Below are 288,358 nucleotides of genomic sequence, written 5' to 3'. Positions count from 1 at the left end.
ACCCGGGCTGCACGCATGCCAGGCGAGCGCGCTACCACTTGAGCCACATCCCCAGCCCGGTAATTACTCTTTTAAGAGTCCCAGTGATGTGTATGCTGCCCTACCATCGCAACACCCATTTGAGGTCTCTTGTGCCCTTGCTTTGTATAGCTGCAGCAATATGTGTCAAAGTTCTGCTCTCCAAGTCCCATTTCAAAGGACAAAATCATCAGAACTGATTGTAAAGATTTAAAAGTTAATCAAAACAAAACTATCTATGTGGCATAATAATTTAGTGGAATATTGAGGTGTAGGTATTCTCCCCATTTTGGGTTCTACTTTTTCCATTTCAAGGAGAAAGCAGTCCCTTTTATGCTTCCTTGACTCAGATATTTGAAAGATGGAAGGCAGAAGCCCCTGAACTGGTTTGTGGTACTTCCTGCCTTTTGTAAAAGCCTAAAGTCATTATCAAGAAAAAAATGCTTAAGTGCTCTAAACTCCAGGGAAGAGGAACAAAGGCACTGAAGGGCAAAGAGTAGACGCTCTTCTGTCTAATGGGGTAGAGGAGGAAAACTGCAGACCCCTTGAGGAAGGTGAGCAAAGGAGGTGGGGATTACAGGCAGGATCAATTTGCAAGGCCTAGTGCAAAATGAAACTGTGAAACTTCTTGTTCAAATTTTGAGACACAGATTATTAAAACAAGCTCAGGGTTCTTCTAAGCATGGGACCCTAGGAGGCTATGCAGGTAGGTGTCATGTCCATGAAGCTACTGCTCAGAAGAAAGGGCAGCTTGTTTGCCCGGAAGGCATGCTTGCAAAGTCCTCTGATGCCAAACAGGCCACCAAAATCCAGGACAGCCCAGCAGGAAGCAGGTAGTACCTTGAAAGATTAGAAATTAGAGTTCTTCCTCTATTGTCCTCTTTCTCAGTGCACCTTTGGGGTCTGGGAAGGAGAGGGGGACCCTACCAAGGAAGAGGTAGGCATTTTTGCCATCTTAGAGGAAGAGTGGAATTGAGAGTCAGAAAATTAAGTGGATTTTTAAAAATAAGGAAATTGATATGTTTTACACACTTCAGTTTGCGGACTAAAATTTATTCCACATATGCTTTTATAAATATTTAAGCATATAAAACCAAATGTTTAATATAAGATCCACATTGTAAATATTCCTTTGAGAGTATTTTTCTGCATGGACTGGAATGGCTGCACTTCTTAAAATATGAGTCCATGAAGTGGTAGGGGAAGATGTCTGCTCTTTTGGTAAACCCCACTGAAGCACCCTCAGACTTTTCTCACTGCTGCAAGACTTTTGATCTGCTTTTAAAATTCAGATTGTTTACCCCTAGCATTTTCCTTGCCCATTTTATGTACAAAAATGTCCCGAGTGTATGGTAAGTTCTGTGGGATAAGTTTCCATGGCTTTGGTTAACTGATTGTAAATTCGAATATCTTCTTTATGACAGTAAATGTTTAAAAATAATTCATGATTCTCTGTAATAGTTCATGATAATGCAGCAAGCTCCTTAACCAGTTATAGTATCCTTTTCTGTCAAACATGGAACACACACACATCTTGGGGGGTGTTTGGGGACTACTTAGGTGACCTACAGAGCACTGGGCATACTCCATTGTGGCTGAGCCCAGCATATGATTCTGTTAGTCATAACGTGATGGTGACCCAACTTCTAGTTGATGGTTACCGAAATGGTTTTTGTTTCCAAGTGATGTTTTCAAACTGATGGTTGTTGTTTTCAAGTTCGTTGTTGCTGTTGTAAATGAGGAAAGTTTCAATCACCATGAAGCTCTGGAAATATATACATATAGTTTTAACATTAAGATCATGGCCTTAGCACCAGTCTCCTCAAATATCCCAGGACCCTGTAACAAATTATTTCATGCTACTACCCAGCTCCTCTGGCCTTGGGATAATGAGTTGTTGAAGATTAGAATAAAAAAGAGCCAGATTGATCGAAGTCTTTTTAACACAAACGCCCAGGAAGGGCTCTGTGGAGGTGACTTACTCCTGGGGGAGTCCCGGGTCCTGCTAATGCAAGTGGTCCCAGACACTTCCTCTGCATTTTGCCAGAGGAAACTCCAACTGTATCTGTTTTAATATATTGGCCATCTAAGTAAGGTTTTGTTTCACAAAAGGGCTCTCTAGCCAAAAACAACAAAAGCAAAATAAAAAGAACATTTGAAAATCACTGATCTGGTCCAGCCCTTAATTTTTAGAGCTGATGAAATTTAAAACTTGAAGACTAAGTAAGTGCTGTAGCCATCATCACACAGCAAGTTAGTGGCCGAACCAGGAATAAACTAAAACCACTCCCTGTCCGGTGCTGTTTTATCTCTTGTTGAAAGGTGGAACTAAAATAGCAGATGCTGGGGGGGGGGTGTGTGTCAAGATTCACACCTTAAGCCTTCGGTGTAAGAAGACAGTAGCTAATTATTTTCTATAACTGATATAATCTTGCTCTGATGTTCTCCATCCTACAGATAGTGGGAAGAAACTGAAACTTGGGAAGTAAGGGTCTTTTCCAGGGTGAAAAAGGGGACCTTCCCAAGCACAGTCTAATTTCTACCCCCTGAGGATCATCCTCTCCTCTTCTTCCCCAGGTGGTATCTGAATGATGGAGAAGATTGTGGATCATCCCAGAGGTAGACAGGAGGAGGACTGTGAAGCTTGCATTTTGTCTTTTCCTGCAGGCTTCTGCGATTCTGCAGGAATAGACCTCTTCTCCATCTTTGGGCACAGGCCTCTGCTCTCCCTGCGTGTGCTGTGTGTCTACAGCTGGTGTAATTCGCGGTCTATTCACTCAGCATGGGCAATCTATGGTGATAGCTCCCAGGGAGCTAGGCCACCTCTCCCTGTGAAAACTCCAACCAAGCAGGGTTCCCTGTGCCATGGGAAGATCGTCCTTAGAACAGAAACAACTGCTGTCAGGGAAGCTCCTCTTGATCAGGAGCCTCCACAACTGAAAATTAGCTAGAACAGGATACGTTCTTCCTTGCCGGTTCTCTTGAAGTCGAAAATTAAAAAGCAGCCCTAATTATTTTGAAAAAAATGAGCCTTCTTGTTAAAGACAGCAGAATAAAACCATGTAAGCCAACAGACTCCTTCCCCCCAAAATATCCAATGAAAACAATAAATGAACAAAAATAGAAGGGAAAATCTCCCCATCATGAATGAAACAAGGAAACAGCTTATAATCCCAAACCACAAACTATGAAGAGCACCTGCCAAATATTGTAGGCATGGATGGAGACGAGGGAGGCCCTCAATGCTGACAAATGCCTCTTTGGATCTCAAGCAGCATCTATATTTCTCTCAAATTAAGTGAGACAGCCTCAAAAGTCAAACCCAGAGTCCTTTGATTAGAGAGAGGAGCTTGAAGGCTATAATATTCGAACGGTCCTTAGAGACACCAAGTTTTGGATGCTACAGATTTTCACTTTCTCCTTTGTACTTTTCTACGTTTTTTTGAATATTTCATGAGTACGTTTTTGCCAAAACAATAGTTATTCTAGCAATAAGTAAAAACTGAACAAAACCAAGCAAAGCAACTGGCTTAAATTAGCTCTGTCGTGGAAAGGCTAGAAAGGATCGTGAACAACTACAGCAGGATGCTTCCTAGAAGGGACAGCCTTTGGGGTAATACTTTACTAGTTTATTGAGTGTAAAAAGATAAATCAGAACCGGAATCTGGAAGAAGAGGGGAGAGAGCGAAGGCCAAATTGTTCTGTATTTCAATGTGGGCACAACTGGGAGGATTTGGCTGAGACTGTTACTCCCCTGAGTTGAGCAGAGACAAGCAGAAAAGGGAACCAAGAAATGATGGGGGTCACCGTGGGGAGGTGGAAGTTGGCAGAAATAGCTGCCAAAAAAAATCTCTCAAATTTGAGAACTTTGAGGTTTTAAAGTTGTTTGGATTACCTGGATACAAAAACCTTCCTGGCTTCTCTAAGTTTTCCACCCACAAAAGTTTTGGTTTTATTTACTTGTTTGTTTACATTATTATCTATGTATCTCATGAGACTGAGTAGGAATGAAGGAAGCCGAAGGAACGGGGCAGCACCAGTGGGGATGAAAAAATCCAACAGAAGTATGAGCTCTGACCTAGAGCTGATCAGGAAAGTCAAAAGCTGCTCCCGCCCCATCCAGCACAGCCATGTCCCACTGGCCTCCTTGCTCACACCTGTGAAGGGGTGGGAGCCACTTTTACTGGTTCCTCAGCAAATCTCTAGATTAATTTATGTTACATGCTTTCGGTTAGGAGGGAGAATTGGGCCCTTTTGACAGAGTCCAGGCAGGAAGTCATTTAAAGGAGCATCGAAGAAGGGACAAACAAAACAGGGAGATCCACATGGCTTCTGTTCAGAGGTGACAACTCTATCTCAAATGGCCACCTGTGTCCTATCGACCCATCTACCCTAATCTGTTCTGGACCACTTCCTTTCTCCCAGATCATCAACCACAAGAAAAAAAAAATGGAAACACACACACACACACACACACACACACACACACACACACTAGCCAGCAGATGAGAAAAGGGATAACACAATAATTCTTCCTGACATTTGAGGCCACTTCCAGGTTTTAGTTCTTAATAGGATATCTGGGCAATGTTTTGAGTTTGCAACACATTCCTTCTCATTCTGGAGTCTTTCTTCTGAAGAAGAATCTTCTATTTTAAATAGGGTAATACTGGTGTGTTAATCAGCTTTCCATTACTATGACAAAATACTTGAGAAAATAAGCTTATAAGGAGGGAAGGTTTATTTTTACTTGCTGTTTCAGAGATTTTAGTACATTCTTGCTCAGCCCTATGGCCTTTGGGCCTGTAGGGAGGGAGAACATCATGGCAGGAAGTGTGTGCTGGAGCAAAGTTGCGCCCTTCATGGCATCCAGGAAACAGAGAGAGAGGAAGGATCCCAATATTCCCTTCAAGAGCATACCTCCAATGACCTAACTTCCTCCCACTAGGTCCCACCTCTTAAAGGTTCCATCATCTCCCAATAGTGCCGCAGGCTGGGAACAAGCTTTTAACATGTGGCTCTTTATGTGACATTTCAGATCTCAACTATAGCAACTGATTTTTTAAAAAGGATTGCTCAAAAACAATTCATGTCCTAACATACTTATTAGATAATAGTAGAGAAAAAACAAGGTAACTAAGATTTTTTTTAAACTTCCAATTTAAAAGATGGAAGAAAGAGAAACCCTCAGCAGTCACTAATCAGTAGCAAATAGGAAACTCTGCTGAGCATACTAGCAATGACTCTAGGGCAGATGCTACCTGGTGGATGATTCTAGAAGGTACCCTATGGGATCATCTCCTTGTTAATTATCCTCTATGGATGCATCCTTGATGGGTAACAAAGAATGTAGTTTTCCTAAGGAAAGCACAGCTTCCGCAGACCTTTTGATGCTAGTGCAGATCTAGAGACATGGAATTTATTCTAAGACTAAAAATCACAGGCTGTGGCCAGACATGTTTGAGGTACCTTTGACAATGTGGTTTCCTAACATTCTTGGTTGGTTTTTGTTCTATTTACTTCCTATCAACTGCATGTTCATGGAAAAACAGTCAAAGTTCCTATGTGCACAGAATACAAGTGAAGATTCCCTCCCTTTTTTTTCAGCATCAGTGATGTATCCCTTGCTGGTCCTTCAATATCCACTTCTTTGAGACTTCATAGCTTCTCATGGGGAGACACCACTTATGAACTTTTCCAATGGGCCTGACCAAGGTGTCTTATGGAGAACCTTTAACTAATGGGAAAAAACCTCAGGATTTTTCTAGATAAAATTTCTACTTTTTAAAATCTTTTTAATTGTAATGGACATAATATCTTTTATTTTTTACTTATTTACTTAATATGGTGCTGAGGATTGAACCCAGTGCTTCACATATGCTAGGCAAGCCCTCTGCCACTGAGCTACAGCCCCAGCCCTAAAGTTTCTACTTTTAAATCATTGTCTCTAGCAGCTTTTCAGGGGGATGCGGATAGCAAGCAAGAAGTAGGCTTAGTCGGCCTATCAGGTCATGGGGCTTCTCTCCATTGTGGCTGAGGCCACAGTCAGAGAGAACAACCCTTAGGAAAGCAATATTGGCACCACCAGTATCTATGGAACTATTGTTATCTAGCATTTGGTGCATAACAAAGGCATTCCGAGGTCAAATTCTGCATTTTAGATTCTGACAGATGTTTAGATTCACACTACTTTCCTATTGTTGCAGACGAAATTTGTTAGTTTCTTTTCTTTGTTTTCTTTTGTTGCCATTGTTGAAAACTACAGAATTCATGTCATCTGGTTTAAGCAGAAAAGGCATTTATCAAGAGTTATTTGTGGCTGGGTATTGGGAGCTCTAGAGAAAAAGAAACTCAAGGCTAGGGTGATGGGAACACAGCACAGGACCTCGCAGAAGTGGCCTGATGAGGTGCTACTGCCACTACTCTTTGCTGCCACCTTCACCTGAAAAATGATTGCTGAGAGCCCAGTCTGTTTCCTGTTGCTGCTGACTTCCAAATCAAATCTTCATGTGGATATTCTTGAGTGAAAGGACTTAGTTTACTCCCTAGCTGCAAGGGGTGCTGGGAAATTCTGCCTTTGGAAGGCAAAACTCACAATGTAGAAAACAATGAAAATATAGAGTAGGGATTTAACAGAATGATAACTATCTGCTAAAAAGGATACTGATTTTTTTTAATGAGCAATTTTGTCTTTATATCCCCCAGAACAGTGGAGGGCCTCAGAGGCACCAAAAACTGTAGAAAATTAGGATGAAACAAAGTCTGGTTGAAGATGTGTGGAAGGTAGACAGTCAAATGGCTAAGTTCTTTCACCTACCCCATGCAGCCAGACAATTATCTTTCCACTCTCTTGTTCACCTCCCCCTTGCCCCTAAGAAGAGTAGAAGTTTATTCTCTAAGGGAAGTTCTGGGCTCAGGAACGCCAGGTTTAGCAGAGGGCCGGGCCAAGATGCTGGATTGAAAACAAAGAGATTAAATTTAATTTTGTTCGTTAAGTGTGAAAATAACCTATTTTCAAAACCCCAAGAGATGTCTTCAGCCATCTCTCACTCTATCCAGAAGCAGGCGTGCTGGGAAACTCCACTCTGGTCGTGGACTGGGGCTCCAAGATGAAGTAGCTTGCAAGGATCGATCATCTATCTATCTGCTCACACTCTCTGATCCCAAAGGGGAATGATGCTCCCATTGTTTTCTCCAGAGTCCGCTTCTTGCTGGTCCTATGCTCTATTTCTCCGTATCCTCTGAATTAGAGCACAGGTGAGCTAGATAACATAGAAATAAATATCGAGAGTGCCAAGCACAACATCTAATAGTTAAAATGATCACACACACTTTTATTCCTAATAGAAGTTCAGTATTTGGCGGAGAAAAGTTGGCTTTCCCGGGCTCGCAGTGTCCGGTGTGCGCTGTGTTCTACCAGCTTGACACCACGCGCCACCTACTGGTGGAGAGCTGTATAGCTCCGGAGTGACTCCAGAGGTTGAGGCGGGGGCAGGAGACAAAGAGAGCTCTCTCCTGCTGAAGCTTAGGCAGGTTGTAGGTTATAGACGTGAACGGGTCCAGACCTCTACCTTAGGAGGTATGAGAAAAAATGGAGACTATCCTACTTGGACAAATATCTCAAAATTGTCACCATTCACTTCAAATTCACAACCACAAAGACATTCCAACTTATATTCTCAAGTGTTTTGAATTTTGACATGGGAAGAAAATATCACTTCCAGAAACATAAAAAATTAGACATATTCAAAGTGATCTGGTGTTTTTACACCAACCCTTCTCTAAGAGAACATAGCATCTTCTTAAGGACTCATGTCAGACTCTGCACTAGCCAGCATTGAAGACGGTTTTCCCTAGCTTCCAATCTTTATTCACTTCTAGAGTGTTCATTTCTAAGTTTGAAATAGCTGTCTGATAGCTGATAGGTGCAACTAAACAGTCTTTTTTTCTTTTTCTTTTTTTCTTTTTTTTTTTTTGTACTGGGGATTGAGCCCAGGGGCGCTTAACCATTGAGCTATATCCCCAGCCCTTCATTTCATACACAAACACACACACACACACACACACACACACACACACTTTAAGTTTAGAAACAGGGTCTTTCTGAGTTGCTTAGTGCCTAGCTAAGTTGCTGAGGCTGGCTTTGAACTCATGATCCTCTACCTCAGCCTCCCCAGCTAATGGATTACAGGCATGCACCACCGCACCTGGCTAACAGTCTTTGATTACAATGACTGTCAATTCTGGTTTTTTTCCCTGCTGCAAATATTACATTTTCTTCAATCACAATTATTTGAGCAAAGCAGATATGACCTGGTCTCCATGGTGCCAGACTCCTAGAAAGACACTATGTAGTGTTTGGAATGCCCAGAACAGCAGATTTACTCTCAAGGTTTGCTCTCAATCATTTAAAACCAAACACAAATCAAAACAAAACAACAACAAAATAAGCAAAGGCTTCCCTCCAGGACACATTCATATTTGATTTAATCACCCAGTTCAATGAGTAGCAGGAAAATAATGCATATATCCTTACATATTAAAAAATATTCTTAAGTCTGGCCACCATTTGTAAATTGTAGTACCTAACATATTATAAAGACACATAAAAGCACACAAATATATCTTTTACAAGAAACGCCAATAGTTATTAATTTATTGAGCAGTTGGTTTGGAACCTGCCCTAACCATTCCTTGCAAGGACAGGGAAACTGAAAAGGCTTTGGGGTAGGGGGAGGTGACATATGGGGGGGGGATGCATGTGGGTGTTTTTCAATCTTCCAAGGTCATTTATGGAATCTCTAGCCAGTGTCTTTGTTCCACTCTCAGGATGTGGCCACCCTAATGGCCAAGGTGCAGATTCCAAGTTCTCAAGCTAGTGTTTACATATAGGTTTCTGAGTAAAGAAAGAAATTAGCGGACATGGTGAAGTATTGAGGACTAGGCTGGATATGCTGAAAGTTATGTTCCAGACCAGTGTTGCCAGCAATTAGCAGATGCACGAGTTGATTTATCTTGTGAAGCGTCTGTTTCCTCCTCTTTCCATTCCTACCTTTGATCTCTACTCCCCAGCCTCCTACCCCTGCTGCCTGGCTAAGAGCATGGAGGCAGAAGACTCTGTGCTCCCTCCTCATGCCGATAGAGTAGCAGGTCTCAGTCCTCGCTACACGCCAAGTCCTGCCAAGCATCTTTGGATTCCCCTGCCAGGCCCATCCTAGGCCTGAATCCTGGTATTTGTTCTCTCCTTTCTCACCATTTGCTTTTCTGCTCCTCCTGTGCTTTGTTTTCTTTTCTGTCCCTTTTTCTCTCCACCAGAAGCTTCTTCTCCTGACATCTAACCAATCTTCCAGTCCTATCCTCCTTTGGTGACCTAAGAGGCCCTTTTCTCATGGCTACGTGCTGTTTTGATGTTGCTCAGTGGCAGGGCATTTGACTGGCTCACTTAAGGCCCTGGGTTTGATTCCCAGCGACATAAAAATGAAAAGAAAAAAAAGGTGTTTAAAAGTATTGTATGTATGGGTGGCTCAGCTTGCTACCCAAATTTTGGAAAGTATTTTAAAGCCCCTGATGGTGGTGGTGGTGGCGGTGGTGCCTCAGGCGATGATGGTAGTGGGTTGGTGGCTCACGATTACCTAGTAATCAAGTAATCTCTCTTTGCCAGGCAATGTTGAAAACACTTCACATTTTTTTATTCAGTTAACACTCAACAATCCCAAGAAGAAGGTACTATTATTATCCCTATTTTGCTGCTAAGAGTGAGTTATGGAAAAGTTAAATAACAAAAGCAAAAAATCACTCATATTATGCTGAAGCCCCCAGAGAGTCCTTACTCCTGAATGAGGGGAAGGCTTCTTTCTTTACACATGTAACCATTCATTCCAACCCCTTTTATGCCTTAGCTGTATGCTGCCCTCATCCAGTGGGTCACTTTTCAATAACCACATTTGAAAATCCGTCTTTTGTCACTGAATGCAAGGAGATCTTCTGGCCAGTGGAAAGAGAAATAGGAAAAAAAATCAAAACTATCCTACATCCCTACACTCAAATCCTGTCATGCCAGAGACAAAAGTCCAAATAAGAACTCAAGGTCTTACCAAGAACCAGCTTTGGAAGTGGGAGTATTAAAAATAACAACAAAAAGACTGCCGCCACTTCTGATCTAAGAGCAGTCATTCCAATGACAGACATGTGTCCCAGAAAGAACCCTGGGTGTCACTTCTCAAGTGTCATTTTCTAATAGGCTTTCCCAGTGACAACAACAACTATCTCACATACACACACACACACACACACACACACACACACACACACACAATGCATGTCTAATACTATTGGAAAGGGTTCATGGCGTATGAAAGAAGAAAACCACAAAACAATGTGCATGCAGTTTGTTGGTAAACATTGTAAAGAAGAAGGAGGAGGAGGAGGAGGAGGAGGAGGAGGAGGGGGAGGAGGGGGAGGAGGGGGAGGAGGAAGAAAAAGTAAGAGGGGCATACAACCTGGGAAAAAATCTGGAGAAATAAAGGTTTTTTTGTTTTGTTTTGTTTTGTTTTTCTTTAAACAAGTGATTCCATCTAAACAAAACTTATAGAATCTTCTTTTTTTTAATTTGTTCCTGAAATTTCCACCATGAACATGTATTATTATATACTCAGATAAAAGTTAATAACATTTTTTTTTAAGTCTTACAAGTGATTAGGAGGTAGTAGTCAGTAAATTATATTCAGGAGAAATTCAAACTTTCTGATTTTTTTAAAGAAGAAAACTAATATTTAATGATCAAACATTTTCTCCTACCTTCTGCAAGTTTTGTAGAAATCTTGTTCAATGGTTGTGGGGCCCTTATGTAATGTGCCCAGGGTCGTTTGGCTGGTAAAGAGCAGAATTCCCAGTTCCAGGACACTGACAAGGCCCGTCACCCTGACAAAATACCTCTCTTGAGACATCCTTGGGCTCAAGGTTCTTTGTGCCTTTGGATAAAATATAAATGTTTCTGAGCACGAATTACCTTGAGCCACATCATTTCTGAATATAAGAAAGTGTGTCAGCTTCTCTCCCAAGCAGACAAAGAGGGTGACTGTTGGACATCCAGAGTGAGATGCCACAGGAGGCACGAAGGGCACAGAGAAGCTACTAGAATCTCCGTGCCCTTCTTCATAGTCCTGCCAATGGCTGGCCTTGATTATAATATTTAGGTTTCTATGTTTATATCCTGTCAAGGGAAAGCAGAATATCACATTCTATCAAGTCACTTGAAAAGAACCACTGATTTACAACTCCAAGGCACTAACAGAGTGTTTGATTTAAAGGAGTGTATCTATGTAACTGGAATAAACACACTGCACTCCGGAAAGTCTGCAGATAGCTTCCCTCTGAGTAAATGGCAGAGAAGAACTAAGACTTGTTTATATTCCTTCCCTTCCCCAAGGGTTATCAAGGCCTTTTTCATCACCTTGGAGGGAAAACAAATGATCAAAAGATGGATGACCCCTGTCCTTTCCATATCTCCTCTCGGTATGTCAAAAGTCTTCCCAGCAAGGCAGGGCAAGCTAATTATTTTGTTTTAATCAATCAGCTATTTTAATGATGTGTGACACGTCTGATCTATCAGTGCCATTAAGATAACATCCACTCCGTTGAGGGGCAGCTAGTTTATGGACAATCCACTAGCCAGCCTGGACACTCAAACAACCCGAAGGCAGGTTCCCCACACACAAGCTTCAAGGCCTCGAGGGGGAAAAGAAACACAGGCGGTGTCTTGGTGTCTGGGTGGCCACAGTTTAAGGAATTTTTGAAAGGTAAAGCTACCCTAAAGGCATCCCACAGAATCTGAAATTCCCATTTTTTTTTCCTTTGAATTTTTTTTGTGGTCTTCAGGAGAAGTTGCAATTAATAAAACAACATAAAAATCATCCATGAACATAACTTAGGTATTACCATCCATTTCCACAGTACCTCAGAAGTCTTTGTCAAGAGACAGAAAGCTCTGGAATATTGTCCAGGTGTCCTCACCCTGTGGGTGGGGGCAGGGTTGATGCTGATGAGTGAACCTGAGGGTCCTTGGGGAGGTGGTCAACAGAGACAATGTGAACAGGAGTGGGGACATCCAGCAGAACCATGGGCCTGGGTTCATGAACATACACTGTGTGGCCGTTCACATTGCCTATAGCCCCCCGCTCAGACCCTGGTGTACTTAGCCTGGGAATGGCACCTCATTTTCAAGGACCTAAGTTCCCAATCATGGGCCAAGCAGCAGCTTAATGGTGGCCACTGGCGAAAGTGGGGATGGAAGGAATGTGCCTGGCAGGCCTGTGAGTTGCGGGGGCTCCTCTTCCTGCTCACTTTCTCTGCTGCTCAGGCACCCCCAGCATTGCCAAGCAATCAGATGGAGGAACTCACTGGTCTCCAGGACTCACCAGCTGACAGTGGCCCTGACCAGATGTTTCGCCTGGAAGCCTTCACACCCCTCTCCCATCAGGCAGTAAGAGCCTGGGGCTGCCGGGGGAGGGGCTCTGGGCCGCTGGGCCACAGCTGGCAAGCAGCTTTTGTTCTGGATGACTTCAGCTTGAAAATCTGCCTGAAGAATGTTCTCCTCTCAGAGGAAGGGAAAGCCCTATCTAGGCGTGGACAGAGGCCGCTTTCACCTCTGAATGGGCCGGTGGCGGGGAGGGAGCATCCCTTCTCCTGTTCATAGATGGCTCTTTGTTCAGCAGGAGGAGGAACCCAGGAAGGCACTGCCACCAACCCTGTCACTTGTCAGAATCTTCCAAGACTGGCTGGCTTTCCCTCGGCCTTGCTCCCTTCTGTGGCACAAATAAATATCTGTGGCACCACCCGCCCGCCCCACACACACACCGCTGCAAATGTAACTGTGAACATTGTGTTCCCGACACCACAGGGGTGCTGAAGATGCAAAGAGGAGTCCAATACACTTCCTGTCCCTAGAGTGTTCCCCGATGGAGGGGAAAGGTACAAAAATAAAAACATGTAATCACAGTATGATGTTGTAAATGCTAATTGAGGTCGATGTGATTATGTGAAGATAGGAGAGAGAGAGAAGAATACAAGAGAAATCTTCACCAAAAAAGAAAAGGGGAAAAAAAAAACAAGGAATGATGGTGTTGGTTCATGAATAAGATCAGCTAAAGCAAAAGCAGTCCAGACAGAAGCAACCCCATACAGAAGGTGTGGAGGTATAGGGAACCTGTGCCCTTGAGGTTGCTTCTGTTCTCTGTAAGAATTGACAGCATACCTATTCAGGAGGCTATTCAGGAGCTATTCAGAAGGCTGAAGCAGGAGGATCATAAGTTCAAAGCCAATGTGGGCAACTTAGTGAGACCCTATCTCAAAATAAAATAGAAAGGGTTTAGGGTGTAACTCATACATACCACCAAAAGGGGAGGGTAATCAATAAGAAGGACTTTGCCTATGGCGTAGGCAAGAGCTGATGGTGGTGCTGTCAATGGCAGTAATAGTGGACATGACAGAAATAGATGGATTTATGATATTAAATTTCCCATTCTGGTCCATTGTATTGTCTCAAATACTTTTTTTTTCTCTCTCTCTTCTCTCTCTTTTTTTTTTTTTTTTGTGGGGGGATATCAAAATTTAAATACTGAGAGAGCAATACACTTTGTCTTTTTTCTTCCAGTACAGCAAATACTCAATACATGTCCTTGGTCTAGGAAAGAAGGAGCCATAGACAATTGAGGTGAGGCTCCAGATTGGTGGCCTCTCATCCTGAGACTCTTGGAACTTTTCTGATCTTCTTGATCTATGTCTCTCTGTCCAACCCCTGTGTAGAATGTCCACCTCCAGATGATTTTAGAAATACAGACAAGGAGAAGAGAAGTTGCAGCTAATCTCCCTCCATCAGTTAGAAAGGATGTTCACAGGACCAGCCTGCTCCAGCTATTGCTGCAGGTGGACACTCCTTGTGTATCCTGGGCTGTCATGTTGTCTTGACTCCATACTTGACCTTGAAGTCTTTCTTATCCTTGCAGGGCTGGAAGCCCAAGAGCATGGTCAGAAAAGGGGGTAAAAATGTTTAGGTTTGTTTATAATTACAACTACATCCTGAGGAAAGCCTCACATTCTCAAGGTCCTCAGTCTTTCTGAGTAAGTCTCTGCAAAACCTCCCTTTTTGGGAATATGAAGATTCAGGTCATACTCTCTTTTGTCCAACTTCACAAATCCTTTAATAACTGGAAGACAATTGGTATTTGTGTGTGTGTGTGTGTGTGTGTGTATGTGTGTGATGTTTCCAATATATACAAAACCTTAGAGTTTACAAACCACCTTTCCATATATTTTCTCATTTAGTCCTCAATTCCATTTTACAGGTGGAAAAAATGAGTCTCAGAGGGGCAAAGTTATTTGGTTATGAGCACAAAACTTATAAATTCCAAGAATGTGGAATCTGTGTCTGCATTTTTCTTCATTAAATCTCCAGAACCTACCACCCTGCCTGACACATACTAGATATTTGATAAGTATTTGTTGACTTCATTGATAAGTGAATTCATGATGCCTTGACTCAGCTGGGATTAAAATTCTGAAGTCTAAGCTTTCTATCCACCATGTTTTGTTTCCCTCTGATAAAATGGTGGGTCTAGTTACAGAAATCAGCATGAGCTAAGGTACCCTCCCAATCTGGTCACAGAGGTTAGAAACATTTTTGTGTGAAGCACATCAAAGTCACGCCTCCTATTAGTGACTCTACCTGTAGCATTTTGTAGACTGAAGGAGGCCAGGCAGAGCAGGATTCTCAGAGTCAGTGTTGTTCACTACTTTGGCTCCACAACGCTTTGTATGCTGTACACCCCTTCCTGGGCCCCTACTCCCACATTGTGCACATGTGCTCACACACAGTTTTATACACCATTTCATGGAGTACACAGACTCCCTACCCAAGTGCAAGAATGTCCAACATACAGATCCAAGATGGCAGAATAGAGTGATTGCGTTCCTGGCTGCTTGGTGGCATGAAACCAAGAAAGCAGACAGGCAGCTTCTCTGTAAGGTAGATGAACAAAAGGGGGTGGGGGGCATGGAACTTTACTGGTACCCAAGTTCAAGTATGTCTTTGGGAGATTTTCTGCTAGGTTTGGTGTTAACACACAGCAAGGGTCTCTGACAAACTGTGTCTGACAATGTGCACAGCTACTGCTGGACTTCAAGAGGAAGGAAGAAAGACAGAAGCTCACAAATGTGGTACCTTTTTACATCTTGGGGAACAGGCAAGTCCGCTCACTAGAAGTTCTAGCCTACTTGGCTAAAGGACAGCATAAAGCTGGTGAAATAATTTTCAGACCCTCCTACTCAAGAAATCTCAGAGCAGCCTGCTGGTTAGCTGGGTAGCTTTCCATTTATTTCTGAGGAATGAGAGAAGGTCGATTGTACGTTTAAATCCTTGCTGACCTGTGGCTAGGAGCTCAATAGGCTGACACATTGCATCAAGTCTTGGTTATTCCTATAAATACGATCTACTTAATGATTGATTTATCCTCAGAGAGTTTTGAGACCCAGACCATTTCTTTTTACCCCTTTCTCCCACTAATATTCTTGGTAAATACAAATAGAGTGGTTTTATAAACACTCTTTTAATAAACCCCAGAAATTGAGCCAAGACTAGCATCCACAATCCCGCTTTCGGGAACAGGCCCCCTTCCCTCAGATCATTATTCCTTGTGAAAATACCACATTCAGTTAAACAGACTTGCTGGTGTGGTCAAATAAAATGGTAAAACTCAAAATAAAAAACCTTTTGTACGTAGGAATGAATGAAGTAAAATAATTCTCCTGCCAGCTCAAATACATCTAAACATCTCAGGAGTTCCACGACCTTCAAAATAAAGATGAATTTGTGAAGATTAGCAGTGACAGCCATGGGAAGTAGAGAAGGATAGCAGAGCCCAGTCCTTTTAATGAGGAAAAAAGAATTCAACCTTGAGAAGTCAGGGGCCCCAAATGCTGTATATAGCAACTGAATATAATGTAAGCTTCCCATATCCTGCTCCCTACCACCGTCTCTCCACTTCAGAAAGGTCAGATTTCTCCAGCAGAATGGAAATCTTATACAATCCACATATAATACATATTTTTAATTCTGAAAGAAAATTTAGAAAACTAATATGTACATATATAACCATAACATACATCTAAAATGCTATATTAAAATATGTGCACACACACAAACTATTAACAAAAAGTATAGTACTTAGACAAGCTTGGTAGCAAGAAATGATGAGAGCACACGGGTATCTAATGTTCATCATGGTTCAGGTACCATTCTTGGTAGTTCATATATGTTAACTTATTTGATCCTTATAACCCCATGAGTATGAAATTATTACCCCCGTCTTATGATTGAGGAAACTGAGGCACAGAGAGGTTAAGAAACTGTCCCAACGTTATAGAATTAGTTATTACAAAGCTGGTATTTTGATTCCAAGTTGTCAGAATCTAGACTCCATGCTTTTAGTCACTACTTTAAGAGAGAACTCAAAGCAGAAGTTGAAAATCAAATTCCTTATGGACAGGGTGGAACCGGAACACACCTGGGGCTTAGGGCAGCATCAGCACTGCAGGATTAAGGTGTTGAAATCACTTACCCTATGTGTGCTGCAGAACCTGAGCTCTTGCCTAAAGTCACATGCTGGAAAGTTCTGTCTTGATGGAGCACTCAGAAAATCTATCTACCACATCAGGGATGTGGCACTCAAAGAGAGGAAAGAAATCACTTGCAAGAAATAGAAACCCCAAGATCACTGTACCTGGGAGTGGATTCCAGATTCACACCACCTGTATGATAAGGGAAGGAGAAGTTCACACAAAAACTGCTCCATAAGCAAACTTTGGACCTCTTCCTAGAGATGCTTCTCACAGAAAATAACTTCCTGGAATGAGCTCAGAAGCACAGAAGGAAAAACAAACTCCTATGAATGACAGTGAACAATTGTGTGAGACCCTCAACAATCTGAAAGAGGTTCTTGAAGGTGTTTTGGGTAAGTATCCAAGAGAAAAAGTGTAAAATGGGCAAAGAGAAATATTTGTGGGGTTCGTGGGAGAGATTTTTTTAAAGAGGCAAATACAGATTCCAGTTATGAGAAATATAGTCATTAACAATTTTTAAGTGTTAGCAGATAAATACAACTGCAAAGTTGAATTGAGGAAAAAATTATTAAATTAGAGGTTGGTGTGAGGAAATCACTGAGAACACCATTCAAAGGAAAAAGGACAAGGGCATTAAGATAGAAGATGAAAGGGTGGGGAAAAAAAGGGTGGAACTGGAACACATGGAACACTGCACATTTTTATACAGTATTGCCCACTGTAATTCTGTACATTTTTATACAGTATTGCCCACTTTCAGCAAATTTTGCCAATAAGAAGCTCAACATATGAAAGACAGGTAGGAGTTGAAAAAAGTGGTAGAAACGCTGTCAAATTAAAAGAAAGTTGAAGACTCAGATGGAAAAAGAACATGGACTTTGAATATGATAATTAAATACAAAATCTCACTGTATCTAAATATCACTGTAACTGCCTTATATGTAAATAATATAAAATTGCCAGAGAGAAAAAGACAGGTTGTTTTTTAAAAGGAGGATGACGAGATTATCAGTCACAACTGATCTCTCTTTAATGACAATGGGTTCTGGAAGACAGTGGAACATCTTCTCTCTGCCAATGGAACAGCATGGTTATTTTAGTTTTTTATAACCTGTGAAGGCTTCACTCTTAAATGTCAACAAGTATAGATATTTTTAGACTTCCCAAAGCTAAAAATGTTTACTACTAAGACCTTTATGGAAATACTTTAACCCAGGAAGGAAGAGCGAGGGGTACAAGAAGCACTGGAAAACAAAGAAATAAGTAAAACACAACAGGAAATTTAGAGAAGCATTTATAACGGAGATACAAAGCCCTCCAAGCAACAATACAGAAGAGGGCCAGTCACTTTGGAATTAAGGAGTTCAGGGATACTTGTCTAATTCAGAAGAACAAGAGATATTGATAAACTTAAGAAATTGAAAATTATGTCATAAATGTAAAAGTATAAACTATGCTAATTGAGAAAGATACTATTTCTCCTTCATTAACCAGTCGTTTCTGAATCCCTTGAGATTTTTTTTTTAAATGCAGGTTTTCAGACCTCCTTGATGGTATCTGTGTATCAGTGTTTCTGAAGGCGGTCTCTGTTTCTGTACATTTTTATACAGTATTGCCCACTTTCAGCAAATTTTGCCAAGTAGTTGTAATGTCACTGACTAGCTCAGTGGGGCACATCCTTCAGATTCTTGCTTTTTAAAGTCTCCAAGATAGAGAGACAAGCTGTGAGCCAGAACCTGTTGGAAAATCAGTGTGCCATAAAGAGAAGCTCCCTGGCAAGTGTCCTGGGATTATAATGAAAAAGTCTCTTTATTCTCCTTGGCATGCAATGTTTTTCCAGGTGATTGGTTTGAGGAGGTAATTTAGTAGATCCTGATAATCGGAAACAAATTATTTTGAAGTGACGATTTAAATTGGGTATTGGCAGGAATTGAATATTTAGGCATAATGAGTTTAATTGACTATCAGGAAGTGTTTTCTACAGTGATGTAATAACTGTTGGCATTCTGTATGTAATATCTGGGAGGTTTAAATGTTGAAGTGTTTGAGCAGTACTGCTTGTGCGAAAGTACTTTTTAAATTTATGTAAAAGTTATTAACTCCCTCTTTAGCCTGGGTGAGAAGCAAAAGTGAATGCCTAAAAGTCCCATAACAATACAGCTTGGCTTTAACTAAAATTTGATGTCACTCACCAGATCCTTAAGTAAAAGTCCCATGATCTGTTTATGAACAATGCTATTTAATGGGGCCCCGACTCTGCAAATTCAGCAATAGGTGCAGGGCCAAAGTTTATGGAAATGCAAATCCACCTCTTTTTCTGATGCACTGAATTCAAAGGATTTTTTTTTTTTAAATTGCATAGTCTATTATGTTAGTGCCCTCTCCCTGTATTTGAAGGCCTTGGGATATGGAGGAGGTAGAATTTAGAAATCATGACACATGTCTATATGGTTGAACATACTCTCGAGTTCTTCCATTGGAAGCAAACCTAAAAGAGTGTGATTCTGCCAGCTCTGTCAAATTGTATTGCTGCCAGGACTGTGAACCTGTTCTCTCTATTAGACTATGAATATCTCAAAGCCGAGCTTGGTCTTGTTCATCAGGGAACCTCCTGATCTAGCCCAGGGCCTGACACATAGTGGCTGCTCGATAGATTTTTTTTTTTTAAGTGAGGAAGAGAGTGAATGAATGAAATCCCTGAGGTCAATGTACTTATCATCATCTCAGAAAAACATCATTTCTTCTCTTCCTTAATAGCCCTCTGCCTCATGTAATCTGAGCTAATTTAGGGTTTGGTTCATATGGATCTGTACCTTCTAACATAAAGCTGCATTTGTCTATTTACATTTAAATTCATTAAAATTAAGTGAAATGTCTGTTCCTCCGTCAAACTAGGCACAGTTTAAGATCTTAAAAGTCACATGTAACCTGTGATTACTGTCTTCGATAACATATCTATAGAACATTTCTATCATTGCAGAAAGTTCTATTAGACAGGGCTAGTCTAGTACAGAATCTTTGCTGAGCTCTCTGGAGCACCACACCCATCTTTGACTCCTCTGGTTATTATTAACTGTGTAACTAGGAAAATTACTGAACCTCACATGTTCGGGCTATTTCCCTAGCCTGAAGCACTCTTCCCTCCTCTAGTAGTCTAGTAAATTACTTCTCATCTTTCAGTTATAGGACCATTCAAAATGTCCTTATATAGATAAAACTGGGTAATTCCTTGTCAAGGTTGATGCATCTGTATTTTTATGTAATTTATTGATTGATTTCTGTCTCTCAGACCGAACGATGCGCTCCAGGAAAATAGGGAACATGTTTAGTTTTGTCCAGCATTATACCCCCCAGAGCAAACGGAGTGATTTGTGGTATTCACGTGGTATTTATTAAGCAAATAATGAATGAAGCAGCAATTCAGCATCTTTCCCTAACCCTTTCAAGTGTTTGATGCTCTGCTGAGCTGATACTTGGCTGAGATGCACAGGTGAGGCCACATCTTTTGATTGCAGCCATTGTCCCTTCAATTGCTATCTATGTTCATTACCCTTTCTTTTTCTGCTGGTGATTTGCCAGAATATTTAAACCTTTTAAGGTGAATAGATCAACTAGGCCAACTGAAATCCACAAAGTAGGAGAAGAACACAGCATTTCATCTAGTCTTTGGAGAAGGTACTGTGAACCTTCCTAGGTGGAGGCCACACAGCCAAACTTTCCATCAAGCCAAAAACCTGACACTAGAACACTGTTTGGCTTTCTGAGTAGTAACTATCTCTGGGAAAGTCCCAAACCCCAGGGTTTAACATGTGGCCCAACTCTCAGAATTCCATATAGAAAGTTAGAAAACATGCATCATCCGTGTTCTAGTACTCAAGCCACATTTCTCCCAAGTGCCCCAAAGGTTTGCAACTGTAGGGGCAATTTCATACACCATCTCGGGGCCTCTTGTTGCAGCAGTGAAAACTGTAATTCAGGGCTAAGTGTCCCGGAAGAAGTGTTCAGGTCTGCACATCCCACAACCATGGAGCGGAGGCAAACCAAAACAGCAACAGAAAGGGCCGCCCACTCGGGCTTCTGTGAGCCTTCATGTCTGAGTTCATGTGGCTCTCACTCTGAAACGGAAGTGGAAAACCAAATAAAGTCAACTCCACGGAGGTCCTGGGGACTTAACACTGAGCAGCCACACGAATACCAGAGTGATGCATCATGATTCATGTTATTACAATAAATGCCTAAGAAAGTAATAAGGATTTGGCACTTAGTATAAAGCATTGGCAAAACAGTTCAAAGTTTTCTGCCTGTTGTAAAGCGTAGCCTGGGACATTTTCTTTCTTTGAGCAACATGCATTAGCAACGTTATCTATGGTAGTAAAGGAATTACTCATAAAGCTTTATTAAGTGATGTCAAGACGTTTTTTTTCCCTGTGTTCTTTTCTTTTGGGGAGAGGCTTTAGAAAAGACACTAAGTTGTTTTTCCCAATGTGTGTATACCAGCCCAATATTAAAAGATGAAACACATACCTAAAGCATTAGCAATGCAGAAATCACCTTTCCCAAAGTGAATCACTTTGGGAAAGAATTGCTGAAAAGCTAAACAAGCACCCTCTTGATTTAATGCTGTTCATATTTACAGAATAGATTGTAAAGGACAGAAACAAGTTAAGACAAAGAGCATTCCCATAGAGCTAATGTTTAATGGGGGGAAAAAATCCCAGCTGCTTCCACAGGCCCTCATGAGCACTGGAAAAATTCTGACTCCTTACAAGAAAAGGTGTTTTCTCACTTAGGAAAATAAAATAAACTTGGATCTCCATGGTGGCTCAGCCAAGTGGTAGTGGCCCTGCCAACACATTCATTGTGACCAACTTTAATATGGATATATCACTGCTAGCTAATCTGTTGTGTGATGATCTGTGTTACTCATTAAGGCAACCAAAATAGACAGGGAAGATGTAGATCACCCATCTTGAACATCCCTGGTGGATAACCCGATGTTATGGGTTCTTAGAAAAGTGGAGTGGGATGAATTAGTCCTCTTTGCTCACTGCTCAATATAAGAATCACCTAGATAGCATCTCCCAGTTTTCTGGGTCTACACTCTCAAGCATTATGAGTCAGAGGAGAGACCCAGGAGGTATGGGGCAAAGCTCTGAAAGGCCTTCCACCATTTCTCTCCAGGATACCCCACTTCCTTATGGTCTCAATTGCCTCTAGGTTTTTACACAAATGCTACTTTCTGCTTGGGGCCCTATCTACTCCCTAGTCCTTATTGCCCTTGTCTGGCAAACTCCTACTTGATCTCCCATCTGTCAGGAAGCCCTTCCTGACTCAGAAAGATTAGGTTAGAGGCCCATCAGCTTCCTCCCAATACAGAGGCCAACCATCCCAGTTTGCCTGGGAAGGAGAAGCTTCCTGGAATGTGGGACTTTTAGTGATAAGTTCAGGACAGTAGCAGGCAAATCACATCAGTCACCCTACCTCTCATGATCCGTGTGCTTACCTTCTCCTAAATTTTGGGTCTTCTGTTGCCAGCTTACTTGTCACACTGTATTGAAGGCAGGGATGGGACCATTCATATTTTAATCTTTCCATGTATCTAGTACAGACCTGGCACATGGCAAATAACTAAAAATCATAATTGCAATAAGTTCTCGGCACCAAATGAACGAATGAATGAGTGTCAAATCAGCAGCTGTTCCCAAAGGGTCTCTCATTCTGTTTCCTGCAGCCTCCCTGGTCCTTCTTGAATCCAGGCATGGATCCTGAGATTTGCTGTGGTACTTCTCCAGCCAGCACCCAGAGTAGCTAATCTATGCCTGATAGAGGTTCCTGCATCCAAAGCATGCTCTCTTCTTTTGTGCTCCCAGCCACCATTTACTCTTAGTTACTGGTTTAAAGAAACTAGAGCCTAGGAAACATTTTTGTTATCATTGCCTTTTTTGACTACTATTAACAGAGAATATATATATATGTCAAATGCTACTAGGTCCTGTCAGATTCAATACTCAAAATATTCCTAATGCCCCCATTTTCTAGATGAGGACTTGGTTGTGCAGAGAAGTTCAATAACTTGCCCTATACTTTTAACCACTACCCTCTCCTGCCAGGAGCTTGCTGCAGTGCTGTGGGGTCTCAGTGCATCCAGGAGTTTGCTGCCAAGTCTGAAGTGCTGAGGCAAGGTATCCAAGGGCCTGGTTCTCAGTCCCTTCCCCATCACCCATACTGAGCCTGGTTCCAATGGTGTGAAAGGGAGCATGGTGCAGAGGATCGTGTCTCTGAATTTCAGGGAAACCTGGGCCAGGGGACCAAATGAATAGTTTGTAAAATAGGAAAGTGTTCTGCCCCTTTATGAGATAAATGAGAAGCCAAAATCAAGCAAGAGCAGTATCACTGTCCAAGGTAACAGAGCCAGACAGTGGCAACGCCAGACCTGGAGCCCTAATCCCCTGACTTCCTGCCCATGTTTTCTCCCTGCTTTTCCCCCATTCTATGACTATAAAAAACACACAAGGCTCTCTTTACCACATTCCTCAGGTTTTAAAGCCACTGCTCCTGCTGTCCTCCCCAGTCTTGATACTTTTTTCTTTCTTTTTAACATTCGAGGAAGAAAGTGTTATGGTTAACAGCATTCGAATTCCACAATGTCACTGTAACATGTAATAAATACCTTTTATTATTTATTACCAAAATGCTTAGGGGCCATGGAAGACTAAAGGCTATTCTGTTCTTTCGGATGCAGCTCTAACAAGTTTATCCCAGCCCCTGGGCCAGGGGGAGTGGGCACAGCTGGGCTTGGTGATTTAATCGCCTCAATGCCACAGGCTGTGTCTCCACGATTATGCTAGAATTGTATGTGACTGGAAGATTTGTTTTAGCTCAATCTTTGCAGCCTCAAAAATGGCAGGTTCTAAGAAACACCTTCCAGCCCCCCCAGCATGAGCTGATTTAGCTAAGGGGCAAAGTGGGCCAAGGTCTGGGTCACCTCAGAGCCTACAGTAATCAGAAAATTGTGTACCAGAGCAAAGGCTACAGAAAATACTACACCACGTTAGTAGGGAAAACTCACTTTAGGGACATTTTTTGCTATTTTTTAAAACTGTGGCTTAAAAGACCCAGAGACTGCAAGCCTTCCACCCCCCACCCCATACCTGCAACCCAGGAATTTTGCTTGCACTAGAAAGGCACGTCTTCCGAAAGGACCTATGAACTTAAAACAAATGCTGTTTAATTTGCCATTCATTAGGGGTGTATCTGGATTGATTTATTGTGCCCTTCTGACCCCAAGTCTCTGGAATGGCATTCCTGCACGATTAAATGGGGAAAGGATTCAGGCAAGACTTTCAGGGATAAGCATAGAAGGCTCCAGTGATACTTCAAATTGCTACGTATCAGGTAACCCAAAGGAAACGCCCGACCCAATTCAGCATTGAATGCCTGTGAGCCAGACAACAGTTTGGAAGTTTTTTGACCCTGGTTCCCCAAGCCTTTCCTAAGGGATGTGGTCAGCATAGACCACTATTATCCAGATTATGGGCTTTTGAATACTTCCACATTCAGGAGATTCTGAGAATGCCTGACCACATACAATTGATCACAGAAATTGCAATCCCTTTTGATCCTGAGGAAGTCAGCTCTTCCTGGTAAGGACCCCAGAAGCAGAGGCGGGATGGGGGGGAAGGTGGGAAATACACCAAGGAGAAAATAAATTCTACTGGCAGCTCAATAGGCCAGTGGTAATCAGAAAATGACAAAAACCTTGTAAAGTGCCAAGAAGAGCGAGCGAGCCTGCAGCAATTGCCCTTTAGGAACAAAATCAATCTCCTCTCTTGTGGGTGGCACAAGTATAATTACAGCAATTAAGAGGAAAGACTGCAGCATACCACCACCACCCCCGTATTTTTTTTTTTCTCTTAATGTGTAAAAAACAATTCAGGGACTTGAAAGCCTAAGAGAATTGGTGCATAGTTTTATTGTATCTACTACTGTGATTCTCCTTGTTTTAATCGGCTTCCAGGAAAATTTCTAGGGTCTTTGTGGTTGTGATTTTAGTTAAATACACATATTTACCTGGAGCAGGGGTCAGAGAGGGAGAGCATGGTGCTTCCCTGACTACTCAACTCCTGACCAGTCAGTTAACCCCAGGCTGCACTAGCAGAATCCATGAGGCTGGGAGGGAAAGGCACTGGCAGAGGGCGCCCTGTGTCCTGGGCTTCCTGTGAGGCCTTCCTTAGAGCAGCCATAATTGGATATGACCTCTCCTTCCTGCATTCCTACCCCAGACTCCCTTCCTCCCACCCCAAAGTGGCATGTGATGGGGTCTAGCAAACATCCTAATTCTGTTTGGTTTGCCCACTGAAGCCCTATGGCTATAGAGGAAGTAGAGAGAAATCTGGAGCACGAGATGAGGCCAGGAAGTTGGTCATATTCTGTGGTTTGGGGGCTACTAGGAAGCCCTTCTCGGAACCTGCCTCCCCACTCAGTGGCTGACATTTTACCATCCATGAGGAGCTGGCTTCTCTAAGGATTACTTAGGATTTATGAATGCAGTTAAATAAATGAATCTGTGACTATTTACCATGGAACTCAGCTACATGCAATTGTTGCTATGAGAAGAGACCTGACTGCCAGTCAAGGGCTATAAATTCTCCTGAGGATGACTTTCCACCTCTAAATGAAGAACTCGGTGCAGGCTTTCACATGCATCTAACTGTATTCAGACCAGTCTAAATAGAGCCTCTGCTACAGGGACTGTCCGTCCAGCTATTGCCTCACAATGCATTAGCAGAACACAGACAGAAGGTTAATTTACTGGTAGAAATACATTTCTGCAGTTTAAAACTTGCTTTCCATTGCTCTTTCAAAATGCAGTTGCTGTTTCCCTGTGCTGGCATGCATACAAAGTGAGAGGATCTTTTCATAAGATGAAGCTAACAGGAGAAATGTTCCTAGAGAGGGTGGGAGACCTAAGCCCTCCCTCCAGTTCTCTGGCTACTTGGGGAACCAAGAAGCAGGCAGGGTAGGCTTTCTTACTGTCTTTTACTTCTAGGCCAGGGCCCTTTTCCTGCTCCAGGTTGCCTTCTTTACTAAATCTCCACAGGAAACTCTCCACTCTCTCCAACCCCCACCCGCACAGCCCACCTGACCTTCTTGAGAATGTGAAAGAGTGTGGAGCTGCTCAGAATGCTACAGCAAGCTGGCAAAACTTTTCTAACCCAATTTCTGGACTGAGTTGGAGGCCAAGTCAGCATGGCCACCAGATGTTTTAATGGGGAGGCAGTTTGTGGAAACCTTTGTCACCACATGGGGACTGTTCATCAATGCTACTGGACTGGCCCAAGAGCTCAGAAGAAAGAAACCAGAGGCCCAGCAGGAACTGGGAGTCATTCACTTCAAGAGAAATATGTTTATCATCCTTGTACTTATAAGTTATTTAACAGGTTTGCTTTGATTTATGTCAAGCACTACCTCCAGGAATTGGAGTCTGAGCCATTCTTTTAAGTTTCTGTTTGACTGACGGCATTCACTCTGCAATAAGTACAGCAAAGACTTTATGAATGCACCACAAGAGACTCCTCATTTAAATGGCACAGAACCAGCAGAGGGGAGAATATTTCTGACAGTTTCCTCACTAAGTGTTAGGAAGAAAAAGAAAGAGATAGAAGTAATAGAAGAAAACCAGGAGAAACTTAGGAAAACATATAGAGCAAAAAGGTACTTTATGTTTCAGATCTGGAATGTATCACAGAAGCTCATGTGTTAGACAACAAGCAGTGTTCAGACCTCTGACTTGATCAGCGGATTAATTCATTTGATGGATTAATAGTTTGAATGAATTTACCATAAGGTGAAAACTAAATGGAGGAGGGTTATAGCTGAAAGAAGTGGGCATGACTTTGGGGACTCTGTCTCTGGTCCCTTCCTAACTCTTTCTTTGCTTCTAGACTGTCATGAGCTGAGACACTGTCCTTTGCTACACCCTTCTGCCATGATGTTTCTGCCTTGGAGTCATCCGAAAATGGACTGACTCCTCTGAAACCATAAGCTAAAATAAATCTTTCCTCCTCTAAGTTGTTCTTGTCAATCAATGAAAAGCTGATTAACACAGACCTTCAATGGAGAGTGGCTTTCAGGGAACTTGGGTCTTAGAAACCATCTGCATGATGGGCCTGAGAACCATTGGTATATGCTCCATGCCCAGGAAAGAAGAGCCTGGAATGGATGGACTCTACCTTCAGAACTTGCTCCGAGGTGTGGTGCAGAGCTGAGGTTGGTGACCTCTGTAATTCTGGAAAGCTTAGTGATAAGACAAATTACACTTCATCAGGTAGAGAAATAATTAATGCAAAATGATGGGACAAAGCTATTTAGTGTCAGGCTTTTTCTAGGCCTTTCCATTTTGAAGCTCAGATTTGAGCAAGAATGAGAAATAAAGAGTTCCTGTTGGGTAGAGATAACCCAATGGGGGGAGGGGATAGGAGCTTGGGGTGCTGTTCTTAGTTCCACTACTGAGTCATCATGGGAAAGTGAACCTTTTAGAGCCCCTATTTCAGATGACAAAGCTTGAGAGAAAAATCTTCAGCACCCAGTAAAAGCATGACCATGCCAAATGGTTTATGATGATCTTTTTTTTTTCTGGGAAAATAATGTATAATAAAAATGATACGAGAGAATCAATGGGAAAATGAATAAGTACACAAGACCCCCTCCCATCTCCAGCACTCTATAATGTCATATCACATCACAGAAAAGAAAATAGAAAGGAAAATGTGTCTCTAGAGAGTTTAACAACATCTAAACTCTGTCCCATGAATGGAAATGTTTATATTTTATATCCAAAATGCCATATTAGGAAATTGCTTTACTGCAAGTTTCTATTCAACTGGGTAATGGGCAAATGGATCCAAAATGATTAGACAAAAATCATTTCTGTCATTCTTCAAAGTGTCCTTAGGACTCTAGCTCTCCATCTCTGAATGTGTGGGCAGGGTGGAGTGTCTGCAACAATTACTAATAGGGCATTATGTAAAATTGTGGATGTGTAACCAACGTGATTCTGCAATCTGCATTTGGGGTAAAATTGGGGGTTCATAACCCACTTCAATCTAATGTATGAAATATGATATGTCAAGAGCTTTGTAATGTTGTGAACAATCAATAAAAAAAAAGAATCTCCACAACTGAAAGAAAATAAATCTTTATTGTTTAAACCACCCATTCAATGGTATTTTTGTTATGGCAACCCAAGCAAATGCAAACAGGAGTGATAGTTAATATTTATGAGGCACTTAATTTCGGTGAGACACTGTGATAAGTGCTTTATATTTATCAAGCCTCTTGATTGATTCAAGGCACTAGTATCTTTTTTTTACAGATGAGAAAACTGAGGCCCACTAAATTGCCAGAAGTCGTGCAGCTGATGTGTAGAGGGAGGCAGAATTCTAAACTAGTAAAGGATCCCTGTGTCCCTCCCATTAACGTACGCTGCTGGTCACTAAGACATTAGCACAGCTTCTCACCGATCAGGGACCCAAGGCCTTGACCAATTCCCTGTCAGGCAACTTGTTCAGGCCAGTATCAAGAAGCCTCTCTTTCCCCACTTGTCCCCCAGGTGGGTGGCTTATCTTTCCTTCAGAGGGGTTGGAACCCATGATGCTCAGATCTGCCACAGATGTTGCTAGAGTCCCAGAGTTTTCCCACAGAGGGCAAACTTTATTCAGACACTCCACCCTGCCTGCACATTCAGAGATGGAGAGCTAGAGTCCTAAGGACACTTTGAAGAATGACAGAAATGATTTTTGTCTAATCATTTTGGATCCATTTGCCCATTACCCAGTTGAATAGAAACTTGCAGTAAAGCAATTTCCTAATATGGCATTTTGGATATAAAATATAAACATTTCCATTCATCAGTTGTGGAGATTAGAAGTTCCAGATCAAAATGGTGACCATTCAGTTCTTGATGAAGACTTTCTAACTAGAAGACAATCACCTTCTCAGCTATATTTTCTTATGATCATTCCTTTGTATATGCGAAGAGAGAGAGAGAGAGAGAGAGAGAGAGAGAGAGAGAGAGAGAGAGAGAGAGAGAGAGAGAGAGAACTCTCTGGTGTCTCTTTTCATAAGGATATTAATCTTATTGGATCAGGTCCCCACTCTAATTACTTCATTTAATCTTACTTCCTTAAAATCTTCATCTCTAAATACAAGTGAACTGGAAATTAGAGTTCCAACATATGAATTTTGAAAAGACACAGATATTTAGTCCATAACACTATTATTTTTGCTATTAAGATTATTCTTACAAGAGTATACTTTGCTTGTCTTCAAAGATGTCCCCAAGGCTGCGGACATAGCTCAGTTGGTAGAGTGCTTGCCTTGCATGCACAAGGCCCTGGATTCAATCCCTAGCAAAAGGAAGGAAGGAAGGAAGGAAGGAAGGAAGGAAGGAAGGAAGGAAGGAAGGAAGGAAGGAAGGTAGGTAGGTCAGGCAGTCCCCAAATTTAAAAATCTTGCACTGGGTGAGCCCAGAATAAAACTGTGAAGTAGGTAAAGGGCTCTCCATGTCCCCTTCCTTCGGCAAAGTTCAGTTAACCATCAGAGACTCTTGACCGGACTCTCAAACTCCCCACAGAACACACACAACCAGCAACCATTACTACACACAAACACACATGAACTTATTGACCCAGACTGAGGCCTTTGGTTTCTTCTCACTCCCAATCAGACCAATTTTTGGAGACCATGAATTAGAGAACTGATTTCTGAGACAATTCACATTAGTCTGGCCAGAGGTTTCTGCCTGTACAAACATCTCCCACATTTAACCTCAACGAGACAGATGGGAGGGATGAGCCAACCTCTTGGCTCTTTGGCTCCATGCTATGTGTTTATGGCTGGTGTCCTGGGCACCTGCCATGTTCTCCTCTGCTAACACAGAATGCACCTGGAGAGTTAGGGCCAAACTCTTTAGCACCCCAAGATCCCTTATAGTCCGGTCTCTGATTAAACATTCTCACCTATTCCTCACTATCCTCCTGCTAGATAAGGCATGACTCTACACACTCATGGACTTTGCACATGGTGCTTCTTGTGCCCCACAATGCTCTTCCCAAAATCCTCTTCTCAAAAATCATATCCCCTGATGCACTTCCCTAGGCATCCCTGGGTAAAACTAGACCCTTGCTTTGTTCCCACAGTACTCAGCACTGTGTCTGTCTTCCCGACCACACCACTTCTTGATGCTGTTTAAGTCTCTGCCATACCTAATAAGTACATAGTAGGTGCTTGTCAGGGAATAATCTCTTTAATTCACTTTTTTATTGTTGATAAGTTCCTGGTCTCTCTGAACGGTGCCAATTAAAGTTGTATGGAAGCCTGCATGTGTGGTCATTTGCAGAAGTTCATGGGGTGGGGTCTTTCCCTGTGTGTCAGATAGGGGACATCTCTACTTTCTGTAAGTAACATTTTCTCTTTAGATAATATACAACCTGTGTATAATGGTATTCTGATTCTCACTTTCAAATTATAAACTATTTAGTCACTGTAGGCCAAATAAACTCAACCAAATTAGATTTCTTCTCTTTACCTGTTAAATTTCATTTTAGAGACTTCTGTTCACTCACTGATTTATCCCAATTCAAAATGATTTTGTTCCCCTGCACTCTCCATCTTTGAAGTGAGAGATTGTGTTTTCTTTTTTCTTTCATGCAGATCTCTCATGTGCTTACAATTTGATGGCTGCTAGGGCTAGAGTCACAGCAGAATGTTTCTCATTCACAAGGTGAGAATTGATGCTGGCTATTGCCTGGGACCTCAGCTGGGAGTGTCAGCTGAGCGTGTACTCATAGCCTCTCCTTGTGGCCAGGGCTTCTTCACAGCATGGGGGCTGGGTTCCAAGAGAATGCATCCTACAAGGACCAGGTGGAAGCTGTATCACCTTTATGAGCTAGCCTCTGAATCCACAGAGTCACTTCTACCACATGCTATTGGTCAGCCACACTCAGGGGGAACAAAAGCCTCGTAGATAGGCTTCATTTTCCACCAAAGCCAAATTGATTGGAAGAAAAGACCTGTCAGTCATTGAGCTAATTTCATCCTGAAGCAGCTAATTCAGTCAGGGCTGAGACTGTGAAGGCTGCTGGGATTCTCCACTGAAGTGGGGTGGGAGTGAAATTTATAGACATTTAAAAGTGACCACAGTTAAGCAGAGAAAACCATTAAGATGTATGATGACTCTGACCAAATGAGTAACTTTTATGCACTGTAATTGGGGAAACAAACCCAAACACACTCTTGCAAAAAGAATTGTGGATTTCAATGGGTTCCATCTGTTGCCAAAAAATTACATTGGAACAGTGGGATGAACTCTGGACTAAAAATGAGAATATTTTCATTCCAATGCCTCTATTTACATTTGAACATGGGCAAGTTACTTAACAGCTATAAACCTTAATTTCTTCATCTACATGGATGAAGAAAGGATAATAATACTATCTACCCTGGGTGGTTATGGATATTTATAAGAAAGCAATGAGAAGAAGAATGGAAAAGAACCATGAAAATAGTACTATAGTCTCTAATTAGAAAAGGAATCCTAAATATTGGTGAAATTTTATTCTTACTCTTCCTAGGCCTTGGTTTTCTTATCTGTGATGCATTGGAGCAAATTCATTTCTGAAATTTGGTGACCTAAGGACCAAATATAAAGGAAAGAAAATCTCATAAATTTATGAAAGTATATCTGTGGTCCTTCAAGACTCCATGGATTCCAGTTTGACACACATTGACTTCAGGAATTCACATCTCATTTCATGCAATAACTTTTGAAGAACTTTTCTTCTTAAAAGCTAGTAAAATTTGTTTGATGTTATGATCAGTGTGAAAAATCACAAAATTAAAAGAAAATGACTGAAGAACTCTGCAACCCTGAAGAATACATCTGCATATCTGGCCAGAATGGTAGGATGCTGTCCATTTCACTGCATAAAATGGTTTTGATAGGTGATTCACCAAGCTGACTTTCTCTGCATAAGCCCCTGGAGAGAAAGGATGTGTCTTAGACACCTTTGAATTTTTGAAGGCATTTTGTATGTAGGATGTACTTGGTTGGTGACTTCTGATTGAAAGGAAGTTTGTTTTAGTCAGCTTTTTCACTGCTGTAACTAAAAGACCTGAACAGAACAATTGTAGAGGAGGAACAATTTATTTGGGGCTCACGGCTTCAGAGGTCTCAGTCCATAGATGACAGCCTCCATTCCTCAGGGCTCCAGTTGGGGCTAAACATCATGGCGAGTGTAGCAGAGGGAAGCAGCTCACGTGATGATCAGAAGCAGAGAGAGAGAGAGAGACTCCACTGGCCAGATAAAAAAATATATACCCCAAGGCCCTACCCCTAGGAACCCACCTCCTATAGACACACCTTACCTGCCTTCAATTATCACTCAGTTAATCCCCACCAGGGGAGTCATTCAATGATTGGATTAAAGCTTTTTTGATCCGATCATTTCTCCTCTAAATCCTCTTACACTGTCTCACACATGAGCTTTTGGGGGACACCTCACATTAAAATCATAACAGACGTATAAATGGATGATGGTCAACAGGAGTGAGACAAAGTACATATTTGAATTCCGTCTTTTTTCTCATGATAGTACCTTAATATTAACCCTCAACCCCATCCCTACCCCACCCCCACTTCAGTGGAGAATGCCAGCAAACTTGAGATCCTCAGCCCTAACTGAATTAGCTGCTTCAGGATGAAATTAGCTCAATGACTGGTAGGTCTTTGCTTTCAACCAAGTTGTCAATGGTGGGAGATGATTTAAACCAAACTGATGGAGGGAGAATTCAAAACACAAAATCCTGCTCTTGGCTTTCAGACTCAGAAGGACATGGGCTCTCCCTGTCTCAAGCCCCATCTGAGATTACTTCCTCTCCCCTGCTGTTCCCTCTGGAAACTAGAACTCAGCTTTTCATTTGGATGCCTCCTATCTACTCACCATGTTTCAATATCTCTTTCTTAGTACATGAGCCCCTTAGTCTAAGTCAAGTCTATGTTTGATTCAATCTTAGCACCCTAAATCTTTCACTTAAAAGTGCTTATTTATTTCAGTCTTGGGGCTTGTTCAATTTCTGTCTTCCCTTCTTAGACTTCCATCTTCACGAAGGCAGGGATTAAGTCTACATTGTCCCTGATTGTCTCTCTAAGGCCAAGTATAGTGGTGTAATTCAGTAAGCAAATGCATACAGAAAACCAGCAAAGAGGGATTCTTTTTAAAAGCATGCCATGTGTAGGCAGCATGTGCTGGCCACAGCAATTGGTAAGTCTCTCAGTCTTTTGAAAGAAAAAAAATCTTCCTGAAAACTAGGATTTCTCTTTTGAAACCAGCCTCCTAGCCCCCCTTGCCTGTCAAACATGGCTGCTTTAGCTAGATTGACTAAAACCAGATCCCCTCCAGGGCCCTGTTTCACACTGTTTCCAAAAGGATATGAATCAGACAAGATACCATTCAGCAAGCACTCAGCCAGGAAGCAAGACCTGGTAAACCTATTGGTAAGCCGCCTTATAAGGCAGGACCCAGCCTCACTGACAGCATTGATTATACTGCTGAGGAATGGGAACACACTTAAACCCCACAGAATATGTTTTGGATCCAGGTAGCCAGCAGTTGTGGGAAGTGTGCTAAGTGTGAAAATTACCTTCAAACTTCTCAAGCAACTCAAAGCCATAAGCTACAGAGGAAGTTCAAAACTCCAAAGAGAAATTTCACTTTTCCTCCATCCCAGTCTTTCCATTCCAAACCTGAGTCCTGGTGGTTTGAGCCACTTCATGAATGTGGGATTATTAGGGTCATTCCAGAGACTCACCACTATTTTTCTTAAGTTAAAGAAAGAAAAGAAAAAAATAATAATTTGGCATACACGTTCTCTTTTCATTTGCCTTGAAGAAATCAATATCCCAGTCTGGAGTTACCAGATGTGGTTCATATGCACCCTAAGGCATAGCTACTTTATTTTATAGCTGCCGACAGACATTCTTCTCCAGAGCCTCAAACCTTCTCTCTGGCCCAAGCTCAAGGATGGGCTTACTGTGTAGCCAATGCTATGACGAGGTCATTTCTTATGAGCAGTTATAAGAACTTAAGAACTGACCTCTCACCTCCACTCACTTCTCCCTGTCTACCCTGAAGTTTCATCTGAATGGGCAGAATGCTATCTGAATAGCATTTTAATTTATTTCTTGTTTCACCAATTACTAGCTATGGTCTCACAGACACATTACTTTCATCTTCAAGTTTATAATTTCTTTGTTAAATGGGAACAATCATTGTATCTACTTCATAGGCTGTCATAAATTCTGAAAGATGCTGAAGGTAACATGCTCGGCACACTGCCTGCACATAGTATGATAGATTAAAGATGGCTGTAAATTCCTTTCTATATCTTTAGGTGAGGGGTGAAATCTGGTTCTTCTCCCTTTGAATATGGACTGATCTGAGAGATTTGACTGATATATAGAAGTGGTGGGATGGCTATTCTGCAGTCTCCAAGATTAAGTCACAAGAAAAATTTCACCTTTTGTCTTATCAATGGTGTACTCACTCTGGGGAGGCCAGCTATGACTTCCTGGGTCCTCTGTGCTAGAGGAAGCCCAAAGTGGCCACAAGCAGAGACAGCGTGGATAAAGAAAGAATGTCCAGCTATTGCAGCCCAGTAACCAGACATGGGAGTGAAGATCATTCATTTCAGTTCTAGGGGATATAACTTGAATAAGAAGCAAGGAACACAGGTAACTTCTAGAAACAAGGCCCCAGACACATAGATCTAAACAAGCCAACCCTGCTGTTTCCAGCCATTTGAGCACACAGCTGAGGCACAGTCGATAGGAAAATGGTTCCTGCAGTGCCCTGCCCAAATTCTTAACCCAAAAAGTCGTGTTGATTCAGACCACTAAGTTTTGGGTTGGCTTGTTAGGCAACAATAGGAAGCTAGAACCATGGTGGACATTACTTAATGAAAACATTTTTATTAGTATTTGGGGGAAGGATTTCACAATTGTTCCATTAAATTCTGAGCTTCACTCACTGCAGGACATTTACTTCTTGAGGGCATATGGGGCCAGGAGGATTTTTATTTTAATGACAGAAGAGATAGTTTCCAGTGCCCTGAGCAGTTCCTCCATCATAGGAGCACAAAACAATCTTTCTTTCATGAATGAATAAGTAAGATTAATCATAAAAAATTAATATCAATCTTTTATGAATTAATGATAGACATCATACACCCTTTTAGAACATCAATTTTATGTTTTTTATTTTAAAGATTTTATTATGGAATAGATTATGAAAACCCTTAAATGTTTTGCAATGAAACATGAGACTTCCAAAAAATTACACCTTAGGTTAGCCATTGAGGTTCGGAAGTCACTCCTATGGTTATGATTCTCTCTCCTCAGCCATTAGGATTAACTAATTAGTTTATTCACTTAATAAGTATTTGAGTTCCTATTTTATATCAGGCACCATTGTAAGTGCTAAAGATATAGTAGTGAGCAAACAAAAGATTCCTGTCTTTTGGAGCAATATTCTAATTGGAAGAGATAGTGAACCAAAAAAAAATCAAATAAGGGTATGTTTTTGAGTTTGATGGAGAAAATTAGAGCAAAATGAGGGAGTAAGAGTGCAAATAAGAGGTAAGAGTTGTTGTCATTAGAAGAACGATGTTTAAGCACAGAGACTAAAGGATGTGTATATCTGCCTTAGCTCATTTTGGCTCTTTAGTGTTTCTATCTCTTGCAAAAGCATTCTCCCTTGCTTGTTTCCTATTTCTACACACCCTTGTGTTTTTTTGTATTTAAATTTTTCTAGTGCTTGGCATTAAATAGGCATCTAAATAAATGCTTGGTGAATAAATGAAATGAGCAAAAAAGGGACTTTAGTAAAGCACTTCATGCATGTGCAACACTGTGGTGAATCATCTGAACAAATTCTGGCATCTTTGGCTGACTAGAAGGGAGGAAAGATATGGCTAGTAATAAATGCAATGCAGGTGAGAGAAAAGGAAGGGGACTTAAACTCCCCATCCTCTTGGATCTCTGGCAAATATAGTTTTACCTGGTGCTAAGAACAAATGACTCCCTCCCATTAGATGGGGTTTGGCTGTAGAGCAAGAGTAAGGAAAGAAAGAATCTAGAATTATCACTTCTGGCCAGTAGTTGAAATGAACAGGCTGTTCCAAAGGCTTAGTATCAGTGCCTAGAACAGCTGACTCACCAAAGGAACTTCTTGGAAGAATGTCAATGGCAGCAGCACCTGTGAATGAACACTGCAGGCCCAGGGCTGATGTAACAAGGCATAGGATATCTGGGGGGTCTCTATCACTGCACAGCAAACTACCCCAAAAACTTAGTAGCTTAAGATAATAATATATTATTCTTCATGGTTTTTTGAACTTACTAGAGACAGCTCAGGGATTCTCACTTGGGGTCTGTCTGTCATTTCCTTCTCCATAAACATGTATCACTTCTTTGTATTCTTTGCACTTGTCTCTTCTAGTTCTCTATAAAATATATAATAAATTGTTGTGAACTACCCAGACTTACATCTGAATGGGGGAAAAGGAAGAGCATAGAGGGAGGGAAGGGAAGCATGGCAGCCTTCTTTAAGGACAAGCTCCCACATGATGTTCCCAGAAAGAATCTTCTAGATTCAGTAGAGCTCCCAATGAATGGAATAGAATGGAATGTTGACTTATGAAAACAAATCAAACAAAAAGACTTATGGAGGAAAATACATAAATAAAATAAGCCCATTGTTATAAAAAAAAAAACCTACACCTGGAAACAGAATGAGGTGGATCAGAATTCAAGCAAATAAGCTGATGGGATTGAGTTGTGGAATAAATGGGTTTATGTCATGGTTTTATCCTTTATTCCCTCAGGCTGGTATGACCTGGAAAATTACCTGTTACATATAAGTAAACGTTCAGACTCAAAGGACTAAGATTTAGGATCATCAAGACAATTCAAAAAAATGTGCTGTAGGTTTGAAGACAATTTCCAGAGAGACATGCATCTCTGAGTGTTTCCAGTAATGGCAAAATCACTGGAGTGAGCGGCCGACCCCCTCCCTGGGGGACTCTGCTCATTATGGTGTGCTCAAGACTGTTAGCATTCCAACTCATTACCTAATAGTTGCACCTTGTGCTCTTGGATACCTCGGAAAATGCTTCCAGCCCTTCCATTTCAGTCCTAGCAACCAACTGACAGTCTCCTAAACCTTTGGGAGGCTTTAAGAGAATGTTGCTACAGCAAAGTCAGAAAAAGGAAAAGGAAAACTCAACAAGGAAGTATGAGTATTTGTAATCCTCTCTATTCTTTTCCTTTGAAGTCATCTAAGACCATGAAGAATGAATTCTTCCTAGATTTGGGGTGAGGGCTCAAGTTTTCATTCTTTTCTCTTTAATTTGTACATTTCATCAGGGAAAAGGATAATCCAACCTCAAGAGCAATTCCCAGGCCCAAAGTACAATGTCTTGGAAGCAGTGTCAACCGATGTTCACTGATTACTAACACTTGTTCTTCGGGCTCTAACTCAAGCACTGTTTCCACTGAATGCTTCCTTCCCTCCACTAGAGTGAAGCCAATCCCACCACCATGCTGCCTTCACGCTTCCATTAAAGCATTTCATTCTTTACTTCCTCCATGTTTCTTTTTTTTCTCTTTCCCTCCTCTTTTCTTTCTTACTGAATTTTGAACATCTTGAGGATCAGGGATCATATTGCCTTCATGTGTGGATCCCCAGGACCTAGCACATGAGATGTCCCTGAGATCTCAGGGACATCTCAGAAAGTACTCAGTTGTGTTTGCTGAAAGGATAAATATGGGAGGTGACTCTTCCAAGAAATTTCCAATAGGAGTCACTGAAGAACAAGCAAAGTTAGTGTAATTATAGCCAGAATAAAAGAGACATGACTTTTAGGAGGTGGTGTTCAGGTGTGAGAAGATAACAATAATCCTGAGCAGGATGGAATATGGTGTAGAGAAATCATATGGATTTTAAGATTTGGATTCCAAGCCAAGCTTAGGGTGTAAAGACCCTTGTTTGTCCTTTCAAATCTGAAGCTCTAATGTACATTAGGACAAAAATCAATAAAGTTGTATTACTGGGTTTTTTTTGTTAAATAACTATTTTTTGTCTGTTTTCACAAAAAAAAGTAGTCATGTGAGATGGCAGATATGTTAATCTACTGTACCACAGTTACTTTACTATCTCTATATATTTCATAATATCATGTTGTAAACCTCAAATATGCACAGTGAAATTTACTCAAAAACTTATTCATTGACAACCTTCTGTAAGCCATATATACTTACTTCTCACTTAAGAACTTTATTTCTTGAAAACTGTGTCACTAAGTTAAAAAAAACCCGTTAAATGTAAAAACATTTTTATTAATATTAAAGGAAATTATTAGGATGTGTTCCACTTCTAAGTTACCAAGCCCCAAGATATTTTTACAGATTCAAAAATATACCAATTGAAAAGTGAAAAAAAAATTCTATAAGTATGCACTATGCTGTTCATTGCAGTATTATTCAAAATACCCAAGATATGGAATTAATTCATCAATGATGAATTAATGAACTAACATGGAACTTGATCAAACTAGGGAGAAGAAGGAGGAGTCAAAAGCTTTGAGCAGGTAAGGAGAATGGTGTGCTAAGGAGCTGATTGAGGCTTTTGTGTTTGTGAAAGGATGGGGAGGGGAGAAGAGGTAGTTGGGAAGAAGATAGGTCAAGCAAAATGCTAGCAAGATACCTACTTTGGTCAGCATATTTTGCTGCTGTGACCAAACAACCTGGCAAGAATAATTTTAGAGAAGGAAAAGTTTATTTGGGGGCTCAGGGTTTCAGAAGTCTCAGTCCACAGACAGCCGGCTTCATTCCTCAGGGCCCAAGTTAAGGCAGAACATCATGGTGGACGAGTGTGGTGGAGGAAAGCAGCTCAAGGCATCACACCAGGAAGCAGAAAGAGAGAGAGATCCCCTAACTATGGATAAAATATGCACCAAAGTCATGCCCCCGGGGACCCACTTCTTCTAGCCACACCTCCTTATGTGCCTACAGTTTCCACCAAGTTAATCCCTATCAGTGGATTAATGCACTGATTATGTTAAGACTCATAACCCAATTATTTCACCTCTAAATCTTCTTGCATTATCTCACACATGAGCTTTTGGGGGTCAACTAATATCTAAACCATAACAATACCCAAACAGAATGCTTACTTCTGCTCCAGAAAGAGGGATGGGAAAACAAATCAGTTCTTTTAGCATCTAAGGATGTCTCTGAAGGTGGGAGAAAAAACATGGCTAGGAGAAGGGAGAGAAGAAAAGGAATAGAGCTTCCCCAGGCTAGTTCAAGTAGGCAGGGGGAGTCACGGAGGTCTGCTGCTCATATAGCATCTGAAGGCTGATGATCCCTTAGGCTCTCTAGTCCTTGGGCCCCATGATTGTTTTCTTTTAGCACCCAGTAGATGCTCAATAAATGAATTAATTCCCCCTAAGAGGTGACCATTGTCCCTCTCCTCATCTGTGACTTCTACTGTTGTCAATCCTGTTGTTAGGCATCTCCTTGCCCCTCCTGGATTCTCCAGGGTCATCCTTTGCTGCTTATTAAAGCAGGTGTGGATTCCTCCTGAGCTGATTTCCTCAACTTGGGTGGAGGTGAAGAACCTGCTTTTCATTTAGACACTAATTCCTTCCTGTCTTTTGCTCTTGCTGCCTGTTCCATATGCACTAAGTCTGTGGGGATATGAAAGGGGGCTTCATGAATTAAGTTGAAAGAGAAGGGCCTAAAGTCATGTGAGGTGTATTGGGCAACTTGGTCCCACCATGGGGACATTAAAAAGAGGCACGTACATTAAGCATGTATTTTGAGCAGGGAGATTTATCTTTAGTAACCTCACAGATTTCTGTTAGAGGGAATGTGGCCGGCCGGGATGAAAATGGAAAAAAAAAATAGGTTTAACAGGAAACTACTCCTCACTATGTCAAAAAACACCAGAGTGAATAAGGCAATTTCATGAAATGTTGTACTTTAGGGAGATGGTTTGGGCATTAAGATATTGCAGGCCCTGCCCCGGGCATTGGTTAGCTCCCCGACAGACATGATTTGCTATAATGTAGTATCTGTCACAGCATGACTTGATTTGCCCCCAGGAAAGTGACTGGATCGTCACATCACACCCTGCAAGTTAAAATTGCTCATGTTTCTGGGTTCTGACCCAGGGCCAATGAAGCCTTCCTTTTCAGCAATGTCAAGATGTGAGTTTGAGGTATCACTCAGCCCTTTCTCACAAATTCCCATCTCAGGTTCCTCAAGGGGCAGAAGGAAGGCTTTATATGAGTTGCTGTTGGTTCTGCTCCCTCAGCGCGTTCCTCTTCTCGCCTCATTTTTCTTCCTCTTGGATGGCGGTACCACCAATGTACCATGATCCTTATCATGCACCCTATCTCCTTTTTTTTAAGTCCTGAAAAATAACTTGTCTTGCTTTCCAATAGCATCTGTGCATTAAAATTAAGAGAGCCAAAGTGTATCTTTCCCCATTTCGCTTGGAGGTTTCTGGGATCTGAGTCCTTTGGTCAGTTCATCGGCATGACCAAGTGCTTAGGCCTGTTCCAAGTGCCTGGCTTCCTGTTTTTCCCCAGGCCTCACCTCCCTCTCTCTCTCCCACAGTCAAAGGTTAATCTTTAATTCTCTGCAGGGGGTGGGGGGCATCTTTCCCTCCTCACGGCTTCATGTTAAGGTTGGGAGCACAGGGACTGGATTCCATCTCCAAAAAGGGAAAAGGAAGAATCCTGTCCTTTGTTCTCAGAGCCACCATAACGAAGTCTGATCATCTGAGTGCCTTCAACAGCAGGCATTTATCCCACAGTTTGGAGACAGGACGACTGAGTTCAAGGTGTCATCAGAGTTGCTTCCTTCTGCTAGGATTTATTTCAGGCCTTCTCCTTAGCTTGCAAGTGGCCATCTTACGAGTTTCTTCACACTATCTTCCCTCTCTCGTATCCAAATTTCATCTTCTTATAAGAAAGATACCCATTTTACTGGATATGGGCTCACCTTAGTGATCCTGACTTAGCTCTTGAACTAACTCCAAATACAGTTACATTCTGAGGTGCTGGAAGTTATGATTTCAACGTATAATTTTTTTTGACGCGAAGGTGGGGAAAGGCGAAACACAGCCCATAGCAAATCCACCTTTGGCTATGCAGGATGGATCAGAGGCAAGCTGGCTCTACTGAGCAGAGTCGCCTCCCCAGTACACGATCCCTGTATATTGCAGGCTCCCAGTCTGATTTACCTGTTTAGGAGCCTATTCCAACTGCGACACCTTATGACGTGTTTATTTCAGTGTAGCACAGTGAATTGTCTCCAAGTTTGCAGCATTATGGGTGAAGGCAAAAGAGAAGAAGAAAGAAGAAGCCCATTAAAGGACATGATGTGGGCTGGGGCTGTGGCTTAGTGGTAGAGCACTTGCTTAGCCTGTGTGAGGCACTGGGTTCGATTCTCGCACCACATACAAATAAATAAATAAAGGTCCATCAACAACGATATATGTATATGTGTGTATATGTGTGTGTGTGTGTGTGTGTGTGTGTGTGTGTGTGTGTATGACATGATGTTACATTGAGTATGAGCTTCTGCTCTTCCTCTTTCAAGGGGCAAGAGGGGTCATGTCTTCTGCCTGAGTTCAATACCCTTCCCTAATGAAGTCTTCCCTGTCCATCCCTCACCAGTATGCCCACCTTGGCAGAGTAACCCACTTCTGTTTCTGGATTCTTGTATTCATTCTATGTACTAGTATTTGAACATCAATCATATTACCATGATTGTGCATATATCTATTGGAACATACCAGCTTGTCCACCCTCTGTGAGAGGAACCATCTCTGTTTCCCCAGGATCAAGCTCTCACGGACACACTGATCCAGTGTTGAATGTCCAAGTAAAGGAGGGAACAACTGTCCATGTGCCACAGAAGTTACCAGCACACTAGTATCATCGGTACAGTGTACTCATGATCAAAAACTTAATTGGTATGTGTGCTTGAGCAGGTTCTCCAAGAAGCAGACACCAAGACAGGAATTTAGACACACAAGGGACTTATTGGTGCAGTGTCCATGAGACAGAATGGAGTGGGGAGTAAGCAGAAAAAGGCAGGGAGACCCTTCAGACTCAATGCAAGCTGACCCCTAGAGGAAGAGAGGGAAGGAAGAAGGCCCAGGTTGGAAAGTCTCAGGCTGTAGCACAATTTCTAGAGAGGTTCAGTCAGGCTGAAGAGGAGTCCTGGAGCTAAAATTGTTGTAGGAGGAGTTCTGGGTCCTTTGGGAATGAGCCCACATCAGCATCAGAGCCAGCAAGCTTCATCAATAGCTTGGAGCAGCTCTCAGGAAGAGCAGTCTTGGGGCAAGCTTGGCAACAGCTTGGCAATGGACTTCGAGGACAGCAGCCAGGGACAGCAGCCAAGGTCACCAGCCAATTACTCTCCCTGCAGCAGGAGGTCTGAATGGCATAGTTTCAAGGCAGTCACAACACAGAATAATAATAATAATTAGCATTTATTAGCATCGTACTACACAGTTTCTATGCATGATCTCTTCATCACCCACAACACCATTACAAGGTAACCCTATTTAAGTGATGAGGAAAAGCAAGGGAAGCATTCCAGTTTATATCTTCCTCCAGAGCCCTCTTCACTGAGCTGGCCAAAACCCAGTTGGCATCCATCAGTCTCTGAACCCTCTGATGCCAGGAACAAGGAGGGAATCCTAAATGCCTTGTAGCCAGTCTCAGCCTGTATCACACAGCAGCCTAGAATCTCTGCTCTGGACTCCCAGAGCCCTTCAGGGGCTCAGTCTGGGCCAGAGCTGTGTGCCTACTCTTTTGTGTGAACACACATTTGTGCTTTCTCGGTCATGTGCCTTTTGCGTTCTACCGATAGGGAGAGTGTGTGCTGCTGCCTGTGCTAAAAGGATTTAGCTTTATGTGACAGGAAGACTAATATCGGCCCTGGGCCATGTGCTGCTGGAGACCGAGTGTGGATGCTCTTTGTTAAGCTCCCGGGGTCTGGAAGGAAGCAGCTATGCTCTTGTTTAATTCCATATGAGCAGCTTTTTTTATTTTTACAAATAGTCCTCTTGCTGTTAGGGAGTGAGTGAGAGACATAAATCATCATCATGTCTTTGGCAGCCAGGATTTTGTGGGCATGGTCCTCATTAAAGTCTTTAGTTGCAGGGTTCCTGGAGCCCTTCCTTTGATACCTAAAAACATCAAACCAAAAAAGCCATGGTGAGGAGGAGGAGGAGGAGGAGGAGGAGGAGGAGGAGGAAGGGGGGTGGAGAGGAAGGGCAGAAGCTCATGAGGACCCCAGAATCACTGTTGGGGAACAGCAGGACAAACCAGAATGATTATTTTTCACAGTTTAAAAAAAAAAAAAAGAAGTTGGGTGGGGGGGAGAAGAGGAGGAGGAGGAGGAGGAGGAGGAGGAGGAGGAGGAGGAGGAGGAGGAGGAGGAGGAAATATTGCAGGAACAAGAGCAGCAGAAGCAATAAAACTTCCCTGCTGAACAGAATCCAATCCGCCCAGACAAAGAAGAGAGAAAGCTACACGGATAGGAGGGTGGCTGGCTGCTCAAGGTGATTCAGGAAAAAGGAAAAGTTCTCTGAGCCTTTCTGTCCCCATACCTCAGCCCAGCAGGCTGTGGCCATCAATGAACTAACCTTTTCCTAAGGCCTTGTCTCCCCCCTGGGCGGGAATCCAATCCCCTGCCAAGGTCACTGGGAATACCATCCTGCTGTTGGCAGTGGCTGTTCATTCACAAAATGAGCTCCTTTGTGATAAAAGGAGCTAGAGCCCAGCCAGGCTTGTGTGCATTCCAGGCTGGGAGGAGAGCTGCCAACAGGACTGCTCAGTCAGTGGGAACCCAGCAGCACATGCATCTCACTTTACACGATTGATGTGGCCCTGCAGAACCATGTACCTCCAATTCCTATAAATCAAATCGCTTTTCACATGTTCCAGGGGAGCTGGCCATTTCAAGGAACCCTGCAGTGAATCTTTTTGAAAAGTGAAAAATCACTGCTCAATTGATCTGTTTTGCCATGAAGTAGCAAACATTTATTGAGTGTTTAGCATGCACCAGGCAAAGTGTTAGGCACCAAGAGTATTTCTTTAAAGCAGGGTGTCCCTGAACCTGAGAAAAATGCTCTGGAAGAGTTGTCATTGGTCTGGATTAAAACAAGATGAGCTGAGTATAGAACAGGAGAGACTCCAGCTGGACCCACATCCTCACAGCAGCGCTAAAGGACATGCACCAGTTGACCTTGCTCTGGGAACCAGGCAATATTTCTCATTCATGAAGACAAGCAATGCTCAGTGTCATTTTAAGACCTGAAGGAGAAAGCTGTGGCCAGGAGCTCAGGGAAAAGACCAGGGCCTCTATCAGAGAATACAACCTCAACAAGATTTACAAATCAGTGTCCACCCAGAGTGGCAATAATCTTTTTTTGTCCTTCTTTCCAGGAAACACCATGTCAAGCTTATCCATTCTGGGCTCCTACCTGCAGTTCAGCATTACATAGATTTGCATACAACTCAGATCACATCGCTAAGACATTCATGTAAATTATAGACTCTGGCCTCTCACATTTGGGAAATTTATTGTACTTGAGAACACCTGCAAAGGGGTCCTAAAATAAATTGAAGTTATGGAAAAGCAAAACAAAACCATTTTCAAAGATGCATATTGAACCTGAAAGTTAAGAGCACACACTTGGAGGTTAGACTTGTTTGCATTAGAATCCTGGGTTCCACCTAGTGCTAATATGAGCTCAGCCATGTGATTTATCTGCTTCTTGTTTTGGTTTATCTGCAAAATATGAGTAAATAAAAAAAAAAGTTACTTCATAGGGTATTCAAAAAGATTAAGTCATGAGTGATTTTACTTTTAAAGTATTAGAAGAATACCCAGTAAGTACATAGCATATGTCCAATTAATGTCAGTTACTATGATGTTGTAAACAAAACTGTAGACACACACTGCATGGGATCAGAGGTTCAACTATATGGTTTCTCCAGTGGTTGCCTATTGGAGGGAGCATCATAAAGAAAGAACAATATGTGCGCTAGAATCTTATCACTGTTGGCAACACATTGTATGTTCCTACAGGGAAAGGAAATCTAAGCATGCCAAATAGTACCTTTACAGACTATTTAGAGAAACATTCTTGGCATTTAGAATGGAAAGGGGATCCTCTAAAGGGATCAATGGGTTCAAACTCTCATTATAAAATGAGAAAAAACAAAACTCAAATCAATTTGGTTAGAATATGATTTGGTTAGAATATGTGTCTTCTTGGTGATGATACTATTATGACTACTAATAGTAGTGAATTGCTGACCTTCCAATTTAGGATGCTTCCTGCTTTGAAGAAGGAGGAGGAGGAGGAAGAGGAAGATAAAGAGGAGGAGGAGGAGGAGGAGGAGGAGAGTTTTTCTCCAATGCGATACAATGTGCTTCATCTACCAGAGAAGACAGTTACCACTGAGCCAGGTCATGACTAGAACCTGTCCACAATCCCTGTAGAAAGAAATGGAAGCAGAGTAAATAATGTACTGTCTCCAGATAGGAAGAAAAAGAAGGCAGGTCACAGGCTTCCTGAGAGTTCTTGTTTTTGATGATGGCCATGTCCTCCTGTGATAAAAGTGGTAAGGAGTATAGTGAGAAACGGAGGTGCCCTGACACAGTGGTGGCATTCCCCACGCATGGAAGAAGCTTATTGCTAGATCAGTGTAGATATAACACTCATGGCAGTAATCAGAGTGGGTCGGGCCAGTCACAACACACCAGTTCTCCTCATGTGAGCCATTACAGAGGTGGAATTGTTAGGCCCCAACCTGAGCCTCTTACCAAAGCACAGGGAAGATTTAGTGGTAATAAATCTACATTGATCAAGCAATCAGGGATTTAGCACAAGCAGAAAGAATTCTTTTTACCTAGAGCAACTCTGTAGGCTGCACATGCTCCCCATATGCCATTTCCTTAAACTTCCTTTTTATTACAATAGAATTTACTAAGATATTGTCTCCTGGAAACTTCTCAGGCAGAGCATAGATCCTAGGGAATTCCCGGACACTTTCCTTTGCATCTGGGTAAAATCTATGTTACCTTGAGGAAACTCCTTTCCTCTACATGTCTTCTAAAACATGTCTTCCCCGGCTTAGAAGCAAAGATTTAAACTAATTTGAAACCAATGAAAAGGTCATCTCTGCCTGGGGCTCCCCCAGTACTTTCTTCTGGAATGTGCCTTCATCTTAATGTCTTCCCTATCCACTGGAGAAGTGCTTGAACATTAAAGCTACAGCATTCAAAGTACACACTGACCTCAGCAATAAGCAAAAGCTATCTCAGGTCAAAATAAGAAAAAAATATCCGTATATCACCAGTCTTGGACAACCTGGCTCCCATGTGAGATGAAATCTAGGCCCAGATTCCAATAACTCAGCCAGGCCATGGTGTCATTCAAAGGCATAAGGGATAAAAATTCAAAGGTAGTTGGAAGAAATATCACAGACGGTAAGTAAGAAAGCAGTGAGCTTTCCCTCATGGGGATGGGGCTAGCAGTTGACCAGCATAAGTGTTTAGACAGAAAAATGGTAGAGCTGGGTTTGTCTCCCTCCACAAACAATTTCAAAGAGGGATCGGGTGGACGGGCACAGCTACTACAGGAAGGAAGTGCTATCAGGGAGACACAATTGGACAACAAAACGTGTAGGTGTGAAATTCTTTGGGTTGACATTCAAAGAATGAAAATCATAGGCCAAGCTACAGAAGGCTACCTGCCTGACCTCAGCAATAACAGAAGCAGGAGAGCAGAGCTTTTTGAGGTATCAGGAGGAACCCTAACTTCCTACAGAAGCCCAGATACCCATGGATTGAATGCAAGGCTCTAAATCCACAGGAAACCAAACAGAGCCCCACCCAGGAAGGCCAAGTGGTGATTTTCTGTGTTTGTGCCTTTGTCTCTGCCCTACCCTTAGGAAAGTCATTGGGCTCAATGGCCAGGAGACAAAGGACTTGGCACCTCCTGAGACCGGCTGAGACAGTAAACCCAGCGGAGAAGAGCACATGATGAATCTCTCAAATCCAAATAAATGAGTTTGATGTCAAATATAATGAACTCAGTGCAGGGAAGTAGCAGAAATGAAGAGGATTTCTGGAAACACCACTGGACTACAGCTTTTGGAAACTACTGGCATCTTTCTATGGCCCTGCTGGCCTTGCAGTTCATGCTCTGTGGAGAGCTTCTGAATCAAAGGAAGTGTACCAGGTCCACTAGAGTTGGAATAACCTTTGCACTCACTAGCCTGTGGTCTTAGCAAACCTGTTCATATTTCTGAATGCAGGTTTCTCATACACAAAGTACAGAGACAATGTCCCCGATACAGGACTGAGATGAGGATGATGTCACAGAGGTTTATTTATAGTGCCAGCACATTGCCTGGCACAGACAAGACTCATCATCTTCATCTACATCATGATCATCGTCCTCCCAGTTCTCACATAGACCAGTCATGAACACATTTTCCAGGAAGTGGCTGATATTTTCATCCACCAGGGCAAACTGACCATGTCTTCTTGCTGTTCCTTGTCTCATAACAGCCGTAATAACTAAGTCCTCCCCATCTCCACTGCTGAGTTCTAGAAGGAACTTCCTCCCCTCCACATTGCTAATGTCTGAAATTTCCATCTCTCCCCACAGCTCTTGTCTTTCCTTCTTTCTCTGTTGCACACTGAAGCTGCCGGAAACCCTGAGCCTCAAGCCTATACCCATTAGGACCCACAGAGAAGGGAGAGGAAGAGAGGAAAAGCTCCTGATTCCTGCAAGGTCCTTCTCCCCTCCTCATGGAAGAGCCTCCTGTACCTGCAGCCCAGGCCTCAGTTTCTTTCCCCACCCTTCATTCCCAGATGTCCCTCTATTCCTATAAGGAAACACCAGGAAGAGAGGAGACTTCCAGCCTTCATACCGCCATAGTCACACCATTATCCCTCAAGTAGCCTTTCTCCTGCCCTAAGGGGCCTACATGAGAAGAGGAAGGAAATGGGTGAGAAGGAAGGCATCTTATGCCTGGCCTGCTTCCTGTTTTTATTAGAGGTACAAATCCTCATTAGTAATGTCTGTCTGTTCAGGAAGGAAAAAGTAGAAAGAAAAAATAAGACTAGCTTGCTCCCCTCATCTTAGAGAGGGGTGGGGTGATGTCAAGGACACCTGTCGGAAGCAATAGGTGGTGGTAGTGTAGAGAGGAGCATGAGTGTCACTGAGGAAAGCAGGTGACAAGTGCTGTCAAGGGTTCATGAAGCAGAATTCTCTACCCTCCCAACTACCACTGTCTGTTTCACTGACTTCTCACTGGAAGCCCTGGGAGTCACCACCCATGTGTGGCTCCTGTGCTGGCAGAGCCCTCAGTTGGAGCATCATGGAAGGAGAGAGGGAAGCTGCCCATCTCACAGTCTGTGCCTAGGTTGGGAGGCAGTGGAGGTAGGATCACCTATTGCCCAGGTTGAACTCAGGAACATATCTGCCAAGGAGACATTGGGGATCCTGGTAAATAGACCCTGTTTCCAGAATCCCCAAAGCACCAGCCTGGAAACACAAGCATGCTTGAAGCACATGTCCTCTTGAAAACAGAAAACCCAGCAATCTGTGGGGTATCGTGTAGCAACTTATCAGATGACAAGAGAACCAGTCCTCAGGGTTTGTTGATGACAAAGGCTCCAGGGAGGAATTCCTCAAAGAGTCTGACACAGCCACTGCTCCACTTCTAGGAATCTGGACTAAGTCAATGACCAGAAATGCACAGAGATAGACATAGAAGATGATCAACAGAGCATTGTTTGAGGAAAGAAAAATTAGAAGTACCCTAAACATTTATTAATGGGATCTGATCAAGTAAGTCTTGGAATGTCCAATGTGGCATTTATTACTTAGGCCACTACTGTGGAAACCCGTTTAATAACACAGAGAAGGGCTCAGCACACAGTAGTAATAAAAAGCAGGAGGAAAAGCTACATCTTTAGTATGACCCCAGTTACGTAAAAAATATACACATAACAAAGACTAGAGAGAAACACAGGAAAATGTTCACAGTGATTTTCTCTTGGGCATAGAATTAGGGCCAATTTTTTACCTTTATATATATTTTTTGCATTAAGAAATTTCACATGGGCTGGGGATGTGGCTCAAGCGGTAGCGCGCTCGCCTGGGATGCGTGCGGCCCGGGTTCGATCCTCAGCACCACATACCAACAAAGATGTTGTGTCTGCCGAGAACTAAAAAAATAAATATTAAAAAATTCTCTCTCTCTCTCTCTCTCTCTCTCTCTCTCCTCTCTCACTCTTTCTTTAAAAAAAAAAAAAAGAAATTTCACATGATTAACTCATTAAAATTTTCCTAGTTATAAATATGTTTTAATTTGAATTAAATGAATAATTAAAAATGAAAGCTTTTTTAAAGAAAGAAAATTCTTATGCTTCATTAAATATAAATAGCAGGCATTATGTTAAAATTTTTCTTATTTCAATTTGAAAGACAAAATTAATTTTTAAAAATCCCTTTCTTTTTTTTAAATCCCCCTCCATCCTGGCCTTTCTTAGCATTTATTCCTCATCTACCTCTTTCTAATATGATGCCAGTAAATTACAATTCCTAGTTAAATTTGAGTTTCAGATAAGACATGAGTAACTTTTTAGGTATAAGCATGTCCAATATTGCATGAGACATATTTACACTAAAACATTATTTACTGTTTATCTAAAATTCAAGTTTAACCAGGTATCCTATACTTTTTTCAGTAAATCTGAATCCCACCCCCCACCCCACCCCCACATACACACACACACCCGCCAGGCTATCCCCTAATTTTGAGAAATCTGCTAATTTTTATGAAAAAGTAAGTAACACTGCTACAGAAATCAACCAATTGTTTTAGACACAAAAAGAGGGGGAAAAAAATCCCTCTGCTAATCAGGGACTCCCCTGACTTGGATTCTAACTTTTTTTAGACTTGAGTAACAGGGAGAGACAAGTTTTAATATGGTTCATTCTTTCTTTTATTATTATTTTGTTTAATATGGTCCCTTCTGATGGCTGAAACTTGTATTAATTTTTGTTTTTATTTATTTCTAATTGACACATACTACTTTACATATTTACGGAGATAAATATGACCATGTGTTGTATGTATACAAAGTATAATGATCCAATCAGAGTAATTAGCCTTCTTGTCTCCTCAAACATTTATTGTTTCAATGTGTTCCAACCTCCAGAATCTTCTAGTTTTTTTCAAATGAGTGATAAATTGTTTTAGACTACAGTTACCTATTCTGCTCTAGATCACTGGAGAGGATTCCACTTGTCTAACTGTTTTGGTGCCCATTATCTATTGTCTCTCTATCTTCTTCCTCCTCCAGATCCTAGCCACTAGTGGCCACTATTCTAATTTAAGGAAAAACAGCCATAACCATATTTTACTTTAATAAGCTTAAAGTAGTGTTGTAGTGACACTTTTGGGCTGCTTCAATTTCATTTCTTTTTTATTAAAGGTAAAAGTGCTTAGGGCTATCTCTCAGGAGAATGTAGAAATGACCAACTCACTCACCTGTGTTCCTCAGCAATAATTATGGGACACTGTATTTCTATCATGGGACTAAGCCCCCCCCCCCCCCCAAACTACTGATGAGTTTTCTTGGAAAATACATAGGCCTGTTTTGGAGAAATACTGTTGCTGTTTTCACTAATGATGCTTTGATCCCATCATGTGTGTAAGTAAGCTGTTGTAGCACATCTTCCAGTTTTTCAGCACCACGGACTCTGAGTCCTTTGTAAGGCTTTGTTGTGATGAGAGGACTGAACATCATCACGTGGGCCATCCTTCTGCCTTTGAATAACACTGTCTTCAAATCATGCCAGCAGAAATAGATTTTCTTTAAGCCCTGATTCCATAAGAAAGACCCAATTATACTCAGGGTGGTTGAAGCCACAGTGAAGTGTTTCAGGGCAGCAGGTAGATGAATGAGTTCAAGTCTAGGCTTTGCCACATACTAGCTGTGTGTATGGTACCTGCTCTGCATCTTAGTTTCCTCAACTATAAAATAAGGGACATGGTCAGGATTAAACAAGTTCACGTATATCAGTTTCTTAGAACAGTGCCAGGCACAAAGATGAGATCCACAAGGTTCGTGATCTTAACACATCATTTTATACTGTTGATAGAAATAGAAATGGTCTCAACCTTTCTAGAAAACAATATGGCAAAGTGCAGCAAGAGCCACAAAGCCATTCTTACCATTTGATACTGTGATTCAATTTCTAGAAATATAGAAATAATTGGAGATGCAGGTACACATACAGATGCAAAGAAATTCAGCACAGTGTTATTTCTCAGTAAGATACTGGTAGCAGCCTAGAGTTCAACACCAGGGACCTTGCTAAATAGGCAGAGGTATATCAGCACAAACTGTGTACAGTCACTAAATATCTTGTTTTAAAAGAATATTTATTTAGTATTATGGGAAATTATTACGATTAACTGAAAATAGCATAATAAAACATAATTTTATTTTATTTGATAACCTATAATGACAGACTCTTGATATAGCTGCCAGGCAAGGGCTATCATCCATGTGTTTGTCTTTACAGACAGAATTATACTAATGGTCAGCAGCAGAATCCTTGAAAAATGACACATGTATATTCAATTGAGTGGCACAGACAAGAGGCACACAGATAACATCAAAGATCATACTAACATGTTCGCAAATTTAAGAGAAGCATCAAGAAAAATGGTACAGGGAGGTGGCTAACCCTTCATGGGTTGCTCTAATCAAATAAGAACGTTTTCCTGTCATGATATGCTCAAATGACTCACATTCTGTCTCTGCTCATAGGAAACACTCTGCAATCAATTAGTAATGTCTGTCATGGACTCAGGAATGTGAACTGGCAGTGTGCACAACATATATGTGCCATCCTCAATACTAAGAATGGCCAAGGAATCACAAAGAAAGGTGAATTTATCAAAAAAAAAAAATTCCAAGTAAGTTTCCAGATTTTTCATGAAATTGGCCTACGACTTTGAACTTATAAATATATAATAGATCACACTGAAATATGGCAATAGTCAGCAAAGGATTAGAGAAGGAAGGAAAACTGGAGAGCCAAGGAGGTTACACTGGAGACAGACAATGAAAGCATAGAACAGATAATAACTCACTCCATTTGTTGGGCGGTCAGAAAAAGCCAAGGTCTGGGAAAATCTTGGTCAGGACTAAGAAGGGTGCTGGTAACAGGAATCAAGACAAGAACTACCACACATTATACCACTGACTTCTCTGAACTCCTTCATACCGTAGGAACTGTGGTCCCTACCGCACCAAGGAAACTAAGACCTGAAGCTCCCAGGGTCACACAGCTAGAAATGTGCACAGCTCTCTTCAGTCACAGCTCTGTGTGATTGGAGTTCTTCCTAAGTCCCACCTGCCTCTCTGACAGTGAAGAAAAACTGCCTGCTCCCCAAAATTATGGGGGGAATTTCACCTTCCCATCAACACCAAGGAAAAAAAACAGAGATCTAAACAAACATTCCCACCTTAACTGTGACTCAAATTTGCTCTCACACATTGTTTCCTTATCAATGTGATCTGATTTGATTGGATTAATTAATAGCCAGTTAATAATTTTCAAATAGTCAAGCCCTGAGAAAAATAGTTATTTCATGGATTCTTCCCAAATATTCTGGATGGAATGCCCAGGAGCATGACAATAATGGAGAACAAACACTCTGAAGGTCTTGTCATCCAGGGTAGGAGGTGAGGTGCGCCCTCAGAATGCCCCTGGTACTTTGCAAGCCCAGGATAGAGCAAGAGCTGGCCCCTCTCCGGCTTGTCTCAGTGTGGTCTCGGCAGCAGGGCAACCCAAGACCAAACCCAATTCAGTTAGCCCAGACTTTGGCTGAGCAAGGTCTCCTGCCTCACTCGGCATCCACTGGGGTTTGTGTATGCCTCGAGTACTAAAATGATCTACAGAGAGGCCAAGTGCAGAAATATTACTGGAGATTTTCTACTTTTCCAAAAAGAATGACCATGTGGGGTGCTTAGCCAAGGTCAACCTGGAACTGAGAGGCTGCGGCCAGGCTCGGAGGAGCCAGAGCCAAGGTGGAAAGCTGCAGGCGCTGGGAGGGCAGGGATGGGGCAGCTGGAGTTAAAGGCCAAGTGTGGGAATGTTTATTGAAAAGAACGTGCTAGGGAGAACCCAGCCCTCACACCTCGGGGATTTGGGAACTGGCCGTCTGCAGTGGAGAGCCCTGCCAGATGAGTTCAGCCGTTCCCACTTCATAAAGTTCCTGGTGCAAAAATGAATGGCAAACCCAGCCGTGAATGTGATTCCTGAAAGAAGATGATTGAAACAAATCAAATCTGCCCTGGTGGTCAGGAGGAGGAAAGTAGGGAGGAAAACTCTCTGGTCACTTGCAAACATCCCTGTCTAGCTTCAGAAGACACTAGGGTCTAATGGCACCACAAGAAAATGTGTGTTGTCAGATTTCTCCCCAGAAGGAGAGGGGAAAAGTCTGAGCCTGGACGGAAGATTCTGGATCTGGTTACCAGCAGAGATTGCAGGAGCGTCAGGGATCGTGAAAGGGAAGAATCATGTTTCTGACCCCAAAATAACACGACCCCAGGCTGCCCCCGGGCTGTGGAACTTCAAGGCACATGTTAGATAGGCAGCTCGAGGAAGAGGCACACTGATTACATATCTCATGGGCTGTCACTCTCTTTACTTCACAACATCACATATGTCATGGGGTGGTTTTGGGGATTACTCTCAACCTAGATACCCTAGATACCCAGATCTCGTTTCCCTAGTGACTCTGCTAGCATCTTCCCTTGGAACTAGTTTTACTTCCTCGCTTGCTGTTGGCATCACTTCTCAGATCTTTGCCATGGTATCTGGGTGCCTCCCAAACCCCCAAGTCTACAGAAGTTTTTTCTAGACTGCGGAGTCCTTGGGCCTTTATGTCTCCTGATCACTCAAAAAGGACATCAAACCTCACCAGATTGTCTGGCCTTGCTGCCTCTGGATCTACCATCCGGCCCAGCTTTTACCCCTGGATCATTTCACTGTGTTCAAGGCCAGGGCAGGTGAGATCATTCCAGTTGCTCTTTCAAGCTTAAAGAACTTGATAAATGAAGTTGTGTGGGGCCCTGGCAGGCAGTACATTTGAGCAGAGTACAGTGGCCATCTGTGGACCAGTCTCTTATCCCTTTTTAGTAGATACATACTCAAGTTCCAATTGCTTAGTTAGACTTTTGTATGTGTGTGTGTCTCCTCCTTTTTTATTTCAGCTTTAGACAATTATTCCCAAATCTTCCAAACTGACAGTGAGGGAGAGTAATTTGAAAGGACTGCTCAGCTTACCTTTTGAAGATTGGTACTATGACTGCATTTTTCTCATTTCCTGACATCTACTCTGTTCTCCTGGGTTTTCAAAAACAGTTGAAAAGTGGATGAATAAATATAATAACCAATTCCATCAATACTCTTGGACTATCCTTTTGGAATTTCCACCTTTGGATACTTTGCATTTTATCATTTATCTAAAATCTACCAGTCCTTCAAAAGAAGTACACATGCAAAGATCTCACGGATCTAATTAGGACACAGAATAGGTTCAAATTCCTATGTTGTTTCTAAATAGAAAGGGATCATTTCTGGAGAAAAGAAGAGAGTAAATTAAATTATCCTTATGATTAAAATTGCACAGTGTGTTTTGTCCACTTTAGCATTAGCTTTGGAAATAAAATAAGATCATACATTTTTTTAAAAAAAATTCTCAAGTAAAATGCCCTGTTTTGCTATCAAGAGAGCAACTCCTCATTTTTCTTCACTGAGATCCTTTTCCTCATTGCAATAAATATAAGAACCAAGAGTGGCTTCTGTTCCTAATTGGCTCAGTGAAATTTGGTTTAATCAGAAGAGATTGTGGCTCTTGCATAATTGAAGGCATCCGACTGCTTAGTAATGTTGCTGGTAGCCCCCAGAACTTTCTGTACTGAATGTCTAAGGCACACATTGTGTTCTCTGATAGAATGGGAGCCAGAGTGTGCTCCTTTAAAGAAGTAGCTCTGTTACTTCCCCCAAAATTTTGCGGGGGGAGGGGGGGCTCAGTTGCTTGCTTCCAAAAGCCAAAACCCTATTCCTTTTGCAGAACCACTTCTTATTTTTTTAATTTATTCTAATTAGTTATACATGTCAGCAGAATGCATTTTGACACATCATACATAAATGGAGTATAATTTCTCATTCTTCTGGTTGTACATGATGTAGAATCATACCAGTTCTGTAGTCATATATGTACATAGGATAATCATGTCTGATTCATTCTTTCTATCTTTCCTACCAACCACACCCCTCCCCTCCCTTTACTCCCCTCTACATAATCCAAACGAACTCTATTCTTCCCCAGCCCCTCTTTTCTTATTGTAAATTAGCATCTACATATCAGAGAAAACATTTGGCTTTTTGGGATTGGTTTATTTTATATAGCATGATATTCTCCAGCTTCATCCATTTACCAGCAAATGCCATAATTTCATTCTTCTTTAAGGCTGAGTAATATTCTGTTGTGTATATATACCACATTTTCTTTATCCATTCATCTGTTGAAGGACACCTATGTTAGTTCCATAATGGAATTTCATTGAATTAACTGATGAATTCAGGGAGAATTGACATCTTTTCAGTGTTGAGTATTCCTATCAAAGAACATGAAATAACTTTTAATTAATTCAGGATATTAGCCATATCTTTTAGTAAAAGTCGGGCATTCCTAATCCAAAAACTCAAAATCCAAAACTTTTGAAGCTCCAACATGATGCTTCAAGTGGAAAGTTCCATACCTGACCTCATATGACAGGTCACAGTCAAAAAGGAGAAGCACTTAAAATGTTGCTTAAAATTACCTTCAGATTACACATATAAGGTGCACATGATGCACAAATTAATTTTGTGTTTGGGCTTGGGTTCCATTCCCGAGACATTTCATTATGTGTATGCAAATGTTCCACAATCCAAAAATTATCTGAAATCTCCTACACTGCTGGTTCCAAGTATTTCAGATGAAGAATACACTCACACTGTACTATAATTTTCTTTATATAGATCTTACCCATTTATTAATAGATTTGGACTTATGCACTTTCCAGTTTTTGATGTTTCTGGAAACAATTACATTTTCTAATTGAGCATCACTACGTACTCCAGGTATCACATAGCTGATGACCTTGTTGAACTATTGTGCTAGTTCTAATGTTTTTGTTTGCTTGCTTGCTTTTCATCGAGCTGCTTGGAGTTTCTAGACAGATAAGGGTTCTTTTTCCAATCATTATGCATTTCTGGTCTTTATCTTATTGCAACGAATGGTAACTTTGCCACAACGTCACACGATTGCAGTGGTAGCTAATATTATTGTCTTTTTTCAACTTTTAGGGTCTACCTTTGTATTTTACCCATGTAAAATGGAAGCTACTCTTTATGGATTAGAAAAAAGAGAAATTTTCTATCCTAAGTTTGCTAAAATGTTATACCAGGTAAGATGCCAAATTTCATCAAAGGCAAAAATCTCATTGTTAGCCAGCTTTTTGTTACTGAGGGAAACAACTTGGAGGAGGAAAAATTCATATTGGCTCAAGGTTTCAGAGGTTTGGGGCTGTGATTGGTCAGCTATGTTGCTTTGGGCCCAAGGTAAGCAGAGCATCAAGGTAGAAGAGTGTGGCAGAGGAAAACTTCTCAGCTCATGGCATTCTGGAAGTAGAGAGAGAGAATGGGAATGATATCCTTCCAGAGGATGCCCCAGTGAGCTACTTCCTCTTACAGTTTTCAAAGCTTCCCAGTCATTCATTCAGCTATCAGTGGGTTAACCCACTGATGAGATCAGAACCCTCACGATCCAATCATTTCCAAAAGCCTGACCTCTGAACATTGCCTCGTTGGGGACCAACTTTTCAACACATGAGCCTTTGGGGGACATTCCAGATCTAAACCATAACACTCATGAAACGCAGGAATTTCATAGCAGCTGTTGATAATTCAGAATAAAGCTCATTTTTACCACAGTCTTTATGCTTTTGCAAACTTTCCAAAATGATCAATATCATAGCCAAAGATCTGTAACTAAATGTGGGCCTTATTCTTATCATGGTGGGACCTCATTTTAGAGTCATGATCAATAAACAATGTGAATCATTGTTCTAAAACCCATAATAACAGAATAACTTAAAATATCAACAAATTGTGTGGATGAAAACTCAAATTATTGGTGTCATTTCATGCTCTGATGAAGAAATGAAAATGTCAAATCCTACTTTTTTACATCTAATCAATTTTCCTTATTCTGATTCTTAAAAAAGACTTCCTCCCTTCAAAGTATACCTCATCTCCCTCAAGCTCCTAGCTCCCCAGCCACAGTCTCAGATAAAAGACCAGCTAGAAAGAAAAATTGTAGTTCTGCTTCATACCCAGGACTCCTACTTCACTTAAAACAAACAATCGGTAAAACTCCAGACCCAACAGGAATGGAACACTCAACAGCTTCATCTTTCACAGGGAGAAGAGGGAAATGGGCTATGGTAGAACGGGGACCAATACCAGCCGATATCTGGAAATGTCAAAACGATTAGCAGGAAATACTAAACTCATGTGAAGTCCATGTTCCAGTGGTGTGACTCCCAGATGCTCTCTGCCCTATATTGCACACCGGGATTAAGAAAACAGCCCTGGAGTGTTTCACAATAGCGCCCTCTTCTCAGCTGACTCCGTGTGCTTTCCAAAGTCCTTAATTCTGCCACTTTCAGCATCCCTGTCTCTGTGGATTTATGACGTGTCACCAATATTATTACTTTCCCTGCTTCCACCCCTTCCACCCCAAATATCTTAGGCATTGTAAGTAACACATTTCCACATAAGGGTGCTGAAAAGTCAAGAAGCAGATTTTCTCAGCAAGAGGAGCTGTGGGTAAAGGGGCTCTCCCTTGCTGTTCAAGCTGGCACTGAGCAGGCCTTGCATGCTATTGAGAAAGATGGGTTAGAGGGAACAAGGACATCCCATGAAAAGAAAAGATGCTTTAAGGAGGAGACTGGCTCCATTTTCCTACCTGGTCAGTGCAGCCATCTCTGGGAGCAAGAGAGCTCCTTTAATTTTGCAGGGGGGACCCTTGATTGTCTTAGACACCAACTCAATCCCCATGTTTCTGTCCTTGGGGTATCTAGTAGCATGGGAAAGCTTTTGTTCCTACCTACTATCACTACGAGAATCTGTACATTGGAGAATCAATCCGTCCTTTTAGTCTACCATAACCGCTGTGAGAAATAAAACTTCAATTATGAAATGACTTCTCATGACAAATTTCTTCTGACCCTCTTTTGGAAATAATTGCTATTGCCACTGCTTACGTCACTCTGATTCTATAAATGTAGAGCTCTTTTGTACTTTTTCGGTATTAAGTAAATACTTGTTGATCAACTGATTATTCCTCTCTTGCTGAGATAGAAGGTCTAAGAATGGCTGGGGCAATGCCCAGCTCTTGTCTGTTAAAAATTCCGGCCAGAAACCTTCCCAATTTCTGAATCAATGGGTGACCCCCATAGTGGATACTATGGCACCCTAGCCAGATCTCTACCCAAATTTTAGGGCTAAGACCTTCAATATGCCATCTTTCAGGGGTGTTGGCTACTGGCATCTCATAGCTGTGCCCCTCCCCAGGAATTACCCTTGATAGAAAGAAGCTTCATTGCCCAAGGTTACAATGTCTTCTTGGAGACAGCACACATCCAATGCCTGGTCAAGGGCTCTCTTGCTTCTATGAGGACAAGTCTGCCCTGCTCCAGGTTTCCAGTGGGATCCACTGAGCCTTCTGGTAAAAACTGCTTTGTAATCCTACTTCTCCCTTTGTGCTATCCTGCTTTCCACCCCATTCACAGGTGTGATTCTGCAGTGGCTCATAAATCTCCACCTCAGAATCTGTGTCCCAGAAAACCAACAATAAGCCTTTTCCTCCCCATGTTGTTTGGATTCTAGGTTCTGTCTGCTACTCCTTCATGGAAACAGATATCTGTGTATACATACATGGATATATTGAGTGTGCTTGGATTGCAGAGGTTGCAGGAGCTTATCGATCCTTTCCACATCAAATCTAATTCAGTCTGGGGCCCATTTCCAAAGATGAAAATCTGACTTGAGCCATAGCGAGGACTGGAGAGTTTCAGTAGTCTGGCTCTAGCAAGAGCATGATCATGGTTCAAACATCACAGGACTGCGATGGTTTGGATATAGCTTGAGAGTATCTTCCGAGGATTCTGGTGTTGGCCTGGTCCTCAGTGTGACAGTGTTGGGAGGTCAGACCTTTAAGAGATGAGGCCTAGTGGGAAGTCCTTAAGACTATGGGCCTGTGCCTTTAGAACGGATTGTGGGATCCCATTCTCACTCTGGCTTCCTGTTTGCTGATGTGATCTCTTCGTCCCTCATGCACTCCTCCTTTGCCATCCAACATGGCCAACAGAGGCCTTTACCAGAGCCTATGCCATGCTGTTTGGACTTTTTAACCTCTCAAACTGTGAGCCAAGTAAACTTTTCTTAATAATATTATAGTATTATTATGCCTCAGGTATTTTGTTACAGTAATGAAAAATAGACTAATACGAGGATCCGTATATTTTATTTTTTCCTCAGTCCTGCTGATACCCCAGGCAGCCACATGAGATCCATGAGGTCCAGGGACTTGGTTGACAGAGCAGCCAGGTTTGCCTGGGAGACTGCAGCCCTCTACCAGAGCCAAAAGTGTTGTGTGTCAGCATGTCCCAGGGAAGTGTCAGAGAGGACTTTGACCCAGAGGCTGGCAGCCACAGTAGATGCCCATAAGTAAATGGGTGTCCTGAGACTGTTCTCTGAAGAAAGAAGTTTAAAGAAAGAGGAATTTTGAGCATATTTGACTTTACTCTGAAAGAGCCTGTTATCAATTAGCTATTGTCACAATCTTGCTGCCTAATAGTAATCACGAAATATCAGAAGGATTAAACAATGAGTGCTTTTTTCTTTTTCCACACATCCTCTGGTCGGCTCATGCCATCTGGGCTGGGGTTTGAGGGGTGGCTGATCAGAGCTGGGGAAGTGGATCCCCTTGTTAAAATTGCAGACAGAAATTAAGCTACCATTACAAGCATGACATCCCAAACCACCCTGGCCTGCCAGAAACCACTTCTGTCTACTGTAGGGTCTTCACTCCTTCTGCCCCTCAGTGCTCTCCGCTCTTACTGTTGGGCTGTCTCTCCCTGGTGTGTATTCATCATGCTTGCTCTTCTCTCCAGCTCTGCTCACGATGGTCTTGGGTGAACTCTGGATGGCTGGGCTCAGTCTCCCTCAAGCTTTCTCTCAGGTTGCCCTCTGCAAATGTGCTCAAGATTCCTCTTTCTTTAGACTTTCTTCTTCAGAGGACAGTCTCGGGACACCATTTCCTTATGGGCACCGACTGTGGCTGCCAGCCCCTGGGTCAAAGTCCTCTCTGACATGCTGAGGTACAACTCCTCTGGCTCTGGCCAGAGGGCTGCAGTCTCCCAGGCCACACACTGGCTGCTCTGTCAACCAAGTCCCTGGACCTGATGGATCTCATGTGGCTGCCCTGGGGCTTCTCTCAGGTCTGTTCTATAGGAGAGAGATTTATTTCCCTGATGTTTTAGGGCAGGAAAAGACTCGCTTTCTGGAGGTGTGCCAAGAAGGAGGCGATCCACCCAGGAAGCAAACAAGACCCTTTTCTCTATAGTCTTTCCTGCTTCCCCATGTCAAATCCTCCCTGCACCCGCCAGGGAAAGGAAAGCTGTCAGGATCAAAGGCCCACATCTGTGATGAATGGCTGCTGGCTGGACCAGCAGGAAGGACTGTCAGTGCTTTAACTCCTTGCTACCCACCATGTGCTGGTTGCATTCAAAGGACTCCTGAAGTCATGCTTCGGTGAATGAAGCATCATTTTATGAGCAGAAAGCCAGGCCAACTGGAAGTTTGAAAGGACGATGGAGGACTCAAAAGGCAACAAATCTGTCTTAGAGGATATCTTGATCTCCTCAATCGCTTCACAACAGATGATCTAATCTATTTGCTTCAGGAGAGAGAAACAGCTAAGAAGTGAGTTTCCAAAGGCGGCCTGGTGGGCTGTTCTCTCTTGCACTGTTCCTTAGCTGGGAGACAGAAACAAACACTGACCTCTCATGGGGTTGGTAGGAGAAATAAATGAGATATGCTCATGAAACCCTAACTCCTATGTCTGGCACGTGGTACAAATGCTTCTCTAGTTTTCACCGTGGTTGTTGTCATTACTCTCTGTACCATGCCCAAGAAGAAAGAGTTCAACCTCAGCTTGCTCCCCATTCCACCCCGCATAAAGGAAGAAGTTGTAAGATGTGCCTTGCATAATCACTCTGGGGCTTCAGGTTCTGCTAAATTTGCCTGTGAATGAATCTGTCAGGTCTCACAATACAACAAAATGGGAAAAGATTACAGCCTAAGATAACTGAGCCGTCATCTAGGTAGAACCGGGTCAACCTCAGACCTTTCATTCCCTAAGTATGTTCTTAGGACTCGGAACTTCATGAAATGAGAGGGATCAAGAGGGGTGTGTCAACTGATGAGAAAGACAATATATCTAACTATACCTCTGTGCTGAGGGCTACAAACATATACCCACAAAAGATTCTGCAACTTAATGCTTGCGTATCTCCACACTTGCTTAGGGACATTTTAAGTCTTTCATTGTGGAGCCTATTCTAGATTACTTCTGACTCACGGAAGAAGTCAAGAAGGCACCCAGTGCTTTGAGATTCTAGATTGTTCCAGTGAATTATGAATAAGGATAAGCCGAAACTCGAGTAATTGAGTCCCAGCAATTTACAAGGTATCAAGATATACTCCTCTGTCAAATATATTTTATGCATTTACTTATATTGAGTTACAGCCATGAAATCTTTCTGATGCACACCACCAACACCCAATATGGATTTGGAACTACTGTGAACCATAACCCCCCAAATGAAGATGGCCACAATGTCTAAGAAAACCACCATGAAAAACATTTCACTTGTGGTTTATCTTTCTCCAGTCAAAAGAAAGAGAAAATAGATGGTTTCAAGAAAGAAGGTATTAAATTTATAGAGCAAAACCAATAATAGTTTTAATCATAGTCTAGACTTGATTAAAGTCTACCTTGGCAACCATCTCACCTAAGACAGAGTGATTTGCGGGGTTAGGAAGACAGCAGTCCACAAGGGGCAGCTCATCCCAGTACCATGTTGGCCACTGGCTGCCTTCACTTACTGAATGAGCCAAGCAGATGGAAAGTGAATGAAGAACATTTAGTTGTAGCTAAAAAAAAAAAAAATCCTGATGGCAATAACAGTACTTACTGATTTTGTATTTATTCCTGTGATATTTAGATGAAAGAACTTTTACCATAACTAAACCTAAAATATTATCAACTGGAATAACCTTCTTTGCTGAGTGTGAGGAAACCATTAGTATTGTTGTTGTTATTATTATTAACATTGATACCAGGGATTAAACATAGGAGTGCTTAACCACTGAGCAACATTCCCAGCCTCCTCATTTTCTTTTTTTTTTTTTTTTTTGGAGACAGGGTCTCACTAAGTTGCTGAGGCTAGCCTCGGACTTACAATCCTCCTGCCTCAACTTCTCCAGCCTCTTGGATGACAGGCATGCACCACCACACCCAGCTCCAATCTCCAATTCTCTTTTGCACAGATACGTTTTAAAATGTTAGAGAGTAAAAGAGGTTGATCTGTTAATAGAATTATGGCAGAAGGTCAGATTCAAAAACTTTAACTCTTCATGGTTTGAGAAAAATAGTCATTGATGAAAAGAGGCGAGAGAGAGTTGAGAAGTAACACAGCCACCAGGAGAAGAGGAAAGAGAACTGAAGAATGAAAAGAAAAGGAGAAGGGGAGGGGCAGAGAAGAAGGAGGACAAAAAGAAGACAATAACATGGAGGACTTTGAATAGAGTAATAATACCTTTTTTAAATTAATGTTTTCAATTTACATTAACTATATATTTATGTGGTGCCATGTAATATTAACTCATTTAGATTCCACACATAAGTAAAATCATATATAAGACAAAACCAGTATTTGTCTTCTATGCCTGGCTTATTTTACCTAATAGAACATCCTCTGGGTTCATCCATGTCATCACAATTTTACTCTTTTTAAGGCTTGATAGTATTCTGTTGTTTATACATTCAACATTTTCTTTATCCATGCATCTGCTAATGGATGCCTCCTCGGTTGCTTTCACATGTTGACTATTGTGAATAATGCTGAAATGATTCTTGGAGTACAGATTATGTCAACATACATATTTCAATCCCTTTACGCCTGTCATATACCCAGACAGAGCACCTTATTTTAATTCATTTTCTTCATAGCTAATTTAAAAGGAAGGATGTGATGAAAGGCATTGTGAAGTTTTCTCTGTTGCTTTGAAAGTCATCTCTCACAAAGAAAGGTGCTATGATTTAGAGAGAGAGAGATGAGGCCTGACTTAGAGTGCAAGGAGGATTGAGGCAACCTGGAGTTAATGCCTGCCAAACAGCCACTCAGCGCCACGGTGGCAAGAGAGACCCGCCGCGGGCAGACCCCAAGCTTTCCATTAACTGCATGCACCCTAAGGGAAAGAAAGCTGTGGTTGAACCTGCCTTTCACTTTTGCAGGGCCTGAAGCAAAAATACAAATAGAGGTATCTTTAAGCCAACAAATTTATTTCTATTTGGCAAATATTCTTTCATAACAAATTTTTTTTTGAAATATGCATGTTATGCGTGAAAGTGAAATAGCAAAAGACTAAATTGGACTATTATTTTTCAGGGCTGAGTGTTCTCTCAATGGTCAGGGTTTAGATGCAAAATAAAATCACATGAAATTAATGGTCCTCATCTTCATTTAAGTAAAATCTATGTTCAATAGATGGTGATGGTATGAAGGATTAAAATACAAAATGAAATTATGTTCAACACACACAAAGTTTTTACTTTCCTCAAAATGTCAATTATGATAAATGTGAAAAAACAAAATTATTAAATTATTTTTATTTAATGATTCAAGTTATTTTCTACCTAAAATATTCAAAAGTACCCTTAAAATTTAAAAGTGAAATATTAATTATAATTAATTAATATAAAAGTTTTAAATCATCCTTGTTTCAGTAAGGCTGAATTTTTATCTAATTTCTTGGGAAAAAAATTAAAAAACACTTTATAGGGCTGGGGTTGTGGCTCAGTGGTGGAGCGCTTGCCTAGCACGTATGAGGCACTGGGTTCAATCCTCAGCATCACATGAAAATAAATAAAATAAAGGTACTGTGTCCATCTACAACTAAAAAACATTAACTAAAAAAAAAAGGTATAAGTGACATATAAAATACTGCACGTGTCCAGATTTGTTGAGCAATTTGATGAGTTTAGATATACAAAAATACCTGTAAACCCACCACAATGAAGGTAATAAGCATATAGATCACCTCCAAGAGTTTCCTCATGCCCCTTTTTGGTTTTGGTTTCCTGTGGTAAGAACACTTCACACGAGATCTATTCACTTTACATATCTTTTAAGGGTACAATCCAGGATTGTTAGCTCTAGGTGCTGCGTGGTACAACAGATTTCTAGAACTCATTCATCTGGCATAGCTGAAACTTGATACTCATGGAACAACTCTCCATTTCCCCACTCCCCAAGCTCTGGCAATCACCTTTCTATTTTCTGCTTCTATGAGTTTGATTGTTTTTGACAACTCAGATTAAGTGGAATCATACAGTATCTGTCCCTCTGTGACTGAATTACTTCATTTAGCACAAGGTCCCTCAGGTTCATCACTATTGTTGGATTCCCTTCTTTTGTAATGCTGAATAATATTCCATTGATGTGTGCACCACAATTTCTTTTTCCATCCATTGCTTGATGGACACTCAGGTTGATTCCATGCCTTGGTTACTGAGCCCAATGTTGCAATGAACAAGGGAGTGAAGATCTCTCTTTGGATTCTGGTTTCAGTTCTTTTAACAATTATGATTAAGATAGGTATACACAGGGTGGACGTGACTGCACAAAGCAAGAATCAAGAAATATTTTTTTTTAAATAAATGAAGGCATTTAAATCACAGTTTTGCATCACACACAATTTAATTTACCAATAAAAAATTTATTTTTGGCCCAAAGTCTCCCAAACACAATTTCTCTGTTAACATAAAATGATATGGGCTTTGCCATTGCTCAAGACCCCACTGGAATCAGGCACAACCCTCAAATCAGCTTGTTGAGTGCAATATTGAGACAAACCAGACACCCTTTCCCCACAGCTTCTAGGAACTGGAGATGCCAAAGAGCAAAGCTGACACCCTTAATTGTCTCTGAGCAGAAAACTCTGAATGGCCCCTGGGAATCTCTTGCTTTTGTGTGGCAAAGGGGAAAGCAGGCCATTTGCACATGACAGGGTGCAAGACTTTCTCTGTTGTTTTTATTGCCTGGGGCAGAGAAAATGAATGATTAATAGATCAGAATAAAAAAGACTTAGATACATGAGGATAAACCAGAAAACCCCACTCTCTAACACTATCATTTTCAAGATTTAATTTGGCAAAAAAAATTGATCCTGTTAGAGGAGACTTTGGGAGCAAAATGTAAAATGCCAACTCTTGAGTGAATCCAATTGCTTTCCTCCTTACTGTCCACTCTTTTGGGGGATCTCCAAGCCAGAGAAGTTTTGCAAATAATCTGTGCCACTCAGTCTGACCTTCTCCTGGCCCATTTCTTTTCTTTTTGAATTCTCTAGAGATAGACACCCAGAGCTCATATTAGATCATGCTAATAATCAGCAGCACACGCACCGATGAGATTGCAACTGAACCATTTTACATTCCCGCCATTTACACATCAACAGATAATGGCTGGGCAAATGTGAGCATTATCTGGATGCATTATTTCTGGAGTCAACCCTCCCCTGTTACACCATGCTTGTCTGCCATATCCCAGCAGTCCGTCTCAGGGCTAGTATTTATGTTCACTTTCAAACCCCTGTGTCAAATTACAAGTAGCACTAAATTCCTACCGCTTACCTTTTGGGGTGGGGGTTTTACTATTTTTCCAGCACTGTTTATTTTAAATTTCAAGTTATTATTGTTATTTCTTCTTGGTGGTTAAAAGTCCAGTTGGAAGGACTTTCCACCAGGCTAAAAATTCCTGAGAAACCGTGACAATAATCAGCATTCATGATTACCTAGACGGACATATTTTATGAAAATTGCATTGCCTTTGAACGCCTTCCTATGAATGAGCTTGAATGCTGGGATTCTATTAAATTGGATTTCAGAACATATTTAACATATTTCCATCCAGCAACCTTGGGATGTCTCCTCTCTAACAGAGATTATGAATGGATTGGTATTTGGTAGGAAAACATTTGCTCAGGATAGACAGGCTTCCTGAAAAATGTTGTACATCTTTATGGCTGACATTTTTGTTATTTTGAATTAGGGTTTTTTTTTTTTTACCACCAGTTTGAAATATTTCACTTATAAAACTCTTCCTATACCACCTCAAACAAAACTGGCAAGTTTCCCTCAGAAATTTAAGAACTTGAAAAGTCACATCCATGAAAATACTTTTATTAGTGGGAAAGCCTGTGCTTCCCACACTTGCAAAAATATCAAATGATGCTTGTTCAGTTTCTCAATTTTTTTTTAGGCTGGTTTTCCATGGAGCTGAAAGCAGGTATACTTTTTAAGATTTAATTTTTTTAACGGTGGGACTTCAGGTTTAAAGGAAATTAAGAGTATTTGGGGGGGGGGCGGGGCTGGGGATGTGGCTCAAGCGGTAGCACGCTGGCCTGACATGCGTGCGGCCCGGGTTCGATCCTCAGCACCACATACCAACAAAGATGTTGTGTCCGCCAAGAACTAAAAAATAAATATTAAAAAATTCTCTCTCTCTCTCTCTCTCTCTCTCTCTCTCTCTCTCTCTCTCTCCTCTCTCACTCTCTCTTTAAAAAAAAAGAGTATTTTTTTTCCTCTCAAGTACCCACAAGATTCCCTAAATAATATGCAAGAGTTAATACACTTAGGGGCAGCCAAATAAATCAATGCTAAGGAGCTGATCTTCTGTGCTTAGAGGAGAGAAAGCCAAATTCAAGAATGAGACAAGAATCAAATAACATACATTTCTGGAGAGAGTGAGAGGAACTTATAGAAGGCATCAAAATCCATTCAGGGTAAATGTGAGAGTCTTTACTCACAAGTCTCTTTAGGGATAAAACCAACAGAAGTAAAGGTTGAGGAGACGGTAATTCTAGAATAATTTCCATGAAAGACAGATGTTTGTTCTGGCCTCCCTTCTGAAAGTCCTGTCTCCATGGGCCAGTTAGAGGTGTCTAGTGTTGATCAGCAATCCAAATGTCTAAAATCTCACCTAACCCAAACATCTCCTCTTATTTGAACAGCTACCCCCCTCTGACTGGGAAGGATCCCAAATCTGAAGAGACTACACTTTGCGAATGTGAACTACTTGGAGTCTACAATAGTTCCTTCAAGTCCTGTGAGGGGCTTTTTAAATTAAAGCATGTTTTCAAAGATGGCAGAATGATACACTTTCCACTCCTTCTCCTCTCAAAAATTACTCTAAAACAAAAAGAAGAACAAGAAACAGGAAATCAGACTCCACCTTTGATTAGAACTCATATGCAACCACAAACTGCAATACAGAAAGACTGAAAGTAGATGGAGGAAGGTCAAATGACATAGCTGGGTGGAGGAAGGTAAAACCTAGGGGCCCTCAGAAGAAAATATGGGTAAAGTTAGCCTGAAAGAAAAGATATAAGAATTAGAAGCTCCAGGTATGTCAGGTTGGATTTTTCTTACTTGAATTGGGGAGAAGGGCAGAGCAGACAAGTGGACCCAAGTAGAGCCAAAGCTCCATAAAAGGAGACCTAGCAGTATGGCAGATCTTTAGGTTAATGTGTCCTCCTGCTAAAATACAATTAAAGTCTGTATTAACTATAGCAAAGATAATTTTAATGCACTTTGAGATTCTTTTACTAGAATGTAAAAGAAATCTTCAGTTTCCTTTCTTGCACTCTGAGCTTCAGTGGAAAAATTAGAGCTAACTTGAATCCCAAGTACAGGACTATAACAGTAAGTAAACTTCAGTAAGCAAATTCCTAGGTTGATTGCCCTGGGGTTAAGAAAGTAAATGTGTAAATATCTAAGTGGCTGTTGGGAGACTAAGCATAAATGTCTCAAGGCAAGATAAGAGAGATAAACATGAAGCTCCTAATTAATTCAGGACTATGTAAGTACAATCATAGCTCCAGCCCAGCACAAGCAAATTCTCTTTGGAGGAATGCATCCTAAAATTCCCAGGGATTCATTTCTACAAATATGAGCACATAATCCAAAATTATAAAACATAATGAAATGGTCACTGATAAATAAAAGAAACTGAAAAGACAAACTCATATTTAAATTCTGAGAGCTTTGGATTTCAGAATTATCAATGAATACCAACTAGACAAATATATAAAATTTTAAAAACTGATTTTTTAAAAAGAGCCAAGAACAAGAGAATATCACAAATTGCTAAGCATGTTTGAAGAATGAATAAAAGAACTTTCAGAAGTAAAATATATAATCACTGGCCTTTTAAACTAAATGAATGAGTTAACCGACAGATTAGACTCAACTAAGAAAAGCCAGAGAACTGGAAGGTGGATCTAATGAAATAACCCAAAATGCAGCATAAAGAGGAAAGGAATTAGAACATATAAAAGGGTAAATAGGAAGCATGATTGCTCTGGCTAGAGTTTCAAGGGCTATATTGAATAGGGGTGGTGAAAATGGACATCTTATCTTGTTTCTATTTTTAGAGGAAGTTCTTTCAGTTTTTCTACCTTCAGTACAATGTTGGCCTTGGGTTTGTCACATATAGCCTTTATAATGTTGAGGTAAGTTCCTTTTTTCCCAGTTTTTCTAGTGTTTTAAACATGAATGGGTGCTGTACTTTGTCAAATGCTTTTTCTGTATCTATTGAGATGATCATGTGATTTTTGTCTTTAAGTCTATTTATGGTGGTGAATTATGTTTATTCATTTCTGGTATTGAACCAACCTTGCATCCCTGGGATGGAACCCACTTGATCGTGGTGCACTATCTTTTAAATGTATTTTTGTATGTGATTTACAATAATTTAGTAAGAATTTTTATATCTAGTTCATCAAGGATATTGGCCTGAAGTTTTCTTTCCTTGATATGTCTTGTCTGGTTTTAGTATCAGAGTGATACTTTATAGAATGAGTTTGTCAGTGTTCCCTCCTTTTATATTTCATGATATTATTTTGGAATGATTGGTAGTACCTCTAAAGGTCTGGTAAAATGCAGCTGAGAATTCATCCAGTCCTGGGATTTTCTTTGTTAGAAGGCTTTTTATAGATGCTTCAATTTCATTATTTGATATTGATCTGTTCAAGTTTTCTATATCTTCATGGCTAAATTGGGGTAGGTCATAGGTCTCTAGGAATTTTCCAGTATCAATATTTTCTAGTTTATTGGAGTGTAAGTTTTCAAAATAGTTTCTGATGATTCTTTGGATTTCAATATTGTCTGTGGTGATATTTCCTTTTGCATCTCAAATTTTGTTAATCTGAGTGTTTTTTCCTCTTTCTTTTGGTTAATTTGGCTAAGGGTTTATCAATCTTGTTTACCTTTCAAAAAAAACCAACTCTCCTATTCAATGAAGTCCTTGAAATGCTAGCCAGAGCAATTAAGCAAGAGAAGGAAATTAAATGGATACAAACAGGAAAAGAAGAGCTCAAATTATCTGTTTGTTGACAATATAATTCTATACTTAGAATCTATATTTACAACTCCATCAGAAGATTTGTAGAGTTCATAGATGAAATCAGCAAAGTAGCAGGATACAAGATCAACAAGCATAAATCAATTGCATTCCAATACTCCAAGGGTGAATCTACTGAAAAAGAAATTAGGAGAACTATCCCATTCACAATAGCCTCAATAAAATAAAATGCTTGGGAATCAATCTAACAAAAGAGGTGAAGAAGCTCTACAATGGGGCTGGGGATGTGGCTCAAGTGGTAGCGTGCTCGCCTGGCATGCGTGTGGCCTGGGTTCGATCCTCAGCACCACATACCAACAAAGATGTTGTGTCCGCCGAGAACTAAAAAATAAATATTAAAAATTCTCTCTCTCTCTCTCTCCTCTCTCACTCCCTCTTAAAAAAAAAGACTTAAAAAAAAAGAAGCTCTACAATGAAAACTATGAACACTGAAGAAAGAAATTGAAGAGTACCTTAGAAGTTGTAAAGACTTCCCATCCTCTTGGGTAGACAGAATTAATATTGACAAAATGGCCAAACCACCAAAATCACTATACAGATTCAATGCAATTTCCATCAAAATTCCAACGACATTCTTCACAGAACTATAAAAATCAGTTCTGAAATTCATTTGGAAAAAATAAAAAACCCAGAATAGCCAAAGCAATCCTTAGCAAGAAAAGTAAAGCAGGAATACCAGACCTCAAATTATAATACAGAGCTATAATTAAAAACAAAAACCAAACAAACAAAAAAGCATGTTACTGGTACCAAAACACTCATGAAGACCAATGGAATAGAATAGAAGACACAGAGACAAACTCACATAAATACAGTTATCTAGTAGACAAAGGTGCCAAAAACATACATTGGAGAAATGACAGCCTCTTTAACAAAATGATGCTAAGAAAACTGGAAATCCATATGTAGAAGAATGAAATTTAACCCCTATCTTTCACGCTGAACAAAAGTCAACCCAAAGTGGATCAAAGACCTAGAAATTAGATCAGAAACCCTGTAACTGCTAGAAAAAATGTAGGCCCAACACTTCAACATATCAACACAACAATGAACTTCCCTAAAAAGATTACTAAAGTACAAAAATAAAATAAAATAAAAAATCAATAAGTGGGATTTCACCAAATTAAAAAGCTTCTGCAGAGCAAAGGAAACAATCAAGAGCATGAAGAGAGAGCCTACAGAAAGGGAGACGATCTTAACCATCTGTTCCTCATGGCATTAGTATCTAGAATATATAAAAAAACTTAATGCCAACCCCCCCATCAATAAATGGTCAAAAGAACTAAACAGACACTTCTCAAAAGAAGAAATACAAATGGTCAACAAATATATGAAAAAATGTGCAACATATCTAGCTATTAGGGAAATACTAATTTAAACTACATTGAGAGTTCATTTCACTCTAGTTAGAATGACAATTATCAAGAATACAAATAATAATAAATGTTGGTAAGAATATGAGGAAAAATGTACACTAATATATTATTGGTGGGATTGAAAATTAGTGCGACCACTCTGGAAAGCAATATGAAGATTCCTCAATAAAATAGGAATCAAATCACAATATAACTCAGCTATCCCACTTCTTGGTGTATATCCCAAGTTTTAAAATCTGCATACTATAGTGATGCAGACACATCAATGTTTATAGCAGCACAATTCACAACAGCCAAGCTGTGGAACCAACCTAGGTGCCCTTGAGAAGATGAATGGATAGAGAAAATGTGGTATATATACACAATGGAGTACCACTCAGTCATAAAGAAAAATGACCTCATGGCACTTGCCAGTAAATGGATGGAACTGGAGAATCAATCTAACAAAAGAGGTGAAGCAGTTCTGAAATTCATTCGGAAAAAAATAAAAAAAAAAACTTGGTCAAGGTAAGTGAAACAAGACAGTCTCAAAAAGTCAAAGGTCAAATGTTTTCTCTGATATGCCAAAGATAATTCAAAACAAAGTGAGGGGTGTGTGAATCAGAAAGATTTGTATATGTATAATTGGAACTCAAGAAAGCAGAAATAGAGAAAATGATAACATTTCAAGAGATAAAGCTGAGAATTTTTCCAGATCAGATTAAAGGAGATGGATCCACAAACACAAGGAGCATGGTATATATACCAGGCAATATTTTATTTAAAAAAATTACTAGAATCGATTTATTTATTTGTTTGTTTGTTTGTTTGTTTATTTATTTGTGTTGGAGACCAGACCCAGGACCTCACACATGCTAAGCAAGTGCTATATCACTGAGCCACAACCCCAGCCCAGAACTGAATGATTCTAATGAAAAAGAGCCACTATAAAAAGCACCTATAGAGAGGAAAGAAGCTGTCTACAAGGGAAAAAGAATTAATTAGTCAGAAAAAGTAGAACTATATTAAAGTGCTGAGAAGAAAATGAATGCCAAATTTGAATAACTTTTATGAATGAGAGTAAATAAAAGATTTTCAGGTTAAGGAAAAAAATAAGAGTATTTTTCTTCAAAAGATATTGACCAAAGAAAATTCTAAAGGATTAACTTCAGGAATATAGAAAGAGGCTTCAAACGAAAGGTGAGAGAAGTAAGAGAGAATTGTGAGCCTAGAAATTAGTAAACATGCAGGTGCCGTCACTCTCTCCATGTACAATCGGTATAAGTAACAATACTTATTTTGTGAGATGAAAAAAGTAACAAAACTAAAATTTTATAACAAGAATATCTTAATTGGGAGGAGAAGGATAATGCTAAAGTACTTTTAGGTTGCTGGATTTTTCAGATATTGAAAAATTAGGTGTTATTAATTATAAATGGTAAGTTCCAAGAGAGAGGTTATGACTTCCAAAGTAAAGGGTAAAGAAGAAATGAAAATCAGTTTTAAAAACAGCAAGAAAAAGAGCATAAAGTAAAATGATATAAACCAATCCAGAGATAGCAAGAGTTCTAATGTATGTACATATATTAATCTCTAAGTTAAAAGAATAAGTCTGGATTTTTAAAAAGAAAAATCCTGCTATATACTGTTTAAAAGAGATTAATTAAAATATAATGTAATGGCAAGCCTGGATGTATAATTTTCATTTGAAAAATACATGCTGCCCTATATATGTGTTCATGCATTGGAAAAATAATAGTGTTATGTACATACTACTCAGACAGACATACATATACAGTGCAATCCCTATAAAGATTTCAAGGGAAATTTTCAAAGAACTAGAAAAAATAATTCTAAAATTTATATTGACCCACAAAAGATTGAAAGGACCCAAGAAATCTTGAGCAAATAGAACAAAATTGGAAGCATCACACAACCTGACTTCAAAATATACTACAAAGTCTACTATAAATATACTAGAAAAATAAAGTCCATAGAATAATATACTACAAATCAAAAGAGCTTGGTACTGGCATAAAAACACACATATAGCTCAATGAAACATAATTGAGAATCCAGAAATAAATTCATGCATTTATGAGCAATTGATACTAGAAAAAGGCATCAAGAAGGCACAATCTCCTTAACAAATAATTTTGAGAAAACTGGATATCCACATGCAGAAGAATGAAATTCATCTGGGCAAAGGTAATTATTATTATTATCATTGTTATTTTTGGACATGACATCAAAAACATAGGTAACAAATGCAAAAATAGACAAACGATATTGCATCAAATTAAAAGACTTCTGCACATCAAAAAAAGCAAAGAAATAAAACAACCAACATATTCCAGAAATAACCTATACAATGATAGAAAATGTTTGCAAGTTATAATTTTGATAAGAACTTAATAATCAAACAATATAATGACCTCTACTCATTAGAAAGGAAAAAATAACCCACTTAAAGGACCAAGGGCAAAGGACTTGAAATATTTCTCAAGAGAAGACATACACATAGCTACATAGCACATATATGAAAAAAAAATTCTATCACTAATCATCAGGGAAACATGAAATAAAACCACAATGAGATATCACCTCACATCTGCTGGAATGGCTATTATCAAAAAGATAAAAGACAACAAGTGTCAGCGAGGATGTAGAAAAAAAGGAAACCCCTTTGCAGTGCTGATGGGAATGTAAATTATCGCAGCCATTATGGAAAACAGGATGGAGTATTCTGAGAAAAATTTTAAAGGGGCTCCATATGACCCAGCAATCCCATTTCTGGGCATATATATCTGAAGGAAATGAAATCAGTATGTCAAAGGGATATCTGCACGCTCATGTTTATCACAGCATTATTCACAATAGCCAAAATATTGAGTGAATCTAAATGTCCATCAACAGATGAATGGATAAAGAAAATGTGCCTTATATACACAAAAGTCTGCCATTCTGCCTTTCAAAAAAGATTTTGTCATGTGCAACAACATGGATGAATCTGGAGGACATTATGCTAAGGAAAATAGGTCGGACATTAAAAGACAAACACTGATCTCTCTTATATGTAGTCTCTAAAAAAGTTTTAACTCATAGAAGTAGAGGTTAGAATGATGGTTGGCAGCAGCTGGTGGTTGGGGTGGGAGGAAATGGGAAGATGTTTTAGTCAAAAGGGGTAGGTTCCAGAGCTCTATTGTATAGCATGGTGACTATGTTCAATAATATACACTTGAAAATTTCTCAGAGAGTAGATTCTAAATGTTTTACACACACGCGCGCACACACACACACACACACACACACACACAGTATGTGAGGTGATAGATATGGTAATTATTTTGACTTAATCATCTCATAATGTATGCATACATGAAAGCATAATAGTATGCACCACAAATGTATACAATTTTTATTAGTCAGTTATAATTTAATGCCACGGGAAAACATATATGTTTATATGTATCAGGAAAATGAAAAATGGAATTTCTATATTTTTCACCAAACAAAACAGATACTAACCAAAATCATTATTAAAGACAGAGAGGATCATTACATACAAAGTTTAATTCACCGGACATAATAATATAAACTTGCATTACCTAAAATCAACCTCAAATATACAAAATTTTAAAAAATAGAAGCACAAAAAGATGCTGACAAATCCAAAATTATACTGGGAGATTTCTAACTACCTTTATCAACTATTTAGGTCAAACAGAAAAAAAAAATACAGTGAAGATATAGAAGAAAATTAAGTGATATAATTAATATACATAACAGAATTAGCAAATATAGTATATAGTTTTTCATAAGTATGTAGAGATTATTTATAAAAATTGGTAACATTCTTGGCTACAAATCACATCTTGTCACATTTTGAAGAATAACTATAATACGGGATTTGTTTTCTGATCACAATGAAATTAAAGTAAAAATCAATAATAAATTATAAACTAGAAATCATACTCCTAAATAATTTATAAATGAAATAGGAAATCACATGAAATTATTTCTAAATATAGTAGTAAATGAAAAATGCATTACCTATAAAAAATAAAAAAAAATTTGTAGTGTACAAATAAAATTATTTAGAGGAAAATTTAGCTACTAAATACTTATAATAGTAAAAAAGAAAATTAACAAATTTAGCATCCAATTTAAGAAGTTATAAGAAAAACATATTCAAACAAAGGAGAAAAAAGGAGACAATACAAAATGAGAGAAGAAATGTAGTAAGTAGGAAACAAAGATACAATACAGGAATCACCACATCCTAGATTTAGAAAAACCTCTGGTTATTTTAGTGAAGAAGAAAAGAAGATAGAAATAAAATGTACCAGGAATGAAAAAGGCTACTAATAACCATGGCAGATATTTTTAAAGCAAGTGAATATTATGAGATAACTTTTGTTGATAAATTTTGAAGCAGTTACAATGAATAATTTATTAGAACAACTAAGCCTAAAATATTTCCATATTGTTTGTGTATTCCACACAAAGGAACAGTACACAGTGGCAAAATGAATATGAAGAAACCACAAAATACTGCATGAAGAGACAAGTCACAGATGACAACACATGACATAATGCTGTTTTTATAAAGCACAAAATAAATAAAGCTACCCAATAAATTGATTATGACTACTTATATATGTGATACAGCTATTTATTATTCCTTAAAAAATAAAATAAGATTATGACAAGTACAAAATTCAGACTTGGAGTTAGCAGTTGGGGCAAGACAAGGGGACCATTTCGGACATGTACACACAGATAAAATGAAGAGGTATCACTGTTGCTCTGATTCTTAGGTTGAGTGATAGGTAAATATTCATCTTAATGTTGTGCTCTGAAACTTACATACATATTGCATTATTTGATGTATTAGATATTACTTTGTAAGTTATAATATATAAATATCTGTATAAGGAAAGGTACAACTTTAAACCTTCCTCCCCACCTGCTGCAGTCAGGTGGCTTTCTCAATCCCCAGCTCCCCCAGTGTAGGTGAGAGGCAATGGATGCTAGAGCCATTTTACCAAACAGACTCTACATTTAGAGACAACAAAAAATCGGAGGACATTTCCCCTGAAAAAGATATCAAAAAGGATTTTAAAAAGGAAAAAAAATTCTTTCAAGGTGCTTAGACCAATTTATACCTCTATCAAAGTAAAAACAATCAAATATTTGGAGTCCCAGAAGAAAAAATGAAGGACCCCCCCCCAAGTCTAGAACCCAAGAGGCTGCAAACTTCCCTCAAGCCCAGTCAGCAGTTCAATGTTTTATTCTTACTGGACTTGAACAGGTGAGGGCCAGCAAAGCTTGAGGAAAAACCCCCTCATAGGAAATAGGCCCAACACAAACAGAAGAAAAGAACTCAAGGAACCACAGTACAGAGTGATGTCAGCAAGATGGCAGAATAAGAGTTCTCCAGGCTTCCTTAACATTTCACAGGAATTTCAACCAGCAACTGTCCACACAGAAAAGAACACCTTGGTTAAAATCTCTAAAATTGGAAATAATTCTGAGTCAAAATGCATGGTCCATAGAACAGAATAACAACCACATGGTAAGTGTAAGAGAAACAATTTCACATTGACAATGTTGCCATTCCTTCTCTCCACAATCAGCACAGGTTATACAGGCAGGACTCTTTAGAGACTATGGTTTCTACAGAAGGAAAAGAGTATTGGAAAAGAGGTGAGCATTCAGCTTCCACAGCATCCCTAGACTCTTCCCAGGAAGGTTATTTTCATCTTACCTTAAAGAGAACAAACAAGGGTAGATAATGTGGCTAACCATCTGGGCTCAGGTAGAACAAAAGCATGTATCTTATATCAACACAACACATAGATCTTGTTTATAGCTCTTAGGTATGCAATAGTGGTGCCCAATTGGAGGTACCAGGTAACAACATAGCCCAACTGCAAGGTCAAAATGATTCCTTCTAAAAGTAGAGGGAAGTTCTACATGGCTTGAATCCTAAATGGCTAGCCTCCAGGACCTCCCTTAACTGTTCGTTTCTAAGAAGAATAGCAACTTATCCTATCAATCCAATCATCAACTTTGACTAATTTTGAAGCCCTTACTGCAACTCTGTCCAACCAGGGAACTCACATAGTGGTACTGCTTGACCAGAAAATACACCCTGTGCCCTGCCTGATCAGATGAGGTTTCAGTACCCTTCTAGTAACTCAGCCTGATTGCAAAGCTCAGTCAGTGGTCTTGCCAGATGGAAGATTCTTGCCAGTTGACCCAACCAAATTCAAAGCATAAGCAGTAACCCAGCCATGTAGAGAACTGAAAAGCAAGTTTTGCCTGCTCAGGGTTGTTAAGAGCTGACTCACCCAGAAATCACAATCTAGACTAAATAGTGAAAATCTATCCCTTTCAAAGAAAAATAACTAGAAAAAGGTGGCTGTCTCCTTAAATGCACAGACACCAATGTAAGAACATAGGATTACAAAGACTTAGGAAACCATGACACCTCAAAAGAAACTAATGAAGTTCTAACAATAGACGGTAAAGAGAGATCTATGAAATGACAAAGAATTCCAAGTTCTACAAAAAGGTTCAGAAAGCTACAAGCATATACAGATAAAAATGTAAATGAAATCTGGAAAACATTGTAGGAGCAAATTGAGAAAATTGACAAAGAAATAGAAACAAAAAATATGGATTCTAAATAAAAATGCAATGATTAAAATGAAAAATGCAATAGAAAGCTTCAACAGTCTACTTGATTGAGCTGAAGAAATAAGCAGTGAGCTCCAAAATAGAAGATTCAAAATTATCCAAAGAGAGAAGGGGAAAAAAAAGAATAAAGAAAGTCTATGGGAATTACAAGAAGGTATCAAGAGATCCAACTTTTAATAGGAATTCAAGAAATAAAAAAGATAGAGCGCCTGACAGGGTATTTAAAGAATTACTGACTGAAAACAAAAAAAAAATTCCTAATATGTACCAGCATCTAGGTACAGGATGCACAGAGGTCTCTAATTAAATTCAATACAAAAAGGAGTTCAATAAGACAATAAACCATGGAAAACAAAAGATTAAAAAAAATCTAAGAGCAGCAAGAGATAAGACACACATCACATACAAAGGTGTCTTGATATGACTATTGGTGATTTCTCAGCAGAAACTGTGCATACCAGGAGAGAGTAAGATACTATTTGCAGAGTGCTGAAGGATAAAAGAAAACAGACAACCAAGAATACTTTACCTAGAAAAACTGTCTTTCTGAAATGTAGCAAAAATAAAAATTTTCCCAGACCCCTCCCCCTAAAAATACAACAACAACAAAAAAAGCCAAGAGAACTCATACCACTAGACTTGCCTTACAGAAATTGCTAAAGGGACACATTTAAGCTGAAACAAAAGTCCACTGGTTAATAACATAAAAATAACAATAGCATGAAACTTAATGATATAAGTAATACAGAGCCATATTCAGAATACTTTAGGGCTTTAATAGTAGCATATAAAACAATTCTATCCCTAGAACAGAATTAAAAGAATGATTAATAACGACTATAACTAAAATAACTGTTAAGAAATACATGCTACAAAACGATGTAAATTCTGGTATCAAAAACATCAAATGATGTGTGAGGGAACAAACTGTGGAATTGTTGTATTCAAAGTGAAGCTGTTATCAGCTTGAAATAGACTATTAGAAGGTGTTCTGTATAAGCCTTGTGATAAGCAAAAAGTGAAAGTCCACAGTAGACCAAATAAACAAATCCAGAAAGAATCCAAAGCCTACCACTCCAGGAAACAAACTACAAAAGGCAGCAGCAAAAAAGAGAAGGAAAAAACAAACAAAAATTGGCAAAACAACCAGAAAACAATTAACAAAATGGTAGCAGTAAGTCCCTACCAATCAACAATTACCTTGAATTTAAATGGATTAAATTCTCCAGTCAAAAGACATATAGAGTGACTAAATAGATTTAAAAAAAAAAGACCCCTTTTGTCTCTAAGAAACTCTCTTCCCTTTTAAGGACATACATAGACTAAAAGTTAAGGGGTATGAAAGAAGAAAAACAATGCTCCAAACAAATGGAAATCAAAAGAGAGCTGAAGTACTTATACTTATTTCAAACAAAATAAACTTTAAGCCAAATACTGTAATAAAAGACATATAGGACATTATACAATGCTAAAGGTCAATGCATCAAGAGCATATAACTGTTCTTTTAAAAATTTTATACACACATACACATGCTTAGGTATTCTGATATATCTCCAATATCAGAACACCTAAATATGTAAAACAAATATTAAAGGATCTAAAGGGAGAAATTGCAATTTCATAATAGTAAGGGGCTTCTTTATCTCAGTTTCAAATAATGAACAGATCATCTTGACAGAAAATTCATGAGGAAACACTGGAAATGAGCAATACTTTAGACTGAATGGGCCTAACATACATATACAGAACATTCCATCTAACAGCAACAGAATAGGCATTTTTCTCAAGTGCACATGGAAATTCTTCAGGATAGAAGGTATGGGAAGCTAAAAGACAACTGTAGCAAACATAAGAAAACTGAAATCATATCAAGTATTATTTCTAACCACAATGGTCATGAAACTAGAAATCAATGACAGGAGAAATTTTGAGAATTTGTGAATGCTTGGGAATTAAACAACATGCTCCTGAGCAGCCAATATGTGGAAAATGAAAGAATTTTTTAAACATCTGAAACAAACAAAAAGATATCAAAACTTATGCAGTATGGCTAAAGCAGTCCTAAGTGGAAAGTTCATAGCAATAAACATCAAAAAAAAAGGGAAGAGATAGCTCAAATAAACAAATTAACATCACAGCTCAATTAAATAGAAAGAGAAACAAACTAGGTCCCATGTTGGCAGAAGCAAACAAATAATCAAGGTCAGAGCAGAAATAAATAGAAACAAACAAAAGTATAAAAGATCAATACAATTGAGTTGTTTTTTTTTAAATACAGATAAAACTTTATCTAGATTAAACAAGAAAAAAGAAAGATTCAATTAAAATCATAAATGGAAAAGGAGATGTTGCAGCTGATATAAAAGAAGTACAAAGTATAAGAGATAATTACATGCCCCAAACTTGGATAATCTAGGAAAAACTGAATAAATTCCTAGACATGTATGACCTACCAAGACTGAACCATGAAGGCAGAGAAAATCTAAGCAAATAACAAGTAAAAAGATTGAGTCAGTAATAAAATTTTCCATCAAAGAAAAGGCTAGGACCTCATGAGTCTACTGCTGAATTCTACTGAACATTTAAAGAACAAATACCAAACAAATTCACAAACTCTTCCAAAAAGTCAGAGAGGAAGAGGTACTGCCAAACTCTTACCCTGATACATCTATGAAAGTTGCAAAATATATATTAAATACTAAGGAATATATTTAGCCAAGAAGGTGAAAGACTTGCACATGAAAACCATAAAACATTAATGAAAGAAATCAAACAACACAAATAAATGGAAAGATAAACCTGTGTTCATAGACTGCAAGAATTAATATTGCTAAAATACCCAAACTACCCAAAGTTGTCTACAGAGTCAATGTGATCCTTATCAACATTCCTGTCATTTTTCACAGACAAAAAAAAAAAAAATAATCCTAAAATTTCTATGGAACCAAATAGTCTGGCCAACCATAAGCCAAAAGACAAAGCTGGAAATATCATGACCTGATTTCAAACTATAGTACAAAGTGGTAGCAATTAAAACAGCTTGATATTGGCATATAAATAGACTTATGAATCAATGGAACCAAATTGAGAACTCAGAAATAAACCCAAGTATGTATGCTCAATTGATTTTCAACAAAGATGCCAAGTATGTATATGTATGTGTATATATATGCATATATATGTGTATATAAACATATATTTACACATTAGGAAAAGTAAAGTCTCTTTAGTAAATGGTGCTGAGAAATATGCATATCCATATGCAGAAGAATGAAATGGGACTCTTTATCTCACAAACTGTAAGACATTGGTTTAGGAAATGATTTTCTGGTTATGGCCCGAAATCATAGGCAACAAAAGAAAAAAATAGATAAATGGGATTGCATCAATATAAAAAAAAGCTTTTGCATAAAAGGGAAATAACTTACCGAATGAAGAGACAGCCTACAGATTATGAGGGTTAATATCCCAAATATATAAGGAATTCAAACAACTCTATGCAAAGAAAACAATTCAAAACAGGCAAGGGATCTGAACAGACATATCTCAAAAGAAGACATACAAATGGCCAACAGATATATGAAGAGAAGTGCTCAACATCGCTAATCATTAGGGAAATGCAAATTAAAACCACAGTGAACTATCACCTCACACCTGGCCAGAGGTGCTGAGAGATGAGACTGGAAAGGGCAGGTTGTAGCCAGATTGTGAAGGGCCTTTGTGGGCTCCCTACAGGTGTTCGCACCACCTCCCATAGTGCATGCAGCCAGATGACCAGATGCATGCTTTCACAAGATCACTGGCTGCACTCTGAATCCGGAGGAAGAAAGAGCCTGGAGACTGGAAGCCAGGTTGGCAATTGTTGGAGTAGCCCCATTAAGCTCAGGATGGGCTGCCCTGGGGGCAGAGGAAGAGGGACTAAGGTGGGCACAGATATGAAAGATCCTGCAGAGGTTGCCCTCTCCTCAGATGTGCGGAACACAGAAAAGAAAGAAGTGACTGACAAAGACTCTCTCGAAGGTCCTCTTCTTCCTTTCTCTCCCCCCCTTCTCTCCCTCTCAATTTATAAATTTAATAAATATACAGATAACAAAATATATAAATTATTTATATGTAAATCCTTATAACTTATTTATATGTCTAACTATTTTTATATATAAATATAAATTTTTACTAAGGATACATGTAAAAAGGACAGGGGAGGCAATGAAAAAGTATCTTGTGATCTTGGAAAACTTAACCAAATAACTTTTTCACATAGTTACCAGTCCCTGTTTTCTTGAACCACCTTATTTTGTTCCTTTCTACATGAAAGGGAACATACTTTCCAAGACTCCTCTTCTGTTCTGTAAGTGAAGTCTTCTTTGCCACTCTCTCTATTTCGTAGGAGGATCATTCACTTTTCCCAACTGATTTCTCATTACGTTAATTGACACTGCTATTTAACCTGGTATAACGTGCCAGTATTTTGTGCACTTAGCCACATGCCTGTTTACCCGGACAACCACATGGATGAGTTTTACTCCGTGAGGCATCCTGTGCCTAGCACAGCACCTGGCACTCTAGTAAGTGCTCAATAAATGTGTGCTGAGTACATAAACCTTGGACAAATAAGCGGAAAACAATAAAGACAGCAGTTGGTTTTGTTTGCAAAATTTTGGGGTTTTGTTTTGATTTGTTTGGATGCACTTAGCCAGGTAAAGTCTGTGGAAATACCTAGTAGAGAAAACGCTCAGCATTTGTAAAATTTTAACACGTTCTCCAGTCCATATTAGAATTCTAGGACTTGGTATCCAGAGAAACACACTGGTGAAGATATGAAGCGGTCTTGGGAATTAGTTTGCTCCCTACAGTCTCCTTGCCTTTTCCTCATGGCACAAATAGAAGCCGTGGGCAAGAGATGAGGAACCCCAGGGGCCATGTGTGAGGAAAAGGACCCGCCTATGTAATTGGATGTAAAAAAGGAAAATCTCTTTTTGTCAGGCACAGGATTTTGGCTGAAGTTCAGCCACATACCTATTCTAAGCTGAATTTGGGCATAGCCCTAATAATTACAGTTACTCTTTAGAGAAAGAGCCCAAGAGGTTTACCTGGAGATTTTTTCCAGATGTAAGCAGGTATGTGAGAAGCACAGTAATGAAGATGTAAACCGGATGAGGCCATTTTGGGCCCTGTGGTCTTCTCTCCAATCGCTTGAATGCTAGGAGATGTTCCCCAGCAATCACGAGGATGATGCAACACAGCCATCTAACAAACACCAGATGCCTGACTGGCCCTACATGCCGTAGTGTTAAAGAGAAGGGGGGGCAAGACCCAAGTTTGAATGCCTTTGCAGTTATCAATCTGTCATGAATTGTAATCAAACAGAAACAACCCTCTTTATTCCATCAGATCCTGGGATAGGCCCATCATATGCCCCACAGACATGCTCTGGGTGTGGTTAGAGCCTTCAGGGATCTGTCCCCCTCCTTCATTCTTGACTGACTTAGGGACATCTGTAAAGACACCTAGCTTCCACCCCACCACCTGGACTCTGTAGTTTCCTAAATGAGGAAAGAGTCACTGGATCAGCTCTGCCCCAAACTGGATGTTTTGGTCAAATGCATCTTCAGTATCACCCTTATTTTTTCTTTTTCCCATCTAAGTCCAAAATATGTCTTATTTCCTCTCTTGTGGTACTTTTATGAGGACTATTAAAGCTAGCCCTTAGGGGGAAAAATGAAACTCTTCATCATCAAAGTGTAAAAATACCAAGATGTACCTACATGCTTAATTAGCCCTCTCTGGAAAAAAAAAAAAATAACATTGCAGAATATATTTTAGAAGGAGAAATTCCAATTAACTTGAAATGAAATGATTTAGAAATTTCCCCCAGGTGAAAGCCCCAAATTAAAGCCCACAGACACTGAAAACTACAAAGAGCCAGGGACCTATGCTGGAGGCAGTTGAGTGTGGAATAGGGAGCACAGCCTTTGAGGTCTCCTGAACTTGGATTTCAATTTGAGCTCCACCATGTATTGCTAGTACTCTAACTTGTCTTCACTGTTTTGAGCTTTAGTGCCACCATCTATAGACTGGTGATAAGACCACATACTTCACATTCATGGATCAAGTGCCTGATTTATAGAGATTATTTAATATACAATATCATTAAGGTGAAAAGAAACCCCGTGGTGATATAGAAGGCCTTGGGAATAAAACTTCAGGCAACTACATCTTAACTCTTACAACTTCTTCCTGGGCTAATATACATAACCTCTCTTACTTTGCTTTCAAATAGATTTCTACATCTTTGTCTTGTCATTTTAGTGCTCAACTAAATTAGTAATTTAGTAATTAGTAATTATTTACTAATTACTAAATGACTTGCCCTTCTGGTTATTTCTGAAAATTCCAGGTGCCTGCCCAACCTAATGATACTACGGTTGCAGGACAGGGGTTGAACCCTTAAGATCAAAACAAGGCTTCCTGGCCTACAAAATCTGACAAGAGAGCAACATCTGTAATCACACTAAAAACTCATGTGGGCTGAGGATCTGGTTTGGCTCCAAATCTCAAATCACCATGGCCTTATCCCATGAGGGTTCCATAGTGCTCCTCACTCACAGCCTTTCAGGGTGGTGGGTAGAGCTGCTTGGTTTAACTATCTTTCAGCTAATACCTCTCAGGGTTGATATAGCCTCTGGGAGCAAGCAGATGGGATGAACTCCTGCCAGAATATTCTCCATGGCACAGAGCAACTTTGCAGGCCCCACATCAAAGTGGTGGAGTTTCCATCAGTTATGGAGCACAATGAACACTAGCTTGGAAGTTGGTATGGGGTGCTTGTGGGCCTGTTCCATGAACAGTTTTTTAATTCAAACATTTTGTATGCTAGTATCTTCCAGAAGTCATTTCATTGTTAAGATATGGGTGATAATGGCAGTTTTCTGAGAAAAAAAAAAAAAACTGAAGTCAAGATTCTGGTATATGGCACCTTGGCACCTTCATAGAAATCTCTTGAAGGGTTAAATAAAACCATGATGATGAAGATGATGAAAGTTACAGGTGCAAAGAAATAGAAGAGATGAAAAAGATAATTTACAAATTAACACACTGAGATTTGTTCCCTAATTCTTGGAATTACAGGAGGAAACCCTGTCATGGACATCCCACAGTTCTAGAACGGCCCTGCTTAGCTCCACTGGGAAGATCAGGTTCCATTCAGATGAGGACAGACAGACCCCCAGAACAAGGTAAGTGGGCGGTGGAGGGTGAAAACAGCTGAAAGGAATCAAGCTTTGGGAAAACCTAACCCAACAGAAGGATAACCAGGTAAGGACAAAACAGGCGCATTTTTGAGAGTCATATTATATGCTTTTAAAATAGATACTAATTGTTCTCACTCAAAATTTCAACACAGTGCTTCTCTGTCTTGAACAAGCATCACAATAACAGGGAGGGCTTGCTAAACACATCTTGTTAACCCATAGTTTTAAAATGAAATCTGGGATGAGGTCTGAACATTTGTATTTCTAGAGTTCCCAGGTGGGGACCACATGATAGGAAGCATTTTGGTGGGGTACATTGCGTGAAATTGATGATGGCCTGCATTTTAGGATGCCAAGAATATGACTTACAATATGGGTCCTCATCACCCCACTTCTCCTCTTCCAAACAAGTAAATCAACAAAACAAAAGATGAAGCATTTCAACAACAAATGTTATGATACCAAAATCCATCTGTAGAGATGACTTTTATTTTTAATTTTATTTTTTTTATTGGTTGTTCACAATATTACAAAGCTCTTGATATATCATATTTCATACATTAGATTGAAGTGGGTTATGAACCCCCAATTTTACCCCAAATGCAGATTGCAGAATCACATCGGTTACACATCCACAATTTTACATAATGCCCTATTAGTAATTGTTGTATTCTGCTAACTTTCCTATCCCCTACTATCCCCCCTCCCCTTCCCTAACATCTTCTCTCTCTACCCCATCTACTGTAATTCATTTCTCTCCTTGTTTATTTTCCCATTCCCCTCACAACCTCTTATATGTAATTTTGTATAGCAATGAGGGTCTCCCTTCATTTCCATGCAATTTCCCTTTTCTCTCCCTTTCCCTCCTATCTCATGTCTCTGTTTAATGTTAATCTTTTCTTCCTGCTCTTCCTCCCTGCTCTGTTCATAGTTGCTCTCATTATATCAAAGAAGACATTTGGTATTTGTTTTTTAGGGATTGGCTAGCTTCACTAAGCATAATCTGCTCTAGTGCCATCCATTTCCCTGCAAATTCTATGATTTTGTCATTTTTTATTGCTGCATAGTACTCCATTGTGTATAGATGCCACATTTTTTTTATCCATTCATCTATTGAAGGGCATCTGGGTTGGTTCCACAGACTAGCTATTGTGAATTGTGCTGCTATGAACATCGATGTGGCAGTATCCCTGTAGCATGCTCTTTTAAGGTCTTCAGGGAATAGTCCGAGAAGGGCAATAGCTGGGTCAAATGGTGGTTCCATTCCCATCTTTCCCAGGAATCTCCAAACTGCTTTCCAAATTCGCCGCACCAATTTGCAGTCCCACCAGCAATGTACAAGTGTACCCTTTTCTCCACATCCTCGCCAGCACTTGTTGTTGTTTGACTTCATGGTGGCTGCCAATCTTACTGGAATAAGATGGTATCTTAGGGTGGTTTTGATTTGCATTTCTCTGACTGCTAGAGATGGTGAGCATTTTTTCATGTACTTGTTGATTGATTGTATATCCTCCTCTGAGAAGTGTCTGTTCAGGTCCTTGGCCCATTTGTTGATTGGGTGATTTGTTATCTTATTGTCTAATTTTTTGAGTTCTTTGTATACTCTGGATATTTAGGGCTCTATCTGAAGTGTGAGGAATAAAAATTTGTTCCCAGGATGTAGGCTCCCTATTTACCTCTCTTATTGTTTCTCTTGCTGAGAAAAAACTTTTTAGTTTAAGTAAGTCCCATTTGTTGATTCTTGTTATTAACTCTTGTGCTATGGGTGTCCTATTAAGGAATTTGGAGCCCAACCCCATAATATGTAGATCGGAACCAACTTTTTCTTCTATCAGAAGCAGAGTCTCTGATTTGATATCAAGCTCCTTGATCCATTTTGAGTTAACTTTTGTGCATGGTGAGAGAAAGGTATTCAGTTTCATTTTGTTGCATATGGATTTCCAGTTTTCCCAACACCATTTGTTGAAGATGCTATCCTTCCTCCATTGCATGCTTTTAGCCCCTTTATCAAATATAAGCTAGTTGTAACTTTGTGGATTAGTCTCTGTGTCCTCTATTCTATACCATTGGTCCACCCGCCTGTTTTGGTACCAGTACCATGCTGTTTTTGTCACTATTGCTCTGTAATATAGTTTGAAATCTGGTATCGCTATACCGCCTGATTCACACTTCCTGTTTAGAATTGCTTTTGCTATTCTGGGTCTTTTATTTTTCCATATGAATTTCATGATTGCTTTATCTATTTCTACAAGAAATGCCGTTGGGATTTTGATTGGCATTGCATTAAACCTATAGAGAACTTTTGGTAATATCGCCATTTTGATGATGTTAGTTCTGCCTATCCATGAACAGGGTATATTTTTCCATCTTCTAAGATCTTCTTCTACTTCTCTCTTTAGGGTTCTGTAGTTTTCATTGTATAAATCTTTCACCTCTTTTGTTAGGTTGATTCCCAAGTATTTTATTTTTTTTGAGGATATTGTGAATGGAGTGTTTTTCCTCATTTCCGTTTCAGAAGTTTTGTCGCTGATATACAGAAATGCCTTTGATTTATGCGTGTTGATTTTATATCCTGTCACTTTGCTGAATTCATTTATTAGTTCTAGTAGTTTCTTTGTAGACCCTTTTGGGTCTTCTAGGTATAGAATCATGTCATCTGCAAATAGTGATAATTTAAGTTCTTCTTTTCCTATTTTTATGCCTTTAATTTCTTTCATCTGTCTAATTGCTCTGGCCAGTGTTTCGAGAACTATATTGAATAGAAGTGGTGATAGAGGGCATCCCTGTCTTGTTCCAGATTTTAGAGGGAATGCCTTTAACTTTTGTCCATTCAGAATGATGCTAGCCTGAGGCTTAGCATAGATAGCTTTTACAATGTCAAGGTAAGTTCCTGTTATCCCTAGTTTTTCTAATGTTTTGAACATAAAGGGATGCTGTACTTTGTCGAATGCTTTATCTGCGTCTATCGAGATGATCATATGGTTCTTATCTTTAAGTCTATTGATGTGGTGAATAATATTTATTGATTTCCATATATTGAACCATCCTTGCATCCCAGGGATGAATCCTACTTGATCATGGTGCACAATTTTTTTGATGTGTTTTTGTATTCGATTTGCCAGAATTTTATTGAGGATTTTTGCATCTAGGTTCATTAGAGATATTGGTCTGTAGTTTTCTTTCTTTGAGGTGTCTTTGTCTGGTTTCGGAATCAGGGTGATGTTGGCCTCATAGAATGAATTTGGAAGAGCTCCCTCTTTTTCTATTTCCTGAAATAACTTGAAAAGTATTGGTATTAATTCTTCTTTAAAGGTTTTGTAAAACTCTGCTGTATACCCATCCGGTTCTGGGCTTTTCTTGGTTGGTAGTCTTTTGATGGCTTCTTCAATTTCATCCATTGATATTGGTCTGTTCAAATTGTGTGTATCCTCCTGACTCAGTCTGGGCAAATCATATGACTTAAGAAATTTATCGATGTCTTCACTATCTTCTATTTTATTGGAATATAGGTTTTCAAAATAATTTCTAATTGTCTTCTGTATTTCTGTAGCATCTGTTGTGATATTGCCTTTTTCATCCCGTATGTTAGTAATTTGAGTTCTCTCTCTTCTTCTCTTCGTTAGCATGGCTAAAGGTCTGTCGATCTTATTTATTTTTTCAAAGAACCAACTTTTAGTTTTGTTAATTTTTTCAATAGTTTCTTTTGTTTCAATTTCATTGATTTCCGCTCTGACTTTAATTATTTCTTGCCTTCTGCTACATTTGCTGTTGTTTTGCTCTTCCTTTTCTAGGGCTTTGAGATGAAGTGTGAGCTCATTTATTTGTTGGTTTTTTCTTTTTTTGAGGAATGACCACCAGGAGATGAATTTTCCTCTTAAAACTGCTTTCATTGTGTCCCGTAGATTCCGATATGTTGTGTCTGTATTTTCGTTTATCTCTAAGAATTTTTTGATTTCCTCCTTTATGTCTTCTGTAACCCATTGATCATTCAGTAACATATTGTTCATCTTCCATGTGATGTAGGATTTTTCCTTCCTTCTTTTATCATTGATTTCCAGTTTCATTCCATTATGATCAGATAAAATGCAAGGTATTATCTCCACCCCTTTATATTTACTGAGGGTTGCCCTATGGCATAATATATGGTCTATTTTTGAGAAGGATCCATGTGCTGCTGAGAAAAAAGTATATCCATTTGATGATGGTTGATATATTCTATATATGTCAGTTAAGTCTAGGTTATTGATTGTGATATTGAGTTCTATAGTTTCTTTATTCAACTTTTGTTTGGAGGATCTGTCCAATGGTGAGAGAGGTGTGTTGAAGTCACCCATAATTATTGTGTTGTGGTCTATTTGATTCTTGAATTTGAGGAGAATTTGTTTTATGAATGTCGCAGCACCATTATTTGGTGCATAAATATTGATAATTGTTATGTCTTGTTGGTGAATGGTTCCTTTTAACAGTATATAATGTCCTTCTTTATCCCTTTTGATTAACTTAGTCTTGAAGTCGATTTTATTCGATATGAGGATGGCCACCCCTGCTTGCTTACGAGGACCGTGTGCGTGGTATATTTTTTCCCATCCTTTCACCTTCAGCCTGTGTATGTCTTTTCCAATCAGATGTGTCTCCTGGAGGCAGCATATTGTTGGATTTGTTTTTTTAATCCATGATACCAGCCTATGTCGCTTTATTGGAGAGTTTAAGCCATTAACATTCAGAGTTACTATTGATATATGGTTTGTACTTCCATCCATGTTTGATTATTTATCCTTTTTTAAAAAAAAATTTAGTTTGTTTCTCCATGATTATCTTTCCCCTCGCCCTCTGTCTTTACCGAGGCACTTCCCACTGATGGTTTTGGTTATTGTTTTTCATTTCTTCCTCGTGTAGTGTTTTGCTCAAAATGCTTTGCAATGCTGGTTTTCTGGCTGCAAATTCTTTTAACTTTTGTTTATCATGAAAGATTTTTATTTCGTTGTCATACCTGAAGCTTAATTTTGCTGGATACAGAATTCTTGGTTGGCATCCATTGTCTTTCAGTGTTTGAAATACATTGTTCCATGACCTTCTTGCTTTCAGTGTCTGTGATGAAAAATCCGTTGTTAACCTTATTGGTTTACCCCTGAATGTAATCTGTCTCCTTTCTCTTGTAGCTTTTAATATTTTCTCTTTGTTCTGTATATTGGATATCTTCATAACAATGTGTCTTGGCGTTGGTCTACTGTGATTTTGTGTGCTCGGTGTCCTGTATGCATCTTCAATTTGTATATCTGTTTCCTTTTTTATTTCTGGAAAGTTTTCTGTAATTATTTCATTCAGCAGGTTACTCATTCCCTTGGTTTGAATCTCCGTACCTTCTTCTATCCCGATGACTCGTAAGTTTGTTTTTTTTATGTTATCCCATAACTCTTGGATGTTTTTCTCGTGATTTTTTACCAGCCTTTCTGAGTTGGCTAGACTCTTTTCAAGATGATATATTTTGTCTTCATTATCTGACGTTCTGGCTTCTACTTGCTCCACTCTGTTAGTGATACTCTCAATTGAGTTTTTAATTTGGTTTATCGTTTCCTTCACTTCTAGAATTATTGTTTGATTATTTTTTATAATCTCTATCTCCTGATAAAGATGCTTAACTTCTTCTTTTATCTGTTTTTGTAATTCATTCTCAATGTGTTCTTTCGCTGCTTGAATTTGCTGTCTTGTATCCTCTTTAAGGTTCCATTCCATCTGTCTAAGGTGTTCCTTGAGTTCTTTATATGACCATTTTTCTGATGACTCTAGGTCCTCCTGAATATTTAGGCTGTCCTGCATTGTTTGTACTCCTTTTCTTCCTTGCTTTTTGAAGCTGCTCATGTTACTTCTTGTTCTGTTTGACTGATGAGTTACTGTTTACTCCTATAAATTTATTAGATGCTGTAGCCGCAGGTTTCAATGTGTAGAGATGACTTTTAAAGGTGAAAATTAATCTGTGAACAGTGGGCAACTCTGCACATATTTCCTTAGAGACCAACCTTTGAGAATTGTGTAAAAGTTTCCTGTCAAATTTTTTAAGACACATAGGCACCAGCATGATATAATTCCTGCATTTTCACCTATAGAGTTATCCTGATGGAACTCCCCAAAGTCTATATTTTAAGCACAAAAACATATACAACTGCTAAATATTTTACTGAGTAAGATGAAATCTGAGTAATTCTACAAATGTTTCCCTTTTCCCCAACCTTGCAGATTCTTGGAGGCCTTTCTCATGGCCTCGGATAAGGACAAGCAAACTTGACCCAATTGTCAGAGTCCCAGATTTCAAAATCTTCATCAGAGAAAAAGTCTCTCTCAATACAAATGACAAACCTGCCAATCTGGTAAGGAGGTAAACAGTCTACTGCATACCTCAGTGGACAATCCATGCATCTGTGCGGAAATGAGCAGAATCTTTAGGAAACAGATAAAAATATTTTTATAAAGAAATTTTATTACATAATTTCTGTATACAACACACATAGGAAAAGGGTTTTTTAATGAAAGTTTCATTTTTTAAAAGTTTTGAATTGTCTAGAGGAAAGTTATTACAAAGGTATTTAAGTCAATAATAATATTTGACCTCCAAAACCAATGATAATCCCTTTCATATTTAAAGCAAGACATGTTAAACACAATTAACATGGAGAGATTTTCAAATTGTTATGTCATTTTATTAAGAACATAAAATACATCTAAGAAGTGAAAACTTTTGCCACATAGAAATGTTTTCTACTACAATAGATACTGTTGTTTTCTTCAGATTTGCTCAGCATGGCTGTATAGATGTATTTTCTGCACACCAACAAAACCCTTCATCTTCCAAAGGTGCAGCAAGAGCTAGAAGGCAGAGAGGGAAAGTCCCATGCACTTCCAATGCTAAATGGCATTCCTCCCACAGATCACATACACCTCACCATATTGACTCAGTTCATTGCACTCCATATCCTGCAAAAATAAATCTAGGGCTCGACAGCTGACATTATTGCTCACTGACATTTTGGTAATATATTTCCTTAACATAAGACAGAAATATACCGAAATTTGATACCACTTAAACCCAAAAGCAATTTGGAATTAAACCACATGCATACACCCTGCTCCCCCATGCCCCCCTTTGATGGATGTTGCATTTTTCTTCAAAGTTAGTGTTGGAAAATAACTGGTTTTCCTTGGGGGGGGGACTAATGATTAGGAGAGACATATATTTTTATTCTTATATTTTTTTTAAATTTGGTTTTTGAGGGAAATGCTATGCCCTACTATAAAAATGAAGAAACAATGACAATCAATTGTCTGGGGAGAGGGAAGTCCTCTCAAATTTCTTCCTCACCTAGGCCAACTCTGTGGATCATATCCAGGCAACCCTGTGGGTAAGGCCACTACACATGGTTAGAGTGGTTGAGAAGTTCTGTGTGCCTGTGAGAATGGATGGGAGGCCATGGGAAACCCATTTCTTTCTTCAGCTACCCCTATATGAGATCCTTGTTGTTGAGAAATATTCAGCATCCCTCCGTGAAGTTGCGAAAGATTCTAAGAAGGTCTGGATGCCAATGGATGATCAGGTCTTAAATTTTACTCTTTGTTTCTAGAAGGGAGTGAAGCCTGTAAGTTCCAGCATGACCCCAGAGTATGAGGTGTAACATCTACAGCTGAGGGAATAGCTGGATAGTCAGACAACAATGGCCTCTTATCTGAGCATGTTAAGAGCACGACTCCTCTGGGATTGCATCCATGATGACACAGAGTCGCCAGGATGACAGGGCCTTCCTCACATGCCTAGTCAGGCAGGTACGCCAACATGATGATGCTCACATTTTGATTTGTCACAACTTTTCATTCTCATTTCCCACTGTATAATTGTCTAGTGACCCTCTTTATTCTTTTTCTCTTGATGCATGAAAGGAAGATGTCAGTCTTCATAAGCTATCAAATAGTTATAAAAATAATATTTTAAAAAACGACATTTCAGAATGAGCATCCAAAGTTATATATACAATATATATCAGTCAGTCACACATGATGCTTTCACACCTGGCTATGGCAACATCAGCTTGTACCTGTGAAAACCTTATTGTGCACAATGACACCAGATCACATGTTATAAAGCAGCTGAGCAAAGTTTCTCAAAGTAAAACCAGCCATATTGCTATAAAGAAAAATGTCTGGCTCTTGGCCCAACCATTTCCATACTAATCAGCTAAGTCAACCCCGGCTTCTTTCTATTTCAAATGCCTAGGCTTCAGTTTTTGAGGCAATTAGAACCAGATCAGTGTAACTTTACAATACTGATCTTAATTATATAGCAATATAGTAATTTTGCCCTGAGAGTGTCAATACATTTACAAATATTGTGAGTCCCAGTTTGTACATGAAGAAATAGGCACAGAAAGGCTAAATGGCTTGTCCCTTGTTGCACAGCAGGTTAGTTAGGTCAAGTGTGGAGCATGAGCCTGGTTCTTTCTACTTTAATGCCCAGCATCTTTCCAGGGGTAACCTAAAGCTGTGTACAAGGTTCCTGCTTTGGGTTCTGTTTGTTACTTATAGTATCCTGCCAGCTTTTCTGCCAGTACTGATTTTTTTGAGGACTCAAGGCTTCATCCTTGGTCTTCTCTGGATCTCTCTCATTTTGCTGTCCTGATGAAGTGTGTTGTCCCAGAATTTTATTTTATGCAGGGGGATTAACCAAAATGCACTTCCAGCTGCAGTTGGTATTAAGTGTGGAGAAAAGTCTTATAAAAAGGCAATGGGCAGGTGTTCTTCTTTGTGAACTTTGGACAAAATGGGACTCAACATTTTACATTTGTCTTGCATTCCAATGGTCTCAATGGAAAATAAAATAAAATAAAGGCCTAACCGTGAGGTAATGTTTACTTCTCTGCCACAACACTCAGAGTGCCCCCTCAGATCTGGCAACAATTTAACATAAGGAAAGACTTTAGACCTTCACACCCTTTTAGTGAGAAAAAAGCGACCTTAGCTCAGACTTTCCACAAAGCTGGGAAGTCTCCTAGACATCCCTCATCCTTATCGTAGGTAGATCTGTAAAACGCCTTAAGACCATGTGTCTCAATGCCAGGCACATCCCAGCTCTGGTCCCTGCTCTGCTAGAACTTTGCTTTCACATCTGAAGACCAAAAACCTCTGCCTCTTAATCAAGAGTTAACAACAACAAAACTCAAAAGAAGGTAGGTACTCAAAGAAAAGAATGCCAAAGGCTACTTAAGTGACTTGTGAAGAAGTTTCACAAAGCTATCTCCATTTTCAAAAGCTATAAACAGTCCTGGATCTAGTCAATAGCAAAATACATGGATGGAAAGGGCCTCTGTTTAAGCAAAAGAAGAAAAATATCAATAGCACAAAACTGCCCTTAGAGTTTTTGAAAAAATATATCTATTAAGATAAACAATTTTGATTTTTTAATAAGCTGTGCATTAAGTACACTTTGTTTCCATCACTCTCCACTTCTCTACAGCTCCGCTTTGTCTGCCTGGGCCGAGCTGCTGACCTCGCTGCCTCCTTCCGCGCCACTGCTGTCCGCAGGTGTGAAAGACAAGGAAGCTGAATTTATGCAGTATCTTTTGCCGGTTGGACGAGGTCCATCATCAAAAATGTGCCCAAGATGAGCTCCACACTGAAAGAGAAGAACAACATGTAAGGGAGAGTACGCACAAAGCAGGTTTTCACAGCGAGCAGCTTAAATGGATGGCCAGCCCGTGCAGAGATGATGGAAAGCATCCTGGACGATTTCTAGTCTGCCTGTCAATCGCAAAAAAGATGGTTTCTGGCAGGCTTTGCCCCACATGCTGAGAATAAAAAACACTAGAATTGTGCATATCAGAAATCATTTAGGAGCCACTGTATTTTTTTGATCTGCTAAGTCTCTCAGCCAGCTGAAAAATGACTGCAGTAATTTTATGAATTGTATTGACCTTTGATCTCCTCTTTGTAAGAAACATGGCAGAATAAAATCTCTCCCCCCCCGCCACTACTTTTTGCTTTGGGTGGGTGGTTTTAGATATGCAGAAGTCCACTGTAAAAGATACTGTTTAACTGGCCATGACGGAGGTGATGTTTGCTTTCATGGGCAGTAAAACTTAACATCAGACAAGCATTGGATGTTCTTGGAACCCAGTGAAGCAATGGCAAGGCTCAACAGATTTATGTCACGGTCACCAAGGCTGCAAGTGTAGCAAATGGAAATGTCTTGAGCTCACGCAATTATTTTTTCCTGGCTCCCATTAGTGCAGCATCATGCTGGCTTCTTTACCTCCTGAACTACAGTGTGGACTTTTTGCTAAAGGAAGATACTCTTTAGCTAAAATCAATACCACTGATTATTCAAAAAGTTGGGGAAGGAGAAAATGCCTGGAGTTCAGACAGACAGAAGGACGGATGGTTGCTTAGGATAGTGTTTAAAAGAAATCCAGCTCAGAAAGTTTTTCAAAAAAGGCTGGCTATCTGACTAGAGCCCAGCACTGACGGCCTCAACATTGACGATGGCTCTAGGAGACGAGAGCATGCCACTTCTCCCACCCTTTCTCAGCAGGGCCAGGAGAAGATGGAGATATTAGTGTACCACACTCAATGGGTCCTGAAAACATATCATCTGTCATGGAACAAAAACACCCAAGCTAGGGTAAATGACTTCCATTCCTTCATTTAACAGACATTATGTGGTGTCTACTACCTGCCAGGCTCTGTCCTAGATTCTGGAGGTGTGGGCTATAATCCCTGGCCTCAAGAGCTTACATTCCAGTGAGAAAGACAGATAATATTCAAGAAAATTATGAACTAAATGTGTAGCATGTAGAAATCAATGCAAAGGAGGGAAGGAAAATAAAAACAGACTGTGATATGAAGATGATGAAGCATCTAAGTCCAGAGCAGGTCTCCCTGGAAATAAGAACCTGAAAGTAGTAGATATTCTATGGGAGAGCATTTTGAGGAGAGAGTAGAGTCATGATTTAGATAAGAACATGACAGAAAAGGCCTATACATGATTTATTAATTCTTCTCACTGGGCTGATTCTATGTATAAAAATCTTATAAATTGCAAGGAAAGATATGAATTGACAAGGGACTGGGGCTGAGATACTAAATGGAGATGATGAGAGAGAAATGAGGCAGGATGCTCATTACATTGGAAAGAACTAGAACCTCAGTCTCCCTACTGAAAGAGCTAAACTCAATTCTCAAGGGATCCTGAGTTATTAATAAATAGCACTAACAGTAACTTTGACTATATGGCATTTCCATGTTAAAAGTGCATTCTTATTTTTCTTCTAATACACTGTGTCAGCTTATTAAAGAACTAAAAATGAACTCTGAACTGATTTGATCTATTGCCTGGAAAATATGAAACAGGCCTAAAAAACAAATCTTGCATTATTTTACCACATTCAATGCAGGTTTAGGTAATATCAAAGCTGACAGCTCAGATTGCTTTTCCTCTCTATAAACAATTGAGGCCAAATTTTCAGGCATCAGCTGCTAAGATGCACTAGTAAGAATATATCTGCTTGCCCAATGGTCACAGGAATATGCCTATTTTTGCCTGCCAAAATAGCCGGTGTGCAGGCCAATAGGAACTGGTGCTCTTGGTGACCAGGGTATGAATACAATTACTGATCTCTCAGACAGCTTTGGCATTTGATCATCTGGTATCTAAAAGGTGACATTCTTGCATAAAAGTCTTAGATGGGAGGGTGGGGGTATGCATGTGTTTAAAGAAAGATTGCAGCTATCTGGGCAAAATATATTATACGGCCTTCCTTTCTTAATCATCCTTTGAGCATATTAAGAAAACAGTTCTATTTAAATTACTCCAAAAATAAAGTATAGCAAGGATATTCTTGAAGCCATTTAGAAATAAGTCTTCATTTCCCAAATCATTTTTTAAAAATCCAAACTACAGTAATTTAATCTGTAGCTTCATTTGTTAATCTGGAACCAGTCTTCTGTTAAACAGAAAGGAAAATGCTGCCTTTAGATTTGTCCCTAAAACAGGCAGAAAAAAAAAAAAAGCGAGGAAAAGAAATTATAGTTTGAAAAGTCAACAAAGATCACTTGCAAACAAGTACATGGGCTGGGGATGTGGTAGGGAAATTCTCAGGAAAGGTGTGATGACAGCTAATGGCTTCATGATATTTGTCACAGATGTTCTGAAAGATTCACACCAGGCTTAGGTTACCAAGGATGGAGCAACATTTTAAAGCGTAGACAGGTGTCATTTATATCTATGCAATCACATACCTGCCCACCTGTTGCCTGCAAAGTGGCAAGGTCTTTTGAAAGAAGACTAACCACACATTGCCCTTTATGTCTCCCATGAAAGACCAGGTTTCTTAGAAACGTGTGCAAGCCCTGCAGGCTCCTCCCTGGGGGCAATGCACATGGAGCCCATTCTTTCCAGCTTCCAGGCCTGGCGCAGGCTGGGATGATGAATGGAAGTTGTCAGTGATGCATTGTTTCTTTAGCCTCCTGCAAGCTCTGCCTCCCAGCTCTAGCCAACTGGCAATGTGTTGGGATCTCTCAGCACACCTGGTTGTAACTGAAACAAACTGGTTCCCCAATGAAGAAATCTCTGAAACTGAAACGTGCTGTTAAAGATTTACTTCAGGATGGGATCTTTGGTGTGTTTTGAAAGTTGTTTTTAATGGTTATGTAGTTCTTTATTTTACAGGTAAATATAAACCACACCTGAATATTCTAGACTTCACTCTGAAGAAGGATGAGTTCACTGTTTAAAGTAAAAATTTAATTCCCACAGAAATCCTTATCATCTAAGCCTCCCACTCAGAAGAGTTGACAAGAACCTGTAGAGAACCATGGAAAAGGACCTCCTAAAAAAAAAAAGTGATTGAGCATCAAATTTAACATAATTATCTAAATTCTGACTGTAATTTTCAGTTGTGTGCATGAGAAACACAAATAGTGTATTCAGCAGCTACATATTTCTGCACTGATGTATTTCCCACTGTCCTAGAGGGCTTTCTCTTAACTGTTCCTAGGATGCTCGGGCTTTATTATTGTCATTTTCTCTTAAGTGTTTGATCTACAGCATGAAACATTTTCAAAGCAGGGCTTTTACACTTGGGCACATGGGGCAGAAATGGAAAGAGAAAACAGTTTTAAGAAGAAAAGCAATTTACTTTGCCAGTAGTATTCTGTTTTCTCCCACTGTTATTGAAGACACTTGTGTGTAAGTATGGGCCCTTTTCCTCTGTGCTCGTGATATTAATCTTTTGCCAAGGAAATGATTGTGAAGTCACCAGTTTGGCATTATGATTTTACTGAAAGATCAGAAAAAGAGAGATGGACTGTTGAGTCTAAAACCCAAGGGTAATACATGGTATCTCTAATCATCAGCAATATATGATTTGTCATCTGCAGAAGATTAATAAGGTTTGGAGTTTTACCAAAAACTGCTTAACTTCTGAAAAATACTTTGTATTGGTAGATATCTACCTTTCTATTGACTTGGCTGACCTAGGACAAATTAAAAATAACCTAAAACAAATATAAGAGACTTAATCATAGACTCAAGTAGTAGTAGGAACTGTCACAGACTCCAACTTGGGCAAACACAAGGATCTGATGGTTTCCTCAAAGATTATTACAAAAAGTTAAGTGATTTATTACTCTCCCATTTGCTCCAGATGTAGAATTTTGATATGAAGAAGGAAAAATTCCCCAAGTATTTCCAGGAGGGACTTACTTTGCCAACTACACTTTGACCATGTGAATCTTGCCTCTTTGTGCTGAATTTAATCTTCTGACCAAGTGTTGCTTAATAGGCCGAAGTTGGAAGATTAGGAAGAAGCTGTCAACCGATTATTCACAATAGTCAATGAAACTGGAATAAAAGCAACCTAACTTATCACAAGCTGAAATATAAATAAAATTAAGGAAGATTATTCATAATTGAAATCATGAGGAAATGACTGGCCAGGGAGAAGACACACATGCCCACCAGAGTAGGCAAACTGAAGATAAAGACCCTCTTTAGAAGGAAAGAATTGGGATGCAATTCCTCAATTCAGGAGCAAACAGGAAACAAAGAGGGCTACAACAAAATGCAACAGGGCAGCCTGTTCCTCCATAAGCAACAATCATGAAAGCAGGAGGAATCCTACCACTGCCCATTTTCTGTTAACCCAAACAGCGTGCCAGGTTTCTTATACAACACTCTGTAAAAAGGACCTAATTGCAAAATTTCTTGGAGAAGTGGCATAAGGACCAAACCAATCTTAACGCTCTCAGTAAGAACTTCATTAAAATATTATTACCTAAGAAGTCACTGAACCTATGGAAAAACTACAATGTACTATAAATGTGGTAGGCTACAGGCTTCCAACTTGTCTGTAAGTCCTACCCAAATATGAGGCCTAATTAATTGCATTCATGATATGATTATACCACAATTAAAAAAATAATAAGAGTCCTAGTACTAAAACAAGAATTAGGAACCCATAGACCGTATTGCAGGCAGGCAGGTTGAATCTACTGGTTCCATTCAATGGAAACTCAGCTTATTTGTGTTGGCAGTAAAAGGGTCTTTATATTTAGATATTCCACCTTTACCCCAAAGGAAGAAGTATTCCATATAACATGCTCAACTGAGAATGTCTGTAAGATACTAAAAGCATCTAACAAACTCTTCACAACACAAACTACATTAATGCAATTCACCCCAGAGAAGAGAAAATAAGAATTTTGGAAAAGGAAAAAGCAAACCAGGAGAAACTTCCCACACTCTCTCACCAGCAAAAACAAAAACTATCCTCCTCCACAAAAAAGGAGGAAGATGTGATAAGAAGAGACAATTTAAACTGGGGGGAAAAAGGTAAAAAAAAAAAAAAAAGAGTAGCCAGTAAATGAAAAATAATGTTAAGAATGAGAAAGTAGGAAGCAAAACACAAATGGTTGCTCTAGCATGGGAACTATTACATCAGTTATAGTTATTACATATTACATATATTACATATTACAACTATTACATCAGTTATTTTTTTAAGTCAAGGTAAAAGGGATTTATGAGAAAAAGGAAAAGAAAAAACAATAAAAGGAAAATAAATGTATCTGAAACACACAAATTAGATGACAAAGAAATTAAAGTAGAATCTCCAGCACGCTTCAATTTAGTGTGCTGAATTGTTAGGGGCAGACATCCTGGGCTCTGCTTACACAGAAAGAGCCAGCAAGCCTATGGGTCTGTAGTGCTGGAACCCAATAATCTCCTACAGGAGCTCACTGCAAAGCATGTACTTTCATACATGCCTTAGTGAAATACGTTTCTCTCTCTCTCTCTCTTTAAATTTAGAACTTTTATTTAAGAAAGAGTTTAACACTTTTTAAATATGAAAAGTGAAGATGGTAGATAAAAAGCCATAAGGGAACAGGTCAATATTAGGTCTTCACACAACCCTTAGGAAAGAACCCAAAGACTTAGTCTTTGTGCAGAGGGCCAGAATATCTCTCATGAATGTCACCTAATCTTGGCATTGCCTGTGGGTTTTATTCCTCTTTGGTCACTGTAAGACACATTCAAGAATGATCTTTTCTTAATTACTGTTGATTGATATCTGGAACTGTCATAGGGAAAAGAGGAAGTTTATTTCAACTGAATTCTAAGAATTAGTTACCAAAAAAATAAGAAAGTAGAGCCTTAAGGAAAGTGAATAACATATACCTCACCTCACTTTTTCTGTGCTTTTTAATCTTGTTTTCATAGGACTCATTGTTTGAAAATGGGTTGTGAGTGAAAAGGAAAGACACAGTCATAGAGCAGCTTAAAAGAAAAAAACTATTTTTAAAGATTTACTAAGTACTGTGTATTTAAACTACAAATTCCTGTGCACCAGCCTGTCTACACTTTCCTTTTGTCAAAAATTCTAGATTCTTGGGTAGTCTTAATTTTTTGGTGACATTTATAAAATCATCAATTATAATTAAATTGATCTCAAAACTGAATTGCATTAAAACAACTACAGGAAAATAATGGGATTTTTCATTTAATTTATTATTATTATTATTATTTGTGTGTGTGTGTGTGTGTGTGTGTGTATGTGTGTGTTGCTGGATATCAAACCCAGGGCCTTGTGAACACTAGTCAAGTACTCTACCATTGAGCTTCATCCTCAACCCTAATATGGCTCTTTCCAGTAACATTACCCTCATTCCATTGTCTCTCATATAAAGCTTTGGATTCAGACTGCCTTGCACTGAAGTTTCACTTCTGCTACTTAAATCTGCGTAAGTTTGCAGAAGTTCAGTTGCCCTCTTTGTGACTCAGTTTCATCTACTATGTAATAAGGGAGAATAGCAGGACCTACCTCATTAGGTTATTGAGAGTATTACATGGGGGAGGTTTTTAAATGCAGTGGTGCAGGCTACACCTAGCCCAATTAATTCAGAGTGGTTGGGGATGAAGCCTGCATCAGAAAGTCCCACTACCATGTTCAGAGACTCATTTCTGAGATATGAGGGTATAAAGAAAATGTGATATGTAATCTATCTTTCAAGGGAGAGAGTGAACCCCATATCTATAAGACAGTAAAATTGCCAGCATTATTTTTTATTTACAAAATTGAAAACAGAATTTCATAATGTGGTCAGGTTCAAACCAATCTCCCTCCCTAATTGGTAAATACCAACTCCCTAAAAATCTTGTGCTTGATAAAGGGGGTTGAAAAAAATGGATAAAGGGTAAGTAGACGAATACTGAGGGAGGTCCTTGTCACAATCACTTTGCTATTGCAGCCTCCTGATTGTACCCCCTTTACCCCTGAACTGTTTATAGACATTTCCCAACAAATCCCTTTGTAGTATCAATGAATGTCCATGCCACAATCGGACTGTATATTTTATTATTTAAAACAGATTAGAAGAGAAGGCCTGCCTATCATAGGATATGCAGTTACTCTTATTCTGTATACATGGAAGTTCTAGCTATATTTCTGGGTTTAGGTGCAAAATATCAACAAGTTTAGGTCTCTGAACAAATTAACTACTCTTGCTTCCTTCTCGAAACATGCTCATTTTCTCCCTTAGAGCCAGCATTAATTTGGCTAGAAAGGAATGGACAGTATTGATGAGAACCTCCTTGGAAATGAGGATGTCAACATACTAGGAGAGGCATGCTACTCTGTCCTCAACTAGCCTACCACTGAATTTCCACTTCTACAGCTTCTCTGCAATTTCCCTCCTAATACCCACTCAAGAAAAGCCATTTCTGGGGTCTTCATTGACTGTGTTTGGATCACAGACATTAAAGGCACTACGAATGAATGATGAACTTGAGAGAGAAGATTATCAAAACACCAAGTTCTACCAGGCCACAAAATGAAATTTTCATATACCTACCCAGAGAATAGCTCACTCCCCTCTACATTGAGTAAAATTAAGGGATTTTTGTCTTGCCAATGATTTTGTTTAATAGTGTTGAAGCTAAAGATCAATATTTCATCAGACTGGCAAAACACCTGAAGACTGACTGAGGTATCATTCAAAATTTAAAAATACTTCATTGTGCTTGTCTGTTCAACTTGTGAATAGTTGCTTGACATTGGTTGCTGTATTTAGTACAAGCAAGAGTCTTGAAAGTGTTATCAGTGTCAAGTGAGTGGCCTATTGGGTTGTCAGGTGGGGTTAACTAACCTGAGAGCAGCTTGTTTCCACCCTGTGCATCCCATAGGAAAAGTCATCTGTGAACGTGATGGCCTCAGAACTGATCACGTCATGGAAGGAAGGCCAACCTGGGTGGAGCAGGCATAAGAAACAGAAACAGAGGAGAGAGAGATACATTTGTGGATTAGAATGCAATTTTAAATAAGTACTAAGAAAATAATGTCAATACTTACAATATGACTTATGCTTAACTTTTTCAACTTGAAAAAAAAAGTCAAAAGCTGAAGTATATTTTGCAAGACACAATTATTTTTTTAAGACTAACCCTTTTCTCACATCCAACTTATAGTTGCATTGGGGTTTGATGTCTCATGAGACAATAGTTTTCCCAAATTTTGAAAGTTCTTTGTCCCCATTCTTTCTTTTGTCTCCAGAGTCACTGGCATGACTCTGAAGCGCTATTTATCTTCCATTATAACACTGTGCAAAATATAATCAGTTAATCGGTCTGGCTTTTTTTTAGTACTTTTTTTGGATGATTAAAGTATAAAAAGATGAATAACCATTCGGATCAAATTTCCCAGGACAAGGTGTATCTGGAGCATGACTTATGTTCTTTGGGAACAGGCTTGCTCACTTTATAGGAGAAATTCATAGAGCAACAGAATGCAAACTTCAACAATATCATTTCCAGTTTCAAAAAAATAAAAAACAAATTAGCTCATGCCAAGTTTTTATAAGAAACTGGCCCAAGCTCCCCATCCCCCACTATACAAGAGTATAGTCCTCACAGTCGGGGCTAGATAGAACTCCACAAATTTAAACACTCTCCAACTCCTTGATTATAGCTCAAGGTTGCTACAAAAAAACAGGAAAAACCTTAAACTTCTAGACTCTTAACATTTCAAAAATTAGTTACGCTAAGTGTCAGTATCATTTTTAAAAAAGTTATTTCTGCCTATTTCCTAAATAAACTCTAAGCTATAGAATTTGGTTTACAATGGTTGTTTTGATAATATTTAGGTATCTTTGTTCAATGACAGAAGTGTCAATTGCTCATGAAGACAAGTGTTAGTGGTGATATTTAGGGACACTGAAAATTAAAGCCATTTATCTATTAACTCCCCCAATTCACAGTGTCCTTTTGCACTGTGTTCTTTCTTTTTTAACCTTCCATGGTCTAAATCATTTTTTTTTGGGGGGGGGGAACAATTGATTCAGTAGTAAACAGAGAGAAGAGTAAGAAATTTGTTTTAAATTTACTGTAAAGTTATCTTTGTGCACGTGTGTGTGCATGCGTGTATACACACACACATACATTTCCCCATATTTTTGAATTCAAAATAGGTGCATTCAAAATAGACACACACACACACACACACACACACACACACACACATGTATATGTGTATACACATACATTTAAAGTAGCCTTATTAACTTACTCTTCTGAGAGCAGATGAGTAAGTTACTTATCTAAGCTATACAGGCATTAAGCAGCAGAGCCAAAACTAGAATCTGAGCATTTTGGCTTTCAGACTGTCTTTAGATTCCACTTTCTTCCTTAATAAAAGCCTGAGAGGTCTCCAATTTAAGCACTCTAGCAGCTAGGAGGCTGAAGGCTGTAAGAAATCTTTACCCTCCTGTCTGGATTAGTTGATTGTTTCACTTCTGAGACACTAAAGCAGATAATGAATGCACCCCAATACAATACCTATTCTCTCACTTTCTAATGGCTAAACTATTCAAAGGGAAAGTCTAAGAGTAATGATGTAAATAATGCAATCTACTTTGAGACATACATAATTTTTTATTCATTTACCTAAAATAACCACAAAGACTTAGAAACTCACCATTCAGCAGTAGCATTGAGAAAACTGCCAATTGTATCTAGAGTTTCCTAATTCTATTTCTCTCCTAATAATTTTGAATACTTGTCCACTAAAGATTTGGAAGGGAAGAGACTTCTTTCAAATGAGCTATGTATTTTGTCTACCTGAATTAAATATTTAAAATTTGTTCCAGGAAACTGTATTAAAAAATAGAACGGGTGAAATAGAGTAGAAGTTCTCAAAAGACCTCAGTGTTCCTGGGGAACTACTAATACTTGAATGGTTTTTTTGTTTGTTTGTTTTTTGTTTGTTTTTTGTTTGTTTAACATGGAATTATTTCATTGAAAGAGGAATTAAAAATAATGAAAACAAAAATCAATAAAGACATTTCAAAACTCCTCCAATGCACAGTGTCCTTTTGCACTGTGGAAGAAATGCAGCTCTCATACGCAATATTCGATTTGTCACCCAAATCTTGATCACTGGAGACTGACAGGAGAAACCATGTTGAAGACTATAAACCCCAGTGATGGAACATATTTTGGGGGGAAAAAATCAGAGCTAACTTCACCAGTAAGGTTAACAAAGGAGACTGTCGAGTTGCTTTGCTAGGTCCCTCAGAAAAAGCCAAAGTCTGTGGAAAGAGAATCCATCAGAAAGGTAAGTCCTTAATGACAATCAAGCTAAGAAGGACCTTCGCCCAAGAATAAATTGTCTTATGGCAGAGAAGCCACAGTGATGACAGCACTTTGAAAGCGGAATTCCCTCATCATGTGAAAGTATTTAAAGGAGGAACTCTTCACTGCTGTAAAAATCCTCAAAGGAAACCCTGCCCCCACTGCTAATAATAAGGAAAGTGCTTCAAAGGGTGATAGGCAAAGACTGAAGCAATCTGCGTCTTGTTGAGAAAATTATCTTGAGCAAAAGGGTGGGGGGAGGGGAGTGTTTATGTCAGTTTTGACATTAAAGAAAGATCATCCATCCTCCTTTCTTTAGGCTTTTCCTTTTGGTCTTCTCATCTAACAAAACATTATTTGTTTTGGATGCATTCCACGCACTTTTTAAAAGGAAAGTCATGTGAAAACCTGTAAAAACAGAGTGCACTCCCTCCACCCCCAACACATCCCTTTGTTTCCATTTGGTGAGTTTGGATTTGGGCCTATAATCATTTCATTTCAAAGAATATAAACTGTGCTTTTATATATTAGCCTACTAGTATCAAGAATATCTTCTTTTCAATAAATACATTCTTCCCTCAAGGAATTGCCATCTCCAGATAGCAAATAAATACAGCTACTGCAACTGAAGCAGACCCGTTCTTCAGTTTTATTCAGCCACTGGGCCACATGCATCTGCAGTTATAACTTAATATTTCTTGTATAACGTGAAGCAAATCCAGAACATGCCCATTTACATCTCTACTGTAATAATAAGTGATACAGAATATTAGTAGTGGCTCCTTGGTGCTGCTATCACCTAAATCACAATAGATTTTCTCGACATTGCAGTTTAAAAAAAATCATTCTGCTCCTTCCCCATAATGTAGCTGCTCTGGGTTTACTTGAACCCATAGTTGAACAATGACATGACTTTTCACAAGTAGTGTTCTGTTGAAACATCTTAAATGCTTCACTCCAACAGCTTCCTAGGAAAAACCTCCTCAGCTTCCTATCCCTACCTACTCCTCCTTCATTCAAAATCTTTTAAACAAGTTGTTAAAATTAGCAACAGTTTATAAAAAATTTGAAGCCAATACCCACTGTACCATGTCTAGGAAGTGTGGCCCTCACTCCTCTATTCTTAACAAAGATTGCTATGCAGCTTCTACATCCCCTACCCCTAAATAAAAATTAGGAACTTCAGTAAGTTGGCTATATATCCAATCAATAGAACATAGCAAAAACTACCCATGAACAAAAGTTTATTGAATTGAAAGGTAATTACAAACATTTTCTTATCTTCAAATGTAAACTAAGTTTGAGCACAATGAATGCCAGTTGAGCTTGGGTGATGGTTTAATATTGATGACTTGGCTGGGCATGGTAGTTCATTCCTATAGTTCCAGTGATAAGGAGGCTGAAGTAGGGAGATCACAAGATTCTGAGGCTACCCTGGACAAGTTAGTGAGACCCTGTCTTAAAATTTTAAAAAATAAATAAAAAGGATATAGTTCACTGGTAGAGAACCCATGGGTTCAACCACCAGTATAGCAATAAATAAATATTTCTGATGTATATTGGAGCACAGCTTTGTGAAGATAAGTTGGAGATGTAGATCCACATTTTTAGCGTGTGCCAATTGTCACACCTCCATAATTCTAGGGATATATTTCAAATTTTTCAGCTTTTGGTTTTCCTGTAGCCAGAGTATTTACCTCACTAACCACAATTTACCTTATTAGCCACCTCAAGACAAATGATGAAACTCCCTATGAAGGTCCCCTGCTGACAAGAATTGTTTGAAGCTTAGACCCCTGATTCTTGCCAAATTATTCATTTGGACTTACATTTCAAGTATAACTTTTATCTCACTTTAATGATTCTCTACTCCCCTTCAAAGACCCATTTGGTTGCAATCTAGTCTTCCAAAAGTTTAAGTAGTAATCAACCAAATATATGCATGTAGTAGAAAATCAAACAGTGCAAGATGGCTCGTGATGAGATTTTTCCCTTTCAATCCCTCACCCACCCACAGGCAACTGATTAATAGGTTTTCTGTTTAGTTCTAAAACAATGCTGCTACCTCTTAATTCATTCATTTTAATCCTGTGCTATCCAACACAGTAGTTACTAGGCACATGTCATGATTTAAGTTTAAATTAATTAAAATTACATAAAATTACAGTTCCTCAGTCACATGTGCCACATTTCAAGTTCCCAACAGTCCTTTATAGCTAACACCTGCACAGATACACACAAAACATTTCCACCACGATTTCCCCAGAGTAGGGCACTTCTACCATTAAACAATGCTGTTAGACATTTGAATTGATTCTTCTAATGAAAGATGGAGATTTAGTATTCATGTCTGCACTTAATCTCCTGCATCCCCTTTCCAATATTTGATACTTATATGATTTTTAATTTTTTTAAAACATCACTTGGTAACATCTACCTCGTAAACTGGAATTTAAGTTCAACAAAAGCCGGAAATGTGCTTGTTCATCACGATATTGCCAACCACCTAAAATAGTGCCTGCTACATAAAAGGTGTTCAAGAAACTATCTGACAAATGAACACACGAACACACGAATATCCTGTAGCACAACATAATATTCTGACACCCCAACTCTGTAAAACGGCCTTAGCACTTTCATGTTCCCTCCAATGGATTCTTGGCCTCCGATCCAGCAACCAAGCATGACTAAGTCTTCTTTGCTTTTCTATAGATTCTAAAGAGATGAAAACTGATATACAGCATTTGTATTATTATGCTATATATCTGCTGCTAACTGAAGAGCTAAAGGGTATTAGCATTGTTTTTCATTCTCCACGGTCCAAATGTCATGATCCTAAGTTGCCTAAAGTCAAAAAGATTTTTCCTTTTTTCCATTACATTATTGTTAAAAGGTATATCACATTTCTTTTCATTTTTTGTTTGGATCATGACTTTATTATTCAGTTGTGTAAAATCTTTGTAATTCACAATTTTACTTTTTGAAATTTTAATTATAGATATTTCAAGTATATGCAAAAAATACACAGCATGATTTAACCTGTTAACTGCCCAGATGTAACAGGGAATAACATTATTTCCTATATTTGCTTCTGATTTTTTTCTCTTTCTCTTACAAAGAAAAATTATGATTACAGCTAGATCTGACTCCAGCCTTCTCTCTACTCCTCTACCTCTTGAAGAACCAAAGGTAATTGTTTTATGTACCATTCCTACACTTGTTTTTATTTTTATATTTATTTGATTTATTTTCTACATATGTCTATATCCATATGTAACATGTTAAATGTTTAAAAAAATTATATAAATGACATTGCAATATTTTGAAAACTGATTTTTTTCACATTATTCTTGTTCTTTGATTGCTTTTAAAAAACACTATCATTTTATTTTATAAATGAAATATCTTTTCAAATACCTCTGAGAATATGAATTAGAGGGTTGGTTTTTAATTTTTCCACTATTCTCTAAAATATCTCTGCTTCCTCTGGGGCAACTGTTCTCCTTATCTTTTGTTTGTTTGTTTGTTTGTTTTAATTTATTTCCCCCAGGGTGTAGTGTTCTTCTTCTATCTCTGGTGATCCCTGATCAACTCTACCTCCTGTTATAGGATGGAAGCCTGGGTCAGATATCTTAGAGTCTGATGTAGGTTCCTTTGCTATTAGTTGTGATTATCAGTTTGTTTCCTTAGCAGGTCTTATCTCTAAACAGAAAAGCTGCCTGGAGATCTGGGAACATTGTCATTATTTGCTAACTAAGCAAGATTTATTCTGGGGTTCCCTTACAACCTGAAAGGCGAATGGTTTACTAGATGGTACCAACACCTCAATAAGAGCTCCAATTCTCTCAGATACACTGTTTAATAAGTCTTTTAAAAAGCATCTATCTTCCAGGATTTTTTTTCTCATGGAAACTGATAAGCTATCATTGTAAATGTGAAGGTGAGGAAGATGTAAAACTGGTCTACCTATTCTTCAGACTTTTGAGTAAGCACATTGTCAGCACTCCATTTTGCTGTTGCTAATTCTAAGCTCTGAGCTTTGTAACCCTGCTAGGCATCTCTATAACAACTTTCCTGCACACTTGGGGCTGCAACTTTCTTTAATTAGTCATATCCATTTCCACCACCCACCCTATTGGAAAATGTTTTTAAACTTCTTTTCTGCTCAACATGGCCCACCCACTCCAGTTTTTTTGGGGGGGTTTTTGCACTGTGTTTCTTCTTCTTTTACTCTTCCTCTTCCTCTTCTTCTTCTGACTCTCATTTTAAAGGAGTCTCTTGGGAGAGAGGAGAATAAACATGCATGCTGTCTATATCATCTTAAGAAGCTGAAATTTTTAAAAAATAAACTACTGATGTTAGTCTCAATCTATTATTTTATGTGAAGCAACAGATTTTAGGCATCATAACTTTTTTGTAAACACAATTGACTTCTTTTTATCTTATTGATTAAAAATAGTAAAACTAATGTAAGCTTTAGCAGCTTTAACAGGCTCAGGTTTAACCCTGTGGTTAAAAACTGACTGTGGGCTAAGTGTCTGAGACTAACCTTTCATGAGCTTGGCAATACCATCTGAGCTTGGAACCAGCAGGGCTGAGAGCCTTCCCGCTGACTAGCTCAGTAAAAGAAATATCTTAAACTGTTTTTCAAGTTTATATTTTATTGTTTAATATTATTTGAGAATTTACTACATTTATACCTTCCTGCTATTGCAAACATAGGGACAAATATCTCCCTATATGTTCATGACATGATTTTATTACTGCAAATAAGCAAGAGTCTCAAGGGGCATATTACTCTAGTCAGGACAAAGGGATTGACAGCAGTTATGAAAAAAAAATCACTGACTTTGGCAAACTTTCTTCCATGCTTCATTCAGCTTTATTAAGTGATAAACAAAAACTATATTTAAAATACTTACCTTGGAAAGCACAGAGGTTAAAACATAAATGAAATTAGCATAAATCTACAGATAGATTCTAAAACTTTATGAAGATAAGAATAATAATAAAATTTAAATGCAATGTACTGTGAAGAAGGCTTAATTTATTCTGGTTACCAGTTACCATTTGTTGTTAAGTAACTCAGGAGTTCTAAATGAGGGTGACATTGCTGCCAGTGGCGTTTTGTTTTGTTTTGTTTTGGAGAGAGAGAGAGAGAGAGAGAGAGAGAGAGAGAGAGAGAGAGAGAGAGAGAGAATTTTTTTTAATATTTATTTTTTAGTTACCGGCAGACACAACATTTTTGTTTGTATGTGGTGCTGAGGACCGAACCCTGGCCGCACGCATGCCAGGTGAGCGTGCTACCGCTTGAGCCACATCCCCAGCCCCGCCAGTGGCATTTTGGATGACAGGATATTTGGGAGTCCAATGGAAGGCTTTTAAACAGACTACTCTCATGATCATATTTGAGTTTTATGAAGATGCTAGAAGTATGCTGGAAGGTGAGGGATAAGAAGGAGCATGAAAACAAAAATATAGATGGAAGATTATACACTGGAACAGAACTGATGGTGCTCAAGTGAAGACATTTACAACGGACAGTAGAACACGGGAGAGGATACAGAGAGATTAAGAGCCAAATTCACTGATTTTTGTGACTGCAGTATATATGGGACCCTGCAGGAGGACAGTTCATGCCAGTGAACTATGCACTTCAAAATTGTTAATAGGTAAATTTTAGGTTTCCAGGCCCTATGACTAGCTGGATCATGCTGGACATACATTTTTGCATGCAAAATCATAAAAGCAGTTTCTTGGGTAACTCTGTAGGATGCAGAGGGCTGGTGAGAACTACCCTTGGAGATATAGTGTGAAAGTCATCAGAACATAAAGGACAGCACGGTAATGTATAAGGACAGGTAGGCAGGAATATAGGGAAGAGGTGAACAGGAAAGTACTTAAAAGTTGGTCAGAGGAAGAGTCAATAGAAAGAAAGAAAGAAAGAAAGAAAGAAAGAAAGAAAGAAAGAAAGAAAGAAAGAAAGAAAGAAAGAACAAAGCGTTTCAAGAAATAGGGGGAAGACAAGAGAACCAGGACAGAGTCCAATAGAGAAAAATGATTAAAGATTGGAGGGCACATAGAGGTGCCACATTCTACAGAAAGGCAACTTAAAAAGGTCTGAAAGAACACTGCTGAATTCAACAACTAGTGTTAGGCTGAAGAGCAAAGTGAAGTAGAGAGTGAGCAAAGGATTACCAAGGCTGTCAGGAAAGAAAGGTAAAACAGGATGATGGCTACAGGGAGAACACAGTATGTCTGTGTTAAGATATCTGAACTCTGGGTGTCCTATCCGTCCCACCTTTTTGTGTTTTATAGAGTGCTTTAAAATTTAAAATATGACATTCCTACAATTTTGCAATAAAGTGATTGATATAAAAATATGTAAACATGCTAAATTATTTTAAGCATTACTCAAATGCTCCTAAGAACATTGAACAGAAGTGATAGTTGAAGAAAGGCTAAAAGATATTTTAAAATTTTTAGTGTATTTAAAATTTTTTTTATTGTTGTTCTAGTATATTTTGTCTATTGAACAAAGAGTGATAGGTGTGATGCTTTTAATGACCATTGTAATATGTTTTGCTTTTCGAGGAAAAAGTAGGTGCTCATAAATACAGTTGAAGAAATGAATCCAGAGCTTAAATTCTAGGTTAGGTTCTCATGTCAACCAAGTTAACAGCATTTGGTACTTTCACTTCAAACCGTATATCATGATTTGTGATTACTTATTTATAAGGATACTTTGAAATTAATGTTTTCTTTTTTCAATAAGCACAATGAGATCAAGATTATTTTGTTTATTAACACATCCTCAAGACCTACCTCATATATTTCTTACATGAACTAATTAATAAAGAAAATATAACACATTTCATTATTTAACAACAAAATTAAATTTAATTAAACAATAATAACTTTCTACTTAGACACTCAAAATCATAGAGACAGAGAGTAGAATACTGGTTGTCAGAGGCTGGGGTAAGAGGAAAGCAGGTGTCATTGTTAAATGGATATAGAGTTCTAATTTTACAAAATGAAAAGAGTTATGGAGTTGGATGGTGATAATGGCTGTATAACATGACTTTATTTCATGCTAGTGGACTATGCACTTCAAAATTGTTAATAGGTTAATTTTGTTACATGTTTAGCATTTTACAACAATAACAAAATTTTAAAGGGGGGGAAATAGACAATGACCATCTGAAGACAGGAACAGGGCCATCACCAGGAGCTGAATGGGTCCTTGATTTTGGATTTTCCAACCTCCAGAACTATGAGAAATAAATTTCCTTTGTTTAAGGAAACAAACAAGCAAAGATAATCAGTTACTAGTTTGGATATATCTATCACTGGGCCAACTGAAAAATTTTTTTAAAAAAGGCAAATAATTTTTACTACTTTGCTTTAGACTTTTTTTTCTTTACAAATGCCAATTTAACATAGGTTTATTTTTCCTGTTTATCAAAAATAGTGCATTTCTTCAAAAATGTTCATTGATAGTTTCAGACATAGAGATCACATGGCCTTATCACCCACAATCATTCTAGGCATTTGAGTCTATTAAAGGACAATATGACTAAAGACCATCAAGAACACTGAGGTGTCCTTTAGGCAGTGTGAACATCTGGTATCTATTCTCTTTGGAGATTAATAATGTAGCTGTACTGCAGCAGCCTTTACTAGTTCCTTTGAGCCCTGCACAGCATTTTTTAAATGGTTCCAAACACACAAACACAAGATCTCTAATTGGTATGGATTTCATCCACAGTTTTCTTACAATCTCAGAATATCTCAGAAACTCCTAAGCAGGAATTGACAGGGGCCAGCTTCCCTATTTCCCTTTGTGAAGGCAGCTATTAATAATATTTTTTCAGGTTCAATAAAATTACTGAACTCAAACAATTTCAACCAAAAAACTGGAGAGGGAGACTTTATTTTCCCTGGCCTGAACACTGTCTCTTGCTACTTTAAATCACAGTTAATGTTTTAAAAAATATATGTTACACATAAGTCAGTTGTAGACTTTTAGCATCAAAGGATCTGAGCAACATCACATGGAACAGCCTGACCTTTAGCCATAATTTCTAAGTGCCATTAAAAAAATGTCTCTCAAACTGGTTTTAAATTTAGTGTTGACCTTGTAACCTTGATCCAAAACATTCAACTTTAGATGATTATTTTATTTTGCTTCCAAAAATCTTCAGTTCAGTGAGGCATCCATTAGGAAGCTTCATAAGGAGTTTGTAGTTTGCTTAGAATTTATTAGTTACATCAGACGGGAAAATGGTGATTTGGATTGCTTGCTGAGTGAAGATTATTTACTGTGCTTAACTGACCTCAGGAATACCAGGAGAGATACAGAATGGGGAAATTCAAAGAAATACAGTTTTATTCATAGCAACATGCAATCCAGACCAAAAATAAAGTAATTTTCCATTCACATGCAGTCTTGAATTAGGTCTATTAACTAAAAAGCATCATTTGGGAGTGTCAAACTATTCCTTACATTCTTTAGTTGGGTGCCATCAAAAATTTCAAAATAATTCCCTTTTTATACACATGTACCTAATGAAAACATGAGATTACTTATTCTAACAGGCAGTTAAGTCTCAAAATTCTACTTATCTAAATTTTTTCTTCATGTTTTTCTCTAACAGAAGTCTCTCTAAATTTCTGGATAGACTTTAGATCTTTATGCTATACTTTTAAGTCCTGCAATCCAAAATAAAGGATTTCCTTGTTTTCATAAATTTTCTATGATCTTTCACTGATACACAAAACCTTTTAATGATGTATCAAAACTTAGTTCCTCTACTATAATTTAGATTTCTGAAAAACTATCTTGAAACAATATTTTAAAACAGAATAAACTGCTTAGAAAAGATGTGAAAAAAATTAGAACAAAATAATTGCTTCAAGTTGTTTACAAAAGATATTCTGCTTTTGTAGCAGACACATGACAAAATTAGAACAATTTATCAAAACAGTGTACATTCCTTAATATGTATATCCCATATATATGTGTGTATATATATAATTACAATATATATTATATATAATTACAATATATTATATATATATAATTACAATATATTATATATATAATTACAATATATTATATATATATAATTACAATATATTATATATATAATTACAATATATTATATATATATATAATTACAATATATTATATATATAATTACAATATATTATATATATATATATATATATATATAATTACAATATAAAGTTGTGCATCTGTGTATTTTCAAACCCAACCCAGTTTTTATCTTTAAATTTCAAATTTTCCAAGTAGCAGGTATGTACATAGGAAATTCATTCAATTAAATTTTTTTGAATGTCAAGTTCCCCTTTAGGAACTTGAACTACATTAGGAGATATATCCATATATATATCTATATATGTATATCTTCATATATGTATATATATCCATATATCTCTATATCATATATACCATATATACCATACACACACACACACACACACACACACACACACACACACAAACACACATATACTAGGGAATGTACATTGTTTTGATAAATTTTATTAATTTTCTAATGTGTCTGCTACAAAGGCAAAAATGTATATATATAATAGATTGCATCAAAAAGTTATTAAGCAAACTAAGCCATATCCTGATTACTTACTCTTTCTTTTCTAAACCTTTAGGAAAAATTTTTCCAACACTCAACACACAATTCCCCATTACTCTACTCTATTTTATCACATAAATTGTTACTAATATACTATACGTGGTAGTTTATTATGCTTTTTGTCTCCTGTTTGCATTTCCTCAACTCCCATGTAAATCCACGAAGGCAAAGATAATTGCTTTGGTCCTAATGTAGTTCAAGTTTCCTTTTAGGAATTTGACATTCAAAAAAAATTTAATTGAATGAATTTCCTATATACACCCCTGCTACCTGGGAATCTGGAATTTAAAGATAAAAACTTGTTTGGGTGTGAAAATATACAGATGAACAACTTTATATTGTTATAGAATTAGTTATAGAATCTCTGGTCCTTACTAATATTTATTAAAGATTTTGGCACCTGATGACAATCTTTTCTCAGCTCCAAACTCCTGTCTACATTCTAAGGGACTTCAGTGAGAGTAAGTCACACGAAACATTTTACTATCAGCAGGTCTTTGAGTACTTCAGAGAGCTGAAACTAAGTCTATGGAGTCAAGGTACTACATCAAGACCCATGGGGACAAGTGGCCCTTGCAGTGTAAAAGATTCTTTAATTCTGACCATTGACAAGCTGAATTCATTAAGTGTTAGATATCATCACATGAAGAGAGTAGAACTTCACATGATTGAATTTGGCTGATGTGCTGTGGTACACAGTCCTATTTTAATGTAGCATTGGATATCCATGACAAAAAAAAATGCAATTCCATAAAGGTCCAACCCAGCCCATAATATATTTATTCCACAACCTACGGTTTGACTTATCATTCTGTTATGCAGTAATAGTTAAGTTCTATCCCACAAATACTGTGAATGATTAGTGCAAGGCATGGCTGCCTTAGCAGTGAGTAGTCTGAATAAATACTTGTTGAATAACTGAGCCAAATTGGGGTTGAAGAAAATGTTAAGAAAAATTATTGCCGGGTACAGTGGCACATGCGTGTAATCCCAGCAGCAACCCCAACAGAGGCAAGAGGATTACAAAACCAACCTCAGCAATTCAGCAAGGCCCTAAACAACTTAGTGAGACTCTGTCTCAAAATAAAAAATAAAAAGGCCTGGGGATGTAGCTCAATGGCAAAGCATTCTTTGGGTTTAATACCTAGTACCATCCCCCCACCACAAAAAAATATTGTGGATATTACAATCAATGCATAGATATTTTTGATAAAGATAATTCTTAAGTATTTATTATTTATTGATATATTAATATTATCTCAAGACCAGAGTCTAGCAGGCCAAGGATTACTACCTCTAGGTGGTATGTTACAGGCACTTATGAAATTTCTCTGATCTTTGAAAGCCTTGAACAGGATCCATAAACCTGAAGCACTGTAGTATTACTACATTTGTGTATCTCTCTCTCTCTCTCTCTCTCTCTCTCTCTCTCTCTCTCTCTCTCATATTTGGTTTCTTTTTTAGTGTAAAAAATTACAAAGTCTCAGCCATACACTGTTAAATAGTGGCCAATATCATGGTCTTAAACACTATGTAAAAATGAATTTTAATTACATTTCCCATATTGGAAAACTTCCTCAGGGGAAATTTTACCAAAATCTGGTACCATATAAAATATTTTTTAAAAAATAATCTACTTTGACTTAAGGGGTAAACCAACAGCCAATATAATAGCTCTTTAATCTTTAACAATTTTTATTTTTATGTACTTTTATTTGAAATGTCTCTCTCACACAATTCTTACCTCTCAATTTCAAGTTCTTGCTTAGTTCCTAGTATTGCTCTTGGTTCTGTCCTCCGAGATATCTTAATGTTATTACTTTTTAAATGCCTGTTGCTAAGCTCCTGTTGATTTTTAAAAGTGTCACACACACATTTATTAACCATATATAAATGTGTAATGTGAATTTATCATGCATACTTTAACTACAACTCTCCCTCTTTTTTTCTTGGCCCCTTTCCCCATCCCACAGGAAACCAATGTTAACAACCTAATAAGTTTTCTATTGCATTTCTGTCCATGTTCTTATAGCCATATAAAATTATAAGTATCTATATACGTATAAACAGAAATGTTCTATTAGCTACATAATATTCCACTGTGTAACCATCTTCCAATGACAGAGATGGCCTTGTTTCCAATTGTTTTTCCTATATGAAACATACAGCAATAACATCTATACACATATGCTCTTACATCTAGTAGAATTTTTCCTCCTATGGGATTTATTCTTAGGAAGGGGATTTCTAAACCAAAGGGTGAATATATTTTTGCATTTAAAAGATATTTCTAGATGGATTTTTCAAAACAATTCAATACCCTTTCCTTCAAACCCTCATCAACAATATCTGTTACTTCTTAAATGTCCAATAAATTATTGTCAGTAGCTCATTTAAGTGTAACTGTATTTCAATGAGTACTTAAAAAAATAGATAACTCTTAATGTTTGTTGGATATCTGAATTTGCTCTTCTGGGACTTGAATCTTTACATTGTCTTTTTTATTGTTATTTTCTTCTTAACTGGTAATAGTTCTTTGCATATTGTAGATACTAATTCATGGCCTCTGCATTATAATTATTCTCCTATAGCCATTATTTCTGTATTTGATTTTGTTTAAGGGTATTTTTTTTAGATAAAATATCTTTCTTTCTTTTGCAGTTTTTCGGCTACCAGTCTTGGTTGAGAACTCCCTCTCTGCCCTGGATTATATGCATAGTATCCAGTATTTTCATTCAGGATTTTTGTTTTGTTTTGCATTTAGATCTTAAACCATATGGACTTTATTTTTTTTATTTTCTTGTAAATGGAAGAGAAATTAGGCCATCAACAAATTTTAAATCATTTCTGTAAGCTTTCTGTTGCTTTGAAAAAAAAATCTTCAGACTAATAACTAAGGACAAAGATTTATTCTGGATCATGTTTCAGAGACTTTAGATTTCACACCATCAGTTTGGACCTGTGGTGGCATACATGGCAAAAGAGGTCTGTTCACCTCACAAAGGCCAAGAAACAGTGAGACAGGAAGAGACAAGCATCCCAATATTCCTTTCAAAGGAACTCCCCCAATGACCTAACTTCCTTCCATTAGGCCCTACCTCTTAAAATTTCTACCACCTCCCAACAATGCCACAGGCTGATGACCAAGCCTTTGAATATGGGTCTTTGAGAGATAATTTAAGATCCGAACCATAACATCATCCATCCTTGACTGAGATGAAATACCATGCTCATAAATTTTCATTTTTGATGTCTGTAATTATAGAGTCTCTAGGCTATTACAATGGTCAATTTCAAGCCAGCATAATTTTCTTGTGGTAGCTTCAAAAATGTTTTTATATACAGAAAGGCAAGTATCTACTACCTATTGTTTTTCATTTTAATAAATGTTTCTGCTCTATTTTCCCTCTTAATCAGATTCATTATAAGTTAATCTATTTTGTTTGATCTTCATAAGAACCAACTTTGGTTTCATTTTTTCTATTATTGTTTGATATTTTTTATCTTCAGCTTTTATCTTTATTACATCTGCATATAAATTTTATTGTTCTTTTCTATAAAGTTACTTCATTTTCTACTCCTTTCCTTTAATAATCAAAGCATGCAAGATTATAAATGTTTCACTAAGTACACTATTCACTGCATCTCATAGTCATATGTTTGTTTCTAATTTTATTAGATAATTATAAAACTATAGCCTATAAAATCTTTAGAGGTTTATGATTACTCTATAGTCTTTATAAATAGTGCCCCTTTGTTATGACATAATTCCCTTGTCTATTCCTTGTCTATGCTTTTCTACTCATTAGCCTACACTGCAGTCTGTCTGATATTAATACTGCCATTCCTCCTTCCTCTTTATTTTCCTGGTCTACAATCTGTTTAGCCACCCCTTATTTTCAAACTTTCTTTAAAATTTGTTTGTTTCTTATAAGTAGCAAATGACCAGAATTTAATCCAATCTTTGGCAGTCTCTGTCTTTTAGTGGAAGGATTCAGTCCATTCATATTTGACTGAACAACCAATTTACCTGCACTCTTTTCATCTTAGCTTGTATTTATTATTCATTTTATGCTGTTTTCCCCCTTGTTCCTGCTATTCAAAACAAATTCCCATTCATTTCATTGTCCCCCTTAAGTCACTTTCCTTTTTTCTGGGACCACAAACACAAAATCATCTATTATTTTTGCAAACAAGACACTATTCCTTCCACAAAAACCCCTTCCTCCCACTCAGAGGCTTTAGGTACTGTTTTCTTTATTAATCCTATGTGCAATTTGGTGACCTATTCAAAATGTGGACTTGAGCCTTTCTTTAGATTAGAAATTTTTTTTCCTAAATCATCTATTATTTTCATGATAAGGCTTTTGGAAGTTTCTAAGTCTCTTACTTTTTCTTTTATGGTTTACCTTTTTAGGTTTTACTCTGTGCTTCAAGACACTTCTTTCAACTGATCCCCCAAGCAACAAATTTGAGTCTCAGCAATGGCTTTCTTCCTTTATGAAATTGTTCAGTTGGAAAATCATAATATTTTCAAATCTGAAAAATACTTTTTGGGGACTGAGCATGAATTGTATTAATTGTATCAGGAAATTTCAGCCATGAAAAAAAAACAGAGGAACCAAATAATGACATGAAAGTGCTTTAAAGAAAAAAGGATTTTTTTTCTATCTCACATAATAATGAGTCTATAGTTAAGAGGTTTTATTTTGGCCAAACTAGTGGTCTACCTATCTCTTAAGGATCAATGTGTTTTTCTTTCTACTTCCCTTACAGTGTTGATGATGTTCTCCTCATGGTTGAATGATAGCAGCAGCAATTCCAGACACCATAAGCGGATATGACAACATCCAGTAACAAAAATGGAGCTTTTTGACAAGAATATCTCATTTTGCTAGTGAGCAAGACTTTTACCAAAAACCTTCCAGATTTTCTCTTAGACCAATAGAAGAGTAATGGGCATCTGTCCAATTAAACTAATCACTCAATCAATGAACTTTTATGATTGGCTTACATCAAGTATTATTCACCTGAGGCAGGAGCTGTTTTGCCTTGAACACAAGATAAGTTTAAAGAGATTAGGCAACTAGTGTCATTACAGTTGTCTTTTAGTTGCTTGGTTTAGTGGTTGTGTTTCACCTCTAGAAGTTATTTCATCAGATAGATGTGCAACTATCTGTTTTGACTGAGCCTGGCTGCTGGTCTCTTGGATGTGTTGTTTTTCTTTGTGAGTCCCTGAAGCTCTGAATTGTTTATTAAGGTAATGTAATAGCTAGTATTCCTTCACATAACAAGTCCAGACCTAGATGAGGTTACTGAGGGAATAAGAGGATAAAAACAGGAGAAAATCTCCTGTATCCAAGATCCCTTTCAGGAACATCTGACTCATCTCAGATGTTTAGTTGCTTCTTAGTCTCTTGGGTGCAAGGATGGGGACAAATATGAGTTGTTATGCTGATCTTTACTCTTGGAGTCCATAAATCTCTGTAAATCAAACTTCTCCTATGGTCTACTATTTCAAAATCTCACCCCTGTCCTCTCTGACACAAGGGCAAAAACTTTAGACTTAGTCCACAAGGGCAAAAACTTTATCCAAGTAGTTCCTGCCAAATTTTCACCTCCATTTAACTCAGGAGGATCAGAGAGACCACAATAGAGAGTGTAAGTGTAGCAAGCCATATGAAGAATCATCCTTCAACGAATGTTATTGTTGTTATTTTTTGTCAGATGTTACACTAAGTGCTTTACATTTATTGTAACATAAAAACTTTACACCAATACTACTTGTCCTTATTTTATAGGTGAAGAGACTGAGGTTTAGAGATTATGTATCATTCACAAGGTCACTTTACTGCATAGTAGTAAATTGTAAAGTTGGCATGTAAATCCAAGATTATTTCCAAACTCTTTGCTCTTAAGTACTATATGAAATAGTCTCTGTGGCAACTTAGAGATTTGTTAAAGTGAGATTATCTCTGATAGAATATAAATAGTGAATAAAAGAAATAAAATAGTAAGAATCTATGAATATTTCCCAAAAGCTAGAAATTTCACACTCTGTAGATGATTAATGATTTTTTTTTACTTTTTCTAATTAGTTATACATGACAGTAGAATATATTTAACACATCATACATAAATGGAGTATAACTTCTCCTTCTTCTAGTTGTACATGATGTAGAATCGCACTGGCCATGTAGTCATATGTGCATAGGGTAATAATGTCTGATTCATTCTACTGTCCTTCCTACCACCATACCCGCCCCCCCCTTCGCTCCCCTTTATCTAATCCAAAGTACCTCTATTCTTCCCTACCCTCACCACCTTGTGAATTAGCATCCACAGAGAAGAGAAAACATTTGGCCTTTGATTTTTGGGGACTGGTTTATTTTGCTTAGCATGATATTCTCCAGCTCCATCCATTTACTAGCAAATGCCATAATTTCATTCTTCTTTAAGGCTGAGTAATATTCCATTGTGTAAATTTTCTTTTTAGTAAATAATATTATATGATGAAATCCTAAGCTGCATGTCCCATGTTCAATGCACTAACAACAACAACAACAACAACAAAAAGACTGAAAATGATAATGTAACCCCTGAAGCAGGGATTCTTGAATTTTTCTTGTTCCATGGATGCTTGAAGTCTGGACTCCTCAGGATAATTTTTTAATTCATTTTTGATATGCTAGACAAGTGCTGTACCACGAACTACATACCCAGCCCAGAATAATGTTTTTATTTATTATAACTATTTTTAAAATTCATTTTTATTGGTGCACTATAATTACACAGAATAGTGGGATTCATTATGCCATATTCATATGTGTACATAAAATGATATCTTGGTCTCTTTTCCTAGTACCTTCTTTTCCCTCCCCCTAAGTATAATATTTTTAAATGCCCAAGAGAAAATACATGAGATTAAAAAGAAAATAATAATCTTTATATGGTGTTATCAAAATACTAAAAATAAAACCAAATTTGTAATATACTAACATGTTTTCCTTATTAAGAAATTAAATAACAAGCTCTAATAGCAGATCTAATAGAGATCATAATTTTGAAATACTATTGTGGTTTGAATGTGAGCTGTTCCCCCAAAAGCTCATGTTATAGATAATGCAGTAGGTGGAATGATTACATTATGGCAGCTGTGACCTAATCAGTAGTAAATCCATTTGATGGATTAATAATTTGAAAGGATTACTGGGTGGTAACTGTAGGCTGGTGGTGTATGGCTGCAAGAAAGGGGTCATTGGAGGTTTGCTTTCAGGACTGTATTTTTTGTTTCTGCCTCAATCTGCTCTCTCTCTCTCTCTCTCTCTCTCTCTCTCTCTCTCTCTCTCTCTCTCTCTCTGTTTCCTGGCTGTCAGGAACTGTGTAGTTGTCCCCTGCCTTGCTCTTCCGCCATGAAGTTTTGCTTTGCCTTAGGCCAAAAGCAAAGGAGTCAATCTACTATGAAGTCAATCTCTGAAACTGTGAGTCCAAAATAACCTTCTTATCCTCCAAATTGTTATGGTTGGACTTTTTGGTCACAGTGATGAAAAGCTGACTAACAAAAGCATAAATGTTTTGAGATATCTGTAACAACTGGATTAATATATTTTTGTGAATTTTGCTTTTTGAAATTAAAAACTTCACCTGAACATGTTTACCTAGATGCTGGTATTTTTTCATTAATTCTAGCAGGCACACAGTAAATGCAATTTTTGAGACTTGAAATTAATCTTTCTTCATGTATCTTTTACTACTGTTTCCTTCTACTTTTTTTTTGTGTGTGTGTGTTTTCTTTTTGAGGGACACCAATTACCCACTTAATTAAATCATAGTTTTCCATGCTCCACATCTATCATCTTATGCTGACAATTTTCCCATCATTTTGATCTTCTTCTTTATTACAGGGCAATATTTCAAGTTGTCTTTTGCATTACTAACTATACATTTAGCATTACACATTAATACATTATCAATTTAGTTCCTTACTTCTTCTAATGAAGTTTCCAATTCAGCTATAGGACTGTTAATTTCTCTGCAGGAATTTTAAAAATTCTACCAGCTATGTTATATCTTAGTCTATGATCATATTTCATCTTTCACCTCTTCTTATAGTTTCTTTTATCTTATTCAGTGAAAATATTTTTCAACAAAAATATTTTAAACATACATGTTTTATCCCAGAGCCTTGTTATTTTCATTTGCTTACATTGCAGAATATTTTGTAGGTCCCATGTTTGATCATTTTCTTTCTCCCCATGTCAATGGGAAGTATATTTATATCTGTTATTGGGCCCATATTAATATGAGCATATTGTCCTTCCACACAGTACTGCCCACCTATATTTTGTTAGAAGTTCTAACACTTATGTGTTGTTTTGTGTCTACCTGTGTACTATTACATAGAATGCTGAATACTGATTAATTTATATTATTAGTTCAGTAATCTAGCATTGAAGGAAATGTTTGAAACCAGGTGCTAAAAGTTCTCCTTACTGGGGACATTTGTCTCTGTATACTTTTCACTGTGTTTGGCATTTTATGCAAAGGATCAATTGTTGCTCCACATCCAGTTTACTCTTTGGCCTGGCTTCCTTTCCAGGTACATGATGGGACTGTGTGTGGCCTTCATTTGGTTGCTTGTTACGGTTTGGTCCAACAGAGAAAGGTCAAAATTCTAACCTCTTATGCTGTGCAAAGGTTAACTGCCTTTAGACGTTTGCACTCAGTTTACAGCTCAGTGTACTTCTACAATGGTAAAAGGATTTCCAAAGTGGAAAATCCCTCTCTCCTGTGAACCAAATTGCCATTTATTTTTATTTATTTATTTATTTATTTATTTATTTATTTATTTTGAACTCTTTTTTTTATTGGTTGTTCAAAACATTACAAAGCTCTTGACATACCATATTTCATACATTAGATTCAAGTGGGTTATGCACTCCCATTTTTACCCCAAATACAGATTGCAGAATCACATCAGTTATACATCCACATTTTTACATAATGCCCTATTAGTAACTGTTGTATTCTGCTACCTTTCCTATCCTCTAGCTATAAACTCTAGCTTCAGAAGCTTTATTTGGATCCTGACAGTATCATCCTAACCTTCAACTATACCACTTTCTTATGAAGGATAATGATACATCTTCCCACAGTATCTTCCATTAATCATATTTTAGTTTACCTCACCTGGTAGAAATTCTCAAAGTTAAAATAAATTTTGGTATTCCTTTCATTATTTTAGCTGGGATTTGGGAGAGTAGGAAAGGAACACACATCTTTTCATCTTGCTACATCCATGTGGCACAGACATGAGACATCTCAAACTCTAATTCCCCCATTTAATTTCTAGGTTTAGTGGTTTTAAGAAATTCTTACATGTGACTTTAAAACAAATGAATATGAAGAAAAAATAAAAATGAATGCTATTAGGTCACATATATTACATATTATTATTGTGATAAAAATATATATGATTTTAGCCATTTTTAGGTGTGCTATTCAACTAATTTAAACACCATTCATATTGTTGTGCTACCAGTATCAACATCTATTTCCAGGACTTTTTCAAACTGAAAATTGGTACCTATTAAACAATAATTCCCTGTGGGTCCCTATCTCTAGTACTTGATAACCACCTTTCTACTTTCTTCTCTATGATTTTGACTATTCTAGGTACTACATACAAGTGAAATTATACATTATTTGTCCTTTTGTGTCTGATTTATTTCACCTGGCATAATGTTTTTGAGGTTCATCCATATGGCACAGTATCATTCCTATTAAAGACTGAATAATATTCCATTATATACACCTACACAAACACATATAAAATACATTCATAGAGGTCATATAGTCTAAGTCATATACAGTGGAATATTTTCAGTCTTTAATAGTAATAAAACTCTGATACATGCCATATGACCCTTTATATACAGTCCATTTTATACTGTGAACTGTTACTACAACAAATACCTAAGATAACCAATTTATAAGAAAAAAAGGTTACTTTGGTTCACAGTTTTGGAAGTTTAAGTCCATGATCAGTTACTGCTATTGCTATGGGCAAAACAGCACATCATGATGGGAGCATGTGGCAGAGTGAAACATCTCAAGGCCAGGAAGAAAAAGAGAGGATACTAGGGAGGGCTAATCCTGCTAATTTATTCATACATCTATCGAAGAACATTGAGCTGACCTTTTGGCAGCTAAAAATAATTCTGCTTTAAACACTGTTGTACAAATATCTATTCAGGTCCCTGTTTTTAATTCTTTTGAGTATATACCTACAAGTAGAATTGCTGGATCAATGACAATTCTGTGATTAATTTTTTGATGAAATGTCACACTGTTTTCCACACTAGTGCACCATTTTACATCATTTACATTTACCAGCAATATACAGGAATTTCTTACTTACAATGAATTGTCTTGATATAGCTTGGATCTGGAATGTCTTCCATAGTCTTTATATTAAAGGCTTGATTCCCAGGGAGGTGTTATTAGGAGGTAGCGAAACTTTTAAGAGGTGGGGACTGTTAGAAGATTTTTAGGTCACTGGATACATGCCCTCAAAGGGGACTGTGACACCCTGGTTTCTTCTTTTGCTTCCTGGACTTGAGGTGTTCTGCTCTGCCACACACTCCCACCATGCTGTGCTGCCTTGCCCATAGCAAATAGGCCAACTGATCATGGACTGATTGGGAGCCAAATCATACATTTCCAGAGGAGGAAGAAGATGGAGGAATAGAGAGGTCGATTCCCTGGATGCTTCATGGTGTGAAACCAAGAAAAGCAGACAGGCAGGTTCTCAACAAGGTGGATAAATGAACAAAAATTAGGAGGGCCATTACTGAAATTTAATACTAGACACTCAAAACAGATTGGGGACTCAGGAGATCGAATCTAATAAAATAAGAAAGAATTTCTCAATGCCACTGCCATTGGCAGTGTCCAAAGACAAAAGTCAGAATGGTCCCTCTGTGAATACAGTAAAGTGATAAAGAAATTAAAGGAATCTGCATTTGGGGGAAGACTGAGGCATATCTGGGTACAGAGAGTTTCAAGAGCAAAGACACTGCTTGATGAAACTGTAAGGTGTGCTGCACAATATCCTCCTACAGGAAAGAAACTGCAACTCTTCTGGCAGCCTGGGGAGGACAAAGGAAGGAACCATTTTACAACCCTAATACAGGGGCCAACAGCCAAGGGAGCCAATTTCTGGCAGATCTGAGTGTGGCCCAAAAAACAAGCCTGGCAGACTCACGTTGTGCAACAGAGAGTGCCTAAGTGACCAGGAGAAAATCAAGCATGGAGTTAACTGAATCAATTGATACCACAGTGGAAGAAATGTCAGAGAAGGAGTTTAGAGAGTACATAGTTAAACTAAACCATGAGGTAAAGGACAATGTAAGGAGTGAAATCAGAGAGAAAATACAAGAAATGAAAGATCACTTCAATAAAGAAATAGAGATTCTTTTAAAAAGGAATCAAGAAGAAATCCTCCAAATAAAGTAATTAATAAACCAAATTAAAAATTCAAAGGAAATCAGAACCAATAGACTAGACCACTTAGAAGATAGTGTTTCAGACAATGAAGACAAAATACATAATCTTGAAAATAAAGTTGACCACGGAGAAAAGATGTTAAGAAACCACGAAAAGTACTTCAAAGAAATATGGGATAACATGAAAAGACCAAATTTAAGATGTATTGGGATAGATGAAGGTGCAGATATACAAACGAAAGGAATGCACAATCTTTTTAATGAAATAATATCAGAAAAATTTCCAAACCTAAAGAATGAAATAGAAAATCAAATACAGGAGACCTCCAGGACCCCAAATATACAAAATTAAAACAGACCCACACCAAGACACATTATTATGAAAATGCCTAACATACAGAGGGAAATCAATCCATATCTCAGGTGATCTCTCAATCCAGACACTTAAAGCTAGGAGGTCTTGGAATAATATATAACAAGTGCTGAAAGAAAATGGATGCCAACTAAAAATATTATACCCAGGAAAATTAAGCTTCAGATTTGATGAAATAAAAACAATCCATGATACATAAAGTTGAAAGAATTCACAACTAGAAAGCCTACACTACAGAATATTCTCAGCAAAATATTTCATGAAGAAGAAATGAAAAATAAAAGTGAGTCCTGGGGATATAGCTCTGTTAGTAGAGTGCTTGCTTTGCATGCACAAGACCCTGGGTTTAATCCCCAGCACCGAAAGAAAGAAAGAAAGAAAGAAAGAAAGAAAGAAAGAAAGAAAGAAAGAAAGAAAGAAAAGTGAAAACCAGCAAAGGGAGGAACTACATTAAAGGAATAGTCAATCAAAGGAATAAACCAAAATGACTGGGAATATAAATAATATCTCAATAATAACTTGGAAAATAAATTGCCTAAACTCATCAATCAAAAGACATAGACTGGCAAAGTAGATTAAAAAACAATAACCAACAATATGCTTTCTCCAAGAGACTTACCTCAGAGGCAAAGACATCCACAGACTGAAGGCAAAAGAATGGGAAAAAAACATATAACTCACATGGACTGTGTAAACAAGCAGGGGTTTTATCCTCATGTCAGATAAAGTGGACTTCAAGCCCAAGTTAATCAGAAGTGACAAAGAAGGACATTTCATACTGCTTAAAGAAATTTTACATCAACAAGACATAACAATAATAAATATTTATGCCTCAAACAATGGATCATCTACATACATCAAACCAACCCTTCTCAATTTCAAGAATCAAACAGAACACAACACAATAATATTCGGTGACTTTAACACACCTCTCTCACCACTGGACAGATCCTCCAAACAAAAACTAAAAAAGAAATTGTAGAACTAAATAATACACTCAATAATTTAGACTTCATAGAGTATTTCATCCATCAATGATTGCATTCATTTTCTTCTCAGAAGCACTTGGATCCTTCTCTAAAATGGACCATATCTCGGGTCACAAAGCAACTCTTAGAAAATTCAAAAAGTTAGAGATAGTACCTGGCATTCTATCAGATCATAATGGAATGAAATTAAAAATCAATGATTAAATAAAAAAATGGAAGCTACTCTAACACCTAGAGACTAAATAATATGCTACTGAATGATGAATAGATAGCAGAAGAAATCAAGAATGAAATAAAAAAAATACTTAGAGGTAAATGAAAATAGCACAACATATCAAAATCTCTGGGACACTATGAAGGCAATGCTAAGAAAAGAGTTCATTGCATTGAGCTCATTCATTGAAAGAATAGAAAATTGCCAAAGGAATAACCTAACATTACATCTCAAAGTCCTAAAAAGAGAACATATCAACACCAAAAGCAGTAGAAGACATAAAATAATTAAAATCAGAGCTAAAAATCAATAAAATTGAACAAAAGAAACAATCCAAAAAATTGACAAAACAAAAAATTGGTTCTTTGAGAAAATGGATAAAATTGATAAACCATAGACATGCTAAGACACTACTGAAATACAGATGATAATCAGAAATATTTTGAAAATTTATATTCTAATAAGATAGAAAATCTTGAAGACATTGACAAATTTCTAGGGATATATTACCTACCAAACTGAATCAGAAGGACATACACAATTTAAACAGATCAATTTCAAGCAATGAAATAGAAGACATAATCAAAAGCTTACCAATTAAGAAAAGCCCAGGATCAGCCAGATTCTTAACCGAGTTCTATCAGACCTTCAAAGAAGAATTAATACTAATATTCCACAAATTATTCCATGAAATAGAAAAGGAGGGGACACTTCCAAACTCATTCTATGAAACTAGAATCACCCTGATACCAAAACCAGACAAAGACATATCAAGGAAAAAAAACTTCAGACCAATATCCCTGATGAACATAGATGCAAATATTCTTAATAAAATTCTAGCAAATTGCATGCAAAAATATATTAAAAAGATAGTGCATCATAATCAAGTGGGGTTCATCTCAGGGATGCAAGGTTGGTTCAACATTTGGAAATCAATAAACATAATGCATCATATCAATAGACATAAAGTCAAGAATCCAATGATTATCCAACAGATGCAGAAAAAGCATTTGACAAAATACAGCATCCAGTAATATTCAAGACACTAGAAAAACTAGGGATAGTAGGAACATACCTCAACATTGTAAAAGCTATATGCTAAACCCAAGGCCAACATAATTCTAAAAGGAGAAAAATTGAAAGCATTTCCTCTAAAAACTGGAATAAGACAAGGATGCCCTCTTTCACAATTTCTATTTAACATTGTCCTTGAAATTCTAGCCAGAGCAATTAGAAGAAAGAAATTAAAGGGATACAAATAGGAAAAGAAACACTCAAACTATACCTATTTGCTGACAACATGATTCTATATTCAGAAGACCCAAAGAACTCCACTAGAAAACTTCTAGAACTCATAAATGAATTCAACAAAGTAGCAGGATATAAAATTAACACCCATAAATCAATTGCATTCTATACATCAGTGATAGTAGGAAAGCTATCCCATTCACAATAGCCTCAAAAAATGAAAATAATATACTTGGGAATCTATCTAACAAAATAGGTGAAAGACCTTTACAATGAAAACTACAGAACACTTAAGAAAGAAATTGAAGAAGACTTTAGAAGATGGAAAGATCACCCATGTTCTTGGTTTGGCAGAATTAACATTGTCAAAATGACCATACTGCCAAAAACATTATACAGATTTAATGCAATTCCTATTAAAATACTGATGACATTCTTCATAGAAATAGAAAAAGTAGTCATGAAATTCATTCAGAAAAAAATAAGAGGCCCAGAATAGCCAAAGCAAGCCTTAGCAAGAAAAGTGAAGCATGAGGCATCACAATACCAGACCTTAAATTATATTACAGAGTTATAGAGATAAAAATAGCATAGTATTGGCACCAAAACAGACACATAGTACCAATGGTACAGAATAGAAGACACAGAAACAAACCCATATAAATACAGCTATCTCATACTAGACAGAGGTGCCAATAACATACAATGGAGAAATTATAGCCTTTTCAACAACTGGTGCTAGGCAAACTGAAAATACATATATAACAAAATGAAATTAAATCCCTATCTCTCACCCTGTATAAAACTCAACTCAAAGTAGATTGAAGACTTAAGCAATAGGCCACAGACCTTGTGCCTAATAGAAAAAAAAATAGGTCCAAATCTACATCATGTCAGATTAGGAACCAAATGCCTTAACAAGACTCTTAAAGTGCAAGAAGTAAAATCAAGAACCAACAAATGGGATGGAATCAAACTAAAAAGCTTCTTTATAACAAAGGAAACAATAAGAATGTGAAGAAAGAGTCTACAGAATGGGAGAAAATCTTTGACACCAAAAACTGAGACAGAGCATTAATCTCCAGAATATAAAAAGAACTCAAAAACCTTAACACCAAAACCCCCCAAATAACCCAATTAATAAATGGACAAAGGAACTGAACAGGTGCTTCATAAAAAAAGAAATACAATTGGTTAACAAATATGTGAAAAAAGTTCAACAACTCTAGCAGTTAGAGAAATGCAATTTAAAACTACACTGAGATTTCATCTCACTCCAGTCAGAATGGCAATTATCAAGAATATAAATAATAATAAATGTTGGTGAGGATGTCAGGGAAATGGTACATTCATGTATTGCTGGTGGGATTGATTGCAAATTGATACAACCACCCTGGAAAGCATTATGGAGAGTCCTCATAAAACTTTGAATGGAACCACCATTTGACCACTTATCCCACTCCTTGTTTTATATCCAAAGGACTCAAAATCAGCATACTACAGTGACATGGCCACATCAATGTTACAGAAGCTCCATTTATAATAGTTAAATTATAGAACCAGATTAGGTGCCCTTCAACAAATGACTGGATAAAGAAAATGTGAAAAAAAATATATAGTTTGTGTGTGTGTATATAAACATATATGTGTGTGTATATATGTATATTTATTTATTTATATATTTATATATACGTGTGTGTGTGTGTAATGGAATACTACTCAGCCATAAAGAGAAATAAAATTATGGCATTTGCCAGTAAATGAATGGAACTGGAGAATATCATGCTAAGTGAAATAAGCCAATTCCCCCCAAAACCAAAGGCTGAATGTTCTCTCAGATATGCAGATGCTAACTCATAGTAAGGAGAAGGCAGGTAGAGAAGAATAGAAGAACTTTGGACTAGACAAAGGGAAATAAAAGGAAGGGAGGGGAATGGGAATAGGAAAGATTGTACAATGAATAAGACATTGTTACCCTATGTGCATATATATGAATACACAACCAGTGTAATTCCACATCAGGTACAACCAGAAGAATGGGAAGTTATACCCATGTATAATATTTCTAACAGGTCAAAATACATTCTACTACCATATATAACTAATAAGAACAAATTTTAAAAAGAAAATACACATTTTCTCTTTTAATGCTGATTATCTTAAGCATTTTTATAGTAACAGGAGGCTAACTAACACATAACCTGATAAACCCATAACAAGTTGAAAAATTCTCTAAGTAGAAAATGCATTTAATATACCTAAATTACTACATAACACAGCTTAGCAACACAGTATACTGTAAATTATTTATTATTTACCATCATGATCATGTGGCTAACTGGAAGCTACAGCTCAATGGCACAGCCCATGAAAAGATCAAAACTCAAAATTTGGTATAGTTTCTACTGAATGTGTATCACACTTGCACCACTGTAAAGTTGAAACATCATAATACAAACAACTGTAATTATGAGGCCATCTGAAACAAGGAATCCAATTTCTCCACACCCTCTCCAATATGTATATTTTCTTTCTTTCTTTTTTTCTTTCTAAAAGTCATCCTAATGAACTAAGAATATCATTTAATATGTTATTCTCATATTCATTCTTTATCTCAAACTTACACAAGAAAGAGTAAGGGGCGTACTATTTGCCTGTACAAAGACCTTTCCGATTGTATGAACATACAATGGTACTCAAGCATGTGGCCTAAGCATCATTAACAACATGGTCACACCAGGTAAGCCAACAGACTAGAACCACTGCATCACTGATATACAAATTTGCCTCTAACTGCTTTAAGAATTTACTGATCCAACTGTTTTTAAAACTTAGCTGTTAAAGAGGGGTCACACAAGTGGACATGGGGGATAAGGAAAGGCAGGGGAGAGGATGCAATGCCAGACATCTTTGTTCCTATCTTCACCTGCAAAGATGGGGAGTCAATTCATTTACTGTATTATCAAAAGAGCTAGAGACGGATACTGATAAAGAAGAAAATGAAGTGTTTTAAATGTCAGCTTGTGCTGACATATATAAATCACCATTTCAATTCTTATAGAAACATCAAGCACTATTTTTCCTTTGGGAATCCATCTTTTCTTTTTTCCACAAAGCTGTCTTGTGCAAGAATCTGGCTCTTTTCTCAAGGGTCTAACATTTCATCTTGTCATAAACAACATATGGATATAGACAATGCAATGAATGGTGTACTACATTCCAACAGCCTATGTTTTCTGTATATATGTGAATAGCAAGTAATCATTACATTGATTTTCCTCCACTCTCAAAATAAATAATATCCTAATTGACCAACTAAAACAGTACATATATTCTTTTGTGATTTATATTAGAATCCCTTATTTTTATGGATTTAACATTTTTTAAAAGTTCTGTGCTAAACAATGAGAAGGTAGCTATAAACATTATGTGAGCTTTATGGATAAAAGTTTATATTTTTTTAAAGATAGCATACTGAACATAATGAAGTCTAGTGAAAGATTTCCTAGTAGTCAATTTCTGAATAATTTATGTCAGTATTCTACTAGTCTTACATATTTTGTTTGTCCCGTGCTAGATGAATCTTGCTAAAGAGCATGTGCAGACTTATGCTTCTGTCTCCTTAGCACATGCTCAGCTGCCATTTATTATCAGGACACAGGCACTGTCTTTTGAAACTCACAAAGACATGTACTTGCTCATGCAGTTCCTCACATAAGCGAAGTGTGTACTATGATAATCATTAAAACTCACATGTCAAAAAGTATCATCTTCACCTCTCTGGACCTTTTAAATGGGAACACACAAGAGTTCTGGCTTTCCAATAACCTGACTTTCACCTTCTTCAAAAAAGAAAGAAAGACAGAAAAAAGAATGAGAAAAAGAGGGAAAATGTATATCCAAAAGCCTTTCTCATCAATTGTTAAATGGTTCAATATATTTGTAACTCTATTTCCTTTTCCTTTACCCCAAGTGAGTGATGAAAACCTGATGGGACAGGCGGGCAACACACAAACTTCAAATCACTTAAGTGCATTCACAGATAAAAACAGGCCTAAATAAGCACAAAAAGATTAATGCTAGGAACAGCATTAGTGGACACTGAAAATATTTTCATCAAGAGAAAAGCTTAAAAAGTTTAAGGAAATAGCTGAATAAAATTATTAAGGCAGTGAAAGGAATTAACTTTTCAATTTTCTTGAAAAACAGGAGTCAATCTGCGACCCAGCTCCCCAGGTATTACATGCAGGCCTCGAGAATAGAGTCATTTAGGAAGTAACTGCTTCAAGGAGTCTAGCTAAAACTACAAAGATATGAAATTCCAGTCAGACACAGGAAATTCTTTGGGGAATAAAAGAATTTTATGACTCATAAGATGAAAATCTCCTGAATACTCATAAAAGTAATCTAATGAAGTACTGTCACCAGGAAAAAAGTTTGATGAATTTATGTTATTCAGGAAAATTTTAAGCAAAACAGGAAATGGAACAAACTTGAACCTGTATTCATTTATAATTTTTCCTTCAGGGTAAAACTAATTTCAAAAATATCAGACTTTCCCAGTAGTATGGCATTTTATAGAATGCCACATTTTTGACTTCTAGGATCTAAGGCAAAATTTCATATTCACTTAAAAAATTGTACAAGTTAGTACAGGAGTAGGCCCAGGATTCAAATTTGGCCCATTTCAAAGGTCCCTGGTCTTTAATATTTAATATTATTTGGGGAAAAAAAACTACAGTAGAGTTGTTGACGGTAAAGACTTGAAACAGGACTGATGTAAGCAGAAAGAAGGTCAAGTTTTCCTAGGGAAATCAATGACAACAAGACAAAGAGAGAGAGGAGTGTTTACTTGACTTTTAGACAAGGATTAATCTTAGAAAAATCAACCCCAAGCAGGATACCCTGACCTTAAAACTATTTGCATTTTTTCCCCTAACTTAATTCTAATTCAAAACTGTGTCTGTTCTCCATGAAATTTCCTTTTGGTGCCAGGTTCTAAAAAGAGAGCAAACAAAGAAAGCCCTCTGTTTACTCTTTTCCAGGGACAAACACAGTGTAATGTACAACATTTGAGTTAGCTTGAAAATTACTTTTATTTAATTTAGTCTAGTGTTTGGCTTCACCTCTGTAATATCAGTCTGAATCCTTCTATTTTGATTTGAATCTGTAGTCCACTTAAAACAGTAAATGTTTACATTAAAAGGACAAGAGAATGCATGATGCATTTAACTGTCAAAAGTGTTGTGAACAGCAGCAGCTGGAAGAAGAATGTCTAGTCCACTTTACTGTTATTCTGAAGCCTTTTAGATTCCTCAAATCAGCAGTTACATCCTTCAATGCCCATATTAAAACACACATAGAGAGAACTCAATTATTGCTATTTCTGAAAAATAAAGTTATAAAATTTCTCTTTGTTCATGTGTGGTCTTTGCATTAGATTCTACACTAATTTGTTAATGCAAGGAATGAATTGGCAGTGGACATGAAGCTTATTTTGAATTTTTAAGGTTGCTGAATCATATAAAGACAAAATTCAGGATAGAAATCTATATGAACTGTGCTTAGTCCAATTCCTTCAAGATCATAGTTCATATCATCCTGATTTTGTTATGATATGGCTGTTGGTCAGGCACTTGGAAGACCAAACTCTAAAAACAAGTTGCTTCCTTTAAGGTTTCCAGATCTTATTGTTCCATTAATAAAAGTAAAGAGAGGAATGTATAGCACATATTGCAATGACTTCAAGCCCAGTGGAAACATAAGTGGATGGAAATGTTGGAGGATAAAGACAAATACATCCATAATTAGATATGAAGTTTGACGTATTCAATTCAAGAAATATTTGAAGGTGCATGAAAAATTTTTTGTTACCCAACTCCTGCATGCCTCTCCAAACACATCTCCCTCCTCATACTAGGGATTGAACCCAGAGGTGCTCTACCACTTAACTACATTCCCAACCCTTTTACTTTTTATTTTGAGACAAGAGTCTTGCTAAGTTACTGATACCAGCCTCAAAATTGTGAATGTCCTAACTTAGCCTCCTGAGTTTCAGGGAATATAGGTGGGCACTTATATAAGTATAATATCAGTGAGGGGTTCCCTTTAATGCCTATCTAAATTAGTGCTTGCTTCTACACAACACTACCATTCCTTCTCATGTGATCCTTTTTGGGTCTTCTATAGCTCCTATCAGATGTCATCGTGTTTGTTTATTTGTTTATTGCCAGACACAAACACACATTCAAATGTAAACTCTTCAAAAGCAGGATTCCTGTCTATTACCACTGTACCTTCTGTTCTAAAGCAGTAAATGTTTACTGAATATGATGAGCTTAAAACTACTAGAGGCTCAGGGTAAAACAACATGAAAATATACAGTTTCATCCTCAAAAAACTTATAAGGAGAATGGAAACTGGTAAGTGATCATAATACAGTAAAATAATTGCCTTACAAGGGTCAAATGAGCCTAGTAAAAACAAGCTCATACCTATCTTATGGGGCACAAGTATATTCCAAGGGAGGATCTGTGTAAAAGCACAGAACTAGCTGTAAGTGCATAATGCATTCTGGTGAATTATTTCAGTTTTTCTAAAGTATAAGTTGCTAAGAATGAGGATTGATAGAGGAAGAATTGAAGCTGAACAGAAAGAAGTCCAGGTCATTGAAACCCTTCCAGGGCATGCAAAGGGAGTGAAATTCCATCCTGTAGTCAATGGAAGTCCTTGGAAAAACTCTGTACAGAAGGGTTACCTCATTAGATCTGTAGTTCTGAAACCTCATACTTTCTCTTTTTAATATTACTTTTAAGACTCATTAAGTTAGGGAAGATCCTAACTTGAGCCTATATTGTCCCATATACTCAGTGCTCACCTATTATAGCAGGTATTGAATTGGTTTTTAAAAGAAAGAATAAATAAATAATAAAGTCACTACCAAGATGGCAGAGAACAAGAAATCAGTCTTCTCCCTCTCCCTGCCAAAAATAAGTATAAACAGCTATCCACAAACAAATATACTAGATAAGTCCTTAGAGCCCATTAAAGAATTTTGTCTACCAGGGCTGGGGTTGTGGTTCAGTGGTAGAGCACTTCCCTGGCATGTGTTAGGCACTGGGTTTGAGCCTCAGCACCACACGAAAATAAACAAAATAAAGATATTGTGTTCATCTACAATTAACAATACTTTTTTTAAAAAAGAATTATGTCTACCAGTACAGTAAACAAAACAAAACAAAAAGGATATCCATACATCCATAGTAAAACCACCACACCTGAGATAACAGAAGATGGTCAGGGACAAAGAAGAAAGGCAGATACTATTGCTATCAGATACACAACAGGAACTTATACTACTCTAAAGAGGACACTAACATCTTTTGTCACTGAGGTAACCAGCAGCTGTTTCCACCAAAAAATCCTGGAGGGGAGACACAGCTCACATTCCTCCACCACCCAAAAAGTGGCCACTGTTGGGTTGCTCTGGGGAAGGAGTTGCCACCTCTCCCAATTCTACTACCCAGGAGTTATGGCCATCCCTTGAGTGCCCACACTCTACACCTTGGCACTGTGATTACACTGGGCCTACCAAAATCTCAGACACTGGAGCCATCACCATAGCAAACTAGTTTACATTACAGATCCTAGAGCCAAATTTTCAGTGCGTGCCTGTAATCTAGGCATTGGCTCAGCCACCATAGAGAGCCAGACCCTGCCATAAAACCCCAGCCACTGTAACTCTATACATCAGTCCTCAGTTCTCAACTCCTGCATTACTTAACAAGCATTACTTTATACCTCAGTGTGACAGCGGGAGTAACTACACACTGGGCACCAGTGCCATTATTGCGATAGATCTCAGAGCCATAGTCTTCCCACAGATGCTCATGTATTAAGTCTCAGCTCCATGGCCACTTGATAGACACCATTCATCAGACATCAGTGCTACCACCACTGTGAATGGCCAAATCCAGTACTAAGAGGTATTTCCTCAGACACAACTTTCCTAGTTGGAAATATATAAATCAGGAGGATGTTAGTAGCTATTGACACTGAAGACCCTAACAACTCTGGTGGCTACTGTGGATGTCTATAGTATTGGTCACTGAAGATTCCTGCATGTTCATCCGCACTGACCTTAGCTGACAAAGTTGTACAGATACTACATAACTGCACTCTCATAGGTGCTACATCACCTAGCCAGCAAGCTCCCTCAAAGTCCAGATCCTTCCCCAGCAAAATGAGCCTATAAAATGTAGAAGAGGTGACTGATCAGCCAAATGTACAAACATTATTATAATGTAACAAGAAACCTGAGAAACCCAAGAAACATAACACTGCCAAATCATGCATTAATTTAACCTCCAAAAATGGAGATATACAAACTGGATGAAAATAATTCAAAATAATTATTTTAAGGAAGTTCAGTGAACCTCAAGAAAAATATAGAGAAACAATGATATTGGGAAATCAATAAATGAGAAATTTAACAATAACTGAAAGTTCTGAAGCAGAAAAATACAAAAAAAAGCTGAAAAATGAAACAGAGAGCATCAACAATAAAAGTGATCAAGCAGAAGAAAGAATATATGAATTCAAAGAGGTTATTTAAGAATACTATCAGAGAAAAAAAGAATAAAGAAAGTATATAGGACTTGTGGGAGAGCATCACAAGAACAAATATTTGAATTATAAGACCTTGGAAAGGACAATACAGAGAAAAAGGGTCAAAAAAGCTAACTAAAAGAAATAATAGCAGAAAACTTCCTCAATCTAATAGAAGATATAAGTATTCAGTCTCAGGAAGATCAAAGATTTCTAATCAGATTTAATCCAAACAAGACTACAGCAGGACCAACTATACTCAAACTGCCAATAATGAAAGAGAGGAATTTGAAAGCAGGAAAAGAAAAGAAAAAAAAAATATATAGGGAGTTCTAATAAGGCTAGGAATGGACTCCTCAGTAGAGACCTTACAGGCCAATGTGCTGAGAGTAAAAAACTTATAACCAGGAATACTTGACCCAGAAAAGCCATCATAAAGACTCCCAGACAAACAAAAGCTGAGTGAGTTAATCACCACCAAACTCAAACCTATCTTATAAATAATGCTAAAGGGAATTCTTCAAGTTAAAAGAAAAAGATGCAATTAAAAGCATCTTTTAAAATGAAGAAGTATAAAATTTGTTGGTAACAGTACACACATAATAAAATTCAGAATACTCTAATATTGAATGGCAGTGTGCAAATCACTTTAGTATGAAGAGTACAGTGCTCCTTTTACTCTTTATATTAAAGTGGTTTACATACTACCATGTGCCGCAGTCTTGGCTGGGCACAAAATCACGAGCCACCACACACCTTGTAGATTCAAACAGCAATTCTTTATTCCCGAACTCACACCGGCCTCTACACACACGTTCTGGGGAAATCCAAGTTCTGCCGCACAATTCACGTCCCAAATACTTTCTCAATTCCACGAGAACTCAAGGGGAACTCAGGCAGCAGGATATGCCCTATTCCCAGCAGCAATAATCTTCAACCTCGAACTTCCCTAAAACCCATATTGTCTTAAACTGGGAACGCCTTAAACTTGTCTTAAACCGGAACGCCCTAAACCCAAGGAGTGGGATACTTCCTCAAACCTGCAGGATACACCCTAATCCTGGATCCACCCTGGTCCTTGAGCAGGGTCACCTTTCTCAAACACACATGCAATGTCAACAGCGAAATTCCAAGGCAAGTCCATTTAACATGGGGTACGCTGGCAAGGAAATTTTGATGCGTCATTCCTACTTGGCAATGGCCCTCAGCAACCATGCAGTATTCTTTATTTAAAATATTGCCTAAAATAATTTAGGGGGAATATGATATAAAAAGATGCAAACTGGAACAGCCTTAGAGTAACTAGAAAGTAAAACTCTACTACAGATATATGAGATAAAAAGGTAAAGAATAAAAGAATACCACTGGTGAAAAACACCTATTCACAAAAGAGGTCAGCAAGAGAAAAAGAAAGGTAAAAAGACTCTATGAAACAACAGAAAATAATAAAATTGGAGTAGTAAGTCCTTACCTATCAATAATTATCTTGAATATAAATGGATTAAATTCTCCAATCAAAAGACATAGATGAAATGGGGCAGTAGGGAGGGGGGGGGACAGGTCCCAAATATCAGCTACCTGCAAGAGGCACACTGCACCTTAAGGACACACATAGACTAAAACTGAAAGGATGGAAAATGATATTCCATGTAAATTCAAATAGAAACCAAAAGAGAGCACAGAGGCAGCTATACTTACAGGATGGAAATGGAGACTGTAATTTTGAGTGAAATAGATCAGACTCAGAGAAAAAAATTATCCTGTTTTCTTTCATATGCAAGAACTATAGGTGAAAAACATGGGAAAAATGGATACATGTAGAAGGCTATAGAAAGGGGATCAGAGGGAAGGAGGAGAAGAGGGTAGGGGAGGAAATGGGAAGTGAAATTGATCAAATTATGTTTACGTCATAATATGTACAGATATGCCACTCTGTATAATTAATACACATCAATAAAAATAAATAAAACTTACTCCCCCCCCCTCCAAAAAACTATGAAATAAGACAAAGGAGGTCATTATATAGAGGTCAGTACATCAAGGGCGTTTGACAATCACACATAAATATATAAAGCAAATATTAATAGAATTAAAGAGAGAGACTATAATAAAATGACAGTAGGGAACTTCAAAATGCAACTTTTGATAATGGATAAATCATCTAGACACAAAATTAATATGGAGACATTAGACCTGAACTGCACATTAGAGCCAATGGACCTAAAAACATAAGCAGACCATTCCATCCAATAACAGTAGAATACATATTATTTTCAAGAATACATGGAACATTTTCCAGGATCGATCATATGTTAGTGTCACAAAACAAGTCTAACAAATTTGAGAAATGGAAATAATATTGAGTATCTTTTCCAACCACTATGGTATGAAACCAGAAATAAAGGAATTTCAGAAAATTCACCAATATGTGGAAATTAAACAATATGCCCTTAAACAATCAAGAGGTCAAAAAACAAATTTAGAGGAAAAAATTTAAAATCCTGGAACAACTAAAAATTAAACACAATGTGCCAAAACTTACGGGATACAGCAAAAGCAGTTCTAAGAGGGTTTATAGCAATAAATGCTATATCAAAAGAGAGGAAGTTTGCCAAATAAATAACCTTACATTACACCTGAAGGAACTAGAAAAAGAACAAACTAAGCTTAAAGTTAGCAAGATGAAAGAACCGATAAAGATCAGAGTAGAAATAAATGAAATAGAGACTGGAAAACAATGGAAAAGATCAACAAGACCCAAGTTGGTTGTTTGAAAAGATAAGATTGACAAACCTTTAGCAAGAGTAAGGGGGAAAAAAGACTTAAAATCAGAAATGTAAGAGAAGACATTATACTTGATGTCATAAAAATACAGATTATAATATTTTATTATGAAGAATTATATAGCAAAGTTTAGATAATCTAGGAAAATGGATAAATTCCTAGACACATCCAACTTACCAAAATTTAATCATAAAGAAATAGAAATTATGAACAAGTTAATGACAAGTAAGAACATTGAGGGCTGGAATTGTAGCTCAGTGGTGGAACACTTGCCCCGTATATGTGAGGCACAGGGTTTGATTCCTAGTACCACATATAAATAAGCAAATAAAATAAAGGTCTATCAACAACTAAAATATATATATTTCCTTATATTTTTTACTTCCAAACTCACTAACAAAAACAGTATTAGCTTGATAACAAAGTCAGACAAGGGCACTACAAGAAAAGTAAATTACAGGACAAGATCCCCAATGAACATAAATGCAAAAATTCTCAACTAAATACTAACAAACTGATTCAGCAACATCATAAAATGATCATTCACCATGGTCATGTAAGATTTATCCCCAGAAAGCAAGGGTATGCAAATAAAGTGCACCATGTTAGCAGAACAAAGAACAAAACCTACATGATTATCTCAATAGATTCAGAAAAGACATTCAACAAAATTCCACATCCTTTCATGAGAAAAACTCACACAAATTAGGTAGACAAGGAATGTACCCCAACACAATAAAGGCCATATATGACAGCCCTATTGCTAGTATCATTCTCAAATGCAAAAAAAAAAAAAGAAGAAGCTTTTTCTCTAAAATTAAGACAAAACAAGGATGCCTAATCTTACTATTCAACATAATCCTATAAGCCCTAGTCAGGGCAACTAGCAGGAAAAAAAAAGATGTCCAAATAGAAAAAGAAGTTAAATTATCTCTATTTGTACACCACATGATCTTATATATAGAAACTCAAAAGATTTCACCAAAAAAAACTGATAGAATAAACAAATTCAGAAAAGTGGCAGGACAAAAAACAATATACCAAAATCATTAGCATTTCTATACACTAACAACAAACTAAATAAGAAGTCAAGAATACTATCCCATCTATAAATAGCACCAAAAATATAAAATAAAATAGATATGAGTAAATTTAACCAAGAAGTTGAAAACTCTATACACTGAAGACTATAAAATATTGATTAAAGAAGATGAAGAAGACACATATAAATAGATATCCCATACTCGTGGATATCTGGACAGAATGCCTATATTTTTTATTTTTATGCCATGCCAAGGTTTGAACCCAGTGCCTCACACATGCTAAGCAAATATCTGGAAAAACAATATGGTCAAAATGTCTATACTACCAAAAGCCATCCACAGATTCAATGTAATTTTTTTCAAAATTCCAATGACATGTTAGAAAAAAATCTTAATGTTCATATATAATCACAAAAAAATCCATATAGGCAGAGCAATCTTGAGGGGAAATAGAAAAAGTAACAACAGGAAACAAAAACTAAGCCATAAATACCATACTGATTTCAAAATAGAACTAGAAATTAAAATAGCCTTGTACTGGCATAAAAACAGACACAGACCAATGGAACAGAATTAAAAACCCAGACACAAATCCACATATTTGTAATCAACTGAATTTTGACAAAGATGCCAAGAACCCAAAATGGAGATAGGAATTTAATAAATGGTTCTGGGAAAACTGGATATCCATATGCCAAAGAATGGAATTAGATCTTCATCTCACAGCACATACAAAAAATAATCTCAAAATAGATTAAAGACTTAAAGATAAGACCTGAAACTATAAAACTACTACAACAAAATACAGGGGGAAAGCCTGATGACACTAGTCTGGGCAATGATTTTTTGGATATGATTCAAAGCACAGGAAATAAAAGCAAGAATAGACAAATAAAATCACATCAAACAAAAAAGCTTCTACACAGCAAAGGAAGCAATTAAGAGAGTAGAGATAAAACTTATATAATGGTAGGAAATATTTTCAAATTATATCTACTAAGGGGTTAATGCCCAAAATATATAATAAACAACTCAGTAGCAAGAAAAAAATAGTAAACTCAATTTCAGAAAAGGCAAATGACCTGAACTGATACTTCTCAAAAGAAGTCATACAAATTGCCAAGAGGCATATGAAAAAAATGCTTATGCTCACTAATAATTTGGGAAATGCAAATTTAAATCACAATGAGGTACGATACCTGTTGGACTGGTATTATTTAAAAAATGAAAGGTAGGAAGTGTTAATAAGGATGTGGAGGAAAAAAAAAACCTTGTATACTGTTGATTGGTACATCAATTAGGACAGTCACTATGGAGGTTCCTCAATAAATTTAAAATAGGGCTACAATTTATGTTGGGCCCAGTAACTATGCCTATAATCCCAGCTACTCATGAGGTAGGAGGATCACAAATTTGAGGGCAACCTGAGCAATATTCTGATGTTTGAATAAATTTAACTAGATTCAGAAGGCAGTAAAGAGTATCTCCTTTTTAAATTTGTTTTCATAGTTGTAGATGTTCAGAATGCCTATATTTTTTATTTTTATGCCATGCCAAGTTTTGAACCCAGTGCCTCACACATGCTAAGCAAATGCTCTGCCACTGAGCTACAGCCCCAGTCCATGAAAAGGGTCTTCTAGAAAGAAAAAATGAATAAAATCTAAAAAGATATACTACTCTTATTTCACTAGAGAAAGAAGTGCATTGTATCTTTAGTAGATGTCTTGTCTGAGCAGGTGATGAGATGGAGAATATTTGTGAGTTTATCAATATAAACTACATTATTAAAACCCAAGCAGAGTCAGGAAAGAAAGGAAATCCTAGTACACACTATCAAGTTGGCAAAGTAAAGACAACTGTATACCTTCAGGCTTTCCATATCCCTCTTACACATGTCACAAGGGATAATGGAATGTTATACTTGGGGCCACAAAAAGTTCTACCATACCTCACATGAGGTCTTTTTAAATCATATTTAGGATGTGAGGTGGAATCACGTACAGTCAAGAATGTTTTGGACCTAGCAAATTAACCAGGGAGGTCTCCCAGTGCTGATTCAGAAACTGGCAAGCAACAAATGCAAAGTTGTACCAAGGGACTGAATTCCTTTACACGCACCCAAGTTTGACTAAAACAACAAGCAAACCATTTGTAAGATGCTCCTGACCTTCTTGATGCCTTATTTATTCACTGTACTTATTGGTCTATTTTGTGTACAAGGTGAATTTCATCTGCACCCACCCATCTTTCTGGAAGCCATATCTTCCCCAAACATATACAGATATGTTGACTTGGCTTTTCTCTCTTTTTATTTGTGATCAGAGTTCATAAGTATTTAGCAAAGAGTTTGCAAACCATATCATGGCACTATAATCTGTCCTCCAGAGACAAAGGTGAGTTAAACCTCCGAGATAGTCTCCTAAGGCCATGCAGGATGGCTTACTGAGATGGAGAACTAACTTAAGAGTTCCATAATCCTCTCTCAAGTCTCTCTCAAAACTTCACAGAGCCAGATGAAGCTGCTATCAGATGAAACAGAAGAGGTCCCAACCAATCTCTCACATGGTTCATGAAAAGAAATTCTCTGTTGAGAAATAAGCATCCTTTCAGCAAAAGTGTGGTGACCATATCTGAAGACAGAGGTTTGGTCTAATTATAAAGCATTCTACACAAAAGAGTAGGCAGACAGTTTCTTTCTTAGCCAGATCTGTCGTCCCTGGTTCCTTTGCTGGTTCCTCCACTTTTGCCAACTTCTAAATGTTGCAATGCTCCCAGACTCAGATCTTGATTCTGATCTCTAACTAAATATGCTCCCCTGTGGTAATCATAGTCATACTCATGCTTATATATCATCTATATCTTATGACTTAAATTTTTATCTGTAATCTAGCTTTCTCTTCTAAACTTCAAATAACCTATATAACATTTCCATCTGGATGCCTCAATATTAGCATTTCCAAAACCGAATTACTGATTTCCCATGCCCATTCTACAACCTCGTGCCCAAACCTCTTCTACCTGTAATCTCCCTCATTTTAATGGAAGAAACTTCATATACATGGTTGAACAGGTAGGAAACCTTTTTCACATAATTTATACCCTATCAGGAAATACTTTTGGTTCTATGTTTCAATTATATCCCCAAATCTACCGTACCTTATCCCTACCACTGCTATAAATTAATGTAAGCTATCCAGGAATTATGTAATAGCCATCTCATAGCATGCCACTCTTCTGCTCAAAATCTTCCAGTGATTTTCCATTTTATTTAGAATAAAATCCAATGTGTTTGTAGTGGCCTAAAATGTCCTACCTGGTTTGACCCCATTTCCTCTCTGATCTCCAGCCACCTTCCCTCTCATTGACTCCACTAGAGCCATGATCCCTTTTTTGTTTATTTGTTTTCTGTTCTTAAAATTCAGAGACATGGTTACCTGAAGGCCTTTGTTCTGTTTTCCCCAGGATATCTGCATTGTCAGCTCCCTTTTCTTCAGAAAATGTTTGTTTAGATATCTTCCTGTTCTTGAGGCTGCCCTGACCTATTTTTTGTTTTTATGCTTTCATTAGTGCATTATAATCATATATAATAGTGGGATTCATAGAACATGAAAGGACTTTTAAAAGAGTTATTATTATTATTTTTATCCTGAAGACATTAAAAGTCCTAAAACACTGCCCTGACCTATTGACTGTGCGCTATGTCACTTCTCCTCGCAACATTTCCAATCCCCTTATTCTGCTGGGGTTTTTACCATCTAATGTTAGAATATATAGATACTTATTATGTCTATTTTGTCTGTCTCCTCACACACACCAGAATGTAAGGTCCAGATGACAGAATTTTTTTTTTTACTTTTGTCTGTTGTGTTTACAAACGCATCCCAAGTACCAGTAACAATGACCGGCATACAGTAAGTACATATAGTAAGCACTGAATAAATCCAGATGGCCCTCTTTCTCCATGGGTTCTGCATCCATAATGTCAACCTCAGGTTGAAAATATTTGAAAGGAATAAACTGTGTATATGCTGATATATGCAGCCTTTTTTCCTGTTATTATTCCCTAAACAATATAACAACTCTTCACATAAAATTTACATTATATTAAATATTATAAGTAATCTAGACCTGATTTAACATGTAGGAGAGGATGTGTGTAGGTTATATGCAAAACTATGCTATTGATACAGAGGACTTGAGCATCCAAAGGGTTTGGTATTCACGGGGTCCCTGAAACCAAGTTCCCCACCAGGTACTGTGGGACAACTAAATTGATGATTACTGGATGAAGCAGGGAATTAATCTATGAAGAGAGACACTGTTCAGCAGAGAAATAAGCTAAAATAGAAAACAGGGCATCTCAAAGTTAAAAAATTATCTGAAGTTTGCTATTTTTTCTTTACCGAGGGCTATAAGTCAACTTCTCAGGCACTGGCTTTTACCATAAAATGTCAGGCAACAAAGCAAAGAAGTATGCTGACTGCAACGGTATTTATAATGAAACACCTACTATCTGCTGGATATTCCTAGAGTTGGTATAAAGATGAAGAAAGCAAATATACTGTCCTTCCTACTTAAGAGACATATGCCATTCAGCATGGGTAATATTTAAGTCTTTTATCTCAATCAAGGAAAAAAAATCATCCTAATGCCCTATATCCATTTGGCATTTTAGTAATTTGAAGAGACGCTGTTAAAATAGAGTAAATTATTATTTTCCATAAAGACTACCAAATCCAATACTTTTCAAGGACAAGGAAAAGAAAATTAGTAGTATCCTGGGGTACCATGGCCAATGCAATTAGATAGAGCAAGCTACAATTTTAATGTGTTATTTAATGAAAAAACACAGCTATTGAAGCATTGTCTTTAGTCCTATTAAGTCCATTCATTTAATCATAATGGTATTGAGCTACTTAGAAGCCTCAGAACACAGCACACAATTTCAAGGTCCACAACAGGTACAATGTATCATGACACCTTTTGAGGGAAGGCAACATGAAGTTATGACTTGTTCTTATTAGGGTCTCCAGATGGGAACACATGCTGGGCAGCTTGGGAGGCTGAGGCAGAAGGATTGCAAGTTCCAAGCCAGCCTCAACAATTTAGCGAGGCCATAGCAAATTGGCAAGACCCTGTCTCAAAATAAAAAATTAAGGACTGGAGATGTAGCTCAGTGGTTGAGTGCCCCTGGGTTAAATCCCCAGTATGAAGAAGAAAAAGAAAAAGAAGGAATAGGAGGAAGTGAGGAAGGAGGAAGACAGGGAGAAAGAAAAGAGGGAATACATAACATATTGCAAGTACTTGGATGGCAGTTTTTGAAAATTTTCAGTAAAAGCAAACTTAGTGGTAGACTTAATGGTCTCATAGCCTGCTGCCCTAATATGATGACTCCTGCTTTTAAAAATCTGCTAAGTGATTAAATAGGAAAAATTGAATAGATTTAGTCAAAAAATAACTGTGACATTAAAAACAAGTTAAATAAAATTTAAAAGTTGTGGTTGCCACCATAGGTAGCATGGCATTAACTCAATCCTGAATTCTTTCTAGGTTATCCCATACGAGACATTGGGTAATCTATGTGCTACCTTTCTAAGCTTATTATTTTAAAACAGGTGTATTAAAATACATGATCTTGAATGTTCCCTTTTTAGGCATTAACATTCTGTTTCTATAAAAGCAAATCAGGAGACATCACATCTTTTTATACATCTATAATATAATAAAGTAAATCCATATGTGAAATATAAAATATTAAAATAAGTATATAACATTGCATGCTTAGTATATAAGTATAGAAATATATATAAACATTATTTTAAAATCTAGCTTATTTCTGCATTAATAAATTGTAAAGTAGTTAAACTTAGAATGACTTCATCTTTCTTCCCTTTCATCAATAACCTAATTCTCTTTTAGCCTTTCTATAAAGTATGCATGATTAAATATCTGAAAACTAAAAACAGCTTATAAAAGGAATAAGAATTTAAGCATTTATTAATCTGATGATCAAAAAGATATTGTGATCATTACAAATTTTTCAAAAGTAGAAGAGAACAAATTTTACATTCATTTGTACATATGGGTTTTACAAAGGAGATCCAAGAATAATGGGTAGCACATGTACAAAAGTTGCATTGGTGGCCATAGAAAGGACATATTTTATTCAACCACAGAATAGACAGATATGTAAAAATTACATAAAAAGAAACAACACAAGTAAGACTTCCCTATGGAAAGCTCACATTCCCATTCCTCCAAACTTTTGGGAGGGGAAAAATGTCACTAATCAAAAAAAGAAGTAGTCTCTGTGGCATTTCAGAACTAGAAACATCCTTTTGTAACATCTTCTACTTGTACAATTGCCACTGTTACATAAGTAGGAAAAATAGTTAATATTCATTATATCTGAAAACAGTTCTCTTACTGAGCTTTATTTACTTAAGTACACTTAATTGGAAAACCTACACAAAGAGTACCTAGAAAATTCCCAAATGCTTGAAACAAAATAAAAATAAGATTATGTATCAAATACACTGCTCATGAAAAGGTAGGAGTAACAGGGGGTTGGTTACTGGCAATATTTCTGATAAAGAGCATCCATGCCATTATATAAAAAGGTCCCCCAGAATGTTTTGCCTGTGGGAAAGGCTAATGGGAAGAATTCATACACTCATTAATTTAATATAATTTCCTTTTATTTCTCCTTAGCTCAACTCTCAAAAAGTACATAAACAGGAGCAGCCAGAAATGACTAAATGTTTACTTGATTATGACAGATATTTTGCTAAAGCCCTTTAAGTCTTTTAAACAATCCTAAGAAATTGGCACTCTTGTTTTGTATTAGTTTTGGCAAGATCTAAAGAAATTAAGCAGTTTCACAAAATTACACAATGAGCAAGTGGTTGAGCTAGGATTTGAATACAGAGCCTGTGCTCTTAACCATCCCCCTAATGAAACCTCAACAAGCACTGATCTTGTGCCAAACAAAATATGGTGAAGATAAATTAGCTGGATAAAATAAGATATCTAATATCCTTAATATATAAAGAGATGTTACAAATCAATCAGAAAACAAGCAAATGACATAAACTGGCAATACATAAAAGAAAAAAAATGTTCAATAACTATACTAAAACTTAAACTTAATAATTAAACAATACAACTAAAACATTAATGACATCCTAGCTTTCAAATATGGCATGCCATGAATTAAAATGGATTAAAAAATATTCAGAATTAAAGAAAGAGGGTACAAAGAATAGAAATATCCATAAAATTGACACAAAAGCTAAGTTTTCAGGAAAGCAGTCTGCAATAACTACCAAAAGCATAATGGAAACACTCAGAAGTCATACTAACCCTATTATTCTAAGCATTTTTCTTAAAAATCAAAATACAAAGCCCAAGGTAAGGGAAGATATACTATATAAGAAATATCTACAACAAATGAAAACTGTAAGTTATTTTAATGCTGAATCTACCTAATTCTTGATATCATGATTTTGAAAGATAATGTAGCACATAAAAAAGATTTTATAAATAGATATGGCATTTTGTAAAGAAAGAAATTGCTAAGAATCTAAAACTAAATTTCCAATTACTTTACAGAACATGAAAAGAAAGAATAAAAGAGAAAAAAAATTACACACACACACCCCTATCTGTACCCATTAGCACTCGCTCATTCACTCCCTATTTATTTTCCCCAAACTCCCCACCCTGGGAAACCACATATATATTCTTCTGTCTCTATTGATTTACTTATTCTAGACATTTCATATCAGTGGAATAATGTAATAGGTCCTCTTTTATTACTGACTTGTTTTCATATAACAATGTTACTAAGGTTCATCCACTTTGTAGCATGAATCTGTTTCATTTGTTTATATGGCTAAGTAATATTCCATTGAATGGATACACAATGGTTTTATCTATCCACTCAGTGCCTGATGGACATTTGGATTTTTCCATCTTTTGATTATTATGAACAACACTGCTGCAACACCTCAAGGACAAGTTTTAATATGGGCATATAATATCAAGTATCAATATTATATAGTTCAAAGTGGAAATTTTTTATTTATTTATTTTTTTATTGTTGGTCGTTCAAAACATTACATACTTCTTGATATATCATATTTCACACTTTGATTCAAGTGGGTTATGAACTCCCATTTTTACCCCATATACAGATTGCAGAATCACATCAGTTATGCTTCCATTGATTTACATATTGACATACTCATGTGTGTTGTATTCTGCTGCCTTTCCTATCCTCTACTATCCCCCCTCCCCTCCCCTCCCCTCCCCACTTCTCTTTCTACCCCCTCTACTGTAATTCATTCCTCCCCCCTGTATTATTTTTCCCTTTCCCCTCACTTCCTCTTGTATGTAATTTTGTATAACCCTGAGGGTCTCCTTCCATTTCCAAGCAATTTCCCTTCTCTCTCCCTTTCCCTCCCACCTCTCATCCCTGTTTAATGTTAGTCATCTTCTCATGCTCTTCTTCCCTACTCTGTTCTTAGTTACTCTCCTTATATCAAAGAAGACATTTGGCATTTGTTTTTTAGGGATTGGCTAGCTTCACTTAGCATAATCTGCTCTAATGCCATCCATTTCCCTCCAAATTCTATAATTTTGTCATTTTTTAATGCAGAGTAATACTCCATTGTGTATAAATGCCACATTTTTTTTATCCATTCGTCTATTGAAGGGCATCTAGGTTGCTTCCACAGTCTTGCTATTGTGAACTGTGCTGCGATGAACATCGATGTAGCAGTGTTCCTGTAGCATGCTGCTTTTAGGTCTTTAGGGAATAGACCGAGAAGGGGAATAGCTGGGTCAAATGGTAGTTCCATTCCCAGCTTTCCAAGAAATCTCCATACTGCTTTCCAAATTGGCTGCACCAATTTGCAGTCCCACCAACAATGTACAAGTGTACCCTTTTCCCCACATCCTCGCCAGCACTTGTTGTTGTTGGATTTCATAATGGCTGCCAATCTTACTGGAGTAAGATGGTTTCTTAGGGTGGTTTTAATTTGCATTTCTCTGACTGCTAGAGATGGTGAGCATTTTTCCATGTGCTTGTTGATTGATTGTATGTCCTCCTCTAAGAAGTGTCTGTTCAGGTCCTTGGCCCATTTGTTGATTGGGTTATTTGTTATCTTATTGTCTAATTTTTTGAGTTCTTTATATACTCTGGATATTAGGGCTCTATCTGAAGTGTGAGGAGTAAAGATTTGTTCCCATGATGTAGGCTCCCTATTTACCTCTCTTATTGTTTCTTTTGCTGAGAAAAAACTTTTTAGTTTGAGTAAGTCCCATTTGTTGATTCTAGATGTTAACTCTTGTGCTATGGGTGTCCTATTGAGGAATTTGGAGCCCGACCCCACAGTATGTAGGTCGTAGCCAACTTTTTCTTCTATCAGATGCCATGTCTCTGATTTGATATCAAGCTCCTTGATCCATTTTGAGTTAACTTTTGTGCATGGCGAGAGAAAGGGATTCAGTTTCATTTTGTTGCATATGGATTTCCAGTTTTCCCAGCACCATTTGTTGAAGATGCTATCCTTCCTCCATTTCATGCTTTTAGCCCCTTTATCAAATATAAGAAAGTTGTAGTTTTGTGGGTTGGTTACTGTGTCCTCTATTCTGTACCATTGGTCCACCTGCCTGTTTTGGTACCAGTACCATGCTGTTTTTGTTACTATTGCTCTGTAGTATAGTTTGAAGTCTGGTATTGCTATACCACCTGATTCACAATTCCTGCTTAGCATTGTTTTTGCTATTCTGGGTCTTTTATTTTTCCATATGAATTTCATGATTGCTTTCTCTATTTCTACAAGAAATGCCGTTGGGATTTTGATTGGAATTGCATTAAACCTATAGAGAACTTTTGGTAATATCGCCATTTTGATGATGTTAGTTCTGCCTATCCATGAACAGGGTATATTTTTCCATCTTCTAAGATCTTCTTCAATTTCTCTCTTTAGGGTTCTGTAGTTTTCATTGTATAAGTCTTTCACCTCTTTTGTTAGGTTGATTCCCAAGTATTTTATTATTTTTGAGGATATTGTGAATGGAGTGGTTGTCCTCATTTCCATTTCAGAGGATTTGTCTCTGATATACAGGAATGCCTTTGATTTATGCGTGTTGATGTTATAACCTGCCACTTTGCTGAATTCATTTATTAGCTCTAATAGTTTCTTTGTAGACGCTTTTGGGTCTGCTAGGTGTAGAATCATGTCATCTGCAAATAGTGATAATTTAAGTTCTTCTTTTCCAATTTTTATGCCTTTAATTTCTTTCGTCTGTCTAATTGCTCTGGCCAGTGTTTCGAGAACTATGTTGAACAGAAGTGGTGAGAGAGGGCATCCCTGTCTTGTTCCAGATTTTAGAGGGAATGCCTTCAATTTTTCTCCATTCAGAATGATGCTAGCCTGAGGCTTAGCATAGATTGCTTTTACAATGTTGAGGTATGTTCCTGTTATCCCTAGTTTTTCGAGAGTTTTGAACATAAAGGGATGCTGCACTTTGTCGAATGCTTTTTCCGCATCTATCGAGATGATCATATGGTTCTTATTTTTAAGTCTATTGATGTGGTGAATAACATTTATTGATTTCCGTATATTGAACCAGCCTTGCATACCAGGGATGAATCCTACTTGATCATGGTGCACAATTTTTTTGATATGTTTTTGTATCCGATTCGCCAGAATTTTATTGAGCATTTTTGCATCTAGGTTCATTAGAGATGTAGGTCTGTAGTTTTCTTTCTTTGAAGTGTCTTTGTCTGGTTTCGGAATCAGGGTGATGTTGACCTCGTAGAATGAATTTGGAAGTTCTCCCTCTTTTTCTATTTCCTGAAATAGCTTGAAAAGTATTGGTGTTAGTTCCTCTTTAAAGGTTTTGTAAAACTCTGCTGTATACCCATCCGGTCCTGGGCTTTTCTTAGGTGGTAATCTTTTGATGGTTTCTTCTATTTCCTCAATTGATATTGGTCTGCTTAGGTTGTCTATATCCTCCTGACTCAATCTGGGCAGATTATATGACTTAAGAAATTTATCAATGCCTTCACTATCTTCTATTTTATTGGAGTATAAGGATTCAAAATAATTTCTGATTATCTTCTGTATTTCTGAAGTGTCTGTTGTGATATTGCCTTTTTCATCTTGTATGCTAGTAATTTGAGTTCTCTCTCTTCTTCTCTTCGTTAGCATGGCTAAGAGTCTGTCGATTTTATTTATTTTTTCAAAGAACCAACTTTTAGTTTTGTCAATTTTTTCAATTGTTTCTTTTGTTTTGATTTCATTAATTTCAGCTCTGACTTTAATCATTTCTTGCCTTCTACTTCTTTTGCTGTTGTTTTTCTCTTCTTTTTCTAGGATTTTGAGATGAAGTATGAGATCATTTATTTGTTGGATTTTTCTTTTTTTAAGGAATGAACTCCAAGCAATGAATTTTCCTCTTAGAACTGCTTTCAATGTGTCCCATAGGTTCCGATATGTTGTGTCTGTGTTTTTATTTAACTCTAAGAATTTTTTAATTTCCTCCTTGATGTCTTCTAAAACCCATTGATCATTCAGTAACCTATTGTTCATTCTCCAAGTGATGCATGATTTTTCCTTCTTTCTTTTATCGTTGATTTTCAGTTTCATTCCATTATGGTCAGATAAGATGCATGGTATTATCTCTACTCCTTTATATTGTCTAAGAGTTGCCCTGTGACATAATATATGATCTATTTTTGAGAAGGATCCATGTGCTGCTGAGAAAAAAGTGTAACTGCTTGATGTTGGGTGTTATATTCTATATATGTCAATTAAGTCTAGGTTGTTAATTGTGTTATTGAGTGCTATAGTTTCCTTATTCAACTTTTGTTTGGAAGATCTGTCCAGTGGTGAGAGAGGTGTGTTGAAGTCTCCCATGACTATTGTATGGTGGTCTATTAGACTCTTGAACTTGAGAAGAGTTTGCTTGATGAACATAGCTGCACCATTGTTTGGGGCATATATATTTATGATTGTTATGTCTTGTTGGTGTATGGTTCCCTTGAGCAGTATGTAGTGTCCCTCTTTATCCCTTTTGATTAACTTTGGCTTGAAATCTATTTTATTAGATATGAGTATGGACACTCCTGCTTGTTTCCGCAGTCCATATGAGTGGTATGATTTTTCCCAACCTTTCACTTTCAGTCTATGTATATCTTTTCCTATCAAATGCGTCTCCTGTAGGCAGCATATTGTTGGGTCTTGTTTTGTGATCCATTCAACTAGCCTGTGTCTCTTAATTGGTGAGTTTAAGCCATTAACATTTAGGGTTATTATTGAGATATGGTTTGTTCTTCCAGCCATATTTGTTTATTAATGTTACTAAACCTGATTTGTTTTCCTCTTTGATTATTTTCTCCCCTTTACTGTCCTACCTCCCACTGTTGGTTTTCATTGTTATTTTCAGTTTCCTCTTCCTGTAATGTGTTGCCAGGGATTTTTTGAAGAGATGGTTTTCTAGCTGCAAATTCTTTTAACTTTTTTTATCGTGGAAGGTTTTAATTTCATCTTCCATCCTGAAGCTTAATTTCGCCGGATACACGATTCTTGGTTGGAACCCATTTTCTTTCAGTGTTTGAAATATGTTATTCCAGGATCTTCTAGCTTTCAGAGTCTGTGTTGAGAGATCAGCTGTTATCCTGATTGGTTTACCCCTAAATGTAATCTGCTTCCTTTCTCTTGTAGCTTTTAAAATTCTCTCCTTATTCTGTATGTTGGACATCTTCATTATAATGTGTCTAGGTGTGGATCTCTTATGATTTTGCACATTCGGCGTCCTGTAGGCTTCTAGGATTTGGGATTCTGTCTCATTCTTCAAGTCTGGGAAGGTTTCTCGTATTATTTCATTGAATAGATTGTTTATTCCTTTGGTTTGGAGCTCTGTGCCTTCCTGTATCCCAAAGACTCTTAAGTTTGGTCTTTTAATGTTATCCCATATTTCTTGGATGTTCTGCTCATGGTTTCTTGGCAGTCTTGCTGAGCTGTCTATGTTCTTTTCAAGTTGAAATACTTTGTCTTCATTGTCTGATGTTCTATCTTCTAAGTGATCTACTCTGCTGGTAGTATTCTCAATTGAGTTTTTAAGTTGGTTTATTGCTTCCTGCATTTCTAGGATTTCTATTTGTTTGTTTTTTATTACCTCTATCTCCCTGTGTAATTGTTCTTTTGCTTCTTGGATTTGTTTATGTAATTCATTGTCAAAGTGATCTTTCATTGTCTGATTTTGCTGTCTCATGTCTTCCTTGAGACTCCAGATCATCTGAAGCATGTATATCCTGAATTCTTTATCTGACATTCCATCTGTTGCAGCTATTACCTCTTCTAGCGTTGAATTGACCTGCATTGCTTGTGGTCCTTTCTTTCCTTGTCTTTTCATACTGCTCGCGTTTCTTTCTGCTTGGTGAAACTGTTGTGTTTTTGAAATTTTCCCTCTATTTATGTATATTGCTCTTGTATAGTTGAAAAATATCCCTTGCAGGGCAGGTGGTGGCTGTGATCCTCCTCCAATTGGGGTGATCTGTCTACCATGCTGGCGGGCCGCTAGGTCTGCTCTGCCGGTTGGTCGCAGGTCCGCCTACCCTGCAGGCGCGTGGGGCAGCTCTGTCACTCCGCAGGTTGCTGGGCCTGACCTGCTGGTGTTTTGCATGTCCGCCTACCTTGCAGGTGCGGGGGGAGGGGGTGGCTCCGCCCCTCAGCAGGCCGCTGGGCCTGATCTGCTGGTGGTCACAGCTCCGCCTACCTTGCAGGCACTGGGGGAGGGGGCGGGCCTGCCCCTCAGCAGGCCGCTGGACCTGTTCTGCTGGTGGGTCGCAGGTCCGCCTACCCTGCAGGCGCGTGGGGCAGCTCTGTCACTCCGCAGATTGCTGGGCCTGACCTTGCAGGCACTGGGGGAGGGGGCGGGCCTGCCCCTCAGCAGGCCACTGGACCTGTTCTGCTGGTGGGTCGCAGGTCCGCCTACCCTGCAGGCGCGTGGGGCAGCTCTGTCACTCCGCAGATTGCTGGGCCTGACCTGCTGGTGGGTCGCAGGTCTGCCTACCTTGCAGGTACGGGGGGGAGGGGGCGGCTCCACCCTCAGCAGGCCGCTGGGCCTGATCTGCCGGTGGTCACAGTTCCGCCTACCTTGCAGGCACTGGGGGAGGGGGCGGGCCTGCCCCTCAGCAGGCTGCTGGGCCTTATCTGCTGGTGGGTCGCAGGTCCGCCTACCCTGCAGGTGCGTGGGGCAGCTCTGTCACTCCGCAGGTTGCTGGGCCTGACCTGCTGGTGGGTCCCAAAGTGGAAATTATACATGTTTATCTTTTGAAGAATTTAAAATGCAGGACCTCTGGGAATGTGGCTCAATGGCTAAGTGATCCTCAGTTCAATTCCCAGTACCAAAAATAAAAAAATAAATTAAATAAAATAAAAAGGCTGGACACTTTATGCTTCCATCAGCAATATATAAGGGTTTCAAATTCCTTTCCTTTTACAGACATCCCATTTAATAGGAAGTAGTATCTCACTTTTTATTTGAATTTTCCAAATGGCTAATATTGCTCTGAAGCTTTTCAAAAGTGCATACTGAACATTAATATATTATCTTACTCAGGGAAATTTCTACCCAAATTCTTTGTAATTTTTGTTTTTATTTTTTTCCCTAGGAGTTTTTATTTTTAATATTTATTCATAGGAGATTTTTATATAGTCTAGACATTAGTCCCTTTTTAGATATATGATTTGTAAATATTTCCTCCCATTCTGTGAATTGCCTTTTCATTTTTGTGGTGGTATTCATTGAGACATAAAAGCTCTTTTAATATTTATTTTTTAGTTGTAGTTGGACACAATACCTTTATTTATTTATTTATTTTTATGTGGTGCTGAGGATCCAGGCCAGGGCCCCGCACATGCTAGGCAAGCACTCTACCGCTGAGCCACAGCCCCAGCCCCGAGACATAAAAGCTTTAAATTTTTCCTGAGTATCTCTATTTTTTTTCCTCTTACTACTTGTGCTTTTAGAGTCAAGTAAGAAGATTTTGCTAAATCAAAACCACAAATGTTTAACTTCTATAATTTCTTCTAAGGGCTTGATATTTATTGGTATATTTATGTGATACATTTTAAGTTATTTAGTATATTATATGAGGTCAGGATCCAACTCTGTTCTTTTGCATGTGAATATCTATTTGGGGTACCCCATTTGGAAATGACAATCTCCAAATTCCTTGCTAGACCAGAAACTTAATGGCCCTCAATGCCCTTAGTTGTATTCTATACACTGGCTGCTATAAAATAAATGTTTGCCTATTCCCCCATCCATATTCTGAAGTTCTAATCTCCAAGATGATGGTATTATGTAGGGGTTCTTGGAAGGAAATTAGATCATGAAAGTAAAGCCCTCATGAGAGGGATATTCCACTCATTTCAAGACTTTTCCTATTGATTTGGCTTGGTGCCCTTCCTGAAAATTAATTAACCATAATGTGAAGGTATATTTTTTAATTCTCAACTTCATTCCAACGATCTATATGCTTATACTTTGGGAAGTACTACATTATCTTTATTACTGTATCTGTTTTAAGTTTTGAAATCAGGGCATGTGAATCCTTTGTTCTTGTTTCCAAACTTTTTCATTCTTTCTTTTTTTTGTCTATTATTGGTTCATTTTTATTTCTACAAGAGTGGTAGGAACAGCTTGTCAATTTACGCAAGAAAAAGCTGGCTGATATTTTGATAGAATCTTTTGTTGAATCAGTAGATATATGTGGAAAATAGCGTCATATTAGAAACATTAAGTTTTTCAATCCATGAATATGGAGATCTTTCTACATATTTAGGTCTTCTTTAGTTTCTTTCAACAGTATTTTGTAGTTTTCAAAGTAGAAGTTTTAAATTTCTTTTGTTAAATTAATTCCAGAATATTTTATTCCTTTTGAAGCTATTGTACATTTAATTATTCTCTTAATTTCATTTTGGAACGCTACAACAAAATAACATAAACTAGGTAGCTTATAAACAAGGGAAATTTGGTTTTCACAGTACTATAACTTGGGATGTCCAAGATAAAGGTACTAGCACATTCAGTGGATGGCAAGTTCCACTTGTTGGTTCATGGATGTCACAATCTTACTGTACCTTAATAGGTGGAAAGCAAAGATTTTTTGGGCTCTCTTATAATACCACTCATGAAGGTTTTACCCTTATGATCTAATCACCTCCTAAAGAACCCATGCAAACATTCAGATCATAGCAGCTAGCGAGTAGAAATACAATTGAGGGACACAATTCTGGTCAAGCATGTAAGGACTTGTTACTTCCATATTCATAATAAAAAAATAACTGAAAAATATAAAATCAACAGGCATTTCTATATATCAGCGACAAAACTTCTGAAACGGAAATGAGGAAAAACACTCCATTCACAATATCCTCAAAAAAAATAAAATACTTGGGAATCAACCTAACAAAAGAGGTGAAAGATTTATACAATGAAAACTATAGAACCCTAAAGAGAGAAGTAGAAGAAGATCTTAGAAGATGGAAAAATATACCCTGTTCATGGATAGGCAGAACTAACATCATCAAAATGGCGATAATACCAAAAGTTCTCTATAGGTTTCATGCAATGCCAATCAAAATCCCAACGGCATTTCTTGTAGAAATAGAGAAAGCAATCATGAAATTCATATGGAAAAATAAAAGACCCAGAATAGCAAAAGCAATTCTAAGCAGGAAGTGTGAATCAGGCGGTATAGCGATACCAGATTTCAAACTATACTACAGAGCAATAGTGACAAAAACAGCATGGTATTGGTACCAAAACAGGCAGGTGGACCAATGGTATAGAATAGAGGACACAGAAACCAACCCACAAAACTACAACTATCTTATATTTGATAAAGGGGCTAAAAGCATGCAATGGAGGAAGGATAGCATCTTCAACAAATGGTGCTGGGAAAACTGGAAATCCATATGCAACAAAATGAAACTGAATACCTTTCTCTCACCATGCACAAAAGTTAACTCAAAATGGATCAAGGAGCTTGATATCAAATCAGAGACATGGCATCTGATAGAAGAAAAAGTTGGCTACGACCTACATACTGTGGGGTCGGGCTCCAAATTCCTCAATAGGACACCCATAGCACAAGAGTTAACATCTAGAATCAACAAATGGGACTTACTCAAACTAAAAAGTTTTTTCTCAGCAAAAGAAACAATAAGAGAGGTAAATAGGGAGCCTACATCATGGGAACAAATCTTTACTCCTCACACTTCAGATAGAGCCCTAATATCCAGAGTATATAAAGAACTCAAAAAATTAGACAATAAGATAACAAATAACCCAATCAACAAATGGGCCAAGGACCTGAACAGACACTTCTCAGAGGAGGATATACAATCAATCAACAAGTACATGAAAAAATGCTCACCATCTCTAGCAGTCAGAGAAATGCAAATCAAAACCACCCTAAGAAATCATCTTACTCCAGTAAGATTGGCAGCCACTATGAAGTCAAACAACAACAAGTGCTGGCGAGGATGTGGAGAAAAGGGTACACTTGTACATTGCTGGTGGGACTGCAAATTGGTGCAGCCAATTTGGAAAACAGTATGGAGATTCCTGGGAAAGCTGGGAATGGAACCACCATTTGACCCAGCTATTGCCCTTCTTGGACTATTCCCTGAAGACCTTAAAAAAGCGTACTACAGGGATACTGCCACATCGATGTTCATAGCAGCACAATTCACAATAGCTAGACTGTGGAACCAACCCAGATGCCCTTCAATAGATGAATGGATAAAAAAATGTGGCATTTATACACCATGGAGTATTATGCAGCACTAAAAAATGACAAAATCATGGAATTTGCAGGGAAATGGATGGCACTAGAGTAGATTATGCTTAGTGAAGCTAGCCAATCCCTAAAAAACAAATACCAAATGTCTTCTTTGATATAATGAGAGCAACTATGAACAGAGCAGGGAGGAAGAGCAGGAAGAAAAGATTAACATTAAACAGAGACATGAGATGGGAGGGAAAGGGAGAGAAAAGGGAAATTGCATGGAAATGAAGGGAGACCCTCATTGCTATACAAAATTACATATAAGAGGTTGTGAGGGGAATGGGAAAATAAACAAGGAGAGAAATGAATTACAGTAGATGGGGTAGAGAGAGAAAATGTGAGGGTAGGGGTGGGGGGGTAGTAGAGGATAGGAAAGGTATCAGAATACAACAGTTACTAATAGGGCATTATGTAAAATTGTGGATGTGTAACTGACGAGATTCTGCAATCTGCATTTGGGGTAAAAATTGGGAGTTCACAACCCACTTGAATCTAATATATGAAATGTTATATGTCAAGAGCTTTGTAATGTTGTGAGCAACCAATAAAAAAATTTTAAAAAATCAACATTTCTTAGATCCTTCAGAGAAATGAGGTACAGGGCAACCAGCTGCCCTCCCAAATTGGAAAAACATACAGGTGAATACAGAGAATCCTGGTTTATAAGAGCAGAAACTCAAGATCAGAAACCAGTATCAAGACAGGAAAACTTAAACTGTAACTGATAAGCCACTGGAGGTTCAGTGTGAATAAGTTTAAGAGTTAAAAACTCTATGGAGGTCTAGTCTTGGGGGTAGGAGATACATCAATAAATAGGCTAAGAGCTGAATAGTCACTTCTCAGAAAAAGATACAATCGATCAACAAAAAATGTTCAACATCTCTAGTAATTAGAGAAATGCAAATTGAAACTACTCTAAGATTTCATCTCATTCCAGTCAGAATGGCAGTTATCAAGAATACAAACAACAGTAAATGTTGGTGAGGATGTGGAGGGAAAGGCACACTCAGACATTGCTGGTGGGACTACAAATTGGTACAGTCAATCTGGAAAGCAGTATAGAGATTCCTTAGAAAACTTGGAATGGAACCACCATTTGACCCAGCTATCCCACTCCTTGGTCTATACCCAAAGGACTTAAAAATAAAAACACCATAACTACAGTAACACAGCCACATCAGTGTTCATAGAAGCACAATTCACAACAGCCAAACTTTGGAACCAACCTAGATGCCCTTCAATAGATGAATGGATTAAAAAACTGGGGTGTGTGTGTGTGTGTGTGTGTGTGTGTATGCCAGGTTTCTGTTCTCGTGACTAAAAGGCTCAGGGGTCACTCCAGTTAAACTGGGCTAACTGGGCTGCATAAAATAACCACACAAGAGACACAAATACCTTTTTCTTTGTGGTCGCTGTGACGGCTCCTCTGACCTTAAGGGTCCGCAGGAAGAGAGCAGCGAGAGCACTTGCTGACCCCTTTTATTGAGGAGAAGCTATTCAAATGAGGCAAGGGGTCAGGTTTCAGGGGGCTGAGTCTATCTTTATGATGTCCACTGTCAGCAGGTTGACTGACACCTGGGTAAGCCACACCCAAGGGCAAAGTAAGAGAAGGGGACACACACAAGGCACTTCCATGGAAGATTCTATCCTAAACAGGGCAAGGGGTAATATTACAAAGGACCAGGTGAGCATAGCTTCACCCATGGGGCTGTAGCAAGACACACCCATGCACAAGACACTGACCCTTGGACCCAAGAAGGGTGGGGAAAGCTCTGCCACATTTCTTCCACTGAGCGCCTCAGCACCCAGCTGAGGAGTGTGACTCAGTCACGTGTAAGGTTGGTCTCCCACATATATATACACTGGAGTATTACTCAGCAATAAAAGAGAATAAAATGATGGCATTTTCAGGTAAATGGATGCTAAGCAAAGTAAGCCAATCCCAAAAAACAAAGACTGAATGTTTTCTCTGACAAGTGGATGCTAATCTATAATGAGGGGAGGCAATGTCATGGGATGAGTAGAGGAACTTTGGATGGGGGAAAGAGAGGAGGGATGGGAAATGGGAGTAGGAAAGATAGTGAAATGAGACATACATCATTAACCTAGGTACATGTATGATTGCACAAATGGTTTGACCCTACTTTATTTAGGTACAAGCAGAGAAGTAAAAAAATGTGCTCTATTTGTGTATATTGAATCAAAGAGCATTCTGCTGTCATGTATAACTGATTAGAACAAATTAAAAAATTAAACAAAAACATTTTCATATATTTTACCCCTACGAGCCCTACCAGATTGACACAGTGAGAAGCAGAGAAAAATACTCTGTGCTTCAAGCAGTGGAAAAGTGAAAAGAGTCAATTTTTAAATACATACAGAGCATTCTGTTCTATTTAACAAGGTCTGCCCTCAAGGGAAACTCTTCCCAGAGCCTAATCAACTGGGCTTTTATCAGATTCTAATCAACCTGAGAGAAAGAAAATACCCAATCCTTGTCTACATTAAGCCCTCCACAATGGGGAAGAGAAATACCCAAATCCTGCCTCTTCTAGCCACCATTGGTTGTCTCACCAAAGAGGAAAGGGAAGGACTAAGAAGCACTTGTGAAAGTCACACCCAGAAGGCCACAGGTTCATTGAGACAGCTGAGACCTGATCACAGGTTCATATAATTGACCCTCTCTTCCCACATTTTAACAGCACAACAACAGGGCTTCTGTTTAATAACAATATATTACAAATGAAAAAACAACATCTCTCAGAACAAGTTAATATCTCTAGCCACAGAAAATAGTAAAAGAAGTCTAACTCCTAATCAGATGAACATAAAATATCACATTAAAGGCCTACCTACCTCAGCTCTTTTTATTCAATGTATCATGTTCAGTCTTCAACAGAATATAGAAGGCATACTAAAAGACAGAAACATATTTTGAAGAGATAGAACAAGCATTAAAACCAGACTCAGATATGGCAAAAATTTATGATCATTAGATTGGGAATTTAAAACAACTGCAATGGAAAAATGGGCAACATGTAAAATCAGATGAAAATGTAGGCAGGAACCATAAAAACTATAAGAATGAATCAAAGAGAAGTGCTATAAATTAAAAACACTATAACAAAGGTGAAAAGTTCCTTTGATGGGCTTATCAACAGACTGGACACAACTGAGGAAAGAATCAGTGAGCTTCAAGAAATGTCAAGAGAAGATTCTAAAACAAATTCAAAGAGAAAAAAGAATGAAAAAGAACAGAATATCCAATAGCTGTAGAATATTTTAAAGGGTATAAGATTTGCTTAATAGGAATATCAGAAAGTGAAGAAAGAAAGGAACACAGAGATGTTTAAAAATGGCTAAGAAATTTTCATAATTAATGACAAATACAAACCATTTGTCCTAGAAGCTCAGAAAACACTGAGCTGAATAAATATCAAAAATCTATACCTAGCCATAACATTCAAATGCAGAAAATCAAAGACAATGAGTAACTTTTCAAAGAAGGCAGAGAATGGGAAAAACACATCAGTTGAAAAATAACAAATATAAGAATTAGATTGGATTTCTTTTTTTTTTAAAGAGAGAGTGAGAGAGAGGAGAGAGAGAGAGAGAGAGAGAGAGAGAGAGAGAGAGAGAGAGAGAGGAGAATTTTTAATATTTATTTTTTAGTTCTCGGCAGACACAACATCTTTGTTGGTATGTGGTGCTGAGGATCGAACCCGGGCTGCACGCATGCCAGGCGAGCGCGCTACCGCTTAAGCCACATCCCCAGCCCTAGATTGGATTTCTCAGGAACCACACAAGCAAGAAGAGAGTGGAGTGAGGTACAGCACTGAAGGAAAAAAAAAACTCACCACCCTAATTATATATTCTGTACAATTTAAATTAATAAGAAAAAATTGAAAGAGGAATAAAAATATTTCTCATATAAAACAAAGTTGAAGTTTTCCCAAAACCATTTACTGAAGAGACTGTTCTTTCCCTACTGTATTCTTGATATCTTTATGAACAACCAATTGACTATAAATAAATAGATTGATTTCTGGGTTGTCTATTCTGTTCATGTGTCTGTTTTGCTCATCTACTTTTGAAAGTACCACACTGTTTTGATTACCACAGTATCTTAGCCATTCCTGCTGTATAACAAAATATTTTAGACTGAATAACTTATAAAAACAGAAATTTAATTCTCCAGTTCTGCAGGCAATAAAGTCCAAGATCAAAGCATTTGCAAATTTGGTGTCTGATGAGTGCTGGATCTCTCTGCTTCCCAGACAGTGACTTGTTACCAGGTCTTCATAAGGCAAAAGGGTACAATGGGCCTAGCTAGTTCCCTACAGATCTTTTTAAAAGCACTAATCCCATCAATGAGGGAAGAGCCATCAAAATCATATCATCTCCTAATTGTTATACCTCTTACTTCCAAATAGGAGATTTAAGTTTCAACCTGAATTGTGGAGAAGACACAAACATTCAAATTAGAGCACATAGTTTTGTAATAGATTTTGAAATCAGGTAGCACAATACCTCCAGCTTTGGTTCTTTTTGCTCAAGATTGTTTTAGTTATATGAAATATTATGTGGTTCTATATGCTTTTAAGATTTTTTTTCTATTTCTGTGAAAAATTTTTTTGAATTTTTGTTTTGTTTTGGTTTTTTTGTACCAGGTATTAAATCAAGAGCCACTTAACTACTGAGTCACATCCCCAGCCCTTTTAATATTTTATTTAGAGACAGGGTCTAGCTGAGTTGCTTAGGGCCTCACTAAATTGCTGAGGCTAGCTTTGAACTCATGATCCTCTTACCTCAGCCTCTAGTGCTGCTGGCATTACAGGCAAGTACCACCATTCCTGACTTGGAATTTTGACAGAGATTGCATTGAATCTGTAGATTGTTATGGGTAGTATGAACATATTAACAATACTGCTTCTTCCAATCCAAGAAGATATCTTTCTATTTATGTTTTCCTTAATTTCTTTCATTAATTATAGTTTTCAGTTTACAGATTTTTTTACTTCCTTCATTAAATTTATTCCTAAGTGTTTTTTTTTCTTTTCAGTACTACATGGTATGGCTTTCTTCAATTTCTTTTTTGAGTAGCATGTTGCTAGTGTATAAATGTGCATAAGAAAGAATGAAATGAAATTCTTATTTCACACCCTCCCCAAAATGAACTCAAAGTCAATTAAAGAATTAAAGGTAAGACCTTAAATTGTAAAACTACTATAACAAAAAATAGGGGAAAATCTCTGCAACACTGGTCTGAACAATGTTTTTTGGATATGACCCCAAAAGCACAAGCAATGAAAGCAAAAACAAAACGGATATGGCAAACTAAAAATTTCTGCACAGCAAATAAAGTAATCAACAGTGATAATTCACAAAGTTCATATAACACTGATGAACTTTTATGTGCACCAGAGCAGTAAACTATATAAAACAAAAACTATTTAAAATACAAAGAAACTCGGTAATCCTCAATTATTGTAGAAGCTGTTAATGCACATATTTCCAGACAAAGAAAAAATAAAGCTTAGTGAAAATAGGGAAGAAGAAAATGACATGAATTATATATAATCAATAAGCCTTGCTGAATATTAAAAAAATCACCTCTTTATATTCATTTACAAACTACAATTAGTTCTAGAACAATAGGGCAACAAGAAGTAATTTGAAATGGAAGAAATGGAGCTCACTGACAGGGAATTGGAGAGGTACTGAAGAAGTAAAAATGTCTTTCAAGTCCTCTACTATTACAGGTCCTCTATTATTTGGCTGAGATTCAGAGGCAACATTCTGGGTTTTAAGAAATGAGTCTGATTTGGGATCACAATTGTTGATAGGTTCCTAACACAAGGACTGAGAAACAGTGACCAGAAGAGAAGACATGAAGTGGAGTGCCAATGGGGGTTCTCAGGAATCAGATAGAAGACCAGCTGTCTGAGTTGAGAAGGTCAGAAAGACACAATGGATCTAATGCTGAGCTAATTAAATCCACTCATTCCTCCTCCTTGATTCATTCTGTATATCTAAGCAAATTTTCATTGAATTTCTATTAACAATCAAGCACTATGCTGGATACAGAATTAAATAGCGAATAAAATCAACATCCACTATTTTTATCCTTGTATACCTACTTCTGGCTGTATCTAGCAACTTACTTCTGTAGATACACACAGGAATTACCTAGGGAGCTTTTAAAACAATGCAATGTCTCAGTTCCAATTGCAGCAACCTTGAGAAAATTCATCAGTGATGGGCTTGGCACCTCTATTTTTTAAAAGTTCCTTAGGCCATTCTTCAGTGTGGGGTAGTGTCAGGAAAAACTGTTCATGCACTTTGCAGAATAAGAAATAGGAATGGTTAATAAATATATGAAAAAATGTTCAAAACCTCTAGCAATTATAGAAATGCAAATTAAAACTCAATTACTGAGATTTCATCTCACTCCAGGAAGAAAGGCAATTATTAAAAATACAAGTAACAGTAAATGCTGGCAAGAATGTAGGGAAAAGGACACACTCATACATTGCTGGTAGGACTGCAAACTGATACAACCACTCTGGAAAACAGTATGGAGATTCCTCAGACAACTCGGAATGGAACTGCCATTTGACCCAGTTAGCCCTCTCCCAAAGGACTTACAATCAGCATACTGTAGGGATGCAGCCACATCAATGTTCACAGCAGCTCAATTCACAATAGTTCAGGTATGGAACCAACCTGGGTGCCCTTCAATAGATAAGAAAATGTAGTATATATCCACAATGGAATATTACTCAGCCATAAAGAAGAATGAAATTATGACATTTGCTGTTAAATGGATAAAACTGGAGACTATCATGCTAAGTGAAATAAGCCAATCCCAAAAAACAAAAGTCAAATTTTCTCTCTGATATGTGGATGCTAACACATAATAAGGAGAGAGGGAAAAATAGAAGTTCATTGGACTAGACAAAGGGGAATGAAGGGAGGGAGGATGGATATAGTAAAGATAGTAAAATGAATCAAACATAACTTTCCTATGTTCAAATGTGAACACATTACCAGGAAAACTTCAAATCATGTACAACCACAAGAATGGGAAGTGATACTCCATGTATTTGTATGTCAAAATACGCTCTACTGTCATGTATAGCTAAAAAGAACAAATACAGAAAAGAAAAACTGTTCTAAATGATACTAGAGCTAATAACCAGAGTTGGGGCTGGCTAAAGTGAGTATAAATGACTCCAGGTGCAAGCAGCAGGACTACTGTGGCTAGAAATCCAAGCAGACACTAAGGCTTTGCCACTTGAGACACTGTGCATTTGAAGTCCTCGTTTACCCTCTCCCCTCCTCCATCTGTAGATTCCTGGGATATTCTCCCATTTTCTTTTAGCACTTGGTTCAAATTTTCTCTTTCTAATACAGCTTTCCATGATCTTCTATAACTCTAACAATCCTGTTGATAACTCTTCCAGGACTCTGGCTTCATGCTTCCTCGATCTTTACAACTCCCAAAACATTTTTTATCATTCCCCTGGTGTTATCAACCAACCTACACAAACCTGTAACTTATCATCTTTGAAAATTGCTCCACACACTCAAGAGAATTGAGAGCTTTTTTTTCCTTTCTTTCATTTTTTTCCTTCCCAATGGGAATTTGATTCTTAGCACCACAACCTAAAATTCTAAATAAATCCTCCACTGAAACTGTTACGTACTGCCAAGTACATTATAGGTTAAAATGTTTGATAAACTGACCTTGAAATCTAATTTTCTAATATGTTGTTTCTATAACAAAATGCAATCTAAGCTCAAAACAACCTAGAAATGGACTTAAAAAACCTAATCACCTCCTTGAGAGCATTCTGTATATTATATTACTGCCCAGTGTTTGATATGACAGTACCACTTATATGAATATGAATTATGAGGAAAAGACAGAGCCAGAGACCCACACAATAAATTTTAGTCTACATTTGTAAAGTCGCAAATTAAAAGTACAGCTAGAAACATATATCGTGGATATCTTCATTTAAACAGCAGTGGTTTCTGAAGAGGAATACACTACTATCATAAATCACTTTTCTCAATTTCTATACACATTCTGGTGTATTTCCTTTTGAACTTTTCTTCCTGTATAGAGAGAGTGTGATAATTAATCTACTTCTATTATTTGACATTTAAGCTATTTCGGCTGGCTTTCTTTCTTTTTTTAAAATCTAAAACAATTTTCACTATGATAATGCTTCCTGACATTCTTTCACATTTAGCCCTGAATATTTTCTTTATAAAGTCTCCCAAAGCAGAATTATTGAATTAAGGAATTACCTAATTGCTTTTCAGAAAGAGTGCACCAATTTATATTACTACTAATATTTGAGGGTAGACATTTAACCACATTCTTGAGGTCCTAATTTCTTTGGCAAACATTTTTATAGTTAATATGATTTGCCTTTCTATAATTAATAGTTTGGTTGAACTCTTGCAAATACTTATTGACCATTAGTATTTCTTCAGTTTCTCCTTTTTCCTTTTTTTATTAGGCTGTTCCTATGAATAAGACAAAGTAGAACAGTTTAGTACATTGAAAACCTTAAGTCCAATGGAAAGAACAGATGAATGTTAGAAGCAAACAAAATTGAAGAAACTGTGTTCTGGGTTTTTTAAATTCTTTTTTTTTTTAAAGACATGATTATTTGAGTTCATTTCTGTGAAAAAGAAGCAAGCAGAATCAAATAGCTTCAAAATTCAGAAATTATAAGTGATAGGATAATGTGCAGGAGAGAATTGATGGTATTCCTGTGGACCAAAAAAAGTACATCTTTTCCTCCAGAAGTATAGGGAATGGGATAAATATGAGTGTAGATATTTGTAGTTACAGAAGAAAAGTTCAAGCTTCATAGCCTCAAGTTTCTAAAAAAACAGGGTCAAGATTATTGCTCAGAAAGAAAAGAGTGGTAGACAAGGAGATCTGAGAAAAGTGATAGAGGCATAGGTGGGCTATAGAACAGTACCAATAGGCAATCTGAAATCGAAGGCCATAAATCTCCAGTGGCAACTATCCCGTCATTTTATTCTTTCTTTCATCAGGGCTGAAGGAGATACAGCTGAAAGCAGATAATTGGGAGTTTTTCTGGGGAATTTAACATAAGGAAAACAAACCCAGGGCCCAGGGGGCACTGGCAAAAGAAAAATGGTCACCATGGAGTCTGGGATGGATGTGGAAGAAAGTAAAATGATGGGGTATGAAAGAGAGTAGGTGGGAGAGGGTCACGGAAAAGGGTCATGACGTGGAAGATGAACAAACTTAGTCAGTGGATGACCTTTCCATATTATCACTGAAATCATGCATAAATATAGAAATAATTAGAGAAGACTAAAATCCTCAATAAATGAAGAACATTTACCAGGAAACAGATAAATCGCAGTAATGGAAAAAGGCAATGAGTGGTTGCATAAGATGGTAAACCTCAAAAGAAGAGTTCTCACATGAGAAGGGAAAGGTAAAGTTCTGACAGAAATAATAAAGACTTTCTGACAACACTGCCTGTGGGTATGGAGAAAAACTGCAGTTGCAGGAAGGTGGGAGAAGGAGAGAAGAGTGAGAGGGAGGGAGAGAGGGAGAGATAAAGAAATGAAAAAAACATTTTGTGAAGAGATCTGAGAATTTTAAAAAATGTGTATCTACAAAGGTATCAGAGCTCCAAGAAACACAGTAGAAAAGGCTGCAAGCCTAGGAAGAAAGAACCATGGATAAGAAAATAGAATAAATATAAGGGCATGAGAGAAAAGCACTATAGGATGGGCAAGTACAACTGCAGGGGGAGACTTCTGCATAGCACATTTTGCTAGAGACTCTAAATAATACTGATCAATTCTCCTGTAACAAGAAAAGCATTTAAAAATGGGGCCCCAGATTTTCCACAAACATCATTATTTACTACAAGGAAGAAACCAACCTTTGAGAACATTTACATTAATACCCAAGGTAGTAAAATAGAGGGCTGTCTGATTAGTGCCAGTACTCTTTTCCTCATTTTGTGTTCATAATATTCAAATAAAAAGCTTTTTGTTTATGAAGTGCTTATAAGTCCACTCAATTCAGTTGAACTATGCAAGTGGATTTATATAAACAAATCATTATTTTCTCAAACTTTTTCAAGAGCTATTTTGTGAAACACTGAAATGTAGGACCCTCTCACAGAGAGGTACAATCTGGATGGCCCCAGAGAGCCTTCTGGAAGAGACACATGGGAACTGAGCTCCTGCTCCCACATGAGCAGGAGATCAGTTCCCACGTGTCCCACTTGTCACTCCCAGACAAGTATACCCCCCTGAACACAGGAGTCATTTAGTACAGGGTGAATGGTGGTGATAACGGGAGGTGGGGACCATTTTTCTACTTTGTTGGCCCAAGGACATCACCATTTTCTAGTGGACACAAAGACACTTCATATGTAGAGACCCTTCCTAAACACATAAATCAGCCAGGAACACAGTGTTTGAGTCTTTAAAAAAAGCATTTCAAACTTACTAAACAGGTGAACTAATGTTTCTGAACTTTTTTTTTGACAGGAGTAAATGCTAATGTTTTCTAAAAGAAATAAAAGGTAATAGAATTATTAGTTGTTTTCTATAGTTTGCATCATGAAAAATTTATGTTTCCATTTACAACTCAGTCGTACTGAAAAAATATTTCCATCTTATTTTCATATTCTTGGGTGTGAATAATAATTTTCTTAATGTAACTCCAAAGTAAATATCATAAAAGAAAGAAAAGACTACATATGCTACTAACAAAAAATTTTGAATTTCTATAGAGAAAAAAGCAAAAGCGATCAACTGAGAAAAATATTTCAAGGTTTATCATTAGATGCAGGAGAAGCATCACTAATGTGTACCATGCATTTTGCTAAGTATTTCATGTATTATTTTATTTAATCATCACAATATTGAGGTAGACATTATAATTATTTTGTTTTACAAATAAGAAAACTGAGGCTCAGAGAGATTGCCTTCCTCAAGTCTTATTTTATAGGGCTTAAAAGATCAAGTCAGGATCCAAATAATCTGATCCAAGCCCTGCTCTTATGCCTACCCTCACCTCCCAACATACACAAAGTGTTAGTAAGCAATTAATTCACAAAGGAAGGGTTAGAAATGATCAAAATGAAAAAGAAGAAAACTTGCCAGTCATTAAAAATGAAAATCAAAATAATGAGATTCCACCTTTTACCTACCAGATAGACAAAGGAAACAAAAATAGAAATATTCAGAGCCAAATGGGTAAAAAAGGGTAATATTCAGAGTTGGTTAGTGTTTTTAGAAAAACAAAACAAAACAAAACTGCTAAACACAGATTGTGAGAATATAAGTTGAAATAATTTTTTCTTGAAGTCTGAAATATTAAAATAAAATTCAAAAGTCTTAAAAATATACAGACCTTTTAATTCTTATTTCATTAATTTTAATTTATTCATGCTGTTGAATTTTCTCTTATTTCTCTTTGTTCATTGCCCTTCGAAGGTTCTCAAACCTTATTGTGTCAAACAAACTCCCTGAATGCCTTTAAAATGAGATAGTGTCGTTGTACTCTAACCCTGTCATCCATTAGCTCTACAATAGTCTTACATAAATAAACTCAAAAGTTTAAATAATGAGATAAGAGCAAGAAATATAAGGAAATATAGTCTATATTAAAGGTATATAGCTGTAAAACATTTATAACAAAACTGACACCAAAGGTCTTTGCTTCATTAATCTTTGTGAACTAGAAAAACAAAGTGAAATCCTGTCATCTCTTGTTCTGCTATAATACGCTGCTAATTTTACTAAATATCCAAAAATGGATGATGACATTTAAAAATCAATATGACTTATACTCCAATTTAATCAAAGATGATAATATTCCTTTAAAATTTATAATTTCAGGTATTTAATTTAAAAAACCTCTTCAAACAAAATTCAGGAATTATCAAGACCAAGTTTAAACTATAACATGAAAAATTTTAACACACTGAGCAAGATATTATATTTAATATGGTCTCCCTCAGTACTGGAATTATTAATTATTTATTGAAGTACATATTTTTAAGTGTTTGATACCTGAAAATTTTAGCAAATGAGTTTGAACTAAATTCAAATCTTACCTATGATTTGATCATTAAAAAAGAAAAAAAGAGTCACCTGGTATGATGGTGCGGTTCAGGAGGCTGAGGCTGGAGGATCTTGAGTTTGAGGACAGCCTCAGCAACTTAGTGAGGTCCTAACTTACTTAGTGAGACCCAATCATAAAATAAAAAATAAAAAGGACTTGGATTGTAGATCAGTGTTCAAGCGCCCCTGAGTTCAATCCCTGATACCAAAAGACAGGAAAAAAAAATGTCCACCCTTAATGGAAGCACATACAAAGATCCTAGAATCATGTAAGCCCACTTTACCAATTTCCATTTTTAAGGAATTAATACACAATGATGTGACCTCTGCCTTGACATCATCAGAGATGTGAATAACAATCTATAGTATATATAAATAATTCAGATAGTTGGCTATATAGACCATTTTTGAAATAATATCCATTGAAACACCATGGTTTGTGGGGAAAGGAAAGGAATGGTACAAAATATTGTGGATCAGAGACAAGTTAAAAGAGTACTAAAGTAAAGTGGGAGAATGGGAAGGAGGTTATAGATAATGGGTTCTCAACACTAACAGAAAAATACAAGATCAAATATTTTTGTTATATTAAATGTCAGACAGAATAAAAGGAATAATATGTATAACAACTTGAAGTTCTTTTTTTAAAACTATTTTTAGTTGTATATGAATACAATACCTTTATTTTATTTATTTTTATGTGGTACTGAGGATTGAACCCAGTGCCTCCTATATGTGAGGCAAGCATTCCACCACTGAGCCACAACCCCAGCCCCCTTGAAGTTCTTTTTAAAGGGCAAAAATGTAACCCATCCATCTGAAGCAAACAAATAAACAAATAGAAAAACCCAAGAAACAGGACCAAAGAGAACACAATAAATTAAAAAAAAAAAAAGAAGAAGAATGGCAGGTACAATTCAAAAACATTTGTTTTCACAGTACATTTAAGTAAGCAAATGTAAATAAATATTAATTCATTTGGTATTTACTTCTCAAATCATCTGGTCACCACTTGTCACCCAATTGCACTTAATGTGGTAATTAATATAATAGATGAATTAAATAGGCCTCTGTCCCCAAGAAAGTTCAGAGTATAGGAAGTTAATTAAAGTCACTTTATTTTATTTTGTAAAGTTTTAAAATAGAAATAAGTTTTAAAAGGCAATGTATTCTTTTTCTTATATTGATCTTATAAATTCATAAATATGGCTTGCTAGAAAAATTATACTATAACTGATTGAAGATTAGCTTCAGATTTCTTTCAGAAAATCAATGCAAGTGTTGATACAAATGGTATGCCAGTAGTAATTGAAAATTAAGAAGTGATAAAGCAAAGTTGGGGTGGGACTTAATTGATTCCCCTAAGCAGACACAATCAGAAAAATGAATACAGTTTTAAAGGGATTTAATACCGGTTCATATAATTTGCAACATATTTTTGCTTTGGTCTTATCCATTCTCTTCCTCCCCCAAAAACCATATCACTATTCTTTCAAAGACAGGATGATGTGTTTGTTTAAGATGAATGGTATCTTTAGACAAAGCAGACTTCTTCCATTTGCCATTTTACGTAGTATTTACACATAACCTCAGTGAAGGAGAAAAATGGGGGATTAAAAAGACTTCCATTAGGTAAATATGACAGAGAATGAATACACATCATTATCTCTGGATAAAAAAAGACAGAGCAATTAGAACCAATGGGCAAAGTTCCAACATTAATAGTTATACTTGTCACCTATTTATGAATATAGAAAACATTTATAGTTAAACATTCTAAAATGGCCTATTTCCAAATGATGAAGAGCTGTCTAGTTGTAAAGATAAATTTTTAAAAATTACATACTGACTGAAGTGCTACCCTCCCTAATTGAAAACAACAATCTTAGATCTTTCATGCTAAACCTAATAAATCTTAACACTTTAATGAATATATTTAAGGATAGCCCAAAAGCTATATTTTTGTTAAAAAATTGTTCTTAATTTATGCTGTTTGAGCTAAAAAGAAAGCACAATTTGATAAGGTAAAACAACTTCAAGTGGATTATGAATGATATATTTTTCCTGAAGTATTTTACTCCTTATAAATTTTAAGGTAGAAATTTACGATTGTGGTCATTAAAAACAGAATGTGAAAATATTTTAATCTTCTTCAGACATTAATCATGTCATCTTTACTAGATCCCCCCACTAAGTTATTTGAAACAGATTAAAATGTTTTCTAAGCCATAACTTTACTCTTTCTGATCATCTATATAAAACTATGCTATTGATACAGTGACAAGTGTGGATAGCAGATAAGTATAGGAGCTTTCAGTTTTTTGTTATATGAATCTATGACTTGTATTGTGTGTATGTATGTGTATGTATGTATATATATGTAAAAGTTGTATGAATTGGGAAAATATGTTTGGGGAAAATCATGCCAAAAAAGAAAACTGTTAACTCCAGCAGTTAAGAACAACAAAATAGGAAAGTGAGTCTCTACCAATAATGTTATAAAATAAAAAAATGATTCCAGTCAGGCTTAGTGGTGCATGCCTGTAATCCCAATGGCTCTGAAGGCTGAGGCAGGAAGATCACGAGTTCAAAGCCAGCCTCAGCAACTTAGCTAGGCCCTAAGCAACTTAGTGAGAGCCTGTCTATAAATAAATAAATATATACATAAAGATATATATATATATATATATATATATATATATACACACACATATATATACACACATATATATGTATATATATAAATAAATAAGTATATATACATATATATAAAAGATGACATAATTAATGACTGAAGAAGATTAAAATATTTTCATTCTTTTTAATGACCACAATTTTAATGTTCTATCCTAAAATTTATAACAAATAAAATATTGCAGGAGAGAAATATATACACATAATACACACACACACACACACACACACACACACACATATATATACACACACACAATCCCACAACCAAAAAGAATAGAGAAAAGAAATGATTCCATTGGGTTCCAATAAAACAAATATGTATTTTGAAAAACCATAGAAGTTTATTTTCTTTAAAACTGATTACATAGTAGAGGAAGGTGAATAGGGGGAGGGAGGAGGAGAGGGAAAGTGAATGGGGCAGAATTCCATAAATTCTCCCAAATTTATGGAATCATATATACTTCAAAATAAAACTAGTTGTTATCAAGATGCATAGCTTTACTTTAAAATAACTGAATTAATAATGCATCTGTGTTTATATGATTTCCTACTTCAGGAATAAATATTCATTCATCATTACTTAAAATTATTACTCATATTACCAAGAAGTTTACAAATACTAAAATAATAGCAACTAGCTATTGAATCAACTTTTAAATCAACTGCACAACTACACTGGCACTGAGATATAATTATTTTTTCCATAGGTATAATACAGACACATGAGGACAAAACAGTAAGAAATCTCCATTGGCCCTGTTCATTAAAAAATAAATAGCAGAGAGAGGTGACCTTCCTTCATGGTTATCACAATTGTGTAAGAATATGCTACCAATAGTACATTTCTATGCCAAGAATTGCTTCTGCTAGATATTAAATTATTCTAAAATAATTTAGAATAATAATTGCTCAAGGCAATGTGCAAAGTTTATATCAGAAATGTTACAAAAAACTCTGTGAAACTAAACAGGGGCAAATTAAACTTCCAAATTGATGAAAAGGCATTCATTCTGACATTAAAATTTCTTTTTTAAGTTCATACTTCATTTGTGAAAATTTCTTTTAACAAAAATATCAGTGTGTAGTTATATGAAGTTATTTCCAGATCTGACAGATCTGTTATGACTATATTTGATAGTTTATAAAATTATTGTTACAAAAATGCATAATAGCTTTACAAAGAAAACTTTTGGAAAAAATAATTATATTTCATCATGAATAAGTTTAATATGATTGCAAAACTTTTAGAAGAGAAATTTTTATTCTTATATATATAATATACATAATGGGAACAATAAGCAGTTCTAAGTTCTAGATATGCAGTATTCTACAATCCTGAAAAAAAAAACATATGAAATCATACAGCTAGAAAAATAAATACATTTATCACATTGCTTAGAACAAAAAATTCCCTAATACACAAATCAGTGAAAGCCATATATCTGACAATATCTCAAGGAAAAATGCTAAATAAAATGTAGATCATGATGAAAATAAATTGAGTAAATTCCTATATAATTGAAAAAGCAAGTATGTAGATATAAAGCAAGTCACAATATATAAAACAATTAAACAAATTCCTACAACTCAGTTCAAATATATTTCATTTGGATGAAATTTTAATGCTTTCATTCATAATGAAAGCATATTTTTCAAACTCTTAGAATACAATTACATGGAAAAAGTTTAATGCATTTTATTAAAATCTCATAACAAAAATAAAATAATTTAAATCTAAAATGTGAAAATAAACCCCAAACTCTTAATTTTGAATGCCTGGGGAACATAAGACTTATTATTTTGGGTAGAAAAACTACTGATAAGTGTAAAACTTGAATGTGCATTGTTGAGTTTGTGTTGCTGTTTTGTCATAAAATATTTTATCCAATTGTTGAATTTTTTGATCCTTTACACCTCTTACCTTCTTCAAATGGCCTTTCTTCCATCCATAATGTGAATGATTTGGAAACAACATAATTTGTAGAGATTGTTTTTCAACAAAAATGTTTTTGCTAGTGTCAAATATTCCATATTGTTTCAAAAGGGGCAAAGTATACTTCTTTGCAAAATCAACATCATTCCATGTCATTCAATCACTCACTATTTATTCAACAAACATTATCACATGATATTGTATGAAAACATAATGTCAATGCTTTTGATGTGTAATAATTAAATTTGGAGGGGGAAAGGGTGCTGGGGTTGTGGTTCAGTGGTAGAGCACTTGCCTAGCATGTGTGATGCACTGGGTTCAATTCTCAGCACTGCATATAAATAAAGTAAAGAGATCCATAAACAACTAAAAAAATAAAAATAAAATGTAGAGGTTTTTTATATTTTTTGTTCATATTTACTTTTCATCCTGGAAAATTAATGAATAGTAATATATAGTCTGCATGAATTAAGTGAATTAATAAATAGAAAGTAAGAATAAAACCAATGTTAGCAATTGTTTTTATTATCATTACCTACAGAGTTAAGTCCAAACTTTTTAGCAGGTAGTCTCTAACAGACTCCCAACTATACCAGGACCCTGCAACAAAAATCCTTCAGTTCTTGCAAGTTGTGTTACCTATTGTTCCTCAAATACATTTGATTCCTGTGGCACTATGCCTGACCCTAAGTGGCTCTCTGTTTAAAGCATTCTCCCAATGCCATCCTTAAAGATACCTCCACCAAGAAACTGTGCTAATCAATCCCTATCCTAAAGAATTCTCCTTTCTAATATTCTCCTAGGATTCCACTATAGTCTCCTAGGGGTTGCACTCATATTGCCCTGAACTTATAGATTTCATCTCTTCAATTGGTTTATAAGCACCATAAAATAAGAATTGTGTCATAGTCATGTATCCTCTACCATGTCCTACATATAATAAGAGCTCTTCATACATGCAAAACTATTGATCATAAAGATCACAAAATCAAAGTAAAAAAATGTCTACATACTGGTTCAATGAAATAACAACAGTATTCTTCACCTGAAAACATTTGAAACCGAGACTGCCCATTAACCACAACTGCATCGCAGTAGCCAAATTTGTGTCCTTACATTCAACAAGTATTTCTATTTAATAACTAAAGAAGAGAAATGTGGGAGAACATATTGCAAATTTAACCCTGTATACCCAGAAATGGCATTCCTTTCACTGCAAGAGTTAGTCATATGTCCCCATAGATAGAAAAGGCCTGGATCATAATCTCTGGCTAATTAGCAATTTCCCATCAAGAATTCAACACTGCAAATGGGGAAAATAAATCTTTTATCATTATTTAAGCATATCTACCACAATTAGAGAATAGAACAAAGATCTCAAATCTAATGGAATCTTTCAAAAAGACAAATGCCAAATATTTTCTCTGATAATAAGGTGACTGATGCATAGTAGGGTAGGGAGGCGGAGCTTGGGAGGAATAGACAAACTCTAGATAGGGCAAAGGGGTGGAAGGGGAAGAGACGGGGCAGAGGGTTAGCAATGATGGTGGAATGTGATGGACATCACTATCCAAAGTACATGTATGAAGACATGAATCGGTATGAACACACTTTATATACAACCAGAGATATGAAAAATTGTGCTCTATATGTGTAATAAAAATTGTAATGCATTCTGCTGTCATGTATTTAAAAAATAAAATCAATTAAAAATTTTGTGGAATTTTTATTTATTGAGTAATTATTTCTTAGCAGATACCAAAGCAATAAAGTTGAAAGAGGCATGGTTGTTGACTTTAAGAAACTCACAGATTTGGAGAAAAAGAAAATATCTATACACATAATTATAGCAGATAAGAAATGCCACCAAAAATGCATGTGCAAGATACAGTTTTTGAACAGAGAAAGGGATGGCTGACTACTGGGAAGGAGTCAAAGCACACCATATTTAATTGAGGCAGCAATACTTGAGGTGAGCATCTAAAGAAAAATAGAATCTTGCCAGACAAATGGTGGAGCTGGGAAGTATCCTATATGCAGAAAACAAAGGTTTGCATATAGAAAAATCTCAGAGCCTTTCTATGGAGTTGGGGGGTTAGCAGTGGTAAGAGAAGGGGACAGCACTGGTATTTACCAGTAATAAAACATCTTTCAGTTTCACATATGAATTTGGAATAACGTAAGTTTCCTATTTAGAGCAACCTCTATTTGCATGAGCACTGATTTGGAATAATGTCTTTATAAGAAGACAAGCTCAATGCATGATCCAAGCAAGTTGGCTAGCACTAGATCACATGGAGCATGTGAAGCTGACACTATAGGGATGGTGTTATGATTTGGATCTGAAATATCTCCCAAAGGATCCTGTGTTGATGGCTTCATCCCCAGTGCAGCAGTGTTCAGAGGTGGGGCTTTTGGGAAATGATTGGACAATGAGGGCTCTGATCTCATCAATGGGCTTATCCACCCATGGGCTGGTTCATAATTGGTGGCATAACCAAGAGGTGGTGGAAACACTAAGAGGCAAGGCCTAGCTGGAGGAAGTAGGTCGATGGAGGCATGCCTTTGAAGGGTACATTTTCCCCTGGACCCTTCCCCCTCTTTCTTCTTTTTCCTTCTACTTCTCCTACTTCTTCTCCTCCTCCTTCTTCTCCCTTTCCTCCCCACTCTTTTTTCTTCTTCTTTCTTATTCTCCCTCTCCTTCTTCTTCTTCATTCATTCTCTCCCCTCTCTCTCCAGCCTTCCAGCTATGAGATGAGCAGTTTTCCTTTACCATCCCTTCTACCATGATCTTCTTCTGACCATAGACTGAAACCATGAGCCAAAATAAATCTTTCTTCCACTAAGTTATTTTTCTCAGTTATTTTGTCACAGTGACAAGAAAAAAAACAACTACAACAGATGGTAATATCGAAAGACGCGGAATTCAGGTGAAACATATTGAATAACAGACTATCTCCTTTCAAAGTCCTCATCAAATAAAATAAAAAACAAATAAATAGTGATATAAAAGTTATATTATCTTGAATCAAATTTATCTATTGAATGTGCATCAAACATAGTGTTTTGAATCATCAACAAAGAGTCATAAAAATTAAATCCATATTAAGCCCAAAATCCTTATGTACTACTTTTAGATTTACTAACAATTAGTAAGGCCATATTCTTTGAACACTAAGCAATGAAGCAAAAAATATTATCAAAAGCAGAAATGGAAAATTTGGAAATTTAAAACTACTTTCCTAAAAATTATTGTATTCATAAGAAAATCAAAACTGCAACTATTTAAAATACAGTATAAAAACCTCTAGAGTCCAGCTAAATCTTTGATGAAAAAAATTTATAGCTTTAAATGTTTTAATTCTGAATTAGCAAAAGAAAAAAATATAAGATTTAAATATGTAGCATAGTGGTACACAAGAAATCCAATATAACCACTAAAATTTTTAGAAATAAGAAGAGACCTCACTTAAATCTATTTCATCCAAACCTCAGTAGTTAGCCACTATGCCTTGCTATACTAGTTTATAAAAGAAGCTGAATGTCTTTGTCCCCTTTACTTGCTTTTTTATAATATAGTAAGCTATTGTAGAGAAGGTTGCCTGATTTTTTAGGTCAACCTTGAATATGATCCAGACAGGTATAGATAGATAGATGGATCAATAGATAGATAACTGCAAAGAAGAAAGTATTCACAAATATTTGTCATTGTTCTCATCTCAATCTCGTGATGATAATTAAATGTCACTGTTTATTGAAAGCTATATTAAAAACTACAATGCTAACTGTTAGCATTATTGAGCTAGTCTCTTAAAAACTCAAAGTGGAAAACAAAGTGACATGGTTTGAATAAAGACAGGTGATTTTTGTCTAAACCTAAAAGATAATCACCTCATGCTTAAATATCAAGAGTTCTTTAACTCACAATCTGGATCTTAAGTTTAGCCTTGTTAGGCCACCTCAGTTAAATATGGAGAGAAATCCATGTGAATTTGTACAAAGGATCAAGTAATGTAAAATTCCATGAGAGGAAGAATTGTACCCCCTTTTTCATAACTATAACCTCAACATGTTGCATATAGTATGCTCAATAAATATATGTAGAATGAATAAGTAGAGGAAAAATCAGTATTTCTTATTTGTGATACTGAATTATGCCCAAATACAGATTCAATATTCATATCAAATGATTTATATTTGCTTTCCTTGTTCTTCCTTGTTACAAGACCTTTGAAAATAAAAGAAATGTAAAATGGCAAAACTAAACTGTGCAACAAAAAAGTATTGTCAACATATTCTCACACAAGAACTGAAAATCTTTTTCTAACTAATATTTCTTGAGGAAGGCTTACCATGTTAGACAAATTGTCTTATCTGTTAATAAGCTTTGAAAATTCAAGTTGCACAACATTTAAATTCCTCATTTCCTTTCAGCTTGTGGCTACCATAACAGCTCACTCAATTCTTCACTGCCCTTATGCTTTAACTGATTGTGTTCTTTGATTTCCTTACTCTGGTGTGTAGATTCCTTTTTAACTACAGATCCTAAAAGCGACACTAGCTGCTTTTTGTTCTTTGGAAGCTTTCCCCTCTCTCTTCAAGATAATTATATTCTGTTGTGCCTTTTATTATCGTGTCTTTAAGGATCTCCTAACCTTCTACACTTTCGGGCTTTATTTAATAGTGAGCTCCCGCCTCAACCCTCCACACTAAACCATGCTCATTAGGTTTCTTAATCCTCCATAATTTGCTTTCATGAAATCTTATACCTTTGAGTTGCTGTGTTCTATGAGCCCATTTCCTTAGTACAGCTATTCCAAGAAGCCCAGAATCAACAAGCACTAAACATAAGCTTATTCACTTTCTCGGCCAACATGACTCGAAAGGAAAAAAAAAGTCTTTGTTTTGAATGTTTATGGACCATGAAACGATACCATTTAACTTGGTATTTCATTTTCTCACCCAAACATTGCCTGAGATGGTGAAGACTACAAAATTAGCCCACAGACAGTCCTTAACATTGTTATTAACTTAGGAGCATCAGGTTTTTCTTAGAACAAAAATAACAATATCGTAATGCTATATTAGTGATCAGTAAATTCTAGCTATAGCTTTGCCTTCTCAGAATTTGGAAGAAGAGAAAAAAGTATTTTTCCACTTATTCTACAAAGTTCTGTTTTTTCAAGTGGTGGCGGTTTGTTTTGGGAGGAGGAGTTACTAGTGATTGAACCCAGAGGTGCTTAACCACTGAACTACATCCTCGGCCCTTTTTATATTTTATATTTTTGAGACAGGGTCTTGCTAAGTTGTTTAGGGCCTCATTAAGTTGTGAAGGTGGCTTTGAACTTGGGATCTTCCTGCCTCAGCTTCCCAAATTGCTGGGATTACAGGCGTGTGCCACCATGTCCAGCACTCAAATGGGTTATTTTCAAAAGATGTGTGCATGTTCTTGACCATAGAGCTAGCTAACTCTGGTCTTTTTCAGCAGCTCATCCTGTTTTCTCTTCCATTCTACTCTTTACTAACACCTTGGTTAATAGGGTATGTTAAAAAGAGCCAAGAAAGCACATATTTTCACTTTTTATTTTTAACTTCCTAGCAACCTTGGTTTAAAAAATAATCTTGGTAGTGGACTGAAAGAGTTAATGAAGTTTCCAAAGGTGCCTAGCTTACTCCAGCAAAGTTTACACTTCAACCCTGTGCATGTTAACTTGTGATCCTCCCCATCCAGATGATAGAAAGCAAAAGCCAGTAAGTTCTTTATTTAATTGGTTTGCATCCACACACTGACCTCCAGGGCTCTGTTTATATAGCCTATCATGCAATATGCTCCACAGTTCTCTGCTTCTTTCAAAAGCATGTTTCTCCTGAGATTTGATATATGGCTTTCATGTTTAATCACTACATTAAACTCAATGCTCTGCTTCCTCCAGCATCAACTAACTTCCCTTCTTGGGAGGTGGGGAGAAGAGCACAGCTTCTTGCTACTTTTGAACATAAAAGGAAGTCTGTTTTACTCTATTAGTAAAATCACCAGTTCCACATGATCTAGGCAAGCAACGTTATTATTACATCAACTAGGAGCTGGTGTTAAAATGGAAACCTTAAAAAAAAATTGTGGGTTTGCTGTTCTCAACTGGCAAAGCCAAAACCTTAGATGATCCAGTTATAAATCAACAGAAAAGGTTTTTAATCAGCATGTAACTCAATATATAGAGATCACAGCTATATAGCAACTAAAGTTTTAGCCAAACTAATTGTGAGGATAGAACATTCCTGAGATTCTCAGATCAGAATTAAATCAGTGCCTCTGCCTTGTGGTGAAAGGTTTTCTTAACAACACAATGCCCCATAAAAAGAATTTCCAAAGTTTCCTTAACTAAATGCTATGATTATTTTCATAATAATTTGTATGTGATCCATATTTCTAAGATAGATGATAACCTCTGAAATTAATTGACACTTTTCAATAAGTCAAGACAATCTATAATTTTCAGGTTTTTAAAAAATCATGTGAAATATATGTATTTTACTTTAAAATATTCTGAACAAAACTAGGGGAAACAAATATAATCAATTATTAATAAGTAAAATTTAGATGCTGGTTCTTTGGATGCTCATAATGTTATACCTCTATTTTCAAATGTGGTTGAAATTTTTCACTATAAAAATTTTTAACTTAAAAAAATACCAGGAGGTTGTCTGTGAACTTGCTTTTATAAAACAAATTGTTACAATTCTGATAGAAATTTTATATCATTTTCTATGTTGATCATTTGATACATATTAAACTGAAAAATTGTTTTTACCTGTGCAGGCAATGAAAACTTTCTTTCCTCCTGAATCTCTTTCCATACCCTGAAACTCCTTTGTACAAACTACAAATGTTGTGCAGTAGGCTCTGCATAAATTGGATACTTTCCTTTAAAATATATATTTCTCTGTGTGTGTATGCACACATATATGTATACACATATTTTATATGTGTATATATAAATACATGAAATTTGACTTTGAAATCCTTTCTTTTATGGCTAGTCACTGACCAGAGTATTTATTTTTTAAGGTTTCTTTTCTTAGTAAGATTGACATCATTCTTCATTTAGAAATCTTGCTTTGTTACAGCTGTATACAACATTAAACAGAGCCAGTTTACTTTCTTCTGTATTCAATGAACAATAGAAAATCTGAACCTATTAAAGTCATACATTTAATTGTTCCAATATGCTACCTTATTTCTAAGCAAAATTTGCATGAGACAAAATGCCAAAGAACAAACTTCTCGCTTCCTTTGTCATGATTTCTCATTCAATATCCAGCTAAAAGAGCTTTAAGAAAAATAATTACCTATTTCTTAATTTGAAACCATCTGAATTTCCTCTATATATAAACTCAAAATTAAAAGAATAAATAAACTTTTAATCAGTATTCCCCATAAGACTTTAAGAGTGCAGAACTTTGTAGTTCTCAAAGACATGCAGATGTTGTCCATGTAGACAGTAAAACAAAAAAATTAGGACTTGAAAAAAAACAAGACTCATGGACAAAATCTTTGGTTACTGTGAGTGAAAGATATGTGCACGTACAGATGTTATAACTATTTCCATGATAAATATTAACCTTCAGTATAAGAAGTTAGCAGCACACTTTAATTTGGATTTGAAAATTTAACATAAATTATCTGATTTTGACAATAGCTGCCTAATATTTCAGTTTTGTACACCATTTCCAGGTTTACCTTTGAAATGAACCTTATGGACTTTTTCCTTTTTAAAAGCTATATTCCAGATTCTGTGCCTTAAAACCAGTTTCTGGTTTGCTGTTTAGGAAAATTAAATCAGATCATAAGAAAGTAAGTTCTTAAATATTTTGTAACTGACTGGCAGAGATTCTTAAAAAGACATAATTTTTATGTAAAAACACATTCTCCATAAATTTTATTCATTTTTTTTACTTTTCAATTGTATTTATAAATTGTAAGTATTAACAAAATGAAAAAGACTTTTCACCATATTCTGAGTCACCTTCAGTTCAATAAAAGTCAAATAGCTGGTACAATGGCACCACATCTTTAGTCTCCAGATAGTTAATACTGTTTACCAAAACTGTTCATGTTACACTATCACTGTCATCTGTAATTCAGAAGACCTGGGACACACAGAATAAGAGGATTCCTGGAATCAAGATTCTCAACTTAGGTGAATTTGTTAACTTTAATGTATAAAATTCATAAAAAAAAGAGTCTCACCTAATTGAGGAAAGTCATAAAGCAATACAATAAAAGATGATGCTTATAAAGAAGAAAAGCTTGTTAGCTCCTTAATACCACTATCAAAAAGTATTTGTAGCACTTGGTTCCTTTGTGATATTAATAGGCAAAAATATTTTTAAGTTAAAACATAGTGGAACTCACACCAGAGTAAGAATGTTACTTTTAAACTCAACACGCTATATATTTTTCTGCAAATTATTTTCTCCTGGAATCAAAAACTAATGTTTATGTATTAATAGTTTATTAAAAGACATTAATTCTTGTAAAACTGAACATGAAACAATTTTTTATTTATAATTAAAGTAAATATCATCAAGAACTCTGAAGCAATAAATCTCAGAAGCAACAATAAGGACATAGTCAAACCTGAGGGTTACATGGCTACATCATGCTTTACAAAAAGAAACCAAAGAATGAACCTGATATGCCAGTTTGTGAGAATATAAATTTTGTCTTAATAGATATAAAACAACTGTTTAAGGTGATTTTCATTTTCCATAACCCCCAATAAAACATTTTTTTAAATACAAATTCATAGACAAATTCCATTTCTATTGACTGAAACTCATCATACTTTGCTGGATTAAATGCATCCATCACCCACATTTGCTGACAAATCACTTGTAGAGAATCTTCAAATTATTCAAGATGCTTTTTCCATGGAGAAAATAATATTCTATTTTGAGCAAAAAGTATGTACGACCCCCTCCTCTGCTTTTAAACTGAAACTCTGCAGATATAGAACACTTAATGCTTATTGCAGAACTATGAAGAATCCCAAAGTGAACATCTCAAATTATGATTTGAAGCAGCCAATAGCTCTGCTTTGTGGTGGGGCTCATGTTTTGAAAAGAGACTGCCCAGTCTGTTTAAAATCAAAATGGTTCTTGATCTGATGAATTACTCCTCAGAGAATAATGTAAATAAAATATAGCCAGAATAACGTTATTAATGTAAACATACCTGAACCGGAGTCAAATTTGGTTTCTGACCTGCAAAGTGAAAAAAAAAATTTAGAATATAAAAATAGTTTGTAAAATAACAATAGTTATTTCATGGAAGGGGGGTGTAATAGTTATAGATTGTAAAATAACAATAGTTATTTCATGGGAGGGGGGTGTAATAGTTATAGATTTCTGTATGTTGACCAAGAAGTAAAATGTAAATATAAAATTTATATTTTTAAAATGTAAATACACAATTTACATTTCTAAAATGTAAACATATATTTATTTTAACCATTTTCAGTGCATGCATTAACCTAGGTCCCCTAAAAATGCACAAATCAATACAGATAGCACAGTATGAAAAATGACACCAACATTTTAGTTTTTTTTTAAAGAAACAGGATAAATTGTGTTTTTTAAAAAGCACCCAACCTTTCAGATTAACTTGCTTCAGTAATATAATAAAGTAATAAAAACCCAGATTTATAATTATTCTTTTTACTTCATTATTCAAGAGTTTCAACTATTAATACCAAATAATTTCACTCAGTTCTTAGCACATAGCAAATGAACCTAGTAACCCCATACATTTAATAAGGAGAAAAAAAACTGAGCCCTTGTGGGAACATTATGTTTCAGATATAGGTTAATACTGGTTGTAAATTCAGAAGCCTTTGAAGCTCTCAGATCGGCTGTGGGAAAACTTCTGTTGGGTAATTACTCTCAAGATGCTGCTGATGTGCTGTCAAGCAGAATTAACCCTATGACTAGGCCTATCTACACAGGCTACTATAAGACAGCATTGTCTATATCTAGCTCTCAAACCAATTAGTGGGCATGCTCCAGTCGGATTTATATCACACATTAACAATCAATAGTATATATGTTCACAGCTGCCATAGCAAGATACAAGAAGCAAGCAGCAGGAGTCCTGTTAAAGGATGTTACATTGACAGAGAAGATTTTTATTCCTAGGGAAATGTAGTTAACTAACTGGGAAAGGAGATTTCTTTGAAATTATGCCAGAGTACCAAAGCACTTTTGGAAGCAGTGGCTTTCTTCACCTAAATTAGTTTCAAGAAGTCATCAAAGAGGGGGAGGGAAGATAAGCAAGAGGCTTCTTTCATCATAAAAATTCATTTTCTCAAGTACTCCCAAATAGTTTCAGCTGATACTTAAACATATTCAGTATGTGTGTATATATATATATATATATATATATATATATACACACACATACTGAATACACACACACACACACACACACACACACCTGCACCCATGGTTTTCAACCACTGTAATCCAGGTCCACTTCTTCCAAGTCCAATCCTCATCTCAGTTCCTCTCTCTTCCAGGTCCCTTTCTCTTTGAAGATGCAACCCCATTTTGTCCTCTCTGATTCTGGAAAGCTTTACCTCAAGCCTACCACCATGATTTCACTAAGGCTGATGGCAACTCTAATTGCTCTTACCACACATTATCTAGCTGGCTTCCTTATCTAGGTCCCCCACTAGACTATAACCTTGGCTTATTAACCTCTGTAGGCAGGACATCTAAACAGTGCCTGATTCATGTGTTTAGATGTCTGTTAAGAAAACTTTTGCAAGTATAATATACATCCCTTGTCCTCCTTTCCTATATAAAACCAGAGGATTCCTTTCTTCTGAGGTTCTCTTCATCTATGTGCTAAAATGCACTCTTCTATCTGCCTTGAAGCCAAGCTGTATGAATTATTATTCCTTCTCTCTGTCATTCTCCAATATCTGGACCTCTACAGCTTCCTCTTTCCTTCAGCATATAAGTACTCCAGAATATTTTTTTAAAGTCTTCCTTTAAATCTTTTTGTTTTGTTATCCCTCATGTCCTCTGGCTTTACAATCAAGTTTACTGTAAAGCCAAGTTTACCAGCTTCACAGCTATATCCTATGTCATCTGTCTTCCTTCTCTGACTTCCCAACATAGTCACACCTCCAGCAACTACAATTGTCCCTTGCTAAGGCTTATCCATGACTTCCTTACTTAAAATGCAGAAGCCTTTTTATAGTCCCTATTCTAGGAATCTCTTGCTCCTCGGACATGCAGGTACTTCTTTCCAGTGTGCGTTTGGTAGCATCTTGCCTGCTCCCTGAACCTCTCAACCACTGTGCTCCTCCCTCGGTTTATTCCATGGCATGGGGCTTGGCATGGAATTCCCCAGACTGTGTGGCACTGACACTGCATTCCGTGAGGTGCAGAATGGGTCTCAGAATGTATTTTCATATTCCCAACACTTAGCACAGCACGAGAGTTCATGAAAATTTGTAGTAAGAATTAATCCATGAACAAATAAATCTATACATTAACAGAAAGCCAAAAGCAAAATATAATGACAAAATCTACAAAATAGCTATTTTGAGATATGAAAACTCATGTCAGAAAACTTTTATTTTTCAAGCCATCTTATCTTCTTCAGGAATTGGTAGTCAACATAATATGAGGAAGTCAATATGATCAAGTAATACAGACAGGAACAAATAAACAGCAAGGGCAAAAAAGAATACAAAATCACATGGAATGCACAAGAAAGGCAAAGAGAGATGTTCATTCATTTATTCGAAATCCATTTCTTGTGTGCTTATTTTCAGTGACGTACTATGCTAGATGGTAGAGATAAAAAGGCAAAAAATATTGAATAAGATGCATAAATATAGTTGTCTCTCCAAAAGGCACCCACTTTACTCCTTGACTACATATTCACATCTAAGCTTAAAACTATACAACTGTTTTGTTGTTTTGGTTTTGATAATCACCAAAAGATGGTGATAATAGGACAGACCCTTATTGATTTCTATCATCCATTATCCCCTTTTTAAATTTAGAAATAGAATATCTGAGTTTTAAATGGTCACATGGCTGCCTAGGTAGGAGTTTTTCCACACTACTTCCCACCTCTCTTATGGCTAGTTTTGACCATGTGACCTAATTACATTGCACCAGCCTACCCACCTTAAAGGTTCCAGCACATGAACACTGACACACTAGAGACCAAGGTTCTGGCATATGAACCTTTGCGGGATACCCTCAAACCATTCCCAAACCATAGCAAGACTTAAACTGAAGTTTCCAAATATTTAAACTTGTAAAAGAAGGTTTCATGAATTTTAAACCAGAATTCAATTCTTTTATTCATTCTTATCATACTTTTTAAATAATAAAAATATTTAATAAAATATTCATTTGATAAGTTACAGATTCTCAAAAGAGGGAAGTTTTAGTCATTTAGTCATTTTAGATTTGTATATTCCTGGGTAAATTTATAAAACTACTGTTTTCTACTTCAGAGAACAACCCATTATCTATGAAAGTTCTATGTGTATTACCATTATCTATGAAAGTTCTATGTGTATTGAAATAAAAATGTTTATTTTTACTTACTTATTTTATTGTCTCTCTTGGGGAACAAAGTCTCAAAGAACATTGTTATTTGCTTAATGTTCAATTGTTTCAAAAAATTTAAAATGTGAATAGCATAAGTATGAACTATAGATTAATAGAATTAATGTTTCAAAAGTTTCAGACAACATGTAAAAAAGTGAGCTTGCTATTCTGTTTGATTTCAATTAACGATTCTAGCTGCAGAAAATTATTAGAGACAAGAAGCAGGAGTGACAGATTGACTTTGCCTATAAATTCATTATACACAGCAACTCAGTGGCAAATTTTTCTAGGACAATCCCAGTCAAATAATCTATTCAACTGTCCCCTTCAAACATGGAAATTTTTTGAAAATCCCAATATTTCAGGATCCTACTTGTAAGTCTAAGAATTTCGTCCTACCCCTAGAAGTAATTCAAAGACCTTCACAGGGCCAGAGACTAGTAATAACAGCAGTGAATATTTATGTGCCTTTTTAAAGTTACATAAACACAATACGCTTCCCCTGCCTGGAATGCTCCCATCCTCCCTGCCTAGCATACCTTAACCCCTTTGCTACCTCACTTCTGAAAATTTTTCTACAGATTAGCTTAATCATCTTTGAAAGAGTGGCCAGTCTAGGTTAAATATCTTCTTTCAAAGCACCAGTCACTCCTTCCTTGTGATTCTACATTTGTTCATATGGTTATCTGATCATACTAAAAGAGTTTAATAATAATATTTAGATACTATTAGTTACCTACCTAATATCCATTCTAGTTTCCTCAATAACATGATACCAATTTTTGAAGGGCACTAAAAATATAACTATCCCAGAGATGAATCATAATTGGGCTAAGCCAATAATTGTAATCCTTTTTATGTCAGTGACTGGATCCAGGATAAGCATTTACCCCAATTCTGAGCGGTGAGCAGTACTGAGAAGGCCTCTGCTGGTAGTTCTTAGAAAAGTCATTCTTTATGGAAAAGAGATGGGTGACTTAGGGAGAAGGCCCTTCTTCTACTCTCTCCCTCTTCTCAGCCATTGAGGTTACCATGTAAGAATACATAAACAATCTTGCAGCCCTGAGTAATGTCGCCCTAGAACCAGGACATCATTCCAATTCCAGATCAGTCTTTTTCTGGAGCTCTTACTAACAGTGAGCTCTAGCATTGTCCAGCCACTGTTACTTGGACATTTTTGTCCTTTTAATCCAAAGTACTCTAATAGATATTCATATCATAGCACTAAATTATGTGCTTATTTACTGTGCTTAAAACTTAGGCCACAATTTTATATTTTGATAATAACAATGCTCTAGATATAATAGACAAAAACTACAAACAACAGTAAATTTAATGTTTAAAGACACATTAACTACAACTAAAAACTAAAAAAAAAAATCAAAGATGTCCATCAACTACATAATTTTTTAAAACCCAAAAGCATAAATCAGAAAACCCCAAAAATTTAGAAATTAAGATAATCATGAGCAAAAGAGAAGCCAGAACTCAGCCAAGCCACTTTGAAAACATGATACAATTACAACTTCTATGATGAATCATGTGGTTTAACAAAATATTGCTTTATATGTCTTTTAACTTTCATGTGAAAATCAAATTTATGGTTGCTTGGTTAAGAAATATTACTAAAATAAAGCATGCCAAAGTCTTAAAGTTTGCCAATATTAAAAAGAAATAAATCATATTCAAAGGAAAAGTCTAAATTCATTATAAGAAAACTATTATCTGAAAGAACAAATTAAGACATAAAAATTATCAAAAGATACTAAAAAATGACACTGTTTAAACTATATTTATTTAGAAGCTGTGTTTAGTATCCTTTTTTTTCAACAAATATTTATTTAAGCTTTTAGGAACAAGACTCTATGCTAGACACTGGAGATCTAAATAGTAAACAAACAGGTAAAAATGTGGATGTGTGACCGATGTGATTCTGCAACTTGAATTTGGGGTAAAAATGGGAGTTCATAACCCACTTGAATCAAATGTATGAAAGATGATATGTCATGAGCTTTGTAATGTTTTCAACAACCAATTAAATAAAAAACAGGCATACTCTTTGTTCACAATGAGGTAATGATCATGGAAAAGATAGAAGGAATAGATAGACCCGAGCTACTTCCCAGCTCTTCTACTTTTTACCCTATATGACTTTAGAGAAGTATGATTATCATTCTACATCTCTGTTTTACTGCCTATAGAATAGAGTAATATATTTTCCTTTTAAAACTTTGGGGTAGAATAAATGAGAATAAACAAAATGCCTAGGACAGCTCCTGATACATATTAGAAATTGAGTTTTGTCTAAGCAAAATAAATTAATTAATAAAGTTGACCTATGGCTGCAAGTAAAATTACTAATATTTTGTCAAATTAAAAAATAGCATGATAGTATAGAAAGAATTATTACTCTTTTTGATATCTCACATAGGTGCAACATAAATGATACAGAAAAATAAGAGGATAGTGATAAAAATAACTGAAGAAAATGGAAATGTTTAAAAGGAAAAGCAAATAGAAAATAATAAGAATAACCCCATTACACAATATTGAAAAGAATTCTTATTTGTTCTTAAAACGTAAATTAACATTCTCAACTAAAACAGTAGCACAATGCACTTGAAAGCACAAGGGAATAAGAATCAGGAGACCTGGATTCTCCAAATTATTTAATGTGTGAGCTTCATTTTCCTCACTGACAAAATGAGGTTATTTAAAGTAAATCAATGTTGCCTCAAACTAACTCATGGATAGATAAGCTACCTAGGTTTCTTTTCTGCAGTTCCCAGGAATGAAGAACAGGAGAAATGCAGATGTGAAAACGAAAAAAAAAGTTGAGTTGAGGTGATAAAAATTTGGATGTATAAAACTTGAAACTATAGATGGATTGTGAAGAAAAAAATAAATAATTCTTAAGCCAGTTTTGGCTTCCAGTTTCTACAATTCTCCTCTACACCAAGTTAATACTACCTTTTCTGAATTCCAGTATCATTTCCTGCCTACATAATTATGTTTCCTTCAAAATAATTTAATGCTTCCTTGTGCAACTCCAGAGAGAATAAAGCTTTTAGAGTCCAGACCCTTTATCTATTGAGAATAAATTCAAAGATGCTAAAGAAACAGCTTTAAAGAGAATACAACATACCTTCATGTTGTAGGTTGAATTTCTGCCCACCACCATCACCACCACACACAAATTCCTATGTTGATGTTCTAAGCTCTAGTACCACAAAATGTGACTGAATTTGGAAACAGGGCTTTTAAAAGGTAATTAAATTAAAGTGAGATTTTTTGATTTGACCCTAATCCAACATGGGTGCTGCCCTTATAAGAGGAAATTAGGATGTATATAAAGAGAGAAGACACACAATGTGAAGACACAGGGAAAACAGAGAATCTAAGTCAAGGAGAAGAGCTCAGAAGACATCAGACCTGTTGACATTTTGATCTTGGACTTCTAGCTTCAAAAACTGTAAGACAGCAAAATTCTGTTAAGACTTCCCAGTCTGTGACACTTTATTATAGTAGTCCTAGCAAACGCAATTATTTTTTCTATAGTTACATATTTCACAACCTCACACCTCTAATAAAAGCCAAAAATCAGTTTTAACACATATCTCTACCCTATATTTTAGTCAGAAATAGAACAAGAGAAGTTACAGCTAGAAGGTTAGGGCCAAATGCAACTACTGGCAAATTCCAACATTTAAAAAGACAGCAAAAGAAACTCAAAAGCAACACAGAGCTGGAGCATTTTTCCGTGACAGCTTCTAGGGAGGTCAATGCATATGAGAAAAGCAAAGGAACTCATGCTCTACATTGTATAGAACTCTGTAGGAATCAGAGGCCAAGGAGAGTCTTAACATAAATTATTAGGGCTTAATTGCACTATTGTTTTATAACACAGTTAAAAAATTAATATTCATAATACCAACTATGTCATGAAATTAACCAATAAATTAAGGGAAATTATGCCTTTTAGTAACATAGGTAAGTATGTTTTTTAGATAAAATTATACAAAAACATTAATAATTTTAGGGTTAAAATAGAAATTTTTGTTTGCCTAGAGAATTTATTTATTCAGAGCCCTTTGTTTTCTGGATATCACTATATACAAACAGAAGTAGTAACACAAAATTAAGAAGAGAAAGATAAATGAAGAGTAAAGAGACATGGAGAAAAGATCTGATTTACAGTCTTAAGCTTGCTCTGTTTTTATGAAATTCTAAAAGTATTTAGGCCTTAAAAGTCAGTTGTGCTTTTTATTTGTAAAGTAAATTAACAATATCTGTTATTCCATATAGCTATATTGAGAACAAAATGAATCATAATTGAAGCACAGGAAAAGATTATAGGAATGAATTTTCATTGAAATTTTTCATATTGTAAAATTCAATAATTAAACTGAATACAGGAACTAATTTTCATGAGATTTCATTCATTACTTTAAAATCTAGCATTTCTAGTTGGAACAATTAAAATGTGGCCTATGGCAAAGTTTTAAAAGCAAAATGTGTGAGAAAGTCATTCTTCTTCTATTCAACATATTTTGCATATGGACCATGTACAAGCACTGTTCTAACTCTAGGATACATAGAGACTGACAGACAAGGTTCCTGCTCCCATGCATTTCACACTCTGTTCAGGAGAGTCAGATAGTAAACAACCACATAAGTCACATTCTTGCAGACAGAGACTGAAATAAAGTGCCTGCTGTGAATAAAATCTATAGGGGTAATGGGACAGAAAGTTCCTAGGGTGGGTAAGTAAAGGAGGCTTTGTTAAATAAATGTTCATGGATATGCTTTCAGAGATGACATGTCTGCTGACACATGAAGCATAGGAGCACATAATGTAGAGCAAAACAGAACCTTTGGTAGAGATTTCAAATGAAAGGGAAAATGCACAAGCTGAAGCTTGGCATATTACAAATAAAAAAAATAAAGAAAAAAGGGAAAGGGGTAGGGAAGGAAAGAGAAAACAAAGGTCAAGGTGTTTGAAAGGAATGAATGAGAGAGAATGATAAGAGATGAAATCATAGGAGTAGACAAGGGCCAGATCACAACTCTAAAAGCCACTGTAAGAAATTGTGTTTTTTACAGATATGAGGATAAATCATCAGAAATAAAAAAGAACAAATTGGGCTGGGATGTGGCTCAGTGGTGAAGCACCTGCCTAGCATGCATGTGGCACTGGGTTTGAACCCCATTTCACTGACGAAAAAAAAAAGAACATATTGTTATTGTAATCTAATTTCAGGTCTTTTTTTCTTTTTTTGTGGTGCTGGGGATTGTACCTAGGGCCTTGTGCTTACAAGCACTCTACCAACTGAGCTGTATCCCCAGGCCCCTGATATTTTACATTATTTAAACCTTCACCTTGCTATGTGGAGAATATACTACCCTGGGACAAAAACCGTATATTTTCACAAAAAAATTCATATATGTGGATATGTATATTCTAACTCTAACCCTGACCCTCATGCTAACCCTAAACTTAGTCCTAGGCCTGAAACAGCTTCTACCATGAAAGTCTTTTTGTACAAAATGCACATATTTCAATGCATATTTATACATGCATTGACATATAATATTTATATATTCACACAAAAATTTGCATATATGTTCATATATACTCTTTTACATATGTATGCCCTATATTTTATCCAAGCAATATCTATGCATTTGTCTCTAATATTTCTATATACAGATACATGTTACAAATGTCTCATGTATATTTTCACAGGTATATTCATATAAACATTCATATTATATATATTCATATTTATGGATACATATGTTCTAACCCTAACCCTAACACTAACCTTACCCTCTCTCTCAGTCCAAATCTTAACACTGGCCCCACATAGGATCTCAGATTTAAATTTTTTTTCTTCTATTTTGTTTTTTATTCATGAAGATACTAAAAGTTTGCTTTGTAATACTTTTAAGTTCTTCAGATAATCCTAAGAATCACTAACCTTGATGGCATTCCTTTAAAGCAAAGATAACCTCTCCATTTAAAATAAGAAAGCATCCCATCTTTCTAATTATCCCAAAGTCTTTATATTAGTCATTTCCAAAGTCATTTTTTACCCAATGAAGTAGTAAAAAGTTTTCCCTCATGTTGAATAAAATTCCACATTGAAAAGTTTTTACAAATCACTGTTATAAAATTATTTTTTGTGGGAAGCCCTTAACTAAACACCAAATAAGTGAAAATCCATCAGAAAAGACCCAGTCCCAGGGTAAAAAATAATGGATTTACCACATTCTTGATGAACTCATTAAAACTATTGTTTCATTTTACATCTGTATTGAAATAAATAATAAAACTTAGTTTGCAAGACTTACTGAGATGGGCCAGCAAACCACCTAAAAAGATTCATCAATAAAAGATAAATTTCATCTTTTTTTCAGCGAAATTACACTCCATTAGTCCCCATCCCCATTTCTCCAGCAAAACTCATTGGAAAGACAAAAACATAAGGTCAAAAAGCCTTGCCTCAATCTGAAAACCATGAAGAGAAGTTCACCAGAGGGTCTAAACACACGTTGTCAGGGTCAGTGGAGAGCATTTATGGAGTGCTCACTACGTGCAAAGCACTTTACTTTAAGGAAGGGGGTCTTTAAAACAGCCATAATTCAGCCCATAAAGCCCTTTATAGTTTAAGATCAACAGTTTGAATCTTGATCAAGAGCAAATGGTAGCTGATTCATACTGAAGGATGCAGGTGTAATTGGTCAGTCAGTGCTGCTCCGTTTCTGAAGCTGAATGAGTCTTTGCAGTCTGTGTAAACTCCACCTTCTGGGTGGTCTTCCAGAGCAATCTCAAAGAAGGCACACCACAGAGGTACCAGAGTTAATTTATGCTTGTGTAGACTATGAGTCATACGACTGCCATTAACACTACATACTTAAGTGAGTACATAGAAGTAAAATGTGCAAATCTCCAGCAGTATAAAGCCAACTTTCCTTACAGTAGAAAAACTGCAACTGAAATGACCACTGAAAAACAAATCAAGACATGAATTCACAAAAGCATATTTTGTTCCAAGTACAATGTAAGGTAATAAACATAAAATATAAACAGCAGAAAGGAGCACAGACTACAGCTAGCTAATTCATGATCATGAAATATAGGACTGAAAACCATAGTTATCTAGTTTGATGATAATGGAATTTTCTTTCCTTTGTCTACTCTCTGGTTATGGTACCAAGCAGTAAAAGGTTCAAATTGTTGAAACAATAGCAACACTAATAAGAGCTGCCAACTATTGAACTCCTATTCATGGCAAGAGTCCTTGACACACATATACAAGCAAACAAACTGGCTAATTCCCCAAACTGAAAATCAAAAACTCATCTCAGAGATGGACAGTTGTTAATCTTAAAAAATGTTCCATTGGGGCTGTGGTTGTAGTTTAGTGGTAGAGCACTTGCCTAGCATGTATGAGGCACTGGGTTCAAACCTCAGCAACATAAAAAAATAAACAAAGGAATAAAAATATACAATAACCAAAAATTTTCCCAAAAGTTCCATTGCCTATCTCCCAAAAGAAGAAAAATCAATCATTTTTACTAAAGCTTATTCTAGCTGTTCTTTAAGTCTTTTGCTCAATTCTAGCATTGTGAATGTATCTCTCATTACACTTTTTTCAGTTTAATAAAAAAAATTAAACTCTATTTCTAAAGTCTGCCTTCCCTCCAACTATGAGGGATTGGCCCACCTCTCCCTTGTTTAACTGTATCTACCTAATCACAGTAAGTATATTTTACTACCATTTCTTCATTTAGGTTTGTGGTTTGAAAATATATCATATCCCAACATCTCCATAATCTCTCACTACTTCTTCTACTGAAATTGTTTTCTAATATTGCCAAACCAAATGCCTGGTTCTTTGAGTCTATACAGCATCCCATAGCCCTGTGCATTCCTTCCATATGTACTCAACTTAAATACTCTCCTGGTCTACATTAGCATTTTCCAGTGTGTTTTGTCAGGAATATTAGACTCACAATATGTTCTTCAATTAAGAAAAATTATGTGGTCAAAAAATTTTGAAAATGCTACTTATTCTATTCCACTCCTAGAACTCTACAATGAACCATAGTGTGTTGTGGGCTTTTTTTTTATGATATGGCAATCCTTTAACTCATTTTAATTCAATATTTACCAATAAGAAATCCTTTTTTTCTTTCCAAGCAATGGTACTCTTTCTTTGTACATAACACATATTAACATGCTATGAAACTAGCTTTATGTAGGAGTAAATATTCTAATGAAACTGTTAAATATTTAGTAGCACACACTTAAGGGAATAATGACATACCTGAAATTTTAGGTTAAAACCCCAAATTGATCAGGCTTCCAAAATTAAATTCATCATCTTTTCTCCTAATTTAGATTTTAAACATCAAGTTAATATTTTTTTAAAAATGTTTATTTTTTAGTTGCAGTTAGACACAATACCTTTATTTATTTTTATGTGGTGCTGAGGATCAAACTCGGGTCCTCGAATATGCTAGGTGAGTGCTCTCTGCTGGGCCACAACCCCAGCCCCTCAAATCAATCTTTTTAATAACAGCTTTCTCATCTATCTGACATTCAGGCAACTGATACATCTTCTCAGCTCTCACAGCCTGTTTTTTTGTAGTATGTTTAATATTGCTACTGACATTATCCTAAGACAGATCTTTCTTAAACTTCATCTAGACCAATGGTAATCAAGCATAAGAAATGTAGGAGAGGATCTTTAAAACAAATAAACAGACAAATAAAAATAGATTCTAGGCTCCACTACAATCTTGCTAAATCAGAACTTTATGCAAAACTTTGGAATATGTGGTTCTAATGAACAGCTAGATTTGCAAACTACTGAAGCATACCATGACAAGTCCAGACTTTTCCATTTCAGCTAGTATTTTCAGTTATCTTCTATTATCTGTTCAAAGTGACATGGTACTGAGTCTCCTAACTATCAGTTGTTCTATCTCTGTGCTTCATTATGTCCATTAACCTTTTAAATTGAAGGCCTCATATTGAACCATCGAGCAGATATAGGCTAATCAATTTGTGAGAGATCTAGACTGTCAATTACCTATCGTATCTTCCGTTTTTCTAGATTTCTCTTTATGCTAGACAAGCACAATCACTCTCCTCCCTGATCCATCCCTTGTAGCAAATTACTACTAGTTGTCACTAACAATCTTGCAATTACCACCAGAATGCAACCACTCAGCAAACAGGAAGAAACTTCCCAGAATTCTAAAGCATCACTTACCTAAATTATATCTAGTTTCTATTTTGTTTTGGGGTTTTTTTCTTACATACATGACAATAGTGGAATGCATCACATTCATAATTATCCATTCACAGCACAATTTTTTGTAACTCTGTATATAAAGTATGTTCACGCCAAATTATGCCATTATACATGAGCTCCCTTTTTTTTCATTTCAATTCTTAATACACCTTTATACCACACTTTATCATATCTCTGTTTGTATATAAGGTATGTTGACACCAAATTCACATCTTCATACAAGTATTTTGTATAATGATGACCGTCTCCTTCCACCATCCTTGCTATTCCCTTCTCTCTCCCTTTCCCTCCCCCATCCCTATTCCCTATCTAGAGGTAATTTTCCACCCATGCTCTCCCTCCCTACCCCACTTTGAGTCACTCCCCTTATATCAGTGAAAACATTTGGCATTTGTTTTTTTGGGATTAGCTAGTTTCTATTTTGAATAAGCAATGTGCTTCCCTTTCACTGATGAACTTCAGTTCTGACAGCTGCTATTTATACCAATCCTTACACTATTTTGTTATTAATGCTTCACATTTATAGTAATTTTTTTCCATTTACAAAACATGTCAAGATTATGAACTTGATCCTCTCAGAAGTTCTTGTGATATGGGTATTAGACTCATCTTAACAAATGAAGAAATTAAGGCTCCTAGAGGTTAAGTAGCTTATTCAAAGTCACACACAGTAACGTAGGGAAAGATGTGACTTTAACCTTGCTTGTATTAGACCTTAATCATAGCTTTCTCCACTTCAAAATCCAAGTATAGTTACTCGGCCATCATCAGAATATTAGAACCAATTAGCATCAGAGTGTGATAGCTACCAGATGGTGAATTACTTAGTAAAAGGACTAATCAGCCAGAATACAGGGAAGCCTTATGATATAAGAGCTAGGGAAGGAGCCAGACAGACCCTCTTTCCATCTCTTACTACCAGTATTCCCTTGAGTAAATAACATCAGCTTTGATAATTCTATTTAAGTTAAAAAAAACAAAGAGATAATTTTCTTGAAATTGATTAGCATAGTCCCTGATATATGATAAGTCCTCAATCAATGGCTGCTTTAAAATATCCCCAAATGCAAGCATGATAAACAGTTCATAAAATACATCTACTTGGAAATAAATACAATCTTCTGGCCTTGGTGAGGCATCATTCATCAATTACCTCAAAGTTTCTGGGACTATGATCATGTGAATACTATAGGAAGATGGAGGATAATCATGAAAAGGGAGAAAATTTGAAATGGTGATTGAAGTGGAGGTCATGAGAAGATAAGTAAGTAGAAGATTTGAGCAGTCCAAACACCCAGTGGTCACCATTCCAGTATAATTATCTTAATTGATTGTTTTTTGCTATGACAAAATACTTGAGGCTGAGTAATTTGTAAAGATAAGAGGTTTGTTTAGCTCTCAGGTCCAGAGCATGGTGCCAGCTTCTACTTGGATCTGTTAATAACTTCCTTGGCTGTTTCACAGTAAGAAGTAAGTATAAAAGAGATCACATGGCAAGACAGGAAGCCAGACAGGAGAGAGAGACCAGTCTCACTCCTTTTATAACAATCCACTCTCATGGGAAATACCCAGATTCCCACAAGAATGACATTAATCCCTTTTAAAAGCACTGCCCCTGATGATCTAATCACCCCCACCACTAGGTTTCACCACCTGAAGGTTCAAGCATTTCTGAACACTGCCACACTGAGGACCAAGCTTCTATCATACAAACACTTAAAAGACACACTCAAACCATATCCAAACTACTGCAGATGCCATCACCATTAGCATTTATTCCTATAACAGAGAAAAGAAAACAGCAACAACTCAGAAGAAGGTGAGCAAAGTGTCTACCTGGAATATGAGTAATTGACCATGATGAATTTGGGCCCACAAAAATAAATTTGGAATGACATTCCATTTCATTCCTTTAAATTGTCATTGTGAAAAAATTAATTTGGGGTGTAGAGAGGTGATGGGGGTGGTGGTGCTGGGGACTGAACCTAGAGCCTTGTGCATGCTAAGCAAGCACTCTATCACTGAGTTATAGCCCAAGCCCAAGAGATGATGTTCTTAATTTTTTAAAATAAATTGTTCAGAGGTGAAATGATTGGGTTATCAGAGCCTAAAAGGAATTAACTGGGTGGTAACTGAAGGTAGGTAGGGTATGACCAGAGGAGGTAAGGTCACAGGGGCCATGCCTTTGAAGTTTATATTTGTCCCTATCCAATGGAGTCTCTCCCTCTCTGCTTCCTGGTGGCCATGTTCTGTCACACTCTTCTACCATGATGTTCTGCCTTATCTCCAGCCACAAGGAATAGAGTCGGCTATTTTTGGACTCAGACCTCTGAAACCAGAAGTCCCCCAAAAAACTTTTCCTCCTTAAAATTGTTCTCTTCAGAACTTTTGGTCACAGTGACAAAAAAAAAAAAAGCTAAAACAGCTTTCATAGCATATTTCTATTCTTTCACTTGATACAATAGTGATATGAGTTAGAAAAAGGTACTGTTATTCTTACCATTTTACAAATGAGGAAGACCAAATGGAATGTTTAAAAAACTTGTTTATGGTTTTGCAGCAAATCTGTGCTGGAACTTCACAACACCATATTCCCACTGGTTCTCTGGATGTCATCTTTGACAATATTTCATGATGGGTCAATTATTCATGTATACAACATAGTGAAGATGTATATCTGAATTAAAATTTATGCAAGTCTCACTAACCACTTTCTGAAGAAAAGGATTCATTTAAAAGACCAGAAACTTTGTGGATAACCTCTGAAGTATTTATAAAATTCATATTTTTCTGAACTGCCTTTAAGTAATTTCAAAATCTGTGAACTAGAATAAAACTACTCATTAATTTTCTAATTTGCTTACTCAACCAAGATAAATTTTTGTGACTTATAGTTAAAATTTTTATCCATTATGTTTCCCAGTTTATCCTAACCATCCATTCTAATTCACTATGAAAACACTCATCTCTGTCAATGTTTTAAAAGTTAACTAAAGACTTAATATTGTGATTTTGGTAATACAGAGAAAAACTGCTCTTCCCCCATCTTTCTCTCCCCAAAATACATACACATATATACACACACACAAACACAAGCATACATGTACCTCCAGGATCTAGGAATTTTATGTGTAGGTATTGCTTCAATACATTTTTGTATGTTTGTATAGGTTTTATTTTTTATATCATAATTTTATTGTACTGTTTGTATAGTTTTTAAAAAGAAAAATGCAGCTATAATTATTTTTGTATTTGCTTACGCTTTGAATCATGCTTTGCTATAGTTTTCTAGTTTCTAAAATACAATTATTCTTTTCTTTTTTCAATACTATGCTTTTTGTGTTTTCTCCTCACCTCCACAGTTTAATAGGTCAGGCATTAGCAGTGATTTTTGCTCCCTATCTTTTTAAGTAGCTCAAGAAAATCCTTTTCTTCCACTCTAGCTGTGATCTTATCCTGAACTTTCAGATGACATGAAGGCAGAAAAGAAACTCCCTCTATTAAAAATACCTTTCCTGTAAATCACTATGTGGGGACAAGATGAGAAGGGTCAATGAGATGACAGGATTCAATTTTATATTCTCTGCAAAATCATATAGGTCTGATTTAGATATAACAAAAGCTTGAGTAAAACATCACTCAGAAATCTATTTCAGAGCAATTTCATTACACTATGGTGAAAGGCAATTCAAATCTTTTAAAATTGAAGTTAAATGTACATTGTTAAAAATTAAGTAACATTTGCTGGAATTATAACCAATTTCTAGGTAGAAATCTTGAAGTTCTTGTTGATTTCCCTAGAATTCAGTGACTGAAAATATTTATTAGTAAATATCCTATGGATGGCATTTGAAAGAGTTAAGAAGGTTGGATCTGAGTATAGGGGAAAAAATGGAGAACTCTTATCTTCTTGCCCTGTTCTATTCTCCCTGCCACACACACAAAACTGGATGAGGGGAAAAATTCATCTTGAAAGTCAGTTTTAGTGGTGAATGGAATAGCACATGGAGTAGCAGAGCTGAGTAAACTGTGTGTGGCATTGGGCTGGAATGTTCTCGGTAAAAGGGATTACGTTCTTTTTTTTTATTGTAGGTCGTTCAAAACATTACATAGTTCTTAATATATCAAATTTCACAGTGAGATTAAAGTGGGTTATGAACTCCCATTTTTAACCCCATATACAGATAGCTGTATCACATCAGTTACACTTCCATTGATTTACATATTGCCATTCTAGTGTCTGATGTATTCTGCTGTCTATCCTATTCTCTACTATCCCCCTTCCCCTCCCCTCCCCTCCCCTCCCATTTTCTCTCTCTACCCCTTCTACTGTAATTCATTTCTCCCCCTTGTATTATTTTTCCCTTTCCCCTCACTTCCTCTTGTATGTAATTTTGTATAACCCTGAGGGTCTCCTTCCATTTCCATGCGATTTCCCTTCTCACTCCCTTTCCCTCCCACCTCTCATCCCTGTTTAATGTTAATCTTCTTCTCAAGCTCTTCCTCCCTACCCTGTCCTTGGTTACTCCCCTTATATCAAAGAAGTCATTCGGCATTTTTTTTTTAAGGATTGGCTAGCTTCACTTAGCATAATCTGCTCTAATGCCATCCATTTCCCTCCAAATTCTATGATTTTGTCATTTTTTAATGCAGAGTAATACTCCATTGTGTATAAATGCCACATTTTTTTTATCCATTCGTCTATTGAAGGGCATCTAGGTTGCTTCCACAGTCTTGCTATTGTGAATTGTGCTGCTATGAACATCGATGTAGCAGTGTCCCTGTAGCATGCTGCTTTTAGGTCTTTAGGGAATAGACCGAGAAGGGGAATAGCTGGGTCAAATGGTGGTTCCATTCCCAGCTTTCCCAGGAATCTCCATACTGTTTTCCAAATTGGCTGCACCAATTTGCAGTCCCACCAGCAATGTACAAGTGTACCCTTTTCTCCACATCCTTGCCAGCACTTGTTGTTGTTTGACTTCATAATGGCTGCCAATCTTACTGGAGTGAGATGATATCTTAGGGTGGTTTTGACTTGCATTTCTCTGACTGCTAGAGATGGTGAGCATTTTTTCATGTAATTGTTGATTGATTGTATGTCCTCCTCTGAGAAGTGTCTGTTTAGTTCCTTGGCCCATTTGTTGATTGGGTTATTTGTTATCTTATTGTTTAATTTTTTGAGTTCTTTGTATACTCTGGATATTAGGGGTCTATCTGAAGTGTGTGGAGTAAAGATTTGTTCCCAGGATGTAGGCTCCCTGTTTATCTCTCTTATTGTTACTTTTGCTGAGAAAAAACATTTTAGTTTGAGTAAGTCCCATATGTTGATTCTAGATATTAAATCTTGTGCTATGGGTGTCCTATTGAGGAATTTGGAGCATGACCCCCACAGTATGTAGGTCGTAGCCAACTTTATCTTCTTTCAGATGCCTTGTCTCTGATTTGATATCAAGCTCCTTGATCCATTTTGAGTTAACTTTTGTGCATGGCGAGAGAAAGGGATTCAGTTTCATTTTGTTGCATATGGATTTCCAGTTTTCCCAGCACCATTTGTTGAAGATGCTATCCTTCCTCCATTGCATGCTTTTAGCCCCTTTATCAAATATAAGATAGTTGTAGTTTTGTGGGTTGGTTTCTGTGTCCTCTATTCTGTACCATTGGTCCACCTGCCTGTTTTGGTACCAATACCATGCTGTTTTTGTTACTATTGCTCTGTAGTATAGTTTGAAGTCTGGTATCGCTATACCACCTGATTCACACTTCCTGCTTAGCATTGTTTTTGCTATTCTGGGTGTTTTATTTTTCCATATGAATTTCATGATTGCTTTCTCTATTTCTACAAGAAATGCCATTGGGATTTTGATTGGCATTGCATTAAACCTATAGAGAACTTTTGATAATATCGCCATTTTGATGATGTTAGTTCTGCCTATCCATGAACAGGGTATATTTTTCCATCTTCAAAGATCTTCTTCAATTTCTCTCTTTAGGGTTCTGTAGTTTTCATTGTATAAGTCTTTTACCTCTTTTGTTAGGTTGATTCCCAAGTACTTTATTATTTTTGAGGATATTGTGAATGGAGTGGTTGTCCTCATTTCCATTTCAGAGGATTTGTCTCTGATATACAGGAATGCCTTTGATTTATGCGTGTTGATTTTATATCCTGCCACTTTGCTGAATTCATTTATTAGCTCTAATAGTTTCTTTGTAGACCCTTTTGGGTCTGCTAGGTATAGAATCATGTCATCTGCAAATAGTGATAATTTAAGTTCTTCTTTTCCAATTTTTATGCCTTTAATTTCTTTCGTCTGTCTAATTGCTCTGGCCAGTGTTTCGAGAACTATGTTGAACAGAAGTGGTGAGAGAGGGCATCCCTGTCTTGTTCCAGATTTTAGAGGGAATGCCTTCAATTTTTCTCCATTCGGAATGATGCTAGCCTGAGGCTTAGCATAGATTGCTTTTACAATGTTGAGGTATGTTCCTGTTATCCCTAGTTTTTCGAGAGTTTTGAACATAAAGGGATGCTGCACTTTGTCTAATGCTTTTTCCGCATCTATCGAGATGATCATATGGTTCTTATTTTTAAGTCTATTGATGTGGTGAATAACATTTATTGATTTCCGTATATTGAACCAGCCTTGCATCCCATGAATGAATCCTACTTGATCATGGTGTACAATTTTTTTGACATGTTTTTGAATCCGATTCGCCAGAATTTTATTGAGCATTTTTGCATCTAGGTTCATTAGAGATATAGGTCTGTAGTTTTCTTTCTTTGAAGTGTCTTTGTCTGGTTTAGGAATCAGGGTGATGTTGGCCTCGTAGAATGTATTTGGAAGTTCTCCCTCTTTTTCTATTTCCTGAAATAGCTTGAAAAGTATTGGTGTTAGTTCCTCTTTAAAGGTTTTGTAAAACTCTGCTGTATACCCATCTGGTCCTGGGCTTTTATTAGTTGGTAGTCTTTTGATGGTTTCTTCTATTTCCTCTATTGTTATTGGTCTGTTTAGGTTGTCTATATCCTCCTGACTCAATCTGGGCAGATCATATGATTTAAGAAATTTATCTATGCCTTCACTATCTTCTATTTTATTGGAGTATAAGGATTCAAAGTAATTTCTGATTATCTTCTGTATTTCTGAAGTGTCTGTTGTGATATTGCCTTTTTCATCCCGTATGCTAGTAATTTGGGTTCTCTCTCTTCTTCTCTTCGTTAGCATGGCTAAGGGTCTGTCGATTTTATTTATTTTTTCAAAGAACCAACTTTTAGCTTTGTCAATTTTTTCAATTGTTTCTTTTGTTTCGATTTCATTAATTTCAGCTCTGATTTTAATTATTTCTTGCCTTCTACTTCTTTTGCTGTTGTTTTGCTCTTCTTTTTCTAGGATTTTGAGATGAAGTATGAGATCATTTATTTGTTGGTTTTTTCTTTTTTTAAGGAATGAACTCCATGAAATGAATTTTCCTCTTAGAACTGCTTTCAGTGTGTCCCATAGATTCCGATATGTTGTGTCTGTGTTTTCATTTAACTCTAAGAAGTTTTTAATTTCCTCCTTGATGTCTTCTAAAACCCATTGATCATTCAGTAACCTATTGTTCATTCTCCAAGTGATGTATGATTTTTCCTTCCTTCTTTTATCGTTGATTTTCAGTTTCATTCCATTATGGTCAGATAAGATGCATGGTATTATCTCTACTCCTTTATATTGTCTAAGAGTTGCCCTGTTACATAATATATGATCTATTTTTGAGAAGGATCCATGTGCTGCTGAGAAAAAAGTGTAACTGCTTGATGTTGGGTGTTATATTCTATATATGTCAATTAAGTCTAGGCTGTTAATTGTGTTATTGAGTGCTATAGTTTCCTTATTCAACTTTTGTTTGGAAGATCTGTCCAGTGGTGAGAGAGGTGTGTTGAAGTCTCCCATGATTATTGTATGGTGGTCTATTAGACTCTTGAACTTGAGAAGAGTTTGTTTGATGAATATATCTGCACCATTGTTTGGGGCATATATATTTATGATTGTTATGTCTTGTTGGTGTATGGTTCCCTTGAGCAGTATGTAGTGTCCCTCTTTATCCCTTTTGATTAACTTTGGCTTGAAATCTATTTTATTTGATATGAGTATGGACACTCCTGCTTGTTTCCGCAGTCCATATGAGTGGTATGATTTTTCCCACCTTTCACCTTCAGTCTATGTATGACTTTTCCTATCAAATGCGTCTTCTGTAGGCAGCAAATTGTTGGGTCATGTTTTGTGATCCATTCTACTAGCCTGTGTCTCTTAATTGGTGAGTTTAAGCCATTAACATTTAGGCTTATTATTGAGATATGGGTTATCCTTCCAGGCATATTTGTTTATTTATGTTACTGAATATGGTTTGTTTTCCTCTTTGATTATTTCCCCCCTTTACTGTCCTACCTCCCACTGTTGGTTTTCATTTTATTTTCCATTTCCTCTTCCTGTAATGTTTTGCTGAGGATTTTTTGAAGAGATGGTTTTCTAGCTGCAAATTCTTTTAACTTTTGTTTATCGTGGAAGGTTTTAATTTCATCTTCCATCCTGAAGTTTAATTTCGCCGGACACATGATTCTTGGTTGGAACCCATTTTCTTTCAGTGTTTGAAATATGTTATTCCAGGATCTTCTAGCTTTCAGAGTCTGTGTTGAGAGATCAGCTGTTATCCTGATTGGTTTACCCCTAAATGTAATCTGCTTCCTTTCTCTTGTAGCTTTTAAAATTCTCTCCTTATTCTGTATGTTGGACATCTTCATTATAATGTGTCTAGGTGTGGATCTCTTATTATTTTGCACATTCGGCGTCCTGTAGGCTTCTAGGATTTGGGATTCTGTCCCATTCTTCAAGTCTGGGAAGTTTTCTCGAATTATTTCATTGAATAGATTGCTCATTCCTTTGTTTTGGAGCTCTGTGTCTTCCTGTATCCCAATGACTCTTAAGTTTGGTCTTTTAATGTTATCCCATATTTCTTGGATGTTCTGCTCATGGTTTCTTAACAGTCTTGCTGAGCTGTCTATGTTCTTTTCAAGTTGAAATACTTTGTCTTCATTGTCTGATGTTCTGTCTTCTAAGTGATCTACTCTACTGGTAGTATTCTCAATTGAGTTTTTAAGTTGGTTTATTGCTTCCTGCATTTCTAGGATTTCTGTTTGTTTTTTATTACCTCTATCTCCCTGTGAAATTGATCTTTTACTTCCTGGATTTGTTTATGTAGTTCCTTGTCAAAGTGATCTTTCATTGTCTGATTTTGCTGTCTCATGTCTTCCTTGAGACTCCAGATCATCTGACGCATGTATATCCTGAATTCTTTTTCTGACATTCCATCTGTTGCAGCTATTACCTCTTCTAAAGTTGAGTTGACCTTCATTGCTTGTGGTCCTTTCTTTCCTTGTCTCTTCATATTGCTCGCGTTTCTTTCTGCTTGGTGAAACTGTTGTTTTTTTGAAATTTTCCCCCTATTTATTTATATTGCTCTTGTATAGTTGGGAAATCTCCCTTGCAGGGCGGGTAGTGGCTGTGCTCCTCCTCTAATTAGGGTGATCTGTCTACCACGCTGGTGGGTCGCAGGTCTGCCCACCCTGCGGGCGCGGGTGGCGGCTCTGCTCTGCCCCCACTCCAATTGTGGTGACATAACTACCATGCCCTCGGGTCGTTGGTCCTGATCTGGATTTGGGCGGCGGCTCTGCTCGGCCCCTACTCCAATTGGTGTGACGTGTCTACCACGCTGGCAGGCCTCTAGGCCTGTTCCGCCAGTGGGTCGCAGGTCTGCCTACCTTGCAGGCTCGGGCGGCAGTTCTGCCCAGCCCCCACTCCCAGTGGGTGTACCTGACTGCCTCTCCAACGGTTCGCTGGGCCTTTTCCGGACACGGGCGTCGGCTCTGCTCCACCCCCACTCCAACCAGTGTGACGTGACTGCCTGGGTGCTACTTGTCCACCACGCTGGCAGGCTACCGGGCCTGTCCTGCCAGTGGGTCGCAGGTCTGCCTACCTTGCAAGCTCAGATGGCGGCTCTGCACAGCCCCTACTCCAAATGGGGTGACTTGGCTACCGCGCCGTCGGGTCGCTGGTCCTGTTCTAGGCGTGGGCGCCTACTCTCTTCGGCCCCAGCTGCAGTTGGGGTGACGTGATACCACGCCGGCCGGTCACTTGGCCTGCTCTGGGCACAGGCGGCAGCTCCACTCTGCCCCCCTGGCCCCCACAGCACCCAGCAGGACCCAGACCGAGAAGCAGTCACCGCAGGTTCCCCAGCCCTGGGCCAAAGCAGCTTCGGGAGCCAAAACCCAGCCTCTCCGATCCCAGCCATGCTCCGCTAGGAGCAGGCTCCAAGGAGCGACCCCCGCGGGTTCCCCAGCCCCAGGCCAAAACTGTTCCGGGAGTCAGGGCCCAGCCACCCCCAGCTCAGCGCACGCTCCACTTGTAGCTGGCCTCAACACGCAGTCTCCGCAGGTTCCCCAGCCCTGGGCCAAAGCAGCCCGGGGAACCAGAATCCGGCCGCTCAGAGCCCGGCGCACGCCTTGCCAGGAGCGAGCCCCAAGGAGTATTCTCCACAGGTTCTCCAGCCCCGAGCCTGAGCGATCTGTCTGCAAGATGCAGGCAAATACCAGCCTGAAATCACCTGTTCCATAGCTGAATGAGCTGAGATCAGTAGAAAACAGGGATGATTACATCAGCTCTCCAAGATGGCGGCTGCTGTCCTCCTCCGTGGTCCGACCAATGTCGAGAATTGAACTGGACCGCTTCTCTCCTCTGTCTCAAAGCCGGAACTCAGCACTAAGCACGGCCATTGCACCACTGGCAGGAGCCCCCAGAATCCGCATCGCTGCACTCCCGCTCCGGCACCTCACCGCTTCCCAGTGCGCGCCGCAGACTCCAGCTGCGGGGCAATCCGCCAATCAGGCAATGCGACCCTCCGTGCAGAGAAATCGCCTGCGACCGAGCCCCCGCAGCCGAACCTTGCGCAATGGAAATCCATCCACTAGATTCTGGAGCACCTCAATTTCACTGGAAATTCCCAACAAGATAGCCTTCAGCTGTTTCACCTCGTCTTTCTCCCGCACAGTGACGTGGCGCACTGGGGTGATGCACTCCCTTCGCTGCCATCTTCAAAACTATTCTCCCAGATGTTAATCTTAAAACCCTGGGATTACGTTCTTAAAGAGCTGAAAGGGGGCTTAAGTTTTCTGGTAGCCTAGGATAAAACTGCAGAGGAGGCTCATGTAAAATGTAGCATCATGTGTGAACCGTTTTGCAGCAGAGTTTCATTTGAAATGTGGCAGTACATCTGGAACAGTGACTCATCACACCAGTATCTTCTGTAAGCAGACTCTAATATCAGAGTCCCTAATTTCTCACACTTTAAGAAGTTTTTAGGCTGTAGTATTAGTATGATATGTTCTCAAAACTTGGTCAGGTCATTTATATTTAATATTTGTTGAATACTGAAATATAATAGGCATTTTTCTACATTTAGTTTTTATATTTGTTTGGTTTTATTTTCCCCAGTTTATAGATAATGAGTCTGAGGTCAGATCATCTGGGCTGATATGCAACAAGTTCTACCACTTGCTTTTAGCCAGTGCCTGTTCTGATTACTTGATGAAGATGAAGAAAGGAAAGGAATTTCCAGACTGATAGAAAATCATTTAGGATTACTGATACCAGTTGGCATCAGGCTTCTAAGAAATGTAGAAGATGGGGGGGGTGAGGGAAAAGTGGTGAAAATTTGTAATACAGTAACTTGAGAAAAATGTAATGGGAAATCACTAAGTGAAAATTAAATGATCTCCCAGTTTCAGTTACTAGAGTCCTCCCCATAAATCTATCTGCTGCCGGACCTCCCAGATGCTAAATGGCCTCATGGCTTCTGGATCTTGGCTGCATCATCCTGTCAAGATTCCAAGGGACTTCTTGGATATCATCAAGATTCTAAGGATACCACCAGATTGAAACAGTCCTTCTTGATGACATGCCATAATGGATCTAGTTACTATTGATTCAATTCTTCCCAAATTGAGATGGTGTTCAATTTTTTAATACATACTTTTTTATAACTTTATTTTTATGTGGTGCTGAGAATCAAACCCAGTGCCTCATCTGTACTAGACAAGTGCTCTACCACTGAACTATAGCCCTCGCCCCAATGTTCGATTTTTAACTTAAGTACTGTGTCAGATTTATCAAAGAATCAAGATAGGCGTATGTGTTCTATTTGCTCTGATGCTAGCCAAATAACCAGACTAGAGTGACCAAAATAAAATATTAAAGCATTCTATTATAATTTTTTATGCTCTTCTTTTTAAAAATTTGAACGTGACTATTCTAAATCTGCTTGCATACTGGCTGACTAATCTTTACAAGTTGCTTATCCTTTCTCAGTTTCTTCATCTATAAAATGTGTTGTTGTGAAGATGTAATGAGTCAATATACATAAAGTACATAAAACCTTGCCTGCCATGTGGTAACTACTATTAAGTGTTAGTCTTTATTTTAGTAAAATTGTTATTTATTATCAATGAACCTGCATAATATGAGTTACTCAATTCAGAGTCTTCCAAAGTAAATGTATACAGGATATTAACTATCCTATGTGGTACTTCAGGTCTAGAACAAAATTATCAGGAGCTATTTGTACATGGATAATGTTGAGATTTATCGGCTAACAGAAAAGTTCCCAATGAAGTTGTTACAATCCCATGTCCTTCTTTTTTACTCCCAGAAATCCATCTTTTAGCACTATGGTGGTTTTTTTGTTATTATTGTTTGTGTTGTTATAATCAGTTATACATGACAGCAGAATGCTCTTCAATTCATCATACACAAATGGAGCACAATTTTTCACTTTTCTGGTTGTACACAAAGGAGAGTCACACCATTCATGCAATCATACATGTACCTAAGGTAATAATGTCCAATTCATTACTATGGTGGTTTTTTCATCATGCTATTCCCTTATTCAAAATTGTCCCACAATCTGTCTAACAAATTTTAGCTTGCATGTGATCAACATATAAATATTTAGGGATTATTATGTGTTGGGGGATAGAGATAAAAAAATGACTAGGGCGTGGCCTTGCTATTGGGAAATTACATAAACAGATAATTCATAAAAAACTAAAAACCGCAATTATGGAAGTGCATAAAACATGCTATGGAGCAGAAAGTAGGGACAATAAAGTTCATCCTGAAAGGATCAAAGGGCTTCATGGAGGAAAAGATTCCAGAGCTTAAAAGATTTCAAGCAGGAATTAAAACATCTTCTCTGGTATCCAAGGACTTAACCTTTACCGGTCCAGCCAATACTGCTTTATAAACTCCAGCTATATTTACCATTACAACACCAGCATAGCCCTCCTCCCCACTCCTATTCAACTGGTCTTCTATTTCCTTGAAAACTCCACTTTTGATCTTATCTCTAATTTCTCTTCTCACATGATATTCCCTACCATGCATATGCCCCCTGGGAAAAACTGAAATCTCCATGCCTAGTAAAATGTGGTCTTGAACCAACCTAGATATGCTTCAATAGATGAATGGGTAAAGAAACTGTGGTACATATACACAATGGGATATTAGTCAGCATTAAAGGAGAATAAAATTATGGCATTTGCAGGTAAATGCATAGTTGGAGAACATCATGCTAAGCGAAATAAGCCATTCCCCCCCAAAACAGGGGCTGAATGTTTTTTTCTGATAAGTGGATGCTAATCCATAATGGGGTGGTGACATAGGATGAGTGGAGGAACTCTGGATGGGGCCATGGTGGGAGGGGGGATCCAGTAAGAAGGTAGGAAAAATGGTGAAATGAAACAGACATCATCGGGCTGGGGATGTGGCTCAAGCGGTAGCGCGCTCGCCTGGCATGCGTGCAGCCCGGGTTCGATCCTCAGCACGACATACCAACGAAGATGTTGTGTCCGCCGAGAACTAAAAAATAAATATTAAAAATTCTCTCTCTCTCTCTCTCTCTCTCTCTCTCTCTCTCTCTCTCCTCTCTCTTAAAAAATATTAAAAAAAAGAAAATAAAAAAGAAACAGACATCATTATCCTAGGTGCATGTATAATTGCAAGAATGGTGTAACACCACTTCATATACAACCAGATAAGTGGAAATTTCTGCTCCATTTATGTACAATGAATCGAAGAACTTTCTACTGTAATGCACAACTGATTAGAACTAATTAAAAAATGCATCTCCTCCATGAATTCTTGCCCCACTTAATGTAGTCAAATACCTTCCTATTACATATAAAAGCAGTTTAATGCAGTTCTGATCAAAATTCCAATGGCATTCCTCATAGAAACAGAAAAAGCAGTCATGAAATTCATCTGGAAAAATAAGAGACCCAGAATAGCTAAAGCAATCCTTAGCAGGAAGAGTGAAGCAGGTACCATCACTATACCAGAACTTAAACTATACTCAGAGCAATAGTAACAAAAACAGCATGGTATTGGCACCAAAACAGATGGGTAGACCAATGGTACAGAACAGAGGACACAAAGACTAACCCACAAAACTACAATTATCTTATATTATTCAAAGGTATCAAGAACATGCACTGGAGAAAAGATAGCCTCCTCAACAAATGGTGCTGGCAAAACTGGAAATCCATATGCAACAAAATGAAATTAAACCCCTATCCCTTACCATGCACAAAACTCAACTCAAAATGGATCAAGGACTTAGGAATAAAACCAGAGACCCTATGTCTAATAGAAGAAAAAGTAGACCCTAATCTCCATCATGTGGGATTAGGTCCCAACTTCCTTAATAAGACTCCTGTGGCACAAGAATTAAAATCAAGAATAAATAAATGGGATGGATTCAAACTTTTGCTTGTTCTCAGCAAAAGAAAGAATCTTTGAGGTGAATAGAGAGCCTACATCTTGGGAGCAAATCTTTACCCCTCACACATCAGATAGAGCTCTAATCACTAGTGCATATAAAGAACTCAAAAAGCTAAACACCAAAAAAATAAATAACCCAATTAATAAATGGGCCAAGGACCTGAACAGACACTTCTCAGAAGATAATGTAAAATCAATCAAAAAATACATTAAAAATGTTCATCACTAGCAATTAGAGAAATGCAAATCAAAACCACTCTCTAAGATTTCATCTCACTCCAGTCAGAATGGCAGCTATCCCATTCTGCAAGCGGCCGGCGGCCCAGAGCGGCGTGGCCCGCCTGAACCAGCAGACGGCACCCGCCAGCCCGGCCCTTCTGGGAGGCCCCGCTCTCACTCAGCGAACGGCCACCCCACCCGCCCGGATCTTAGCCACGCAGCCACAGCTGCCCGGCTCTACAGGCAATCCCCGGCGGCCCGAGACAGCCCGTGCCCTCCCGGCTCTACTAGCAGCCCCGCCCACCCGGCAAACGGCTCCCCCCCTGAGACAGCGTGAAGGGAATCTAACCAACCCTTTACGAAATAGCGAACTGGGAACTAAAACCAGAGATTGTGTCAGACCAGAGACAAGCCAGTTCCACCCCTCCCTTCGGACACTCCGGCAAGGAGTCAGGGGCCCACCATAGCAGAGAGGGGAAGTCACCAAAGTTCGGCAAAAGAGATTCCTTCCCAGCAGAATCTACTTTAGCAGGTGTGTGACTCCCACCCACATCAGATACAAACAACCGGGAAACTTCAAAATCTCTCCGTGGGCGTGACCGTAGGGCCAAAGGACTCTCAACCCCCAACTCCCCCTACTGCCAGTGACGTGGGCGTGACTGTAGGGGCAGAGGGAAGCAGAGAAGACTCCCCACCCCCAACTCCCCCAACCGCGAACTGAGAAAGTGTGACGGTAGGGGCGGAGGGAAACAGAGGACACTCCAGACCCCCAACTCCTCCTACCGCCAGCAGAGTGGTTGTGACTGTAGGGGCTGAGGGAAGTAGAGGGGATCCTCGACCCCCAACTCCTATTACCACCAGCAGCGACACCAATGGTCTTAGCTGCCAGATTCTGAAGGTGTGCCCACCAAAGGGGTCCGGAAAAATTAAACAATTGACTCCCAGACCACAGCTCCACAGCACTGGGGCTTAGATGAATGACAGAGAGAGTGCTCAGTAGTTAGGGAAATAGAGCACTCGGTGGGGCTGAAAGTGTAACCAAATCCTTGGGGAACTGCCTCCAGTGAGCAGGACCTGACTGGCTGGCAGGAGGAAGGGGAGGAGGGGCCGTAGAAGTGAAACGGCTATGGACCAACAGGATTGAGAGACTCCCAGGAACCGCCTTACAGGGATTGCTGTTGACACATTGAGGGCAAAACTCAGCCCGGAGGGCACAGCTTTGCCTACGGGAAGAGAAAAAAATGGATCTCTAAGACCTAATTTTATTTCCTATTTCATTTTATTTTTTTCCCTCCCTTTTCCCTCTCTCTCCCCCCTTCCAAGTTTTACTGCTCTTTCCATTCTCCTCTATGCTATCTATCTCCCTCTCCTTTCTTTTCAAGAGCACCTACCTTCCCCTTCCCCCCAACTTTCACCCCAAGCATTACGTCCTCCATTTCGCGTAACTGTCTAAATGCAAATAGGTGTGCGCCCTCCCCCCGCGCCTGCAAGGTAGGCGGACCTGCAACCCACCAAAAGGTCAGGCCCAGCAACCTGGGAATGGCAGAGCCGCCCCACGCGCCTGCAAGGTAGGCAGACCTGCGACCCACCAGCAGACCAGGCCCAGCGGCCTGCTGAGGGGCAGAGCTGCCCCCTCCTCCCGCGCCAGCAAGGTAGGCGGAACTGTGACCACCAACAGAACAGACTCGGTGGCCTGCAGAGGGGCAGTGCTGCTAACCACGCCTGTAAAGTAGGCGGACCTGCGACCCACCAGCAGAATAAGCCCAGCAACCCGCGGAGGGGCAGAGTAGCCCCACGCACCTCCAAGGTAGGCGGACCTGTGACCCACCAGCAGATCAGGCCCAGTGGCCTGCTGAGGGGCAGAGCCGCGCCCTCCACCCGCGCCTGCAAGGTAGGCGGACCTGTGACCCACAGGCAGGTCAGGCTCAGCAACCTGCGGAGTGGCAGAGCCACCCCACGCGCCTGCAAGGTAGGCAGACCTGCGACCCACCAGCAGACCAGGCCCAGCGGCCTGCTGAGGGGCAGAGCTACCCCTTCCCCCCACGCCAGCAAGGTAGGCAGAACTGTGACCACGAACAGAACAGGCTCAGTGGCCTGCGGAGGGGCAGAGCTGCCAACAAAGCCTACAAAGTAGGCGGACCAGCGACCCACCAGCAGAGTAGGCCCAGCAACCCGCGGAGGCACAGAGCCGCCCCACGCGCCTGCAAGGTAGGCGGATCTGCGACGCACCAGCAGAGCAGGCCCAGCGGCCTGCTGAGGGGCAGAGCTGCCCCCTCCTCCCGCGCCAGCAAGGTAAGCGGAACTGTGACCATCAACAGAACAGGCCCAGTGGCCCACGGAGGGGCAGAGCTGCCAACCACGCCTGCAAGGTAGGCGGACCTGCGACCCACCAACAGAACAGTCCCAGTGGCCTGCAGAAGGGCAGAGCCGCCTCCCGCGCCTGCAAGGTAGGCAGACCTGCGACCCACCAACAGAACAGTCCCAGTGGCCTGCAGAAGGGCAGAGCCGCCTCCCGCGCCTGCAAGGTAGGCGGACCTGTGACCCACCAGCAGAACAGGCCCAGCGGCGTGCGGAGGGGCAGAGCTGCCCCCTCCACACCTGCAAGGTAGGCGGAACTGTGACCACTGACAGAACAGTCCCAGTGGCCCACAGAGGGGCAGAGCTGCCGCCCGCGCCTGCAAGGTAGGTGGACCTGCGACCCACCGGCAGAACAGGCCCAGTGGCCTTCAGAGGGGCAGAGCCGCTGGCCGTGACTGCAAAGGAGGCGGAACTGCGACCACCGACAGGACAGGCCTAGCGGACCGCAGAGGGGCAGAGCCGCCGCCCGTGCCTGCAAGGTAGGCACACCTGCTACCAACCAGCAGAACAGGCCCAGTGGCCTGCTGATGTGGTAGGCACATTGCCCCAATTGGAGGAGGAGTAGAGCCCCTGCCCGCACCTGCGCGGGAGACTTTGCAACTATACAAGAGTAATACAAATATATAGGGGGAAAATTCAATAACACAACAGTCTCAGTAAGCAGAAAGAAACGCGAACAGTATGAAGAGACAAGGAAAGAAAGGACCACAAGCAATGCAGGTTAACTCAACATTAGAAGAGGTAATATCTGCAGCAGATGGAATGTCAGATAAAGAATTCAGGAGATACATGCTTCAGATGATCTGGAGTCTCAAGGAAGACATTAGACAGCAAAATCAGACAATGAAAGATCTCTTCAACAATGAAATACATAAACAAATCCAGGAAGCAAAAGATCAACTATACAGGGAGATAGAGGTTATAAAAAACAAACAGAAATCCTAGAAATGCAGGAAGCAATAAACCAACTTAAAAACTCAATTGAGAATACTACCAGCAGAGTAGAACACTTAGAAGACAGAACATCAGACAATGAAGACAAAGTATTTCAACTTGAAAAGAACATAGACAGCTCAGCAAGACTGTTAAGAAACCATGAGCAGAACATCCAAGAAATATGGGATAACATTAAAAGACCAAACTTAAGAGTCATTGGGATACAGGAAGACACAGAGCTCCAAAACAAAGGAATGAGCAATCTATTCAATGAAATAATTCGAGAAAACTTCCCAGACTTGAAGAATGGGACAGAATCCCAAATCCTAGAAGCCTACAGGACGCCGAATGTGCAAAATAATAAGAGATCCACACCTAGACACATTATAATGAAGATGCCCAACATACAGAATAAGGAGAGAATTTTAAAAGCTACAAGAGAAAGGAAGCAGATTACATTTAGGGGTAAACCAATCAGGATAACAGCTGATCTCTCAACACAGACTCTGAAAGCTAGAAGATCCTGGAATAACATATTTCAAACACTGAAAGAAAATGGGTTCCAACCAAGAATTGTGTATCCAGCAAAATTAAGCTTCAAGATGGAAGATGAAATTAAAACCTTCCACGATAAACAAAAGTTAAAAGAATTTGCAGCTAGAAAACCATCTCTCCAAAAAATCCTCAGCAAAACATTACAGGAAGAGGAAATGGAAAATAACAATGAAAACCAACAGTGGGAGGTAGGACAGTAAAGGGGGGAAATAATCAAAGAGGAAAACAAACCATATTCAGTAACATAAATAAACAAATATGCCTGGAAGGATAACCCATATCTCAATAATAACCCTAAATGTTAATGGCTTAAACTCACCAATTAAGAGACACAGGCTAGTAGAATGGATCACAAAACATGACCCAACAATTTGCTGCCTACAGAAGACGCATTTGATAGGAAAAGACATACATAGACTGAAGGTGAAAGGTGGGAAAAATCATACCACTCATATGGACTGCGAAAACAAGCAGGAGTGTCCATACTCATATCAAATAAAATAGATTTCAAGCCAAAGTTAATCAAAAGGGATAAAGAGGGACACTACATACTGCTCAAGGGAACCATACACCAACAAGACATAACAATCATAAATATATATGCCCCAAACAATGGTGCAGATATATTCATCAAACAAACTCTTCTCAAGTTCAAGAGTCTAATAGACCACCATACAATAATCATGGGAGACTTCAACACACCTCTCTCACCACTGGACAGATCTTCCAAACAAAAGTTGAATAAGGAAACTATAGCACTCAATAACACAATTAACAACCTAGACTTAATTGACATATATAGAATATAACACCCAACATCAAGCAGTTACACTTTTTTCTCAGCAGCACATGGATCCTTCTCAAAAATAGATCATATATTATGTCACAGGGCAACTCTTAGACAATATAAAGGAGTAGAGATAATACCATGCATCTTATCTGACCATAATGGAATGAAACTGAAAATCAACGATAAAAGAAGGAAGGAAAAATCATACATCACTTGGAGAATGAACAATAGGTTACTGAATGATCAATGGGTTATAGAAGACATTAAGGAGGAAATTAAAAAATTCTTAGAGATAAATGAAAACACAGACACAACATATCGGAATCTATGGGACACACTGAAAGCAGTTCTAAGAGGAAAATTCATTTCATGGAGTTCATTCCTTAAAAAAAGAAAAAACCAACAAATAAATGATCTCATACTTCATCTCAAAATCCTAGAAAAAGAAGAGCAAAACAACAGCAAAAGAAGTAGAAGGCAAGAAATAATTAAAATCAGAGCTGAAATTAATGAAATCGAAACAAAAGAAACAATTGAAAAAATTGACAAAGCTAAAAGTTGGTTCTTTGAAAAAATAAATAAAATCGACAGACCCTTAGCCATGCTAACGAAGAGAAGAAGAGAGAGAACCCAAATTACTAGCATACGGGATGAAAAAGGCAATATCACAACAGACACTTCAGAAATACAGAAGATAATCAGAAATTATTTTGAATCCTTATACTCCAATAAAATAGAAGATAGTGAAGGCATAGATAAATTTCTTAAGTCATATGATCTGCCCAGATTGAGTCAGGAGGATATAGACAACCTAAACAGACCAATATCAATTGAGGAAATAGAAGAAACCATCAAAAGATTACCAACTAATAAAAGCCCAGGACCGGATGGGTATACAGCAGAGTTTTACAAAACCTTTAAAGAGGAACTAATACCAATACTTTTCAAGCTATTTCAGGAAATAGAAAAAGAGGGAGAACTTCCAAATACATTCTACGAGGCCAACATCACCCTGATTCCTAAACCAGACAAAGACACTTCAAAGAAAGAAAACTACAGACCTACATCTCTAATGAACCTAGACGCAAAAATCCTCAATAAAATTCTGGCGAATCGGATACAAAATCATATCAAAAAAATTGTACACCATGATCAAGTAGGATTCATTCCTGGGATGCAAGGCTGGTTCAATATACAGAAATCAATAAATGTTATTCACCACATCAATAGACTTAAAAATAAGAACCATATGATCATCTCAATAGATGCGGAAAAAGCATTCGACAAAGTGCAGCACCCCTTTATGTTCAAAACTCTCGAAAAACTAGGGATAACAGGAACATACCTCAACATTGTAAAAGCAATCTATGCTAAGCCTCAGGCTAGCATCATTCCGAATGGAGAAAAATTGAAGGCATTCCCTCTAAAATCTGGAACAAGACAGGGATGCCCTCTCTCACCACTTCTGTTCAACATAGTTCTCGAAACACTGGCCAGAGCAATTAGACAGACGAAAGAAATTAAAGGCATAAAAATTGGAAAAGAAGAACTTAAATTATCACTATTTGCAGATGACATGATTCTATACCTAGCAGACCCAAAAGGGTCTACAAAGAAACTATTAGAGCTAATAAATGAATTCAGCAAAGTGGCAGGATATAAAATCAACACGCATAAATCAAAGGCATTCCTGTATATCAGCGACAAATCCTCTGAAATGGAAACGAGGACAACCATTCCATTCACAATATCCCCCCAAAAAATAAAATACTTGGGAATTAACCTAACAAAAGAGGTAAAAGACTTATACAATGAAAACTACAGAACCCTAAAGAGAGAAATTGAAGAAGATCTTTGAAGATGGAAAAATATACCCTGTTCATGGATAGGCAGAACTACCATCATCAAAATGGCGATATTACCAAAAGTTCTCTATAGGGTTAATGCAATGCCAATCAAAATCCCAATGGCATTTCTTGTAGAAATAGAGAAAGCAATCATGAAATTCATATGGAAAAATAAAACACCCAGAACAGCAAAAACAATTCTAAGCAGGAAGTGTGAATCAGGTGGTATAGCGATACCAGACTTCAAACTATACTACAGAGCAATAGTAACAAAAACAGCATGGTATTGGTACCAAAACAGGCAGGTGGACCAATGGTACAGAATAGAGAACACAGAAACCAACCCACAAAACTACAACTATCTTATATTTGATAAAGGGGCTAAAAGCATGCAATGGAGGAAGGATAGCATCTTCAACAAATGGTGCTGGGAAAACTGGAAATCCATATGCAACAAAATGAAACTGAATCCCTTTCTCTCGCCATGCACAAAAGTTAACTCAAAATGGATCAAGGAGCTTGATATCAAATCAGAGACAAGGCATCTGAAAGAAGATAAAGTTGGCTACGACCTACATACTGTGGGGGTCATGCTCCAAATTCCTCAATAGGACACCCATAGCACAAGATTTAATATCTAGAATCAACATATGGGACTTACTCAAACTAAAAAGTTTTTTCTCAGCAAAAGAAACAATAAGAGAGGTAAATAGGGAGCCTACATCATGGGAACAAATCTTTACTCCTCATACTTCAGATAGAGCCCTAATATCCAGAGTATACAAAGAACTCAAAAAATTAAACAATAAGATAACAAATAACCCAATCAACAAATGGGCCAAGGAACTAAACAGACACTTCTCAGAGGAGGACATACAATCAATCAACAATTACATGAAAAAATGCTCACCATCTCTAGCAGTCAGAGAAATGCAAGTCAAAACCACCCTAAGATATCATCTCACTCCAGTAAGATTGGCAGCCATTATGAAGTCAAACAACAAGTGCTGGCGAGGATGTGGGGAAAAGGGTACACTTGTACATTGTTGGTGGGACTGCAAATTGGTGCAGCCAATTTGGAAAGCAGTATGGAGATTTCTTGGAAAGCTGGGAATGGAACCACCATTTGACCCAGCTATTCCCCTTCTCGGTCTATTCCCTAAAGACCTAAAAGCAGCATGCTACAGGGACACTGCTACATCGATGTTCATAGCAGCACAATTCACAATAGCAAGACTGTGGAAGCAACCTAGATGCCCTTCAATAGACGAATGGATAAAAAAAATGTGGCATTTATACACAATGGAGTATTACTCTGCATTAAAAAATGACAAAATTATAGAATTTGGAGGGAAATGGATGGCATTAGAGCAGATTATGCTAAGTGAAGCTAGCCAATCCCTAAAAAAGAAATGCCGAATATCTTCTTTGATATAAGGAGAGTAACTAAGAACAGAGTAGGGAAGAAGAGCATGAGAAGATGACTAACATTAAACAGGGATGAGAGGTGGGAGGGAAAGGGAGAGAGAAGGGAAATTGCTTGGAAATGGAAGGAGACCCTCAGGGTTATACAAAATTACATACAAGAGGAAGTGAGGGGAAAGGGAAAAATAATACAAGGGGGAGAAATGAATTATAGTAGAAGGGGTAGAGAGAGAAGAGGGGAGGGGAGGGGAGGGGAGGGGGAATACTAGAGGATAGGAAAGGCAGCAGAATACAACAGACATGAGTATGTCGATATGTAAATTAGTGGAAGTGTAATTGATGTGATTCTGCAATCTGTATACGGGGTAAAAATGGGAGTTCATAACCCACTTGAATCAAAGTGTGAAATATGATACATCAAGAACTATGTAATGTTTTGAACAACCATTTAAAAAAAAAAAGAATGGCAGCTATTATGAAGACAAACAGCAATAAGTGTTGACGAGGATGTGGCGGAAAAGGTACACTCATACACTGTTGGTGGGACTGCACATTGGTGCAGCCAATATGGAAAGCAGTATGGAGATTTCTTGGAAAATTGGGAATGGAACCACCATTTGACCCAGTTGTCCCCTCTCCTTGGTCTATAAGGACCTAAAAACAGCATAGTACAGGGACACAGCCACATCAATGTTTATAGCAGCACAATTCATAATAGCTCACCTGTGGAACCAACCTAAATGCCCTTCAATAGATGAACGGATAAAAAAAGTGTGGCACAAATACACAATGGAATATTAGTCAGCAATAAAAGAGAATAAAATCATGGCATTTGCAGGTAAATGGATGGAATTAGAAAAGATAATACTAAGTGAAGTTAGCCAATTCCAAAAAAAAACAAATGCCAAATGTTTTCTTTGATGTAAGAAAGCTGATTCATAGTGGTATAGGGAGTGGGAGCATGGGAGGAATAGAGAAACTCTAGATAGGGCAGAGGGGTGGGAGGGAAAAGGAAGGGATATGGGGTAATTAATGATGCTAGAATGTGATGGACATTATTATCCAAAGTAAATGTATGAAAACATGAATTGGTGTGAATATAAAACCAGAGATATGAAAAATTGTGCTCTATATATGTAATAAGATTTGTAATGCATCTGTCAGAGATAAATAAAAAATTTACATGATAAAATTAAAAAAGAAATGGCAAATATATTTGCCATAAGTCACATACTGTAGAATTTCAAAAAGAAAAAGAATGTTCAGATAGATGCTAATATTAATATTGCCATATTTTATAACTGCTATTTTTCATATTATGTGAACAAAACCATAAGTACCTTGAGAATAAAATATTTCATAAATTTATTTTATTTGTTCCCAACACCTGGCAAAGTGTTAGCCAAAGCATGATATAAGTGGTCAAAAATACTTTCTGAATTAAATTATTTTACCAATGCTTTCTCTGGTTTATCTGATGAGTAATAAATTCACTTTATGAAATTTTAAAAGTTCAAATAACCAGAGGTGAGAACATCTTGCTTCTGTCAGTTAATTTACTGAGTGAAAGTAGTAGTACTATATGAGAAATAAACTAGCTTGGTAAAATTTGTGAATGTGAAGAAAACATGAACCATGGAATAAATTACATATTTGGTTTATAAGAAGACTGTGAATGAGGTTCTTGTACTTGGTAAGCAGTAAAAAAGCAGCATATTGTTCAGAGAAGGAATGTATTTTGAGTAGCATACACATTTGAAAATGAAATAAGAATAATTGAATAACCTTTTTGTAAGGAAATATAATACATATACATCAGTTAAGTAAAGGAAAAAGATTATGCACATATATGCACACACTACTATAAGTGTGAATTCTATAACATATGAGTTATACTGCTAATAGCAAGACATTTTCAAATTCCGAACTTTGTATTTCTTCCTTCTTTTCTATTTTCCTCCTACTGCTATCTCTCATGCTGTTCCTCTATTTAGTCATTTGCTTAATTTTCTTCTCTCGACCCTTTCTAACTACACACACACACACACACACGGACAAACAAATGTGCATGCATACCCATAACCCCATATCCCAACTGTCTCCTTTACCTTGTATACAAAGCATGAAGAAACCAACTACCTACAGGAACCCTAACAGTAAGATCACTAATTGACTAGACTAGTGGGTGGCTTTCAAACTTCTGAACATGTATCCCTAAAACAAAACTGAAAAAATATATATATAGACTTTGTGCCAGTTATCAATTTGTTACCTTTCACCTAAAAAATCCATCTTCCTTTTGCTCTGCTAAAATGGAGCTGGGCCCTTGAAAATATCTTTTCCTTGTCAATTAGCATGATGCTAAGCTTTGCCCATAGAGGACACAAAAGAGAGGCTGATGAAGGAAAACATTTTTCCTTCCAGATTTGAGTATGCTTGCTCAACAGGCTCCTTCAGTGCATGCAGCTTCTTGAACATCTGAATCCTGAAGCACATAGAGCTTCTCCACTTCTAGGCAGCTCTTGCACTGTGGCTGGGTTCTCCAATGATAGGCTCCTATAGTGTCTCCTACATCCAACTCCTTCAAGGTACCCAGCTTCTCCAACACCTGATTCCTGCACAGCAAACAGCTTCTCCATCATCTGGCCTTTTTAGCATACATGGCTTCCCAAGAGCCCAGCTGCTACAGCACAAGCAGCGTCTACAGTGCCAGGATCCTGCCATGCCAGATGCTCTTTTCTTTTTTTTTTACATTTTTTTTATTGGTTGTTCACAACATTACAAAGCTCTTGACATATTATATTTCATACATTAGATTGACATGGGTTATGAACTCCCAATTTTACCCCAAATGCAGATTGCAGAATCACGTCAGTTACACATCCACAATTTTACATAATGCCATATTAGTGACTGTTGTATTCTGCTACCTTTCCTATCCCCTACTATCCCCCCTCCCCTCCCCTCCCATCTTCTCTCTCTACCCCATCTACTGTAATTCATTTCTCTCTTTGTTTATTTTCCCATTCCCCTCACAACCTCTTATATGTAATTTTGTTTAGCAATGAGTGTCTCCCTTCATTTCCATGCAATTTCCCTTTTCTCTCCCTTTCCCTCCCATCTCAAGTCTCTGTTTAATGTTACTCTTTTCTTCCTACTCTTCCTCCCTGCTCTGTTCATACTTGCTCTCATTATATCAAAGAAGACATTTGGTATCTGTTTTTTAGGGTTTGGCTAGCTTCACTAAGCATAATCTGCTCTAATGCCATCCATTTCCCTGAAAATTCTATGATTTTGTCATTTTTTATTGCTGCATAGTACTCCATTGTGTATAGTTAACTCAAAATGGATCAAGGAGCTTGATATCAAATCAGAAACTCTGCGTCTGATAGAAGATAAAGTTGGCTCAGATCTACAGATTGTGGGGTCAGGCTCCAAATTCCTTAATAGGACACCCATAGCACAAGAGTTAACAACTAGAATCAACAAATGGGACTTAATTAAACTTAAAAGTTTTTTTTCAGCAAAAGAAACAATAAGAGAGGTAAATAGGGAGCCTACATCCTGGGAACGAATTTTTACTCCTCACACTTCAGATAGAGCCCTAATATCCAGAGTATACAAAGAACTCAAAAAACTAGACAATAAGATAACAAATAACCCAATCAACAAATGGGCCAAGGACCTGAACAGACACTTCTCAGAGGAGGATATACAATCAATCAACAAGTACATGAAAAAATGCTCTCCATCTCTAGCAGTCAGAGAAATGCAAATCAAAACCACCCTAAGATACCATCTCACTCCAGTAAGATTGGCAGCCACTATGAATTCAAACAACAACAAGTGCTGGCGTGGATGTGGAGAAAAGGGTACACTTGTACATTGCTGGTGGGACTGCAAATTGGTGCGGCCAATTTGGAAAGCAGTTTGGAGATTCCTGGGAAAGCTGGGAATGGAACCACCATTTGACCCTGCTATTGCCCTTCTCGGACTATTCCCTGAAGACCTTAAAAGAGCATGCTACAGGGACACTGCCACATCGATGTTCATAGCAGCACAATTCACAATAGCTAGACTGTGGAACCAACCCAGATGCCCTTCAATAGACGAATGGATAAAAAAAAATGTGGCATCTATACACAATGGAGTACCAGATGCTCTTTTCAATTCACAGCAATCAGCAGCACCTAGCTCCCCCTAGCTCTCCTCTCAGCTGGGGTTTTATAAGGAACTGCCTCCACTAAGACATCTTGCTGCCAACAGCTTTCCCCAGAACCCTAGAGGACAGATAACCAGCAAATTCCAGAAGGTGGATTTCCAGAAAGTTCCAGAGGCTTCCAGCAAGTTGTACCCTCATGACACATTAAAGACTTTTCTGACATTTAGTAAATATAGACTCATCCAGATTTCAGTTCTTGGGAAATGAAAGTGGGGATATGGGGCAGGAAGGAGAAGGAGGATTTTCCTTGGGTTATCACAGAACCAGGAGTCATGTTTACCATTCCTGCTAATACATGTTTTCTCATATATTTTAAGTTAACAGCTAAATGTCTTATCATTAATTTAAATAACTACAAAAGATGAATTTTCTGTTGTTTTGCATATCATATGCATGTTCATTTTTGCCAACACTTGAGAGCTACATATATAGATTATTTAATGAACAGAGAAGTCCAATTTATGAAGTAATTTGCAAACCAGTCCTCACTGACAAATTAATCAAATCAGACTTATTTTCTGTCCAAAAGTGGGTAGAAAATAAGCCTGAAAATATGTGTATCATGGGCATGGTGATACCCACCTGTAAACCCAGCGGCTCAGGAGGCTGAGCAGGAGGATCACAAGTTCAAAGCAAGCCTCATCAACTTAGCAAAGCCCTAAGCATCTTAGTCTCAAAATTTTTTTAAAAAGTTTTTTTAATTATTTATAAAATAAAAATAAATAAAAGGGCTGGGTTTGTGGCTCAGTGGTTAAGCACACCTGGATTCAATCCATGGTACCCAAAAGAGAAAGAAAATGGATAGATAGGCCACAGGTCACAGATAGAGGACCAGACAGGGAGGTAGACTGAGTTGTGCCAGGAGCCTTGCCAAGACAAAATACTATCTCAATATTTTTACCAATGTTTTTTATCTTGCTTTTTTGGGTCTCTCCTTCAGAAGTAATGCTTTCCTGAAGCATTATTTTACTTAATGCATTAGAAATCATACCGAAGGACAATAAATCACCATAATATCTGAGACATAATATCTGACATCTTTCATGAAAAGGGAGAAAGATGATCTTGATAGAAGACATAGGAAGGAAGAAGCAGCAGACCACAGGCTCTTAGATACATCAGTTTTAGGAAACACACATACAGAAGTTGAGAATCAGAAAATAGATTCCCTCAAAACTGTCCATGCCCTAGGGCTCCTGGAGAGCCTTGTGGGTACCTAGGGCACACATTCTCTAGTCTGAAGACTGATGCACCAGACCAATGAGTCACTCCATCTCCAGAAAAGGAAAGAGCAGGGAATCTTCCCCCAAATAGATAAGAAACCAAGATGCGAGAAGCAAACAAACCTCATAGAAAAGATGTAGGATAAAAATAATTAAACCATATTGCTTAAAAATTTATAAAATAAAAGATTTCATTCCAAGATTGCTAAAGGAAATCAAGGCATTGTCACACCGAATGTGAAACCTGATTCCTACCAGTACCTATGTTTGGATAAGAGTCCTGCTTTTAGGATTCGTGATTCAAAATCTCACATGGGGGGCTGGGGATGTGGCTCAAGCGGTAGCGCGCTCGCCTGGCATGCGTGCAGCCGGGGTTCGATCCTCAGCACCACATACCAACAAAGATGTTGTGTCCGCCAAAAACTAAAACATAAATATTAAAAATTCTCTCTCTCTCTCTTTAAAAAAAAAATCTCACATGGGTTAAATCCTTCACTTATAGTGGTTCTGTTTCTTATTTTAAAAGGTAAGTTTTCCTTAGATACAATACGTTAGTGAATCACATGATAGTGAAAGAGATGGAGGATCTTAAAAAGCAAAAGGGACGTAGCCAATTATTACCATTTGAGGTATTAACAAGTTTAACATGGCTCAGCAACTATCTTAAGTGTTATATCAATTATTTTAACACAAACTAAAGGTGTTGAAATATAAGGACCTGTGTTTTCTGAAAGGAAATGGGTGACAATTTGAAGGGCCAGTTTTTTACATGAATAATAAATACGTAAGAATTCAGAACAGATTCTGAACCAACACTAACATGAAATGAGGTTTTTGCAATTTAAGAAAAGTTCAAGGAAACTACTATTTCCTGTTATTTCTGGAAAATCTGTAAATGCTAGTGTTTTAAAAGAGAAACATTTATGGAGAGATATAAGTGTGTTTTACATGCTACAAGTATCAAATTCTTGTTTATTCATTTCCCCTAAGAAACTTTGCAATTCTGTTTTAAATACATGACATTTACTCTCAAGTAAGCTCTCTTTTTATTTCCCCAAATTAGCCACCCCATGGAGAAATTAGGGCTTCTAGGATTTTCTCCATCTATATAAATAAATTTTTGGTAAAGATTTTCTTTTCTTGAATAAGATCTATACTCTCCAGAATGCACTGTCTGAATTAACCATTTTGTTCAAAAAGTCTATGTGATCTCCATTTTATGGTAAACTGTTGGGATCTTTAAAGATTTTTAAATCAATGCAAAAATGGCTAACCTCATATTTATATAATTTGTTTATCTGTGTATAAGTATCCTTAATACTTCTCAGGTTACTTTCAGTACAGGTATTCTCTTTATCGAAGAAGTATAAATAGTCTACTTGGTAGTTATTATATCTGAAAGATGTACATGAAGACCTTTCAATATAGTCCAATAAATAAATTTAGGGACATCACTTGAAAATAGAAAAAAATTCATCAATAAACATACATTTCTATGTTCACCAAAATCTCTTTCACAGCTCTCTTATACACAATAATTACTGCGATGAATAAGTTAATGTTGGATACTTTAAAAATCTAAATAGTGAAAAATCTGTCTATCACACTAGTAATTTACCATGAAAGTCAATATTTTGTTTTGTGGGAGGTAAACAGACAGAAAAAGATAAAAGTAAAAAAAAAAAATAGTAATGGAAAGATTCCAAGGTGAACAAGCAATAACTAGTTTGTTGCCATCTGTGACATGCCCATACCTACAGGTTGTTAATATACTTACTTGAATAACGGAGTTCCACAAACAATACATTTATATATTCCAGGATCTTTGTGATGTGTGTATTCTCCTTCAAAGGCACTGATAAATAATAAACAGATCATCAAAAAATTAAGCAAAGCTAGCATTATTTCTTATAGAACATGTATGCTTAAAATACATTTCTCTAATAAATCTTTCAAGGGCTTTTTGTCCTAAAATGAGAACAGACCCAACATATGGAAATCTGAACAATATTAATATATTTCAAACCCATATAATAAAATGTGCATATAACTACTCCAAACTAGTGCAGGTTAAATAAAAAAATCAAGTCATCTAGTTATGTAATGCTTAGAAGATTTTTTCCAATTAAAAAAAAAACCCTATAGTTTGATTCACAAAAAAAAAAAAAAACAAACATTATTACATAAGATTTTTGCTACTCTACAGTGTCCAAGAGTATACCAGAAAATGCAGAAAGGTCTGAGACTTCAAGTGGAAGGAGCCTTATTTTTTGGTTTGAAAAGGAATATTGCAGCTTTAAGGGAATATTTTTCTAAGTTAACAATCTTAAAGGCTAGGAGGTCATTCAGCTAATACAAATCAGCTGTGCTAGCCCAACAAAAAGTCTATGTGCTCTGCAGCTTGTTTTTATTATCCTTTCACCCTCTTTATGAGGTCCAATTTTTTTTATAAACAGAATTTTTAAGAATGACCTAATCTCTGGTTGTTTGTGTGCATTAAATCATTTTGCTAGTCATGCACACAACAGGACGGGTAGAAGTCCTCCAGAGTTGAGTCCCAAGTCCACCACTAGATCATTGTACAGTGAGGGTGGACTTTGTCAGATTCAACATTTGGTAAATTCAGTAAACAGTAGATACTGTGACAGGAAGAGAGTGTTGCCTATTAACAAGGATCCCATGTGTGGTAAAGAGCTCTTTCAGTTCATGAATGAAAACAAGAAGTTACATCATTAATAAATCTGGATCATAGGTAAGTTACGGCCTTATGCCAGGCTCCATGGAATAAATTAGACAACAAAATCATTGGACCTTGGCAAGTTACTTTTGAGCTGGAATCAGCTGAGAGAGACTTTATTCACTAAAAACAGTCTTGGAAGTGAACAAACTCTTTTTTCAGGACTTAGGGCGAACTTCCAAGGACCAAAGCCATGTGAGGGCAGTTATTGAAAATTTTTGACATTCCAACCACAAATGAGCCAATAAATACTTTCTCCACATGTGCTTCAAAAAGAAATTGGAGTGGGGTAGAAAGGAACTAAATTATGCTACCTTCTTTTTGCAGCCAAAACGTCTATACTTACAATGGCCACCTTCAAAATTTCGGCATCCTGGCATGGCTCCATGTCCTCATGGTTTTGCTTACTGTGATGTCTTCCCAAAAAATATACCTAAATCGCTATTACTTCCACACATTTTGTAGTAAACTAAAAACAGGCCCTTAACAAAAGCCCATGACTTTACATAAGATACAGTATTCATTAAATGGAGGAAAGAATAAAACTTAGTCTTAACCTAAACAATGACATTTTCAAATGTAGACTTTAGCAAATAAGTAGAGAACTCTTTAAATTAATTGGCAAGGAAGAGGATTCAAAGGAGGAGATGAAGAAAACTAGCTCTTGCTTAATGACTTTTTATTACAGCTCACCTTACCTTTCAGTCCCTTTCTCCTGAGTGACATGGTACTGCAGGGGTGTTAGCCGCTTCCTCAGCTCCTGCTGGGAAAAGACCACCTTACAATTCTTTTTATCCCTACATGACCCTGGAAAGAGAGAGGATATGGGAGAAGGAGGCTTTTTTAGCTTGAATCCTAAATAATTGCTTTGGCTGGACGCCATAGCACAGCTTCTACAGTCACTTGTCAATGACCAGACCAGTCCCTGGTGCACTAGAAAATCTTAACCTGAACTGCAGCTGATTATTTCTCTAAGTTTAAAAAGAATGTTTCTTAAGATCCAAGTGATTCCACTGGAGTAGTGACAATGTGCTACAGCAAAAGCTTCTAGCATGTGATACTAAAACTTATTGAACATTCACAAGATGGTGCTACATCCTTTGTTTCCCAGTACCCTGAAACTCCTTTTTAAAAAAGGATTTCAGCTGGGCTAGGGATGTAACTCAGTGGTAGCATGTGGGAGGCCCTGAATTTAATCTTCAGCACCATAAAAAGAAAAAAAAAGTCAAGACACAGTCTATTTACAATTATTCACACTGTATGTTTAAGATGATGGGCATATTAAGTTAACCATAACCCTCCATTAAATAATTCTGCAGCTTGATAGAATAGCTTAAAACCATCCTCAATTCCAATTCTGAATGATTTTACTACCATCCTTCTTATTTTTCTGTGAACCCTGAAGATTTATTTTTATACAACCAGGAATTGTTTTTCTCTATGATTCCATCAGATTCTTCTCTAGGTTCTGTAGAGTCCTTAGAAATAAACATTTCTTTAAAGACATTTAAACGGGCAATAAGAAACTTTCAACAGACAACAGAAGGCGTTTATACTAATGCAGATTCAATAAGTTCCAAAGAAAGAGTGAGAAAAACAGGGATGGAGAAAGACAAAGGTAAAGTGAATGCGATTTTTGCAAAGTATCTCTAGGAAGACTTCACTAAGTGTATTTGATAGTGAAATACTTTTATTAATGTGACCCTATTAACAATAGCAGCTTTTATTTCACTCTGTATAGACTGCAGTAAAATGTTCAGAAAACACCTGTTTACATGTAGTATTTTATTTTACCTGCACAAGTGACTGAAAAGAAATACAGCTCCAGGACAGAGCAGCCATTACTCACTGTAAGAAAGCTGTTTTTCTTTGCCTTCCGTCGCAGTGGGAAAGAAGCTGCCAATTGTCCTAAAGGTAAAGATGTCATAGAATGTTTTGAAGATTCTAAAAGAAAGTTTGCTTTGTTTCCTCAATGTTAAATTCAATTTCTTTTGAAATATAAAGAAATATGATTTAGTAGTGGGAATGCTTTCTACTTCTTTTACTCTCAAGGTCCGTAATGTCATAGAATGTGAGAGCATTGAAGTTAAACTTGAAAAAATTAACTAACCAGTTACCCTGATTGTGGGATTGAAGGAGGGTATCAGCTTCCAGAATCAAGGCCACCAAGACACAGTGGCTGATTCTCTATCAAAAAACGCAGAGGCAGGAAAAGAGCAAATAGCTGAATAGAAAGGTAAGTGTGAGTGTAGGCCTGCAGCTATCAACAGCTCTTCTGCTGACCTTCCATGAAGTACCCTGGCCCTTTCCAGCCTGGAAAGAGCCACAGAACAGCTGGCACATCACAAATGGCAGCTGGGTGTCTCATCTCACTGGGCCCCATTTTACACTAGGCTTTGTCCAAAACCCTACTACTTGAATTTTTACTATTGTCTAAGGGGTAAACAGAAATGTCTGTTCTGTCAGAACAAGCCTCTCAATGGCCTGAATGAAGAACAGCTCTTTCTTAAATAATCAGTTGACCATGGATAGCTGGGTTTCCCCTCAATCACCATGGATCTCTTAAAAGTTACTTTGTTTGTTTGTTTGTTGGAAAGGTTGTATCTTTGTTAATTCTGTCAAAAAAAATTAATTACAAACTTAACATGACAAAATATCTTGGTTAGAATCATTCTTTCCAATGGCATAGATAATTAAACTCCAAACCACTAGAATTAAACAATTCTGTCCAAAATATTTTTGTTAATATATATTCATTCATACAAAAAGGCCAATTGTGTTCCCAAAGTTGAGAGAACTAAGCTACCCATCTGTATGTCATTTAGTACAAGAGAAGCAACTGCAGGTTTAAATTACATGGTATTGGATTGCAATTTCCTAACATTGGATGCTTTTCTGCTTTTTTACCTTGAGTCATTTACTAAGGAGTGTTCATAAAAAGTAGCTTAAAGCACAGATGCTTGCAAATCGTTTAGACAAAGATGTTTCTCTCTTTTTCATTCCCCCCTCTCTCAAAAATCTCACTTTTCTGAAGAAAAAGAATAAAACTGTTGGTCAGTATTGATGAACCATGTCAAGTATTTGTATAACGGGGAAAAAAAGGTGAAATTGAAAACATCTGATTGAAGTAAATAATACAAACATAAAAGCTTTACTGGTGAATGAAGGGTATTGAAGAGACTTTATTTCATAGATTAGAAATTACTTTTGATCTAAACATTCTTTAAAACAGATTGTTTTCTACTATGAACCATCTCATTAACTGTGCTACAGAGACCTCGTTTGAATGGCAAGCTTTGAAAGAGTGCTGCTGTACTCCTTTGTTAGTCTCCGTCTTATTTAGGAGGGGAATAAAGATTTCATTCCAGCTTTCTTTGTTTGTCTTTCAAGAACCACTAAAGCAGTATTCACACAAATTTTGTAGGAATGTGCCCTATGTCATAGCCTACAAATTATTTGGTTTTGGTGCACTTAAAGGTCATCTTCCAAATTAGCAAAATTTTCCTACATCCTGGCTTTTCAACCTTAAATATAAATATTGTTTCCTAACTGTAAGTGAGGTTTGTTCTCTAAGAAATGCTAGTGATTATTTAAAATTGTCAAACTTTATACCTTTTCTACTCTTTGGTCATACTATGTTCTCAAAATAATTAGACTTTTAAAGAATACCTAAGAGGAAGTATATATACTTCAGAAATAATTATTATGATTTTACATTAAACAACTCATTGAGAAGTTTATCATATTTTATAAATGTCTTGCCATGTAGTTTAATAATAATAATATAACACTTGAACAATTGAAAGCTACACTATTTCATTAGCTCTTCTAGCATAACCCAAAACCCCAAATTGGCATACATAAACATAGAAAAACTTCCCTTTTGTCTCTCTCTGATTTTCCTTCCCCAATCAGACTCACTTTCCTGAAGTCATATGGTGCCACTGTTAATTTTAAAGATATCATTTCATTTTGAAATTCTAGAGTAATTCGTTGGATGGTTTCCCTTTACTATCTTCACTTAGGTACTGTAATTTTCTTATTACACAGGGTAATTTAACATTAGTATTATACAACATCTGTTCAATGACCTCTAAATTGGCTTAGAAGTATGTTAGGGAAAGATGTTTCCCTTTATTTAAATGTTTAATAGTATATTTTGAAGGCACAAGTGAGTGAGTGCGCATACATAGCAACACAGGAATATTTGAGGAGTTAATATCGTACCTTCGGTATCTAATAATAACCCATTCCTTACAGAGTAAACTTGGCATAGAGCAAATCTATCTGGCACCCAAACCAGAGGTATTTATTCACTGAAATATGCCCAAAGTCTCTTTTACTTTGTTCAGTGTTGTTGCCTTAAAGCAAAACTGTTTTTCTTTTCAATGTTAAGCTGTTGCTATAAGTAGAAATAAACTTAAAGCAGTAGTTCACTTCTGCTTCTGCTGCTTCTGAACAATGAGACCTTAGACCAGTCAACTGCTCTGACTACATGCTATCACCCTCATACCTGTTCTAAGGACCACAGCAAACAGCATACACAAAACTCAGTCTGACTAAATGCAATATCACATTATCATTCTGAATGCAGCAAATTCTGAAGTTAAAATTGAATTTTACAAGGTAGCTAAGTGAGGTATTTCCATGTGTTTCAATATTTTATGAGTAATTTATTTTTATGTAATTACAACAGACGGGTATTTTCCCCAGAAGGTATCCTCAAGAAAATGCTAAAAATAGGAAGTGAAGGAAGAAAGTAAAATTAAAACTTGATTTCTACTATGTGTCAAACACATTTCCAAGCACATAGAAGATAGCCGCCATGCCCATTTTACAGATACAGAAACTGATACTCATAAAGTATAGATCTTAACTTACTAAGCAGACAACTCAACTGAAGCTCAGAGCTGTTTGAATGCAAAGCCCAAAGTCATTGTGTTTTCTGTCAGGAAAAATTAAGTAACAACATTCTTTTTTTTCAAGTTATACAATAACTTTCAGTTAAAAAAAAAACTATCACTAACAACTGAAGATAATGAGGGGTTAGGGAAGTAAGAATCACTGCATCACATCTGGAAGAGTAAATATATTTGTCATTAGCCAATGTCTGCTCTCCCTATATTCACTCTTTAACACAGGGTCAGAGACAAGGTTTGTAGAGGATTCTCACAGAGTCTATAAAATGTTAAAAGGCTTTTCAACTTCCTGTTAAGAAGTAAATCAGATCTGCTACCTAAAAATGCTTAGAGCACTTTTAAGTCATAAATTTTATATTTCAGTGTGAAAAGAAAACAAAACTTAAAGATCCTATAATTTTAAGTTTGGTACAAGGATCAGAAGAAGTCAAATTATTAAATATTTTTCCAAAATAATGAGTAAGAATAAAAATATCTTGTTTTTCTTTGAATTTACTAGGTTAAAACAGTAAAGTTCAAGTTGAAATAGTTTACTATTAGTTGAAATACAGCTTATTGCTGTATTTAAAGGTAGTATAAAATTATACTTTAATTTTCACTATAAATTTTAATTTTTAATTAGTTATTAGTCTGTCATATTGGAAAACTGAACAAACTTGATAGTATTAGACGTGACAGTATTAGAATTGCTAAAAAGGTAGGAATTTATAAAATACAAATCTAATCCACTTTCAAAATTAAACAAAATATATACCATGAACTATTATTCTGTGTGTCTGTGTGTGTGTGTGTGTGTGTGTGTGCACATGCGTGCACGCATTTGCATTCTAGTAATTCAATAGAGGCCTTAAGAAAAATACTGCAAAGCTTAGGGGGAACAAAGGTTCCCTATTTGTAGAAATATACCCAATTGTTCTCATTCTTCTGTTGGAATAGACATATAGGAAAAACATTCATTTATGATGTCAAGACACTGTTTCGGGCCTCTGGTTTGCACAAAATTAGGGCTGCAGAGCTTACTTGGAAGCCCATTGATCCAGAACTTTTTATTATCTAAGTTATAAAAATGTTGAATATTTATAGAGTTCCAGGTACTATGTTAAGTAAAACATATTCATTTATTCATTTATTCATTAATTACTTATTGAGTACCTACTACGCTGACATTAATCTGATGCATCAGTATACACCAGAGAATAAAATAAAGATCCTGCTTTCATGGAGCTCCCATTCTGAGAGGGGTAAGGAAAGACAGACAAAACACAATGAAAATAAGTAAGTAAATTATGTAGACTTACATAATTTAAACCTTATACCTATAGTGGTAAGTATGCAGCAAGGAAAAAAGGAAACCTGGAACAGAGCAAGGAAAATGGAAAATGCTAGGAGTAAGCATTCTAATGTTAGAGTGGTAACGGTAGTTCTTCCTAAAAAGGTGACACTTGAACAAAGTCCTGAAGGAGAAGAGAAAGCTGGCTGTGCTGATATCTGGAAAGAGCTTTTCAAACACTCAGAGGAAGTGGCCAACCCAAGAGATGAAAACACTAAGATGTTAAACACCATTGGCAGAGGAAGAGACAGGTCACTTGAATGCAAGTATAAAACCCTGAATATAAACACAGTAGATAAGCAACAATTCAAACATGCAAAGAATGTATTTTTAAATGAGAAAATTTACAAATACATATCTTAATATGGACCTTATCTAACATTACTTTTTTTAGTTCCAAGAGAATTCGTAGTAACATCTTTTTAGCAAAGTGCTATACTCAAAAGAGCTCTCAGTAATTATCTGGCTGAACTCTGAATCTATAATCATCGTGCAGACTCTGCTAATTTGTATTGTCTACTTAATGCCATGCTATTTAGACTAAAGACCATCATTCCCAATCTGGAGTCATGTGTAAGAGGATACTCAACAGATATTTTTTGGTGATGAAATCTGGATGAGCACAGAGAATAAAAAACTTTGGCCAAACAGTGTTGTTCCCCTTCTGAAACATTAAGTCACCTCTTCCAAGTAATCCTCTAGGTAACAGCAGAGAACATCCATAACTAAGAAAACTATAAAGTTAGTACCTCAACTGAGTTTCTGTTTGTTTAAAGACATTCTTAATTTGTACATTTAGGATCAGATCAATTTCATCTGTATTCCAAGCCCTAAATAAAACATACTGAAGATAAAAGTACAAATCTTAGGAGTCAAATAGCAAACAGTTGTTTCTTTTAAAGGAAGATTTCTTTTTCCTTTTCTGAATGTAAGAAAAAATTATATCTTAGATTGCATAATAATAATCACATTTCATACCTTCTCACTGTTTTTCTTTTACTTCACATAAAATAATTCTACACATCAGTTTTAGTTATATTTTACTTATGCATGCACAGAGTTCTAATTAACATCAATGGATATGGTAACCATGCCAAGGCAACATACCATTTTAAATTTCTTGAATTAAACAATACCATATGTCTTAAAGGTGCATAGCTGAATGATAAAATTGGTCTTCCGGTTTCCTTACTGAAGGCATGAATTGATCAACTCAGAAGACATTTCAAGAAAGTTTTCCTTCCAAGCCTACATACCCTACCCTACGTACCCTGTTAACTTTGCCCCTACCACTAACTTTAGCATTAGTGTATTTACAAGGCAAGGCATTATTTGCATGAGAATATACAGTACTGTGCAATCATCCTGAAACATCTTGAGTTGTTTCTACTTCATTTTGCCAAACACACTGTAAATTCCTTGAAGATAAAAACTGTTCAGGCAGGGCGCAATGGCACACGCCTGTGATCACAGCAGCAAGGGAGGCTGAGATAGGTGGATCATAAGTTCAAAGCCAGCCTCAGCAATTTAGAAAGGCCTTAAGCAACTTAGCAAGACTCTGCATCTAAATTAAAAAAAAAAAAAAAAAGGTGGGGGCTGAGGATGTGGCTCAGTGGTTGAGTGCCTTTGGGTTTAATCCCTGGTACAAAAAAAAAAGTGTTCAGCTTAATATTAATATTCATACTTCCTACAACTATTTATTAACATCTACAGTGAGATAAGAGTGTGTGATGAGCATTGTAAAATTTAAAAATAAATAAAGTTCCTGGATGAGGAACTCATACACACACTAGCAGGAAAGATAAAAACAATTACTCTTGATGTGAAGTCTGTAGTAAAGGTATGTGCCAGATTTTGCATAAAAAGAGTTAACAAAAAGAGGACATTAATACTCTTAAACTTTGCCCACCTAGATTGGCCATGTCCAGATATAACTAGAATAAAGAAATTCAAATATTTGTAGAAACAGCATCTACAGTGCCAGAGTACCAGAGAAGATCCAAATAGAGAAAGAACTTCATCAGGAGAAGCTGATGGATAGGCTGTGATCAAATGTGTACAAGTCAAAGTGGTAAGTATCCTATCCCAGTGAAAGGTATACAAATAGTTTTTTCATGTAAGCTTTATCAGCTAATTTAAAGAAAAAAAAAACAGAATAAAATGTGGATTCATCTTCGAATGAGGAAAAATTGAGATTCTGAGAAATAAGGGAGTTTTAAAATTCAGGGGGAAAATATGCAAATATTTTCTGTGAATCAGCAGAGTAAATATATTTTCCACAGTATCTGAAGCTTATTAGTATGACTTAAAATTCCAGGCTAAATATCGTAAAATCTCATGTATGAAGTTGCATGATTTTCTTGAAAGAAAGCAATGAGCAGTTTACCACTTCATTCATCCTGATAAAATAGTCATTAATAATTCACCTGAATGACTGTAAGATAGAAGCCACATTTTACATTTCTATATTTTCCTTGCATGTTACAAATTTTTAATTGTATAGTAGTCATTTTATCAACATTGTTTAAGTACCAAAAATAATTAAAGAGTACTTTATCAATTCTTCAAAATTTAACGCAAATACTGGGGGCATGATTTTCATGTTAATGTGGACCATGAAGCTTAGAGAAAAATGTTAGACGTGGGTTTGATCCAAAAAAGAATTTTCTGACTTGCAAAGCTATGAGTAAAGAGAAAAATTTTAAAGGCACTGCCATCATCAAGTGACAATAATGGAAGAGAGAGTCATTTAACTTCAATTCCATCTGATTGCATGTGAAATGTCTGACAAAGTTGGAATTCCCTGTTTTTAATTTTTTTTTTTTTTAAGTTTGGGTCTTCACTAGAACATCATAGCCCATACAGGGAAAAAAAAAATTAAAAACAGACAGACTCATTTCCATTCTACATTTCACATGCAATCAAAAAGATCTGCAAATAAAAAAGCTCTCTCTCCCATTCTCCTTCTTCCCCTTGGGGAGCATAGATTGCTAGGAAGATGAGAGGTAACCACTCACAAAAAGGAAGAAAAGGAGCCCTCTCTTAAATTATAATGCAGAATTTTATTTAAATACAACATTAAATATTGAAAAGAAAATAAAATTGGTATTATCTAAAAACCCAGTTTTACATATTTCCAAAACCTCATGCTGGCCCACATCAAATTTCAAATCCAAATGAAGCATAATGAACAAAAAACAAGTCTGCAATTGCCACTCGATGAATAGCTAAATTTGAATCTATATAATCCAAAGAAACCTGAGATATTCTGGAGGAAAAAAAGTCAAAATTTTTATATTTTTCTTTTTCACCCAGATAAGTTAAGAAAAGGTACAGGTTTCCCCTGAATTATTTAATATCTCCTTCAGGGACAGCACTCATATATTTTAGTCATCTTGTATTCCCAGCACTTAGCAATGTGCCTGGGCAAGGGAAAGGACAAAAACTATATATGTATTGTATTTGCTTATTCAACTCTCCATTTTAATTATTTTTATTTAAATCTTCCTTAAAAGACATTTCCTAAATGGTATGTTTGGCTATGTTTCTTAGAACTTAGTTAAAAAATTACAATGATAACATTTGCTTTTTAAAAGAACGAATAACAATATGGTTTAAAAAACTTCCCCTTTATTACTACTCTGATCCTTTATTGCCTTTCTAGAATTCCACATTTACATTTTTTTAAAATTTTGCCTAATAATCCACTAATTCTCTGGATTTAAGACTATGAGATTACCTGATCCATCACTCCCCCAAAAGAATTTTGTTAAACACTGGCTCTGAAAACAGTGCTAACTGGCAGTTTGTCTTGGGGAGTGAGAAGGGGACTGGGAAAATCTAGGTTACATGGGTTTCTTTTATTTACTTTCTTTCTTTCCCCGGCCCCCTGGTACCAGGGATATTTAATCACTGAGCTACATCCCCAATCCTTAGCAAGGGTCTTGCTAAATTGATTGGGGCTTCACTAAGTTGCTGCGGTTGGCCTCAAACTTGCAATCCTCCTACCTCAGCCTCTCAGTCATTGTGATAACATGCATGTGCCACCATGCCTGGAAATTACATGGGTTTCTTGATGCAGACCTTCTCAGAGACTTTATTATGTTGATGTCTACCACTAAATACATGATATTTTGACTCACCATTAACTTTATGCTCCATTATAAAAGGGAAAAATGCCAAACTATGATATATCCTTATCACAATTATTTTTAGGCTGATTATCAAAATGGTAGACTACAAAAAGGTAAAACTTATAATTTATAAAATATGATAGTATGCAGTTTTTCAATTTGATGAAGAAATTTGTTTTACAGAGTAACTAGTGGAACTAATATTCCTCAGATTATAATTTGGGAAATAACAGATTTCTAATCCAAACCCCTCAAGAGGAAATTAAGACCCAAAGAAGTCGACTGACATGGTCATATACCTGATTAATGTGAGCCAGGATCTCTTGTCTGGAGTTTTCCTCCATTGATTATTCATTCATTACATTCCTTTCTTGAACCATGTTTTGTTGTATATTAATATACCCTCTATTTCTAACCCATCAGCCTGTAGCCCCATTCCCACTTCATCCTCCTATCTTACACTCATCCCACTTCCTGCTAAGTATATCTATGCATTCCTTCAATATCCTGTCATTGTGTGAAATCCTATTCCAAGAAGTGTATCATTCATTTGAGGCAGAAAGAAACACAGTGTCTCCACAGTGAAATAAAAGAGAAAGTGTTTATAAAAACTCATTAACTATTGTATGCAACTCCTTTTATCCAATAATAGATAATAAAATATGGATCTAAAATGGCCACGTTTCTCACCAGAATGTGCATTCCTTAAGAAAAGATTATATTACTTGGCAATGTGGCAATATTTTGATACTTATACTTATTCAAGATAATGATACTTACTCACAGCAATTCATTAATCCAACACATACTTACTGAACACCTATTATGTGACACAGATAATTCCAATTGTTGAGATGTAGCAGTGAACTAAACAGATGAAGATTTCTGCCATTCTGAGTTTATTTTGCAGTAACCAAGAATTTTCTGTAAAAGAAAATGCTTTTGCCTAATCAACCCATCCCCTTTCCCAGACTTATTTGATGTCCCTCCCCCCCCCCCACCCACACACACTATTTTCTTCTCCCTTACAATAAGAAATTAAGATTCCAAATAACAAATTTTGGGGAAATTCCAGCTAATGTAACCAGAGAATCATATCTAATTGTAAAAGACTTAACCATGTTATATAATTCTTCATTTACAGATGAAGAATAGGGAAAAAAAGTGAAAAAAACAAACAACTTTTGGGGCCAGAAAGCAAGTTGGTAATAGAAACAAATTAGTAAATTTACAGAATATACTTCTAATCTGTTTCTTCATCAATACAATAATAAGATGGTAAAAGCTGTGAAACTTGCTGTAATGTTATCTAAAATTGCACAAGAAATATTGCAAGCTAGGCATGGTGGCACATCCTTTAATCCAAGCAATTTAGGGGGCTTTGGGAAGGGGAATCCCAAGCTCCAGGCTAGTCTTAGCAATTTAGCAAAGCCCTAAACAACTTAGTGAGACCCTATCTCAAAAATAAAAAATAAAAAGGGCTAGAGATGTATCTCCTTGGTTCAATCACCAGAACAAACATATATAATATTAATCAAATGAGATGTAATATGAATAGCTTTATCATTTTGAATCAACATACATTTCTACAATTAAAAACCCTTAGAAAACTGTAATTATTCTAGATTTTCTTTGTTTGCTTAAAATTAAAATAATCTAATGATTTAAGTTAATATCCCATTCTTTGTTTGCAATTATGTGGTTGAACATGATAAATATGTTTACTTTTGAGGGAAATGCCTGGCATAAAAGTTACTGAGTAAATTTAAACTGTATAAATGTATAGCTCTTACTAATCACTAAATAACTGATATTTTCCTCACATCATGTTTTTTAAATAACATAACATATATTTTTAAATAACTAACACCAGTGCAAGCATGCTAAATGGGAAAAACAACTTAAGGAACTTAAATAAGTAAAATTGGTATTTTAAATTTTCAAATAAATAATTAATTTCAAATACAAAGGCACAAAAAGTAATTAGAGATAATTTGCCATTGCATTTCAATAAATCTATTTAGAAGAATTTTAAATGAAAATGTATGTAGCAAAAGCAATCATGAGTAATTCAATCTCCAAATAAAATGTTCAGTTTGAAACTATAAACTATGAAAGACTGATAATAAAGATTCATCAAGCTTCCACCATCAATATTAGTCTTTGTAAACTGTCCTTTATGGCTCATTCTTTCATTAAACTTGCGTTTGTTGAAATCAAAAGACTTCATTTTAATAAATTCTTCTATGATCTATTAGGTAACATTATTATGAATATGTTGAGATAAACATGTAATTACCTATGTGAATTCTTCAGAGTACAAATTTTCTAGATATTCTAATGCTATAGAATTGTTTTAGAGCTAACAATATGTTATATTCTTTACAGTCATTGTTAATTAACTGCTGAATTTCTCAAACAAAACTAAGATTTAATTGTTTTGTTCATCCTATTTTAACTCTGTTGCTAGCAGATATTGGTTTGTCTTTTATGATTACTAATGAATAATACGAAGAATGTATTTGAAATTGAAAATTTTAACAAAATTCACATTTAAGAAACCATATGCCCAACACCTTATTTATACAGATGTATTATTCTAGAACAATTTAGCCTTGACTAATATGCATTATCCACAAATAGTTTCTGAAACTCTTTTGGTAATTAGATGCTACACAGCACTCTTCAATGTTAACTAAAACTTTATCACATCATTAAGCTAGTAAAAGATTTTTTTAGAAAAAATATAGCTATATCAGAATATATTCATTAATGAACATTTTAAATATAATTTTTATAATTTTTCTTAGTGTCAAAAATATTTTCATTCATGCAAAAATGACTCATGCTTAACAGTCAACATGTTAAACTAATAACATTTTTAAAATTCTATAAAAATTTAAAACAGCAAAACAGAATGTGAAATTTTCTTTAATATTTGGGTGGTCTGCTGAAGAAAATTTAGCTGCATATAAAAACTATAAATTACTGTTAAATCAGCTGTTTGGATACAAGATAAGTTAATTTATTAAAACTTGTTTTAGTTTATAGAAGGTCTACACATGAAAGACAATTTCAATGAGAGGTCCAAGCAACAAAGGGCATCAGAATCCTATTGAAAATGGAAAAAAGGTTTTCACTTCACAAATATTGTTTGAACATAATAAGCAGAAAAAGTTGTAGTTTGTAAATCCATGTGTTCTTAATTGGATGTTCTTTACATACTTTCTAAGTTTTCACAATGTACCTAATGTTATCAGTTAAGTATCTATGCTAGGAAAGAATGTAAAACTAGTGCCATCTACTGGAAAGAGTGGATATCATTCCAACAACTAATTGCAAATTATGTTGTGAATTATGAGTTGGAATTTGTATGTTTTTTTTAATTATTTGTTTTTCTTTTTTAAAAAGTCCTCCACAAAGCATTTTTAATGTAGTTAAACAGGTTAGGTAAGAAGAATTTGGAGGACTGATGAAATTGGAGAACGGAGGGCATTCAGGGAGTGAATTCTATTGGTGACACCAACACAGAAATCAGAAATAATGCATTCTGAACAGAATTTTCCTTTGATTTCTTATGTACCTGATAAAATAGGGTTTCTATGGCATGCAGTTTGTGGCTGTAAATGAATGGACATCATTACCCTAAGTACATGTGTGAAGACACGAATGGTGTGAATATACTTTGTATACAACCAGAGATATGAAAAATTGTGCTCTACATGTGTAATATGAATTGCAATGCATTCTGCTATCATACATAACAAATTAGAATAAAAAATTTAAAAAAATAAAAATAGAATTTCTAAACTCAATTCAAAGAACATTTTCTGAAGAGTTTCAGAAGATCTAATTTTTAAAAACTTCAAATTGTTTGAAAATTTGGGTTTAGGGATGTTTAGAGGTGTGTGTGTGTGTGTCTGTGTGTGTGTGTGTGTGTGTGTGTGTGTGTGTGTTTATTCCTCCCCTCACCCTAGCTCTTACCAAGAACTAAGGGGGTAGTTAATATTTTCATGACTCAAAAAGTTTGTTAACAATTAATATAAAAAGTTAATCTATCCAGGAAGTGAACAGCATGCTGCTGAGGTGATTTTTTTTTTCTTTTTAGGGATAAATACATCAGTTGCTTTGAATGAACTCTCACCAGCTCAGAGTGAAGAAATAGTACTTTTTAACCATGGATGCTGCTTTAATGCATACCTATAGTGTTTCCTCTTTAAAAATGGAGAATTTAAAAGACAAAAAAAATACTAATTTTCTCAAAAAAAGTAATCAAAAAAACAGGGTTCTTAATTCTCAGAGTAAATATAAGATGCACTTATTCATCTCCTCAGTTGATACACCATCAAAATTCAAACTGTTTGAGAGAAAAACTAAAAGCAATTTTGGATAATATACATTGTATTAGTGTTACTATCTTTTTGTTATATGTTTTACTACAATGTGGTTTATACCTAAGACATCCCCTATGTGGAATTAATACAATAAAGTGAGAAAAGAGAAATTATTTTTGACAATAAATTTAACAGCAAGCTAAACTATGAACTTTACTTTCAATCTTTCCTTATAAAGGAATCTCAAATAAATTTGTAGTCTCTGTTAAAATTATGACTTCACCTATATGTAAACTTTCCAAATGTTTACTTATTCATTTAACAAATATTTATTAAGTGCCAGGCATTGTGCTAAGTTCTGAAGCCATAAGCTTGTGATTCATAGAGTTCTACTTATACAGATGGTATTATATGACTTTCAAATACCATTTGCAAAATATCTCTTAAAGATGTCTAAGTTATCCATTAGAAGATCATGATATAATATCTTTATAAACTACATAACATGGTTCTTCAATTCACTGGAGACAGTTAAATACGCCCCTGAAGTCTAGGAAGAATCACAACCATATATTATGTGCTTGATGTTAGAGAAAAAGTATAATTTATCACTATAATTAGTACTATTTAGACAAACACCCTCACTTGGCTGAAAAATTCTATAATATCTAGCCTACAATTACTCTTAATTTTTATCTAGCATTAAAACTATGTATAAAACTGTGCTTCCTAATCCCTCCTCAGATAATGGTTCAATCTTAATTTAGTGGCCAGGAATTCTAATGTTCAAATGGAAAATATTTCTATCCTCCCACCACCAACTAGAAAACTTTTCTATAAGTTTGCAACATTAATTAGTAGTGAGTTTTAACATTTAATTAACCTATGACCAAAAGTTGAAACAAATAGCAGCTAATAAAATCACAGAATTTCAGATCTGAGCATACTATATAATTTTAATTCTTCATTTTAAAGATCTAGAGGTTTACTGATTTGTTCAAGGTCACACAAGTTAATGACAGAGCCATGGTTAGAGTTTTCTGACTCCTCTTCCAGTGCTCTTTTTTAATACTTAAAGAAACTGTTAGAGGAAATTAAGAAATTCTGAGAGAAAAAAATTACCTTTAATGACAAACATAAGTGAACCATAACTCAGATGCATTTAATAAGCTCTAAATTAAAATTATACTTTATTAAAAAATAGAAAAGGAAGTCAAAGCTCAAAAATGATGGATCACTCTTCTGGGATATGGCCTTCATGCAGGTCAATCTAGTTATAATCAACTTTAAGAGCCTGTTGCAATTATTTTTTAGTTCTGGAATTATTTCATATTGAATAATACTCAAAATTAGTAGGATAATGGCTAGGGAACAAAAATCTTTTTGATTTACAGAGATTTCTGTTGCAATCAGTTTTAACCAGGGAACAGTAAATTAAAGCAAGGCTTCAAACTTTCACCTTAATTTCCTGTATCTCTAATGTTGTCCTCTTCCTTCTTTACCTGTACAAAATAATAAAAACTAGAATTCTCATTTCATTTTATATTTCAAGGTTGAGATAGTTTCTATTACTGTTGAACTTAATTTCTTTACCATTTCTATATACCTAAAAGTAAAATCTTATTACAGAAATAAACGATAAAGATTCTAACATGTAGACACTAAAAGACTAACTTTCCTAACACTTGAAAAATTAAATTAAGTGACACTTAAATGATTAAGTAATTATGAAACACTATTTTATCCAGTTCATTTGCCATCTTAAAATGGGTGTATAAGGCCTAGATAAGAATGATAACAGTTTCTTTGGGTTTTCATCAGTACTGGGTAATAAGAATGACAGAATGTATTATTATATATTTATAGGACTCGAATTCTCGTTCAGCAGGATATATAAGTAAAATAAAGAGTTCAAAACAACAGACTGAGGTGGTTATTTCTTCAAACATAAAGTATATTTGTGGTTTCTATTTAAGTAAAAGTAGTTAAATAAAATATGGTGTAATTTTAAATGGTTTTAAAAGCATATTGTGCTGGAAAAATAAAAACCTGTATGGATACAGATGCATGGATTTCCACAGTGAACCTAGTAAAGACATAGATGGTGCCTACTTCATGCCAGCCAGTGTGCTAAGCACTTTTTACAACCCAAACTTTTTAATTCTCCACAGCTATCCTTTCAGGTGGGTATTATTATCCTTGTCTTACAAACAACTGAGCTAAAGTACACAGCCAGTGAGAGCAAAGCCAGATCTCAAGCCCTGTCAGTCTGAATCTAGAATGTGTATGCTTAGGCACTGCACTGTAATGGTTACCTCTTAAAAATTGTCAGCTTTGTTGAATTTAACTCTGAATTATTTTGTTATCAAAACTTAAAGATATTTATATTTCAATTAAACAATTTCACCGTGAAATACATTAATTCCATGACTGTCACATCTCAAGGAATATACTGTTAGTAAGTTGTTTCTGTTAATATTTGCCCTCCTCTGTGTACAGCACATCCCATGTTACAGGAACTTTCCTAGGTGCTTTTACCCATGGGTTTCTTGTTTCCCCAAAGTGAACATAACATAGAGCAATGGAAAAGTTCCATTCGGCACAGGTACTACAGTGGTTAAGGTACTCTTTCCAGCTCATATACAATGCAACAGACAAAGCTAATGCATCACCTTTCTTTTCAAACCTACTACCAAGACCACTAAATTCAGAATCTCAGCTCTTCCTGACACCATCCAGCTCTTCCAAACTCCTCCAATATACTGTATGGTGGGAGTGCAGGTAATATGGGGCCAATGCAGATACTGAGAAGAGTGGTGGGGCCCTCCATGGTTTAAGCTGCATTAGTCACCATAAATAGACAAAGAAAAAAACCTACTTTAAACAAGTTACTTGCTATTCATATATAACCTCAAGACAAATGCCTTATCTTCCCCTTCCAATTAAGCGGCCATTCAGCCCCTCTCAAAAACACCTGGAAAACCAGCACTGACCTTTCCCCACACTAAAACAGTCTTTTTAAATACAAAAGGAAGTCATATTATTCTCTGTCTATTCCCCAAAATTTAAATTCCTTAGAACATCATCTATAGCTCTTCATGATTTGGCTTCCTGTCCTTCCTCATCTTTTGTACTTCCCCTTCCCATCCTAAACTTCCTATGGTAAATAATCCATATTTTCTGAACATATATTGCTCTTTCAGGCCTTCATGTTTTACCCATGCTACTCAGTATGTTAGAGATATCCTGAACCCTCACTGGCCATAGGGCTAAGGACAGTTAGCCCTGTTCTTAGGGCTAACTCACAGTCTGAGATTCAGCTCAAGTACCATCTCCTCCTTAGAACCTTTCTTGAACTTCAGAAACCTTACCTCCTTTCCACAATTTCTTCCCCTAAAAAGCTAGACCCATCCACCTCTGGATTCCCACAATACCCCAGGCATAAATACTTCTGTTATCAAACCTTTCAAAAGTCCTCACACACTTCAATCACTACTTCGAACTCTTTGAAAGAAACTGGCTTTATCTTGTATATCCTTGTATCCTCAGTGCTTAACACAAGTCTGGCACTCATAGTTAAAACTCAATAAATATTTAACAAGTTAGAATCAGATTCTCTATCCAATGTAGTAATAGAGATGCTCATTAATGTAAATGTAAATTATAATAATATTAAAAATAAAATATTTGGTTTTCATAATAAAATTAAAGTATTAAACTTATACGCACATAGGAAATTTTGGACTTTCATACTTTATTGTTTTAAATGCTCAAAATCACATTTTTAAAAAGTACAGTGGTTCTAATTTAAGAATCAACTGACACATGCTATTTTACTTCTGTTTATTTGGTAATTGTTAAGTAGAGTATATTTTATTTTAAACTACAATAAATGTACATTATACCAAAGTTGGTCATTTAAATTTTTTTCCCTAAAGGATGCCCACATGTAACACGGAAAGTGTTTTCATTATCCTTTAACAAGATGAATGTCTTATTTTGTATGATTTGGGGAAGTTTCTCACTGAGCTTCTGCCTCTTATGAACATTATGATTTGCAGATGTGTAGTGTGCAAAGAACAGGAAGATATCATGAAATATTAGTGATGATTGTATACTGGACAAAGAAACTGGGCAGTGTTTCCAAGAGCTGAAGAATTATGGAAATGAATGCCACTCAAGTAGAGTGGTGATTTATAACCAATTTCCGTGTTCAAATTAGGACTCAAATAAAAGAAAAGGAAATTTAGTAAAGCAAGGTGGTGTATCATTTCCTGCAGCAGAAACACCCACACAGACCAGTGCCCTCACTGTGTACAGTACAACAAGCAGCAACCTGAGGGAAGCCCACAGGCTCGCAGGGCCACCGGCTGGCTCTTTGTCACCAAATGCAGCAGGTTGAATGCAGACATCACTGTAATATCTTCACCAACAAAACGAGAGGCAAAGAACAGGGGCAAGAGCTGAGTAAGAGAAAAAAAAAACAAAGCAAAAAAACAAATTAACACAACACGAATGTTAAACACATTCATTGAACAATTTATAATTATGATTTTATCTGGAACTGAACATACATACACACACAGTGCTAATAAATTTCAAATGTCTATTTTTCAGACAGTGAGCTTATTTTCCACCCAGCTTATTTATATCTTATGAATAAAATACACACCATATAATAGCAGTGTAATCTGCAAACACATTTTGCAAGAAGTTGAAGTTTAAAATAGTTGAAAGGAATTAGGTTTAGTGAGTTCATAACATGTGACAGAAACTGTCTGGAGCCTAATATACACATTGTATCATATAATTCTTACAATAAACCTAGGAAGTAGGTTTTACCCTCCTAGTACATATGTGAGAAACCTAGGCTCAAAGGTCCAAGGGCACAAACCAAATAACCAGTGGAAAAAAGATTAGAAAACCTTGTTACATCTGACTGCAAAGCCATATTCTTGCCTTATACCATGCTGCCTTTTCCCAGCAATTATTTGCAAGCCTCCCTTCCTGGAGAAGACTGTAAAATATTGTGAACTTAAGAGACTTCTTTTGTTAGAGTTTCATTTTTTAAAACTAGAATCAAAAAACCTAAGGGGAACTAAGAGAATTCACAGCAGAAACCGAGTTAAGTTAGAATAAAACATGAACAAGAATTTTCATTCTATTTTATGATAAATTCTAAATAAATTTCTGTGAAAAAACACTCAAGACATAGTATTAAAAAGGCTAAAAATATTTTTCTAAAGTCTTTGGAAATGAATCATGTGGAAGAATCTCAAAACCATATGAATATTAAGCTTCAGAGAACACTTCTTAGGATTTTTGTGAAAGTTTTAAACAATATTGTAATTGGTAAAGATTAACTTCAAATGAAAATGGAAAAGTGCTATATTAATATAAACTTCTTATTGTTATTTAAAATTAGTATTTTAATTAGCTTTAACTACCAAATGTCCAAAAGTGGTTATAAAATTAATGTCTTGTTCATTTCCTGACCACCATGTCCATTCCCATTCCACCCACCCACCCCCAATCCACCCACAAATAAAAACCTGTTCCTGAACTTTTCTGACCTACTTCAAGAACAAACACATAATAAACAGTAATGTATTTTACCAAATCACTCTGGAGTATATCTGACAGAAATCTGCTTGTATTAACATGCCTGAACTCTGACTTCTCCAAACTAAACTCACTACGAAACTAAAACATTTTTGTGTTACCAACTGGGAGACAAAGGAGAGGAAGAGGGAAGGTAAGTATCACAATGCACAGCCTGAAAGAACCATTAAACATAAATAAACATGTCATTTTCACGAGTGACTGCAGAGCAGGGGAAAGAGAGCATGCCTTTGGAGCAGACTACTGACTAATAAAAGATCAAAGGTCTATACCTCCCAACACTATAAATAAAATGTATTTTTTTCCATGAGACCCTTCTCTGCAAGGAATAAAGTGTTCACGGTAAATGTAATTACTTAGCAAAGCTGTAGCCTCATTGTGCTCTCACAGCTGACCATAAAACGTCTTCCTATTCTGTTTCATCAACCGCTCGATGTACCAGGCAGCCTGGGTGCCTACCGATCACTGTGGCCGTCTGGCTTGTGTCAAAGCCAGCACACAGGAAGAAAGGCAGTGATGTCACTCTGCAGGTCAGGCAAAGAACAAAGATGCATTCTGCAATTAAAAGCTGAGGGCCGCAAATACCCAGGACCCTCCACCATGATATGACTGGGTGATTTAATGTTCTGACTTCACTGCCTTTTTTTTTTTCTACCCAAATAGCCAGAGCTCCATCTAGTGGCAAATTAGTTTTGCCCAGTTTTTTAATAGACGCAGAAAGTGTTAAATTAGCATCAACAAAGTGGACCAACTAAAGTGACTACTTTTAGAGCAGCTTAGGTTTTTTTATACTTAAGAATGTAAAAAGCACAATCTGTCACAGTGTTCTTCATTGTTAAATCCTACAATGAATGCATTTCATAAATTAGGATTTGATACAACCCTAATTGTTTCAATGTTGACAGGATAGGAGAAGAAGCAGATAAGTTTACAAAATACATAAAGTGGTATTACTCACACACTACCCTGAAAATATGTAGCTGAATGTAAAGAGAAAATCAGTTCTAAAGAATATGTACACACATCTGGATGCCTTGGTTACATCAAACCCATAATCTTATACTTGCACACACACACACACACACACACACACACACACACACAAAAAAAAAAAAAAACAGTAAATGTGGCTCAAGCATGTGACATCAGGAGCAAATGTTTTCCAGAATAGAAAAAGTAACACTTTTATGCTGAAATATTTCAACAAAATTATTTTTAAGTTAATGTTTCCACCTAATTATGTTTATAGAAATAAAATATTTTTGTCAAAATACATCTAAAATACATAATATGATTGTGTGAAAGATGGGTTTGTGTGAACTATGGAGCCAGACTGTCAATGTTTCAATATTAACCTTGGACAAGTTAGCTTTCCCTCACAGTGCCTCAGTTTCTTCAACTCTAAGATAACCATTAAGTAAATTATTCAGTTAAAAATTCCTAGAACAACTCCTGGAACATAGTATATGCTCAGGAAATGTTAGTTGCTACTATTATTATTTAAATATGTTAGATATTTGCTAAATTTAAATTACATGAATTCAAAAATTCTAACAGTCCATTTATATACCTAACCATATTGAGAGATAGCAGATCATTCTCCAAAGAATCCTATTTAGGCCAGAAAAGTTACTATTCATTCTTCCATAGTAAAGTATTCTAAATAAAACCACAGGATAAAGAAATCCTAAAGATAACAGTTAACTAAGCACTGACAGGTGCCAGGTAGTATTCTAAGCACTTCACATTCATCAGCTTTTTTAATGTTCACAGCCTTAGAGATAATACCATTTTTTTTTCCATTTTAGCTATAGAGACTGAAGCTTAGGAAGGTTCAGTACTTTGCTTAAGGTCTTAAAGTTAGGAAGGGAAACAGACCCTAAGTAATGTAATTGGCACATTTGAACCTAGGCCATATAGTTCTAGGGTCAGTGCTCTTGACCATTACACAACTGAAAAGGAAAAGCTTTAGGAATACCAACCCATTCTGCATACTCTGATTCTATGTTTCTCTGCTAGATAGTGTGGCTGACAATCAACATGTAATAAGAAAACATAATTCAAGATTATTTGAGAATCTTCTCACTGAGAGGAAAAAGTAGGGAATTAAGTGAAAAGTCTGAGATGCTCAGATTTCTGCACTTCCTCTTTTCATTTCCACCAGATACAACTTTAACTTCTATTTCACCTTCAAAATTTTTCTCTAAATATCTTGGACATACCTTCAGGATATATCCTAAGGATTATAAAACTCACTGCACTTTAATCTACTAAAACTTAAATATGTCCATGATATAGGAAAACAACGGCTAGTTTCCCATCCCTCTACTCCACCCCCCCAAAAAAATCGAAGTGTCAATTTGTCAGCTTTCTTCCTATTATTCTTTTTGAACCGCCTGAGTGAAGATCTTAGCCAGAAACAATTCTAGTACAAAAAGAGTCATGCTTTTTAACTATATATGATTAACTCTGTCTGGAGTGATGCTTCAAAACCCCTTTCTGTCCTATAACCATCCCACAGAACACGTTCTGGTAAATCTTTTGGGTAAAGTTCAAATTCCTAAAGAGAGCATCTAAAGTTGTACATCTAGCTGCCGCCTAACTTCAGCATCTCTCACGGCACCTCCACATCTCACCCCGCACCGCACTCCTACCATACCAACATGCTCCTTATTTCCCTAAATAGGCTCACAGTTTCCTAATTCCACCTCCACATCTTTATTTCATATCATTACTCTCTTTTGCCACCTCTCCCAGCTCCCACCACTCCCAGCTTCTCCAAGAACACCCAATGTGCCAGGTACCTCCCTGGCAACGTTAAGGGCACTGATTTGTTCTCAGCACTTCCTCTTAAGGTCAGGGACAGTATCTTTTTCATCTTTATACCCCAGGACCTGGCACATTACAGCCATTCGTTTTATAGAGTGAAAGACTCACCATGTAAATGACAGTTTCTATGGAATGGGATCATCATTTCCAATGCTAGAGTCTGTCTGCTCAATCTGTTATTTATACAATTACTAGCAGTTTCTATGAAGAAGTGGAAAGTTAAAAATGCAACCTGACTTGAATCCAAAGATAATTCAAATTCTCTGTTATGGTCAAAAATTTTCACTTCTCCATCTTCTTCCCCCAGAATTCCAATACCCCCAAATTCAACTAAAGTTAGTTTGGTAACACTAAAGTTTGTTTTTTCTTTCTACTTTTATCCCTATAGTTGGACAATAAACTACCAAGGAGAGATGATATACACAGGGAATCCAGAGAACTCACAAAGTTGATAATTAGCTTCAGAATACCTGAGCTGACTGTAACAGTGGGCTTCAAGTGTCAAACCTAAAGGTCAAATACCTTTCCAATAAATGCCAAAGGAATGTCTACATCAGTGGTTTTCCACAAGCTAGTAAAATGTTCCCCCAAAACCCCAGTAACAGAGAGTTGGTAAATTTGAATTTTGTCAAGTAAGGACATTAAAAAAAAAAAAACCCTGCAAAACTTTAAATTCATCATATAAGAAAGATTACATTAACACCATCAAGAACTAAGCAATCGAGAGAAAAAATATTTTTTTAATTGTTGTTGTGCTGCAGATTGAACCCAGGGCTTGGTATATGATAGGCAAGGGCTCTACCAATGAGCTATATCTCCAGCCCAAGAACATTCTTTTAATTTATTTATTTAGAATATATTTAGTTTTGTGGGAGAAAAGTTTCATTTTTAGTATTGTTCTCACTAATCTAAATGTATACTATAAAAGTTATATAAAAATATTGTTCTTATTATTGTTCTTATTAATTAGTTCTTATTGTTAGATAAAAAATATTGTTTATTGAGTGAATTGATCAATCATTTAACTACTGCTTGAAATCATCAGCCAACTGGTAGAAATTGGAAAACCTTTTGTTAAAAGGAGCTCCCTCTGTTATTGTACTTCTTTTAAGAAACACCAGAACCCTGTTACTGAGGAATTCCTAGTCAATCTTCCAAACTGCTTAGAGTTGAATGATTTTAAGATATGGATTTTTAAGTTATGCAATCCCTAGTACTTGGAAAACAATTTATCAGGTGCTGATGAACTATACAAAGATGTAAAACATTGTCTATGCTGTCAAAAAACATGTAAGACTAAATGGGAACAGTAGACATGTGCCAAATGTCATGACAGATAGAAATAAAATGCTACAGAATTTCAGTAAATATTGGTAGGTATAACTATATAAACAAAAGGTATTTGGAGTTCTTGACAATTTTTCTGGAGTCTAAAGGCTCCTGATATCAAAAAATTTAAGCTATTTTGAATAGATATATGCTTGCCTAATTTTATGACATCATACAAAGTTCATTTGGAAAGTACTGGTTCACTGGGTTATACAGATCTTTCATATGTTGACACACTTCAACACATGATACTAAAAAATCATATTCAGGGCTGGGGATGTGGCTCAAGCGGTAGCGCGCTCGCCTGGCATGCGCGTGGCACTGGGTTCGATCCTCAGCACCACATACAAATAAAGATGTTGTGTCCGCCGAAAACTAAAAGATAAATATTAAAAAATTCTCTCTCTCTCTCTTTAAAAAAAATCATATTCATTAATATCACTACTGATTTCATCAGAAAAGTTTCTAAATAATGAGAAACTATTATGCTTACAATAGTAGATACGTTTTCCAAAAATTTTTAACCTGAAAGCTCACTTTTTCTAATTGACAAAAATAGTGCCAGTGTTTTCCAAGAACCAAATTGTTCATTTTTGAGAAAAATGCCCCCCGAATACCATGGTTTGTCTATCATTCTTTTAAGTAAAATAGTATCTCCAACAATTGCACAAGTGCTTTTCCTGAAGACAACCAGTGTGCTTTAGTACCCAGAAGCACTTTACAAAAATATAGTTTCCATTTCTGCACATAGAATATTAAAAAGATATGTATTCGGTCAACAAAATTTAATAAAATATAAATGTTTGTTAATGCATCATCTTAAGTGAAATTACCCTTTTTTTCTGACTTATGCAGTGTTGCTGAAAAACAGAATGACAGTGAAATTTGTTGCTTTGTTTTATACTAAGAACCAGCAGGGTTACCCACTCTTGCTTTTGCAACATTAATGAAAACATACAACAGTGAAAAAAGCAGTTAGTGTTAGTATCAAAATAGTTTTGGCTTCATAAATCCTTGAAAGGGTCTCAAAGACTCCAAAGATCACAGTTCACACTTTGGAGAACTGCTTTGAGAACTGCTGGTCTGGTAGGTGGCCTGTCACATAGTAAGTGCACAAATGTTTAAAAGTATTTGTTGAATAAATGAATAACAAATTGAGGAATACATTTACAATTTCTCCCATAACAGTTAGAAAACAACAAATGAAAAATAATATCTACTAGTAGACTTTAGATCCCTTGCCACTTCTGAAGCGATCAGTATATTTCCTATTTCATCATATTAGTGAAAAAATTAAAAATTTTGCAGTATTTTATCAAGCTCAGGAAGACTAGTTATGGCAGATTTCTGAAAGTAACAGAATACTGAAAACCAGTCTTCTCAGTATCACTTTAAGAAATCCACAAAAACATGTCCTGCTAAGGGATAAGAAAAAAAATTATGAATTTCTGTTATCTGCAGACAGGGATAATTATTTCATTAATAAGTCCACTCAATATTTACTGAATCCATATCATGTATATGGTACTATTAATTCATGTAATGCCTACCAATGAAAACCTACTAGTATAATAACCAGGAAATCAGAAATGCTTGAGAATAACAGAATTGCATCATTAAATAAGTTTAATAACTAGCCAAAGTCTTAGACACATCTACTACCTTAGAAGTCACCACCTACCAATAGTAAAATATTAGTCATGAGGTATCTTGCTGAAAATTGTATTTAAGTGCCAAAGTTTGAGAACACAATAAAAAAAAACTAGATGGGTTTAGAATTACCTCTAATGTCACTTTCATTTACTAATCTTCTGGAATATTTTCTTGAATGGGAGAGAAAAGAGTAGAGTTAGATCTAGTACTAGGCACTGAATGTCATGTGCAGCCTATACCATCTATTTCACAACCTATAATCAAATCTCCATAGGACTATGTGACTATGTTGCCATTTGTCATGTATATGACAGGGGTAAAAAAGTGAGAGAAACAAATTTTCCATTTTCTAAATAGGAAAAGAGATAAAGAGACTTACCAAAGGCAAAGTCAGATAGCTAATTTGAAGAAATATAATGTCTATATATTGCAGCATCTACATTTTCTTTATTATTAGGTTCACATAAAAAGTAGCTCTGTGGTAGAGCACCTGCCTCCCACATGTGAAGCACTGGGTTCCATACTCAGCACCACATAAAAATAAATAAATAAAGATATTGTGTCCATCTACAAATTTAAAAAATGGAAAAAAGGTAAGAAATGAACATAAAGAAGTGTATCTAATACTGACAATGCAAGAGTGACACTATGTCCATTGAAAAGGTATACCAATTGTATAACTAAAATAGAATGTAGACAAAAGCTCAACTTCTAATGTAAAATATTTTAAATTTTACATTTACTATTAAATATAAATTTAGTGTTTATATTTATTATAACATATTATGATTTAATATTTTATATTACATATACAGGCCATCTTTTTTCATAATTTCTTCTTTCATAACTGGATATTATCTGTTAAATAAAATTATAAAAGTAACTACTGGAGAATGATTCATAAACATCACTTCCAAAGAGTGAAACATATACAGGGAGGGGTGAAGATGGTGGCTCCTGCTTCCCATCTCAGGTTCCCCATGTGCAGGTTTTTGATGAAAATAAATCTTAAGCCAGGCATGGTGGTGCACATTTGTAATCCCAGTGACTCAGGAGGTTGAGGCAGAAGAATTGAGAGTTCAAAGCCAGTTTCAGCAGCTTAGTAAGTCTCTAAGCAACACAGTGATACCCTGTCTCAAAACAAAAAAAAAATGTGCTGGAGATATGGCTCAGTGGTCATCCCTAGTACCAAATAAATAAATAAAGCTTATAGACTAAATAAATAAAATAAATAAAAGATGCAAGGCATCAAATGGACTGGTTTGTCTAAAGAAAAACTTGTTAATCCTGGCTGAGTAATCCTATGCCTGGGACTATAAACCAGACATCTAAATCTATTTTAAAAGATATTTTTTGTCTGTTTAACTTATCTTTCCCATCCACCTTACAAAACATTTTTTAATTTTATTTTTATTGTTGCATAATTATACGTAATTGTTGAATTCACTGCAGTATATGCGTACTTGGACATAATAAAATTTGATCATTTTCATTTTCCGGTACTTCCTTTTATCCCCTCCTCCTTCCTCCTCTTGGTTCCCTACTTCTACTCCATTGGTCTCCCTTCCACTTTCAGGAGAGCCCCTTTTTTCTTTCTTCTCTCTAAAAACATGTGGCCCTTACCTTTCTGAGTCTGGCTTATTTTGCCTAAATAATGCTCTCTAGTTCCATCCATTTTCCTGTAAATAACATAATGTTGTTCTTCTATATGGCCAAATAAAACTCCATTGTGTATATATACCTCATTCTTTATCCATTGATATGCTGCCAGACCTAAGCTGGTTCCATAAGTTGGCAACTGTCAATTTCATTGCTATGAACATGGGTATGCATGTATAGCTACAGTAAGCTGACTTTGATTCTTTTGGATGAATACTTAGGAGTGGTATAGCTGGGTCATATGGGGATTTCATTCCTAGTTTTTTGGGGTTTTTTTAGGAACCTCCATACTGATTTCCATAGTGATTGCACTAATTTATATTTCCACCAATAGTGTATAAGAGTTTCTATTTCCCTGTATCCTCGCCAGAATTTAGTGTTATTTGAATTCTTGATGATTGCCGTCCTGGAGTAAAATGAAATCACAGTGTAGTTTTGATTTGCATTTCCCTATTAGCTAAAGACACTGAACATTTTTGCATTTGTTCAATTTGTAAGTGTAATTGTAATTGTCTGATAAGTTCATCTGAACATGTATTGAATGGATTATTTGTTGGATTCTTTTTTTTTATTGGTTGTTCACAACATTACAAAGCTCTTGACATATCATATTTCATACATTAGATTGAAGTGGGTTATAAACCCCCAATTTTACCCCAAATGCAGATTGCACAATCACGTCGGTTACACATCCACAATTTTACATAATGCCCTATTAGTAATTGTCGTATTCTGCTACCTTTCCTATCCCCTACTATCCCCCCTCCCCTCACCTCCCAACTTCTCTCTCTACCCCATCTACTGTAATTAATTTCTCTCCTTGTTTATTTTCCCATTCCCCTCACAACCTCTTATATGTAATTTTGTATAGCAATGAGGGTCTCCCTTCATTTCCATGCAATTTCCCTTTTCTCTCCCTTTCCCTCTCATCTCATGTCTCTGTTTAATGTTAATCTTTTCTTCCTACTCTTCCTCCCTGCTCTGTTCATAATTGCTCTCATTATATCAAAGAAGACATTTGGTATTTGTTTTTTAGGGATTGACTAGCTTCACTAAGCATAATCTGCTCTAGTGCCATCCATTTCCCTGCAAATTCTATGATTTTGTCATTTTTTCTTGCTGCATAGTACTCCATTGTGTATAGATGCCACATTTTTTTTATCCATTCATCTATTGAAGGGCATCTGGGTTGGTTCCACAGTCTAGCTATTGTGAATTGTGCTGCTATGAACATCGATGTGGCAGTATCCCTGTAGCATGCTCTTTTAAGGTCTTCAGGGAATAGTCCGAGAAGGGCAATAGCAGGGTCAAATGGTGGTTCCATTCCCAGCTTTCCCAGGAATCTCCAAACTGCTTTCCAAATTGGCCGCACCAATTTGCAGTCCCACCAGCAATGTACAAGTGTACCCTTTTCTCCACATCCTCGCCAGCACTTGTTGTTGTTTGACTTCATAGTGGCTGCCAATCTTACTGGAGTGAGATGGTATCTTAGGGTGGTTTTGATTTGCATTTCTCTGACTGCTAGAGATGGAGAGCATTTTTTCATGTACTTGTTGATTGATTGTATATCCTCCTCTGAGAAGTGTCTGTTCAAGTCCTTGGCCCATTTGTTGATTGGGTTATTTGTTATCTTATTGTCTAATTTTTTGAGTTCTTTGTATACTCTGGATATTAGGGCTCTATCTGAAGTGTGAGGAGTAAAAATTTGTTCCCAGGATGTAGGCTCCCTATTTACCTCTCTTATTGTTTCTCTTGCTGAGAAAAAACTTTTTAGTTTAAGTAAGTCCCTTTTGTTTATTCTTGTTATTAACTCTTGGGCTATGGGCGTCCTATTAAGGAATTTGGAGCCTGACCCCACAATATGTAGATCGGAGCCAACTTTTTCTTCTATCAGACGCAGAGTTTCTGATTTGATATCAAGCTCCTTGATCCATTTTGAGTTAACTTTTGTGCATGGCGAGAGAAAGGTATTCAGTTTCATTTTGTTGCATATGGATTTCCAGTTTTCCCAACACCATTTGTTGAAGATGCTATCCTTCCTCCATTGCATGCTTTTAGCCCCTTTATCAAATATAAGATAGTTGTAACTTTGTGGATTAGTCTCTGTGTCCTCTATTCTATACCATTGGTCCACCTGCCTGTTTTGGTACCAATACCATGCTGTTTTTGTCACTATTGCTCTGTAATATAGTTTGAAATCTGGTATCGCTATACCGCCTGATTCACACTTCCTGCTTAGAATTGCTTTTGCTATTCTGGGTCTTTTATTTTTCCATATGAATTTCATGATTGCTTTATCTATTTCTACAAGAAATGCCGTTGGGATTTTGATTGGCATTGCATTAAATCTATAGAGAACTTTTGGTAATATCGCCATTTTGATGATGTTAGTTCTGCCTATCCATGAACAGGGTATATTTTTCCATCTTCTAAGATCTTCTTCTACTTCTCTCTTTAGGGTTCTGTAGTTTTCATTGTATAAATCTTTCACCTCTTTTGTTAGGTTGATTCCCAAGTATTTTATTTTTTTTGAGGATATTGTGAATGGAGTGTTTTTCCTCATTTCCATTTCAGAAGTTTTGTCGCTGATGTACAGAAATGCCTTTGATTTATGCGTGTTGATTTTATATCCTGCCACTTTGCTGAATTCATTTATTAGTTCTAGTAGTTTCTTTGTAGACCCTTTTGGGTCTTCTAGGTATAGAATCATGTCATCTGCAAATAGTGATAATCTAAGTTCTTCTTTTCCAATTTTTATGCCTTTAATTTCTTTCGTCTGTCTAATTGCTCTGGCCAGTGTTTCGAGAACTATATTGAATAGAAGTGGAGATAGAGGGCATCCCTATCTTGTTCCGGATTTTAGAGGGAATGCCTTCAACTTTTGTCCATTCAGAATGATGCTAGCCTGCGGCTTAGCATAGATAGCTTTTACAATGTCAAGGTAAGTTCCTGTTATCCCTAATTTTTCTAATGTTTTGAACATAAAGGGATGCTGTACTTTGTCAAATGCTTTCTCTGCATCTATTGAGATGATCATATGGTTCTTATCTTTAAGTCTATTGATGTGGTGAATAACATTTATTGATTTCCGTATGTTGAACCATCCTTGCATCCCAGGGATGAATCCTACTTGGTCATGGTGCACAATTTTTTTGATGTGTTTTTGTATTCGATTCGCCAGAATTTTATTGAGGATTTTTGCATCTAGGTTCATTAGAGATATTGGTCTGTAGTTTTCTTTCTTTGAGGTGTCTTTGTCTGGTTTCGGAATCAGGGTGATGTTGGCCTCATAGAATGAATTTGGAAGAGCTCCCTCTTTTTCTATTTCCTGAAATAACTTGAAAAGTATTGGTTTTAATTCTTCTTTAAAGGTTTTGTAAAACTCCACTGTATACCCATCCGGTTCTGGGCTTTTCTTGGTTGGTAGTCTTTTGATGGCTTCTTCAATTTCATCCATTGATATTGGTCTGTTCAGATTGTGTGTATCCTCCTGACTCAGTCTGGGCAAATCATATGACTTAAGAAATTTATCGATGTCTTCACTATCCTCTATTTTATTGGAATATAGGTTTTCAAAATAATTTCTAATTGTCTTCTGTATTTCTGTAGCATCTGTTGTGATATTGCCTTTTTCATCCCGTATGTTAGTAATTTGAGTTCTCTCTCTTCTTCTCTTCGTTAGCATGGCTAAAGGTCTGTCGATCTTATTTATTTTTTCAAAGAACCAACTTTTAGTTTTGTTAATTTTTTCAATAGTTTCTTTTGTTTCAATTTCATTGATTTCCGCTCTGATTTTAATTATTTCTTGCCTTCTGCTACATTTGCTGTTGTTTTGCTCTTCCTTTTCTAGGGCTTTGAGTTGGAGTGTGAGCTCATTTATTTGTTGGTTTTTTCTTTTTTTGAGGAATGACCACCAGGCGATGAATTTTCCTCTTAAAACTGCTTTCATTGTGTCCCGTAGATTCCGATATGTTGTGTCTGTATTTTCGTTTATCTCTAAGAATTTTTTGATTTCCTCCTTTATGTCTTCTGTAACCCATTGATCATTCAGTAACATATTGTTCATTTTCCATGTGATGTAGGATTTTTCCTTCCTTCTTTTATCATTGGTTTCCAGTTTCATTCCATTATGATCAGATAAAATGCATGGTATTATCTCCACCCCTTTATATTTACTGAGGGTTGCCCTATGGCATAATATATGGTCTATTTTTGAGAAGGATCCATGTGCTGCTGAGAAAAAAGTATAGCCATTTGATGATGGTTGATATATTCTATATAAGTCAGTTAAGTCTAGGTTATTGATTGTGGTATTGAGTTCTATAGTTTCTTTATTCAACTTTTGTTTGGAGGATCTGTCCAATGGTGAGAGAGGTGTGTTGAAGTCTCCCATAATTATTGTGTTGTGGTCTATTTGATTCTTGAACTTGAGGAGAATTTGTTTTATGAATGTCACAGCACCATTATTTGGTGCGTAAATATTGATAATTGTTATGTCTTGTTGGTGAATGGTTCCTTTTAACAGTATATAATGACCTTCTTTATCCCTTTTGATTAACTTAGTCTTGAAGTCGATTTTATTCGATATGAGGATGGCCACCCCTGCTTGCTTACGAGGACCGTGTGCATGGTATATTTTTTCCCATCCTTTCACCTTCAGCCTGTGTATGTCTTTTCCAATCAGATGTCTCTCCTGGAGGCAGCATATTGTTGGATTTGTTTTTTTAATCCATGATACCAGCCTATGTCGCTTTATTGGAGAGTTTAAGCCATTAACATTCAGAGTTACTATTGATATATGGTTTGAACTTCCATCCATGTTTGATTGTTTATCCTTTTTTTAAAAAAAATTTTAGTTTGTTTCTCCATGATTGTCTTACCCCTCGCCCTCTGTCTTTACTGAGGCACTTCCCACTGATGGTTTTGGTTATTGTTTTTCATTTCTTCCTCGTGTAGTGTTTTGCTCAAAATGCTTTGCAATGCTGGTTTTCTGGCTGCAAATTCTTTTAATTTTTGTTTATCATGAAAGATTTTTATTTCGTTGTCATACCTGAAGCTTAATTTTGCTGGATACAGAATTCTTGGTTGGCATCCATTGTCTTTCAGTGTTTGAAATACATTGTTCCATGACCTTCTTGCTTTCAGTGTCTGTGATGAAAAATCCATTGTTAACCTTATTGGTTTACCCCTGAATGTAATCTGTCTCCTTTCTCTTGTAGCTTTTAATATTTTCTCTTTGTTCTGTATATTGGATATCTTCATAACAATGTGTCTTGGCGTTGGTCTACTGTGATTTTGTGTGGTGAGTGTCCTGTATGCATCTTCAATTTGTATATCTGTTTCCTTTTTTATTTCTGGAAAGTTTTCTGTAATTATTTCATTCAGCAGGTTACTCATTCCCTTGGTTTGAATCTCTGTATCTTCTTCTATCCCGATGACTCGTAAGTTTGGTTTTTTTGTTATCCCATAACTCTTGGATGTTTTTCTCGTGATTTTTTACCAGCCTTTCTGAGTTGGCTAGACTCTTTTCAAGATGATATATTTTGTCTTCATTATCTGACGTTCTGGCTTCTACTTGCTCCACTCTGTTAGTGATAGATACTCTCAATTGAGTTTTTAATTTGGTTTATCGTTTCCTTCATTTCTAGAATTATTGTTTGATTATTTTTTATAATCTCTATCTCCTGATAAAGATGCTTAACTTCTTCTTTTATCTGTTTATGAAATTCATTCTCAATGTGTTCTTTCGCTGCTTGAATTTGCTGTCTTGTACCCTCTTTAAGGTTCCATTCCATCTGTCTAAGGTGTTCCTTGAGTTCTTTATATGACCATTTTTCTGATGACTCTAGGTCATCCTGAATATTTAGGCTGTCCTGCATTGTTTGTACTCCTTTTCTTCCTTGTTTTTTGAAGCTGCTCATGTTACTTCTTGTTCTGTTTGACTGCTGCGTTACTGTTTACTCCTATAAATTAATTTGATGCTTGGGAGGAAAGGTATTTGAAGGGAAGGGAAGAAGTCACTAAAGAGAATGAGAGTAGGCAGGTAGAATTCAAGGAAAGGGGATAAGAAAAATGAAAAGACTAAAGAAGAAAAAAATAGGAACTAAAAAAAGAAAAAAATTTTAAAAAATAATAATAATAATTAAAAAAGAAAAATTAAAATTAAAATTAGTAGAAAAAAAATTTAAAAAAAATATTTTGTAAAAAAAAATTAATAAAACAAGAAAGAAAAATGAAAATGAAAGAAAAACCCAAATCAAAAAAAAGAGAAAAGAAAAAGAAAAAAAAAAACCTAATAAATGCCGTCTTAGAGTTTGATTAACTTCTCTTCCAGTAGGTGGCGCTGTGCCCACCAGGCCAAGTTTCTCCTGTCAATACGCGGGAACCAATCACTGTGCAGCAGCTCCTCCCAGACTGGGCGAGTCTCCAGTCCTGAGTGTCTAGGGCCTCCTCTTGTGTCTAGTTACTTCCCGCTTTTTCTCTAGCCAGACCCCTCTCACCACAATACTGGCTACACGCCAGGTCTGCTGCTCCCGGGAGCCCTGTTTTCATGAACGACTGGGCACACTCTTCCAGTTTGCCATTCCCTCAAACCCTAAGTTTGTAGATCTTGGGGCTGAGAATCCTCAGCGGATTTTACTTGCCCTCCGGTATCCACTTCCCCATAGCTGGTGCAAGAAACCTCAGCAGTCAGCCCTGGTGGGAGCGGTAGTTCCGCGCCGCGGGTCCCGCACCACCTCTGATTCCCTCGGGCTGGCTGTAGCACTCACGGGAGAGCTGGGAGGGGCCCTTAAGGTTTCCCCGATGTGTGGAGAGGGAAGGCTAGGGGATCACACACCTGTAGCTGCAGGTTTCAATGAAGTTATCTCCTCCGCCGCAGTCTGATGACGTCAGTTCTCTGCCATAGTGGTGTCTCTTGCAAATGGCAACAGTTCGTTTCCCTTTGCCGGGCGACCAATGCAACGGGTGGGTCCTTACTGTCTCTCCCAAGCCCCGTTTCAAACCTGTGGCCACTACTTATGAAGGCTCGGTAGGATGAGAAGGGCTGACCAGTTGTTTCAGCCGGATGGATTAATGCTGAGTCATAGCTGTTTGTCTGCGGGAAGCAGGTGACCGGGAGTTTGAATTCAGCCGATCAGGGCTCAGTGCGTGTTCTCGGATCACTTGGATTTTAAATTGTCACTCATCTTATCCGCTGTTTCATTTAACTCGGCAGCTCACTCGCGCGGTGAAGAGTCTGTTCTATGGTGCTCCGCGGGAGGCGGCGGCGGCCTATTTGTTGGTTTCTTTCCCTTTTTTTGGTGTTGTTTTTTTTTTGAGTTCTTTATATATTCTGGATATTAATTCTCTGTCAGAAGAGTAGCAGGTAAGATTTTTCTCCTATTTTGTAGGCTCTCACTTCATGTTTTTTTATTGCTTCTTTGCTACGCAGAAGCTTTTTACTTTGATGCCATCCAATTTCTTAATTTTTGCTATTACTTTCTGGGCTTTAGAAGTGCTATCAAGAAGTCATTGCCTGTACCTACTACTGGAGTGTTTCCCCTGTGTTTTCTACTAGCAGTTGCGAAGTTTCTGGTGTAATTACTAGGTTTTTGACACATTTTGAGTTGACTCTTGCACAAGGTGAGGGATAGGGATCTAGTTTCATTCTTCTATATATGAATATCCACTTTTCCAAGCACCATGTGTTTAAAAGGTTGTCTTTTCTTCAATGTATGTTTTTAGCATCTTTGTTAAGGATCACATGACTGTATCTGTGTGGGTTTGTCTTTGTGTCTTCTATGGTGTTCCATTGGTCTATGTGTCTGTTTTCATGCCAGTATCATGATGTATTTGTCAACATATCTCAGTAGTATAATTTTAAATCAGATACTGAAATGCCTACAGTATTACTCTTTTCACTCAGAACTGCCTAGGCTATTCTGAATATTTTGCTCTCCCATATGAATTTTAGGACTTTTTCTGTGAAGAATATTATTGATATTTTGATGGAGATCGCAATTGAATCTGTGGATCACTTTTGGTAACATGGCCATTTTAACAGTATTAATTCTGCCTACCCGTGAACATGGGAGACCTTTCTATTTTCTAGCACCTTCTTTCATTTCTTTTTACATTGTTCTGTAGCTTTTGCTGCAGTGGTCTTTTATCTCTTCGGTTAGCCTTATTCTGTTCTATTTATTTATTTATTTTGAGGATTTTACAAATGGAACAGTTTTCCTGATTTCTTTCTTAGTGGACTCATTCTTGGTGTTCAAAAAGGCTATCAATTTTTGTATGTTGATTTTGTATTTGGCTATTTTGCTGGATTTGTTTATCAGCTCTAGAAGTCTTCTGTTGGAATGTTTAGGATCCTATGTGTAGGATCACCTCATTACAGTGAGAAGATCACCTCATTACAGTGATAATTTGACTTCTTCCTTTCCTATTTGTATCTTTTTATTCCCTTCTCTTGTTTAACTGCTCTGTGTAAAATTTAAAGCACTATATTGATTAGGAATGATAAAAGTAGATATCTTTGTCTTGTTCCTGATTTTAGAAAGAATGCTTCCAGTTTTTCCCCATTCAAGACTTTGGGTTTGTCATGTGTAGCCTTTATAATGTTGAGGTTAAGTTCCTTCTATCCCTAATTTTATTGGGGTTGTTATTATGAATGAGTGCTAAATTTTGTCAAAAGCTTTTTCTGCATATATTGAGGTAATCAGGTGATTTCTGTCTTTGGTTCTATTTACATTGACTGATTTGTATATATCAAACCCTCCTTGCATCCCTGGAACAAAACCAACTTGATCATGATGTATACTTTTTGTAATGTGTTATTGAATTCTATTTCCTAGTATCTTGTTAAGGATTTTTGCATCTATGCTCATCAAGGATACTGATCTATAATTTTATTTCCTCCATGTGCTCTTATCTGGTTTTAGTGTCAGGTTTCAACTTGGTTCAATTTTGGTAGGGTGTATATATCTTGGTATGCATCCCTTTCTTCTAGATTTTCTACTTTATTGGGACATAAGTTTTCAAAATAGTCCCTAGTGATCCTCTAGATTTCCATAATGTCTGTTGTGATATCTTCTTTTTCCATCTCTAATTTTATTAAGTTGGGTCTTCTTTCACTAAGAAATAATTTTAATGAGTTAAATATAAGCCCTAAGACATGTCCTTAAATCATATTTAAAATATTACAATCAGAACTTTGTCACCATTCTAGGAGTAGAAAGTTTCAGCACTGGAAATTGCAAATAAATGTTTGTTATATCAGAATTTTAGCAACCCTCCCTCCAAGTTAACTTTCTATTGCAGAAAACAAGAAATTTGATCTGATATAGTATATAACAGAGAAATTTTACAAAATGAACCTCACCAAAAAGTAAATCTTTGTGATCTCTATCAACTACTTGACAAGTATTGGTCTTGAGAGGGATAAGTCCAAAAGAAGTTCATAAAATGAAAGAAATAAAATATTTTGCATAATGTTCTTTCTACTTTGTCCTAGTATGGTTTTCTTTATTAATTAAATCATGTTTTTAAATGAACCTAAATACTCCACATATACCCCAAACTATTTTTCTTATCCCAAACTCAATTCAATTATTTCTTTATTTCTTCACTAATTTATTATTCTTTCTGTATTCCTAAGTATGTTTAAAAAGGACTCCCATTTACCCAAATGAAACCACAAACCTGAAATTCACCTTGATTCTCTTCTAATGACCATTATATCCAAACAACACTAAGTACTATCTTTATTTCCAAGAGGGTACTCAAATACGCCTTTTCATCTCTCATCAGATTATGTGCCTCTTACTGCCCATAATCTGATTTCCTCCACATGTAACCAAAAGCCCTGCATGCTGGCTCTAACAGTGCTATAACCCAATCTAACATATTTCATGGCTCATTAACACCTACAGGGAAAAATTCAATCTATCCTTCCATTTAAGACCTACTTGGTTTCTTTCTTTTCCTATGTCTATAACTTTAATCCTCCATACAACCTAGTATACTCTTATGTTCCATGCACTCTCTTATCCTTACTTTTTCTCTAGTACCTCACACAAAGCCTATCCCCTAGTAGAAATTCAATATGTATTTACTGAACAAATAAATATTGACAATACATCTTTTATAACCTCACCATACCACTTATATCCTCTATATTATATACAGAATGCATTCATATTTAACTTTGAAGCCCAATTTAGACATCATTCCTATAGGCAGGAAATTGTGTACATATCATTTATATAAAGTTTATATTTAGGTATCATTTCCCTCACAAGGATCTCCCAGTTCCTTCTCGCCATTCCTTCTATTAGAAAAAGAATGCATTTCTCCTCTGCACTACTTTCTATTTCAGCACTTCTATTACTATAATGCAGCTAGAATTTTAGGTTTACAAATCTGCCTATTTTATAAGCTCCTTAAGAGTATTCAGTGGGCTGGGTGTGGTGGCACATGACTATAATCCCAGCAACTCAAGAGTCTTGAGGCAGGAGGTTTGAAAGTTCAAAGCCAGCCTCAGCAAAAGTATGACATTAAGCAACTCAGTGAGACATTGTCTCTAAATAAAATACAAAAATGGGCTGGGGATGTGGCTCAGTGGTTGAGTGCCCTGAGTTCAATCCTTGGTACCCCCCCACCCCCAAAAAAGGAATATTTGGTGGGATTTCATCTCCATAAAATAAAGGCTCAATAAATGTTTTAATATAACTGAACTCAAATGTTTTCCTCTGTTTTCCCTATATTTGTACAAAGTGTCCTAGTGCCCCTAGAACTAGTCCTATATTTCTGTTTATACAGCATGGTATACAGGAACTGCATTCAAATTCTGACTCAATCAGCTGAATAATCTTGAAAATTTAATTACCCTCTAAAATCCTCAGTTTTAGGCCTGAGGATGTGGCTCAGTGATAGAGTGCTTGCCTAGTGAACATGAAGCCCTGGGTTCAATCCTCAGGACTGCAACAAATAAATAAATAAACAAAATCCTCGGTTTCCTAAGGATCTGTCTCCTTCCCTGCACAATGTAGATCATAACACTTACTTCATTAAACTTCAGAAAGATTAAATGAGATATTTTTAAAAAAGCTATCTAGCAGTGGGTTTCATTTCCCCCCACTGAATAACAAAAGAGGAGGTATAAGAAAGAGAGAGTTGGAGAATTTAGTTTCGTTTTGGACAGAGTAAGAATAAGGTGGGTATCTAACAGATAACTCAATTGAGATACCTTTTTCCAGGGCTGAGGATGTGACATGGTGGGAGAGCACTTTACCAAGCATGTGTAAAACCCTGGGTTCAATCCCCAGTACCATTAATAAAAATATGTATATATTTTTTCCATTTAAGCAATTATGTTTTAGGAATTTCAGAAAAACCATTATCTTTGAGAAGAAGGAAAAACTTCAAATTTTACATCAACTGTTTTAATCAGGGTGACCTAACTTTATACATACATGAGGCATGTACACTAATAAGATAGGAATTTGACAAAATAAACTTTGGGTCAACTTCAATTTGAGCCGTCCAACAGGAGTTATAAATTATCATTGCCATTCAACTAAAACTGGCAAAATTACTCACTTTCATTCAAAGATAAACTGTTCAAGGACTTGCCCATCATGGAGGCACATACCTGTAATTCCTACTACTCAGTAGGCCAAAGCAGGAGGATGGCAAGTTTGAGGCCATCCTGGGCAACTTAACAAGATCCTGTCTCAAAATAACTTATTTTTAAGAAAGGGATGCATGGAGCAGCTCAGTGGCACAGTGCTTACCTAGCCTGAGTGTACCCTGGATTTAATTCCCAGTATGGAAAAGAAAGAAACAAGCAAACAAACAAAACCTGTTTAAGGACTTATAATTTTACATTAGAACCCTGATAACTATATATACTATTTGAATACCCAGAAAGAACCCTGGGAGTGGCACTAATTTGTTAACTGAATGCCAGTACATTCTATCATTACAGATTCTTCTTCTGTATAGAATGCTAGCAACTTTTTTATATTCCATAATTACAATATTATTTACATTCAGGTTATTCTCGAAGAACTTTCCAGCCTCCTAATTATCAAATTATGCCTTTTAAAAATTCTCTTATCAATTCAATGTTGTTTTGCAAGGGAAAGTTAACATGGTATATAATATTCTTTATTAAATTACTTAAGATAACAGAGGAGCTCAGGAAATAAAACATGCATACATCCTTCCCTACCAAAAAAAAAAAAAAAAGACATCAACTCAAGGATGTACCCTCGTTAAACAAGGTATGTATCAAAATATTCTTACAGGGACTGGAGTTGTGGCTCAGTGGTAGAGCACTTGCCTGGCATATGTTAGCCCCTGGGTTCAATCCTTAGCACCACATATAAATAAATAAAAGATCCATTTACAACTAAAAAATATTTTTTTAAATATCCTTACAGATGGAAAAATTAAGATAAAAAGGTAGGTGGTAATAACTGCATACCACCATAGATGTTACATGATAAAATGAACAGGACAAAAATAATCCTTAAAAAGGGAGAATGTATAATATAAAAATAACAATAATCAACAATAATCATTTTGAACTAAGGCCACTTTCATTAATAAAGGAGAGCAGAGAAAAACAAAAGGATCTTAAGTTTTTTCTGTAAAAAAGGGTCAAATGCTGTTGTATTTTTTTAGGGAAATAATCAGATTAAGTAAAACTCAGCAATGTTTTTAAGGTTCAGAAACTAAATTCCTATAAAAAGATTAAAAACAAATAAAACACAAAAACCATATGACAAAAGACTGAAAACCAAGGCAAAAATATCACAAAAGAGCATAAAATAACAGGACAAAGAATATCATCAAATATGTTCATCCCATAAAATATAAATAATTTAAATGTGCCTATTAAAAATAATGACTCTTATAAAGCGTTACAAAATGAATGGTATAGAAGGATTTTTTAAAGAGAGAAAAAGACTGCTCATACATGTGCACACCCATGAAGACAAAGGGGGCAATATAAATAAATACCTTCCAGAAGAGAACTTATGCTTTCCTTAAATCAGATTTTATCAGTTCCTCTCAAAACGGTGAATAGACTATAAAAACATATAAGACCTATATCATCCTGGAAACTAAAAAAGAATAAAACTCACTTTGAAAAACTTTAAATTGCAGAAAGAAAGTACTGAAGAAAAGGCAACCCCCAACTCATCTAATTCATGACCCTTGTCCCTGCAAGTTAGAGGAACAGAGTCCAGCAAATTCCCACCAGGATTCTGAACAGGAGAAGGAAAAGCCAGCAAGATAGTCTACAAGGTTTGGAAAGCTTAGCAACCAGCACATGATTGCTAAGCTATGTCTATGTGTGTGGCTACAAAGGTAAAGCTCAGCAATGCTCAACTCTGGCAAGGACTTCTGACACTGGATGCTACCTCACAAAGGTAGGAAGGACATGAAAAAGACAGCATATCCTTAAGTACTGGGGTCACTGCCCTGAAAACTCTGGGTGGCACTACAATCAGAGAAGAAACTTCAACACCAAGAAAGTATCTTCAGAACCATCTGCAGCCCTCATGCTACTTTCCTCCTCTCCACTCAGAGGCCACTGGAGCTCTGAGAGTGAATCTAGGGTGATTCTAAACTTTTCTATTCTACCCTTTTGTAATTCTGAGTGACTAAGACAAATGCACACCCAACTCAGAAGGTCTCCAATTCCCCAAACTGGACAAGCCTGTGTTGTACTCATTCCTTGTTCTATTTAACAAGCAGATGCTGGGGACAAAGTGAAAAAAAGATAACATAGTCCCTGGAAGTTACCATGTTAGTGAAAATGAAAGACATTACTAGGAAATGCAATAAAGATCACATAGAGGTAGAGAATAAATAAAGATCCTAAATAACAGAGGAAGAGAGGGCGGCATGAGAAAGGTGTTCTAGAAGAAATAACATTGAAACTAAGAATAACTGTTAAGACTTACACCCAGTTTAAGAAGGAGGAGAGAAGTATTCCAAACAAAGAGAAAGATATACAGTGATCCCAAATTAAGATCATAGCTCACTGAAGCTCCTCTTCTCAACAAGAGCAGTGTGGCTGAAAAATGTAAGGAAGGAGTGAAAGGGGAGATGATGGTGCTGACAGAAACAAATCTTGTGCCGCAGTCTCGCTGGGCACAAAATGACCGGGAGGTCACGAGCCACTTGTAGGTTCAAACAGGAACTACTTTATTGCCAGAACCCCACCCCATGGGAACACCACCAGAACTCAACCGAAACTCCGTGAGAATCAACGGGAACTCCACGAGAACTCAACGGGAACTCAAAAGTAGCAGCCACCCGAGGTAGCAGAAGCTGTCTTATTGCCGGACAGCAGACGTTTATATACACAACTGAATACACAGCTTGTTTCAATTTAGCATCATCCAGTTACAGCAATCAGTCATTATCTTATTAATTATACACAGCTTAACTTAATTATCATCATCTTAATAGTTTGCTGGTGTTACTTCTCAACCACTCCTTCTGGCAAAATACCAGGCGCCATCTTGACTTGGTTGTGGCTCTCAACAATCTTGAAAAATTATAAGTATTTAGAACTTCACCCTAAGAAGAAAGGGAACTAACCAAAGGACAGTGACATGATCAGATTTGCAAATTAAATAATGAAGATGATAAAAATGGAAATGGACAGGAATAGCATAAGACCAAAGGTAGTGATTCTAATTAGGAGACTTACAGAAAACTGGGCAAGTGGTGGACCATTTACTGAGCTAGAGAACAAAGAGGAAAGGCTTAAGTTCAGGTTGAAAAAGAAGTTCCATTTTTGACATGTTTAAGGCACCTTAGACAGTCCTCCAGGTAGAGATAATAGAGAAGTATGTGGATGTATGGGCTATAGTTTAGGGTAGAGAACTAACAGATACACATTGCGGGTGGGTAATTATATGCAGATAAAACTGAAGCTCAAAAAGTAAATACTGTTGTATAAGAATATGTATCAAATTAGAAAAAAAATGCCAGAGCCTTGAGGAACACATGGAGGTAAGCTGAAAGAACTATCGAAAAAGACCAAGAAAAAACAATGGTCAGAGATGGGAAAGTATTGTCCCAGAATGACAAAGATGATGATGATGATGATATTAATACTGTGGATTAACTCTGTGGAAGATGATGTGCTAAGTAATCCACATTTACTCTTTCACTTAATGGTTACAACAGCCTATGTGTGACAGGTATGATCTTATTTCTATTCTACAAGAACCTGAGTCACAGTCAATCTAATTAATTTTTGCCTAAGATTGCACATCTAACAATACCAATGCTATTAGAAACTACTGAATCCACTGAGTTTAATGATATGAGCACCATAAGTGGCTTCAACCAAAGCAATTTCAGTAGAATATGAATGGTTCTTCTATCTTCCTTAAATCCTATGCCCAATCAATCAGCAAGGTTTCAGTTCTGGCACCACCATCCTGGCCCAACCATTATCAACTCACCAGCCCAACCCTAAACATTTGTCTGATTCTATTCTCAACCCCTATGTTACATTCTCCACACAGCATGCAGAGTGTGTATTTGAAAATGCAAATCAGATCTCCTCATTGCCTACTTAAAACCCCCAACTGCTTCTTCTATCATACAACATACTATCTATACACCTCATATGATCTTAAAGTCCCATGTGATCTGGCCCACTTCTTGACCCTCAACTCCAACCATACTCTTTCTCTTACCAAAAAATGATCTTCTTGCTCTTTGTACAACAGGACATAGCAGCGCCAAAGTGGATAGAAAAGCCACTGAGAATGAGGCCTGTGTCACTCTGATTCATGTTGTGTCCCCTGAGATTAGACAAGTCAGTACCTGACATGGAAGAGGGCTAACTACATATTTTTAGATGGAGGGCAGATAAAGATAGCAAGGACATAAACAACTTATAGAATAGCTTGATCATATTGGATGTTGGGTTGAACAAGTTCTTTGTTTTAAAGATGAGAGAAATTTGAGCACATTTAAATAAGGGATATTAGGAAAGTATGCAAGAGCTTGGAAAAACTTAAAGACATCAAAAAACAGCATGTAAGAGAAAAATATAATTAATTAGCTACTTTAGGAAATATAAAAGCTGTTCAAGAAAGTCATGATACAAACGTATTTTATTTCTGAATGCCAATGTGTTTCTTCTTCTGAAATTTGAGGGTCTTGGGTCAAACGGGTAGTTTCCAATCACTATCAAGAACTATCTTTTATTTAACCATTTTCCTTTTGTAATCTCCGCTTGTAATTTCACAATAAAAGTGATTAGCAATTAATAAAATAAGTATTACAAAGTTCAAGATGATTACTGATTCATCTAAGACCATACAAATGTTTATAAAAAGAGAATGCTGCTGCACAAATATAAAGAAACTGGCCCAAACAAGCAAAAGAAATCAAGGAACTCAAGTCTAAACCACAGACCAAAAATTAAAAACTGAAAAATTTCAAATTATGAAGAAGGTATATTTTTCTTTTTAATTAGGAAAAAACACAATGATAAATCCTTCAGAATCAAACAAATTTGTATAAAATGAAAGACTGAAAATAAATCTGGGGAGAAGAGGAGGAATGGAAAAAGGGAGATGTTGATCAAAGAATACAAAGTTTCAGTTGGACTGGAGTAATAAGTTTTATGGTTAATGTCACAGTTAATAATAATCACTGTATAATTAAAACATGTTAAAAGAATAGATTTTTAAAGTCTTCACCATAAAAAATAAATTGGTGAGGTGATGGATATATTAATCAGCTTGCCTGAATCTTTCTACAATGTATACCATAGATTAAGACATCACATCATACCCCCATAATTACATATAATTATTATTTGATAATTAAGATTGATTTAATAAAAATTTTATAATTTTAAAAAGAAAATCATGTTCTAACCATGAAGCAAATTAAACTGTGGCATGACTTCGAGCAACTGGTGTTGTTCGTGCAGGAGAACCCAATTGAACATCGAGTGAGAGCCATTTCCTTTATTATGTCCTAGCAAGGTTTTTAATACCTTAAAAAGTTAAGTGGGAAAAAAAGAAAAGACTACATCGGAGTCAAATAGTGAAATGATAAAAGCATGGCATTCGTAGCCAGACTGCCTAGTTTAACTCATGGTCATACAAATTACTGAACATCTCTGTGCTTTAGTCCCTAATATTTTTTCCCTATGCTTTATCATGATGAAAAGTAAAATCTGTACCTCCTTGGCAAATTTTCACCAACATTCAATGAGTTGATACATGTAAATATAAATGCTTAAAACAGTATCTGAAACACAGTAACGTGAGTATTTGCTATGATTTTATCACAATTATCATCACTATTATTATTGTTACTATAGAGATGATAAAGCTTAAAAGCAACAGAAGAAAATGCAAAGATTTGACTTGATAGGAAAATACAAGAATCCGACTCCACAAATATGCAAGAAGCATAAATAAATTAAAAGTAGAAAAACATGGATAATAAAAGAAATGCTGATTTAATGAAAAATGAATTCTACATAGCAATACAGATGGCAAAAATAATACTATATGGGAAAAGCAAGCTACAGAAGATATACAGTAGATAATACCATCTCTCTAAAGTTCTAATGCATGCAAAACTGAACAATGTAATACGCAGAGATTCATCCATAGTAAAAGCATAGAGCAAGAGTTTATCAGGTATCATTAAATAAAAATCACAAAATGTAGGACTGCGGGTACCTCTGAGCAGAAGGAAGATGTGACTGACAAAAATCACAGAGGCAGCTTTAGCATTCTATTCTGAAGCTGGTGAGAGCCGCCTAATTTTTTAAAACATCATTTTTTATTCCTTATATGTACATTTTATATTTGTTGAATGAAGTATTTTATGATTAAAAAAGACAAAAAACTTAATAATAAATTTTAAAGGCAAGAAAACATACTTTTTGCCTGTCAATAAAACATTTTTTCTTTAAAGCTCATAGTGAAGATTTATTTTTCAATCTTTACTTTCAAATCTTTAAAATCAAGATTAAGCAGTGCTAAGAGTTAAATATATTTCTAAGATGGTCAAAAGCAAATTCCACTGGTAATATACCTTTGTTAAAAGAGGACTTTTTCATCTGAGATATATTTTCAAGCATAGACAAGTAATTACTGGCTATGTATACAGAATAACAGACATGATTTCTGGTGCTTAATGCCATTATTTCAGATGGGATATTCAATATGATACCTGTAGTACAGTATAATCTATCATTTAAATAAATACTAAATTTTTAAGAGGGTTATATAACTGCCTGTAGATCAAATTACTGGACACACTAGGCTACAAAGTACAAACAGATCTTAGAGAGCATTTGTAGTTAGTTCAACAAAATAGCTTGTGCAACTTGAACAAAACATAACAAGAAAAGAGAATTTTATAATTAACTAATCATGTTATTTTCATTAAAAATTACGGAAGCTATTGGAGACTTTTAGACAATTCAGATCTATAGAATCTTAAACAAAAAGCAACACCAGGTATTACCTAGTCTAATTCATTCATTTTGCAGATATTAAAACCAAGACACAAGACACTTAAGATAAGAACAGGTCTAGGAAAACCCAATCTCCCAATTCACCACCCAGTGTTCTTCTTATGCCTGATTCCCTTGCAACCTGATCATGAACACAGGATGCAAATACTCAAATGAACTTGCAATTTCTCACATACCTCTATTTATAGACAAACATCCTCTGTCCTCAACCCATTCTCTTCCTGGAAGGCAGCCTGAGTTGAAGGCATATTCATCTACCAAAAAATCAGAAACAAGGACTATGGTGCACTTTTATTTTTTGCTTTCAATTACTGTGAAACTAGAAATCCAAGACCACTCATGGCCTCTCACCCATTGTCGTGTCTAATCCCCTGGATGATGTCCAGAGAGATATGTCTGTACTTTTTCTCAATTACACACCACTAATTTAAGTATCCATCTATAATAGGCATTACACAGTTTCCCCCTAAGCCCTACCAAACCAAAATTCTCTGACCACCAAACAAAATAAAAATAAAAAAGAAAGAATAAACATAAAATGTAGGACTCTTGATTTATGCAAGGACTGTACTGCTTTTCTTTTAATATTGACTCTACCATGCACCATAGTCCTATTTTCAATAATGGCTTAAGTTTAACACGTATACTGAAGGATTTTTTTTGCTTTAAATAAAAAGAAGAAACTACAAGGATTCGTCATATAATTTATGGTACTAGAAGACAGTTATGTTATGGTCATAGCAGTAACAGCTGTAGGTATGTATGTATGTATATGCAAATAATTTTCTAAATTTCACCTTAAAATCTCTCTACAGTCCTAGGAATGATGCTCATATACTTGAAAATGCAATTTTAAAATTTTTTAAAATATATTTTTAGGGCTGGGGATGTGGCTCAGGCGGTAGGGCGCTCGCCTGGCGTGCAAGCGGCCCGGGTTCGATCCTCAGCACCACATACCAACAAAGATGTTGTGTCCGCCGAGAACTAAGAAATAAATATTAAAAATTCTCTCTCTCTCTCTCTCTCTCTCTCTCTCTCTCTCTCTCTGTCTCTCCTCTCTCACTCTCTCTTTAAAAAAATATATATATATTTTTTTAGTTGTTGATAGACCTTTATTTTATTTATTTATTTATATGCAGTGCTGAGAAACAAACCCAGTGCCTCACACATGCTGGTCAAGCGATCTACAGCTGAGCTACAACTCCAGCCCCAAAATGCAATTTTTAAAGTATTTGTATACTGTATTTGACTTCTAATCCCTGAGACTGTTCAATAGGCCAATCAGCATAAAACATATTGCATGCTATAAAATAAGCATTAGGTGTTGTAAGAGTATATTGAGGAGCTTCCAGTAATTCCAAAATTTCAGTTATGCCTGACATTTTCAAACAAAAACTCTCCCCCACATTCTAAAGCAAATGATAATGAGCCACTGGAAGTCAAAGCCAGAACTTCCCTGAGAGTACCTATAAAACAAAAATTCAATGGCTGTCTGTAGACTAAGTCATAATTTCTATATATGTGCACTTTCCAAACAAATGCTTTCATATTTTTTTAAAAATGCAAGTCAAAGTTTTATAGTAGTTGTTATGTACTTTCTCAGTGAAGAGCTACTAAAAGCACAACTACTAGCATATGAGAGAGTTCTTATATATTTTTTTAATTTAGCAAGTCAGAAATTACTCTTAATACTCTATGCCATACATAAATGTGTCACTTTAGACAAATGTTATGAACAATGTACTATTTTTAGAAACTGAGGATCAAGATATATGATTGGTTTAGAAGCTGAACTCTGAGAACACTTTATGCCATTCTTAATTCTGTTTCACCTGTAGTCATCTCCATGTTTTATAAATATCTATAATCTGTCTAAATGAAGGCTCTCATAAGATAAATTCCCCCAGCTTACCTTCAGGTCCTAAAGTTTCCAAATCAGCACATATTTGGGTAACTCAATTATACAAATGCAGATAACAATGCTGTTCCAAACTATCACATCCAAGTGTCAGAGGTTACCAAGTGTCAGAGGTTATCATATGATGGCCAGTGTGGCCAACTCAAGTGTACAGGATACTTATACAGGAGACATTTAAAGAGATAACACAAGCAACGTGTTCTGTTTTATTTTAACAAAAAAAGGGGGGGGAGAGAAATAATTTTATCATAATTTTTTGTTTTTTAAGATTAGGAACTTGTCAACAATTATCTTATGGTTAAGAACCTGACCCTGACAACAAAAAGTGCCCATAAAAGACTTCTCTAGTACACAGGGTACTCCATCTGCTGGAAATCACATCTTCACATTTTGTCTATTCTTGGGGAAGAGATAGGGAGGAACGAGGAGGAGTGTGAGACAGAATATGTGTTCAGCACTAACTGAACGACTTGCAGGAAGTCCAAATTATAGAAAGAAACAAGGTTTTGTGATGATGAAAACAACTAAGGAATCCGTTCTTTATCTTAACAAAGTTGAGATGCCATGGAAGGAGGGTTAGTCAAGAAAGTAGCAGCAACAGTTTTGTACTTTAGTAAGGTCATTCTGGGTGCAGTATCCTTTATTCAATTTTTCCCACATATTATTTGTAGAATTAAAAAACAATGTTCCTTAAACAAAGAAAGCTCAAGGATAGAATGCCAGAAGTTGAGTGAACATCTTGTAAAGGCAGATCAAAGGGCCTAGGATGTAGCTAATAGGTAGAGCACTTGCCTAGGTTCAAGTTCCAGAACCAAAAGAAAGAAAGGAAAGAAAGAAGAAAAGAAAAAAAAAAAAGAAAAACGTAGAGCCAGATCAAATTCTATCTTCTTTATGATGTTTTTCCTGTACCCTTCCTCTTACTTCAGCCAACTAATGCTCTCTTCCTATCTTTATTTTTAAACCTCCTTACTCATACATGTTTTATTTCTAGCCCAAACTCTCTCCAAGTTCCAATCCCACACCATCTGATTCTACTACACATTTCCATATTAATGTCCTACCAGCACTTCAAACAGGAGATCTAAAACAAAACATTTTTACCCTACCCACAAACCTGAGTTCACACTCTTTCAATCAACCAGTCTTAACATCTTATCATCATCCTTTACTCATCCCTTGTTTCCCAATATCCAACTAATTGTTTATTTCTGTTTAATGTGCTTCAGCAATACTTCTCCAACCCCATACCTACTGCTCTAGTTCAGGTGTTCTTTGACCAAAACATTTACAATACTTTTTTATTCATCTCCTGGTTTCTTTCCAATTCAATTCATTCTCTGAATTATTAGATAATATAACCTATAATTCAACTCCAATTATGACATTTCAAGGATCAAGCAACTTCAATTTCATACCTTACTAAATAAATCCAAATTCCTTGGTCTAGCATTAAAAGGTTTCCATGTTCTAAGTCAAACCAAAATTTCTTCTACTTTGTCTTCTTGCTATTCCTTTTTAAATATGCTCAAATTTTTTTCTATGCCTGCTCTCTGTCTAATCTGGTAAATAAATGTAAGGTGCTCTACAAAAGTTTACTCCCTTTCATATAAGTGTGCTACATGCTCCCTCCCTGTACCATTTTAATTGACAGGAAAACATCCCATCATTCTATATATTTGATCTTCACAATGAAAATCAGAATGTTCATGGGAAAGCCTGTAAAATCTAAGAAACAGACTATAAAAGAAAAGCACTGTGACTGAGTTCCAATGTCAAAGGAAAATGGTAGTAGCAAGTAAGATGTCACAAAAGTATCAGAATATCTGAAAAAGTAAAAATCAATATAACCTGAATCAGGCCTGGGGTTGTGGCTAAGTGGTAGAGAACTTAGCACGTGCGAGGCCCTGAGTTCAATTCTTAGCACCACATAAAATAAATAAAATAAAGGTATTGCATCCAACTACAACTAAAAAATAAATATTTAAAAAATATATAACCTGAGACAACTGATCCTGAGCCTTATCCAAAGTCAGTGATTCACTAGACTACAGGAATTTAGTCTAATGAAGAAGATAAATACATATAGACTAAATTATAACACAGTGGTAAAAGTTGTGTCAACCAAGGTATAAACTGTTATAGAAAATGTATAAAATGTATAGGAAATTACAAATTCTACAAGATGAGGAAGGCTTCACAAAACACCATCTGAAAGAGGTCTTAAGGACTTTAATCTGATAGAATAGTGGCAGGCCACAGGAATAGCCTAAACTGATGAATTCTTGGTCCCTGAACTATTTCTAAGAATATCTCTAATTACATTAGTTTAAATCAATTTATCCTAAAAAGCTATTTGAGTTTGGCATTTTATCCAGTGAACTCCTGAAAATATGCAGATGATTATCTGCAGAATGGATTAGTTGCTATCAGACAGGATTTTCCTACCTCAGTTGCATGCCAAGTTTATAATTCCTAAATGTGGTGCTAATCTCAGTCTACTCCCCAGAAGCTTCTTTCCTCTTCAGCATTACTACAATAAAGTGAAGTGCACTAAGGTCCTAGGATTTCACTGACAATGTCACACAGTTCCATACACATTTCAGTCAAGAACAAATGATTCATTTTAAGGACTAATACCTCCATGATGTAAAATGTAATAAGGCATATGCAAACCATCTACACGTACTACATCCTGTAGATAACTCCAGAATTAGAAGAAACGTTAGGAAAAATCTAGATCAACCATATGACCCAAAGTGTCTACCATTCTCTTCCTCTCAAAAATTTAAGATCAATGCTCAATAATTTAGTCTCTCCTTGTGCTTGGAGTCAAGGGACATATAAATACTCAGGAGCTGCTGAATAGCCACATTCAAATATCAAAAACAACAAACAAAAAAGGCAGAAATAAAAAAAAGTCAGCTAAGAGAAAATAAAGATGCAAGGAGAGATAAGACTAGAGACAGGGAATGTTCCATGTTTTCAAATCCCTGGTCCCAGGCCCTACCTGATAAGGTCTGTCTGAACTTGGCTTCCAGCAGTCTTCCAACAAATTCCTTTCTTCCTTCCTTCTTTTTGCTAAAACTTGTTCAAGTTCATTTCTGTTACTTGCAAGGGAAACTTAAATGAGGCAACAACCAATATTTTCCATAAAGTCAACTGACTGATTTTTACTGGTCTATGTTTTTTATAGTTTCTTTTTTTCTTTAATTCTATTCCTTAAAAACCACAAGTAGACTTTGATATACTATACAAATGAATATGTGAACAGGGATCAGAGCCTTTGCTAAGCATTTCGAAAAGAAAATGCATTATTCCCAGGAAAGAGAAAACAATAGAACATTTAAATTAAAAACAAAAACCTTAAGTTATCTGTACAGCAATAAAAAATGTTACCTAATAAATGGCCAATTAATTAGCTGATCACCCTCCTCTGCAAAGGTAACTTAATTCTGTATAAATCAGACAGGTAGATAGATCCACTTCAGTCTTCTGTGGATCAAAAGGTGATACCCCAACATAGGTCATTTCATTTGGAATGCTTCCAGCTAACTAGCCACAGCCTTCTCAACCACAGAAGGTTCGGGAGCTCTCTGGTGGTGTCCCTAACCTGAACCCCAAAACCAAAATTGAATATCAAAATGATGTTAGGGCCTGAACTTTACTATCCACAAACAGCAATCGGGAATTTATCCTATAACATAACTAGCACTTTCTACTAGTAGATGAAGAGAAGAAAGTAATCGAAGTTTAATACTATGGACTCTGTGTGTATGAAGACAATCTTGAGGCAGAATTGAGCTCCCCAAAGCTGTATGCACGCCCATCAGATCTAACTACAGTTAGACCAGCTTAACAAGTATAACAAGTCAGAAACTGACAATCAGAAGTTTGAACCAGATGTGGTGGGTGGCTCTGCAGGGTTAAATAAACAAAAACAATATTAAAGGATCCTGGAGTCAGAAGAGACAAGGAAACTATACCAGGCTTCATCATTTTACAGAGAAGGAAGCTAAACTCTGGAACTAAATTCATCAACCAAATCTCTAACTGTAATACATTAGACAGTTGAGAATAAAATCAAAGGGATTATGACCAGTTTATGATAGAACTAAAAAGTATTATTTCCTAAGGTTGCTTTTGGATGATTTAGAATCTATGCTCAATAATTTAGTCTCTCCTTGTGCTTAATAAATACATATTAGAATAAACATGTATTAGAAAACTAATGAATCCTACTTTGCAGATAATCTTTGCATATTATCATTACTTGAGTAAAACAGTAAGGATTTCTGACTTAAGAGGTTAACATTTTAGTTATAATATTGAAATAAGCACCTTGAAAGAGTAAAAATAATAAGTTGATTTGAAATGTAAAAGTTTTATGTTGCAACCTTGGGGGTGAGCAATATAGACACTGTAAAAAAGTTAAAAATCTAGATGGCTAAAAGCTACTTATTTTAAAATAAGAAAAAATTCCAGACATTCACAAAAGGCCCTAGTAAAAGTCACCAAAAATTAGACTGATACACCAGTTGGGACCAAAATTAAAAGAATCTATGTTTAAAAGATCCAAATATAAACTTGTTAAAAATTACTGGCAAGGGGGCACATAGCAGTGGATTTGGGTCATCAAGGGCTATTTTACCAAAATTATTAGGTAAGTCAACAAACTGAGGTGCGCGCATGTGCACGCGTGAGCACACACACAGCATACGTATATTTCCTACAATACAATCCATTCTTTTTTTTTAAAGAGAGAGAGAGAGAGAGAGATTTTTTTAATATTTATTTTTCAGTTTTCGGTGGACACATCTTTTCATTTCATTTTTATGTGGTGCTGAGAATTGAACCCGGAGCCCCGCGCATGCCAGGCGAGCGTGTTACCACTTGAGCCACATCCCCAGCCCACAATCCACTTTTTATCAGCCAGTATTTTTTAGAAGCCCATTGATAAAATGAGAAATTAGAACCTGTTGTTTGCCAAGAAGTGCTATCCCGAAACAAACATGAAACTGATATCATTGCTTATATTAGTATTTATAAGCTGCACATTTAATAGTTAAATATTGTAAATATCTGCCATTAATTCTAATTGACAGTTTTATATGTTCTAGGAACCATGAAGATTGTTATAAATAAAATTATCTTATAAAATCTATTTTGCTGCCTATGCTGCAAATGAAAATAGGATACTAAACCAGAGAATATAATCTATGTTTAGAAGAGTCAGCTTTCAAGTAATTAATGTGTCCTACTTAGCCAAATCTTATTTTGACAGCTTAGTCTATTGATGACAAAAACAAAAGCAAACTGAAATCTCCTAAATAATCTCAGCTCTCAGGAACTGTAAATTTCTGTTCTTCCATTCCAGACAAAATAGAGAACCTAGAAGCTTTGACCGCTAGTTACTCATCACAAAAGTAAGAATTCACGCAATTTCACATTTACCTTAATTCCTCCTCAGTATTTTGTACATGCTTTGAAGAAAATTATCTTTTAAAACCCTTACAGTTACGACTTAAAGGCTTCTAGTCTTAAACCTAATAAGGTAGAATGAGGACTTTACATTCATAGTTTGACTTGAAACAGTTCAGTGTAAAACTTTTAAAAAAATAGACTTACATGCTTTTTTCCGTTTAAAAACAAAACAAAACTGGTACCTGGCAAACTCGGGGATCTCTGCGATTTTTGGCCTATGAGATGCCAGCCGGGCCCGCGGGAGACTGGCCCAGCCGCGCAGGAGGCTCCGAGGGAGGGCAGCGGCGCGGAGCCCCCGGGGTCGCTCCTCCGCGCCGCTCCCCGTCCGCCCCCGCCCGCCCGACGCCCCACTCCACAGCGTGATACACGGCGGTGGCGTGGGCCTGGCCGGCTTGTTCCCACGCCCCGGGCCCGTTATCTGGGCGGCGACGCCCACGGGGCCAACTTGCGCCGAGTAGGGGGCTCCGGGACAGTCCCCTATCCCGGCCGCGGGCCCCGCGCCCCTCCCTCGCCACTCGCAGCTGTGGGGCCAGACCCCTCCCTCGGGCCCGCGCCGGGAAAGAGCCTCCCGCAGGCTCAGGTTCGCTCTGGGCATGGGATAAGGTGTCAGCGCGGCGGCCAGGCGCCTTCCGTCGGCGGGGGGAACGCTGGTCAGCCCTGACCTCCTTCCAGTCAGCCCCTCACTGCCCGCGCGGGGCGCAACCCTCCCGCGCCCCTCCTAGGCTCGGGAAGGGGGTGTCCCCGCCAGAGGCTGAGGGGCGCAGTCGGCGCTCGGAGGGGACCTGGCTTCGGGTCACACCCTAACTTGGCAGGGTCGGGTGGGAGGGGTGAGGCGAGGTGGGAAGGAAGACTGAACTTACCAGACTGCGAGGTTGCCCGCGCCGCGACCGCGGCCAGGCAAAGGCAGAGGCAGAGCGAGAGGGGGCGCGGGAGGGTCCACCGCGCGCTCATCGAAAGGCCAGGGAGCCGCCGCCGCTGTCCGAGCCTCCTCCTCCCTCCCTGGCTCCGGGCGACGGACGGGGCGGCGGGAGGCATGACGGGAAATTCCTGGGCACGGGCAGCCGAGTCCAAATATGAGCATAGGAGATGAGCGAGGGAGGACCGGGGAGCGCGCCGGCCGCGGACGGGGCCCGCTGCCCGGGTTTCGGCGGCCGCCAACTCCCGCCTCCAAGGCATCCGGCCGCTGTGCGCGAGCGGAAGGTGGGATTCCCCCTGCCCAGGAACATCACTTCCAACTTCGGGGCCCAAGAGCAGAGCCCAGCACCCCATCCGACCCTTTTCAAGGTTCTGAGAGTCCTATACGACTGGGAAAAGGAGAAAACTATGTAGGGAGTGGACCGTGAGACAGTGACCTAGAGGAAGACCTGTCAGGGCTTGACAACCTTGGTAGTGAGGGGATAAAAAAGTTCTGGCAATTACTATGTATGGGAAGGTAAGGCAGGAGCGGCATGGCCAGGCTGGGAATATCACTCAGTTGGTAGAGCTTAGCATGTGTAAAGGCCTGGGTTCAATGCCCAGCACCACAAAAGAGAAATTGGATTTTTAAAAGTTAAGAGAAAAAAAAAGGAAGCTGTGTTGCCACTTAAAATATCCACATAAGTATTCTATACATATAGAACAAGCATTATAGTATAGAGAACACCACCCAGGTGAGGGGGCCCCTGCCACAGTTGTGTGTGTGTACGCGGAAAGGTCTTTCTCCAAACTTGTATTTTGAACACCATATATGGAATCAGACAAGCTGACTGAACAATAGGTTTTCACAATAGCTAGATGCTGAAGTTTATACCAGCCTTTCTCCACCTCCAACCTCCATTCGTCTCTTGCCCTCCAAACACACACACTTATTTCACACAACTCATCTTGTATTTATTGGAGCTTGTCAAAAGTGTAATGTTGAAATGTATTCAAAAAGTGCTACCTCAGATGACCAGAATGTCAGTCCCAGAGGGTTAATTACAGGCCCAAGCCTGTAGTTGCCTGACTTTTCTTTGGCACTAATTCCTAAAGTAATCAAGTCCAAATGACCCTTAGCCTTCCAAGACAATGTAATTATGTCTTAATTACTATATTTTTTCACTTTAATAAATGGGACAGGACCCGGAGATGGTAGGATGAAATATAATTACTTATGAACATTTTAAGATGCTACAGAAAAGATTTATTGATGCAAAACATTTAAGGGGTAAATGTCAAATAGATTTAGAGGGTAGATTATTCTAATATGAACTAAAGTGTTGATAATTTGTACATAACACTATTTGTTTGAAAATGCTTTATTTGAAAATCAGAAACTTTATTTCAAAACAGCTTCAATTCTGGCAGACTATTTAGGTCTGTAAGCCAAAAATCAGTCTATTTGCAAGTGATTCCCTTAAAACATCTGGAATTAAAAAGCACCACATCCCATGAATTATGCCTGGCAGATGGGCAGATTTCACCTTTAAACTTACTAACAGTGATAAGGAATCTAAGGAAGGGCAGGTGACCTAGATAAACTGATGGTAAATAAATTGTAATATAGTAAATAAATAATCCAAATGACCCATAACATTACCATTCAGTTAGGTACCCAGAACCGGGTATTTGCAAGGAAATACCCAGGAAATTTGAGTATTCTTTTTTTTTTTTTTTTTGGTATATTTAATCTTGTATTACATAAGCATCTGTTTTTCTTACTGCTTCCAGAATACCTGGCACAATTCTTTGCCCATAGTTTAAATGTTTAAAACAAAAATGAGCACAGCCATTTGTAGACTAGAATCTAGGAAATTCCTCATAGAGAAAAGCATGTTTCAAAGGATTATAATAATTATGGCTACATTTAAAATATTTCTGTTGGATGATCTTAATTACTAAAATGTAAAATCATGAAGAATGCAATGTCATTACATCTTGATTTGTGTTTATAAGTGAAGATAATCAAATTTGCAGATTTTAATTGCTGTTCTAAAGGTTTAAATTAAGTACGTTAATGGAGTTAAGAAAAGAACAAAAGTTCATGAGTTCATAAGTTAATGACCGTCACTAAGTTAGATGTTTTATACCTGATGTCTAATTTTAATCCTTACAAATCCTGTGAGTTTATTCTCTTCATCCCTATTTACAGCTAAAGAATCTAAGATAAATAGTATGCTACCAGGAAGGGGTAAGGTAGTATTGAAATTTAAACTGTTCCAAAGTGCATATACAGTTGTTTATTTTTTAAGTACCAGGGATCCAACCCAGGGTACTTAACCACTGTGGCACATCTCCAGCACCCCCCACCTTTTTAAAAATTTTGAGACAGGGTCTCCTTAAGTTGTTTAGGCCTTGCTAACTTGCTGAGGCTGGCCTTGAGCTTGTAATCCTTCTGCCTCAGCCTCTGCAGCTGCTGGTATCACAGGCCATATTTTTTACTATACTAAATTGTTCTATTTCCCCAATATTACCCCAAAAAAAGGAGGGAGGACATTTAAAAACTATTCTCCTTGGGCTCTTCTGGTTTTAAGTAACTTTAAGTATGTACTCAGGTTACCTCAAGTACTAGAAAAGAAAAGAACGGCAATTAAATAAAATGCTAAATTAAGACTGAAAAAGAAAAGAAAATGTAGAAATACGACCAGAAGTTTAATTGGTTTGTCAGATCATGCTTTTCAGATCTAGGGAATGGGTCCTATGACTTTAATAGCTGGGAAAACAGGAAAGGTGCCACCTTTATATCATCCTCTTACAAATTTTATAGTTTAACCATTAATATTTTAATCATATATTTCACAATGCTTTCTCTAATGTCTTTTTCATTGTATCCTTAGTAACAATCATTTTAACATAATACTTTGACCATTGATTTTAAAGGATCAGGAGACATAATCACTTCCCCTGCTGCTTAAACTATCCCTCCCCCTCCCCAGTGGTGTGCTGGTAAACATTTAGCAACCGTATCTGGACCCAGAGGTATGGAGGAGGTGAGAATTTGTAGCATTAACCAATTTATGGGATGTATTGGTAATATTCTTACCAATTTAATGTCTCTGAGGCAAAATTGGGAAGCTAACTCAGCATAGTACTAGAGCCAGCTCTAGAATACTACTGCTCCAACTCTTCATAAAATGTCTTGAGAATACAATAATCATCCAACCACAGTTTTGTCTCTCTGCCTGTCTTTCCACTTCTGCTCCCATACAGTCCTCTCACAATCAAATGCCCCCCAGGAGAGAATCTTATTCTTTTACCATTCTTATGAGTCGGTAGACTGACCACCCTTGAGCCAGATGCCCTCTTCTAGTTCTTCAGCTGTGGCTAAAATATGAGTCACACGCTACAGAACATGGTCAGCTATTTGCTGAAGAAGCAGACTATGATGGGGCCATGCTTAAGGCAGCCCTGTTCAAAAGGAGTGTGTAAGCATGACAGGCACCCAAGCTATAACCTAATATGCTTTTCTAGTTCTTAAATAAAATCCTCTCTGCCACTGCACAAAGCTTTGGGACAGCCCTCTTCCCACATCCTCCATGGAACTGGATGGATACCAATGACTACAAATGGAAAATGGATGCATTAGGACTAAATACCATTCCAAAGCCTCCAGCCAAAGAGAAAACTCTTAAGTTAGTGCTTAAATTCACTGGACATCTATCGAATGCCATTGTTTTAAAACAATTAATTAATGATCAATTGGAAAGTGAGAGTAATACTCTTAGGGGGATGAAATATACTCTCTATAGGAAAATTTTTCAAACCACAATCCAAACTGCAAAAATTCTGTTTCTATCCCAGGAAGTAGAATGCTATCACTCTCAGCTCTTCTGAGAACACTATTGTAAATGGATGGAATTGTGCCTCCTGCCTCAGTTTGCTGCAGTGAAAATAGGGCTGAAAAAAACTATTTTCAACAACACAAGGGACACACTTGTATTTTTCTCTCAGATTCTGAAATGATGTCATGTCCATCACCATAACATAATTTCATCCATCAGTCACCAAATATTCTAAAATCCCAAGAGCTGTCTACCAGGAAATAAGGTGGGTCTTCTAAACAAAGAAGACTAAAGAGAGCATTTCTCTTATTTTAATGGTAAAATGGTTTGTCTGCATCTCAGATGGCCTCTTCAGATACACAATTGAAGTCATCCCTTTGTGTTGATTAATTTTGAAGAAATTTGAAATGATTGATATGCTGCTGATTCTACCAGCTTTGGCTTGGATATACCACAACAAGTAATATATA

General features: G+C 37.1%; 1 protein-coding gene across 1 annotated transcript; it reads right to left on the bottom strand.

Annotated features, from left to right (window-relative positions):
* Window positions 1–91,472: 91,472 nt before the first annotated feature.
* On the bottom strand, window positions 91,473–284,245 carry MSRB3 (methionine sulfoxide reductase B3). The gene is given in 8 exon segments (XM_081311516.1): window positions 91,473–94,672; window positions 102,700–102,797; window positions 185,511–185,539; window positions 228,451–228,528; window positions 230,109–230,217; window positions 248,463–248,589; window positions 284,010–284,089; window positions 284,092–284,245. Coding segments are annotated over 8 exon segments (825 nt in total). The 5' UTR covers window positions 284,231–284,245; the 3' UTR covers window positions 91,473–94,507.
* Between the last annotated feature and the right edge of the window lie 4,113 nt (window positions 284,246–288,358).

Source organism: Spermophilus citellus (assembly GCF_964194105.1).
Source record: "Spermophilus citellus genome assembly, chromosome: 10".
Taxonomy (NCBI): Eukaryota; Metazoa; Chordata; class Mammalia; order Rodentia; family Sciuridae; genus Spermophilus; species Spermophilus citellus.
Note: the sequence above shows the minus strand (reverse complement) of the source record. Positions and strands in the feature narration are given on the sequence as shown.